Raw genomic sequence first — 261,850 nt, 5'->3', positions numbered from 1 at the left:
TGTGTGTGCGTGCACATGTCTGTGCCTGATTTCATCAATAAGATCAGTTAAGTTTCTGTTTGAGGCTAAACTTCAATGAAATTGGAAACACTGGGTCTCAGTTCTTGTATATTTACACATTGAATACTGCACATTATTTCATTGTTGTAATGAATACACTGATTTTCAGATGGGTGTAATGCAACAATATACTATTGAAAGCAGACAACATGCCAAAGAAACAACAAAATGATGAAGACTGGACAGCTGGTCAGAGTTCTTCAAAGCAGAAACCTCCACCTCAGCATCTCTGCAAAACTACAGCCTGCATAGTTACAAGGGGACAGTAAATGATAGGTTCATACTTTTGTCTTCTAAGACTGATCCACTGAGTGCATTTACTGTTTTTCCAAAATGTTAACCATGCTTTAAGCAATTGGTTGGATCAGTTCTCAGCCCCCTCCTGTTCATACTCTACATCAGGGGTCTCCAACCTGTAGCTCAGGAGCTACCAGTAGTTCTCCACCCCATTTCAAATAGCTCACCAAGGTATTGTTGAATTATATATATTGTGCTGAATAAGTACAATTTGATTAATTACCATTGTAAATCTACGATATTAATGGCCAGTTTTGTGCACTAATAAATGAATAATCGTTTATATGTTAGCTATCTAACTGTCCCTAATCTAAGGCTGTGACTCTTATATTTACTACATTTCTTGCAACTGTTAAAATAAGTAGCTCTTTGGCATTTTTGTTTTGTAAAGGCTCACCAGAGAAAAAAGGTTGGAGACCCTTTCTCTTCATCCTCCCCCCTGGGTCATATAATCCTTCCCCACAGCCTCCAGTTCCATTGCTTTGCAGATGACATGGACTCTGCCTGTTCACCAAATCCATAACCCCAGCCACACATTCCACCCTCACAAACTGCATCTCCAATATAAAGTCAAACTTCCTCCAACTCAGCTGCTACAAAACAGAAATAATCATTGGCCCCAAAACACTCGCCAAAAACCCACAATAACTTCACCCTCTCCACTGACGACTCCTCAGTCTCCTCCTCCTCACACCTCTGTAACCTTGGTATCTTTGACCAGACCCATCTTTTGAACACCACATCAAACACATCACTAAAAACTGCCCTCTGTCACCTCCAGGACATTGCTCGCCTCCACCCATCCCTTTCCCCTCAGTCTGCTGAAACCTTCATCCACGCCTTTGTCACCTCTCGCCTTGACTGCTGCAATCGCTGCTCTAACGGTTCACCCTCCAAACTCCTCAACAGACTCCAGTACATCCAGAACTCTGCTGCCCGCCTCCCCACCTGCACCTCTCCTCCCATGAACACATCACCCCTGTCCTCAGAGATCTCCACTGGCTCCCCATCCCTCAGAGCATCCAATTCAAACTCCTCACCACTGTGTACAAGTCCCTCCATAATCTGGCCTCCACCTGCTTCTCTGAGCTCCTCCACCACCACACCCCGACCCATGTCCTCTGATCAGCTGACGCCAACCTCCTGTGTCCCCCCAGCAGGAGGAAACATAAGACCTGGGGGGACAGGGTCTTCTCCACTGCTGCCCCCACCCTCTGGAACTCCCTCCCCAAACACATCAGAGACTCATCCACACTCCCCATGTTTAAAAAAAAAAAAAAAAGCCCTAAAAACCATCTCTTTAAAACCCATCCATCCATTTTCTTCCGCTTATCCGGGGCCGGGTCGCGGGGGCAGCAGCCTAAGCAGGAACTCCTAGACTTCCCTCACCCCAGACATGTCCTCCAGCTCCTCCGGGGGAATCCCAAGGTGTTCCCAGGCCAGCCGAGACACATAGTCCCTCCAGGGTGTCCTGAGTCTTCCCCAGGGCCTCCTCCCGGTGGGACATGCCCGGAACACCTCCCGAGGCGCCCAGGAGGCATCCGGAACAGATGCCCGAGCCACCTCAACTGGCTCCTCTCGACGTGGAGGAGCAGCGGCTCTACTCCGAGCTCCTCCCGTGTGACTGAACTCCTCACCCTATCTCTAAGGGAGCGCCCAGCCACCCTGCGGAGGAAACTCATTTCGAGCGCTTGTATCCGCGATCTCGTCCTTTCGGTCACTACCCAGAGCTCATGACCATAGGTGAGAGTAGGAACGAAGACTGACCGGTAAATCGGCAGCTTCGCCTTTCGGCTCAGCTCCTCTTCACCACAACGGTCCGATACAGCGACCGCATCACTGCCGAAGCTGCACCGATCCGCCTGTCAAACTCACGCTCCATCCTCCCCTCACTCGTGAACAAGACCTCTTTAAAACCACCTTTAATAATAATAATAATAATAATAATAATAATAATAATAATAATATGTGTCAAGCAGAGAATGTCTCCATGAGACAGAAACGTGAGTCTGACACTTCAGCTGCAGAGTCTGAAACAGCTACATAGAAGGCACTGATCAGTAAAGCTTTTAGTTGGGTGCATGACCAGAGAGAAACTGAAGTTATGGAAAAGGGTCAGGTTGTTAAACTTGCTCATCTCACAGCTTTGTGTAATGAAACCTTAACAGAATTCAGAGAAGCGGCTGTTGCTGACATCACTAGTCATAACCTCAGACAAAAAATGGTCAGACTGTGCTTGTGTTACCATGTACTGTTTGTGACAACATTCATAAAACTTGCCTCCTTGGCAAAAAGATCAACTCCTCTGTGCACAGCAGGTCTTCATCACTGAGTTCCAGAGCTTTTTTCTCTAAATTTTTGTATACACTTGATTGGAAGCTGTATCTCTTGCCGGACACTTACTTCACTGCACTACTACTGCAAAATATGCAATAACTCCTGAACAAAACTAAAGAATCCACAAGCTCACGTTTCTGTTTCATTGAGAAATTGTCTTGACACTTGCTTAAAGCATTGTTAGCATTTTGGAAAAAACATGTGTTGGCAGCTTTTATGGTCGTCATAATCCAAAGACATCAGTAACTGATTCAACAACATCTTGCTAACCAGCACAATCAAATGTTTGTGTGTGAAGTTTCTTTTTTATATCATGGATCGCAGTAAATGCACTCAGTGGATCAGTCTTAGAAGACAAAAGTATGAACCTATCATTTACTGTCCCCTTGTAACTATGCAGGCTGTAGTTTTGCAGAGATGCTGAGGTGGAGGTTTCTGCTTTGAAGAACTCTGACCAGCTGTCCAGTCTTCATCATTTTGTTGTTTCTTTGGCATGTTGTCTGCTTTCAATAGTATATTGTTGCATTACACCATCTGAAAATCAGTGTATTCATTACAACAATGAAATAATGTGCAGTATTCAATGTGTAAATATACAAGAACTGAGACCCAGTGTTTCCAATTTCATTGAAGTTTAGTCTCAAACAGAAACTTAACTGATCTTATTGATGAAATCAGGCACAGACATGTGCACGCACACACACACACACACACACACGTACACACACCATACTTTGTCTCCCACATCTACTTTGGTTGGTTGTTATCTCACAATCTGACAATAGTTAATGTTCAGTCTAGGAGTCATGGACGCCTATAAAAGGACACCAATCTCCCAATAGACTCAATCTCTTCTTATAACCAGAAAAAATGATCAGCGTCTCTCACAATTGTCTTTGGAAAATAACTTCTGATGGGATGTTGCATGAAGGGTCAGGATGTTGGTTGGTTGTGTGAGTTTGTATGTGTAACCTGGTTACCATAGTTTTATCTTGCACTCTGACCTTGAGTTTTAATATTAGTCACTATTAATGTAATTAATATTATTCACTTTTAATGTAATTCACTTCATATAGTACAGCAGTACATAAGTCAACTCTTTTCAAATATTGTTTCTATAAAAAAAATCCTGCTTATTCCCATAAGTAATGGTAAAGCCTGAAAGTTCTGCCTCCTGCCGATTTGAGGTACAGTGAAGAACTTTGGTCATAGCAGGTGTTTCCCTCTAGATACAAAGGTCATCTTGGGCTTAAATTGAAGCTTATGAACATGGGAAGTCTTTTTTATGTACATTTGAGGCAGTGATATATGCAATAAAATGCTTGAAAATGATCACTTTTGATGACAATTTGTCAGGCGGACAGACATTTTTTAGTCTTTTAGGATATATTGAGGGTGATATTTGACAGTAGAAAGGCAGCAAGCCCCAAAATATTTTTCTGCTAGTTTCCCCCATGTGTCAGGATACACCATGCCAAATTTAAGGGTTATTTGACCATGTATGCGGTTTCAGTACCTTAATATTTACAGTTACATAATTTCGCAAATAGCTTTTCTTAAAAAGTGTGTTTTTGGGCCCTGAGACCAAACGGGGCCGAGCTGGGGTTGGTCCCTATCAACTCGTTATGGCCCAAGATATAAGATAACAGGAAATAATAGTGAAAAAAAGGTAGTAAAAAACATCCTGAGGGGTGGACCTGGCTCCCAGCCTATTATAAATCTGAAGATGAATCCAGGACGTGTCGTGTTGTTTTCAGGTCTGTGTTTGATGGCTCAAGCACAAGTGTGTTGTTGTGCGTCTGTTGTGTGTTGGTGTATGTTGTTGTGCATCTGTTGTGTGTCAGTTGTGTTGTTGTGCGTCAGTTGTGCGTTGGTTGTTGTACCTGTGCGTCCGGGTGGCGTTGTCGTGTGTTGGGTTGTGTTGTTGTGCATCTGTCGTATGTCGGTGTGTGTCAGTTGTGCGTCAGTTGGGTTGTTGTACCTGTGCACTGGGTGACATTGTTGTGTGTCTGTTGTGCGTCAGTGTGTGTTGTTGCGTGTTGTTGTGTGACAGTTGTGTTGTTGTACCTGTGCGCCTGGGTGGCGTTGGTGTGTCGGTGTGTGTTGTTGTGTGTCGGTGTGTGTTGTTGTGTGTCAGTGTGTGTTGTTGTGTGTCGGTGTATGTTGTTGTGCGTCAGTTGTGTTGTTGTGTGTCGGTGTGTGTTGTTGTTCGTCAGTTGTGTTGTTGTGTGTTGTGTGTTGTGTGTCGGTGTGTGTTGTTGTGCGTCAGTTGTGTGTGTTGTTGTCAGTGTGTGTTGTGTGTTGTGTGTGTTGTGTGTGTTGTGTGTGTGTTGTTGTGTGTCGTGTGTGTGTTGTTGTGTGTCAGTGTGTGTGTGTGTTGTGTGTGTCGGTGTGTGTTGTTGTCGTCAGTTGTGTTGTTGTGTGTCGTGTTGTGTGTCGGTGTTGTTGTTCGTCAGTTGTGTTGTGTGTGTTGTGTGTTGTGTGTGTTGTGTGTGTGTTGTGTTGTGTTGTGTTGTGTGTGTGTGTGTGTGTTGTGTCAGTTGTGTGTGTGTGTGTGTGTGTGTGTTGTTGTTCGTCAGTGTGTGTGTGTGTGTTGTGTGTCTGTGTGTGTGTTGTTGTGTGTCAGTGTGTGTGTTGTGTGTGTGTGTTGTTGTGTGTCGGTTGGTGTGTGTTGTTGTGCTGTGTGTCAGTTGTGTGTGTTGTTGTGTGTCGGTGTGTGTTGTTGTGTGTCAGTGTGTGTTGTTGTGTGTCGGTGTGTGTTGTTGTGCGTCAGTTGTGTTGTTGTGTGTCGGTGTGTGTTGTTGTGTGTCGGTGTGTGTTGTTGTGCGTCAGTTGTGTTGTTGTGTGTCGGTGTGTGTTGTTGTGTGTCAGTGTGTGTTGTTGTGTGTCGGTGTGTGTTGTTGTGTGCGTCAGTTGTGTTGTTGTGTGTCGTTGTGTGTGTGTTGTTGTGTGTGTCAGTGTGTGTTGTGTTGTGTGTCGTGTGTGTGTGTGTGTGTTGTGTGTCAGTGTGTGTTGTTGTGTGTCGTGTGTGTGTGTGTGTGTTGTTGTGTGTCAGTGTGTGTGTGTGTGTGTGTTGTTGTGTGTCGGTGTGTTGTTGTGTGTCGTGTGTGTGTTGTGTGTGTGTTGTGTGTGTTGTGTGTCGGTGTGTGTTGTTGTGTGTCAGTGTGTGTTGTTGTGTGTCTGTGTGTGTGTGTGTTGTTGTTGTCGTGTGTGTGTGTGTGTGTGTGTCGGTGTGTGTTGTTGTGTGTCGGTGTGTGTTGTTGTGTGTCGGTGTGTGTTGTGTGTCGGTGTGTGTTGTTGTGTGTCGGTGTGTGTGTTGTTGTGTGTGTGTGTGTGTGTTGTTGTGTGTCGGTGTGTGTTGTTGTGTGTCGGTGTGTGTTGTTGTGTGTCGGTGTGTGTTGTTGTGCGTCAGTTGTGTTGTTGTGTGTCGGTGTGTGTTGTTGTGTGTCTGTTGTGTGTGTGTGTGTTGTGTGTCGTGTGTGTGTTGTGTGTGTGTGTGTGTGTGTGTTGTGTGTCGTGTGTGTGTGTTGTTGTGTGTCGTGTGTGTGTTGTTGTGTGTCGTGTGTGTGTTGTTGTGTGTCGTGTGTGTGTGTGTGTGTGTGTGTCGTGTGTGTTGTTGTGTGTCGGTGTGTGTTGTTGTGTGTCGGTGTGTGTTATTGTGTGTCGGTGTGTGTTGTTGTGTGTCGGTGTGTGTTGTTGTGCGTCAGTTTGTGTGTTGTGTGTCGGTGTGTGTTGTTGTGTGTCGGTGTGTGTTGTTGTGCGTCAGTTGTGTTGTTGTGTGTTGTTGTGCGTTGGTTGTGTACCTGTGCGTCCGGGTGCCGTTGTCGGGGAAAGTCCCAGGTGAAGTAAACAGACTCAGACTCGGACACGGTGCAGTTCACCATGAGAGGATCTCCAGACCTCAGGACCACAGACGACGACGAGAGGTCCACCAGGAGCTCCTCTGGACCTGAGGACGAGGACGAGGAAGAAGAAAATCAGAAAGAGACGAGTAAATGTCATGAGAGAGTTTCACCTGCACGGCATTCTAGGACTAAACCAGGACTAAACCAAGACTAAACCAGAACTAAACCAGGACTAAACCAGGACTAAACCAAGACTACACCAGGACTAAACCAGGACTAAACCAAGACTAAACCAGAACTAAACCAGGACTAAACCAGGACTAAACCAAGACTACACCAGGACTAAACCTGAACTAAACCAGGACTAAACCAGGACTAAACCAAGACTACACCAGGACTAAACCAGGACTAAACCAAGACTAAACCAGAACTAAACCAGGACTAAACCAGGACTAAACCAAGACTACACCAGGACTAAACCTGAACTAAACCAGGACTAAAGCAGGACTAAACCAAGACTACACCAGGACTAAACCAGGACTAAACTAACTGTAAATTAGAATGAAACCAGATCTGAACCAAGACTAAACCCGGTCTAAGGTCTGTTTTTCTGTTACTGTTTGTTTAATTCCACACTGCGGAACATCCCAAGCACAGACATAAATCTCCATGGAGACGGGCAGGTGTTGGACCCTCCTGTGTCTCTGTGTCCTCACCGACGGCGCTGTACACGTAGAAGACCTGGGACAGCGCCTCCTGCTGGCCGCGGCGAGCGCTGCACACGTACGACGAGTCGTTCAGCTCCGCCGTGAAACCCAGGGCCGGATCGAACCGGATCGGACTCACCGGGATCCTGTCCGACCCCGAGCGCTCCCAAAGCTCCGCCTCCAGATCCGGATCGGACACGGAACACGGAACCAGCGCCACCCGAGTCCGACGCATCACCACCGAGTCAGAGGACGGCACGAACCAATCCGACGGACCTGAGGCCACACAAGCCAATCAGAGACGAGCAGGGACACACAGGGCCAATCAGAGACGAGCAGAGACACACAGAGCCAATCAGAGACAAGCAGAGACACACAGAGCCAATCAGAGACGAGCAGAGACACACAGAGCCAATCAGAGAAGATGAAAGTCTCTTTAAAGCGGCTCCAGTTAGATCAGTTTAATGCCACACTGCGGAACATTCCAGACTCACCTGTCCCGGGCACGAACAGGTCCAGTGTCCGGCTCTGGTCCGAGTCCGGTTCGGAGCAGGTGTATCTCCCGGACTGTCTCCAGGTGGCGTTCGAGAGGCGGAGCACGGAGGAGGAGCCCAGGTCCTCCACGGACACGCCCACAACACCGTCTCCAGGCAACGCCCAGGTGACATCACTCCAGCCCGAGCACACCTGAGCGACAAGAACCAGGTCTAAACCAGGACTAAACCAGGTCTAAACAAGGTCTGAACCAGGTGTGAACCAGGTCTAAACCAGGACTGAACCAGGTCTAAACCAGGACTAAACAAGGACTAAACCAGGTCTAAACCAGGTCTAAACCAGGACTGAACCAGGTCTGAACCAGGTCTAAACCAGGTCTAAACCAGGTCTAAACCAGGACTAAACCAGGTCTAAACCAGGTCTGAACCAGGTCTAAACCAGGACTAAACAAGGACTGAACCAGGTCTGAAGCAGATCTGAACCTGGTCTGAACCAGGTCTAAACCAGGTCTAAACCAGGTCTGAACCAGGACTGAACCAGGTCTAAAGCAGAACTAAACCAGGTCTAAACCAGGACTTAACCGGGTCTAAACCGGGTCTAAATCAGGTCAAAACCAGGTCAAAACCAGGACTAAACCAGGACTAAACCAGGACTAAACCGGGTCTAAACCAGGACTAAACTGGGATTAAACCAGAACTAAACCAGGTCTAAACCGGGTCTAAACCAGGACTATACCGGGTCTAAACCAGGACTGAACCAGGACTTAACAGGTCTAAACCAGGACTGAACCAGGACTAAACCAGGACTAAACCGGGTCTAAGTTCTGACCGTGGTGTAGTTGGAGTTCTGTTCGAGGACGACTCTGGAGTCTGAGGGGAGCAGCTCCAGGGAGACGACGCCCCCTTCGGGAGCAACGAGGAACAGACCTAAAACACACACAGAATGACCAATCACAACGCAGCATCAAAACACACACACACACAGACCGACCAATCACAACGCAGCATCAAAACACAAACACACACAGACCGACCAATCACAGCGCAGCATCAAATCAAACACAGACCAACCAATCACAGCGCAGAATCAACACACACACAGACCGACCAATCACAGCGCAGCATCAAAACACACACACAGACCGACCAATCACAGCGCAGCATCAAAACACACACAGACTGACCAATTACAGCGCAACATTAAAACACACACACACACAGATCGACCAATCACAGCGCAGCATCAAAACACACACACACACACAGACCGACCAATCACAGCGCAGCATCAAAACACACACACCCACACAGATCGACCAATCACAGCACAGCATCAAAACACACACACACACAGACTGACCAATCACAGCGCAGCATCAAAACACAAAAAGTTAAATGTTTATCTTTGTGTTTTTCTCTCACCCAACAGGAAGTGGAGCATCAAACTTCCTATGCTCACCGTCGCCATGGAAACGCTTCTCCTACAAAATAAAAGCATGAGTTTAAGAGCCATGCGACGAATTTTAAAAAAACAAAACAAAAAACTGATTAACTTAGAGCCAGATCAAAGTTTGTTTAGACCTGGTTTAGTTCTGGTTTAGTCCTGGTTTAGTCCTGGTTTAGTTCTGGTTTAGTTCTGGTTTAGTCCTGGTTCAGTCTTGGTTTAGTTCTGGTTTAGTCCTGGTTTAGTTTCCTGGTTTAGTCCTGGTTTAGTTCTGGTTTAGTCCTGGTTTAGTTCTGGTTTAGTCCTGGTTTAGTCCTGGTTCAGTCTTGGTTTAGTCCTGGTTTAGTTCTGGTTTAGTCCTGGTTTAGTTCTGGTTTAGTTCTGGTTTAGTCCTGGTTCAGTCCTGGTTCAGTCTTGGTTTAGTTCTGGTGTAATCATGGTTCAGTCCTGGTTTAGTTCTGGTTTAGTCCTGGTTTAGTTCTGGTTTAGTCCTGGTTTAGTCCTGGTTTAGTCCTGGTTTAGTTCTGGTTTAGTCCTGGTTTAGTTCTGGTTTAGTTCTGGTTTAGTCCTGGTTTAGTTCTGGTTTAGTCCTGGTTTAGTACTGGTTTAGATCTGCTTTAATCCTGGTTTAGTCCTGGTTTAGTTCTGGTTTAGTTCTGGTTTAGTTCTAGTTTAGTCCTGGTTTAGTTCTGGTTTAGTTCTGGTTTAGTCCTGGTTTAGTCCTAGTTTAGTTCTGGTTTAGTCCTGGTTTAGTTCTGGTTTAGTTCTGGTTTAGTCCTGGTTTAGTTCTGGTTTAGTTCTGGTTTAGTCCTGGTTTAGTCCTAGTTTAGTTCTGGTTTAGTCCTGGTTTAGTTCTGGTTTAATTCTGGTTTAGTCCTAGTTTAGTTCTGGTTTAGTCCTGGTTTAGTTCTGGTTTAGTTCCTGGTTTAGTTTTGGTTTAGTCCTGGTTTAGTTCTGGTTTAGTCCTGGTTTAGTTCTGGTTTAGTCCTGGTTAAGTTCTGGTTTAGTCCTGGTTTAGTTCTGGTTTAGTCCTGGTTTAGTTCTGGTTGTGTTTTTCCTCTTTAGTGGAAAAACACTTTTTTCTCTGTTTTTTCGGTTTCCACATTCCGGCGTCTCGCCAGAGCCAGCTGTGCTCTAATAGGCTGAGCCCTCTTCGCTGCGCTGTGATTGGAGCATTTGAACTTTTCCTGCGCTGTGATTGGCTGAGACACAGGAATGTGGAAGCTCTGTGAAAAGCATCAGTGAGAGGTAGAGAAGTCTGACACACTCAGGCCTGATTCAGTCCTTCTTTAGTCCTGGTCTAGTCCTGGTCTAGTCTTGGTCTAGTCCTGGTCTAGTCCTGGTCCTGACTCACCTGTCACTGTCTCTCCATGCTCCTGCCAAAGAAACAGAACGTTATTTTAAGATCAAATAAAGTGAACAAAGTGTCTTGCCCAACGACCCCAAAACAACAACACCAACTCTACATACAAACATACATACATACACACACACACACATACATACATACATACCTACATACAAGCACACATACACACACACACACACACATACATACATACATACACACACATACATACATACATACATACATACACACACATACATACATACATACATACACACATACATACATACATACATACATACACACATACATACATACATACACACAAACATACACACATACATACACATACATACACACACACATACACACACACATAGATACATACACACATACATACATACATACATACATACACACATACACATACATACATACATACACACATATATACACACATACACACACATACATACATACACACATATATACACACATACACACATATATGCACATACACACACATACATACATACACACACACACACATACACACAAACATACATACTTACATACATACATACACATACACACATACATACACACATACATACACACACACATACATACACACACACATACATACATACATACACACATACATACACATATACACACATACATACACACAAACATACATACACACATATATACACGTACACACACACATACATACATACACATATACACACATACATACACATACACACATACATACGTACACACACATACATACACACAAACATACATACACACATACATACACATACACACATACATACACACAAACATACATACGCACATACACACATACATACACATACACACATACATACGTACACACACATACATACATACACACAAACATACATACACACATACATACATACATACATACATACATACATACATACACACACACACACACACACATACATACATACATACATACACACACACACATACATACATACATACATACACATCTTGTTGTTGTAATTATGAGGACCCCCCTCAAAACGAGATGGCGATCTCAAGGGGCTTATCCTCCAAACAAATAAATTTAAATACACACATACACATACACACACATACACATACACACACACACACACACACACAAATAAAGACACACACTGGTGCCAGTTCACACTGATGTTGCATCAGAGTGAAAGACACATACTCACAACACAACAGATTATAGATGTGTGTGTTTTTGGGACTCTAAAGCTGCACAACAAGACGCCTTTTCACAGAACTTTACACTGACCTTTAGTTTTTACAAAAATAATAGTAATAATAATAAAATCTCTTGTCTGAACTGAAGCAACGTTCTGGATCAAGCGTGTGGTCGTTTAATTAGTGTAATGCTTCTACTACTCCTCCTCCTCCTCTTCCTCCTCCTCCTCTATTCTTCCTCTCTTGCCTAATTCTTCTTTCTCCTCTTTGTCTCCTTTTTCTCTTCCTCTTTTTTCTCAAACACAAATCAAATTCCTGGCTGTGGTTTTGCTCTGCTCTGATTGGACGTTTCAGTCATGTGACTTTTGTTTCCATTAAATAAATCTCCTACTTCCTCATCTCCTACCTCCTCGTCTCCTACCTCCTTGTGCCCTACCTCCTCGTCTCCTCTGTCCTTCTTGTGCTGCTGTTCTTCTTGTCCTGGTTCCGGTTCAGTCCTGGGCTTGTCCCGCTGTAATCCTGCTCTGGTCCCGGTTCTGTCCTGGTTCAGTCCTAGTCCTGGTTCAGTCCGGTTCAGTCCTGGTTCAGTCCCGGTTCAGTCCTGGTTCAGTCCCGGTTCAGTCCTGGTTCAGTCCCGGTCTCTCTCTGGTCTCTCTGTGATGGTCTGAGCTCAGACCCTCCCCCAGGACCCTCCCACTGCAGCGAGACTGGCATAAACCCAGGACTAACCCAGAACTCAACCCAGACTACACCAGGACTGAACCAGGACTACAGCAGGACTACACCGGGACTGAACTGGGACTGAACCAGGACTGAACCAGGACTACACCAGGACTGAACCAGGACTGAACCAGAACTGAACCAGGACTACACCAGGACTACACCAGGACTACACCAGGACTGAACCAGGACTACACCAGGACTGAACCAGGACTAAACCAGGACTAATCCAGGACTGAACAAGGGCTAAACCAGGACTAAACCAGGATTACACCAGGACTAAACCAGGACTGAACCAGGACTAAACCAGGACTAATCCAGGACTGAACAAGGGCTAAACCAGGACTAAACCAGGATTACACCAGGACTAAACTTGGACTGGACCAGGACTAAACCCGGATTTGGAGCAGGACTAGTGGGGAACAGGACCGGGTCTGTCCGGGTCCGGGTTGGACACAGACACATGTGTTTTCCATCAGGTCTTCAGACAGGAAGTGCACTGTAAAAAAAAAAAAAAAACGCTGAGCAAAAAACTTTAACCACAAAAACAAAAACATTCTTCAGGAGTGAGAGAGTCAGATGCCCTCCCACCCCATACACCCCCACACCCCCACCCTCTACCCTGCCCTCCCGTCTGTGGAGTCACATTTGTCTTGTTAATATTCACAAATGCAGAGTTTGGTTTGTTGTTTGGTTTTGATCCACAAATTCATCCAAAATGTAATATTTATAATTTGAATTTCGTTCTTTATAAATAGATGTGTAAAGATATATTTTTTTTATTTGCAAAATAATAATAATAATAATAATAAAATAAATTGTGAAACTGAAAATTCTGTTTGTAAAATCTGATTCTGTTTACAATTACACAAATTCACAGATGAGACTTTCTACGAACAGCCAAACGATTCATACACACAGATAAAATTTGTTTCATTCAGTTCAATAAATTCGTAACAACAAACTTCATAATTTATAATCAATCAGTCAATCAAGGAACTGACCTTAAAATGAATAAATTGTCGATGAGGCCAATTCCTTATTGATTATTAATTATGACGTGTTGTTATGAATTTATTACACGTTATGAAACATACTCAGTCTAAAACCTGTAACAGCAGCAGCGCCCTCTGGTGGACGTGTGTGTTTGTGCGTCTGAGTTTGTGAATGTCTCAAAAAACGTCATAGAGGAAAATCTGTGTCGATCCACAAACAGAATCACAGAATTTTCAGATTTACAGTTTATTTTATTTTATTTATTTCTTCTATTTTGGTCTTTACAAATAGGTGTGTATTTTTGTAAATATAAATTATAAATATTAAATTTGTATTTGTGAAAATGAATGAGACAAAAGTGACTCTAAACCCTGAGTCAGATGCCCTCCCACACTCTGCTGTTTCTGTCTGAGGGACCAAACTAAAACCTCGTCTCCTTGTCTCCTCCTCTGTCTCCTCGCTTGTCTCCTTGTCTCCTCCTCTGTCTCCTTGCTCATCTCCTTCTCTCCTCCCTCTCTCCTTGTTCGTCTCTTTGCTCGTCTCCTTGTCTCCTCCTCTGTCTCCTCCTCTGTCTCCTTGCTCATCTCCTTGTCTCCTCCTTTGTCTCCTTGCTTGTCTCCTTGTCTCCTCCTCATCTCCTTGTCTCCTCCTCTGTCTCCTTGCTTGTCTCCTTGTCTAATTGCTCGTCTCCTTGTCTCCTCCTCTGTCTCCTTGCTCGTCTCCTTGTCTCCTCCTCTGTCTCGTTGCTCGTCTTCGCGCTCGTCTCCTCCTCTCCTCCTCTGTCTCCTTGCTCATCTCCTCGTTTGTCTCCTTTGCTTCTCTCCTTGTCTTCTCCCTGTCTCCTTGCTCATCCCCTCCCATCTCCTTCCCCGTCCCCTTGTTCATCTCCTTGTCTCCTCCTCTGTCTCCTCTCTTGTCTCCTCCACTCCTCGTCTCCTCCCCTGTCTCCTCGCTGTCTCCTCGCTCGTCTCCTCCCGTCTCCTCACTCGTCTCCTTGTTCCTCCCCTGTCTCCTCATTCGTCTCCTTGTTTTTCCCCTGTCTCCTCGCTCATCTCCTTGTCTCCTCGTCTCCTCATTCAGTCTGGGTGTTGACTTTGGTCTCAAGGTTGTGGGTTTGATTCTCGTCTGTGGTGAGTTCAGTTTGTTTTGAAAATTCTCCAGGTGGCAAAAGTTTGTGTTTTTACAGTGCAGCGGTCTGGAGGGGGCGGGGCTAGGGGGGAGGGGGTTTTACACGTTTCTTTTTTTTTTTTTGTTTGGAGATTTTTTAACTTTATATTTCAAATAAAAAACAAGAAGAAACTAAAGTCTGAGGCAGAAGAAACACAGACGGAAAATCTATAAAAAGAAATCACAGTTTTATCAAAACAAATGCAACAAGGAGCTAGGAGACAAGGAGACAAGGAGACAAGGAGATGAGGAGAGAGGAGACAAGGAGACGAGGAGCTAGAAGACAAGGAGTTAGGAGACAAGGAGATGAGGGGAGAGGAGATGAGGGGGGAGGAGACAAGGAGACGAGGAGACAAAGAGACAAGGAGACAAGGAGACGAGTAGCTAGAAGACAAGGAGGAGACAAGGAGATGAGGGGAGAGGAGACAAGGAGAGAGGAGAAAAATAATTAAAATAATGACAGAACAAAAACTAAACATGTCTGACATGAGTGAATGAAACAGACGGAGGCTCAGGGAGCTGGAGGAGACTCGGCGGAGGAGACTCGGCGGGGGAGACTTGGCGGAGGAGACTCGGCGGAGGAGACTCGTGGGGGAGACTCGGCGGAGGAGACTCGGTGGGGGAGACTCGGTGGCCCCCCTCAGGTCACAGAGGGAATTTGTGTTGGGCTCAATGTGACAAAGTCACATGAAAAGTGTCTTCTTTGACACCAGCCTGATTTTACAAATTATTTTTATTTATTTTCACCTTTTCTATTTTTCTTTGTTTTTATAAAACTGTTTGTGTGAACAAACGTGTCTGAGGCTTTTGTTTTGTAAATCAATAAACTTAAAATCTAAGTCTAAGGAGCTAGGAAACAAGGAGAGAGGAGACAAGGAGAGAGGAGACAAGGAGAGAGGAGACAAGGAGAGAGGAGTTAGGAGAGAGGAGACATGGTCTCATCTTGTGGAAATTGTTTTGTCTCATCCTGAGTTCTGATGTTTTCACATATTTACATCTGCAATAGCAACAGTACACAGTACTACAATGTACTACATGGTACTGCCATGTACTACCATGGCACTACATGGTACTGCCATGTACTACCATGGTACTACATGATAGTACATGGTAGTACATGGTACTTCATGATATTACACGGTAGTACACAGTAGTACACAGTAGTACACAGTAGTACACAGTAGTACACGGTAGTACACAGTAGTACACAGTAGTACACGGTAGTACACAGTAGTACACGGTAGTACACAGTAGTACACGGTAGTACACAGTAGTACATAGAGTCCAGGTGTAATCCCGTGAGCGTCCAGCAGAGGGAGGCAGAGGTCTGGAGCTGGTGAAGTTTGAAGTGAAGTTTCTGCAGCTCAAGTGAAACAAAAAGGAAATGTTTTTTCCCTGACCTCTGACCCTGACCTCTGACCCCCGCAGACTGACGTTCAGCCTGTTGTTTCTGTTGATGATTTTCATTAAAATTAAAGTTTCTCTGAAACACAAACTCTGAGCTACAAGTCAAATGTTCTAATGTTCCTCCTCCTCACACTCAGAGCTGGAGTTGTGTGTGTTTCATGTTTGAGTAACACTTTATTATGAGTCTCTCTACATCTGCAAAGCTCCAAACACTCTGTTCCACCTTATGATGTCATGCAGTGGTAGTTTTCAAGTAAAATGCTCCTTTCACCTTCAGTTCAGTTCAGATCGACAAATCCAGGACTGAAAAGATCCAAATGATTCTAGTGAAGGTGGAGTTTAAAAACACAGTGGAGCTCTTCCTGTATCACCACATGATGACATCACAAGGTGGAGCAGAGTGTTTCAGTCTGAGACGGTTTGTGTGAATGAAACAAGGAAACTCCATCAGAACAAACCAGAAAACTTCCTCTGGGATGTTTGAAAAGAATCTGCTGAAGGGAGAGAGGAGATGATGAAAGGAGACGAGGAGAGGAAACGAGGAAAGGAGATGAGGAGACGAGGAGAGGAATTAGGAGGCAAAGAAGGAGACAGGGAAGGATGTAGGAAGCAGAGCGGAAAGTTGAGTGACAGCTGCAAAAAATCCCTCCGGAAAAAATACAAAAATAGACTCGAGAAAAATCTGTGAAAACCGGACTGGAATAAGAATTACACCAGAAGAAAAGAGGAGAAAGAGAAGAGGAGAGAGGAGAGGAGAGAGGAGGAAAATGAAGAGAGGAGGAAAGGAGGAGAGAGGAGAGGAAAGGAGGAGAGAAAAGAGGAGAGAAGGAGATAGGAAAGAGGAGAGGAGGAAAATGAAGAGAGGAGAAAAGTGGAGGAGAGAGGAAAAGAGCAGGAGAGGAGGAAAGGAGAAGAGGACAGGAGGAGAGGGAAAGAGAAGGAGAGGTGGAGAAGAGAGGAAAAGAGCAGAGGAGAGGAGGAAAGGAGAAAAGGAGAGAAAGAGGGGAGAGGAGGAAAGAAGAGGAGGAGAGAGGAAAGGAGAGAGGAGAGGATTGAGGAAAGAGGAGAGAAGAGAGAGGGAAAGGAGGAGAGGAGAATGACAGTTGGAGGAGAGCGGAGAAGAGGAGAGAGGAGGAGAGAAGGAAGGGAGGAAATTAGAAAAGGAGGAGCAGAGAGGAGAGGAAGTGAGGCGAGGAAAGGAGAAAGACGGAGAGAGGAGAAGACAGTGAGAGGTGGAAGAGAGGAGGAAAGGAGGAGAGAGGAGGAAAGGAGAAGAGAGGAGGAAAGGAGGAGAGAGGAGGAAAGGAGGAGAGAAAAGGAAAGGAGAAGAGAGGAGGAGTAGAGGAGAAGAGAGGAGGAAAGGAGAGGAGAGGAGGAATAGAGGAGAAGAGAGGAGGAAAGGAGAAGAGTGAAGAAAAGGAGGAGAGAGGAGGAAAGGAGGAGAGAGGAGAGAAGAGTGAGGAGAGAGGTGAAGAGAGGAATAGAGCAGAGGAGAGGAGAGAGGGAAGAGGAATGTGGAGAGGAGGAAAAAGAAGAGGGGAGAGGAAAAGAGCAGAGGACAGCAGGAAAGGAGAATAGGAGAGAAGAGAGAGGAGGAGGAGGAGAGAAGAGAAGAGGAGGAGGAGGAGAGAAGGAAGAATGAGTCTGAGGCGGCGGCGTTTGGACCACTGCAGTTTATTTACAGAATCACTGGATGCAACAATAATTTTACCAAAAAACTACAAAAGTGAGCTGGACTCCACAGGTTTGTCATGCAGCGGCGGCAGGTGCAGGTGCTGTACAGGCTCGGACCTGTCGGGGGGGGGGCACTCCTGCCTCGCGCACAGACTCACTTACGCCACCGCCGGGAGAATCACAGAGCCTTTAAAGCCGCACTACGTCACCTCCTGCTCGTCTCCACGGAAACGCTACGCTCTAACGGAAAGTAAAACCCCGACGACGACGTTTAGATCTGACACGATAAAGACACAAAAATAACTGTAAATGTTCAACTGATTATAAAACTTTTTTGACTTTATTAGATTTAAATTGTGTTTGTTTATTTGTTTGTTTATGTCAAATTTAAAGACACGTTGGACATTTCTGCATCACATTTGCGCCTGTAAACAAAGTAAGTAAACAAAGTAATTTTATGCGTAAATGTCGATCGTTCACACATCCGTTCACAGCTCGTCTCACAGAGTGTTTATGTGGAGCTACAGCAGATCAACACCTTAAAACTGTAATGTTTTATTTTTATATCGTGTTTCTGTCAAAGTGATTTGCAGTGTTGGGAGTAACGCGTTATAAAAGTAACGAATTACAGTAATGCATTACTTTTTGCTGTAACGCAGTAATGTAAGGCATTACAGGGGGAAAATTTGTAATATTTTACTCGGTACAAATGTGAGTAACGCGCGTTACAGTGTTTTTTTTAACCTGGATTGAAGTGGTGGGTTTTTCTTCATACAAATTCGCTAAAATCACCTCGATGGCAGCGGTGAAACGCCGGAGATGCGCCCTCATAGACCTTCAGGTAACCGCGGGTGAAAGGACTGACAAAGAACTCCACGCTGTTTAGACCTGGTTTAGACCTGGGTCAGTTCTGGTTTAGACCTGGTTTACACTCGTCCCTCCCTCTATCGCAGTTCACTTTTCGCTGTCTCGCAGATTTTTATTTATTTTTTATTTTTCTGGTGCAATTTTGCATGCCCTGTTTTTTTTTACATTGTATGAATGCGTATTGCGTTCCTCCCGCTGCGTCCTGACTGGCCAAGGGACTCCTGTCTCCTGTACAGTACAGTATAGAATGTGTTTAGCTGCCAAATTTAAATACATGTTCAGTCTGTATCAGTGTGATTCTGAAGTGCTGTACGGTTGCATGTTTTCTCCACCACGAAAACCCACAACGTCGACGAAACGTTCTGCACCGACAAAGGCTCCTGCACTCGCACCCAAAAGGCAGAGGAAGATGCAAACCATCACACAAAAAGTTGGACTTCTGGACACGCTGAAGGAAGGTAGAAGTTACGCACTGTAACAGACTCTTGCACCGGCTCGGGTACCTGCAAATAGTTGCTGAAATCAGGGCCGCGAGCCCGAGCAGCAGGGTGACAGCCGCTCTTACCTCCGTGAGGTGCGGAGCAGAGCCGCTCCTTTCTCCTGCGGTCACCTTCGAGCCCGTCCCTACAGTGAGTCCTGTTTTAGTCCTAGTTCAGTTCTAGTTTAGTCCTAGTTCACTTCTGGTTTAGTCCTGGTTCAGCTCTGGTTTAGTCCTGGTTTAGACCTGGTTTAGTCCTGGTTCAGTCCATATACAGCGCAAAAGTTATTTTGGTGAGAGTAACTTAAAGTAATGCAATAGTAATGTAATGCCTTACATTTTAAATGCAGTAATATTGTAATGTAACGAATTACTTTGAAATGACAGTAATAAATAACACATTACAGTTTCAAAGTAACTTGCCCAACAGTGGTGATTTGTGACATTATAATATTATACTGTATTTAAAATATAAAACATTACATGATTATTACAGGAACCTTTAATTTAAACTTACCAAAAGAACTGAGAAGATGCTGAACTTTTGCGCCGAATATGGACTGAATCAGGTCTAAACCAAGACTGAACCAGGATTAAACAAGAACTAAACCAGGATTAAACCAGAACTAAACCAGGACTAAACCAGGATTAAACCAGGACTAAACTAGAACTGAATTAGGACTAAATCAGAATTAAACCAGAACTGAACCAGGTCTAAACCAGGATTAAACCATTACCAAACCAGGACTAATCTTGGACTAGAACTTGGAAGCGTTGCAGACAGGGCATCTGTGCGGCACGATCAGGTGTCAGTTATTCTTCGCCTCGTGGATCGTGGAGTTCTGCGTCGGTCCTTTCGCCCGCGGTCTCCTGACGGTCTAAGTGAGCGTAACTTCAGCGTTTCACCGCTGCTGATATCGCCATGATTTTAGCAAATTTGTATGAAAATGAAAAACTCACCACTTCAATCTAGGTTAATAATGCTTTGTAACGCGCGATACTCACATTTGTACAGAGTAAAATATTAAAGGTTTTCCCCTGTAATGCCACATTACTGCGTTACAGCAAAAAACAATGCAGCACAGTTATTTGTTACTTTTATAACACGTTACTCCCAACACTGGTCAACAACGAGAAACAACCAGATACCAGAGGAGTATCTCCAAAACCGACACATTTAAAACCCTGAGCCTCACACAGGCTCCTCTCAGATCACAAGTCTGGACCGACGAGTGTCATTTTAATCCTGACGCAAAACGACCATCTGGAAACAGAAAATAATCTCACATGAACAGCAGCTGTGTGTGTGGGACAGAGTTTTGTTTCTGACCTAAACTGCGTCTGCGTAACATTCCGGACGGAGCAGAGGCATCTCCGTGGAAACCAGAGGAGCGCAGCGTCCAGCAGAGAGGTTCTGTAGTGCAGTTTTAGGTCTGGGCCTAAACAGAAGCTCAGACGTCTTATTGCCACGATCGGCCCTGGAGCTGCATAGACCAGTCTTAGTCTGAGTTTGAGTCTTAGTCTGAGTCTGGGTCTCAGTCTGAGTCTGAGTCTTAGTTTTAGTCTGAATCTGGAGTCTGAGCCCAAGTCTAAGTCTAAATCTGAGTCCGAGTGTCGTTCCAAGTCTGAGTCTGGGTCTGAGTCTAAGTCCAAGTCCAGGACCGGCTCTGAATCTGCGTCCAGGTCTGAGTCTAAGTCTGAGTCTGAGTCTGAGTCTGAGTCTGAGTCTAAGTCTAAGTCTAAGTCTAAGTCTAAGTCTGAGTCTGAGTTTGGGTCCGAGTCTGAGTCCAGGTCGGAGTCCGGTTCAAGTCCGAGTCTCAGTCTCAGTCCGAGTCTGGTTCTGAGGCGAGTCTGAAGAGAGAAGAGGAGGAGGAGAGAGAAGAGTCAGAGTCTGAGGCGAGGAAGAGTGTTCCCCCGGTCTGAGCACAAACACAGCCTTCAGAAGAACCAGGTCTAAACCAGGTCTGAACCAGGTCTAAAGGAACCGATTATTCCGATTATTTAGACTCCAGAGAAACCAAAGCCCCTGAGCTCTGTCGATATTTTTGAGCCGAATTGGATCATTTTTGGACTAATTTAAAGCTGCACTGTGTAACGTTCATCTGGAATGTTCCACAGTATGGCATTAGACCTTCCTATCATCACAGAGACCAGACCAAAAGTTCCAGGTCAGATCTGTGGAGAGGCGACTCCGCTCACAGTCACAATGTCTGTTTCTCTCTGGATTTTTGAACATTAACCGGAAGTTCCAAACCTACATTGTCGCACTTCATCTGTCGTGAAAAAGGTCTATAAATGTAAGTTAGAGCTGTTTAATGTCAAACTGTGGAACATTCCAGAAAGACCAACGACGTATCCACAGAAACAACCAAAAAGTTACACTGTGCAGCTTTAAAACATTCACAAAAAACAAGGCCCGCTCACTCAAAAGAGGAAATATTGATCGTTAAAGCTCCTCTAAAACACAAACCTACTCCTGTGAGCTTTAAGTCGTGTTCTAAAGTTGTTTCCTCCTCAGAAACAGACCTGGAGTTGTGTTTTGTTTCATTCATGTGTTTGAGTAACAGACCAAAATGCCTTTTTCGATTTGTGATGTCATGAAGTGATCGTTTTCAAGTGAACAGCGTCTTTTACCTCTTTTAAGGCGACGTTAAGTGACCCAAATCTGATTTTTTGGCCCCTATGTGACCTGAATCTGGTCTTTTAATGACAGATCCGATTTTTTTTCCAAATGTGACCCAGGACACTTGGATCTGTGCTCCCAAAACCGATACATATCCGATCTTTGGACGTGCGACTTCAGACTGAACGGTCAGGTCACATTCATCCCACCTACACGTCACAAATGTTCACAAACGTTCTTCTCGTCAGACGAAAATCGCATGTGAACTCCGTGTGAGCGAAGCGGCGGCGCACAGGTCAATCCCTCCACTCTCCTTTCCACGTTCTTTTCTACAGACATCACTACCGCTGCCCCATGAAACGCCACGACCAAAAACCTCGTCCTTCTCCTTCTCCGGGTCTGTTTACACAAGAACGCTTGCGGATAAAAATGACTTTCGTTTAGATGGTGACGGCGTTTTTGTGGCTTAAAAACAGAAAAATCTGAAACCACCTCCAGAGTGAAAAAGCTCCACTGTAGTGTTTCCGTCGACATTGCCCAAGACACAAAACTCTGGTCAGATCTGCTCAGGTCATGTACATGTTTACGTCATATACATCACCATCGAGTGTCACCACCGAGTCGCCTGGCATCGAATTCCACACACTTTTGCGTCACCGTATGCACGCAGATTTACTCCCGACAATGCTCGCCTAAACACTGAATAAAAAGTGAAGACGCGACGCCATTTTTACGTCTTCTGTTCAACATAGCCTCAATCTCCTCCTTAAAACAAATAAGATGTACCATATTTTTCTGACTATAAGTCGCTGCGGATTATAAGTCTCACAGAGCCAAAAAATATATTTGGGCCCGGTCAAGCAGAAGTAAACAGCAAGACCAAAAATTCAAGTTAATGCATCTGATATAAACATGTATTGAACAGATACATATGTACTCTAGTTTATGAAACTGTTGACCTTTTTTCTGTACCATTTTTGGTTCTAAAGTTCCATATCTTTTAAACAGACCATGTATGAAACATGGAACAAAAATTATTTCCCAAATTTCAAAGACCTGCAAATCATGTAAATAAATGGATGTATTTCATCATATCTTGTGTTATTCCATCTTTGAAGTTCTAGTATAATAACAATAGAATAAAGAACATCAGGCTGAATAGGTGTCTGGACTGTTAACGTCACATATGAACAGTTCTTCAGATAAATATAACATAAACAACAGAACAGAACAAGTTTAACAAACTCTCCATCTCACTCCAAATCAATAAATCCACTCAATTCTTCATCCTCGGTGTCCCTTCTGAACAACTCGGCCTCGACCTTCGGAGGTAAACAGAGCACCACTTCCTCTTCTGTGTCGCTGTCGTCAGACTCAGCATCAGTTCCAGTTAGAATTATTCGGGTCTTTCTGAATCCTGACAGGATGGTTTCAGTGTCACTGAAGTCCAGACTTTGTCCATCCATCCAGTGACTTCAGGAAAGTTTCATGGCGCATCCTCCCGGTTGCGGTGAAGTTGTGTTCTCCATCCCTGCTTTCCGCAAATTTCTTACAAATTTCTCTCTCACTCCAAACTTTCTTTCTGCTGCTCGATTTCCATTTTCAGCTGCATATTTCACGACTTGCAGCAGGACAGAGGCTCTTTCTGCAGGAGACATGCGCAGAAAACTGACACACAAGACTAGAGCTTCTCGTGGCTGTCAGTCTGAAAATTTTAATATATAAGTCGCAGGAAACACCTGAACCATGAAAAAAAGTGTGACTTATAATCGAAAAATATGGTACATCTTCTGGCTCCGGTACGACAGCAGCTTTAAAATTTCCAGGTGCTCGATGTGTGTGACGTTTGGCGTTTGACACTTATGGGATGTTTAAAGTTCACACTGGAGATCACACACAAGTCACATTTAACTGGAAATGTGAACAACCTCGCAAAAACATCAGATTTCATCAAAAAATCTGAATTGAGCCTTAAGCCCTGCAGTCTGAATGTCGCTTTATTTCAGTAGAGATCGGCAACTCCAGGACTGAAATGATCCAAATGATTCTAGTGAAGATGTGTGGAGCATATGAAAGAAGAACTCAGCCTAAATATACAGGGTTAGTGAGTTAAACATGAGTGAATGAAACAAAACACAACTCCAGGTCTGTTTGTGAAGAGGAAACGAGATCAGAACAGAGCAAGTCTTTAAGGAGAGACTCAAAAAACGAACGAAATATGAAACGAACCGAAGCGGACGTTTTTCTGAAGGCCGAGTTCAAATCAAATATAAAATCCTAAGAAACTTCAAGTGTCGAAAAGTTCAGAAAATCTCGTAAAAAACGTTCCACAGAAAAACAACACACTTTCACTCAGCACACTGCCACGTCTCCACCAATCAGAGGGCTCCAGACTCCCAACGGGCCAATCAGAGGGCTCCAGACACCGAACGGGCCAATCAGAGGACTCTAAAGTATAAACTGGCTAATCAGAATCAGTCTAAAGTTACTGTGTGTTCTGGAGGTGTGGTCTACAGTTTCGTCCCTAAAGTCCAAACTTCGGGACATTCCCTGGAGCTGGCTCTACTGTCGCCATGCCAACAGGAGGAGAAAGTGTCGTGGTTCAGATAAAGTCAGAATGCTTTTACATTCAAGAGGAGGGATTACAGTTATTATTTGGGCATTAACAGTGACACATATTTAGATCTCCATGTTCCTTTTATTGTTTTGAAAATCGTATATTCGCCCAAGTCCAGATAAACAGGAGTCCGGATAAACAGGACCGGATAAACAGGAGCCCGGATAAACAGGGGCCCGGATAAACATGGGTGGAGACGTGGGGCGGAGACAGCAGCAGGGGGCAGCACACACAAAGCAGCTCATATCAAACATCAGAGTCATAAATATGTAAGAATCAGAATAATGTGATAAGGCAGAGCCACGACTAAAGCTCCAGAAACAGAAACAGACCACTGCTTCAAAGCACTCCACACACGAGTCTGAGAGCCGCTGAGGACGACGCCCACGAGCCGGGACACGCCACGAGCCAAGGGACACGCCCACGAGCCAAGGACACGCCCATGAGCCAAGGGACACGCCCACGAGCCGGGGACACCCCCACGAGCCAAGGGACACACCCACGAGCCGGGGACACGCCCACGAGCCAAGGGACACGCCCACGAGCCAAGGGACACGCCCACGAGCCGGGGACACCCCCACGAGCCAAGGGACACGCCCACGAGCCGGGGACACGCCCACGAGCCAAGGGACACGCCCACGAGCCAAGGGACACGCCCACGAACCAGGGACACACCCACGAGCGAAGAGACACGCCCACGAGCCAGGGACACGCCCACGCGCTGGAGGACACGCCCATAAGCGGGAGGACACGCCCACAGGACAGAGAACACGCCCTGTGACACGCCCAAATGTTTGGGACACACCCACGCTCCAGAGGACACGCCCACGTGCCTCAGGACACGTCCACAGGCCAGAGGACACAACCCAAGACACGCCCACATGTTAGGGACACGCCAGAGTAAACGCCCACGCGCCAAAGGACATGCCCACACGCCAGAGGACACGCCCCCTGGACATGCCCAAATAACCGTCCAATGACACAACAGCATGTATTGATCAGTGGGAGCTGGAATTGCTCCCTCAACCTGTGGGTCGTGAATCTGTCCGCTGCGCCGAGAGACACTCCAGAGAGACACTCCAGAGACGCGTCCTCAGGAGGACATAGTAAATCTCCAGCCTGTGTCTGTGGAGGGACCAGGACGTGATGAGGAATACGAACCCTGACCCTGACTGTTCCACGTCGGAGGTTTGCCGTACTTCATTTATCATTTCAGTCTGTTGTGTCGCTCTCTTGCATTTCTTTGTGAAAGCAGCTCACCTGAGACTCACCTGCTCGAAATATTTAACACAGACAAAAGTTCTGTTTAAGGTGAAGTGGCCCAGTTCACTTACGTCGCTCTTCTTCAAAATACTCGGATACGTTCACACGAGCACAGATTTAGTTTGTATTTGAGACCTCCTTTATCATGTGAATAAACATTGTGAAAAATATTGAGCTCAAAATGACCCTTTGACCTTATTTGTCAGTTCCTATACTCTGCCTTTGTATCATGAAACTAAAATAAGGAATCGTGCAAAGGCAAAAAGCAGAAACTGACTTGATTGTTACATGGTACAGGAACTTCCAAATAAGGTCAAAGGTCCATTTTGAGCTCAAGATTTTTCATTTTTCACAAAGAAATATTTCCTCATAATAGCATCTAGTTGTTGAATTTTGGGAGCCCTACCTGTTATAGTTTTGTCTGGACAAAACAGAAACTTTGAAGTCATTTTTCACAGTTTCACACTCTGGCAAGTTTAGCTCTTTTGCGTTGTTTAGGGTTTCGTTTGGGTCTCGTTTGGGGTATCATTTTGGTCTTGTTTGGGGTATCATTTTGGTCTTGTTTGTGGTATCATTTTGGTCATGTTTGGGGTCTCATTTGGGTCTTATTTGGGTCTCATTTAGGGTCTTGTTTGGGGGTCTCATTTGGGTCTTGTTTGGGTCTCATTTGGGACTCGTTTAGATCTCATTTGGGTCTCGTTTGGGACTCGTTTAGATCTCATTTGGGTCTCGTTTAGATCTCATTTGGGTCCCATTTGGGTCTCATTTGGGTCTCGTTTGGGTCTCGTTCGGGTCTTACTGTAGCATCGCTCTGACCGGGCGGCCGTCGTGGCTCCGCGGCGGCTCTGAGACAAACACAAACACGAGTCATGCATCTGTACAAAATGTCACGGCTCCAGGAAGTCCAAACATGGTGTGGGCGGAGCCAGAGGGGAGCCATTATTACTGAGGACCGCAGGGGGCGCCACACCAGCCCGTGACGCTAACAGAACGGCTAAGGTTTCACCCGGACTGGACTGGGCACTGAACCCGGACTACACCAGGGTCTGAACCAGGACTAAAACTGGACCGAAGCTGGGTCTGAAAACAGGGACTAAACCAGGACTGAGCCAGGTCTAAAACTAACACTAAAACAGGCCTAAAACAGGCCTAAAACCAGGACTAAACCAGGATTAAACCAGGACTAAACCAGGTTTGTCGTAGGGAGCAGTGATGTTGCCCTGAGTCGTTTTTACATTCGTGGATCGGCTTTGGTTTTACACATTCGCAGGATTCAAAAGTTTAAAAGAGACAGATTCAGTTTTTCTCTCTGTAACCCTGTTCTAATGTGAGGAAATGTCCTGCAGTGGGGCTTTAACCTGTTCTAATGCGGCGTCCTCCTTAGAAGAGACGTAGGCCCGGTTTAGTCCGGGTTTAGTCCGGGTTTAGTCCAGGTTTAGTCCCAGTGCAATGGTGTATAAAAGCAGAAAATCAAACCAAAACATCCAAACTCCATTTCCCACGATGCACTTGGGCTTGGTACATTCACTGTTTACGGACGCGCTGAAGTTCTGCCTCGTAACAGATGACAGCGGACGCTCTGATTGGAGGGTGAAGAATTCGGGTCCTGGTCCCGGCGCAGACCCGTCGGACAGTCTGGCGTTCAGGTCCAGATCTTCGCAGCGTCTTGTTGTTGCCGTTAGCGTCTTTTTGCGATGCCGCTCTCCGTGTCGCCGTGAGCCGGAGAGACGAGGCGTTTTTTGGAAGATCGCAGTTCATGTTCGGAGGCGGTGGAAACTCCGTGGAAGAAGCAAAAAGTCCAAAAATGGTTCTCTAAAATGTTCAAAAAGATTCACAAAAAAAAAAAATAAATAAATAAAATAAATAAAGCCGAGAGGAAACGCGGCTAACGATAAAAACTCACCCAAACCCGATACCAAAACATTACATGCAGCTAGGCCATGTACAGGCAACAGCAGTGGTGCACCCCTCACAAAACTAGGACTAATCCAGGACTAAACCTGGACTAAACCAGGACTCCGTCTGGTCTAAAGAGGTTTAGATAATAAACAATAAACCAGAGCTTAACTAGGACTAAATGAAGACTAAACTAGGACTAAATCTGGACTAAAGCAGGACAAAAGCAGGACTAAACCAGGACTATACCAGGACAACAGCAGGACTAAACCAGGACTAAACCAGGACCAGTATCACCCATCTTGTGCACAATAACACCAGAAGACTTTTCTGCCCAGCAACAGACGACAGCGCTTACTGTGATTGGCCATAATGCTCTCTATAATAAACTCTCTCTACATTATATATATACATGTGTGTTTAAATACGTGCGTAAGAATATGATTAATGAAGCTTTGTACAGAAAAGTGGGAGCGTTTGGTTCTGCGATTCCTCTCAGCTTTGTAAACTTCAACTGTAAGAAACTAAAGACGCCACGTCCGGATCTGGAACGAACTCTGCGTCTGCAGCGGGCGCAGAGGGCAGAGTATGCTTGATTTTATGGGTGCTTTTGATTTGAGTGCATTTGATTTCATGGGTGTGTTTGATTTTATGGGTGTCTTTGAGTTGCGTGCGTTAGATTTTATGGGTGTATTTGAGTTTGGGTGCATTCAATTTCATGGGTGTGTTTGAATTTATGGGTGCATTTGAGTCGGGTGCGATTGATTTTATGGGTGCTTTTGATTTTATGGGTGTGTTTGAGTTGGGTGCGTTTGATTTTATGGGTGTGTTTGATTTTATGGGTGTGACTGAGTTGGGTGCGTTTGATTCTATGGGTGCGTTTGAGTTGGGTGTGTTTGATTTCATGGGTGCGTTTGATTTTATGGGTGTGTTTGAGTTTATGGGTGCGAATGAGTTGGGTGCATTTGATTCGATGGGTGCGTTTGTGTTGGGTGTGTAAAATGTTTTGGGTGCGTTTGATTTTATGGGTGCGTTTGATTTCATGGGTGCGTTTGATTTCATGAGTGCGTTTGATTTCATGGGTGCATTTAGTGGCATCTGTGTTTTGTTTCGTGTTTCGTCCCAGATCCGGAGGCGGCCGTGACCCCCACCCGCCTCTTTCAAAATAAAACTAAAGCTAAAGCAGGAGGAAGCTGATTGGTCGACGAGTCTGGTCCCTCCCACTCAACGATGATGTCAGACGCTGGGCCTGCTGTCAATCAAAGCTGAAGTCCCGGGCGGCGTGCCCATATCTGGAAGTTAACTGAAAGAGAAAGAGAGAGACGTTTAAAATCTCTTACGTACAGTTTGTTTAAACTGAACCCTGGCGCTTCAGAGTGTGTGTGTGTGTGTGTGTTAGGGTGGTCCATCAAAGCGCAGTAAAAAATAAAGTTTCCTGCACCCCACTCTATTTCAAATCCACAAACACTTTAAGACAGAAACTGGTCGACCCAAAGGACAAAACACCGAGCCACAAACAAAGTAACATGGTCTACTCCGTTCAGTGTAGTGAAGACTGAAAACAAAACAGCCACTTCACAAGACGATGAACCAACACGGACGAGAGAACAACACGGGACTCCAGTCTGCTGTACATCTCCATCGAAAAGAAAATACAGGGTTCCTACTCTTTTTCACTGACAAAATTTAAAAACTTTTCCATTACTTTTTCATGACATTTATGGCACCTACTTGTGTATGAAATATGAAAATGTTAACCCTTTCCACTCACCTTATGGTTTGGGTTTATAATTTTTTAACATTCTAAATGTTGTCAGTGCATTTATTGTCGTCTCTTTTAAACAAAAGGCACAAACATTTAGAAATAATCAGAACAGCCTCATGAGAACTTAACAGAACACTGTAGTTATGTGAAAGAGATACTAAAATTCCATGACTTTTCCAAAACTTTCACTGAATTCACAAGATCTCATGACTTTTCCAAGCTTGAAAAATTACATTTTAAATTTCCATGACTTTTCCAGGATTTCCTTGACTGTGGGAACTCTGACACTAACCACTTCTTTGAGGACAGTGAGATACAGATCTGAGCCAGAGAAAAGAACTGGTTTGAGAGGGGAATTAAAGAAGCTATTTTTGTTAAGAAAGAGAATCCTTCTCTAAACAGAAATGAAGGACTCAGACTCCATCTATCTCATATTTACAACTCCATCCTCAAACCTAAACCAAAACAAACAAGAGAACAAGAGATGTAGTCAGGTCAGCTCCATTATGGACATGAATGATTCTGTTAACATAACTCCAGACTCACTGCAAGTTCAATAGTCCGAGCTACAAACAGAAACTGTAAACAGGTGTTGGTTAGTTTCAGAGTAGTTTCAGTGTAGTTAGCTCCTCCTTCAGACAGATATAAGGAAGTGTCCACCAGAGTCTGACCAGAACTAAAGCAGCTTGGACAATCTGAGAAACATATTTGACTAAATAAACTTTTGTCCAGTTGTCAAATTGAATTTCTCCTTTTGCCCTGGATTCTACTTGAACGACTGAAGGATTTTACAGACAACCCTGCTTTAGGTTTCAGCATCCAAAAGATTTAGGAAGAAAACTGGAAGAAAAAGGAGATGTTTTAGAGGTTGCTCAAGCTGCATGAAGTTTCCTGGAAATTTTGCATTTTCAAGTAATTTTTAATGGACTTTATGAACTTTCTAAGTATTTTTTATGCAAGTTTCAGTTTGTGTTTGCAGAATAAAATGACAAATTATATGAATAGGCCTTCTTTATTTGGTTCTGTGTAATAGTATAGGGCACGTGACTTGAGTAACCTCTAAATATTAATTTGCATAAAATTTGGACCCAAATATTTTGGCCAGATATGGAACCAAATGCAGGATTCTAACCTAGAGAATCTAAAAAATGTTTCTGGACCATCCTAATGTGTTTGTGTCTTCAAAACGTAGTCTGTCATGGGTTACTCCAGGACTAAATCAGGACTAAATCAGGACTAAATCAGGACTAAACCAGGACTAATCAGGCACAACAAGGACCAAACAAACCGGGACTAAACCAAGACTAAATCGGGACTAAATCAGGACTAAATCAGGACTAAACCAGGACTAATCAGGCACAACAAGGACCAAACAAACCAGGACTAAACCAGGACTAAATGAGGACTAAACTGGGACTAAACTAGGAGTAAACCAGGACTAAATCAGGACTAAATGAGGACTAAACCAGGACTAATCAGGCACAACCAGGACCAAACAAATCAGGACTAATCCAGGACTCAACCAGGACTAAACCAGGACTAAATCAGAACTAAATCAGGACTCAACCAGGACTAAACCAGGATTAAATCAGAACTAAATTGGGACTAAATCAGAACTAAACCTGGACTAAAACAAGTCTAAACCAGGACTAAATCAGAACTAAAGCAGGACTAAACCAGGGCTAAATCAGAACTAATTCAGGACTAAACCAAGTCTAAACCAGGACTAAACCAGGACTAAATCAGAACTAAATGAGGACTAAACTAGTACTAAACTAGGACTAAACCAGGACTAAATGAGGACTAAACCAGGACTAATCAGGCACAACCAGGACCAAACAAACCAGGACTAAACTAGGACTAAATGAGGACTAAACTAGGTCTAAACTAGGACAAAACTAGGACTAAACCAGGACTAAACCAGGACTAAATGAGGACTAAACCAGGACTTATCCAGGACTCAACCAGGACTAAACCAGAAATAAATGAGGTCTAAACCAGGTCTAAAGCAGGTCTGGTCTGTGGTGCAGTGAGCTCGTCTGTGATTGGTGGCCGTGTGGGTCCGAGCGCTCTGATTGGTCACTCACTTGCAGAGCGTGGAGGGCGAGCCGGACCGGTGGAAGTGGACGATCTGCCACTTGCCGTCGCGGCGGTGCCACACCCTGCTCTCCTCTGATTGGACGGTGCGTGGCGAGCCGTTGGCGTCAATGAACTGCGTGACTCTGATGTAAGCGATGCAAGCCGCCTCCTCGCCCACCAGGTGGATGTGAGGATTCAAAATGGTGGTGTGGACCGGCTTCGAGTTCTTAGACCAGACTGAGGAGAGAAACCAGGACTAAAGCGGGTCTGAAACAGAACTAAACCAGGACTAAAGCGGGTCTGAAACAGGACTAAACCAGGACTAAAGCGGGTCTGAAACAGGTCTAAACCAGGACTGAACCAGGACTAAACCAGGTCTGAAACAGCACTACACCAGGAGTAAACCAGGACTAAACCAGGTCTGAAACAGGACTAAACCAGGACTAAACCAGGACTAAACCAGGTCTGAAACAGGACTAAACCAGGACTAAAACAGGTCTACACCAGGTCTGAGCCAAGTCTGACCCAGGTCTGGACCAGATCTAATCCAGGAATAAAAGGTCGTGGTTTTCACTCACGGTTTTCAAAATAAAATCGGTGGAAGTCGAGTCCTTCAACCAGGTTTCCCAGAGCCTCGGGTTCGAAGGCCGTCACAGCAGGATCACACATCTTACTGTAACACACACACACGTGTTTAAATACACACACACTTTTAAACACACACGTTTAAACACACACACACACGTTACACACATCAGGACTGAACCTGGTCTAAACATTAAATATGAAGTGAATCAAACGCACGTGTAGCTCTCGAAGTCTCCGTTGCTGATGGCCTCGATGAGCTGCTCCGTCACTCGGATGATGTCCTGTTTACGAGCTGAAAAACAAACATACATCTCCTTTAAACGCCCTGCTTCACAACAAACTCCTGCTTCTACATTTGTGTGAAACTATCATGTATACTTCCATCAGGTTTTTTGGTCGTGTGAGGTTAAAGCAGGCGTGTGCGTGTGTGTGTGCACGTGCACGTGCGTGTGCGCGTGGGTGTGTGTGTGTGTGTGTGTGGGTGCAGTACCCCGCGTGTCCTCATCCTCGATGGTGGTGTTGGTGCTCTCAGACGACTCCTGAAACACACATCAGAGTCATCAGAGGATCGTGTACACGTCAGAACTGCAGAGTATTCAGCTCTTTTTACTTGAATAATACTAAAGTGGTGTGTGTGTGTGTGTGTGTGTGTGATAGAAATCGATGTTTAGAAAAGTGAAAAATCCTTTAGTGCGTCTGGGCTGTTAAAGGTCACATCATGAGCTGGAGTCTGTTATAGTTCAAATGTCCCCGTGGATCATTCTGTTTATTTACACTTTTGAAGTTGCAATATTTCATCTAAAACAATTTAATTAAAGAGTTCATATAACTGGACTGTGTAAAGAAGTTGCCAAAAGGCATATTCATATTTCATAAGAACATAAGGACTTTGTTTTTCCAATCCAATCCACTTTATTTCTGTTGCACATTTCACAAGCAATCAGATTCCGAGGTGCTGCACAAATACATAATAATAACAATAATAATAAAATGATAAAATAAACTACTAAAATAATACTAGTCTTAAAATAATAAAACCAGTAAAATAAAATAAAAAACAAAATCATAGAATAGAAATAAATAAACCAATAAACAAAATAAAACAATAAAACCAATAAAAACACATAAAAAAAAATAATAAAAAAACACAGAGGAGCACACAACTCACACAGTGTTAAAACCTAGAGAATAAAAGTGGGTCTTAAGACAAAATTAAAAACTTCAGAAGTGGGGTTTTTCTTCTTGAGGTGATAAGGATAAGAACAAAGTTTGCTTGGGGTCAGACATTTCATACTTCAGAAGATGTTCTGCGGCCGAACTGTCTTGCCCCCTCACTCTGCAACGCCCCCTCACACACTTTGCCCCGCCCACTCACTCGTATTTGTTAAGTTTGAATCTCTTCCGTCCGATTGACTTGAGCTTGACTTGTGTCGTTCGTTCATTCGTTTTTCAATATAAAACCAAAAATAAGAAATACAAAAAAACAAGTTTTCTTCATTATTTGTCTCCAAAATCAAAATGAAAAAACAGATAATGATTTGTTTTTTCAGTTTTCAATTTTGTGTTTAAATGAAAAATGAAAAAAAAAAAACAGATAACGGCCGTTTCCCATTTACGTGACTCCCGTAACTGTGATGCCAAAGTTTTGTGCCGCATACGGACTGAACCAGGACTGATCCAGGTCCGGGACCAGAGACCAGAGGCTCAGAGCCCGAGGCAGGGCCGGACCGCGAAGCCGAGGCTCGGACCCTATGGAGGCTCAAAGTGAAAGCTTGGAGTCCGCCCTGGTCCCGCCCAGGTCCCACTCTGGTCCCACTTTGGTCCCGGACCTGGATCAATCGTGGTTCAGTCCGTATGCAGCGCAAAACTTTGGCATCGCAGTCACGGGAGTCACGTAAATGGGAAACGGCCGTTATCTGTTTTTTTTCATTTTTCATTTAAACACAAAATCGAAAACTGAAAAAACAAATCATTATCTGTTTTTTCATTTTGGATTTGGAGACAAATATTGAAGAAAACAGTTGTTTTTTTGTATTTCTTATTTTTGGTTTTATATTGAAAAACGAATGAACGAATGACACACGGATTCAGGCCTCATGTTTTTGACATTTCTCTGTGTTTGGTGAAGGGTCCAGGTTTATATCAAGGATATTTCTTTTCGTCCTCCAGTCTGACCGCTCTTTTTTTGTGGTGACCTGCTTTTTGGCTTTCACAAACTTGTCTCAGAGATGACTCCAGACTTTTCTACACTGATTTTCTTCTTAACCTAAAATGTCGTCAATCTCCCTCCATGAATTTCTTTCCATTTGTCTCTTTATAGTGACTGAGCATCGTGTCGTACAGATGTTTGTATTTTCTCAACATTTCCTCCAGCCGAACTGCCCAACAAAGTTCTTATGTTCTTACGACGTATGAACAGGTCTTAAGTGAGAACGACGTCACTCACAGCGTTCAGATTCAGTCTAGTGAAGCTCATTGGGGCCGACGGTTATGAGGGGAATTAGAAGCCAGGCTCCATATTAGGAATCGAAATGTGCTAATGGACCAAATGTTGAAATAAAAACCCCAGGATCATGTAGAGTGGGTTAGAGAGTAAGTCAGTGGGAGCCAGAGTCGATGGAGCCGAGTCGCGCCTGTGCTCACTTCCTGTTTGGAACTCCCATTTACATAAACAGTCTCTGAATTGGACCCAGCTGATGCGCTCGCCGCCGCCACCTCTTTCCTCAGAAAAGACTGAAACAAAAAAGTAGAAAATAAAAGTGTTTTTTTTTACCTTGACGCCGTCGTTTTTCTTGCCTCCGCTTTTTCCTCCTGAACGCAGCACGAACAGAGACAGAAACACCAGAGTCAGAAAGAACGGGAGGAAGGCAGAGAAGAACAGCCACGCCATCCAGGACGCAGGAAGTACCACAAAAGTATCACAAAAGTACCACAAAAGTACCACAAAAAGTACCACAAAAAACAAAACAATCTACACAAAAAACTGACAAAAAACTGACTCACAATGAGACTTAAATAAAAAAAAATTAAATAAAAATCAAATCCACAGAGGATGAAGAAGATCTGTTGTAATCCTGGTTTAGTCCGAGTTTAGGCCTGGTCTAGACTTGTGTAGACCAGATTTAGACCAGGTTTAGTCCTCAGTGTTTTAGTCCCCGTGTTTAGTCCTGTTGTAGTCCAGTTTGAGTCCTGGTTTAGACCCGGTTCAGTCCAGTCCTTCTGTCTGTTGTCACATGGTGTACATAGCAGCAGATCAAGTGTCCCAGGCTCCGCCCCCTCAGGGTCCGGGCCTGGACCAGATCTAGACTTTGGTCCAGATTTAGGCCAAAGTGCAAAGGAAGTCCCTCTGGAGTCCCACGCCTGGTCTAAGTTTGGATCCTGGTCTAAGTTTAGTTTAAAAACACTTTCCCTTTCTCTCCCTGGACTCCACTTTGACCCCTGAGTCCAGGTTTAGTCCAGGTTGAGTCCAGGTTTAGTCCAGGTTTAGTCCCAGCTCTTATCTCTGGTTTAACTTGGATCCTAGTTTGGTCTACCCTGGTCTCACTTTGGACCCCATTGTAATCTTCCAGTCCAGTTTAAGTTTAGTTTTAGTCCAGGTTTGGTTCTGGTTCAGTCCAGGTTCAGTCCATGTTTAGTCCATGTTTAGTCCTGGTTTAGTCCTGGTTTAGTCCTGGTTTAGTCCAGTTTTTGTCCAGATTCAGTCCAGATTGATTCCAGTTTTAGTCCAGTTTTAGTCCAGGTTCAGTCCAGTTTTAGTTCAGTTTTAGTCCAGGTTCGATCCAGTTTTAGTCCAGTTTTAGTCCAGGTTCAGTTCAGTTTTAGTCCAGGTTCAGTCCAGTTTTAGTCCAGGTCCAGTCCAGTTTCAGTCCAGTTTTAGTCCAGTTTTAGTCCAGTTTTAGTCCAGTTTTAGTCCAGTTTTAGTCCAGTTTTAGTCCAGGTCCAGTGCAGTTTCAGTCCAGTTTTAGTCTAGGTTCAGTCCAGTTTTAGTCCAGTTTTAGTCCAGGTTCAGTCCAGTTTCAGTCCAGTTTTAGTCCAGTTTTAGTCCAGGTTCAGTTCAGTTTTAGTCCAGGTTCAGTCCAGTTTTAGTCCAGTTTTGGTCCAGGTTCAGTCCAGTTTCAGTCCAGGTTCAGTCCAGTTTTAGTTCAGTTTTAGTCCAGGTTCAGTTCAGTTTTGGTCCAGGTTCAGTCCAGTTTCAGTCCAGTTTTAGTCCAGTTTTAGTCCAGGTCCAGTGCAGTTTCAGTCCAGTTTTAGTCCAGTTTTAGTTCAGGTTCAGTCCAGTTTTAGTCCAGTTTTAGTCCAGGTTCAGTCCAGTTTCAGTCCAGTTTTAGTCCAGTTTTAGTCCAGTTTTAGTCCAGGTTCAGTTCAGTTTTAGTCCAGTTTTAGTCCAGGTTCAGTCCAGTTTTAGTCCAGTTTTAGTCCAGGTTCAGTTCAGTTTTAGTCCAGTTTTAGTCCAGGTTCAGTTCAGTTTTAGTCCAGGTTCAGTCCGGTTTCAGTCCAGTTTTAGTCCAGTTTTAGTCCAGGTTCCGTTCAGTTTTAGTCCAGGTTCAGTCCAGTTTTAGTCCAGTTTTAGTCCAGTTTTAGTCCAGGTTCAGTCCAGTTTTAGTCCAGTTTTAGTCCAGGTTCAGTTCAGTTTTAGTCCAGGTTCAGTCCAGTTTTAATCCAGTTTTAGTCCAGGTTCAGTCCAGTTTTAATCCAGTTTTAGTCCAGGTTCAGTCCAGTTTTAGTCCAGTTTTAGTCCAGGTTCAGTTCAGTTTTAGTCCAGGTTCAGTCCGGTTTCAGTCCAGTTTTAGTCCAGGTTCCGTTCAGTTTTAGTCCAGGTTCAGTCCAGTTTTAGTCCAGGTTCAGTCCAGTTTTAGTCCAGTTTTAGTCCAGGTTCAGTTCAGTTTTAGTCCAGGTTCAGTCCAGTTTTAATCCAGTTTTAGTCCAGGTTCAGTCCAGTTTTAGTCCAGTTTTAGTCCAGTTTTAGTCCAGGTTCAGTCCAGTCCTTCTGTCTGTTGTCACATGGTGTACATAGCAGCAGATCAAGTGTCCCAGGCTCCGCCCCCTCAGGGTCCGGGCCTGGACCAGATCTAGACTTTGGTCCAGATTTAGGCCAAAGTGCAAAGGAAGTCCCTCTAGAGTCCCACGCCTGGTCTAAGTTTGGATCCTGGTCTAAGTTTAGTTTAAAAACACTTTCCCTTTCTCTCCCTGGACTCCACTTTGACCCCTGAGTCCAGGTTTAGTCCAGGTTGAGTCCAGGTTTAGTCCAGGTTTAGTCCCAGCTCTTATCTCTGGTTTAACTTGGATCCTAGTTTGGTCTACCCTGGTCTCACTTTGGACCCCATTGTAGTCTTCCAGTCCAGTCTAAGTTTAGTTTTAGTACAGGTTTGGTTCTGGTTCAGTCCAGGTTCAGTCCATGTTTAGTCCATGTTTAGTCCATGTTTAGTCCATGTTTAGTCCTGGTTTAGTCCAGTTTTTGTCCAGATTCAGTCCAGATTGATTCCAGTTTTAGTCCAGTTTTAGTCCAGGTTCAGTCCAGTTTTAGTTCAGTTTTAGTCCAGGTTCGATCCAGTTTTAGTCCAGTTTTAGTCCAGGTTCAGTTCAGTTTTAGTCCAGGTCCAGTCCAGTTTCAGTCCAGTTTTAGTCCAGTTTTAGTAGTCCAGTCAGTCAGTTTTAGTCCAGTTTTAGTCAGGTTCAGTCCAGTTTTAGTCCAGTTTTAGTCAGTTCAGTCCAGTTTTCAGTCCAGTTTTAGTCCAGTTTTAGTCCAGGTTCAGTTCAGTCCAGTTTAGTCCAGTTTTCAGTCCAGTTTTCAGTCCAGTTTTAGTCCAGTTTTAGTCCAGGTTCAGTCCAGTTTCAGTCCAGTTTTAGTCCAGTTTTAGTCCAGGTTCAGTTCAGTTTTAGTCCAGGTTCAGTCCAGTTTTAGTCCAGTTTTAGTCCAGGTTCAGTTCAGTTTTGGTCCAGGTTCAGTCCAGTTTCAGTCCAGTTTTAGTCCAGGTTCAGTCCAGTTTCAGTCCAGTTTTAGTCCAGTTTTAGTCCAGGTTCAGTTCAGTTTTAGTCCAGGTTCAGTCCAGTTTTAGTCCAGTTTTAGTCCAGTTTTAGTCCAGTTTTGGTCCAGGTTCAGTCCAGTTTCAGTCCAGGTTCAGTCCAGTTTTAGTTCAGTTTTAGTCCAGGTTCAGTTCAGTTTTGGTCCAGGTTCAGTCCAGTTTCAGTCCAGTTTTAGTCCAGTTTTAGTCCAGGTCCAGTGCAGTTTCAGTCCAGTTTTAGTTCAGGTTCAGTCCAGTTTTAGTCCAGTTTTAGTCCAGGTTCAGTCCAGTTTCAGTCCAGTTTTAGTCCAGTTTTAGTCCAGGTTCAGTTCAGTTTTAGTTCAGTTTTAGTCCAGTTTTAGTCCAGGTTCAGTCCAGTTTTAGTCCAGTTTTAGTCCAGGTTCAGTTCAGTTTTAGTCCAGGTTCAGTCCAGTTTTAGTCCAGTTTTAGTCCAGGTTCAGTTCAGTTTTAGTCCAGTTTTAGTCCAGGTTCAGTTCAGTTTTAGTCCAGGTTCAGTCCGGTTTCAGTCCAGTTTTAGTCCAGTTTTAGTCCAGGTTCCGTTCAGTTTTAGTCCAGGTTCAGTCCAGTTTTAGTCCAGGTTCAGTCCAGTTTTAGTCCAGTTTTTCCAGGTTCAGTCAGTTTTAGTCCAGGTTCAGTCCAGTTTTAAGTCCAGTTTTTAGTCCAGGTTCAGTCCAGTTTTTAGTCCAGTTTTAGTCCAGGTTCAGTTCAGTTTTAGTCCAGGTTCAGTCCGGTTTCAGTCCAGTTTTAGTCCAGGTTCCGTTCAGTTTTAGTCCAGGTTCAGTCCAGTTTTAGTCCAGGTTCAGTCCAGTTTCAGTCCAGTTTTAGTCCAGTTTTAGTCCAGGTTCAGTTCAGTTTTAGTCCAGGTTCAGTCCAGTTTAGTCCAGTTTTGGTCCAGGTTTCAGTCCAGTTTTAGTCCAGTTTTAGTTTTAGTCCAGGTTCAGTTCAGTTTTCAGTCCAGGTTCAGTCCAGTTTTAGTCCAGTTTCAGTCCAGGTTCAGTTCAGTTTTGGTCCAGGTTCAGTCCAGTTTCAGTCCAGTTTTAGTCCAGGTTCAGTCCAGTTTCAGTCCAGTTTTAGTCCAGTTTTAGTCCAGGTTCAGTCCAGTTTTAGTCCAGTTTTAGTCCAGTTTTAGTCCAATTTTGGTCCAGGTTCAGTCCAGTTTCAGTCCAGGTTCAGTCCAGTTTTAGTCCACTTTTAGTCCAGGTTCAGTTCAGTTTTGGTCCAGGTTCAGTCCAGTTTCAGTCCAGTTTTAGTCAGTTCAGTTTTAGTCCAGGTTCAGTCCAGTTTTAGTCCAGTTTTAGTCCACTTTTAGTCCACTTTTAGTCCAGGTTCAGTCCAGTTTTAGTCCAGTTTTAGTCCAGGTTCAGTTCAGTTTTAGTCCAGGCTCAGTCCAGTTTTAGTCCAGGTTCAGTTCAGTTTTAGTCCAGTTTTAGTCCAGGTTCAGTTCAGTTTTAGTCCAGGTTCAGTCCGGTTTCAGTCCAGGTTCAGTCCAGGTTCAGTTCAGTTTTGGTCCAGGTTCAGTCCAGTTTCAGTCCAGTTTTAGTCCAGTTTTAGTCCAGTTTTAGTCCAGGTTCCGTTCAGTTTTAGTCCAGGTTCAGTCCAGTTTTAGTCCAGGTTCAGTCCAGTTTTAGTCCAGGTTCAGTTCAGTTTTAGTCCAGGTTCAGTCCAGTTTTAGTCCAGTTTTAGTCCAGGTTCAGTCCAGTTTTAGTCCAGTTTTAGTCCAGGTTCAGTTCAGTTTTAGTCCAGGTTCAGTCCGATTTCAGTCCAGTTTTAGTCCAGGTTCCATTCAGTTTTAGTCCAGGTTCAGTCCAGTTTCAGTCCAGTTTTAATCCAGTTTTAGTCCAGGTTCAGTTCAGTTTTAGTCCAGGTTCAGTCCAGTTTTAGTCCAGTTTTAGTCCAGTTTTGGTCCAGGTTCAGTCCAGTTTCAGTCCAGTTTTAGTCCAGTTTTAGTCCAGTTTTAGTCCAGGTTCAGTTCAGTTTTAGTCCAGGTTCAGTCCAGTTTTAGTCCAGTTTCAGTCCAGGTTCAGTTCAGTTTTGGTCCAGGTTCAGTCCAGTTTTAGTCCAATTTTAGTCCAGTTTTGGTCCAGGTTCAGTCCAGTTTCAGTCCAGGTTCAGTCCAGTTTTAGTCCAGTTTTAGTCCAGGTTCAGTTCGGTTTTGGTCCAGGTTCGGTCCAGTTTCAGTCCAGTTTTAGTCAGTTCAGTTTTAGTCCAGGTTCAGTCCAGTTTTAGTCCAGTTTTAGTCCAGGTTCAGTCCAGTTTTAGTCCAGTTTTAGTCCAGGTTCAGTTCAGTTTTAGTCCAGGTTCAGTCCAGTTTTAGTCCAGGTTCAGTCCAGTTTTAGTCCTGGTTTAGTCCCAGTCTGGTGTGTGTTTGTATATCTGATCTCTCTGGTCTAAATTTGGTTCCTTGTCTAAGGCCCTGACCCGGTCTCTCTCAGGGTGTGTGTGTGTGTGTGTTGGGGTGTGTGTGTGTGTGTGTGTGTGTGTGTGTGTCTGTGTGTCTGTGTGTGTCTGTGTGTGTGTCTGTGTGTGTGTGTCTGTGTGTGTGTGTGTGTCTGTGCGTCTGTGTGTGTGTCTGTGTGTGTGTGTCTGTGTGTGTGTGTTGGGGTGTGTGTGTGTGTGTGTGTGTCTGTGTGTGTGTGTCTGTGTGTGTGTCAGGGTGTGTGTGTCTGCGTGTGTCTGTGTGTGTGTCAGTGTGTGGGTGTGTGTGTGTGTGTCACTTTCATTTTTGAGTCCCCCCTCCTTTTACTCCCTGGGCTGACTCCCTCCCCCTTCAGAGCTCTATCACACATATTTATCATGCGTCACATCAGGTTTGTGCAGTCGTTGTGTACAGTTGTGTGTCATGTTGTTGTGTATTTATGGATGATTGTCGCGTGGGAGCCTGGGGGACGTGGGCTTGTGGGCGGAGCCTTGTACAGACTCGTACTGCAGCTGACTGACGGGGTTTTAGTTTAGGGTTTGACTCACATTCCAGATGAAGCTAAATTTAAGTCTGAGCTAAAGCCTCAGCCTGTTTAGTCCTAAGTGTTCCACTGTTTAGTCCTGGTAGTCCGTTCAGTCCCTGGTTAGTCCTGGTTCAGTCCTAGTCCTGGTTTAGTCCTTTCTAGTCCGTCCTGGTTAGTCCTGGTTTAGTCCTGGTAGTCCTAGTCCTGGTTCAGTCCTGGTTTAGTCCTTAGTCCTGGTTCCAGTCCTGGTTTAGTCCTGGTCCTGGTTCAGTCCTGGTTAGTTAGTAGTCCTGGTTTAGTCCTGTTAAGTCCTGGTTTAGTCCTGGTTTAGTCCTGGTTCAGTCCTAGTCCTGGTTTAGTCCTTAGTCCTGGTTAGTCCTGGTTCAGTCCTGGTTTAGTCCTTTAGTCCTGGTTAGTCCTAGTTTAGTTTGACCCTGGTCCTGGTTCAGTCCTAGTTCAGTCCTGGTTTTAGTCCTGGTTCCTAGTCCTGGTTAGTCCTGGTTAGTCCTGGTTTAGTCCTGGTTCAGTCCTGGTTAGTCCTAGTCCTGGTTTAGTCCTGGTTTAGTCCTGGTTTAGTCCTGGTTAGTCCTGGTTCAGTCCTCAGTCCTGGTTTAGGTTTAGTCCTGGGTTTAGTTTCCTGGTTTCAGTTAGTCCGGTTTAGTCCTGGTTTAGTCCTGGTTTAGTCCTGGTTTAGTCCTGGTTTAGTTAGTCCTAGTTCAGTCCTGGTTTAGTCCTAGTCCTGGTTTAGTCCTGGTTTAGGTTAGTCCTGGTTTAGTCCTGGTTCCAGTCCTGGTTTAGTCCTGGTTTAGTTTAGTCCTGGTTTAGTCCTGGTTTAGTCCTTTAGTCCTGGTTTAGTCCTGGTCCTGGTTTAGTCCTGGTTCAGTCCTACCTGGTTTAGTCCTGGTTTAGTCCTGGTTTAGTCCTGGTTTAGTCCTGTAGTCCTGGTTTAGTCCTGTAGTCCTGGTTTAGTCCTGGTTTAGTCCTGGTTTAGTCCTGGTTTAGTCCTGGTTTAGTCCTGGTTTAGTCCTGGTTTAGTCCTGGTGTAGTCCTGGTTTAGTCCTGGTTCAGTCCTAGTGTAGTCCTGGTTTAGTCCTGGTGTAGTCCTGGTTTAGTCCTGGTGTAGTCCTGGTTTAGTCCTGGTTCAGTCCTAGTGTAGTCCTGGTTTAGTCCTGGTGTAGTCCTGGTTTAGTCCTGGTTCAGTCCTAGTGTAGTCCTGGTTTAGTCCTGGTTCCTGAAACTGACCTGAGAAGTTCCTCGTGGCCAACATGGTCGTCAGGATGGCTCCCTGAGGAAAGGAAATGAGGAGAGAAGGAGGCAAGGAAGTAAGGAAACAAGGAAGCCAGGAACTGAGGAGTCAAGGAGGCAAGGAAGTGAGGAGTCAAGGAAGCAAGAAAGTGAGGAAACGAGGAAGCAAGGAAGCAGAAAAGAGTGAAGAAAGAGAGAAAGACGAGAGAAAAGGAGGAGAGAGAGTTTGTACCTTGAGTTTTCGTCGAGCGTTGAATTTCTTGAGACACTCGACGGTTTCCTGTCGGTGCATACAGGACGCCACGGTGGAGCGATGCTGAAGAGAGAACGAGAGAAGGAGAGAGGGTAAATATGAACGAAAGAGAGAAAGAAATGATAAAAAAAATAGGAAAAAACACAAACATTTTAGGAAGGAAATTACAACAAAAGAATCAAAATACAAAAAAAAAAAAAAAGAAAAATTATGAAAATTGAGGGGAAAAAATGACAGAAAATTTAGGAAAAAGAGTCTAACAGAGTCTACAGAGTCCAGATCTAAACCAGGACTAAACAAAGTCTAAACCAGTTCTAAACCCGGTCTAAAGCAGGTCTAAACCTGGTCTAAACTTGGTCTAAACTCGGTCTAAACCCAGTTTAAAGAAGGTCCAAACTAGGTCTAAACCCAGTTAAAACCCCGTCTAACCCCGGTCTAAATCTGGTCTAAACCCTGTCTAAACTTGGTCTAAACCCGGTCTAAACCCTGGTCTAAACCTGGTCTAAACCCGGTCTAAACTTGGTCTAAACCCGGTCTAAACCCTGGTCTAAACCTGGTCTAAACCCAGTCTAAACTTGGTCTTAACTCAGTCTAAACTCGGTCTAAACCCAGTCTAAACCCGGTCAAACCCCCGTCTAAACCTGGTCAAAACCTGGTCTAAACCTGGTCTAAACCCGGTCTAAACCCGGTCTAAACCCGGTCTAAACCCGGTCTAACCCCGGTCTAACCCCGGTCTAAACCTGGTCTAAACCCAGTTTAATCCCGGTCTAACACGTCTAAACTCGGTCTAAACCCGGTCTAAACCCGGTCTAAATTCGGTTTAAACTCGGTCTAAATCCAGTCCAAACTTGGTCTAAGCCTAGTCTAAACCAGTTCTAAACCCGGTCTAAACCCATTCTAAACCAGTTCTAAACCCGGTCTAAACTAGTTCTAAACCCGGTCTAAACCCGGTCTATGTCCGTGTGGGTGCTCACAGAGATCCAGGGGTGCTTGAGGGCCTCGGCGGCGGTGATGCGTTTGGACGGATTTATGGTCAACATCTTATTGATCAGATCTTTGGCCTCAGGAGTCACCGTGTCCCACTCAGGAGAAGGAAACTACAAAATAAAACTACAGTAAACTAGAGGAAACACAAACCTTTCAAAATAAAAGTCACCGTGTCCCACTCAGGAGAAGGAAACTACAAAATAAAACTACAGTAAACTAGAGGAAACACAAACCTTTCAAAATAAAAGTCACCGTGTCCCACTCAGGAGAAGGAAACTACAAAATAAAACTACAATAAACTACAGGAAACAGAAACCTTTCAAAATAAAAGTCACCGTGTCCCACTCAGGAGAAGGAAACTACAAAATAAAACTACAATAAACTACAGGAAACACAAACCTTTCAGAATAAAAGTCACCGTGTCCCAACCAGGAGAAGGAAACTATGATGATTGACAGCCATAATAATCCAATATGGTGCAGACAGGTGCGCTCCGGACTTTGAAACAGAGAGGACATTTGTGCTCAGACCACGCCTTTTCCCTTTTCTCCAGACACGGTGGGACATGGAGGTGCCCGGCGGTGCCAGGTGGGGGTGGGGATGAGAGGGGCTCCTCACGTCCTGTCCGTAGACGCCAGTGTCTGCACTTGTCACGTAAAAACCTCCATCTGACTCATCGGCGCTGTTAGTCCATCCATCCATTTTCTTCCTCTTATCTAAGCAGGGACTCCCAGACTTCCTTCACCCCAGACACTTCCTCCAGCTCCTCCGGGGGACCCCGAGGAGTTCCCAGGCCAGTCCAGAGACATAGTCCCTCCAGTGTGTCCTGGGTCTTCCCCGGGGCCTCCTCCTGGTGGGACATGAACACCTCCTGAGGGAGACGCCCAGGAGACATCAGAACAGACGCTCCTCAACTGGTTCCTCTTGACGTGGAGGAGCAGCGGCTCTACTCCGAGCTCCTCCTGTGTGACTGTGGCTCCTCACTCTATCTCTAATGGAGCGCCCAGACACCCTGAGAAGGAAACTCATTTCGAGTGCTTGTATTGGTGATCTCGTCCTTTCGGTCATTACCCAGAGCTCATGACCAGAGGTGAGAGGAGGAACATAGACTGACGATAAATCGAGAGCTTTGAGATACTTGAACACTTGAGGCAGGGACTCTTCACCCACCCGGAGAGGGTAGTCCAACCTGAAAACTCAAATGTCCTGACCGTAGTTGATCCTAAAGAGGCCGATAAAGATACAACTTTGACCCAAAAGTCAGATTTATAACAAATATGCACGAAAATGTCAAAATAAGGCCAGAGACAGAGAGACACTTCTATTTTAGACACATTTACACAGACAATCAGGACAAAAAAGTTATTTTGGTGTTTAGTGGCTCTTTAAACTACAGGAAAAAGAAACTTTTCAGAATAAAATGTCCACAGAAGGACAAGTTAAAGCTCCACTGCGGGACATTTCCTCACAGTAGGACAGGTTAAAGCTCCACTACGGGACATTTCCTCACAGTAGGACAGGTTAAAGCTCCACTGCGGGAAATTTCCTCACAGTAGGACAGGTTAAAGCTCCACTGCGGGACATTTCCTCACAGTAGGACAGGTTAAAGCTCCACTGCGGGAAATTTCCTCACAGTAGGACAGGTTAAAGCTCCATTGTGGGACATTCCCTGGCCTCATGCTGGACTCACGTCGTAGGCTCCGGCTTTGATCTGCTGATAGAGTCTGTGCTGGTCCTCGTCCCAGAATGGAGGATATCCAACCAGCAGAATGTACAAGATCACACCTGAAACACAGACAGAACTGAACCAGGACTGGACCAGGACTGAACCAGGACTGAACCAGGTCTAAATCAGGACTGAGACGTACCACAGGCCCATAGATCCACTGCTTTGCCGTAGGGGTCTTTCCTCAGGACCTCAGGGGATAGGTACCCAGGGGTCCCCGCGAAGCCTGAACAAAAACACAAAATGAAACAGAAACAGACTTTATTATTGTAATTTTCCCATAAAATGTAAACTACAGTAATGGACCACATTTCCCAGAAGCCTCTGCTCACCGAACCAGGCCTGCTGGTCTCCCTCCACCTCGATGGCCAAACCGAAGTCGGCCAGTTTCACCGCCGCACCTTTGGACTTCGACGCCAAGAGGAGGTTCTCCGGCTACAAACAGAACAGAGGAGGGGTATTACAGAGGGGTATTTACTGCTGTGGGGTATTACAGAGGGGTATTTATTACTGCTGTGGGGTATTACAGAGGGGTATTTACTGCTGTGGGGTATTACAGAGGGGTATTTACTGCTGTGGGGTATTACAGAGGGGTATTTACTGCTGTGGGGTATTACAGAGGGGCATTTACTGCTGTGGGGTATTACAGAGGGGTATTTATTACTGCTGTGGGGTATTACAGAGGGGTATTTACTGCTGTGGGGTATTACAGAGGGGTATTTACTGCTGTGGGGTATTACAGAGGGGTATTTATTTGTGTGTGACAAATTTTTTGTATTAATCCGCAACACATGATCCGGAATTTTTCATTTTGTTATTTTGTCCCTAAATCAAGAGACAAATGCAAATAACGAACCAATCAGACGCCTTCATTCCCCGTTGTTGTTTTTGTTGTTGTTAGTGTTAGCAACAGGTTTGACTGACACCTACAGTGCTTTGTTGCTGAGCAATGGTGCATTCAATCATCCATTCGACTCGGAGGTTCGAGGACGTTGCCTAGCAACATGTACTGACACGCCCCTTTTCCTCAGACGGCGGTGTTGTGTTGGTTAGTGTTGTGGTGATCGTTGTTGTGCCCGATGTTGTGGTCAGTGTTTTGGTGGTCGATGTTGTGTCAGTGTTTTGGTGGTCGATGTTGTGGTCAGTGTTTTGGTGGTCGATGTTGTGGTCAGTGTTTTGGTGGTCGATGTTGTGGTCAGTGTTTTGGTGGTCGATGTTGTGGTCAGTGTTTTGGTGGTCGATGTTGTGGTCAGTGTTTTGGTGGTCGATGTTGTGGTCAGTGTTTTGGTGGTCGATGTTGTTGTCAGTGTTTTGGTGGTCGATGTTGTGGTCAGTGTTTGGTGGTCGATGTTGTGGTCAGTGTTTTGGTGGTCGATGTTGTGGTCAGTGTTTTGGTGGTCGATGTTGTGGTCAGTGTTTTGGTGGTCGATGTTGTGGTCAGTGTTTTGGTGGTCGATGTTGTGGTCATTGTTTTGGTGGTCGATGTTGTGGTCAGTGTTTTGGTGGCCGATGTTGTGGTCAGTGTTTTGGTGGTCGATGTTGTGGTCAGTGTTTTGGTGGTCGATGTTGTGGTCAGTGTTTTGGTGGTCGATGTTGTGGTCAGTGTTTTGGTGGTCGATGTTGTGGTCATTGTTTTGGTGGTCGATGTTGTAGTCAGTGTTTTGGTGGTCGATGTTGTGGTCAGTATTTTGGTGGTCGATGTTGTAGTTAGTGTTTTGGTGGTCGATGTTGTGGTCAGTGTTTTGGTGGTCGATGTTGTAGTTAGTGTTGTGGTGATCGTTGTTGTGGCCGATGTTGTAGTTAGTGTTTTGGTGGTCGATGTTGTGGTCAGTGTTTTGGTGGTCGATGTTGTGGTCAGTGTTTTGGTGGTCGATGTTGTAGTTAGTGTTTTGGTGGTCGATGTTGTGGTCAGTGTTTTGGTGGTCGATGTTGTAGTTAGTGTTGTGGTGATCGTTGTTGTGGCCGATGTTGTAGTCAGTGTTTTGGTGGTCGATGTTGTGGTCAGTGTTTTGGTGGTCGATGTTGTGGTCAGTGTTTTGGTGGTCGATGTTGTGGTCAGTGTTTTGGTGGTCGATGTTGTGGTCAGTGTTTTGGTGGTCGATGTTGTGGTCAGTGTTTTGGTGGTCGATGTTGTGGTCAGTGTTTTGGTGGTCGATGTTGTGGTCATTGTTTTGGTGGTCGATGTTGTAGTCAGTGTTTTGGTGGTCGATGTTGTGGTCAGTGTTTTGGTGGTCGATGTTGTAGTCAGTGTTTTGGTGGTCGATGTTGTAGTTAGTGTTTTGGTGGTCGATGTTGTGGTCAGTGTTTTGGTGGTCGATGTTGTGGTCAGTGTTTTGGTGGTCGATGTTGTAGTTAGTGTTTTGGTGGTCGATGTTGTGGTCAGTGTTTTGGTGGTCGATGTTGTAGTTAGTGTTGTGGTGATCGTTGTTGTGGCCGATGTTGTAGTCAGTGTTTTGGTGGTCGATGTTGTGGTCAGTGTTTTGGTGGTCGATGTTGTGGTCAGTGTTTTGGTGGTCGATGTTGTGGTCAGTGTTTTGGTGGTCGATGTTGCGGTCAGTGTTTTGGTGGTCGATGTTGCGGTTAGTGTTTTGGTGGTCGATGTTGTAGTCAGTGTTTTGGTGGTCGATGTTGTAGTCAGTGTTTTGGTGGTCGATGTTGTGGTCGTCTGTGTGTCCTGATTTAGTCCTGGTTTAGTGCTGGTTTTGTCCTACTATAGTCCTAGTACAGTAGTACTTTAGTCCTAATATGGTCCTGATTTAGACCTGGTTTAGTCCTGGTTTAGACCTGGGTTAGTCCTGGTTTAGACCTGGTTTAGTCCTGGTTTAGACCTGGTTAAGTCCTGGTTTAGACCCGGTTAAGTCCTGTTTAGATCAGACTGGTCACCTGGGGCATTTCTCTTATAAATCTGGGACAGATGTCTGCTTTTGTCTAAATGTGGCCTGACCTCTTCCTGACGCTGTAGTGTGTGTGGAGTTTAAGTTCCTCTGTGTGTAAAAGTGAAGCTGTAACAGAACCCTTCACATGGAGTCCACAAGAAACGATAAAACTGTTAACTCTGCTGGTTTGTTGTGGACACAGTTCTGACCTTGAGATCGCGATGGACCACTCCCATCTGATGACAGTGCAGCACGGCCTCCAGGATCTGCTGGATACAGTGACTGAGGGGTCAGGGGTCACACACAAAGGGGTCACACACACACAGAAGGGTCACACGCACACACAGAGGTCACACAGGGGTCAGGGTTAATGTAAGCGTGTGTTAATGTTTGTGTGCATGAGAGAAGAGGAGACAGAGGCACATACCTGGCGTCGGCTTCGCTGTAGTACTCTCGTGCTACGATGTCCTCAAACAGCTCTCCTCCAGTCACTCTGAAAACACCAAACATGAGATCCGGCTCTTTCCGCTCCAATACCGATACCGATACTACGGCCTTAAACACCAAATACCAGAGACTGAAAACTCCATTTATGTCGAGAAAAGTAAAATAAACTCAAACCAGCCTGAGCCAAAAGTGACAGAGCAGTGATTAAGTTGTGTAACCTGTTTGAGAGCGACTAGTGGCCGCTCCAGGTACTGCAGAAACTATTCTCCCAAAGAACCTCACCTCTGACCTCTGACCTCTGACCTCTGTCCGCTGACCTGACCACAGAGCACAGTGGAACTTTATATGAATCCAAACTGCCCGTGTTCTGGTGTGTATTGGGCTTTGTAGGATTTAGCCGCGGAACTCAAAAGGCCTATTCATATTTCATGAGAACATACGGTACAAACTTTGTTCTTGCACCCAGACATAGACTAGGCCTGTAACGATAACAGATTTTGCTGGACAATTAATTGACCAAGAATTTATTGCGATAAACGATAGTATTGACATTTTGAGACCAATTTCAATTATTATAATGACCATGAAATAAAAACGCAAATATACCCTTTCAAAACTTTACTTTCTAAAGAACATTTAACACAGGAACTGTAAGACAAACAAAAACAACAGGCCTAAATAACACAGACTTAACACAGGACTAGTCTAATATGTCTAACTCACAGTGAGGATTTGTTAACAAAAATGCACTTGAATAAACCACTGTTGAACTAAATACAACCAAAACATTAAATAAAATGGATTATTAAGTCTCTGTAACAAAATTGTCCTTAAAACTGGAATATTGTGTCTCGTCTCTCTGTGGCTGCTGCTGTGGCCTCGTCATTTTGGTCTTTAAGTGTTTGTATTAACTCGCGACACAGGATGCTATTTTACTATGAGGGAGTCTCTGTCCCGTCTGGTGTCGTGCTGGTTTCTTGTGCGATTTCGGGCTCTTCCCGGGGTCTAGACTAATTCTGTCGCTCGGGTTTGGGTTTATATTGGCTGTTGGGGTTTGAGACATTTCTTCTCGTCGTTTGCGCTCGCTGCATTTGACGCACGTGGTTGTTAACACGTGTCCCGCTGACCAGTGTTGATTCGGCATCGTGACTTGTTTTGGCGCTCGGCGATGAACTGTTTTGTCACTCTGACAGCGGCGCTTGTGTTGCTAGCGCACCGCACAGACAGCGGAAAGCACGTGTCCAACACAGCGCACGTTGGTTCAAGCGTCATTACTATTGTTAAACGAGACGAGTCAAACGATAGTAGCTTCTAACATTCAGTTGGTAACACTTTATAATAACTACACCTTATTTAGCCTTAATAAAGCATGAACAAAGACTTAATTAATAATGAGTCACACTTAGTAACTACTTAATTACTACCTGAATTAGCACTTAACTTGCACTTAATTCACCTGTGCTGTAAATAGTTACTCATAAGTATTTCTTACTTAATTACTCATGAACTAACCATTTGTGTGTGCATTTGTAAATGTATACTTAAATCCAAATTTGAGCATTTAGTAATGATTATTAAGCCATGAGAGAATGATTTACTAGTAATGCATTATTGTTTCTCTGGAATTTGACCAACCTTAACAAATACTTAATAAAGGATAATTCATCTTCACTTTAGAAAAGCTCTCAGAAAGACTTAACTAACAGATAACAGCTGCCTGAATGAACATTGCATTGCATTATTAGTAAATCATTCTCTCATAGCTTACTAATCATTAATAAATGCTCAAATGTGAACTTAAATATGCATTTGTAAACATGCAAAGGGTTAGTTCATGAGTAATTAAGAAGTATTGAGTTACTATTTACAACACAGGCGAATTAAGTGCAAGTTAAGTGCTAATTCAGGTAGTAATTAAGTAGTTACTAAGTGTGAATCATTATTAATTAAGTCTTTGTTCATGCTTTATTAAGGCTAAATAAGGTGTAGTTATTATAAAGTGTTACCGTTCAGTTTCGTTGAGAGTGAGAGAGAGCGAGGAAAACAAACAAGCTGCAAGTAGAATTTATCGCGGCCAGAAAAGTTATCGAGCTCGTTAAAATTTATCGTACGATTGATTAATTTATTTATTATCATTACAGGCCTAAAACAGACCTCACAAAACAACCTGATCTTCGATTCACCTCCCAGACTTTATTATATGTCCAGGAGAGAGACGGAGAGAAAGAGGGAGAGAGGAGAGAAGAGGAGAGAAAAGGAGAGAGAGATGCGCGGTAATGGCCAATATCTTATGTCAGCATTGGCGCTGATATCAGATACCAGAATAATAAACATGAACTTATATTTATAACATCACATTAGTCATTCAAATGTAACTCCTGAGCTCAGACACAAGTGAAAGTGAAAGTGTCTCACAGGTCAAAGATGAGGTAGTGATGGTTCTCCTCAGAAATGCTGTCGTGGAGTCGCACTGAAAAGACAAAACACAGTTCAACTTTGATTACAGACGTACATGGGTTTTATCTTCAGCGTTTGGAAAAACAGAAACACATTTAACTTTCCCGTAACACTCTGACCCCCCCCCCCATTTACACTCAGCGCCACAGGTCCTGACGAGGCCGGACGTGAACGCTCCTCTCACACCTCCACCCAGACTCTCACTCCGCTCACAGAGAAAAGCCTCTGCTCCCCCACGACGCCGTGTCGCTCTTCACACCACAGACTGTTTATGTAACTGGAGCGAACGTGCTAGCCGCCACGCTCCAAACAGGAAATGAGCATGGGCGCACTTCCGGCTCCACTGACTCTGGCTCCCACTGATGTTACATTAGAACATTGTGGCTTTTCTCTCTGTACCTGCTGCTGTGAGCCTCGATGTTCTGGTTTTAAAATGTTCATATAAACCCGCTCCACATGATCCTGGGGTTTTTATTTCAACATTTTGTCCATTCAGAAATTCCTGTTCCTGATATGGAGCTGGTCTGTAACCGACGGCATCAGTGAGCTTCATTTGACTGGAGCTGAACGCTGTGGGCGACGTCACTCAGTCCATTTTACACAGTCTGTGGTTCAGGACTTTCACTCTCAGCAGAGTCCAGTGTCCTGACTAAAACACACTTCAGATTATATTTATATCTTATTATATTTAAGTTTTTATATACCGAAACCTAACACCTAACCCTAGAAAAAAATAAATAAAAATAAATCATTTTTTTTCAAGATTTCAAATATTACTTCCTGGTGGTAAATCATTAGTCTGATTCATCAGCCGGTTTCCCTTTGTGGAAACCGTCTGACCTCGCAGTGTTAGATTTTGTTCGCTCGACGGTAGGCAGACACTTTTTTTTTTTTTATTATTTATATTATTTGTCAAGTTTAAGGGATTGGATACCCAGCACATCCACAACAAGACAGACTTAACTAAACACGCATACAAAAAAAATAAAAATAATAAAATAAAAAAAAATAAGTAAAATAATAATAATAATAATAATAATACACATAAAAATAAATAAAATTAATAAATAAGTAAATAATAATAATCATAATAATCATAATAACAAAAAAGGGGAGGGGGGTTAGGGAGGGTGTGTGTAGGTACAGAGTTTCTCAATGCAGTGACACAAACATTTACGTCCACATATATTTTGACATTGTCCAAGAGTATGTATTTTACTGTGCTTTGTCCAAATGGGGTTTTGCCACAGTCCACAGGTCAACAGTGTGTTTGTTTTTTGTGTCCAACGACTGAGCAGCTGCTCCATAGAAATTAAATCTAAAAAGTCTTTGTACCAGTTGTCTATCTCACAAGCACTTATGTTTGCGTTCCTTCCAGTTCATTATAATAATACGTTTTGCTTTTTTTATTTAACCAGTCGCTGCTGTTTGTTTGTAATGTGTCACTAACAGTACTAACTGGTATATTAAGCTTTTCCAAAATCCCGTAGGAAGAAGGACAATAACGTCTTTCTCCTTGATAAAATTCACCAAACATTCTCTTTGTTCCGGTTTTAAATCCTCGATCTCGGGAATCGTTGACAACACAGAATGTATGTTTCTTCTCTGATTGGCTGGTGCCCGAACTCACACTTCCGGGATTCTTGTAAACCAGACGTCTAGTGTTTTCTGATTCCTGATCTGGTCGCTGGAGAGAAATGAAATTGAGTGGAGGCACTAGGTGGCACCAGCTAGACAAGTAAATCATGACATCACACTGGGGATTTCCAATAACTGTTACCATAGCAACACTGAGCCAAAACTCCTCTAATGTCACAGAGGTTATGATGTGACAAATACAAATATAAGAAAAATCCTTTATTCTGTTGAAATCATGTTTCAATTGTCAGAATTATTATTTTTTTTTTGCATGCTGGGAAATATTTTGGTCGGAGGCAAGAAACAGGATAGCAGTCAAACACAGTGCGTAACCTCGCGTATTTCTCCCCGATAATGGTAAATTCCTGCTGCATTATCGGATGCACAAATAGAAGCATGGAAGAAGGAAAATGTCTTTTTCATATTCCGAGTGAAAAGATCCGCTAACGGTGAATTAAATGGCTTTCAAACATCCACAGAGCGTTTTCATCTTTTCTGCTGTGAATGGCCCAGGAGTTTCCACCAAGTCATTGTGGATATCACCGAAGTGAATATTTGTCCAGGTAGTTGGTGATTCCGACCAGAAATTTGGTTTGGTCCAAATTGAAAAGGGTGATTTGGCGTCCATCGATGCTTATGACCAATTTCTGGTCAAATGGTCTTGGGTCCTCTGCCGTGGAGAGTGGATAAATAACCAGGATCAGTACCCTTTACGTGCTTTCTTGCTCCGTCGGTCATGTTGAATTAGTGTTTCTTGCCACCGACCAAAATAATTCCCAGCATGCAACGCGTGCTTTTGTCAACAATGAAACTCGTTTATATAACTCTACTTCCTGTTTCATTTAAAAAAAAAATTTTTTAATTCACAAATTGCTTCTTGATTTGTGTAAAACAATAATTTAAAGAATAAGTAAGAATAAAAAGGGGGCGTGGCAATATCGATATCACAACATACTCGATACTCGATACTTGATACTTGATAATTGATATATTAAAACAGTGACACCATAGAGATCAAACTAGAATGTTTGTTTCTCTAGGTATTTTTGAGCCGTAAATCCACCTATACTTTAATAAACGTGAAGTAGAGCTGTTTAATGTCACACTGTGGAACATTTCAGGCAGAGCGACGACGTATCCATAGAAACAAGGAGGTACATACACAGTGCAGCTTTAAATAGAAAATTATGTGTATTTTTGGTTTACTCTGACTGAAATGATCTGACACACACGGGGAGGGCACCTGACACACACGGGGAGGGAGGGCATCTGACACACACGGGGAAGATACCTGACACACGGGGAGGGCACCTGACACACACGAGAAGGGCACCTGACACACACGGGAGGCTCTAGTGTATGTGATGTTGGATCTGCATACTGCGCGCTGCAGATTTCACTGTGGAGGAGGATTATTATGGGATGTCCTGCCCACACATTGCTCAGGTGTGTTACCTAGCAACAGAAACACGCGCCGGCTCCGCACAAATGAGAGCTCGAGAAAATAAAACACTTCTGCGGCCGAGACCGGGATGAGATTCACATGTGATTTTTGAACAAATGTGAGGGAGGGCATCTGACACACATGAGGAAGGAGGGAGGGCATCTGACACACGGGGAGGGAGAGAGGGCATCTGACACACTGACACGGAGGAGGGCATCTGACACACGGGGAAGGAGGGAGGGCATCTGACACACACGGGGAGGGAGGGAGGGCATCTGACACACACGGGGAAGGAGGGGAGGGCATCTGACACACACGAGGAGGAGGGAGGCATCTGACACACACGGGGAGGGAGGGAGGGCATCTGACACACACGGGGGGAGGGCATCTGACACACACGGGGGGAGGAGGGCATCTGACACACACGGGGAGGGAGGGCATCTGACACACACGGGAGGGAGGGGACTGAGAGGAGGGGGGGGCATCTGACACACACGAAGAGGGAGGGAGGGCATCTGACACACACGGGGAGGGAGGGAGGGCATCTGACACACACGGGGAAGGAGGGAGGGCATCTGACACACACGAGGAGGGAGGGAGGCATCTGACACACACGGGGAGGGAGGGCATCTGACACACACGGGGAGGGACGGAGGGCATCTGACACACACGGGGAGGGAGGAGGGCATCTGACACACACGGGAGGGAGGGCATCTGACACACACACGGGGAGGGAGGGCATCTGACACACACGGGGAGGAGGAGGCATCTGACACACACGAGGAGGGAGGGGGGGGCATCTGACACACGAAGAGGGAGGGAGGGCATCTGACACACACGAGGGAGGGGGAGGGAGGGCATCTGACACACACGAGGAGGGGAGGGAGGGAGGAGGGAGGGGACACACAGGGGAGGGAGGGCATCTGACACGAGGAGGGGGAGGGCATCTGCACACACACGGGAGGCATCTGACACGCGAGGGAGGGGGGGTATCTGACACAGGGAGGGCATCTGACACACATGGGGACATTAGAGACGCTGCTGTTACATAAGATGCACCTCCACCTGCCCACACACTCAGACTCTCTCCTGATTGGACGAGACACAGAGATACCACAGAGACATGGGAGGGCATCTGGTCTAAACCAGGACTAAACCAGGTCCAAAACAGGTCTAAACCAGGTCTAAACCAGGTCTAAACCAGGTCTAAACCAGGTCTAAAGCAGGTCCAAAGTTGGTCTAAACCAAGTCTAAACCAGGTCCAAATTTGGTCTAAAGCAGGTCTAAACCAGGTCCAAACTTGGTCTAAACCAGGTCCAAATTTGGTCTAAATCAGGTCCAAATTTGGTCTAAACCAGGTCTAAACCAGGTCTAAACTTGGTCTAAATCAGCTCTGAACTTGGTCTAAACCAGGTCTAAAACAGGTCCAAACTTGGTCTTAACAAAGCCTAAACCAGGTCTAAACTTAGTCTAAACCAGGTCCAAACTTGGTCTAAACCAGGTCTAAAACAGGTCTAAACTTGGTCCAAATCAGGTCTAAACCAGGTCCAAACTTGGTCTAAATCAGGTCCAAACTTGGTCTAAAACAGGTCCAAACCAGGTCTAAAACAGGTCTAAAACAGGTCTAAACTTGGTCCAAATCAGGTCTAAACCAGGTCTAAACTTGGTCTAAACAAGGCCTAAACCAGATCCAAACCAGGTTTATTCAGAGAATGTGTGTGACATTAGTTTTGTCAAGAGTTTTAAAACTAGAGCCTCATTTTTCTCATGTTTGTATCCTAAAAAAGTCCCATTTTCAGAACAGAGCAGAACTAAACCAGGACTAAACCAGGATTAAAACAGGACTAAACCAGGACTAAACCAGCATTAAAACAGGACTAAAACAGGACTAAACCAGGATTAAAACAGGACTAAAACAGGACTAAAGAGGACAGAGCAGAACCTTTAGAACATCTTTAGAATGATCTGGAGCTGGATCAGAACAAGTGAAAGCACACAGAGACTAGAATACACCCATGGACCTGGTTCAGTCCTGGTTCAGTCCTGGTTTAGTCCTTGTTTAGACCTGGTTTAGACCTGGTTTAGACCTGGTTTAGTCCTGGTTTAGACCTGGTTTAGACCTGGTTTAGACCCGGGGTTCCACAGATATCAGGACACATGGGAAGAGAAAAGAGGAGTGTTTGTCTTGTGGAGTTTTGTGGACAGTTGGACGGAGGATCTGTGAGTCACGGCTCTGGAACACGCCAAGACTTTAATAAAACAAAAGAACAAATCTTCCTCTAACAAACACTTTGAACTCATCAAAACCAGGACTAAACCAGGACTGAACCAGGACCAAACCAGGACTAAACCAGGACTAAACCAGAAGTAAACCAGGACTAAACCAGGACTGAACCAGGACCAAACCAGGAATAAACCAGGACTAAACCAGGACTAAACAGAGTAAACCAGGACTAAACCAGGACTAACCAGAAAACCAGAATAAACCAGACTAAACCAGAAGTAAACCAGGACTAAACCAGGACTGAACCAAACCAGGAGGACTAACCAGGAAACCAGGACTAAACCAGGACTAAACCAGACTAACCAGGACCAAACCAGGACTAAACCTAAACCAGGACTAACCAGGACTAAAGGATAAACCAGGACAAACCAGAAGTAAACCAGGACTAAACCAGACTAAACCAGGACTAAACCAGGACTAACCAGGACTAAACCAGACTAAACCAGACTAAACCAGAAACCAGGACTAAACCAGGACTGAACCAGGACGACCAAACCAGGAATAAACCAGGACTGAACCAGGACAAACAGACTAAACCAGGACTAAACCAGAAGTAAACCAGGACTAAACCAGGACTGAACCAGGACCAAACCAGGAATAAACCAGGACTAAACCAGGACTAAACCAGAAGTAAACCAGGACTAAACCAGGACTGAACCAGGACCAAACCAGGTAAACCAGGACTAAACCAAACCAGGACTAAACCAGACTAAACCAGGACTAAACCAGGACTAACCAGAAGTAAACCAGGACTAAACCAGGACTAAACCAGGACCAAACCAGGACTAACCAGAAGTAAACCAGGACTAAACCAGGACTAAACCAGGACCAAACCCAAACCAACCAGAAGTAAACCAGGACTAAACCAGGACTGAACCAGGACCAAACCAGGACTAAACCAGGACTAAACCAGAAGTAAACCAGGACTAAACCAGGACTGAACCAGGAATGAACCAGGACTAGACCAGGACTAAACCAGGAATAAACCAGGACTGAACCAGGACTAAACCAGGACTAAACCAGGACTGAACCAGGTCTAGACCAGGACTAAACCAGGACTAAACCAGGACTGAACCAGGACTAAACCAGAACTAAACCAGTTCGACCTTGTGATGTCATGAAGTGGTAGTTTTCAATTGAACAGATCCTTTTCCCTTTTGACACATCCAGTCCTGAAATGATCCAGATGATTCTATTGTGTGGAGTTTAAAAACACAGTGGAGCACTTCCTGCACCGCCACACGATGACATCACAGGGTGGAACACAGTGTTTTGAGTGTGAGAGAAGAGTTTGTGTGTGTTTGTGTGTGTGTGACGTGGGACGTGTGAAGCTGCTCTGTCCACGGCCAAACGAGAAAATCTATTTGTGAATCGGACAAAAGTTTATTTAGTCAAAAACGTTTCACACACGTTTACAGTTTGTGTTTGAATCAAAGGACCGAATGTGGAACTGGACAAGACCCAGGTCTGGACTAGGTCTAAGTCTAGGCTGAAGGTTTAAAGTCTACGTTTAGGTCTACATTTAAGTCGAGGTTTAAAGTCTAGGTTTAGGTTTAAAGTCTAGGTCTAGGTCTTGGTTTAAAGTCTAGGTCTAGGGTTTAACTCTAGGTCTAGGTTTAAGTCTAGCTCTAGGTTTAAAATCTAGGACTTGGTTAAAAGTCTAGGTCTAGGTTTAAGTCTACGTCTAGGATTAAGTCTAGGTCTAGGGTTTAAGTCTAGGTCTAGGTTTAAAATCTAGGTCTAGGTTTAAGTCTAGGTCTAAATCTAGGTCTAAGTCTAGGTCTAGCTCTAGGTTTAAAATGTAGGTCTTGGTTTAAAGTCTAGGTCTAGGTGTAAGTCTAGGTCTAGGGCAGGGGTCGGCAACCCAAAATGTTCAAAGAGCCATAATGGCCCAAAAAAACAAAAACCATACCTGTCTGGAGCCGCAAAAAATGAAAAGCCTTATATAAGCCTAATATGAAGACAACATAGGCTGTCAGTATATTACAAATACAAAATGAGCATTCATGATTACACAAACCCCTTTTGCGACACTCTCATACTCGGTGCGGCGTCTGTAGCCACTGAAATCAGGTGGTTAGTGTTTATTCCTTTGTCATTTAGGCCCCGTTTACACGTACACGGGTATTTTTAAAAACGGAGACATTTCCCTTCGTTTGTACACATTGTTTACACGCAAACAGCAAATTTGCCTCTGAAAACGAATCTTTCTAAAAACTCAGGCTAGAGTGGAGATTTTGGAAAACTCCGGATTTATGTTTGTGTGTAAACTGAGATAAACAGAGTTTTAGGAGCTGACGGGCTGAAAGTGCGACCGACGTTTACCTGTTGCTATGACGACGATGACGGAAGCATTCAGAGCAGCAGTCGCATTTCTTCTGATCGTGCATAGGAGCACTCAGAAAACAGCAGCATGGAGAACTTTGTACGCAACTCACCGCACATCAGCCCGGAGTCTGAGCTCGGGCAGCAGCGCCAAACACACGGGGCAGTCAGCGCGCAGCTCCTCAAGACGGGGCTGGGGGTCCAGTGTTGGTCAGATTGTCCAGAGGCTTCGTCCTCCATGTCCTGGTTCCAGACGGGGGCGAGCAAGACCAGAGCGCATAGGACTGGGTCAGAGTGCTTCAGTGCAGTCATCTGTGCGCTGGTTCCGTGCAGGAAAAGCGAGAATGCGCTGTGGACCACAGGTCCGGGCGGGCTGCTCCGGTCCTCCACGCTCGACCGCAGCTGTTTCTGAGTTGGTGCATCATCCGTACAGAAGCGTGAATCCCGTTTGGTTCGTTATATGTTGTTCTGAGCGTCCGTCTGCGCACGTGTTTTTTTTGTTTTGTTTTTTTCTCGGGGAAAGCGCTTCTCAGGTGGACAGTGTTGGGAAGGTTACTTTTAAAATGTATTCCCTTACAGATTACAGATTACATACCCCAAAATGTAGTTTGTAACGTAATCCATTAAATTACTTAAGGTGAGTAACGTTATCTGATTACTTTGGATTACTTGATATTGTTATGCTTTTTAAAACTACATGAATGTACCAACCATATCCTGAAAATTCTTGTTCTCTTCAAATTTTTTGTTGAGCCGAAGTCTCCATGAATAAGCAACTGTTTGCTGTAGAGAAGCAAAGACCAGGAAATCATAACATAATTGTCTGATAAAAGAAAATAAAAAAAACCCAGTCTTTACTTAAGCATATAAAAAATATTATTGATAGAAAAATTATTTCTATATGAGATCACTGCTGCCTTAAATTATGTTCACTCTACTGTTAGGTGTCATATTGTTTAGACCTGGTTTAATCCTGATTTAGTCCTGATTTAGTCCTGGTTTAGTCCTGGTTTTAGTCCTGGTTTTAGTCCTGCATTAGTCCTGCTTTAGTCCTTCTTTTAGACGTGGTTTAATCCTGCTTTAGTCCTGCTTTTAGACCTGGTTTAGTCCTTCTTTTAGACGTGGTTTAATCCTGCTTTAGTCCTGCTTTTAGACCTGGTTTAGTCCTTCTTTTAGACGTGGTTTAATCCTGCTTTAGTCCTGCTTTTAGACCTGGTTTAGTCCTTCTTTTAGACGTGGTTTAATCCTGCTTTAGTCCTGCTTTTAGACCTGGTTTAGTCCTTCTTTTAGACGTGGTTTAATCCTGCTTTAGTCCTGCTTTTAGACCTGGTTTAGTCCTGGTTTTAGACCTGGTTTAGTCCTGGTTTAGTCTTGGTTTAGTGCTGCTTTTAGTCCTGGTTTTAGTTCTGGTTTTAGTCCTGGTTTAGCCCAAAATGTGAAAACCGGAAAATACTGCCATGTAATCCATTTATTTCAACCAAGTAACTGTAATCCAATTACCACTCACTGAGACAGTAACTGTAACTGAATACAGTTACTCATAATTTGTATTCTGATTACGTAATCCTCAACACTGCAGGTGGAGGCACCGGACACCACCCCCCACTTCAGTTCATCTATTTGTTCTGCTGAAACACTTTTCATGTGTTTCATTTACACACAGCTGATGGATCAGATCCATGACCAGAGATGAACGAGGGTTTTACCCCTAAAGAAACCAGATTAAAACAACAACCAAAAAAATCATTCCTTTTCCATTTTCACTCATTTTTGAAAAAGCTCCAGGGAGCCACTAGGGGAGTGCTAAAGAGCCACATGCGGCTCCGGAGCTGCGGGTTGCCGACCCCTGATCTAGGGTTTCAGACTAGGTCTAGGTCTAGGTCTAGATTTAAAGTCTAGGTTTAAGTCTAGGTTTTGGTCTAGGTTTATGTCTAGGTATGAAGGGTGGGTGACTTAGCACAGGGAGCCGAGCATGATACTACTCTGTATTATCCCATAACAGTAAATACCCCTCTGTATTATCCCGTAACACGAAATACCCCTCTGTATTACCCCGTAACACGAATACCCCTCGTATTAGATACCCTCCGTATTACCCCGTAACACTATAACCCCTCCGTATTACCCGTATTACCCCGTAACACTATAAACCCCCTACCCGTAACATAAATACCCCTCCGTATTACCGTAACACTAAATACCCTCCGTATTACCCTAAATACGTATACCCGTCCGTATTACCCCGTAACACGTATAAATACCCCTCCGTATTACCCTGTAACACTAAATACCCCTGCGTATTACCCCGTAACACTAAATACCCCTCCGTATTACCCCGTAACACTAAATACCCCTCCGTATTACCCCGTAACACTATAAACCCCTCCGTATTACCCCGTAACACTAAATACCCCTCCGTATTACCCTGTAACACTATAACCCCTCCGTATTACCCCGTAACACTAAATACCCCTCCGTATTACCCCGTAACACTATAAACCCCTCCATATTACCCCGTAACACTAAATACCCCTCCGTATTACCCCGTAACACTATAAACCCCTCCGTATTACCCCGTAACACTAAATACCCCTCCGTATTACCCCGTAACACTAAATACCCCTCCGTATTACCCCGTAACACTAAATACCCCCGTTTACCCGTAACACTAAATACCCCTCCGTATTACCCCGTAACACTAAATACCCCTCCGTATTACCCCGTAACAGTAAATACCCCTCCGTATTACCCCGTAACAGTAAATACCCCTCCGTATTACCCCGTAACAGTAAATACCCCTCTGTATTGCCTCTTTTTTGCCCCGGAGTCTCTTTTCTGTGTCATGTGTGAATTATTTATTCGTGTCCTTGGGCCGAGATCCAGAATCTGAAACTCGGTCACAAACAGAAAAACGTCCCAGAGACAAACTACAAACGACAAACGAGCAAAAGAGCAAAGAGGGACAGAGCCCACACTCGATACTGATACTCGATACTGATTATCGATACTCAATACCAATACTTGATACTCGATACCGGTTCTGCTCCGCGGGGTAAACACGGTCGTGGTTTAGACTCACCGATGTTCGGGTGTTTGAGGAGGCGACAGATCCGAGCCTCACGATCCAACTTCTGATGATCTGAAACACACACAACCGGGTCAGAACCAGGACCAGGACTAAACCAGGACCAGGTCTGAATCAAGTCTAGGTCTGAACCAGGACCAGGACTGAACCAGGACTGGGAATAAACTAGTACCAGGTACGAACCAGGTCTAAAACCGGTCTGAACCTGAACCAGAACCAGGTCAGAATCAGGACTAGGTTTAAACTAGGACCAGGTCTGAACCAGGTTTGAACCAGGTCTAAACCACGTCTAAACTAGCACCAGGTATGAACTAGGATCAGATCTGAACCAGGTCTAGGTCTGAACTAGGACTAGGTCTGAACCAGGTTTGATCCAGGTCTTAACCAGGTTTAAACTTGGACCAGGTCTGGACCAGGACCAGGTCAGAACCAGGTCTAAACCAGGTCTAAACCAGGTCTAAGTCTAAACTAGAACTAGGTCTAAACCAGGACCAGGTCTAAACCAAATGTAAACCAGATCTGAACCAGGTCTAGGTCTAAACTAGAACCAGGTCTAAACCAGGTCTGAACCAGGACCAAGTCTGAATCAGGACTAGGCTTAAACTAGGACCAGGTCTGAACCAGGTTTGAACCAGGTCTAAACCAGGTCTAAACCAGGTCTAAACCAGATGTAAACCAGGTCTGAACCAGGTCTTAGAACTCTCTAAAAGAGAATTCTCCTTTCTATAATTTTTTTCAGTTTTTCTTCACAAATTATTTCTTGATTTGAGTAAAATTTTCTTTTATATTTACAAAAGAAAAGAGGGCATCTGACACACGAGGAGGGAGGGCATCTGACACACGAGGAGGGAGGGCATCTGACACACACAGGGAGGGAGGGCATCTGACACACACAGGGAGGGAGGGGCATCTGACACACACAGGGAGGGCATCTGACACACACAGGGAGGGCATCTGACACACGGGCAGGGCATCTGACACACGGCGAGGGCATCTGGCGCTCGCCGTGGCTGTGGTCGTGATGCTGGCCTGTGATTGGCTGCTGCTTGTTGCCTGGTAACAGTAAAGTTGACGTTCTCCTGCAGCAGTGAGTTATGTAACAGAGACACGTCCAGAACAAACTCCACACACACCGAGTTTTGATCTGGTCTAGATCTGGTCTAGATCTGGTCTAGATCTGGTCTAGATCTGGTCTAGATCTGGTCTACATCTGGGTTAGATCTGGGTTAGAGCTCATTTAGTTCCAGTTTGGATCTGGTGTCAGTCTCTGGTTTGGTTTCTGGTTTAGTCCTTCTTTAGTCCTTGTTTGGTCCTGTTTTGGTCCTGGTGTAGTCCTGGTCTCAGTCTCTGGTTTAGTCCTGGTTTGGTCCTGATCTAGTCCCAGCCTAGTCCCGGTCTAGTCTTGATCTGGGTCTCTGGTCTAGTCCCGGCCTAGTCTAGGTCTGGCCTCGGTCTGGTCTCGGTCTGGGTCTCTGGTCTAGTACCAGTCTAGTTCTGGTCTGGGTCTCTGATCTGGATCTCTGGTCTAGTATCAGGGTAGTCTAGGTCTAGTTTCCGTCCGGGTCTCTGGTCTAATCCGAGTCTAGTCCTGGTCTAGTCCCGACCTAGTCTCGTCTGGGTCTTTGGTCTGGGTTTCTGGTCTAGTCCCGGTCTAGTCTCGGTCTGGGTTTCTGGTTCAGTCCTAGTCTAGTCCCGGTCTAGTCCTGGTGTAGTCCCAGTCTCAGTCCCAGTCTCTGGTTTGGTCCTGGTCTGGGTCTCTGGTGTAGTCCTGGTCCTAGTCTGGATCTGGTCCTGATCCAGGTCTTGGTCTCTGGTCTCAGTGCTGGTCTAGTCCCGGTGTAGTCCTGGTGTAGTCCCGGTCTCAGTCCTGGTCTGGGTCTGGTCCTGGTCTAGGTCTATTCCGGGTCTGGTCCTGGTCTCTAGTCCTGGTCCGGGTCTTGGTCTCTGACCTCGTGCTGACAGTTTCTTGGTGTTGATGATCTTGGCGGCGAATTCTTGTCCCGTGTGAACTTTGACACAACGACGCACGATGGAGAACGCTCCTCTGGAACAGAGACAGAGTCACACACAGGTCCACTACCCGCTCACAGGGTCCACCACCCGCTCACAGGGTCCACCACCAGCTCAGAAAGTCCACCACCCACCCAAAGAGTCCACCACCCGCCCAGAGAGTCCACCACCCGCTCAGAGGGTCCACCACCCGCTCAGAGAGTCCACCACCCGCTCAGAGGGTCCACCACCCGCTCAGAGGGTCCACCACCCGCCCACAGGGTCCACCACCCGCCCACAGGGTCCACCACCCACCCAGAGAGTCCACCACCTGCTCAGAGGGTCCACCACCCGCCCACAGAGTCCACCACCCGCCCACAGAGTCCACCACCCGCTCAGAGAGTCCACCACCCGCCCACAGGATCCACCACCCGCCCAGAGAGTCCACCACCCGCTCAAAGAGTCCACCACCCGCCCAGAGGGTCCCCTGGAGAGTCCCACACCCACTCAGGGAGACCCACACATCTGCTCAGAGGGTCCTTCACCCGCCTGGGATGTTCCCACACTCACCCAGGGGGCCCACACCCGCCCACAGACCTGCTTTAGTCCTGGTTTGGTCCTGGTTTAGACCTGGTTTAGTCCTGGTTTATGGTTCAGATCTTTGGGTTTATTCACATGAAACAAAAAATGGCACAATGCGTCTCCTCTGTATAAACTAAAGAAATAAATCAGAACTAAACCAGGACTAAACCAGGACTAAACCAGGACTGAACCAGGACTAAACCAGGATATCAACAAAATCTACAAATCCAAACTGGGACTAAACTGGGGCTAAAGCTTTAAGAATAGTTTCATAAAGATCAAATGTTTTGAGAACTGGTTCAGACCTGGTTTAGTCCTGGTTTAGTCTTGGTTTAGTCTTGGTTTAGTCCTGGTTCAGACCTGGTTCAGACCTGGTCCTGGTCTCTGGTGTCCACCATATTTCGTGCAGTGATGTTAAAATGTTTGTTCTCTGATTGGTGGAGACACTTCCTGGAGCCCACAGACCAGTTCCGGGCAGTGCTCTGATTGGCCCCTTGCCTCAGAGCAGTGCTGTGATTGTCTTTCTCCCTCAGAGCAGTGCTGTGATTGGCTGTTTCCCTCAGAGCAGTGCTGTGATTGGCTGTTTCTCTCAGAGCAGTGCAGTGATTGGCTGTTTCCCTCAGAGCAGTGCTGTGATTGGCTGTTTCCCTCAGAGCAGTGCTGTGATTGGCTGTTTCTCTCAGAGCAGTGCTGTGATTGGCTGTTTCCCTCAGAGCAGTGTTGTGTCTTTCTCCCTCAGAGCAGTGTTGTGATTGGCTGTTTCCCTCAGAGCAGTGTTGTGATTGTCTTTCTCCCTCAGAGCAGTGTTGTGATTGGCTGTTTCCCTCAGAGCAGTGTTGTGATTGTCTTTCTCCCTCAGAGCAGTGTTGTGATTGTCTTTCTCCCTCAGAGCAGTGTTGTGATTGGCTGTTTCCCTCAGAGCAGTGTTGTGATTGTCTTTCTCCCTCAGAGCAGTGTTGTGATTGGCTGTTTCCCTCAGAGCAGTGCTGTGATTGTCTTTCTCCCTCAGAGCAGTGCTGTGATTGGCTGTTTCCCTCAGAGCAGTGTTGTGATTGGCTGTTTCCCTCAGAGCAGTGTTGTGATTGGCTGTTTCCCTCAGAGCAGTGCTGTGATGGTCTTTTTCCCTCAGAGCAGTGCTGTGATTGGCTGTTTCCTTCAGAGCAGTGTTGTGATTGGCTGTTTCCCTCAGAGCAGTGTTGTGATTGGCTGTTTCCCTCAGAGCAGTGCTGCGATTGGCCGCCGCCCACAGAGTTATGTAAGCGCCCGGAGCTGAGTGGGAAGAGAGTGGGCTGAGGCCAAGAGGTCCACTCCAACGCTTCATACATCTACAACAGAAACCAGGTCTGAACCAGGTCTGAACCAGGTCTGAACCAGGTCTGAACCAGGCCTGAATCAGGTCTGAACCGGGTCTGAACAAGTCTAAACCACATCTGAACCACTTTTGAACCAGATCTGAAACCAGGTTCGACCAAGACTAAACCGGGACTAGGACTAAACAAGGATTAAATCAGGTCTAAACAAGACTAAACCAGGAGTAAAGAAGGACTAAACTATGTCTAAACTAGGATTAAACCAGAACTAAACAAGGACTAAACTAGGACTAAACCAAGACTAAACTAGGTCTAAACCAGGACTAAACCAGGTCTAAATCAGGACTTAACAAGAACTAAACCAGAACTAAACCAGGACTAAACTAGGTCTAAACCAGGACTAAACCAGGTCTAAATCAGGACTTAACAAGAACTAAACCAGGACTAAACCAGGACTAAACAAGGTCTAAACCAGGACTAAACCAGGACTAAACCAGGACTAAACTAGGTCTAAACCAGGACTAAACCAGGTCTGAACCAGGACTAAACCAGGACTGAACCAGGTCTAAACAAGGACTAAACCAGGACTAAACCAGAAATAAACCAGGACTAAACTAGGTCTAAACCAGGACTAAACCAGGACCAAACCAGGACTAAACCAGAAATAAACCAGGACTAAAACAGGTCTAAACCAGGACTAAACCAGGACCAAACCAGGACTAAACCAGGACTGAACCAGGACCAAACCAGGACCAAACCAGGACTAAACCAGGACCAAACCAGGACCAAACCAGGACTAAACCAGGACTGAACCAGGTCTCCGACTACATAAGAAATAGAAATAACTAGAAACACTGAAATCTTCTATAATAAATAAGATTAAATATATGAGATTCAAGGCTAATATCTTCGGCTACAGGGCGAATTTCCCATTTATAAAACTGTGGGCACTGCTCTGTCTGATTCTTCATGAAACTTTAATCTGAGTTTTGTTTTTTAACACAATCTGACCAATCGGACCTCTGATTTTAAACACGTCCCGCTAAAGAACATTAACATTACCGTTACAAGCTAGCGTTAGCATTAGCATTAGCGTTAGCATTAACATTAGCACTTGCATTAGCATTAGCATTAGCCAATAGTTTTTCAGTTTGTCACGTTCACGTTTTTGTTGAAAATCAAACTCTTAAACACCATAAACGCTCGAACTGATCACGGGAAAATTTAAATCTGCTCTTTAAATCACTTTTATACTTTCTCTCCAAATTTGAAACTTTTTTGTCTGAGTTTGTTGCTAATGTGTCTTGTGTCCCCACGGTAACCGCTGAATAATCCACCACAGAGACACATGTACATCACCCCCAGCGCAATGTTACACACACACACACACACACACACGCACACACACACACACACACACACACACACACACACACACACACACACACACACACACACACACACACACACACACACACACAGTATTTATTATCATTTTTTTTTTTTTTTAATAGGTTTATCATTATTAGGTTTATTATTATTATTATTAGGTTTAATATTATTATTAGGTTTATTATTTTTAGGTTTATTATTTTCATTATTATTTTTAGGTTTATTATTTTTAAGTTTATCATTTTAAGGTTTACTATTTTTAGGTTTATTGTTTTTATTATCATTTTTAGGTTTATCATTTTCATTATCATTTTATTTTCATTATTATTTTTAAGTTTAGAATTTTCATGTCATTAATACTGCATTTCCATTATCGTTTTAGATTAATCGTTTTTTATGTTTATAATTTTCATTATCATTCCATTATCATGCCATTATAATTTCATTATCATTTCAATTTCATGATCATTTTTAGGTTTAACATTTTTAGTTAGTTTTTTTGTTTTTTTAGTTTACCAAAAAGAGGCCGCGCAGACATTTACTCAGTATAAAAAAAGTGTTTCTGGTGTTTTCTCTTTAAAGGTGTACTCCGCAGTGTTGCATTAAACGTATCTTATCTCCATGGAGACAAAAACAGTGACAACAACAAGCCAAGTTACACGTCAGATCTGTGGAGAGGCGACCCTGCTCGTGCTTTTTAAAGAAATAAAAATGCCCGTAATTTAATAAACGCCGGACAGATTTAGACGTTTTTAAATATATTGGACGATTTAATGTGTTCTGTGTCTCCATGGTAACTGCTGAATATTCCACCATAGAGACACGCGTAGAACACCCCCAGTGCAATGTGAGCGCAGAGTCCGAGTCTGGGATCTTTAAATCTGAGGCAGTTTCTAAAAAGAGTTTCAAATGTGAGAATTATGTAAATACAACGAAAGATATGAACAAATCCACCCTGAACCAAACCAGGAATAAACCAGGACTAAACCAGGACTAAACCAGGACTGAACCAGGATTTAACCAGGACTGAACCAGGACTAAACCAGGACTGAACCAGGATTTAACCAGGACTACACCAGGACTGAACCAGGACTAAACCAGGACTGAACCAGGATTTAACCAGGACTGAACCAGGACTAAACCAGGACTGAACCAGGATTTAACCAGGACTGAACCAGGACTAAACCAGGACTGAACCAGGATTTAACCAGGACTACACCAGGACTGAACCAGGACTAAACCAGGACTAAACCAGGACTAAACCAGGACTGAACCAGGATTTAACCAGGACTGAACAAGGACTACACCAGGACTGAACAAGGACTACACCAGGACTGAACCAGGACTAAACCAGGACTAAACCTGGACTAAACCAGGACTACACCAGGACTGAACCAGGTCTAAACCAGGACTACACCAGGACTGAACCAGGTCTAAACCAGGATTAAACCAGGTCTAAACCAGGACTAAACCAGGACAACACCAGGACTGAACCAGGTCTAAACCAGGACTAAACCAGGACTAAACCAGGACTAAACCAGGATTTAACCAGGACTGAACAAGGACTACACCAGGACTACACCAGGACTGAACCAGGACTAAACCAGGACTAAACCCGGACTAAACCAGGACTACACCAGGACTGAACCAGGTCTAAACCAGGACTAAACCAGGACTACACCAGGACTGAACCAGGTCTAAACCAGGACTAAACCAGGACTACACCAGGACTGAACCAGGTCTAAACCAGGATTAAACCAGGTCTAAACCAGGACTAAACCAGGTCTAAACCAGGACTAAAGCAGGACTACACCAGGACTGAACCAGGTCTAAACCAGGACTAAACCAGGTCTAAACCAGGACTAAAGCAGGACTACACCAGGACTGAACCAGGACTGAACCAAGACTAAACCAGGACTAAAACAGGACTAAAACAGGACTAAACCAGGACTGGTCAAACGTCTCATCAGGAGTCAGAGTGCAGGTCAAACTTTGGTGTCTGTTGTGAGGAAATGTCCCGTACTGAGGCTTTAACTCTAACGTGAAGAGAAGTGAAGTGTCACTGCAAAACAAACACTACACATGTGTCCTTCCTCGTCTCCTTCTCTCCTCACTCTCCATCTCTCTCTTTCCCCCTTCTTTCCCTAACCTCTCTTTGTGTACACACTCTCCCTCCCTCTCTCTCTCTCCATCCCTCTCCATCTATCCCCTCTCTCCTTTCCTCTCCATCTGATTCTTCCTCCTCTCTCTCCTTCTCTCTCTCTGTCTCTCCTCTCTCCTGTCCCCCTTTTTCCCTCTCTCCTCTTTCTCTCTTGTCTTTCTCTCCCCTCTCTTTGCTCTCCCTCACTCTCTTCCCTCTCTTTCTCCATCTGTCTCTTCTCCCTCTCCCCCTTCTCTCTCTCTTCCCTCTTATCCTGTCTCCTCTCTTTCTCTTTCTCCCTCACTCTCTCTCCCACTCTCTCCACTCATTCACCTCCCTCTATCTCATCTTCTCTCTATCCCTCTCCATCTATCCCTCTCTCCTTTCCTCTCCTTCTGACCCTGTCTCCTCTCTCTCCCTATCTAGCCCTCCTCTCTCCTTTACCCCTTTCTTCTCTCTCTCCTCCCTCTTTATCTCCTCTCTTTCTCTCTCCATTATTGTCCTCCCTTTCTCTCTGTCTCCTGTCTCTCCTCTTCCTCTCTCTCGCTCTCTCCCCTCGCTGTCTTTCTTCCCTCTCTCCTCTCTCTCTCGCTCTCTCTCCCTTTCTCTTTCCTCTCTTTCTCTACCCCCCTCCTCTCTCTCTCCTCTCCTTCTGTCCCCTCTTCTCTCTCTCCATCTCTATCTTCTCCTCTTCTCTCCCTAATCTCTCTTTGTTTACACTCCCTCTCTGTCTTTCTCTCTCTCCATCCCTCTCCATCTATCCCCTCTCTCCTTTCCTCCCCTTCTGATCCCCTCCTCTCCCACTCCCTCTCTCCTGTCTTTCTCCTTCTCTCACTTTCCTCCCTCTCTCTGTCTCTTCTCCCTCTCCCCTTCTCTCTCTCCTCTCCCTCACTCTCCCCTCCTTCCCTCTTTGTCTCTCTCCATCTCTCTCTTCCCCCCTTCTCTCCCTAACCCCTTTTGTTCACACTCTCTCCCTCTCTCTCTCTTTCCACCCCCCCTCTCTCTCCTGTCCCCTCCTTCTCTTCTCTCTCATCTCCTCTCCACTTTCCTCCACTCTCTGTCTCTCCCTCTCCTTCCTCTTTCTCTCTCTCCCTATCCACTCTCTCTCTCCATTCTCTCCCTCTCTTCTCCCTCTTTCTCTCCCTATCTTTCTCTCCTCTCTCTGTCTCTCTCTGTCTCCCCTCTCATTCTTTCTCTCTCACACACTTTTCTCCCTCCCTCTCTGTCTCTTCTCCCCCCTCCTCTCTTTCTCTCCTCTCTCTGTCTCTCTTTCTCTCCCTCTCCTCTCTCTTTCTCTCTCTCTTCATTCACTCTCTCCCTCTCCATCTCCTCTTTCTCCCTCTCCTCTCACTTTCTCTCTCCTCTCTCTCTTTCTCTTCTCTTCTCTCCTCTCTCTTCTCTCTCTCTCTCTCTCTCTTTCTCTTTCTCCCTCTCCTCTCTCTTTCTCCCTCTCCTCTCACTTTCTCTCTCTTTCTCTTTCTCTTTCTCCCTCTCCTCTCTCTTTCTCCCTCTCCTCTCACTTTCTTTCTCTCCTCTCTCTCTTTCTCTCTCTCTCTCTTTCTCTTTCTCCCTCTCCTCTCTCACTTTCTCTCTCTCCCTCTCCTCTTTCTCTTTCTCTCTCTCCTCTCTCACTTTCTCTCTCTCCCTCTCCTCTTTCTCTTTCTCCCTCTCCTCTCTCACTTTCTCTCTCTCCCTCTCCTCTTTCTCTTTCTCCCTCTCCTCTCTCACTTTCTGTCTCTCCCTCTCCTCTCTCTCTTTCTCTTTCTCCCTCTCCTCTCTCACTTTCTCTCTCTCCCTCTCCTCTCTCTCTTTCTCCCTCTCCTCCCCCTCCTCTCTCTCTCTCTCGCTCTCTCTCTTTCTTTCTCCACATTATCAGTTCTTACATAACTTCAGATTTTAACTTTTTTTTGTCGCTGTTTTGTTTTAAAATTTAGTAAAAAAAAAAAAAAAAAAAAAAAAACATTCTGAACTCGACAAACAGAAAATTACATAACTCTCTTCTCTCTCTCTTCTCTCCTCTCCCTCGCTTCTTGAAGAATAAAGTCAATCTTTTCTTCCTCTCCACACATCCCTCCATCCCTCTTCTCTCTCTTCACTTTCTCCTCTGTCTCCTTAACGTGTCCCTCTCTCCTCCTCTCTTTTTCTCTCTTCTCTCCTCTCCTCCTCTTCCCTCCCTCCCTCTCTCTCTCTCTCTCTCTCTCTCTCTCCTCCACAGGTCTCTCCTCTGTCCTCGCTCGCCCCCTCCACCTCTCCTTTCAGACGTCTGTTTTCAGCTGTTTGGTGGAATTCACTCCATCCTCCTACACGCTTTATTTTTCCTCCTACCTCCTCCTCCTCCTCCTCTCTTCCTTCCCTCCTCATCTCCATCTATTGCATCCCCCTCTCCTCTTCTTCTCTCCTCCTCCTCTCTCTCTCCTCTTGTTCTGTCCTCCTCTCTCTCTCTGTCTTTCCTCCTTTCCTGTCCTCCACTTCTGTCCTCCTCTCTCTCTTCTCATCTTCTCTCCCTCTTCTCCTTTCACTCTTTCCCTGTAGTAAGAATATTCATCCTCCCTCCTCCTCCCCCTTCCCTCTCTCCTCCTCCCTCTCTCCCTGTCCTCCTTCTCTTCCTCTCCCTTCTTCCTCCTCTCCTGTCTCCTCTCTCCTTCTCCCTCTTTCCTCTCCTCCCTCCCTCACTCTTCTCTCCTCTCCTCCTACTTATATCCTCTCCTCCCTCTCTCCTCTCCTCCTTCTCTCTCCTCTCTCTCCTCCTCCCTCTTTCTTCTTCCTCCTCCTCTCCTCCTCCCTCTCTCCTCTGCTCCCTCACTCCTCTCTCCTCCTATTTATATCCTCTCCTCCTCCCCCCTCTCTCTTCTTCCTCCTCCTCTCCTTCTACCTCTATCCTCTCCTTTCCCTCTCCTCCCTCCCTCTCTCTCTCCCCCCCTCCCTCTCTTCTCTCCCTCTCCTCCCTCTCTCCTCTCTCTCCTCCTCCCTCTCTCTTCTTCCTCCTCCTCTCCTCTCCTCCCTCCCTCCCTCTCTTCTCTCCCTCTCCTCTCCTCCCTCTCTCCTCTCTCTTCCCTCTCTCCTCTCCCTCTCCTCTCCTCCCTCCCTCTCTCCTCTCCTCCTCTCCTCCCTCCCTTCTTCCTCTTGTGTGGTGGAATTCCGGGGACTTACTTCCCGAGCTCCTCGTAGAGCTGGTACTCCTCGGTGAAGCGCGTGCAGATGACCGTTGCCATGGCGCCGGCGGCTGGGGTCAGGGGCGGCGGGGGCGGCTGGGGTCCGGTCTGGGTCCGGTCTGGGTCCGGTCTGGGCTCGGTGCGGCTCGGTCCGGCTCGGTTCGGCTCCTCTTCGGCTTTGGGAGTCCGTGTGGAAGTGAATGAGCCCGAAAGGAAACACGGGGCAGATATGAGACGCGCGGCCAGCCCACTCCGCCCCCGCATGGCCAATCGCTGCGCGGGGAGACGCTGATGGACGGGACGCGCGGCCAATTGCTGAGAGGAGGGCACAGAAGGCAACGTCGTCATGGCAACTGCTGCTCAGAACACAGCGAGCCTCAGCCAAGAACTCAACCAGGACTTAAACAGGACTAAAACAAGACTAAACCAAGAACTCAACCAGGACTTAAACAGGACTAAACCAGGACTAAACCAAGAACTCAACCAGGACTAAACCAAGAACTCAACCAGGACTTAAACAGGACTAAACCAGGACTAAACCAAGAACTCAACCAGGACTTAAACAGGACTAAACCAAGAACTCAACCAGGACTTAAACAGGACTAAACCAAGAACTCAACCAGGATTTAAACAGGACTAAAACAGGACTAAACCAAGAACTGAACCAGGACTTAAACAGGACTAAACCAGGACTAAACCAAGAACTCAACCAGGACTTAAACAGGACTAAACCAGGACTAAACCAAGAACTCAACCAGGACTTAAACAGGACTAAACCAAGAACTCAACCAGGACTTAAACAGGACTAAACCAAGAACTCAACCAGGATTTAAACAGGACTAAACCAAGAACTGAACCAGGACTTAAACAGGACTAAACCAGGACTAAACCAAGAACTCAACCAGGACTTAAACAAGACTAAACCAGGACTAAACCAAGAACTCAACCAGGACTTAAACCAGGACTAAACCAAGAACTCAACCAGGACTTAAACAGGACTAAACCAAGAACTCAACCAGGACTTAAACAGGACTAAACCAGGACTAAACCAAGAACTCAACCAGGACTTAAACAGGACTAAACCAAGAACTCAACCAGGACTTAAACAGGACTAAACCAAGAACTCAACCAGGATTTAAACAGGACTAAAACAGGACTAAACCAAGAACTCAACCAGGACTTAAACAGGACTAAACTAGGACTAAACCAAGAACTCAACCAGGACTTAAACAGGACTAAACCAAGAACTCAACCAGGACTTAAACAGGACTAAACCAAGAACTCAACCAGGACTAAACCAGAACTAAACCAAGAACTCAACCAGGACTTAAACAGGACTAAAACAGGACTAAACCAAGAACTCAACCAGGACTTAAACAGGACTAAAACAGGACTAAACCAAGAACTCAACTAGGACTAAACCAGAACTAAACCAAGAACTCAACCAGGACTTAAACAGGACTAAACCAAGAACTCAACCAGGATTTAAACAGGACTAAAACAGGACTAAACCAAGAACTCAACCAGGACTTAAACAGGACTAAAACAGGACTAAACCAAGAACTCAACCAGGACTTAAACAGGACTAAACCAGGACTAAACCAAGAACTCAACCAGAACTTAAACAGGACTAAACCAGGACTAAACCAAGAACTCAACCAGGACTTAAACAGGACTAAACCAGGACTAAACCAAGAACTCAACCAGAACTTAAACAGAACTAAACCAGGACTAAACCAAGAACTCAACCAGGACTTAAACAAGACTAAACCAGGACTAAACCAAGAACTCAACCAGGATTTAAACAGGACTAAACCAGGACTAAACCAAGAACTCAACCAGGACTTAAACAGGACTAAACCAAGAACTCAACCAGGACTTAAATAGGACTAAACCAGAACTAAACCAAGAACTCAACCAGGACTTAAACAGGACTAAACTAGGACTAAACCAAGAACTCAACCAGAACTTAAACAGGACTAAACCAGGACTAAACCAAGAACGCAACCAGGACTTAAACAAGACTAAACCAGGACTAAACCAAGAACTCAACCAGGATTTAAACAGGACTAAACCAGGACTAAACCAATAACTCAACCAGGACTTAAACAGGACTAAACCAAGAACTCAACCAGGACTTAAACAGGACTAAACCAGGACTAAACAGAGAACTCAACCAGGACTTAAGCAGGACTAAACCAGGACTAAACCGAGAACTCAACCAGGAGTAAACCAGGAACTCAACCAGGATTAAACCAAGAACTCAACCAGGACTAAACCAAGAACTCAACCAGGACTAAACCAAGAACTCAACCAGGACTTAAGCAGGACTGAACCAGGACTAAACCAGGATTAAACCAAGAACTCAACCAGGACTTAAGAAGGACTAAACCAGGACTAAACCAAGAACTCAACCAGGACTAAAACGGACGTGTTGTCACTGTTTAAAATGATACAATATTTTAAAAAAATAAAATAATAAACTCTGTCTGACTAAACCAGGATTAAACCAAGAACTCAACCAGGACTTAAACAGGACTAAACCAGAACTAAACCAAGAACTCAACCAGGACTTAAACAGGACTAAACCAGGACTAAACCAAGAACTCAACCAGAACTTAAACAGGACTAAACCAGGACTAAACCAAGAACGCAACCAGGACTTAAACAGGACTAAACCAGGACTAAACCAAGAACTCAACCAGGACTTAAACAAGACTAAACCAGGACTAAACCAAGAACTCAACCAGGATTTAAACAGGACTAAACCAGGACTAAACCAAGAACTCAACCAGGACTTAAACAGGACTAAACCAAGAACTCAACCAGGACTTAAACAGGACTGAACCAGGACTAAACCAGGATTAAACCAAGAACTCAACCAGGACTTAAGAAGGACTAAACCAGGACTAAACCAAGAACTCAACCAGGACTAAAACCAGGACTAAAACGGACGTGTTGTCACTGTTTAAAATGATACAATATTTTAAAAAAATAAAATAATAAACTCTGTCTCTGTGTGATCGTCCCACTGCGCCCTCTCCTGGTCAGCGCAGGAACCACACACAGCTGCTCCGCTCCAGTCCACGCCAATCCGCTCCGGTCCACACCAATTCGCTCCGGTCCAACCCAATCCGCTCCGGTCTGCTCCAAACAAAATCTGCACAAAAAAATAGAATAAATAAATAAATAAAATGACGAACGGTAAAGCTGCACTATGTCACATTTTATTCACGAGTAACTTCAAATATACATGAAACAAGTTGGGCAATAACAAAAATATAAAAAGATAATGTTCTAATTCCACTGAAAGGGTGAAATAAAGAGAAAATGTAAATAAAAATAATAATAAGAAGAATAAAAACACATAGAATACTACGGCTGGTTTATGGAGCAAGAAAGATTCAGAAATATTCATGTGCATAGGACAGAAAAACTTGTATATTTGATTCAGTCCTGGTTTAGTCCTGGTTCAGTCCTGGTTTAATCCTGGTTTAGTCCTGGTTTAGTCCTGATTCAGTCCTGGTTCAGTCCTGGTTTAATCCTGGTTTAGTCCTGGTTTAGTCCTAGTTCAGTACTGGTTTAGTCCTGGTTTAGTCCTAGTTCAGTCCTGGTTTAGTCCTGGTTTAGTCCTGCTTCAGTCCTGGTTCAGTCCTGGTTTAGTCCTAGTTCAGTCCTTGTTTAATCCTGGTTTAGTCCTGGTTTAATCCTGGTTTAGTCCTGGTTCAGTCCTGGTTTAGGCCTGGTTCAGTCTTTGTTTAGTCCTGGTTTAGTCCTTGTTTAGTCCTGGTTTAGTCCTAGTTCAGTCCTAGTTTGGTCCTGGTTTAGTCCTGGTTCTGCTGTTAAATTCACTAATATTATAACGAAATATTTTGAAGTGAAAGTAAAAAGTAATAAATAAATAACTAGTTGCAGTTTTGAAGTAGTGATCATATTTTATTTTTGCCGTTGAATTTGACATTTTCACTGATTTTATTTATTTATTTATTTTTTTTTTATTTACATTTTTCTGGCGTTTTTTTCCCGCCGCCGCACGCGGGCAGCAGAGCTCTTTTTGACCCCGGAAGCGGAAATCGGTCCTTTTCTGTTTCTGCTTGGTAAAGAGACACTCAGAGGTACGTCAGGCTCGGGCCAAAATCCGCTTAAATCTGCTTCTTTTTCTGCCCATCAGCGTCCTGCCACTGCATCACTTTAATTTAACATTTATAACGCGACGGATCCGTGTGAAATTGCGAGATTTGGACTCGGAACATGTAGAGTTTTGATCGGGTTTGTGTCGGTTCTGGCCGCATCCAAAGAGCCGCCATCTTAGCTCCCCGCTCCACATTTCCTCTTCATTTTCTTCATAAATTCGCCGTTACGCTTCACAAACTCGCATTACATAAACTCTGAATCGTTGCCTCTTGAATAACCCGGTGTAAAGTCTCCAGAAAACATCGTAAATTGAATCAAATCTCGCTCCGTGTTGGGTAAAGTGTCAGCGGGCAGTGGAGCCTCCGCACGCCGCAGGTTCGGTCCGATGTTCGGCTTGAATTTGCGTTTCTACACCGCAGATTCACACAAACCCGCGAGGTTTGTTTTTTCTCGATAAATGTTCCGTGGTGGAGCTTTAGTGCTGTTATTCCACCGGGTTTGTGCGGGTCCCGGGTTTAACCATGTGCTGCAGCGAAGAGGGGCCGGGGCTTTTCTGCTCTAAACTCTACTTTTTTTATTCATTTCCTTTATTTTAATGTCTTTATTGTGTTTAAATGTGACCAATTTAGAAGTGAGATTTTGTCGTACTTTTTTAATTGCTGAGGTTTCCTGTCAGGTCAGTGCATGATCACGTGGACAGACGTGAAAATCTGTTGATCATAATTACCGTATTTTTTGGACTATAAATCGCACCAGGCGCCCCCCCCCCCCCCCCAAAAAAGCGTGATGTATAAAAAAAACCATAAGGCGGGGGTGTCAAACTCAAATTCAGAGGACCAAAGTTAAAAACAGACTGTTGTGGGCCAAACTAAATATTTGTTGAAAAATTTGAGTATCTGCATGGGGTGTGCATTGCCTTGAGTCTGATGATACAATACGTGTCATGATATGCATGTCACAATTCAATATATCCCGATATATCCCAGTACTAAAACATGATATATTGTGATTTATCAGTAATTACTTCTATTAATACAATCAGCTGCTACTTCACGAGAACACACTTGTATGAAATATAATTTATAAAAATGTTTAAATGATCAGAACAGTGAATGTAAATAATGAAATTTTGTGAAGAATATTTTAAAAATCGATTCAGATGCATTTTGAATCAATTTGAGAATTGTGTAATGAAGTATCACAATATATCACTGAATCGATTATTTATATATTTTTTTTCCCCCTTACAGCCCTAATCTGCATGTTTTCTCTTTCAAAATATGTAATTTTTTCTTACTAAAATGTTTTAGTTTTTGTTTAAACACTGAATTCAGAAGAAGCATAATAAAATTTTAGATGTCTATAATCTTGTTGTTAGATCAGCTCTAATATAGATTTGATATGATCTTGCGGGCCAAATATAATATATTGTGGGCCAAATTTGATCCCCAGGCCAGAGTTTTAAATGTCTGATTTAAGTCTACGTTTATATGATGAGGGTCTGAACAGAAGACTCAAAAGCGGTGTTGCGTCTTCACTTTTTATTCCGCGTTTAGATATTTAGAAATGCATCCATACGGTGACTTAAGTGTTCTCCAGGTCTTGTCCAGATCTGTCTGACTCGACTGAGACGACCTGGTGCGTCCAGAATCTGACAGAGGTGATTACAGATCCTTCTCTGGTCACTTAAAGTATTTCTGCAGATTCTCCACATTTATTGTTTTGTAAGTTTGTTAGAGCTGCCAGAGCAACTTGAAGGTCCGACGCCTGGAAATGATCCACATGTTTGTTTTTGTGTCCTGTATGTTTGTGACATAAACTTGTACACGACCTGAGCAGATCTGACCAGAGTTTTGTGTCTTGGGCAGTGTAGATGGAAACACTACCGCGGAACCTATTCAACTTTTCCACTCTGGAGGTGGTTTTACATTTTTGCTTTAAGCCCCAAAAACGCCATCACTGTCTAAACGAATGACATTTCTGATAAAATATTTTGTTTTTTTTACCCACAAGTGTTCTCGTTAAACAGACCCCCACTTTTCTTGCATTTTCTCAGACTTCACTTTGGATTGGGAGAAGGGCGAAGCCGCAGTCTGAGATTGTCGTTTGCTGTGGTCTGTTTTTCTCTGAGCGTCTGTTTTGACTTTCAGACATGGCTCCACGTAAAGGGAAGGAGAAGAAGGAGGAGCAGGTGATCAGCCTGGGCCCTCAGGTCGCAGAAGGAGAGAACGTGTTCGGAGTCTGCCACATCTTCGCCTCTTTCAACGACACCTTCGTCCACGTCACCGACCTGTCCGGAAAGTACGTACCTGCGAGGTTGAGAGGAGAAGGTCAGATGGAGCAGGAGTTTTACCTGTTGTTGTTGTTTCCAGGGAGACGATCTGCCGTGTGACCGGTGGGATGAAGGTGAAGGCCGACAGAGACGAGTCTTCTCCATACGCCGCCATGTTGGCCGCTCAGGACGTGGCCCAGCGCTGCAAAGAGCTCGGCATCACCGCCCTGCACATCAAGCTGAGGGCCACCGGGGGCAACAGGTCAGAACCACAAAAGAACCGACTAAACACAGCGAATCTGTTTTACACCCTCCGTTTACTGTTCTAACTCTGCTCCCTACTCAAAAACAGACCTGGAGTTTTGCTTCATTCACGTTTGAGTAACACTTATTAGTGAAGTGGTTGTAGGGTTGTGAAAAATACTGATATTAAGGATGGGCATGATTAGTCAACTAATTGATAATCGATCATTAATAATTTTGTGGATTACGTTCATTTTTAACCGACAAACCGAATGTAGGTTTCTGTGTGTAGATACGACGCTGCGTCTGACACAAACACTGGGGTTGTGTCTCAGTTCCACATTTGGGCTCTGGCTCTTCCTCGGAGACACTGTTCCAGTGTGTTTACATGAACATCAGTGTCCCGGTTTCGTCATGTTGCATGTAAACGCAGCATCCCGGTTACTGTGACATAAAGAGCTGCGGTAAACCTGCACATGTACAATCTTTGAAAACATCGACACACACACAGAACAGACTCAGCATCATCATCACCCCTCTGTCACAGAGAGAACACTCATATTCCACTGAGTTGTGTCCTTTAGTCAGACAGCTGAACCATTGTCACTGTCAGCATTTTTGTGTTTTACCATGTTTGTTACACAACATAGCGATATGGCACCTGTTATAGGAGCGTCTGGAACCGATCAAGTGGTTGAGCGCGTTCATGCGCTGCAGTAAAGAGCAGCGTTTGTTACTTCAAACCAGGTCTTGATGGGAAAATGTGCGGGATACATTTGGATTATTTTTCAGTGGGGAAATAATACGCCACGATAAAGAAGGTTGGGAGTGAATGGAAGCGAGAGGACACGCCCCCCCATGCTTCCAGATGTGGCCCCGCCTTTACCAGTTACGCTGATCGTCAGACAATCCGGAACACCAGCAGAAGACTCAGTGCTGCGCAGCATCCGGCGTCAATGGGTTAAGAGACGACAGTAAATCGAGCTGGTATCATTAAGAGGTTGCCGATACGATACACACCTCAATACAGTGATCTTACGATTCAATACGATTCAGTTCGATGTATTTCAGTTTGATTTGATACGGTTCAATAAAAAAAAAAGGTTAAATTGTAGCTGTGATAATAAAAGTCTTTGTTGCACTACTTCTACAAAGTTCATATAAAACAAAAACATTTTAATCGTCAAAACAGTGAAAATGTCAAATGTGTCGAATAAACAAGTTTCATTCGTCTAAATGAGCAACAAAACTGTAGCTGTAACAAAATATTAGTAAAATATATAAAAAAAAATACTCTTAGAGATGTATCAATACAGCAGCCCAACAATATCGATACTGTATCATAAAATTTAACGATACGATATATCAATATTTTAATATTTTTGCTTCTAACAGTAAATGCACTGACAGGATTTTGAATGTTTTAAAAAAAAACTATAATCCCAAACCATAAAGTGAGAGGAAAGAGTTCACATTTCAGATTTAGACCTAAAAGATTGATCAGTTCTACACATGTTGGTGCTGAAATGTTTTGAAGTTTTGTCAGTGAAAGTGTGGGAACCTGATTCATCCATCAGGTTTTTTTTTTTTTGAATAGAAAAGTCTCACCCAGCAGAGCCAGAGCTTTTTACAAGTGTTGTATTGTGACATGGTGTTTGGTGTTTGGCAGCAAACTGTGATTAAGTTTTAGTTTTTTATGAATTATTTTCTTTGTAATTAATCATAATTATCGTGTTAATGTCCCGCCCCCACTAAAAAGTAAAGTGAAAGAAAGGAAAAATAAAAGATTTCTGATTTTTAACTTGTTAATGAAAATCTGAATCTTCCTAAGATGAGCTGAATGACTTGTTTTAGTGAAACTGTAAGATCCTTTTAGATTTTATTAAACATTTAAAACGCTTTTCCCCAATTTGGCATTTTTTTAATTAAATTACTGCATATATATATATATATATATAAATAATATATGAACAACTTTGAACAAACATGAACAGTACAGATTGAGTTTATTGCGGTGGGACGAAATTTCCACAATGAGATTGGAACTATGAGAACGAGACGAGATTTTTACACTATTTTTGATTTACTTAAATATTTTGACTGTAATTGTTGCTCTGCTTTTCAGGACAACAGCTCCTCAAAAAATGTTACTCACCAGTACTTGACTCATTGTTATTCCATACGTTTTTATGTTTAGAAAAAAAAAAAAAAAAAATCATTTATAATTTTGTGAGTGTGGCACTGTCTCGTGTCAGTTTTGTGGCACAAGATCTTGTCCATCCGTTTTCTAAAGATTTAAAGTTAATATTGTAAATTGCATCTGAATTGAAACATTAGGATCTGGATTATTCCTCTGAGCGCGAGTAACTCATACAATATTTCCACATAAAATGAGAACATTTAAATTGTGTATTTTTATATATTTGGTTTTGGGAAAAACAGAGTAATATTAGGTTTAAAACTGTTTCCTGGTGGGGAATTCTATAACTCACCCAACAACCATATGCCGCAGTAAACTCCTCATGTACACAGATTATTATTTGACACATGAACAAATGGTTAATGCTTTTTATATTTGGTTTTGTTTAAGAATAAATCGTCATCAGAATGTGAATCTGTAAAAGCTACTCTTGATTTGAAGCGGTTTTCCTCGTGTTTGGGCACAGATGCATCAAGTAAAAGTTTAAACTAATTTAAGGTGATTTCTGATCTGTTTCCTCGTCACAAACGTCCTAAATGTGCAGATTTGTGTGTTTTAATGTTTGTGTGAAACTCCAGGTCTGTTTTTTTGAGGGAACATTAGAACACAACTTGAATGTCCCAGTGTAGTGAAACAGGTGGTGTGGGGGTGTGTGCGGTTTCTCGTTTGGTCCAATAATCATTTGTGTGTGAACAGCGCCCTCTGCTGTTTTTTTTTTTTTTGTCGAGTGCAGTTTTTAAGTGTTTTTGTTTTTTGTTCAGGACAAAGACCCCCGGCCCTGGAGCCCAGTCTGCCCTCAGAGCTCTGGCCCGATCAGGCATGAAGATCGGACGCATCGGTGAGACTCGACACTGACACACTGAGACACTGAGACTCACTCACACTCAATCACACACACTCACACACGTAAGATGACGTGATTATGAATCTGATGCGTTACATTATAAAGTTTTTAACTGTTTTAGTACATTTGTCCTCTCCTGGATTTTTGTAGTTTTGCTCTTAACTCCCCCTTTTACCCCAGTCTGACTCATTAGCCGGGTTCACTCCATGGAAACATCGGACCTCACAGCAGCAGCAAGTCTTAAAAATGGTCATTAGAATTGGATCTCGTGTGTTTCGCCTTCATACTGGGTGCGATGTTAGACTTTAGGATCTTTTTAAGACCAATTAAATGTAAATTAAGACCTAGAATGACTTCTCTCGACAGTAGGCGGGTACTTTTTAATCATTTAATCAATCGCTGCCGTTTGGTCATGACGTATGTAACGTGTCACTAACGAGGTTAACTGGTATATTAAACTCTTCCCAAATCCCGTTGGAAGAAGGACAATAACATTTTTCTCCTTGATCAACTTCACCAAACATTCTCTTTGTTCTGGCTTTAAATTCTCGATCTTGGGAATCATTAACACAGAATGTCTGACTCTTGCCTCTTCTCTGATTGGCTGTTGCCACCCATATTGGGTGGTGTCCAAATGTTGATACTGTTAAACCTTTTCAGGATTTTACCAGGGTTTACAGGATCACCATATGACCAAAATGTTTTAGTCTGACTTTGGTAAACTATGAAGCTGCACAGTCTGTGTACGACCTGAAAAGATTCACATCAACCATCTCCAACACGACAGACACAGAACAGACTCGCCATCAGAACACCCCTCTGTCACAGAGAGAACACTCATATTCCACTGAGTCGTGTCCTTTAGTCCAACAGAAGCTGAACCACATCAGCGCACAAGGAAAGAACTGTTTTTATCACACACATTAGTTTATGTAAATGAGTCATGTGGTTTTTAGTTTTTTCTGTAAAACAAAAACAAATGTGTGTGAAGGTAAAATGCTGCCAAATTGTAGAAGCTTGCAGCCCGACTTGTCATCTTGTCTCTTATGAGCATCATGTGACAACAGAACAAAACTAATCAAATGTCGTCTCCCCACACAGTTAAAGAAACATTATAGACACTATTAGTTTTAAATCTTGATAGATTAAACTCATAATACAACCACACATCTGTGCTGAGCAAACAAATGTAGGGATCAATAAATTATAATATGACTGTAATGAAACTGATACTTTGATACTGTATGTTCCGCCCAACCCCAGTCTGTTGTATTTGGAGTCCTGATCTAATCACTGGAGAGAAATGAAATTGAGCAGAGACACGAGGTGGCACCAGCCTGACTAACAACTTAACTTTTCAAGGGAAAATGTTTTTTTTTCTTTTATGGTTGAAGTTCTGTGTGGTTATATTAAACATATTCTTGTTGGTCTGAGTGAAACACCAGAGAACTTGATGGTTCTAGTGAACGCAACGTACAAAAGGAAACAACTGGACTGACCTTGTGCGTGGTTTTTTTCTACAGAGGACGTGACCCCGATCCCGTCAGACTCGACCCGGAGGAAGGGAGGACGCAGAGGAAGACGTCTGTAGACATGTGGACATATTCACCAAATAAAACTTTTGACAATAAAATCTTGTGCTGTTTTCATTTCACCTTCAGTTTTTGTGTACTTTTACACGTGTGCGCACTGTGTTGTGTCGGGACGGTGTTCTATACAACAAAATAATTTAATACAGACGGAGAGAAAAGCTCAAATGAGAATTGAACAGTTTTGTACTACAGCACGGTCTGGGGTCTAGACACAAATTATCTGATTCATAACAAAAGTGCAATGTGATCAATTATGGAATAAATTTTGTCAGTTGAAAATTTTTTTTAAAACAAAAAAAATATTTGATCGAAATTAAATCAAGTGTACTCATAATCTGATTCTCATTTGACTTTTTGGTTTCAGGTTTAGCACAGACATGACAGGTGGGCGGGGCTTCTGTGGGTGCATTCTTATTGACAGCTGAGCTTGACTTAAACTGTTGGTTTTGATGCTCAAGAGTTTTTCTAAAAAGCCTCGCTCAATTCAATGCAGCCCGGCCTTCAACACTGCCCTCTGGTGGACGCCTGTAAGAAGTCATTTGTAAAATGTGATTTGCATTTGAGGATCAACAAGAAAAACAGAATATTCAGTTTTACTTTTTTTTTTGCTAATGAAAAAATATTTACAAATAAATTTATTAATAAATTTGTATTTATGGATCAAAACATGAATAAACCAGTGATTGTCTATCACCCTCTGTGCTTTTGAGAACATTAAGTCCCTGTTTTCACGTACACAGGTATTTTTAAAAACACTTTTGACTTTTACACACAAATGGCAAATTCACCTCTGGAAAATAATCTTTCTAAAAACTCCGGCTCGAGTGGAGATTCTGGAGAACTAGTTTGGTGTTTGTGTGTAAAGTGAAAGAAATGGAGTTAGGAGCTGATGTTCTAAAAGTGTGACCAGTGTTTTCCTTTTGCTCTTGATGATGATGATGATGATGATGTCGTCCTTCTGACGTGATCCGGCTCCACCAGTCCTGTCTCGGGACTTTGATCCACGTCTCTTTGGATTTGTGAGCGGGATGTGGGAGTGAGCTGAGAGTTTGTCTTCTTCCTCCTTCTCCGACACTCTTCTCTTCTCCTCCTCAGCTCACAGATGTAAAGTGTGATGAGACAATTCTCCAGCTGCTGCTTCACAATTATCATCAGAACCACTGCGGGAAAAGTTTGGACTGTGTTTGTGTTCGTGGAGGAACGACAAACCCAGACGACAAAAAAGCCTGGAGCAGCTGAAGTGTGTGTTTTCTTCACAGAGACGTAAATCCATTGGCGTCTCTGTCCAATCAGAACCTTCCCCACCCCCAGACACTCTATCTACCTTAAATAAAAAACATTTAACCAGTTTAATGCAGAAACAACAATTCAGAATTCCAAACTATTTAATTCAGAACAATTAATTTGGAATTTAAATAACATGTAAACGTGGCCGGTGTGATGTCTTTGTGGGGCTCGCTGAAACAGAACTCTACATTCTGTTTCATTTTCAACACGTTTGTTGACTTTTCTCCACTAATTTCTTCTTGATTTGTGTGAAACTCTTATTTATATTTACAGCAGGTTTGATCAGAACAAATGAGAGAATCGTCAAAACTTGTCACAGACACTTTAATGTTCAGATCTGGATTTAGGGAGAAACTGTTGAAGTCAAAAGTCCAGGATGGAGCGGAGCGAGTTCAGACCGACTGGTGAAGGTCAGAGTGAGGAGCAGCAGCAGCAGAACAGAACTCTGAGTCTGAACATGAACCCGAGACGCCAACAGATCTTTTTCACCATGTCCAGAAGTGTCCCGCTCTAAGTCCGCAGAACTTCAGTTAAATGTTTTTCTCTGTCTAATTGTGTGTGTAAATTAGGGTGACCATATTTCCGTTTGTGAAAACCCGGACACCTGGGGGGGAGGGGATTTTTTGTGTGCAATTTTGCATGTTTTTTTGTTTTTGTTTTTTTTTAACAGCGTATGAATGTGTATTGTGTATTACAGGCGGGTAGTAATTACACACGGGTGGGTCAGGACTAAACCAGGTCTAAACCAGGTCTAAACCAGGACTAATCTTAAAACTTAAGAGAGAGAACGCCGAGCAGTTTGTCCACAAAGCGCGATCGGGCAATTGCCGCTTTTAACGCACGTGAGGTGCAGAGCTGAGCCGGTCCTTTCTCCTGCGGTCACCTCCAAGCCCGTCCCGACAGTGAGTCCTGTTTCAGTTCTGGTTTAGTCCTGGTTTAGTCGTCCTCTTCAGTCCTGGAATCAATCCTGGGTTAGTCCTGGTTTACTCTCGGTTCAGTCCGTGTCGTAGGCAGAGCAAAAGTTTGATATAATCTCGGGTTAACGGGCAGGTGCGGTCCTGTACTGGCGGGTGCGGTGTTGTACTGGGGGTCTCCAAAAATTGATCCGTGCGGGACTCTGCACTGTTGGGCTCCATTACGGAATAAATGAATCTTCAGTTCGTTACATAAAGAAGGAGGAAAATAACACAAGGACGACAGCAGCAACAAGTTTTAAGAAGGAAGTAAAAAGGGTTGCACCTGTCCTGTGTGAGAAAAGTGTATAAAGTGTGTGGTGAGGGGTTTTACTGCCTTAACACAGATAGAATAATTGTAAAATATAAAGTTGACTACTTCGCGGATTTCACCTATCGCCTGTTATTTTTAGAATGGAACTCCGCGATAAACGAGGGACACTGTACTCTCACCTCACAACCTGTGCACATGGACTCACACTTGTCCTGACCGAGATGGAAAACAGAGAATTTCTTGTACAAGTCATTGTTAAATGCACTTTTGTGCTTCGGTGTGTTGCAGACTGACCGACTGTTTGTGTCTCGCTCCTTCTGAGTCACAGAGAACTAAGAGAGACGCTCAGTTTAATGCCCCCAATGAACGGTACTGAAAACCCGGACATTTGCATCACTTAAAAAAAAAACCCCGGATGCCCCGGACATGACGCAAAATACGGACATGTCCGGGGAAAAACGGACGTTTGGTCACCCTACTGTAAATGTGTGAGTAAATGTGTGTGTAAATGTGTGTCGTATTCTTCAGCAGCTTCATAAATCTTCAACCCACAAACTTCACAAAGGAGAAACATTCTAACATGAAGAATTTATCCACAACTATCAAGAGAAAAAAGAACAAAACTTAAAGGAAACAACGAGCCACATTAGTCACACAACAAACTCAATTCATGTTCTGGTCCTGGAGACTCAAACTGCACAAATCTCTCCAACTATCCAAATATCTACATCATCAAATCCATTTTTAATTTAAATTGTAGAATCAGTCTGAGTGAACAAGTTCCTTCTGTTTTCTTCATGACCATAACGTTAGTTTTACTACACTGAAAATAAAAAAAAAGATAAGTTAAAATGACTTAAATTAAGAACATTTGACTTTAATCGAGTCGATTCAACTTGACAAGTCAAATGATCCACCAATGGAACAAGGGAGTTTTTTTTTAAATTCAAACAACATTCAATTTTGTTTCTTATTTTAAGTGCAAAAAGTTGTTTTTCTTATTTTAAGTGCAGTAAGATGTATTTTCACGTTTTAAATAAAAAAGTTTTGCTCTACTGGCAGATCATTTTCAGATTCATCAGTCGGTTTCACTTTGTAGAAACTGTGTGACAGGATGTGACAGGCATTAGGAGTCGTTCACTCAACAGTAGGTGAGTACTTTTTTTATTTAATCAGTCGCTGCTGTTTGGTCGTGAAGTTTGTAATGCTCCAAATCCCGTAGGAAGAAGAACAATAACATCTTTCCCCGAGATCAAATTCACCAAACATTCTCTTTGTTCCGGCTTTAAATCCTCGATCTCGGGAATCGTCGACAACACAAAATGTCTAACTCTTCTCTGATTGGTTGGTCGACAACTTCCGAGGGTTTTGCGAACCATCTAGTCCAGGGCTGTCAAACATACGGCCCGGGGGCTGGATCCAGCCCTCCAAGACCTTTAATCTGGCCTTCATCTGATTTTCTACTAAAATATTTGAATGATATTTTCTATTAAAATATTGGTAATTTTCTGCAGTGCTTATCACAGCAGTGTCTCTGTACGTGGCCCCTCCCACCAGAGCAGCACAAATGAAGACTTGTCTCTTTCCAAACGCTCTTAAAGGACGATCGTTTTGACTGTTGACCTTGACACCCTCATCAGAAAAATGTCCAACATGAGAAAAGTGGAGCTGAGTGCAGGATTTTACAACATAAATGAACTTATTCCTATTTACATACAAGTTCATGTTAAAACATTGTGTTGAAATTGCATTTTTCTTAAAGTTTCAGGTTGTTCATAATATTATAATATTTTGTAAAAGAAAGAGTTCATCAATTCAAAAAGATTTCTGTAATAGATTTGAATTTCTCTGCACAAATATTTGAACTTATTGTTATTTTTGGGGTTTATATGACATGAGTTTTCTGATCCGGACACTTTGGGATCAAAGTTGGTTGGATACGGCCCCCGGACCAAAATGAGTTTGACACCCCTGATTTAATGTATTTTGATTCCTGACTGAGTCACTGGAGAGAAATGAAACCGAGTGGAGACACAAGGTGGCACCAGACTGACTTAGATCATTTAACTCGTCAGGTGAAATTTACTCAGCTCATGATAAAACTTTCTTAATTCAAGTCGTCTTAACTTGGCTCGATTTTGTTTTGACATGTCATTGTCATTGTTCTTTAAGTTTTGTTCTTTCTTCTCTTGATAGTTGTGGATAAATTCTTCATGTTAGAATATTTATCCTTTGTGGAGTTTGTTGGTTGAAGATTTGGTGATGGGGCAGATTTATGAACACACATTTACACACACATTTACACAGAAAAACATTAACCTAAAGTTCCGCAAAACCTCCAGCTGTTGTGAAAAAGGTGAATCGGAGCGGGTTTAGGAGCTTTGAGGATTTAAACATTTTTAAAAGTTTATTTTGTGAAAATAGAAAAGACTCCAACAAAATCGGACCTCTGTGAAAGCCGGATGCCCCGTCAGAACACGAGCAGCACTGCTGCAGTACCCGGACCGGCCACCAGAGGGGGAGGAGCCTCGCACTCACAAAACGTCCGGTCGTGGTTTTACTCAAACCTCTGGACTCGTCTCAGTCCTGACCGGCTCCTCCTGCTCGAAGGTTTGGTCTGCAGAGTCCTGTCCCGGGTTCGTCCGCTCAGGGTCCTGGTCCTGGTCCTGGTCCTGGTCCGGTCCTTGGGTCAGAGGGCGGAGCTGGTCTGGACTCAGCTTCCTGGTTTCTGCGATGAGCCGCTTGACGCCAACCATCCACTGGCTCACCTCGGTCACGTGATCCACCATCAGAGAGCGGTGAGCCTCGTCTGCCGAGTCCCACAGACCGGACCTGAGATCTGAGGACCACAGACAGTCAGACGCCCTCCCCGAGCGTCAGATGCCCTCCCCGAGCGTCAGATGCCCTCCCCGAGCGTCAGACGCCCTCCCCGTGTGTCAGATTGTGTCAGATGAACTCCCTGACCTGTGGTGAGACTCTTCATCCTCCTCTTCACCGCTGCGCTCAAACGGCCGCTGCTCCAGGACGTCTCCAGGAGCTGCAGCCTCTTCGCCACGTCTCCACAGACCTGCACCTGAAACGACAGCGCCCACCGTGAATCCTCCGCGCCGCCCGACCCTCCTCAGACACCCCGACCCTCCTCTGCACCGCCTGACCCTCCTCTGACCCTCGGTCTCTCGTCTGCGCCGCCCGACCCTCCTCTGACCCTCGGTCTCTCGTCTGCGCCGCTCGACCCTCCTCTGACCCTCCACTGACCCTCCTCTGACCCTCCTCCGCGCCGCCCGACTCATGAAAACTTAACAGAACGCTGCACTTGTGCAAAAGAAAGACTAAAATTCCACGAGTTTTTTCAAAATTTTCATTGAATTTACATGACATTTTCAGTTTCTGTGACTTTTCCAGGATTTCCAGGACCGTGGGAACCCTGTACTCTTTATATATTTATATATTTTCTTTGAGTCTTACGCTGGTGGTTCCGCGACACGCCTCCAGGGCCGCGTTCAGCACTGACATCACTTCCTCCACATCGGGCTCGCGCTCTGATTGGACAGAATCACTCTGAGCTCTGATTGGACCAGAGGTGGGGGGCGGGACCACGGGGCAGCCTATGGGAGGAGGAGCAACTGAAAAAACAAAAACAAACAAAACAAAAAACAAAAAAACGATGTAAAAGTTGTTTTCTGTGTCTGAATATCTCACCCAGCTCCTCCCCCTTTTACCTGGACTGAAGGGGGGCAGGGCTACAGCCCGTCTGGGTGGAGTCAGAGCGGAGGTGGGAGGGGTCATGGGCGGGGTCATGGGAGGGGTTCCTGAACCTGTGGACCAATCAGAGAGCAGATCAGAGTCACATGTGGGTAAATGTTTCATGTTTTTGTAAATCCTCGTTGGTTTGGTGAGAGTTTAACTTCAGCAAAAAAAATTAAAAAAAAAAACTCACTTTCAGGACAAACAAAATCTGTGATATTTTATGTTTTGTTTTTTTTACTCAAAATGATGATCGTGTTATGAACATAAACATAAAGCACAGAACACATGAACCAGAACTAAACCAGGATTAAACCAGGACTAAACCAGGACTAAACCAGGACCAAACCAGGATTAAACCAGGATTAAACCAGGACTGAATCAGGACTAGGCCAGGACTAGACCAGGACTAGACCAGGACTAAAGTCAGATCCAGTAAAGTTCAGTCCCGGTTCAGTCCCGGTTTAGTCCCGGTTCAGTCCCGGTTTAGTCCCGGTTCAGTCCCGGTTTAGTCCCGGTTTAGTCCCGGTTTAGTCCTGGTCCAGTCCCGGTTCAGTCCCGGTTCAGTTCTTGTTCTGACCTGCAGGGGGAGCTCTTCGAGTCAGCAGGTTCCTGTTCGTTCCTCGTGAAGTTTGGAGTCCGTAAGAAAACTGAGGCGGATCGTTCCAGCCGCGCTCCTGATTCCCTGAAGACGACAAACGAGAACGTCAACAAGAACCTCCCCTGACCCTCTGACCTTCTCCTCCTCTTTTTTTTCAGTTTTTTTTTTTTCACAACAAATTTGCATTCACAGCTCCACACACTGTACATATAAGAGACAAAATATAAATTAAAACAAACAAAACTGAACGCACAATTCATCAACAGAGCTTTTCCAAAACACAACAACAGTCTATACAAGGTTTATATAAAGATTTCTACAGTGTTCAAGTGTTTAAAGTTATTGAGCCCAATATTTTACAAACCAAAATCTCTACCAGAAATTTCTTTCTTCCTCCTTCTTCTTCTTTTTCTTATTCTTATTATTCTTATTATTATTATATACAGTGTTGGGGAGTAACAGATTACAAGTACCAGAGTAATTTAATTAAGTAATCAGAGTACAAATGATGAGTAACTGTATTCAGTTACTGTTTCAGTGAGTGGTAATTGGATTACAGTTACTTTGTTGAAATAAATGGATTACAGGGCAGGATTTTCCTGTTTTCACATTTTGGGCTAAACCAGGACTAAACCAGGACTAAACCAGGTCTACACCAGGTCTACACCAGGACTAAATCATGCTGTGTGGACGTGTTTCCTCGTCTTCTATCAATAATATTTTTAATTTGGTTCAGTAAAGTCTGGGCTTTTTATTTTCTTTTATCAGACAAAACATCTTATGTGAAGATTTCCTCGTCTTTGCTTCTTTACAGCAAATCAAATAATCCAAAGTATTCAGATTACGTTATTCACTTTAAGTAATTTAATGGACTCTGTTACAAACTACATTTTGGTGTATGTAATCTGTAATCTGTAGGGGATTACATTTTAAAAGTAACCTTCCCAACACTGAAAAAAAAAAATATATATATATATATATGTATATATATATATATATATATATATATATATATTTCTTTTTTTTTTCCCCCCGTTTATGGTCGTACAAACTAATAATGATGTCAACAAAGTGACAAAAGTTTATCGTTTATGATCATGCGAAATAAACAACAATGAGAATGAAAGAATGTGAGGACATTTTGTTTTTCGTTTATGGTCGTACAAACTGATACGAACAATAACGAAGGCACAAATTGTTTATCATTGTACAAAATAAAAGTTAATGTTAAAGAAAATTTTAAAGAAGTCGTCCTCCTCTGACCCTCTCCTCCTCCTTTCCTTTCCTTTCCTCGCCTCCTTTACTCTGCTCCTCCTCTTCTCCTCTTCTCTTCCTCCTCTACTCCTCTTCTTCTTTTCTCCTCTCTTCTCCTTCTCTGCTCTTCCTCTCCTCTGTTCCTCTTCTCCTCCTTTTCTTTGCTCCTCCTCTTCCCCTCCTCTTCTTCCTCTGCTCCGCAGCTCCTTTCCTCTGCTCTTCCTCCTCTTCTTTCTTCTCTGCTTATCCTCCTCTTCTCTGTTCCTCTTCTCCTTCTCCTTGTCTTCTTCTTTTCTCCTCTTCCCCTTTCTCCTCCTCTGCTTCTCCTCTTGTCCTCTCTTCTCCTCCTCTGCTCTTCCTCCTCTTTCTCTCCTCTGTTCCTCTTCTCCTCCTTTTCTTTGCTCCTCCTCCTCTCCTCCTCTTCCTCCTTTCCTCTGCTCTTCCTCCTCTTCTTCCTTCTTCTTTCCTTTGCTCCTCCTCTGCTGTTCCTCCTCCTCCTTCTCCTCTCCTCCTCCTCCTCCTCCTCTTCTTCTCCTCTTCTTCTTTTCTCCTCTTCTCCTCTCCCCTTCCTCTCCTCCTCGATGTTTGATCCAGACTTTTTGACAAGTAATTTTCCAATAATGATCCAAAAACTAAAACTAACTTGTTGTTGTTATTTTACAGCTTTGATTTTGAGGCGTAGTATCTGAGATAAAAACCTGCGGCCGATTGAGAGAGAAGCTCATTTCGTATGTTAAAATTTTCAGAACGAGCTTTAAAACTTTCACAGTTTGTCAGAAAACCAAAGTCAAATTTGATCTGAATGAGTTATGAACCGGGATCCGTTTTGACGCGTGTCACTTTCATTATAGCGCACATTTCCGGTCAAACTCGGGCTTTAAACAGGATAAATATTAATAATCTTACGTAATATTCTGTGAAGATGATTTTCGTAAAAACTCACCTGGTTTAATGAACAAATCCTCCGCGTTTGAGTCCATCACAGAAACGAGCCTGAAGCAGACGGAACAGCGCAGGGAAACCGGAGAACCTCTCAGAAACCGCTAAAAAAAACACGATCTAACGTAAAATAGCGTAACGTGAAGTTTGCATCGGCGCAAATCTAAAAATCCTAAAGTTTAAAGCGCTGTCGGACAGAAAAGGCTCATGTTTAAACCAGGAACAGACACAGTGAACGAAGAGCAGCAAAAAAAAGTCAACACACAACTTCCGGGAGGACTTTCACATACACACAAAAAAAACACAATTCAGGATTCGAATTGCCGAATTTATTTTGTTAGGATTTATAATGAGAAACTATTCGGGGAAAAAAATATTAATTAATGTACGTCTTTAAATATATAACGTAAAAATATAACAAGAATGCAAAAACTAAGAACGTTTTGGTTTTATTTTGAAAGCGCAAAGGTCTCGCTTCCTCTCACCTGCCTGATTCAGCACTTCCGGGACACGTGGAGCAGCGTGTGTCACGTGACAAACAACAATAACAATAATAATAATAATATAAAGCACTTTTAAAAACAAGATTTAAAAAAAAACTATATAAAAAGCATGAATAATAGCAAATAATCAAATAAATTATATATAAAAATATATATATAATAAAATAATAATTAATAATAATAACAATAATAATAATAATAAATAAAACTGTGATTGGAAGGCCAACCATCTTATTATTTGACCAACTGAAACATAAGAAACTACTACAACTTTTTTTTTGTTAAAATAATGCTAAATGTATCATAAAAATCAGTTTCTTAGGTGTAAATCTCCCTGAGTTTGTTTTAAAACTCTCCATTTGCTGTGATTTTAAGCAGATTTTTCAACTTTTCTCCACAAAGTCACCCAACCTTTACTGAACACGTTCACAATAACTCCTTTGTTCAATTGTAATTCGTAAAAAAATAATGTCTAAGACGCTAATGATAATAATAATAATAATAATAATAATAGTAATAATAATAATAATAATAATAATAATAATAGTAATAATAATATTAGTGGCGAGGGCCAATAAAACACTTTTAAAAACAAGATTTACAAAAAAATACCAAATATATATACAGAACCCGTAAGACCAACCTGTGCACTGCCTGGATTGATTACAAGAAAGCCTACGACTCAATGCCACACACATGGATCACTGAGTGCTTGAAGCTGTACAATATCAACAGGACTCTAAGGGCGTTCATTGCGAACTCGATGCGGTTGTGGAAAACCACCCTTGAAGCCAAGGGGAAGCCACTTGCACATGTGTCCATCAAATGTGGCATATACCAAGGAGACTCACTGTCCCCACTACTGTTCTGCATAGGCCTGAACCCTCTCAGCCAAATAATCGACCGCACTGGCTATGGATACCGACTCAGAAACGGGGCCACCATCAGTCAGCTCCTCTACATGGATGACATAAAGCTGTACGCTAAGAGTGAGCGAGACATCGACTCACTGATCCACACCACAAGGATCTACAGTACAGACATTGGGATGTCATTCGGGCTTGAGAAATGTAGCAGGATGGTGACAAAGAGAGGGAAGGTAGTCCACACAGAGGGGGTGTCACTCCCAGAGGGAACAATAGCAGACGTTGAGGACAGTTACAAGTACCTTGGTATCCCACAAGCAAATGGCAACCTCGAAGAGGCAACAAGGAAAGCGGCTACGGCCAAATACCTGCAAAGAGTGAGGCAAGTCCTTAGAAGCCAGCTCAATGGCAAGAACAAGGTGCAGGCAATCAACAGCTACGCCCTGCCAGTGATCAGATACCCTGCAGGGATTGTAAGCTGGCCAAAGGAAGAGATACAGACCACAGATGTTAAGACACGAAAGCTCCTGACCATGCATGGAGGGTTCCATCCCAAATCCAGCACCCTGAGACTGTACGCAGGCCGGAAGGATGGAGGCTGAGGACTAGTGAGTGTGGGAACCACTGTCCAGGATGAAACATCCAAGCTCCTTGAGTACATCAAGGACAAGGCCCCGGAAGATGAGGTGCTCAGAGAATGTCTCAGACAGTGGGGTCCAGAGGAAGAGGTGCTGGAGGGACCATCATGGCAGGACAAACCCCTACATGGGGCGTACCACTGGAACATAACTGAAGTGGCTGATATCAAGAAATCCTACCAATGGCTTGAGAGGGCTGGTCTGAAGGACAGCACAGAGGCACTGATCCTGGCTGCTCAGGAGCAGGACCTGGGCACTCGAGCAATAGAGGCCCAGATCTACCACACCAGACAAGACCCACGGTGTAGACTGTGCAAAGAGGCTCCTGAGACAGTCCAGCACATAACTGCAGGGTGTAAGATGCTGGCAGGGAAAGCATACATGGAGCGACATAACCAAGTTGCGGGCATAGTGTACAGAAACATCTGTGCAGAGTACGGGCTGGAGACCCCAGGATCAAGGTGGGAAACACCTCCAAAGGTTGTGGAGAATGACCGAGCCAAGATCCTGTGGGACTTCCAGATACAGACTGACAGAATGGTGATGGCGAACCAACCAGACATAGTGGTGGTGGATAAGAAACAGAGCAGAGCCGTGGTGGTTGACATCGCAATACCAAGCGATGGTAATATCAGGAAAAAGGAACACGAGAAGCTAGAGAAATACCAGGGGCTCAAGGAAGAGCTGGAGAGAGCCTGGAAAGTAAAGGCATCAGTGGTGCCTGTGGTGATCGGACACTCGGGGCTGTAACCCCCAAACTGGAAGAGAGGCTACAACAGATACCGGGAAAAACAATGGACATCTCAGTCCAGAAAAGTGCAGTACTGGGAACAGCAAAGATACTGCGCAGAACTCTCAAGCTCCCAGGCCTCTGGTAGAGGACCCGAGCTGAATGAGGGTGAGAGACCTACCACCGTGGAAGGTGAGAAATTTTATATATATATATATATATATATATATATATATATATATATATATATATATATATATATATATATATATATATATATATATATATATATATATAATATAAATAATAGCAAAAAATTCAATAAATTATAACTTTAAAAATTTTATAATAAAATAAATAAGGGAATGGAAGGCCAACCAATAAAAATTAGTTTTAAGAAGTGATTTTAAAAGATGATCCTGATGTGAGTTTTATTTCCTCAGGCAGGTCATTCCAAAGTCCATTTACACAACTATTATCCAGTTATTACTGCACAAAGAAACAAACAAATTGGTGCATTTACAATGATGATAGACATTTAATCAAATCAAATCTGAGTTATTCAGCAAATATGATTCTGAATTATTCTGTTGTGAAGGGAGCGGAGAGCTCTTGGCAGCTCTCGAGCAACAGGTCGGTGACTCCGGGGTTAAAAGTTCTGAAATGAAACTTGGTGCAACACGTAAACAAGCTTTAAAAGTGTTCAGTAAAATCTTCAAATCGATTCTAAGGGTCTGTTTACACGAGACGCTTGTGAGTAAAAATGACTTTTTAATGGGAAGAGTCTTTGTTTTACTCCAGAGCTCGTCTCCATGTCCCACACACTGGGTAAGAGGAAAAACTGGACGGATGATTCTGATCTGACCTCAGAGCAGCTGAACAGGCCGAGCTACAAACACAAACTGTCAGGTGTGTGTGGTAGTTCCAGAGGAGTTTCAGTGTAGTTAGCTCCTCCTTCAGGCAGATATGAGGAAGTGTCACCAGAGTCTGAGCAGAAGAAGCAGCTCGAACGATCTAAGAAACGGATTCGACCAAATAAACTTTTGTCCATTTCACAAATTGACGACTGAAAGATTTTTCACACATAAAAGTTGTAAAAGTACAAACTACAAAATGAAAAATTGAAATGAAACTACAAAATTTTAATGATTTTAACACAGTCCATCATTATTCCAGTTCGTAAGAAAACTACTGTGACATGTTTGATCCTCGGTTCGTCTGGTGCTTAAATTGAATTCACTATTTACGTGTTTAAAAAAAAAAAACAGAATTACATTATTTTTAATCGTAATCACAGCTCTCGTGTAAACTGGGAAAATGAGCTGTTGTGCAAAGTTGTTTCACATTTCCTTCCTCTTTAGGGAAAAAAAAACCCCACAAACGATCAAGAAATAAGAATGTGTTAAAACGGGGAACTCTCAGAGACCTGGTTCAGACCTGGTTCAGTCCTGGTTTAGTCCTGGTTCAGACCTGGTTCAGTCCTGGTTTAGTCCTGGTTTAGTCCTGGTTCAGACCTGGTTCAGTCCTGGTTTAGTCCTGGTTTATTCCTGGTTCAGACCTGGTTCAGTCCTGGTTTAGTCCTGGTTTATTCCTGGTTTAGACCTGGTTCAGTCCTGGTTTTGTTCTCGGACATGTTCCTCAGCCTGTTCCTGTCCCTCTGCTGCTGGGGTGAGTTCTGTTTCTTCTCGTCCACAGACTTCTTGTTTTAAGTAAAAGTATTAAAGTACCTGTTTAAAAATGTACTTCAAGAGTAAAAAGTAAACGTATTTTACGAAGATTTTGAAATCTGATAAAACTTAAAAGATGTAGTGATTTTGTTTAACAGAAACAAGTGAATTAATGTTTTTTCTAATCAATGTTTTGTTTAGTTTTTTTTCCCCAGCTATTTGAAGTAGAAAGTACAGATATTTGCTCTCAAATGTAGTGAAGTAAAAGTAAAAATTATCCACTTTAAGTACAAATATCTAGATGTATACTTCATGTTCATGTTCTGTTCCCTTCTCAAAATCAGAGCTGGAGTTGTGTTTGTTTCTTTCACACATGTTTGAGTAACTCTTTATTATGAGTCTGTCGACATCTGCAAAGCTCTAAACGCTCTGCTCCACCTTGTGATGTCATAAAGTGATAGTTTTGTGAACAGTGAACAGCTCCTTTTCCCTTTCAACAGATCGGTAATTCCAGAGCTAAAATCACCCATATGATTCTAGTGACCGAAAGGACGAGATCGCGGATACAAGCGCTCGAAATGAGTTTCCTCCGCAGGGTGGCTGGGCGCTGCCTTAGAGATAGGGTGAGGAGCTCAGTCACACGGGAGGAGCTCGGAGTAGAGCCGCTGCTCCTCCACGTCGAGAGGAGCCAGTTGAGGTGGCTCGGGCATCTGTTCCGGATGCCTCCTGGGCGCCTCCCTCGGGAGGTGTTCCGGGCATGTCCCGCCGGGAGGAGGCCCCGAGGAAGACCCAGGACACGCTGGAGGGACTATGTCTCTCGGCTGGCCTGGGAACGCCTCGGGGTCCCCCCGGAGGAGCTGGAGGACGTGTCTGGGGTGAAGGAAGTCTGGGAGTCCCTGCTTAGGCTGCTCCCCCCGCGACCCGGCCCCGGATAAGCGGACGAAAATGGATGGATGGATGGATTCTATTGAAGGTGTGTGGTGTTTAAAAACACTTCCTGTATCACCACATGATGACATCACAAGGTGGAACAGAGTGTTTTCAGTCTGAGAGAAGATCTCATTTTAAATGTGCAGGTTTGTGTGTTAAACGTGTGAGTGAAACAAAACACAGCTCCAGGTTTGTTTGTGTGATGAGGAAACAGTGATGTGGGACATTTAAAGATTATATTTCTATAACAAACTGTTTCTGACTCGTATTTATTTAATTTAAAGTGTGTATGACAGCTTTAGACGAGACTCTGATTTGGACATAATCTGGTGATAAAACCTTGCCAAGCTCGTTTTGTCTTCGCTCCACATACAAAATGTTCTCTGTAAACAGCGACGGAACCACGGCCCACCAGTCAGATAGCAGGCACCACACAGGACATGTAAATACAGATGAAACACGTGGTAATACAAACGGGGAGTGCCAGGCGATGCGGAGCCGGAGACCGTAACACCAACAACCACACAATTACAATGTCCGAATCCCAAAACTAAAATATGACAATATCAGAACCAGAAACAAAAGTGATATGGTTCAAAAGACCTGAAAAGATCGACTTTGACAATAGACACATCTCACTGGGAAAACAAACATGGAGGATTGATGCTCACTTTTTTGGAGGATCCTTCTCAATATGAATTGGGCGATGACCAGAAGTCTGAAATTCAGGATGCACGTATTAACTCCAATCAATCAGTGAACCTGCCCAGAGACAACAGACGGAAATGAGCTCTGGTGCTACAGCCTGATGTACAAACATGTCTCCGGTTAAGATTCATGTAGATTTTGTGACATGAACTCTTTGTGTGCATGGGGTCCTGTGTGCAGGGGTCCTGGCAGAAAACAACAGCTCAGCAGGTAAGAAGCACTCAGCACATACACACTCACACAGACCACGTCCCCTCCACACCTCCACCTCACCACAAACACAGACCACGCCCCCTCCACACCTCCACCTCACCACAAACACAGACCACGCCCCCTCCACACCTCCACCTCACCACAAACAAAGACCACGCCCCCTCCACACCTCCACCTCACCATAAAAGGACAGACCACGCCCCCTCCACACCTCCACCTCACCACAAACCAAGACCATGCCCCTCCACACCTCCACCTCACCACAAAAGGACAGACCACGCCCCCTCCACACCTCCACCTCTCCACAAACAATGACCACGCCCCCTCCACACCTCCACCTCACCATAAAAGGACAGACCACGCCCCCTCCACACCTCCACCTCACCACAAACCAAGACATGCCCCTCCACACCTCCACCTCACCACAAAAGGACAGACCACGCCCCCTCCACACCTCCACCTCTCCACAAACAATGACCACGCCCCCTCCACACCTCCACCTCACCACAAACCAAGACCACGCCCCCTCCACACCTCCACCTCACCACAAACCAAGACCACGCCCCCTCCACACCTCCACCTCACCACAAACCAAGACCATGCCCCTCAACACCTCCACCTCACCACAAAAGGACAGACCACGCCCCCTCCACACCTCCACCTCACCACAAACCAAGACCACGCCCCCTCCACACCTCCACCTCACCACAAACCAAGACCATGCCCCTCAACACCTCCACCTCACCACAAAAGGACAGACCACGCCCCCTCCACACCTCCACCTCTCCACAAAACAATGACCACGCCCCCTCCACACCTCCACCTCACCATAAAAGGACAGACCACGCCCCCTCCATCATCCAAACTCTCTTACCTCTGTGCGTGCGTGGGTCTGACCTCTGTGTGCGCGGGCCTGGGTCGGGTGGGCACGAGCATTATTCAGTTCTGTCAGAGAGCAGCTCTCATTTGCCAGAGTTCCCAGTTACAAATGGGAATATTTTGAGTTGGGGGTCAGGTTAGGGTCTGGTTGGGGTCAGGTTGGGGTCAGGTTGGGGTCAGGTTAGGGTCAGGTTGGGGTCAGGTTGGGCCCCGTCGGCTTCATGTCATGTGCAGACTCGGGTCACTCTGGCGCTCAGTGTTGGAGCTGCGTTTAGTCCCAGTGCTTCATTAAACCAACACCAGGCTCCTGTGCTCCGTCTGAGGGAAGAGTTTTCTCTCAGGTCATTATTTCATCCTCTGTGTAGGTCACAGCCACAGACTATGACCTACACAAGTCTATGACCATGACCCTGCGCTGCACAACTTTCAGATGTATAATATTGTAAACCTCTGCTAAAATCCACAAATTTGAAGGTAATTATTTTATATACGTAGATTTTCTGATGATTTCCTGATCAAACTCTTCCTCAAACCCTCTTCACTTCTGCTCATCTCCACGAGTGTCACTTTTTCCCCGTGTCTCCAGACTTTGCGTAGAGTTTACAGGAGGTCTCTGTAGGCTTCCATACAGTCCCTGACAAAAGTCTTGTCGCTTATCCATTTTGTAGAAACAAAAGCTTATAACTTGACTTAAATGAATCGATTGGTTTTAGAAATGTCTCATATGAAAGCTAAAACCCTCCCAAATTATGCTCAATATACTAAAATAAATTTGCTTCACTGAAAAAAGATTGATCATTTAATGAACACAGAAAGGTCAGATTTTGGCAAGACAAAAGTCTTGTGGCCTTGTCACATGATGCACCCAATCCTAGATTACAGCCTCACCTGTGGTCAGTTACTGATCAATCAGTTAGTGGGTGTGTATAAAAAGAAGCCCAGCACACCAGACCTTCACATCAACTGCAACTTGACCTCTGACAACATGCCTAAGATCCACCCTGAGACCAAAGCCTTAATTATCAAGAGGCTGAAGACCAGATCCACTGCTGAGGTGGTGACACCTTCAATGTGTCTCAGCGTCAAGTACAAAGAATAAGAAAAAGATCTGAAATGACTGGAGATGTTTTTGAGAAGCCCAGGTCCGGCAGACCCCACAAGACAACTGCTTGGGAGGACCGTTTGTTGATTCGAAAATCCAAGGCCCCTTTTCCACTGCAGCAGACTCCACCAGGCCTGGTCACCTCAAGTCGCTGTGTCAACTAGAACAGTTTGTACAATTCTGTCTGGAAATGGCCTCCATGGTCGAATCAGTGCACAGAAACCAGCACTAAACAAAAGGCAATTAAAAAACTGTGTGGCATTTGCCAAGGCCCACAGCCTGCTAAAAGGATGGACACTGGAAAAGTGGCAGAAGGTGGATTTCTCAGATGAATCCTCAGTTGAATTACATCACAGCCACCGCAAATATTGCAGTAGACCTACTGGAGCCCACATGGATCCAAGATTCACCCAGAAAACAGTTAAGTTTGGTGGCGGAAAAATCCTGGTCTGGGGTTCCACCCAGTATGGGGGTGTGTGCGAGACATTTGCAGGGTGGAAGACAATATCAATAACCTAAAATATCAAGAAGTATTAGCTCCTCTTACATTCCCAACCATAAAAGGGTCAAATTTTGCAGCAGGATGGTGCTCCATCGCATACTTCTATCTCGACATCAAAGTTTCTCAAGGCGAAGAAGATCAAGGGTTAGCCCAGCCCGGTCACCAGACATGAACATCATTGAGCATGTCTGGGGTAGAATGAAAGAGGAAGCATGGAAGGCAAAACCAAAGAATCTTGATGAACTCCGGGAGGCATGTAAGATGCTTTCTTTGCTATTCCTGATGACTTCATCAACAAATTGTATGAATCATTGTGGAACCGCATGGATGCAGTCCTTCAAGCTCATGGAGTCATACAAGATATTAAATATGGATCTCACAGCACCACTACTTCATTCACTGACGTTATGCAACATATTTTTGTATTTGAAGTAAATTATTTGTTAAATTTTCTGTAGGCGACAAAACTTTTGTCTTGGCAAAATCTGACCTTTCTGTGTTCATTAAATTATCAATCTTTTTTCAGTGAAGCAAATTTATTTTAGTTTATTGAGCATAATTTGGGAGGGTTTTAGCTTTCATATGAGACATTTCTAAAACCAATCGATTAATTTAAAGTCAAGTTATAAGCTTTTGTTTCTACAAAATGGATAAGAGACAAGACTTTTGTCAGGGACTGTAGAGAGAAGCAAAGTGCGACGCTTAACCCTTGTACTATCCTCAAAGGGATACAGAGGGGTACAAATGTGACCCATATATCTATGGGTCCATTTGACCCGGTCACATAACAGCCATGTGACTTGGCCTTACATTGTCTCTGTTCTTTGTGTGCATTGTGGTGTTTATGCTCTTTATTTATTTGGGAACTGTTTTAACCTCAGAGGGGTACATTTGTACTCCTCTGTATCCCTTTGAGGACAACACAAGCGTTAAGACGAGTTTCATAAATCCCGTATTTGGCGTAAAGAGCGACTACGCAAGGATTTGTGTGTAAATGAGCTTTAGAAATGAGGCCCCTGGAGTCTAACCTCACTGAGTGTGTGTGTGTGTTTGTGTGTCAGGTAAAGGGGCGGGGCTTCACTCTGTCTCTTGTGTGTTCAGACATCAGGCTGGTGGGCGGGGCCAGTCGTTGTTCTGGGACTGTGGAGGTGAGACTCAGAGGAGAGTGGAGACGTGTGCATGAGCCCTTCGGACGCTGGGACCTGGAGCACACAGCTGCTGTGTGCAGGGACCTGGACTGTGGTTCTGCTGTTTCTGGAGGATACAGAGGAGGTTTTCCCCAGAGTCGTGTTTGGTGGCTCAGATCTGACTGTGTGAAGGAGTCTTCAGTGAGAGGATGTGTCTCACTCTCTGATTCTCTCTCCTCTTCTCGGGCTCTGGAGGTGGAGTGTTCAGGTAAAAGTTTGATCTTACATTACAACCAGATGGCAATAATATTATTTATTTAATTTTTTCCCATTTTGGGTATATTGTAGCTCCCCTGGTTTTCTTTGTAAAAAAGGACTTCACGCTCCGTCCTGATGATCATGTCAATATTTATTCTCCGTAATCTTCAACTCCACCAACACACTGAAACACCGTGAAAACTAATACAGACACAGAAAAAGGCTCAGCTTTACATAAAAACCTTTAAATAAATGCACAATTGAAAACAATATTTACCGTGTTCATCTGTACAACACCAGCGGGAGTTAAGTATCGTGTCTTTAATTCTGACGTCTTTTTCTTTACACATTTTTCTGTCGTCTTTCTCTCTTTTCGCATCTACTATATTTTTCTCTCTCTTTGTTTACTTCCGGGGGCAGGAAAAGGTCACATAACTTAAAAGGTCAATATATTCACAAATAAAATATAACATTTACTGTGGTATTTTGACACATCTTAATATTCAATCAAATAAAATAATAATTTTCTCACTTATTGCCATGAAAACAAATATTCTGACACTGTCGTCAGCGACATAGATTTTTCCATAAATATTGACATATTTGACTTTTGCATCATTCAAAACTGAAATGGCACAAGTTGAAATCTGACAAATCGAGACAATAAATCCTAATAAAAGATTATGATGTAAATGCTCTTCAAATATCAAAGACTGTAACAGATAGAAAATCAGAGACTGGATTATTTTTGTATCAGGATTTACACTTGTTCAGAGACACAGAGTTTTACTGAACTGACAAAAGCTCATTCATTAAGATCCAGGTGTTTGGGCACTGACTGGGGTTTATATTTGAGGAATTATTTTAAACAGTCTCAAAACTATTCAAAATCTTTATTCAAAAATGTGCACTAGTGATCCCGTTTATTATTTAGGGGTGACTGGGGTAAATGAATGAGGTGGGTCACTTCTCACATTCGTGGGTTTTCTGTAAGATATAATATTATCTACATTTATTCATTCTTTTTTCATTGTTTGTTATTTAGCATGACATTTTTCTATTTTATTATCATTATTCTAGTTTACATAAATGATGACGCGTGTACATGCACAAAACAGCGTCACGAAATATCACTTTTACAAAACTGTGCTGAACAGTAATCGTAATGTACCTGCTGTTTCAAGAAAATGTGTGAAGGCCACATGAGCGTGTTCCTGCTCGCTCAGAGTAATGGTAAATGGTCACATTTTTCTATAGCGCTTTTCCACCTTCAAGGTGATCAAAGCGCTTTACAACTAGGAACCACTCACACATTCAGACACTGTGGGCAAGGTGGGTTAAGTGTCTTTCCCAAGGACACAATGACAGCGTTCATCTGTGGGAGCTGGAATCACACCAGCTCAACCTGTGGGTCAGTGGATCTGACTGCTCAACCTGTGATGTTCATGTGGAGAGCTGGAATCAAACCGCCAACCTTCAGATCAGTGGGCGAATGCTCTACCAACTGAACTACTGCTGCCCTTCACACTCGGTGCTGGTGAGGCTGTTGTAGCCACAGCTGCCCTGGGACAGACTCACAGGAGCAGCTCTGTGTCATGTGACCAACAGATGTCATTTTGTGACATGAACTCTTTGTGTGCAGGGGCCCAGGCAGAAAACAACAGCTCAGCAGGTAAGAAGCACTCGGCACATACACACTCACACAGACCAGGAGTCAAACCCACAACCTCCTCACTGAGTGTGTGTGTGTGTGTCAGGTAAAGGGGCGGGGCTTCACTGCTCAGGTAAAGGGGTGGGGCTTCACTCTGTGTCTCGTCTGTTCAGAGCTCAGACTCGTGGGAGGAGTCAGTCGTTGTTGTGGGACTGTGGAGATCAGACTCAGAGGAGAGTGGAGACGAGTGATTGAGCTCGATGAACCCTGGGACCTGGAGCACACAGCTGTTGTGTGCAAAGACCTGGACTGTGGCTCTGCTGTTTATGGAGAAGAGAGATATGATTTTCCACAGAGTCATGTGTGGATGGTTTCATCTGACTGTGTGAAGGGGTCTTCAATGAGAGAATGTGTCTCTCATTCATCGTCCTCTTCCTGGGGTGTGGACGTGATGTGTTCAGGTAAAAGTCTGATCTTACATTTCGCACACACGCACGCACACTCGCACGCACACACACACACACACACACACACACACACACAGTGACTGATGTGTCCAATCACGTGTCTCCACAGACTTCATCTTGAATCGTCCAATCATCTCCGTGTCTGTGAGTGACGGGGCGTCCGAGCTCCACCCTCAGGGGGTGCGGGTGCAGTTGGGCTCAAAGTTTCGGGTCAAATGCTTTGTGGAGCCACAGTACCCGGGAGGCTCCTTCCGGCTCCTCTCTCCCGCCGCGCCCCCCGCTCAGAACCGCACCCTGCCCGCCGTCAATCACTCCGCCCACTTCCTGTTCTCTGACGTTGACCACGCCCACAAAGGAAACTACACCTGTGTTTACCTCCTGCAGGTGTTCAACCACAACTTCTCCTCTCAGAGCCACACACTCTAGCTCTCTGTGGGAGGTACACACACACACACACACACACACACACACCACACACCTACACTATACACACACACACACACTATACACACACACACACTATACACACACAATACACACACACACACACTATACACACACACACTATACACACACTATACACACACACACACACACACACTATACACACACACACACACTATACACACACACACACACACTATACACACACACACACTATATCACACACACACACACACACTATACACACACACTATACACACACACACACTATACACACACACACACTATACACACACACTATACACACACACTATACACACACACACACACACACTATACACACACACACTATACACACACACAATATACACACACACACTATACACACTATACACACACACACACACTATACACACACACTATAACACACACTATACACACACACACACAATACACACACACACACACACTATACACACACACACCATACACACACACTATACACACACACACACACACACTCCAGCTCTCTGTGGAAGGTACACATGCACACACACACACACACAATACACACACACACACACTACACACACACACACTATACACACACACACACACACACACACTATACACACACTACACACACACAAACACTATACACACACACACACACACACACACTATACACACACAACACTATACACACACACTATACACACACACTATACACACACACACACACACTATACACACACACACACACTATACACACACACACACTATACACACACACACACTATACACACACACACACACACACACACACATACACACACACACACACACACACACACACTATACACTATACACACACACTATACACACACAATATACACACACACTATACACTATACCCTTTACGTGCTTTCTCGCTCTGTCCGTCATGTTCAATTAGTGTTTCTTTTCGCTGACCAAAATAATTCCCAGCATGCAATGCGCGCTTTTGTCAACAATGAAACTCGCTTATACAGGAAACCAAAGGAAACACACAAAGACACACAGAGAATATGCAAACAGCAGACATGCAGAGACTCAGTGACACAAACAGGATTTCACCTCCTCACATCAACAAAACATCAGTGATAAACTTAAAGAGCCTGATGTTTCTTTCACATGTTTGAGTATCGTATTTTCCGGGCTATTAGACACTCTGGATTATAAGGCGCATTCTTATTAAGTCATTAAATGGTCTATTTTCAAACTTTTTTCACAAATAAACCGCACTAGACTTTAAAGGAAACCCAGCAGTGTGATGGGTGAGTGGTTTTGTTTGTTTGTGGCATTCACGGTGACTCTGGGCTTTGTTCAGTTGTGGCGTGTAGGGAGGGTGCTGTCTGGGACCAACGGATTGTCGGCGTGTTCACAGTGACTCAGTTGTTCAGTTGTGTCTAGAAGTGGCACATTGCACTCGCTTTTTCGTTTTTTTCTTTTGTTCCGTTCCTCGTCGGTGTGGAGTGATGAGTGTGTCTGTGGGTGTGTTTCGCTGTGCGGTCACTGTCTGCTGCGTGTGTGTTTGTGTGTTCTGTGGGTGGTGTGGCTTTGTAGTTTACTGAAGTCGTGCTGGGACACCTAAGTGGATTCGTGTATAGATTGCGGCGCATGCGGTCGTTTTTTGATGCTGTTAGAGGCTTAAGACCGTGGTTAATCACCCAGAAAATACCGTAAATCTTTATTATCAGTCTGTCTACATCTCCAAAGCTCTAAATGTTGTTCCACCTAGTGATGTCATGAAGTGGTAGTTTCCACGTTTACAGCTCTTTTTACCTTAAGTTCAGTAGAGATCGGCAAATCCACTCCTGAAATGATCCAAATGATTCTAGTGAAGGTGTGTGGAGTTTAAAAACACAGTGGAGCACTTTCTGTATCACCACATGATGACATCACAAGGTGGAACAGAGTGTTTTCAGTTTGAGAGAGGAACTCGTGCTAAATCTGCAGGTTCTGTTTCATCCCTGCTGACCTCCGGAGGCCGCGCTTCAAGCGTGAATGATCATCTTTGGGGACGCGCAGGTGGAGAGTCGAGCGACCTTGTGACGTCCAGTTTTGGTCGGACAGGATTTGGTTTTACTCCTGCACAGGCTCTTCCTCCAGGAGAGATCTCCTGTCACAGTTAGGAGGGAGACTTCTTCACCTGAATCCAGAGCGGCTCCGGCTTTTGGTGTGGCCACTGTAGAGTCCGGCACAAATTTCACAGAGTACATATATGGTTGGGATTTTAGGTCACACAGTTTCCAATGCTCGGGGACTAGGGATGGGCATTCGATTACATTTTCTTAATCAATCGTCAGAAGAATTAACGATCGATTATCGATTAATCATTAATGTTTTTATATTAAAATTATCATCATTATTATTACTATCTGCACTAATCTGCATAAATAAATTCAACTTTACGACATATAAACCATAACCACTCTAGAGCCACATCAGCTGTTTGACATTATAATGTGTTTAATGCAGATTTGTTCAACTCTCACAGAAACTAAACTGTAGCATCCAGTCGAACTGAGAAGGCCAGAACTGATGGTTAAATGACTTTTAATCTTTCCTTGCCGTGTCATAGAACCAACGTAAGAGCTAGACAAGAACAAAATAACAGCAATTACCATACGATTACAGCATCACTAGCTCATTACATTGCTTAACCGTTATCCATATTTAACATTAATTTGATACAAGTGACAAGAAGTTCAAATATACATTAACAAGTCAAACAAACCTTGTTCCCCTGTCGACTGTAGCTATCTTTACTTTGTTTTATAGAACTTTTCTCCGTTGTTTTGATTTTCACTATTAACGTTGCCGTGTTTTACTGTGCGTCGTTTCTTTATAACAAGCTAACGTTTTTTCCTTCACTTCCGTTCACACCGGAAGTGTGACCCTTACAATTAAATGCCATAAACTGCGTGTTAATGTATATAAGAGCTAACTTGACCTTTACATAAACTTTAAACCACATCGCTAATTTGCATAAACTAAGCGGAAAAAAAAAAAACAGCTCTTGTGTCACTGATGTGGTTCAACTTCTGTCGGATTAAAGGACATGACTCAGGTGAATACAGGTTAGTGCAGACATGGGCATACTACGGCCCGCGGGCCATATACGGCCCGTTGGTCTTTTTAATCCGGCCCGCCAAACATGTCACAGTTATATTAAAATATAAAATTAATAATACCGGTACCGGCAAACCTGTTCATTTACTTTTCCCCTGTAATGCCCACATTTCCCCAGCAGATGGCGCGCTTGAGCTTTTCGCCCCCTCTTCTTCTCGGTCAAGCTTTTCCCCCTTCTGTAAATATGAGTTTATCAAAGAAAAGAAAAGTCGACAGTGAGTGCCGACTATTTAATACGGAATGGACAACAAAATATTTTTTCAAAGAAGTCTGATCAAAGGCTGAATGCTTGATATGCCAAGAAACTGTCGCGGTTTTTAAGGAGTTCAATATCAGCCGTCACTTAGCTACGAAGCATCCCAATTACGCTAGCAAGCTGTCAGCGCAAGAGCGGGCAGCTACGGCTGAGAGATTGTCAGCTAATTTACTGACTCAGCAAAAATTTTTTCACCGACAAACTGCGATTCAAGAGTCAACTACCAGGGCAAGCTTTTTGCTGGCATTCAAATTAGTAAAAGCTAGCAAGCCTTTCTCCGAAGGCGAGTTTTTAAAAGATTGCATGATAGAGACTGCAGCTGTTCTGTGTCCGGAAAGCCAAGGCAAGTTTGAAAAGATCAGTTTGTCACGTCGGACTGTGACTCGCCGTGTGGAACTGATTGACGAACATATAGCCAGCCAAATAAACAAAAAGGCAGAGTCCTTTCAGTTATATTCACTTGCACTGGATGAAAGCACCGATATCAAAGACACAGCGCAGCTCCTAATTTTTATCCGAGGGATAAATGACAGCTTTGAGATAACGGAAGAGTTTTTGAGCATGGAGTCCCTGAAGGGAACAACGCGGGGAGAGGATTTGTTTGACAAGGTGTCTGCTGCCATCGAGAAACATAAACTACCTTGGAGTAAACTTGCCAATGTCACGACAGATGGATCACCAAATTTAACAGGAAAAAACGTTGGGCTGCTGAAACGAATCCAGGATAAAGTAAAAGAGGAAAATCCTGAACAGGATGTTATTTTCCTTCACTGTATCATCCATCAGGAATCACTGTGTAAGTCTGTATTGCAGCTTAACCATGTTGTGAATCCAGTCATAAAACTTGTGAACTTTATACGCGCCAGGGGACTCCAGCATCGTCAGTTCATCACGTTCCTGGAGGAAATTGATGCGGATCATCAGGACTTACTTTACCACTCTCGTGTCCGGTGGTTAAGTTTGGGCAAAGTGTTTCAACGCGTGTGGGACCTGAAAGAGGAGATCGGCGCATTTTTGGAGTTCGTGGAGAAATCTGACGAATTTCCTGAGCTAAGTGACCAGAACTGGCTTTGTGATTTTGCGTTTGCTGTGGACGTATTTTCACACTTGAATGAGTTGAATGTGAAACTGCAGGGGAAAGATCAGTTTGTGCACGACATGTACAAACATGTTACAGCGTTCAAATCTAAGCTAGCTTTATTTTCCAGACAAGTTGCAAACGCATCTTTCACTCATTTCACCACACTTGGCACAGAGAAAGAGGCGACGCGATATGCAAAGAAATACAGCAAATCACTGGATGACCTGCACAGAGAATTCAGTCGCCGGTTCTCTGATTTTGAAAACATTGAAAAGTCACTTCAGCTCGTGTCCCGTCCCCTCTCAAAAGACCCTGAAACAGTACCACATGAGGTGCAATTGGAACGGATCGATCTTCAGTCTGACTCCATCTTGAAGGAAAAGTTCAACACTCTTAAACTTGACGACTTTTATGCTTCACTGAACGAAGCCACGTTTCCAAACCTCCGGAGGAGGGCACGGAAGATGCTGGCCTTGTTTGGCTCGACCTACGTATGTGAGCAGACATTCAGTGTTATGAACATAAACAAAGCCCGTCACAGATCCAGAATAACTGACCAACACCTCGGATCAATCCTGAGAATCGCCACCACAAAACTTACTCCAGACTTTGATGCACTGGCAAAACAGGGAGATCAACAACACTGTTCCCACTGAAACTGAAGGTGTGTTTTCCTGCTGTGTTTATTCAACTGAAATTTAATTAAATTAATCATTAATCGTTAACAGGTCAAATCTTGTATGTAATTTATAGTAACACTCCATCCATCTGTTCTTGGCCCGGCCCCTCTGTCAAATTTTAGAACTCATTGTGGCCCTCGAGTCAAAAAGTTTGCCCACCCCTGGGTTAGTGTGACCATATTTGTGTTTGTCAAAACCAGGACACCGTACGGGGTGAGTGGGGCGGGGCCTCGTCATTGACATTGAGCGACTCTCACCTGGTAAAACTTTTTCCCACTGGACACCGACACATATGTGCTGCTTTGTACACTGTGCACATGGACTCACACTTGTCCCGACCAGAACGGAAAGTGTGGAATTTCTTGTACAAATCATCGTTAAATACGCATTTGTGCTTCGGCGTGTTTCAGACTGACCGACTGTTTGTGTCTCGCTCCTTCTGATGCAGAGACACATGTACAGACCTGTTTGGTCACACTACGCACAACAACCTACATTCAGTTTGTCGATTAAAATGAACATAATCGATGAAATTCTTAATGATCAATCATCGATTAATCGACTAATCATGCCCATCCCTAGTGGCGACTGTATGCAAAAAGGTGGAAGCTCTTTAATGTTTGTGCCATAGGAACAACCTGGACGCAGTATTCTGTCCGGTCTCCTCCATTCTGTTCTTGCAGTTCACCATCGACCCTCAGGACATTTGCTGCTGCAGTGTTTTACTGGCATCGTTGTGTGAATGGTGCCTCTGTGGGGAGTGACAAGAATGTGGCCCTTTTCTTTTTTTCTTTTTTATAACTTTGTTTTTATTGGTTTTAAGTAACATGTCAAAACAAACAAAAACAATATAAAATCAAAAACAATGTAACAACAGTCTGGAGTTACAGGTTCTTATTTAAACATGGATTTGCGCTTTCATTGGTTTCAGTTCATCTTTAAATGCATTTTTCTTTTCTGTCCATCTTACCTTCAACAATACTTTGTTCCATTTTCATCACAATACTCTCCCAGACAATTAGACTGTAATACCCAAGACCTCCAGAGTCATCGGACGAACAGCGTTCAGATTCAAAGCACCATCAGGCTGGAACAATCTGCCAAACCCTCTGCGCTCCACATCATCATTCCATATCTTTAAGAAAAACTTATTCATTCATCTTAAAACACAATGTGACAGCTTTAAGTGAGGATCTGTTTGGTTGTTATATCAACGCTTCTCTATGTTTATGTTTAATGTCTGTTTGTGTCTTTTTTCTTATCACTTTGTGTTTCTGTTTATTAGATGTGTTGTTTTGTTTTTGTATTGTTTTTGTTTTGCTTGTTTGTATTTTTGTGACTTGTTCTTGTATTCTTTGGATGCTAAGGACCCCCCTCGAAAACGTATTCAATTTGGTATTGACATTTGTGCTACGTTGTTTTACTGGTGTCATTTATGAATACATTCCATTTTTCCCATTGCTCATCGTATTTGTACCTTTCAGTTTAAGATGTTATTCTTTCCATCACTGAAATATTCTCCACAATCCTGATCCAGTCTTGTTGTTGCTCGAAGGCTTCACCCCTCCAGGCGTCTTGTTGCTCTGTCCTGGGATTTGTTGCTGGTTTTGGATTCGCTGCAAACTTCCCCGTTTGAGCCTCTGGATCAGGTGGACCTGAAGTGGGTCTCATTTAAGACTGCTTCCCTTTTGGTCAAGGCTTCAGGCGATCTACAGGCTCTGTCCATCAGTGAGTCCTGTTGCATTTCTTTCCAATGGTATTTTCTTCTGCAGGTAACACCCTTCCGCTCCAGTTGGCCCGGTTTGGCATTGAGGCCTCTACAGAACCTCTTTGTCCTGTCCGCGCTCTGGAAGTTTACATGAGGGTCACAGCGAATGTTGAGGATCTGAGCGACTGTTTGTCTGTTACGCCGGCTCAAGGATAGGTCTGGCTCTTTTGAAGCAGCGTCTTGCCAAGTGGGAGGTGGAGGCCATTAACCAGAGCTATGTCTCTGAGGACCGTCAAACACCGTGTGAAGTGAGATGCCATTCAACCTGGAGCCTGTTTACCTCCTGGGCAGACTTCACCATCAATTTTTGCCTGGTTCTACAGGGTCAACGCTGTAGTGTCCAATCCATTTGAGGGAGTTCTGAGGCAGCACCCTTCCACATCATGAAGTCGGCGTTAATTTAAGTTAAAGGGTGTATATAGGATTTTTTTTAGGGAAGAGAAATACAGCAACTGTCCTTATGCATGCGTGACACCACCTTCCTCCTCCACAGCTCCCTCAGTAGAAACATCTCCTCCCGCCTCTTTACTCTAGAAAACACGCTTGTTTACATCCAGTGGCGTTCAGAATTACTGAAGTGACCTGTCTAGGTGTAATTTAGCGACCAGTGCATCAGTTTTTAGACCCTTCGTCTGCTTCAGTCACGCCATCGCTGGAAGGAATCTCCAAGAATCACCTCAGTTTGTCTTTGCTTCTTTTCCACTTCTCTTCTTCTTTCAGCGACCTCAAAAACCGACTTTCTTTTGCGGTGAACTGATTGTGGATTCTCTTCTGCCTTCGCAACAAACTTTGTGCAAAATGTGAGGAAGCTACAGTTAGAAAAAGCCTCTAAGAACCGCTGCATAAACCACATAATCCCGGTGAGTCAGTTACACTAGAAACGTAGGGAGTTTGATTGACAACCTGACAGCCAATAGAAAATGAGGCAGCCTCATTTTCTATTGGCTGATGTTTATCTGGCCTCACTACATCCACAGTTGATAGATTTTCATTCTTGTTTTTTTTTTTTGTAATCTTAATGTCAAGGCTGCTGCGTCTCTGTAATGGTATTTTAAACTTTCATTGACAATTTGAAACAAAAAAAACAAAAAAAAAATCCTCCATACAACCTTTAATCGAATTATGACTATTGCACACGTTTGGCTCTTTGTTTACATGATGGTTGCCATGGGAAACATTTATGATATTTACGGTTGTGTCCAAATGTCCACTCTAGTACCTAACCCGTAATTCACTGCACAGGCCCGCACTCTTTAGCGCCCCCTACAGTCTCACTCACAGAGGCTACGTTCAGACTGCAGCCTGAAGTGACCCAAATCCGATTTTTTGGCCTGTATGTGATCTTTTAATGACAGTCTGAACCACACAGATTAGATTTTTTCAAATGTGACCCAGGACACTTGGATATGTGCTCCTGAAACTGATACATATCTGATCTTTTGACATGTGACTTCAGTGTGAACGGCCAAAGCACATTCATCCACCTACACGTTATCAACAAGACACAAATGTCACTATTCTGCGCTGAAGTAGGCGAAAATTGTTAATAAAGTCCGTGTGACTGAAGTGAAGCACATCACCACTCACCACTCTTGGCTCCATCTCCACATCCACACGTTCCTTTCAACGGACTGAACCACAAAACACCACGACCAAAAACCTCGTCCTTCTCCTTCTCAATCTCAAGTAAGTTGTTCATGTTCTGGCTCCGGTACGAGAGGAACTTTAAAATCTCCAGGTGCTCGATGCTGCGTCCATGTTTGGACAACTTCTGTAAACACAGAGCACGCTCGCTGTGGTTGACGTCGAGTCTCCAGTGTCACATGTGGGACACTTTTGGGCCTTTTAAAGTTCACACTGGAGACACATACAAGTCACATTTAACTGGAAATGTGAACGACCTCGCAAAAACATCGGATTTCACACAAAAAAATCTGAACTGAGCGTTAAGCCCTGCAGTCTGAATGTAGTCAGAGAGACTCGGACTCACAGCTCACTCCACTGTTTTCACCAATGACATTTAAGTTGTAGGCGATTTTATATTTGTTATTTTTTTATATTTCACGTCGGGAGAAGAATTTCCAAGACATGAATGTGTTTTTACCTGAGCACTGCTGCCTCTGTTCTACTGGTTCTTCCGCCTCGTCCATTGTGCGACTGACGCCGCCAAAGTTAACATGACGTTTACGTTAAAAAAATTTAGAAATGTGTTTTTTGTGTGTGTTGTTGTCCCAACAACACATAAAAACAGTTTTTATAATAAAGCAACTCACATACAGAAACAGTAAAGTTAGAGATTAAATGAGATTAACGCGATTAAAAAACATAACGCGCTAAATATGACTGTAATTAATTAATCGCATTTATTGTTGATTTTTTCCCATTGTTCTTGAGACGTGCATATCTCTGTTTGAATTATGATGAACTGGAAACTTGTCTTATTAGTCCTTTTGCCGACTAGAAAACCAGAACTGAAAGTAGTTTTATTTTTTTGCTGGTACAGTTACATTTTTGTTTACATCCATTTCACATAATGATTATTATTTTTCTTCTGATTATTGTTTCAAAGTAAACTACTCTCATTTAATGTCATACTGAGAGAAAATCAAACTGCTCTGAGGCCTCGACCATTCGTGGCACTGAGGGCAGTCGGTTGAGGGCCCCTCCAGGTTTGGGGGCTTCAGGCAGCGGCTTACTTTTGCCTTATGGTAGCACCGCCTCTGACGCACAGAACACACTCACCATCATCATCATCATCATCATTATCCCTCTGTCACAGAGAGAACACTCATATTCCACAGTCTTGCTCCTGTTTGGCTCGTTGTTCACCCTGACGCCCTGGATCAGTGTGAAACAGAACCATAAACTGATTCAGTCCTGGTCCAATCCTGGTTCTCGGACATGTTCCTCAGGGTGCTGCTCCTGTCCCTCTGGTGTTGGGGTGAGTTCTGACTCTTCTTCTTCACAGACTTTGATGTAAAATGATGACGATGGTTTTATTTACAGAGTGATCTCTTCTGCCAGTCTTAAGACAATTATTCATATAATTAAACTAAAATAAAACTCAAATCTGACCTGGATCATGGTTCTCATCCCAGCGCTGGCATCGCGTCAGTATTTCTGTTTAAAAGCTCCACACGGTGTCTGTGGTTTTACTCTAACACCTGTTTCGAGACTGAAACACTGGGAGAGACTAAAAGTGTCTCGGGGGCATCAGTTTAAACAGGGACTCCCAGACTTCCTACACCTCAGACACTTCCTCCAGCTCCTCCTGGGGAGACCCCGAGGTGTTCCCAGGCCAGTACAGAGACACAGTCCCTCCAGCGTGTCCTGGGTCTTCCCTGGGGCCTCCTCCCGGTAGAACATGAACACCTCCTGAGGGAGACGCCCAGGAGACATCAGAACAGACGTCCTCCCCTCAGATGCTCCTCTCCAGGTGGAGGAGCAGCAGCTCTACTCCGAGCTCCTCCCATGTGACCAAGCTCCTCACTCTATCTCTAATGGAGCGTCCGGCCGCCCTGCGGAGGAAACTCATTCGTGTCGCTTGTATCGTGGATCTGGTCCTTCGGGTCATGATCCAGAGCTCATGACCATAGGTGAGGGGTGGAATGGAGACTGATGCTAAATCGAGACTCAGCTCCTCTTCACCACACGGTCTGATACAGCAACCGCATCACTGCCGACGCTGCACCTGTCCACCTGTCAATCTCACGCGCTGAGGCCGCTAAAAGTGTCGGCTCTGTATGTGTGTAAACAAACAGCTCCGTGTGCTGACGTCACCGGGCCATGGCTCTGTTCAGTTATGCAGGTGTGAGTATGGAACATAGAACTCTACTCAATGGCCCTTGTGCACGGCACGGATCTAAAGTCCACGTGTGAGTTGCCCTTAAACTTCAGGAAGGAGTTTAGCTTTGGTCAGACTCGGGCTTATTTCTGTCATGGAATAAGTTGAAGTTTAAACTGGAGTTGGAGTTTGAGCTCAGGATTTCAGGATAAACGTGGATTTGTTAATCCCCAGGAAAACCTGTGACATCACAGTGTGGCTAAATAAATAAATACAGAAGTGAGTAAATTGTGCTTTTTCATCTGAGATAAAGAGATAAATCTGTGAATTCCATTCAGTTCAAGTTTATTTATATAGAACATTTAAAACAACTTCAGCTGACCAAAGCTTCACATAAAAGTCAACAAGAACAGAAGAAACAGACACAGTCACAGAAAACACAATAAAAACAATACATGTGAAAACTACAATAAAACTCCAAGACAACAGCTCGTATTAAACGTCAGGGAGAAGAGGTGAGTTTCAGTCTTGTCTTAAACTGCGTTACAGACTGAGAGGATCTGACAGGAAGAGGAAGGCTGGTCCACAGTCCGGGCGCTGCCACAGAAAAGCCTCTGTCACCTCTTGTCTTGAGTCTAGTTTTGAGTTGGACCAACAGGAGCTGGTCTGATGTCAGGGCTCTGGTCGGAGGACAGGGCTGCAGTGACTCCCTCAAACAGACTGGACCCATTGAGTGTGAACATGTGAAGTACAGAGACGTCACGCTGCACCAAACTCTCTTCTGTCCCTGTGGTTTAAGCCTCGGGATCTAAAAACGACCCATTCAGGTCACAGGGCTGAGCTCACTGCTGCATGTCTCCAGATTTTCCGTTAGTGGTGAGGTATTTCCGGTGGCTCTGCCTATTGCATATGGGCAGCAGAGCTCTTTTCTCCCGCTGCACACGTCAATGCACACGAGTGTGTGCAAGGAGCACAGGCTCCCGTGATCACTTTGACCAATCAGAGCGAGAGGAGCAGAGCGGAGCTGGAGCGAACGATTCAAAAGTTGTTTTTGAAACAACTAAAGGATTCTGATCTGAGAAAAATCTAATAATCTGAAAATAGGTAAAAATCACCACAAAATCTGAAATTTTTGAAAGTTGTAGGTACCTGTCAGCCGAACATGAGCAGTTTGTGATTACGTTGCCTCTGTGAGAAAAATCCTCTCTGGGATTTTTTTGCTGTGGCACCAGTGAGAATCACTACGTCAACTCCAGACAGATAAAAGCAGCAACACCTCCAGTTATTTTATCACATCAATGTTTAAGGCTCAGAACAACGGCCATTTTGTGCACAGCTTTGTGTCATGTGACCAACAGACGCCATTTTGTAACATGAACTCTGTGTGCAGGGCTCCGGGGAGAAAACAACAGCCCAGGAGGTAAGAACCACTCAGCAACACACTCACACAGACCAGGAATCTAACCCACAACCTCCTCACTGAGAGGAGGTTCACTCTGTGTCTTGTCTGTTCAGCGCTCAGGCTGGTGGAAGGCGTCAATCGCTGTGTTGGGATTCTGGAGGTGAAACACAGAGGAGTGTGGAGACGGGTGGAGGAGTCCGACAGACGCTGGGACCAGGAGCACACAGCTGCTGTGTGCAGAGAATTGGACTGTGGCTCTGCTGTTTATGGAGAACAGAGAGGTCATTTTGCATTGAGTCATGCGTGGATTGTCTCATCTGACTGTGTGAAGACGTCTCCAGTGAGAAGATGCGTCTCTGGTTCCTCTATCTCTCTCCGTGGTGTGGACGTGATGTGTTCAGGTAAAAATCTGATCTTGCATTTTTATGTCTCTCTGTTTTTTCTAGTTGCACCAGACACACACACAAACAGATACACACACACACACACACACACACACAGACACACACAGAGACACATGTGAGTGAAACCAGGGAGTTTCAAACATTTACTCTTGTGTTTTATGACATTTGTTTTAAAAGGATCCCCGGCTCCTCTGACGCTGCTCTGATATATTTAACGTTGGCGTCAGTTATAAAAACGTAATATCAAAAAACTCTAATATGTTGATTTGTAGTATTTTTATTTATAAAAAAGGATAAAATACGATCACTAGTAGTTCATCATATTTGTTTACTTTGTAAAGCCTTCTGGGTCGTGTCGTCAGGTTGTTGCTTGAACACGAACATGGTTCTGTTCAGCCTTTTCAGTCTGAACCTGAGCGCACATCGAGTCTGGAGAACAACTCGGCTGACAATACTGTAAATGATTCTTACTTAGGATAATTAGGATGTTCCTGGTCGTGGGCTGATCGCCCCTGAGACCAGATGTGTAGTCTTCAGTTCCTTTGTACATGTATACTCTAACTTTTTACAGACTTAGTTGTTACGCATGTGCAAGTGTGCGGTTTGCAAGGCATGCTTCCCAGGTCAGCGTCCCACTGGAATTTCCATGGGTGATTTTTCCTCTTTCTAAAAGAGGCGACACAAACAGACACAAAAATAAAACGCCAGAACGTCTGATTCTGAGCTTTGCCTGTGACATATAGACTCTGGTTCTCCCGTGTGTGCGGCGCCCCCTGGTGGTGACTCTCACACTCCTGTATAGTTTTAGTTTCTAATATGACAAACAAAATGAATAAAACATTTTTATCTGAATTTGAATCGGCCATGTCATGTGACCAACGGACGCCATTTTGTAACATGAACTCTGTGTGCAGGGCTTCGGGGAGAAAACGACAGCCCAGGAGGTAAGAACCACTCAGCAACACACTCACACAGACCAGGAATCTAACCCACAACCTCCTCACTGAGAGGAGAGTGTGTTTGTGTGTTTGTTCAGGTAAAGGGGCGGGGCTTCACTCTGTCTCTTGTCTGTTCAGAGCTCAGGTTGGTGGGCGGGGCCAGTCGTTGTTCTGGGACTGTGGAGCTGAAACATAAAGGAGTGTGGAGACGAGTGTTTGACTCCGATATGAGCTGGGACCAGAAGGCCACAGCTGCTGTGTGCAGAGACCTGGACTGTGGCTCTGCTGTTTATGGAGAACAGACATATAAATTTCCAAGTCGTCCTATGTGGCAGATCTCATCTCACTGTGTGAAGAAGTCTTCAGTGAGAGAATGTGTCTCTGGTTTATACTCCTTTTCCTGGGGTCTGGAGGTGCTGTGTTCAGGTAAAAGTCTGATCTTACATTTTTATTTTTCTCAGAAAGAGAGACAGAAAGACACACACAGAGAGAGAGAGGACAGTAGGTCTTGTGTTTTACCTTGTGAAGTTGTGGGAGCGGCGGTGGGCTGGTGTGGGCTCATTGCCCCACAGCTCAGCCACCGTGTGTTGGAGTTCACCCCAGTGAATAAGAGGGTCGCGTCCCTGCGCCTTCGGGTCGGGGACAGGTCTCTCACTGTGGTGTCGGCCTATGGGCTGAACAGCAGTGCAGAGTACTCGGCCTTCTTGGAGTCCCTGGGAGGGGTACTAGACTCCGTTGTTCTACTGGGGGACTTCAGAGCCCATATGGGCAATGACAGTGACACTTGGAGAGGGGTGATTGGGAGGAACGGCCTCCCTGATCTGAACCCGAGCGGTGTTCTGTTACTGGACTTCTGTGCTAGTCACAGTTTGTCCATAACAAACACCATGTTCCAGCACAAGTGTGTCCATAAGTGCACGTGGCACCAGGACGCCCTAGGCTGGAGGACGATGATCGACTTTGTAGTCGTGTCATCTGACCTCCGGCCACGTGTCTTGGACACTCGGGTGAAGAGAGGGGCTGAGCTGTCAACTGATCACCACCTGGTATGAGTTGGGTTCGCTGGCGGAGGAGGAAGTCGGAAAGACCTGGCAGGCCCAAGTGTGTAGTGAGGGTCTGTTGGGAACGTCTGGCGGAGCCCTCTGTCAGAGGGACCTTCAACTCGCACCTCTGGGAGGACTTTTCACAAATTCCGGAGAAGCTGGAGACATGGAGTCTGAGTGGGCTTCATTCTCCACCTCTATTGTCGATGCAGCCGCTCGGAGCTGTGGGCGTAAGGTCTGTGGTGCCTGTCACGGTGGCAATCCCCCAACCCAGTGGTCGACACCAGAAGTATTCAGGCTGAAGAAGGAGTCCTATCGGGGCTTGTTGGCTCGTGGGACTCCTGAGGCAGCCGATGGGTACTGACGGGCCAAATATAAAATCTTGATCTGTTTTTATATATTCTGTGAAAACTGTAGGTCAAGTCAATGAGAATTGCTAAAATTATTGGCCTGTGAAATAATGCCAAATTTTCTGGGACACCCTGTTTATCTGATGTCACATGTGTGTCCACAGAGTCGGTGCGGTTGGTCTCGGGGTCCAGTCTGTGTTCAGGATTAGTGCAGATCTGGGAAGGGTCCTGGACCTGGGTCTGTGATGGGGACTTGGACCAGCGGGGGGCAGAGGTGCTGTGCAGGGAGCTGGGCTGTGGGGCTCCTTCTCTCCTCCAGGGGGCGCTGTCTCCTCTGGGGCAGACGTTCCACTGTGAGGGCCATGAGTCTGCTCTGATGGACTGTCCCCGCTCCAACTCAAGCACCTGCTCCTCTGGAACCACTGTCAACCTCACCTGCTCAGGTAAAGGGGCGGGGCCTCACTGCTCAGGTAAAGGGGTGGAGCCTCACTGCTCAGGTAAAGGGGCGGGGCCTCACTATTCAGATAAAGGAGCGGGGCTTCACTCTGTCTCTTGTCTGTTCAGAGCCGCTCAGGTTGGTGGGAGGAGCCAGTCGCTGTGCTGGGACTCTGGAGGCGAGACTCAGAGGAGAGTGGAGACGAGTGTTTGATCGTTCATTACTCTGGGACCAGGAGGACACAGCTGCTGTGTGCAGAGCCCTGGACTGTGGCTTTGCTGTTCATGGAGAACAAGTATTTGGAGGTACTTTTGTCTCATTAATATTCACAAATACACAGAGGGTGATGTACAAACAGTCATTGGTTTGTTCATGTGTTTTGATCCACAAATGTAAATTTAATATTTGTAACTTATATTTTGGTCTTTACAGATAGATGTGTATTTGTAATTGGGTCCGGTCAAGTGTTAACGGAGGGAAACGGGCAGATTTTTGACATTCAAATGTCTCTTATTCAGAAACTAGAGGGACTATTGAAATAAGTAAAGTATCAGAATGTAGGAAAGAGTTACACTCCAACAGGGTCAAGTTAAACCTGTGATATTCTTTCAAGTTGTTGACAAAAAATTAAAAAACTCATGTCGGTAACGGAGGGAATAAAATATGCAGCATTTTTGGGGCAATAAATCCAAACAGTGATAACTCTTGGTTCTCACTTCCATATCCTTAACAAACTGGTTTGAATATTTGCTTCATATAGTTTTCTACCATATGGTACAAGATTAGGTTGAAAAACCTCTGACTTTTTGAGTCATGAGATTTTTTATTAAGAAAGATCATGGTAACGGAGGGAAAATTGTGCAAACAAGTAGAAGGTGCATGATTTTACATCATTTGTCAGCTTTTTTCTTCCAAATATTTTAATATTACTTCAAAATGAAAGGAACCTATTTCTATAAAATATGTCAGTCCTTCCAAGCAAATTTTTTATCATTTTTATTTTATTTTTTTGGGGAAAAATCATGTACCTTCATCAACAGTTCAAAGATGGAATAACACAAGATATGATGAAATACATCCATTTATTTACATGATTTGCAGGTCTTAATAATTTATAATAATAATAATAATTTTTGTTCCATGTTTCATACATGGTCTGTTTAAAACATATGGAACTTTAGAACCAAAAATGGTCCAGAAAAAAGGTCAACAGTTTCTACTACTACTACTCTGCTTGACTGGGCCCAAATATATCTTTTTCATTTGAAAAAAAAATATTTCATTTCTAAAACTGAAAATACTGTCTGTAAAATGTGCATTTGTGGATCATCAGTTAAACAAATTCACAGATTTCCAGTATGACGAAATTTTGAGACACTCACAATCACTGACCTCTACTGTAAATACTGTCCTCTAGAGATCTGAACCGGGACTGAACCAGGACACCCTGCTCCATGAGCTCGGGGTTCTCTCTCTTTCTCTCAAGTCCAAGATTAGTCCTGGTTTAGTTCTGATTTAGTCCTGGTTCTCTCTCTGTCCAATCACGGGTCTGAATTCGGTGACACCAACTCAAAATCTGATTGGTTGAAGCAACAGTTTCATGGACATTTCTTTAGTGTTTGAGGTTTTGCAGAACGGATTGTGAAGGCCTCAGACTTCTGTTACTTTGACTCTACCTGGCAACAGATGATGTCTGAAATGTGATTGGTCAAATGCTTTAATATGAAAATCCATGTCAGGAATCTGTCTGCATAAAACAGAATCTAAATGTGTGAGGCTGTGATGGCGTCAGCTGTTTCCTGTCTCCGGTAAAACTAGTCGCTCTGAGACTCTTAAGTTTTCAAAGATCAGACTCTGCACTTCTGGTTTAGATCCAAGTCGAGACTGTGTGATTATTATTTGTGAAATGTGGAGCAAAACTTCAGATACAGGATTTTCAAAGCATAAAAGATTGGAGATAAAATTCACAGGAAGTAGAGTCACTGTGGAGAATCTGCAGCTTCAGTTCGATCTGTAAACAAACACACGTGAGGAACTACTCCCACCTTTTTACTTTTAAATAACACCTCAAACTGGATTCACGGTTTTGTGGACTGAGGTCATTATTTGTGTTGGACAAATTCTGTGAATAATGTGGATGAGACACTACACTTTAAATTTACCATTTTACGAGACATGAGGAATAAAGTCTAATTATTGAGCTGGTGCAGTGAACTTGATTGGTTATTTATTTATTTAGGCTGTATGATGTTCTCCACAGATACATGACCAAATGAATGAAGCACAAAGGCCCATGCAGCCTCCGTTTTAGATGAGATATTTTCCCGAAGTCTGGCCTGTGCTCTTTTTTAAACTGCATGACGGCTCAGTGAGGACATTTTCTCACCGTCTGATCTCCTCTGTGGCCCAACTTTTCTCAATGAGAAAATGATACATGGGACCGTAAAGTGTTTGAGAAATAGTGAAATTACTCCTGTGTCAAATGTCTGAGTTTGTGGATGTGTCTGAGTTTGTGGACGTGTCTGAGTTTGTGGATTTCTCAAAACGAGTGTCTCAAAATTACTGTGCATTTGTGAATATTAATAGACAAAATTATCTCCATAGATATATTTTTGGAAGCAAAACCTGTGTGGGAGCTCGCACGTTACTGTGTGAAGAAGTCTTCAGTGAGAGGGTGTGTCTATCTTTCAGAGCCCGCCTCTCACTGGAGTCTGGAGATGAAATGTTCAGGTAAAAGTCTGATCTCACATTTTTATTTCTCTGATATGTTTTTTTTCCAGTTGCTCCAGAGGAGAGTCGGGTGTAAAATGTGACGTCCAGTCAGAGTTTAGTAGGTAGAAATAGATCTTGTGTTGAACTTATGACGTTGTAGTTTCTCGTTTTATTCAAATCAAACAGAACATTAGACACACACACGTCTCACAACAGTAAAATAAATATTTAACACACATATATATCTGCACTACAGCGGTGATGTCACATGTGTGTCCACAGAGTCGGTGCGGTTGGTCTCGGGGTCCGGTCTGTGTTCAGGATCAGTGCAGATCTGGGATGGGTCCTGGACCGGGGTCTGTGATGGGGACTTGGACCAGCGGGGGGCAGAAGTGCTGTGCAGGGAGCTGGGCTGTGGGGCTCCTTCTCTCCTCCAGGGGGCGCTCTCTCCTCTGGGGCAGACGTTCCACTGTGAGGGCCATGAGTCTGCTCTGATGGACTGTCCCCGCTCCAACTCAAGCACCTGCTCCTCTGGAGCCACTGTCAACCTCACCTGCTCAGGTAAAGGGGCGGGGCCTCACTGCTCAGGTAAAGGGGCGGGGCCTCACTGCTCAAGTAAAGGGGCGGGGCTTCACTCTGTCTCTTGTCTGTTCAGAGCCGCTCAGGCTGGTGGGAAGAGTCAGTCGTTGTGCTGGCACTGTGGAACTGAGCCTCAGAGGAGAGTGGAGACGGGTGTATGGGATGTATAGCCACTGGGACCAGGAGGCTACATCTGTTGTGTGCAGAGCCCTGGACTGTGGTGCTCCTGTTTTCGGAGAACACAGAGGTGGTTTTCCATGGAGAGTTGTGTGGCTGTTCTCATCTGAGTGTGCGAAGAAGTCTTCAGTGAAACAATGTTCTACTGGTTCATTCTCCACTTCCTGGGGTGTGGAGGTGAAGTGTTCAGGTAATAGTCTGATAAGATAAGTTATAAAACACACAGACATTAATGTCTAAACTGCTGGCAACAAAAGTGAGTACCCCCCTAAGTGAAAATGCCCATACTGGGCCCAATTAGCCATTTTCCCTCCCCAGTGTCATGTGACTTGTTCATGTTAGAAGGTCTCAGGTGTGTAAGGTGAGGTATGTTGAATTTGGTGTTATTGCTCTCACACTCTCACATACTGGTCACTGGAAGTTCAACATGGCACCTCATGGCAAAGAACTCTCTGAGGATCTGAAAAAAAGAATTGTGCTCTACATAAAGATGATCTAGGCTCTAAGAAGATCACCAACACCCTGAAACTGAGCCACAGCACGATGGCCAAGACCATACAAGGATTTAACAGGACAGGTTCCACTCAGAACAGGCCTCGCCCTGGTCAGCCAAAGAAGTTAAGTGCACATACTCAGTGTCATATCCAGATGTTGTCTTGGTAAATAGACGTATGAGTGCTGCCAGCGTTGCCTCAGAGGTTGAAGGAGTGGGGGGTCAGTCTGTCAGTGCTCAGACCACACGCCGCACACTGCATCAAACTGGTCTGCGACGGCTTCCTTCCTAAAGATGATGCACAAGAAAGAGCACAAACAGTTTGCTAAAGACAAGTAGACTAAGGACATGGATTACTAGAAGCATGTCCTGTGGTCTGATGAGACCAAGATAAAACTGTTTGGTTCAGATGGTGTCAAGTGTGTGTGGTGACAACCAGGTGAGGAGTACAAAGACAAGTGTGTCTTGCTACAGTCAAGCTCGGTGGTGAGAGTGTCATGGTCTGGAGCTGCATAAGAGCTGCCAGCACTGGAGAGCTACAGTTCAGTGAGGGAACCATGAATGCCAACATGTACTGTAGCATACTGAAGCAGAGCATGATCCCCTTCCTTTGATAACTGGGCCACAGGACAGTATTCCAACATGATAACGACCCCAAACACACCTCCAAGATGACCTTTGCCTTGCTAAAGAAGCTGGGGGTAAACGTGATGGAGTGGCCCAGCATGTCACCAGACCTAAACCTTATTGAGGCTCTGTGGGGGGGTCCTCAAATGGAAGGTAGAGGAGAGCAAGGTCTCTGACATCCACCAGCTCTGTCATGTTGTCATGGAGGAGTGGAACAGGATTCCAGTGGAAACATGTGAAGCTCTGGTGAACTCCAGGCCCATGAGGGTTAAAGCAGTGCTGGAAAATAATGGTGGCCACACAAAATATTGACACTTTGGGCCCAATTTGGGTATTTTCACTTAGGGGTGTACTCACTTTTGTTGCCAGCAGTTTAGACATGAATGTCTGTGTGTCGAGTTGTTTTGAGAGGACAGTAAATTTACACTGTTATACAAGCTGTACACAGAATACTTCACATTGTATCAAAGTGTCATTTCTTCAGTGTTGTTCCATGAAAAGATATAATTAAATATTTGCAGAAATGTGAGGGCTGTACTCACTTTTGTGAGATACTGTATATCCCCTGTATGTGCTGAAATTTGCAATAAGGGACACCATGCTTGGCTCAGTTCATCAGCAAAAGTCTTTAGCAGGAAAGCTGAGATCCCATCTGGCCCTTTGGCCTTTTGGTGTCAAGTCTTTTAAAAATAGTGCTGACCTCCCCGGGATCAACCAGAAGCCATCCATCCATCCATCCATTTTCTTCCGCTTTATCTGGGGCCGGGTTGTGGAGGCAGCAGTCTAAGCAGGGACTCCCAGACTTCTCTTTCCACACACACTTCCTCCAGCTCTTCCGGGGGACCCCGAGGTGTTCCCAGGCCAGCCAAGAGACGTAGTCCCTCCAGCGTGTCCTGGGTCTTCCCCGGGGCCTCCTCCCGGTGGTACATAAACACCTCCTGAGGGAGGCGCCCAGGAGGCATCCGAAACAGATTCTCCTCTCCAGTCCCTGGCATAGACTTTACCGGGAAGACTGAGGAGTGTGATTCCCCTGTATTTGGAACACACCCTCTGGTCCCCCTTCTTATACAGGACCACCACCCCCGGTCTGCCAGTCCAGAGGCACTGTCCCTGACCACCATGCGATGTTGAAGAGGCGTGTCAGCCAAGACCCACAACATCCAGAGACTTAAGATACTCAAGACGGAGCCACCGAGGAGCTTTAACCACCTTAGTGACTTCAGCCAGGGTGATGGATGAGTCCACCTCTGAGTCCCCAGTCTTGGCTTCCTCCTCGGAAGACGTGAAGGTGGAATTGAGGAGATCCTCAAAGTTTTCCTTCCACCGTCCAACAACGTCCCCAGTCGAGGTCAACAGTTCTCCCCCCGCACTGTAAACAGTGTTGCTGAAGAACTGCTTCCCCCTTCTGAGGCGCCGGACGGTTTGCCAGAATCTCTTTGAAGCTGTCCGATAGTCCTCCTCCATGGCCTCCGCAAACTCCTCCTGGCTCAGAGTTTTTGCCTCTGTGACCACACGGGCTGCAGCACACTTGGCCCGTCAGTACCCGTCAACTGTCTCAGGAGTCCCACGAGCCAACAAGGCCCGATAGGACTCCTTCTTCAGCTTGACGGCATCTCTTACTTCCGGTGTCCACCCCAGGTTTGGGGATTGCCGCCACAACAGGCACCACAGACCTTATGCCCACAGCTACGAGTGGCTGCATTGATAATAGAGGCCAAGAATGAAGCCCACTCGGACTTCATGTCCCCAACTTCTCCCGGGATCTGGGAGAAGCTCTCCCGGAGGTGCGATTAAAAATCCTGCTGATAGAGGCTCTGCCAGACTTTCTCAACAGACCCTCATGATACGCTTGGACCTGCCAGGTCTTTCCAGCTTCCTCTTCCATCAGCGGATCCATCTCACAACCAGGCAGTGATCAGTTGACAGCTCAGCCCCTCTCTTAGGTCGGACAGCTCCACGACCCAAAGGTGCAGGGATGTGACCTTCTCGTTCACTTGGGGTGAACTCCAACACATGGCGGCTGAGCTGTGGGGCTATAAACAAGCCCACGCCAGCCCGCTGCCACTCCCTGTGGACAACACCAGAAAAATGGAGTGTCCAACCCCTCTCAAGAAGTTGGGTTCCAGAGCCCAAGCTGTGCGTAGAGATGAGCCCGACTATATCTAGCCGGTACCTCTCAACCTCCCGCACAAGCTCAGGCTCCTTCCCCTGTGAGGTGGCGTTCCATGTCCCTACAGCCAGGTTCTGTGCCCGTGGACTAGGTTGCCGAGGCCCCTGACCCCAACTGCTGCCTTGTTCACTTTGCACCCGACCCTATGAAATCCTCTGTGGGTGGTGAGTCCACGAGAGGGCGGGCCCACGTCATCCCTTCAGGCTGAGCCCGGCCACCAGGCGCTCGCTTTCGAGCCCCAGTCCCAGGTCTTGCTCCAGAGTGGGGCCCCGGCTGTGCCATACAGGGCGACATTATGGTCCTTGTTGTTTTTCTATTCATAGGGCTTTATGAACTGCTCTTAGTCTGACCCGTCACCTAGGAGCTGTTTCTCATGGGAGACCCTACCAGTGGCATAATGCCCCGGGCACCATAGCTCCTAGGTTCATTCGGGTACACAAACCCCCCCGACTACGGTAAGGTAACGGTTCAAGGGGGAGTCAACCAGAAGCTTGTGGATTCAGCTCAAAGTGACCTAGTGAGCATTCAAACTGGTTCTAAAAACATTTAATTCATTGGCCTTCTCATATTAATTTACAACACGCAGGAAGCCCGTCTTTGATTTGAAGTTTTTTATGTCTTTAACAGCATTCCAGAGTTGTTTTGAGTCTCTGGTATTAAGAGCTTCCCTGACCCTCTTGTTATTCTCATCCCTCACTTCCTTGATTTTCTTCCTAAGTTCTTGGTCAATATCTTTAAATTCAAAGTATATTGTTGTTCTTAAATGCTTCTTTTTTCAGGTGTATGCAGTTTTAAATAATATTATATAATCTTTATAATTTGGATACATTTTAATGTCTTTTTTAAGGAATTATACAGTCAATGCAGAAGAGAATGGTTTGCTCCTCTTCAAAGCAGGTTTGTAGGTTGGAATTAAAAAGACAGACGTGTGGTCAGAGTTTGACAGTGGTGGAATAACTTGGGCAGCGTAGGCGTCACTAATGTTTCCATAACACTTGTCTAGACTCTTATCCTTTCTTCTGCCCAATTTAATGTACTGAAGAAAACAGGAAGTGTGTATTCAAGGAAACAATGATTGAAATCTCCCAGAATTCCAATTGGAACTTGATACTCAGTTGCTGATGGACACAATCTGCAGTTAGGGAAGCAGCTTTAGGTGTGTTTCCACTAGGAGGAACATACTGTATATGGCACAAATGAAAGTCTTGTGGTAGATAGAAGGGCCTTAAGCTTAAATATAAGAGCTCCACATCTGGAGAACATATGCTAGCCTTTGTGGAATAGTTGTTACACCAGGATTCGTTGATAAAAATGCATATTCTCCCGCCCTTACTTTTCCAAAGTTTGACTTGGGGTCCATACGTACAGTTAAAAAGTCTTGTACCTGAGAGAATTGGTCTGGATAATCCTCTTGGAACCAAGTTTCTGTGTAGACCAGAAGACAAGACTCACGATACTCATGGCAAACTCTGACGTTGATGCCCAGCTCATCAATTTTATTCCTCAAGGAGTGAGCATTGCTGAGCAGGATAGATGGTAGCTGCGGCTTGTTGCTCCTGGAGTCGGTGTCGTATGCTGCCTCTCCTTCCTCATCACGGACCTCGTTTGCTCACTCGTTGTTATAATGGTCCTCATGTAGACACCATTCTGCGTGACCCATTTCCATTACCTCAACAAACATTAAACAAACAGAAATAAAGCATATAGTGCCTCCACTTTACCCAAGTCAACGAAAGATTACATTTGTATGTCGCACAAAATCAGATCATTAGACACACACACATCTCACAACAGTAATATAAATATTTACCACACATACACACTACCAGTCAAAAGTTTTAGAACACCCTGGTTTTTCCAGTTATTTATTGCAAATCAAGTTGTGCAAGGCCAATAAAGAACTTGAAATGGTCCAAAAGTAAAAACTGAACAGACAGAGGTTTAAAAAAAAGATAAAAGATACAAAATACAAGTCCAAGCTCTCATCTACAAGATGGTAAAACTTGAAAACCTGGAGTGTCCAGACTTAAACCCATGGAGCTGGTTTGGGATGAACTGGACTGAAGAGTGAAACAACCGACAAGTGCCACACATTTATGGAAACTTCTGCAACAGACTTGGGAAGAACTTTCTGAACAATATTTGATTTCTATTGTAAAAAGAACAAGCCACGGGTGTGTTCAGCTGTTCTATCTGACAAAGGTCGACACTTTCATGAGTAAAAAGTTTAGAATACATTTTGGTTTATAAATTGATTCCATAATTTCTTTTTCAACTCAAATTGTTTATTTGTTCTATGTTTTCATTTCAGACACAACAAACTGAATAATTTTCAGTCAGAAACTGTAAAAAGTGTGTTCTGAAACTTTTGACTGATACTGTACATCTGCACTACAGCGGTGATGTCACATGTGTGTCCACAGAGTCGGTGCGGTTGGTCTCAGGGTCCAGTCTGTGTTCAGGATCAGTGCAGATCTGGGAAGGGTCCTGGACCGGGGTCTGTGATGGGGACTTGGACCAGCGGGGGGCAGAGGTGCTGTGCAGGGAGCTGGGCTGTGGGGCTCCTTCTCTCCTCCAGGGGGCGCTCTCTCCTCTGGGGCAGACGTTCCACTGTGAGGGACATGAGTCTGCTCTGATGGACTGTCCCCGCTCCAACTCAAGCACCTGCTCCTCTGGAGCCACTGTCAACCTCACCTGCTCAGGTAAAGTTGCGGGGCTTCACTGCTCAGGTAAAGGGGCGGGGCCTCACTGCTCAAGTAAAGGGGCGGGGCTTCACTCTGTCTCTTGTCTGTTCAGAGCCGATCAGGTTGGTGGGAGGAGCCAGTCGCTGTGTTGGGACTCTGGAGGTGAAACTCGGAGGAGAGTGGAGACGAGTGGCTGAACCTTATGGACCCTGGGCCGAGGAGGACACAGCTGTTGTGTGCAGAGACCTGAACTGTGGCTCTGCTGTGCGTGGAGAATGCAGAGATGATTTTCCCCAGAGTCCTGTGTGGAGGATCACACCTTACTGTGTGAGGAATTCTTCAGTGAGAGGATGTGTCATCGATTCCTCCTCCTCCTCTTTCTGGGGTGTGGGGGTGGTGTGTTCAGGTAAAAGTCTGATTTTACATTTTTATGTCTCAGATGTTTTTTCTAGTTTCTCCAGAGGAGTGTCAGGTGTAAAACAACTATTCAACATGATGCATTTGGAATAGTTGGTTTTGACCTGAGTTGGCGTCTCATCAGAAGGACCACACCAGAGTTTGTCATTTAGTGCAGAGTCAAGTGACCGACACCATCTCATTTTTAAGGTCTCGGTCTGTTTGGTTTAGTGCAGATCTGCGTGCGACTGAAGCTTTCACACCAACGAAAACAAACAAAAACAAATCCAACTAAGACCTTTTGGCTTGAATGGAATGTTTGCTGCAAAAACTGCTGTCGGTGTGAAAGAACCCTTGGTCTTGGTCCTGGTCTTGCTTCTGGACTTGGTCCTCATCCTGGTCTTGCTCCTGGTCTTCTTACTGGTTCTCAGTCCTGGTCTTGGTCCTGGTCTTGGTACTGGTTGTTGGTCCTGGTTCTTGGTCTTGGTCCTGGTCTTGGTCTTGGTCTGATCTGGGTTTATTTGTGTTGCAGAGTCAGACTCAGACCTGATCATCAGAGTCGTGGTGATTCTTCTGTTGTAGCTCCTGTACATCCTCCCAATGTCCTACTGCTACCACCTTTAGACCTGGTTTAGTCCTGGTTTAGACCTGGTTTAGACCTGGTTTAGTCCTGGTTTAGACCTGGTTTAGAACTGGTTTAGACCTGGTTTAGTCCTGGTTTGGTCCTGGTTTTCTGACCGGTTGTTGTCCTGTGTCCTGTTGTTTCAGAGGCAGCATTAGGGAGAGGCTCCAGCAGAGAGTGAGACCGGTTCAGAGTTGGTCCAGTTTCAGAAACATCATCATCATCATCATCATCATCATCATCATCATCATCATCATCATCATCATCATCATCACCATCATCATCTTTTATTGTCATTAACTGTTGGAAGTGAAACAATCTTGTGTGGATGTTTGTAATAATTTGTTTATATTCAGTAAATTCTATGAAAAACTAAATCTATGTTTTAAAAGTGTTTTTTCACACTGAGTGCTCGGTGCAAAATGGTTTTTGCATTTGTCCCCTCAGCCAAATAAACCTGGAGTGTCCAAGAGGTAAAAAGAAAAACCACAGAGGGTCTGTTTTTCAGAGGAACAACAACAATGTAAAATTATAAAATTATGTGAAATGATCACATGATTAAACTGTGGAGAAGTGTTCACCACAGCCCCGTCTTCCTCTGTCTGAGCACTTTATTCACGTTATACTTTTTAGACTTTATTGTCATCAGTGCATCAGTCAGACTGTTCTTGGGTCAAATATTGTGTTTCTGAGTTTAGAATAATGCAGGAAAAAAAATACACAAATCATCTCAACAATATTAACCCTTGTAAGGTCTTCGGGTCTGTGGGACCCGTTTTCAGTTTTTAACTTTAGAAAAATTACACAAAGAATTCTTTTTTCAGCCTGAGATTATTTGGCCTTGGCTCATTTTGAGTGAGGAACATGAATCAGAAAAAAAAATTAACTGACCCCCCCTTGCTTCCACCCCCTTCACACTTATATTACATACAGGGTCTTCTGGTCCACTGGACCCGGAGCTACTGAAAGTATGAAAATCATAGCTCCTCATTTCCCCTTTCTCCTCTTTGGGCCTGTGTGTGTGTTGTGTGTGTTGTGTATGTGTTGTGTGTGTGTTGTGTGTGTTTTGTATGTGGTGTGTGTTTTGTATGTGGTGTGTGTTGTGTGTGTTTTGTATGTGGTGTATGTTGTGGTGTGTTGTGTGTGTTTTGTATGTGGTATGTGTTGTGTGTGTTTTGTATGTGGTGTGTGCTGTGTGTGTTTTGTATGTGGTGTGTGTTGTGTGTGTGTTTTGTATGTGGCGTGTGTGTGTTTTGTATGTGGTGTGTTTTGTGTGTGTGTTGTGGTATGTGTTGTGTGTGTTTTGTATGTAGTGTGTGTGTGCACCCAACACTATCTGCACCCACATCTCACCCTCTGTCTGAATGAATAAATGAATGAATCTTGTGGTTCCCATAAACATCTCTGTCAGTGAGAATCTCAATCACAACTGATCATGATGGTGAAGAAATTCTCAGTTCAGACTGAGTTGGAACTGATTCTAGAAGAGACAGAGGGTTTTGATGGTGCAGCTGAGGAACATGTCTCTGAGAATGAAAATCAGATTTGTGAAAATTCAGGGTCAGAGAGTGAGTTTGAAGAGGACGGGGACAGGAGGATGAAGATCAGCCAACAGAGCCAGGAGCAGGAGCAACCATGAGCAGCCAGCAAAACACAAGTGGACCTCAGCCATAGGACCAGTCTGCCAGCAGCTGGTCCAAGGACCAACTTATGAGAGTCGAGCTGGTGAGCAGCCAGACATAGGAGGGAACAATGTATGATTGAGAAAAATTCAGTGGTGTTCCACTTCAAGACAAGGCCTTCACGTGGCTGTCAACATGATACTGAAGGCGCCAGGGCCTACACGCTCGGCAGTCACACATGTAGATGACATCAGGTCTTCTTTTGACATTTTCATGCCACCCCAGATCAAGAACATGATCCTGGACTGCACCAATATAGAAGGAAGGAGTGAGGAAGGGAGGAAGGTTTTTGATTAAACTAATTTAGATGCCTACTTTGAGATTTTTATCCTTGCCAGTGTTTTCCATGTTTTTCTGTGTTTTCATGCACTTCTTATACTTGGTGTTTCACCAAGTGTAAAAAGTACATGTGCAATAGACACAGTGAAACTCTGCCCCTCGTGTGATATATTCTGTCATGAAGATGTCTGTGTTCAGTGGAACTAATGTGTTGTTCAGAGAGATTTTGTGTAAACTCACCTGTGTAAGTTAAATTTCTGCTATAAGATAAATTTCAAATGAATAGTTCACTATATTGTTGTATGAACTTTTTTCGTATGTACATTGTTTGATTATTATCCAGTCATGACTGTTATATGATGCATTTCTTTATTTTGTTCTATTTTAATAACCCTAACCTTTACAAAAACGAGTGGCCTTTTTATTCATTAATGTAATTTAACAAAGGTAAAATGACCAAATTTAACTATAAGTTGTTAATAATCCTTCCAAATGAGATGAATTAAGCATCTGCTGAGAATTTTAACAAAAAAAGGTTTAAATATGATGATGTAAAAGCCCAAAAGTGCAATGGGTCCACCAGACCCAGCAGGACTCCCTGTGTAACAAAAAAACGAAGACCTTACAAGGGTTAAATGACAGTTAAAAATAAAAAACAAAAAATATATAGTTCAGACATAATTTATTTGCAAGACATTTCTCATATTTACACACAGATTCAAATTGACTATTTACAGGATCAATATAAAACCGATTGATGACGTCAAGTATTTACACTCAACTTTACACTAGACACCAGCTTCATACAATCAAATTTACATTTTTAAAGTGTAATGGGTAAATGTAATGAAGAGTTGTAGTTAGAGTTTTCAGACAAAACTTTTACAGACGGACACACAGACAGTACTTTTATCCATCCATCCATTTTCTTCTGCTTATCCGGGGCAGAGTCGTGATGCATCAGTCTAAGCAGGGACTCCCAGACTTCCTTCACCCCAGACACGTCCTCCAGCTCCTTCTGGGGGATCCTGAGGTGTTCCTAGGCCACCTGAGAGACATAATCCCTCCAGTGTGTCCTGGGTCTTCCCCGGGGCCTCCTCCTGGTGTGACATGAACACCTCCCGAGGGAGACGTCCAGGACACATCCGGAACAGATGCCTGAGCCTCAACTGGCTTCTCTCGATGTGGAGGAGCAGCAGCTGTTCTCCGAGCTCCTCCTGTGTGACTGAGCTCCTCACCCTATCTCTAAGGGAGCGCCCAGACACCCTGCGGAGGAAACTCATTTCAAGCGCTTGTATCTGCCATCTTGTCCTTTCGGTCACTACCCAGAGCTCATGACCATAGGTGAGAGTAGGAATGAAGACTGACCGGTAAACCGAGAGCTTTGCCTTTAGGCTCAGCTCCCTCTTCACCACAACGGTTCGATACAGCGACCGCATCACTGCCAACTGCACCTGTCCACCTGTCAATCTCACGCTCCCTCCTCCCCTCACTCGAGAACAAGACCCCGAGATACTTGAACTGCTCCAGTTGAAGCAGAGACTCTCCACCCACCTGGAGACGACAAGCCACCTTTTTCTGGTCGAGAACCACGACTTCAGATTTGGAGGAGCTGATCTTCATCCCAGACACTTCACACTCGGGTCAAACTGCCCCAGAGCTGCAGGTCCTGGTCTGATGAAGCCAACAGGACAGCATCATCTGCAAACAGCAGAAATCATCCTGTGGTCTCCAAACCGGATCCCCTCCGGCCCCTGACTGCGCCTAGAAATTCTGTCCATAAATACAATGAACAGAACCAGTGACAAAGGGCAGCCCTGGGGAGTCCAACATGCACAGGGAACAGGTCTGACTTACTGCGACAATGAACACAGCTCCTGCTCCGGTCATACAGGGACTGGACAGCCCTTAGCAAAGGGCCCCAAATCCCATACTCCCAGAGCACCCCCCACAGGACACCACGAGGGACACGGTCAAACGCCTTCTCCAGATCCACAAAGCACATGTGGACTGGTTGGGCAAACTCCCATGAACCCTCAAACCTTGAACCCATGAACCTTCCCACCTCAAGGGGGCAGCTCCACATGTTCAATGCCAATATATCTTAAGGAAGAGACAGGATGGTAGAACACTTCTGGATTCACCAACTTAAGACTCTAGCTCCTCACGGACTGAATGTGGAGTTTGATCTAGAGTTGAAGGCCACGCTCCCCCACTGCTTCAAGAACATGTGCTCCTGTGTGACCGGGCTTGCCTCTCCACAGAACTGCTCTGTACCTTGACCTGCTTGTCTCATCTTCCATTAAACACAGCTAAGTTTAATGCTGTACTGCGAAACATTCCAGGCTCAACATTTCAGAGCACACACATGGAGACGAGCGTGTGGTGAAATCACAGTTTCAGTGCTTCTGACCTCTGACCCCTGTGCATTATTTAAAATCACAATATTGATCTGAATTGACCTAAACAAGGAACGGTTACTATAGCAACAGCACCACAGGATCTGGGCATGCTCAGTGTGGAAAAAAAGGACAAATTCATCCAGTAATTTAAGTTTTTTTGATGTATTTATTTTTTTCGTAGAATTTATTGCAGTGATACAAACTTCACTTACAACTGTCAATTAAAACAATAAATGATTCTAATGATGATTCTGAAACTGGACCGACTCAGATCTGAACCGGTCTCACTGTTTGCTGGGGCCTCTCTCCAGCGCCATCTCTGAAACAACAGAACACAGCACAACAACAGGTCAGAAAACCAGGACTAAACCAGGACTAAACCAGGACTAAATCCATTTTACACCTGACACTCCTCTAGAGCAATTAGAAAAAATCACCTGAGAGACATAAAAATGTAAGATCAGACTTTTACCTGAACTCACCACCGCCACACCCACGGAAGAGAAGACTAAACCAAAAACACATCCTCTCACTGCAGACTTCTTCATACAGTGAGTTCTGACCTTCCACACAGGACTTGGTGGAAAATCATGTCTGTGTCCTCCATAAACAGCAGAGTCCAGAGCTTCACACACAGCAGCTGTGTTCTCTTCGTACCAGGTGTCAAAGGGCGTATACACTCGTCTCCACTCTCCTAAGTCCTTCACCTCCACAGTCCCAGCACAGCGACTGGCTCCTCCCACCAACCTGATCGGGTCTGAACAGACAGGAGACACAGTGAAGCCCCGCCCCTTTACCTGAGCAGGTGAGGTTGACAGTGGCTCCAGAGGAGCAGGTCCTTGAGTTGGAGCGGGAACAGTCCATCAGAGCAGACTCATGGCCCTCACAGTGGAACATCTGCCCCAGAGGAGAGAGCGCCCCCTGGAGGAGAGAAGGAGCCCCACAGCCCAGCTCCCTGCACAGCACCTCTGCCCCCTGCTGGTCCAAGTCCCCGTCACAGACCCCGGTCCAGGAACTGTCCCAGATCTGCACTAATCCTGAACACAGACCGGACCCCAAGACCAACCGCACCGACTCTGTGGACACACATGTGACATCACCACTTATTAGGTTCTTTTTTCAGACCAAGAGTTTGTTCTCCTCCTGACAGTTTGTTCTGCTCCTGTGCTCTTCCTCTTCATCTCGTGATGTTTTTGTGTCGTGTTGCTCAGATGATTTAAACAGGTTTTGTCTCGGTTTTCGACAGCGCCACCTGCAGTCCCACTTCCTCAGGACAGTATCCAGGTGTGAGAGTTTTTTTTACTCACTTATAAAACCATTATTAGGCCACACCCAACAACACTGCAAGGATTTACAGTTTTTCTCCATTGGTTTGGCTCATTTCTTGAAACAAAAATGAAATTCTTAAAACTATAAGATCATTTGGTCAAACAGCCTAACAGTTCTGTGCAACATTACAGCTCAAAAGCAAAAACTCAGATCTCTCCCAAAACTGTTCACACAGGCTTTTTCAAAACTAGATTCTTTCCGACATAAAGAGTCAGGACCATCAAAATGACAGATTCTTCTCAGTTGCTTTGGCTCTTTTACATTCACTTAGAGCTTTAGTCAGAATATTCTGGATGTTTCTGCACAACACCATGGATCACCTGCAAAAGCTCAAATCTGTCCCAAAACACTTTATCTATGTGTCAAACTAAACTCCTTTCTCAAATAAAGAGTCATTGATCCCAAAATGCATCGTCCCTTTGGCTTCTTGTCACTGCAGCTCAACATGACTCGATGTTTCGTCAAACTAACACAATACAATTATGGATCAAACTGAAAAAAAAAAAAAGATTTCACATAAAAAGTTTGACATCACACACACACACACACACACACACTGCCAATGAAACTGTGACCATTTTATTCACACACATAAAGTCACTTCCACACATCAGAGAACATAAACAGAAAATGTACACAGTTTTCTGCACATGAACCAAATATAAAAACAAACAAAAACAAAGATAAATTATATCTCACCTACAAGGCTGTAAATAAAGTTTCTACAGTGACACTTTCACTGGTCGCAGTCATCGCTCTTCCTCTTCTGGTCACCATCCTCATCCTCCTGGACGTCCACACGCTGCTCTCTGTTTGAACTCAGATTTTCATCCACATCTCAGCAGATATTTTCTCTTGTGATGCAGCGAGGGAAGAAACGACGTGAACCTCTGGTCTGGAGCCCGATGTTCATAAACTCTCCACCTCCAAGAGGAAAAACACTCCTCAATCAGATTGAGGAAAGGAGAGTGCGGTGGTAGTGGCTCCATGAGCATCATTATGTGGGCAGTGAACCAGACCTGATGAGCCACAGTGGAAATTCACACTGTCCCACATGATCACACAGTGTGACAGGAAGTTCTAATTTCACCTGACTTACAATTACTGTCATGAATTTATCAAATTTTCCAAAAAATCATATCTGTTGTTCATGGTGTCATGTTCTTGTGCAGATGAAGACTCAGACAGTGAAATCAGTCTGACATGTTTTGGAGAGAAAAACCATCAGACTGAGAATCAACTCATCAGTTTAGATCAGCGAGATCTATTTATTTGGAAAATGTGCTAAACATGACTCATTGTGCAAACTGTAGGCGACTTGTACAGAACCATGTGCAAAGATGCATTGAGACACTTGACACATGCACCAAGACAACTGCAATTTGATGAAATGAGCCAAACCATTGGAGAAAAACTGTAAAACATCTGACCCAGGAACTGAAAACCATCAAAGTACAAACCGATGACATATTAATATAATATATGTGATATCCCCGTTTACAAAAACTCTCATAAACGTCACTTTGCACAGTCGAGAAGCACCTCCGAACAGATTCAACTCTACAGAAATGATTGAAGAATCCCTCATCTAGGGAGAATCTATGGTGAGGAGAAATATCAGTTTGTCAACTGGACAAACGTTAGTTTGGTTGAAGACATTTTGCAGCTCATCCAAGCTGCTTCTTCAGTTTTGGTCAGACTCTGTTGACACTTCCTTATATCTGCAGGGAGGAGATAACTACACTGAAACTACACTGAAACTAACACACAATTGTTTACATTTTCTGTTGTTAGTTCGGCCTATTACCAAGACAAATGAGAGAGCAGCAGTGGACCTCAGTCTGCTGTAAATCTCCACTTAAAAGCCACAGGCCACTCATTTGAGGACAGTGAGGTACAGATTTTAGCCAGAGAAAATATTTTTTTTGAGAGGGGAGTGAAAGAAGCCATTTTTGTTAAGAAAGAGAATCCTTCTCTAAATAGAAATGGAGGCATCAGACACCATCTATCTCCTATTTACAACTCCATCCTCAAACCGAAATCAAAACAAACAAGAGAACAACAGGTGTAGCCAGTTCAGGTCCAGAGGTGTGGAAGCTCCATTATGGCCATGAACTCTTCTGCTAATTAGACCCCACACCCTGTACAGGTCAATCGGCCCAACTAACAAACACAAACTGTAAACAAGTGTGTATGTTAGTTTCAGAGTAGTTTCAGTGTAGTTAGCTCCTCCCTGCAGATATAAGGAAGTGTCCACCAGCATCTGACCAGAACTGAAGAAGCAGCTTGGATGAACTCTGAAACATCTTCAACCAAACTAACCTTTGTCCAGTCAACAAACTGAATTTTCTCCTCATCTACAGAAATGAACCAACCTGACAGTTGAAGACAGAAGCCGGCTCCTTCTTTTTGTTTTCACATCCACATACTTTTAATCCAAAGGAAAAATGTAAAGGCAGAAGGAGGGTTTCACTATGGGGGACCCCCTATCGGCCATCATGAGCGGGTTCTTCACGGAGGAGCTGGTGGAGACGGCCATAAACACAGCACCAACAACATGTGGACTCACTATGTGGAAAAGATCCGTGGACGACACAGTGGAAAAAAAATCAGAAAGGGACACACACCGGAGCTAAGAACCCAACTGAACTCAAATGACAGCACAGGAAACATCCACCTCACACACCAAGAAGAAACAAATAATACAGAACATTTTCAGTATTAATTCATTCATTTTGCAGTACTAGTGCAGTAGGACAGTAGGACAGTAGTAGTACTAGTGCAGTAGGACAGTAGGACAGTAGTAGTACTAGTGCAGTAGGACAGTAGTAGTACTAGTGCAGTAGGACAGTAGGACAGTAGTAGTACTAGTGCAGTAGGACAGTAGGACAGTAGTAGTACTAGTGCAGTAGGACAGTAGTAGTACTAGTGCAGTAGGACAGTAGGACAGTAGTAGTACTAGTGCAGTAGGACAGTAGGATAGTAGTAGTACTTGTGTACTGTAACGCCCAGCATGATTCACCTACATGTTTGTAAAAGTGAAGGATTCCTGCCAAACACATCAGCACAAACAGAAGTACAAGACGCTCCTGCCTCGTCTCTGGATCCTTCATGCTGCTCTTTTCTTACATTGTTTGAAGTGTTCAGGAATGGCTTCATTAGGTTCATTGTGTTCATTGTGCGTTTTGGGAGATTGCGCTGGTCAGACCTGTAGTTTTGTGTTGCACTTTGACATATTTCAGCATCATGTGACACTTCAGAAGCTGAAACACCACACAAAAACAGTCCTGTAAAGAGTACAATCCTGCCCAATGCTCAGCCCACAATACTACTCAGTATATATTTATTCATAAATATACAAAACACTGCTCTACAACTTCACAACCCTCATGTGATGTGAAGACGTTTTGTGAGTTTGATTCATGCTGACAGTATGTTTGTACAGTGATGGAGCACTGAAGAGGGAGTCACTCAGATTGTCAAAAACATTAAGTCTTTAACTGTTTTTTTTTCTTTTTTTTTTTTTTTTATCTTGCATTATTAGTCTAAGATCAAAATGTTCTGTTTCACCTTTTGATGTCATGAAACAGTAGTTTTCAAGTTCACCACTATCATTCAGGCCTGACTGACTGTAATGAAGATGTATAGAGTTTAAAAACACAATGGAGCACTTCCTGTATTACCATATGACATCACAGGTTGGAACAGAGTGTTTCGTGTTTAGGAGAAGAACTCAGCCTAAATCTGCAGCGTTTGTGTGTTAAACATGTAGTTTTTAAGGAGGAAACTACATCATAGCAGAGATTAGACAACAGGGTAAAATGGGCCCTTTAAGACTCTCTGGTTGTTGGGGAAAATGGACTAAAACCTCATTTGAACTGAACTCCCTGAAAACTCCACATTCCCATTGTTTGAGCCCATGAGCCATGCGTAATCCCCCCTCACATACGTCGCACAGACCTCCCAAAGCCTCAACTATAAGAGTGCTACAGAAGATGATGTGGGCCCATTACGAGTGCTGCAGATTGTCCTGCTCCACACACATCACACACATGACCTTAATATGCACATGAGGCAGTGCAGAGAGTACAGCTGCAGTGGGCAGGAGGCCAGGGGGCTCAGGGAGGTGATGGCACACACTCCACAACCGCTCACGGAACAGGCCTGACCTCTACTGGTCATGTACGGTAACTACACTGTCTCGGGCACAGGGGTCTGGGCTCTTTGTGTGTCAGCGTTTGAAAAGAAAAAAGTAGAATCTGGAAAATCTGAAGGTGCACTGTGTAACTTTTATAGTGAATGGTGTGTCAAATGCTTGTCTCAGTGGAGATGTTATGACTCTGTCTAAATGCCTTTTCTTGTTTCGCAGTGTGGCATTAAAGTATTCATCCTGCCTTTACTCTGTTACATGTGTTTTTATTGACTTAAAAACACGCATTCTTACTGTGAGTGGGCTTGCCTCTCCAGAGATCTGATCCTGTGACTTGGCCCTGTGGCATCACTGGCTTGAGCTTTCTTGAGATACAGTAAATATATATATATATTTTAAAGTGTAATACCATACTGTGGAACATCCTCATGCAGAGAAGCATATGACAGACCCTCCCTCAGAAAGGTTACACAGTGCACCTTTAAATTTAGGACAAGAAACAAAAATCACAATTGTGACTACAGTGAACTGATTTATCCTGATTAAAGACAGCCCCTCATTAAGTGATCATGGTTAAAAGAACTGCATCTCATTTTAACTGCCTTAAAAGAATGAAAAAAGAACAACCAGACAATAGACATTTTGCTCAAATACATGGAATAAATGCACACGGGGCTTTTAATCCCATTACTTTCTAAGTTATAATGCAGCAAATGATGGATATTGAACGTTCAGCCTGTGTCTGGAGTGGTTTGTCCAGAGCTCCACATGGGCTAATGCAGGAATACAATGAGAATGTTTCATTATAGCACAGGATTAATGGAGTGTGTGTTTAATTAGGCCCACACATATGGTGCTGAAATCAGCTGGAGTCCATTCAACATTCTTATTTGGAATGGAATATGACGTAACTATCTTAGGTTATGGATTTACTGTACATCTCATCAATCTGAATGGTCTCTACCTAAAGCCCTGAGCTAAAGTCATGAGTCAGTGCTAGTGCAGCCTCTGCAGCTCAGGGAGGGAATTCTGGAGGTTCTGAGCTTGACATGAGGCCTGAACATAAACTGAGAATGAAACACACTTGCATGTGTCTCTATCTGCTGGTGAAGGCTCTGGTGACACAGGTTCAACTGTGACTGTAATAGTTTAGAGTGTAGGTGACATAATGCTCCTTTCAACTTAGTTGACTATACTAGTAATGGATAAAAAAAAAAAAAAAAACACCGGCCCCCCTCTGATGTCTTAATCCACAGATGTTCGTGATTTGTCCACCATACAAACCCTAAACAGTAAAGCTTATTGAGCTAACCTTATGAGAGTTTCAGAGAGCTCAGGATGGGGATGAGCTCGTGGGCAGTTTGTGTCTCACCTGAACCATCACTGAGACTCTCAAAGACTTTTAAAGAGCTAAAAAGTCCACACTCATGTGTCGGATGATTTGATTTGAAAGTGAGTAGAATAGAATGCAGGCTGCCCAGGTCTCAGTTTAAATACAATGCCTTCTCTTCTGTAGCAGTTACTGAAAACTGTAAGTAGTTAGACTGACAGATCTGTGAATGACAGACAGATCCAGTGTAACTGTGTGCACATCATTCACTGCTCTTCTGCTCTTCCTCAGCGCTCGGGCTCATCACCATTTTTCATTGTGGTTATGATAAGATTTGCAATTCATGTTTTAATAACATGATTCTATTCAAGGTTCACATTTTAAACACTTCTAGAAGAATTGATAAAAATGAACCAAAATCTGAACTTACAAACTATTCAAGAATCCCATGTGAGCAGGGTCAGGGTCAGGGTCAGGGTCAGGGTCAGGGTCAGGGTCAGGGTAGGCTTATGTACATAAGACAGGAGATTTGGTTGTTTTGGGGGAAATTATGGTACTGTAATTATATTAGTTGAGATTTGCTAATTGTGTCTTTCAAATTGCAATTTTGGTTTGATTATGATGAATCCTGCAGGACACAGAGACATAGACAAGGAAGGCACGTTTATTTGTATATAGCACAATTGGTACACAAAGTAATTCAAAGAGCTTTACAGAATAAGAAAAACATTAAAATAACATAAAAACAAATCCAAACAAAAAATAATCATCAAATTCATTCATTCAGGATTATTTGGATCATTTCAGTCCTGGAAAATCTCTGCTGAACTGAATCTGATCCCGTCAGATGTCAGAAGCTCAGCAGAACTGAGTTTGGTCAGGACTTGGATGGGAGATGCTGGGAAAATCAGGTGCCACAGGGGGGTGCCAGTAGTAAAAAAAAAAAAAAATGTTGTTGTGTCCTTCAGCAAGTTACTTCACCCACATTGCCTAGTATGAAAGTGCTGTGAGTGGTGGCCACAGGGCAGATTGGCAGCAACACTATTGTTGAATGAAGAATGCACCAAATTGTATAGAGACTTTAAGTGTCTGCTGAAAGCTCACAGGAGTAAATGTTGCCAAACATAAGACCTTTAATGACCTTTCTTCACTGTCTGAAGCTAAAATCTGGTGAAAATGACACAACAAAAACAAAATATCCCCACTGTGCCATAAAGGGACTACAGACATTATACAGCAGAGGTACTGCACAGCTGCTTGGTTTGGTTCACTCTGGTCTTGGTTTAGATCTACTTTAGTCCCAGTAGCCTACGTTGACAGCAGTGTTATATCCACCTTTCCACACAAAGTGCAGTCAACGTTTCAGAACCATGGACAGCGCCCCACAGCCCGGCCTCCCACTGCTGTGCTCTCAGCTCTCTCTATCCCCCACGTTTCATTTTTCTCATTCTGTTTCTCAAATTCTGGATTCCTCCACCGTTCTCATACTTGTTTTAGTCGATTTATCCTCCATTAGGTTATCTCTTTTTTTAATTATCTGAAGTAATGCAGCAAACCCTCAGAATTTATTCACATGTTTTAATGCATGTTGACACATAAAAACACCACTAAGCACTTTTTATCTGTAGAAACATTGATGTTTATTAAAGCTCAGGGTTTTATTGCCTTTGGTTTCATCATGTGACACAGTGCAGTCTCTCCCTTCGGAGCCTGTTCCAGGTGTGCTCCAGGAGCTGTGAGCAGGACACTTGGTTCTGCTTCCGAGGAGCTGACTCTAGAGGAATGTTACAAAGTTGAATTGAGAAAGACCCGACATCACAAAATTTAGTGTTTTCTGTTTAAGAGAAAAAACTAAATGTACAGGATTTGTGTGTTAAACAATGTTAACATATCTCTGAAATTTTGGATATAACTACAACATCTGGAAAAGACACACATTCTTACTGTTTTTTTTTTTTTTTTTTTTTTTTTTTTTTTATGCATATGGATATAATCACCCTAATCAGTACAAAAAGTGGTCGTAAGTACTGGTTTCAGTCTCCATAGGCAAGAGACACACTAAAACCTGCTGCTTCTCCTTTCCTCTCCACACGGGGGCGCAAACGCACTCACTGAACTCTCAAACAAAACGAAGAAAAGACCAAGCGAAGGCGCATGCGCAGTGCCTCTGTCTGTGCACACACTGCTGCTAATGCTAAGCTAAAGCGTCCCTCCGCAGTGTCCACCATGACCCAACATGTCCCCGGCACCACCACCGCTCCGTGCGCCGCGCCTAACGGACCTTTTACCTACGCACTGATTTAACATGAGGCGAGTGGAAGCGCACAGTTAGTGAGTCCGTTTCTCTGCTCACGGATCTGCAGAGCTGCCGTTAGCCTGTGAAGCTAACTGACGCTAGCCCCGTGAACATGGCGATTGTGTCTGGCTCGTGCGGCAGAGTGAGCGGGCCGTCTGTCCCGGGCGCAGGCTCCGTGTCCGGGGTGCTCTCTCAGCCCATGGTGGTGGTCTGGGAGTGGCAGGACGATCAGGGCTTCTGGCGGCCCTACAGCGGACAGGTCAGCGCCTACATCGAGCGCTGTCTCTCCCCGCGGGGACAGAGACTAGCGGGAGCCGGCCTCACGAGCATCTGCCTGGGACACTCCGACCCGAGCCTGGCGCAGTACCTCATAGACGTGCCGGGCCTCAAGCAGTTTCGACAGGACACAGGTGAAGTGTGCTTCCGTTTGTTCGTAGTCTCAGAGCCGAGAGCAGCGGAGGCCCTGGTCCATCCGAGCCGCTCACAGGCTCTAGTTTATCTTTCACCTGAAACCAGACGAGCTAAAATGCCACTAATGTGGCCACACCGGCTTGTCCAAGATCTCAGAAGTTCAGCAGGGCCGGGCCTGCTGAGGACTGGGAGGACTGGGACACCACTGGGACAATCAGGTGACGGGGGCACCTGTCACCAAAACTGTTGTTGTGTCAGGAGGATTTAGTGCTCACACTGCCTAGTATGAAAGTGGTGTGTGTGTGTTGAGTATTGTGTGTGTTGTGGTGGTTGGACGAGCTGATGGCGCAGATTGGCAGCCTCGCATCCATCTGTCTGCCCCAGGGCATCTGTGGCTACGCTAGTAGTTTACCACCAATGCTCTGTAAAACGTCTGAGTGTTATATAAAACTTATGCATAATAATAATAATAATAACAATAGTTATTATTATTATTATTCTTATTACTTATGTGAAGGACACATTTGTACTTACTGTATGTTGTGCAGTTTTAATAATATTGTGTTCTGTGAGATTTGAGTAATAATGAATTACTTTGTTGTTTTTGTTGCAGGTAAGACTCGTTCTGTGCGCCGCTCCCTGTTTGCCCAATCGTCAGGCCTGGGCAGTGGCGTGTACTGGGAATGGGCCAATGATGACGGCACTTGGACTCCATATGAAACTAGGACCTCCATTCTGCTGGAGCACAGTTATCAGGCTCGCCAGGGCACTGCCGATCTGGGCTCTCACGGCTATAACTATATCGTGGACCTCACGTCCCTGTCCCAGGTTAACAAGTCCACTGGGTTCAGAAGACAGGTGCGCCGCCAGTGTAACCTCCCGTACCCCTTGGCTCCTTCTGGGGCCCACTCTGGGGCCTCTGGACTTTCCTCTGGGGCCTCTGGCCTCTTGTCTGCAGCCCCCCCTGGACTATCTTCTGGGGCCTCTTCTGGACTCTCCTCTGGGGCCACTCCTGGAGTTTCCTCTGGGGCCCCCCCTGGACTCTCCTCTGGGGCCCCCCCTGGACTCTCCTCTGGGGCCCCCCATGGTCTCTCCTCTGGGGCCCCCCATGGTCTCTCCTCTGGGGCCCCCCATGGTCTCTCCTCTGGGGTCCCCCATGGTCTCTCCTCTGGGCCCCCCCCTGGACTGACCTCTGGGTCCCACCCTGGACTGACCTCTGGGGCCCACCCTGGACTGACCTCTGGGGCCCACCATGGACTGACCTCTGGGGCCCACCCTGGACTGACCTCTGGGGCCCACCCTGGACTATCCTCTGGGGCCCACCCTGGACTCTCTTCTGGGGCCCACCCTGGACTCTCTTCTGGGCCCCCCCCTGGAATCTCCTCTGGGCCCCCTCCTGGACTCTCTTCTGTACCTGTGTCTGTTTCTTCTGGACCTGCTTCTCTGCTTACAGGGCCCCCTGGGACCCCTTCATCCCTGGCCTGCTCCTGTCAGCAGTGTCTGAGTCACAGCTCCACGGGGCCCATGTCCAGTCGCTCACGCCACTCCTTCTCCTCAGGCAATCTGACCCGGCCGAGTGTGCAGAGCAGTGGAAGAGCTACAGCCGCTCACCCCACCTCTGTGTACTCGCCGTACCCCAGGAGGCCTCTATCTGTGGGCAGTGTGTCCTGGGGGAGCCCCTGGCTCCCACCTACTGCTGCTGGTCATCCCTCCACTCATCCATCCAGCTCCTTTAATGGGATGAGGTGAGTCAAACTGCTGATGATAATCTGCTGTGTTAAATGTTGATGTAACATTTGTAGTTCCCCAAAAGCATTTAGCGCGTATACATTGTGCTCAGTGTTTGTCCTTCTGTCCACAGTGTTCCCTCAGTGTCAGTGCACCTGAATGGCTCCACCAGTGTGAGTTCTGCCCTGGCAGGTAAATCCTCTTTCCTCATATTCTGTGTGTAATTGTTTAGAGCAGTGATGCAGGGCTCTACACCAACTTACACCCCACTTACACCCCACTTACACCCCACTTACACCCACTTACACCCCACTTACACCCACTTACCCCACTTACACCCCACTTACACCCACTTACACCACTTACACCCCACTTACACCCCACTTACACCCCACTTACACCCCACTTACACCAACTTACACCCAACTTACACCAGCTTACAGTAATAGTCCGCAGTTCTCCTAGAGCAAAGTGAATTTTCCAGATGGAGTCCACAGATCAGGCTGCACTTTGGCTGGTGGCTCAGCACTAGACTGGCCAGCAGAGGGAGGCCCCTTCTGCCCAGAGGCACAGTGAGGCAGAGAACAGCCTTACCTTTTTGGTGTTAGTCTAGAGCCCTGTGACATGGATGCATACTGATTCAACTGGCAGAGCTCGCTGACTGTGTTTTGTTGTGAGGTTGGTTCAGTTGTTGCATAGTCCTGTCTGGAAAAGACATTCCCTTAAGCCTAGTGTTAAACAGCAGCTGACTGAGTTGGGGTAAATTAATGGCGGTTTGTGGATTACTGTGGATTGGTTTCTATGATAGGTGGCCTTAAAGTACTGATCAAATGGGAGTGTTATGTATAGTGGATATTTCTGAGTTTATCACCATGAAATAATGGTGTTCCCTCATTATTATTGGAGTAGTTTGAAGACTATACTGTAGATTCATATAAACACACCTTAACAGTTTTGGCTGCTTTCTGCCACCTTTCTCACAGTCACATGTCTGCATTGTGTTTTTACACTTCACACACCTTCACCAGAATCATTTGGATGATTTCTTACCTGGAAGTGCTAGTCTCTACTAAACATAAAGTAAAATGAGCTATTAACTTGAAAACTACCACTACATGACATCACAAGGTGGAACAGGGCACACTGATCTTTGGTATGTAGAAAAAGAATAAACCAGGATGTGTGAAATAAAACACAACTCCAGGTTTGCCTCTCATTTGATAACAGCATTATAACATGGACATTATAAATAGGACCCTTAAACAGATCCTTGGATTGCGTCTTCTGCAGTCCATCCTCTTCAGAACTGTGTCTTAGGTGTGAGTGAGTCTGTACTCCTTACACATCATGATTCATAGTCTGGTGGGTGTGTTTCTGAGTCTCAATGCCCTCCCTGATTCAACAATGTGACGTGTTGAGCTCTGTGCCTGTGACCTTAGCATTGGAATTAAATTAAATGGGATTAAATCATATGAGCAGACACATCACAGCAACAGCACGTAACACTTGTGGTGAAGGAGCAGCATGCAGCCAAAACCGTCAAGGTCTGAAATAGTCCTCATTTGAGGATTTAGTGCTCACATAATTAGAATAAATAATAGATTAATTACAAAAATCGACGGTGGGTCATACATGTATGGTTCTAAAATGTCAGGTAAACATTTTTCAACAATAAAAAAGAGGAAATGCTCATCTGCTGCTTGTTGTGATGAAAGGCCACTACAACCAGGAAGAGCTAGTCAATGAGCCCATTTCTAGATCTACCCCCGTAACAAATATGTACAATTATTGTTATATCGTATTTGTTATTGCACTGAATACAAGAGACCGTACTGTTGAAACTCATTTACCACAATAACCCTAAAAAAGATTATCCCCCTAAACTATTAAATAAATATAATAGAAGATCATCCTTTATTGTCTCCTATGGGAGAAATTTGTCTTGGGACAGAGGGTCACATGCTTTAACACAAAGACAAAACAACACAGCAACAAAAGCCCAAACAAACAACCACCACAGAACATAAAACCAAGAAAAGTACGAGTGATATAACAGCGGAACCTTTAAGTCACTCTACTAGTATACAGCAAGCCCTTCAGTCTTCTATTCTAGTAGTAATTGCACTTGACTTGACCTGTGTGCAGTTTTGATATCAGCCTGAAGATAGTATGATCCATAAAAGTTATGTATGCAGCCTTCTTCAGCTCAGGCTTAATACCACATACAAGTAAAATATCACCTCTTTAAAATATGATCTGCAATAAATAAATCAATCAATAAATATAATCATGAAGATGGCATGTATGAGTCATAGAAGTTAATGTATTCAACCTCCTACAGAGCAATAACTGATACAACAATCTTCATGACAGGCCTACTCTTGTGTTGAGCAGTTTTGGATCAGCGTTGTGGTTTACAGAGTCCTAATGTCAAAACTTGATCTATTGTTATAGTTAAGTAGGAAACACTAAGACAAATGCTTTGCGTGCAAATGAATTATGAACATACGAGCTGCAGCTCATGGCAGCGAGCAGAAGAGGGTGTTCTTCTCTTAAGTTTGTGACAAAATGATACACACAAGTGTGTATTGTTCTTGGATACTAATACTGAACTCCTACTCAAAACACAACTCCAGCTGATGAGGACAAAGCAGCACACACTTACTTCATTTATCTGGTAACTGACAGATCAGAAAACAGTGTTATATGGTTCTGAGGAATCAATGTTAGAATAGTGTTTCCTCATCAAACACATACCTTGAGTTGTGTTTTGTTTCATTTATAGAAATCCTACAGTTCTTCTCTTGAACAGAAAACATTCTGTTCCACTTTGTGATGTCATGTGGTAATACTGGAAGTGCGCTCTGTTTTTAAATCCAATACACTTTCCCTAGAATAATTTGGATGATTTCGGTCTTGAAATTGCCAATCACTTCTAAACAAAAGGTAAAAGGTAGCTGCATCTAAACTACCACTATATGACACTATATGACATCACAAGGTGGAACAGATCATTTTGAGCTTTGGAGATATAGGCATGGAAAATGCTTACTCAAACATGTGTAAATGAAACAACATAACTCTAGGTATGTTTTTGAGGAGGAAACAACATTATAACATTAAACATTTTGGTGTAATATAGGACCTGTAAATGATCCATTCATCACAGTTACTCACGGTTAATAACATTTCTTAATCTAAATGCAGCAAATGGTGAATGTAGACGACTGTATACTTTAAAGCCTCACATGAGGGGTAAACCACACTTTAAATGGCTTTATTGACAGAGGTTTCTTTATGTGCTGTGGAGACGTAACTGCTTTATTCAAGTGCGTTTGTGCTCAAAGCAAAATGAAACGTGTCAACAGTCCTTTATCTTGACAACACTGTAAACATGGAGCCTGAAGTCACGTGCTTTAGAGGCCTAGGGATCCCTCATGAAAAAGCCAACTTTTCTCTGAACCAGCACTACAGAGTTATTTGTCACAAATAAATGATCTAAGCATGAGCCTGCAGAAGAGCCTCATGTCCAAGCACCTGTATGTTCAACTGTGGCCAAACACTGGTTTGTGTTGTGGCTGTGAGCACAGAGCCATGTAGACCTGTCACAAGAAGTGTTATGTCGCCTCATCGTTCAGTACATGACAGATGAAGCATTTTAGGGTCAGGATATACAGTGGGAACTGTTTGGATACACGCTGCCTCCCTAGATTTTGGAGAGCTCTGTTTTTAGGTGACATGAGTGTTCTTGGAGTTGCCATTGTAACATTTTTCATTGTTGATTTGTCCCTCTTCCATACCACCGCTCGCTCTCACCTCACTGCCCCCTCCTGCCCCTCCCTCTCCATCTCACCCGCTCCAGGCATGGCCTCCATTTTGATGTCGGCGGTGGGCCTTGGCGTGCACTTCCACAGTGCGGCCCTACCTCAGCAGCCTCTGCAGCCTGTGCAGCCTCTGCAGCCTGCACCTGTGCTCCAGCCTCCAGCTCCCTTCTCTGTGCCCGTACCTGTGCCCGTGCCAGTGCCCCCAGGCCCAGTCGGCAGGCCCAGCCAGCCCCACAGCAGCAGTTCAGTTAGAAGTACTAAAAGGCAGCTGAGGAGAGGTAGCCACCATGCACTGCCTCTCGCCCCTCACCCCACGCTCCATTGTCAGACATTCACTCACTGAGTGGGCCGCTGCTTGTCCAAGTCGGAAGATCTCATGTCTGTGTGTAAAATCATGATTACTGTAAATTCCAAAAACATTTACAGGTTGAAAATGGAAGGAATTAGTTATTTCTGTCGTAGGGAATTTGACCAACTGTTGGAATGTGCAGGGGTGATCATTTCTAGTTCGTTTTTGTTTGTTTTTTTTGTTTTTTTTATAAATCGCCTCATTTAAAATCATGAGACTCAAGAAAACTAAATTAATTCAAGTGGAACTACTACAGGTAGAAAGAGACTGTGGAAGAAACTACTGATGGTCATTTAAAGTGTGAAGACGTTGCCCTACATATATATATATAAATATATATTTTATCATATATATATATATATATTTTTTTTTTTATTTAATTAAAAAAAATATTTTTTTAAACATGCTGGTGACCATAGTCGGGCTTATTATGACTTACACTGCCCACTTGACTCTCATGGGTTTGTCCTCCCCTCAGCTCCTGACAACACAGGGCTGGTCAGGAGATGCTTCTGTTGTCCAATGATTTTGTCAGACTCTGAATGTCTCACAGAGTCCTTAAAAAGCTATGGCCTATAAGTTTTGGATCTGCTGCTGAAATGCAGGTAGCTCATAAAAAAAACATTTTTTCCCTCTTAAGCAAGTGCAATATTTGACATTTTTCATGGTCTCAGGATGTTAGCAGGATTGTATATCTTGAAAGTTTAAGGTTTACAGTGGCTCCCCTCATAATTGAATCAGCTTTGGAGTTGAGTGACCAGTGACATGTAAATTGTGGGAGGCCACATATGTGTATGTTTTAGTTGTTTTGGCTGCTGTGTGCATTCAAAGTGCCATGTTCTCTGACCACAGTGCACATGTCTGCTTCTCATTAGGTCCATAATCACTGTCCACCACCTTTGTTCTGCATGGTGTACTTTAAATGAGCGTTTCATTTCAAACTGAAGCATCAGTGATAGTAGTGTTAGAACGTGTCTGTGCACACACACACGTACACACGCACTCACTGCTTTGAGCTTAGTTCCTGTACTGTCCTCATGTCACTCAGTGAGTAAAGTGCTTGTGTGCATATTCCTCCGTCACATGCTCACGTGTGTCCTGTGTTACAGCCTGTGCTCAGAGGCCAGAGGAGGTGATCCAGCGCTACATGGAGGTAGTGGTTGGAGTGCCAGACGAGGTATGTGTCTTTACTGAAATGGTCTCATCAGACCTAAACCTGGATTAAGACTTTCTTCTTTTCAGGACTGCATTATCTGTATGGACCAGCTCTCCAATCCTTCCACTTATGAGCTCCCAGCCAAAGAGGACAGATGCCCTGTGATCGAACCAGACACTGTGGGCAAGTTCATCAAGTGTGGCCACACGCTGCATATGCTCTGTATGCTTGCCATGTACAACAACGGCACCAAGGTACACATGTGTGCAGCCACACCACTACTGCACACTGACTATGAAATATATGAGGCTCAGTCAAAGAGTCATAGTGTCACAAATGAAGATGATCTGTGCATACCTAATGGCATTCATGCATAACTCTTCACAGTAGACTACACTACCATTGGAATGAACCACCTGAGAGGTGCTCTTAGCCTGATTCATACATGCACATGCACAGCACTTAACATGTGTGAGGAAACATGGACACAGAGTGCTTTATTATGCACATGTGCTTTATTCTGGGCCTTTGTGAGAGTAGACCTGTTTGTCTGCTACTATCTCAAAAGAATCATTAAAACAAACACTTGTGCAACACTCACTGCTCAGGCAGGCTGCTCTTACATCCTAACCCCCGGTTTACACCAAAAGGTAACAGTGCATAAGTGCAGCAGCACAGCATACAAGCAGCACACGTGCAGGTAATGCTTTTCATTTTATCTGGTCAGACAATTTACACCAGCAGTGTCATACGTGCGTCCAATGGCCGTCATTACATTATGTACCGCTCAGATTAGGTTGGAGTTCAAATTTTTCAGTGTCAACGGGGTGTCTTCAGTTTTTTTAGCAGGGGAAAGACAGGAAATAAGCATGAGCTGTCAAAATAAACTTCTGATGCCCTTTCAAAATACATTCTGTTAAACCACTACAGTTGCGTAAACATCGTGCATCACATCAGGAGCTCAGGGAATTACTTGTGATGGACTACGGAAAGTTTACTGCCATGGAGGATAAATATAAAACACTTTATGACATCAGACAGAAACTTTACAAGAACAACTTGTGAAGGAAAAGGCACATAGAGCAGACGACCAAAGTGAAATGGTGAGGAGCTTCAATAATGTGAGCACCGCAGATACGACTCATTATCGCTGCAAAGCATCGTCTCTTGTGTTATCAACTTTTGTATTCTGATTTAAAACATAATTCATCCAGTCAACAATGAGTACATAAACAATATAAAAAGTGTAGTGTTTAAACGTGAGAATACACAGAAGCAGTGCTGTTATCTCTGGTGTAAATTGAAGTTTTAAAGTACACACATATGCAGCTCTGCCTACGTTACGTGTCGCTGACACTCTTGGTGTAAATTCTGGGTAACTCTTCACAAATAAGATCTCTAACCCAAAACAGTGACCCAGAATTGGAATATAGTGCCTCCTGTGGACAGCAGCTGTGCATGTGTCCTCGGTCTATGGTCATTATCTTCTCTCCTCTACATTTAGAAGAAGCTACCCTCTTGTTGCAGGCCTATTGACATTGCCCCACTTACTGTGTCTTTAAAGTGACAGGTGTTAGAGTGAGAGTCGTTCGCAGGGGGAAGAAACAATTCTTGTGGCGAGAGCTTCTGTAGCTTCTTACCTGAGGATTGCAGCTCAGATGGGTCATGTACAGGGTGTGAAGGATCAGAAGAATATTTTGGGAAGTGGATTCTTTGGACTCAGAAATCATTTGCAATTTCTCACAAATATTACATGGATAACTCAAATGATGCCCTGAAATTGTGTTCAGTACAACACATGGATGTATTAGCATGGCAGTCATGGTTTATGCTTATTCTTGTCAGCAGAGGGAGCTCTAACACACATCTATTTACTTGTTAATAGTGTGTATAGTGTGTTGTTAACATGAAATGTCAAAAGCATGTTAAAAGGTTCTATATTATGCAAAGAAAGATTCATGTGAGTTTTATGCCATATTATGTTACCTTTTATAAAAAAAAAAAAAAAATTAAAAATCTGATGTTGTGTTTCGTTTCATTCACACATGTTTGAGTAATCCATAACAGCTACTTTTATCTTAGTTCAGTAGAGACTGGCAATTCCAGGACTGGAATTATCCAAAACATTCTGGTGAAGGTGTATGGATTTTAAAAACACAGTGGAGGTCTTCCTGTATTTCCACATGCCACAAGGTGGAACAGAGTGTTTTGTGTTTGAGAGAAGAACTCAGCCTAAATCTGCAGGATGTGTGAATGAAACGATGAGAAAACATTCTTATAGTCCAGAAAAGAATGCAATATTGGAAAGAAGACCAAAGTAAAGAGTGACGTGTCCCCTTTAAAAAGACTTTTGCGTTTCAGGATGGCAGCCTGCAGTGCCCCTCGTGTAAGACCATCTACGGAGAGAAGACGGGCACCCAGCCAAAGGGAAAGATGGAGATCTACAGCATCTCCCAGTCCCTGCCTGGGCACCCTGATTGTGGCACCATCCAGATCATCTACAGCATTCCCCCAGGCATCCAGGTATATGCCGCTGCAGTCAAGAAATCAATAATGCACAGCTGCATACGGTAATGTAACATGTGCACGTGTGTGTGTGTGTGTGTGTGTGTGTGCGCGCGCGCGCAGGGCCCAGAGCACCCCAACCCAGGCCAGCCGTACACCTGCAGAGGCTTCCCCAGATTCTGTTTTCTCCCAGACAACACTAAGGGTCGAAAGGTGATGTATAATCCAACAGAGCCTGACTGCAGCACTTTCTGATTTCTTTAAAGAGGAGGAGACAAACCACATCTGCCTCTCTCATTACTCTAACCTAATTGTCCACTTATGAAAAAGTACCTTGAGTCCAACTCCTCAGTTTGAGCTGTCCACTTATCCGGAACACTGTACCATCTCATATATACAAAACAAGAATGCTGTTATGTTTCAGCCAGTAATCTGCTTGTATGTGGCCTCTTAACTTTTTTATCTTTTGTCTAACCTTTTATAGAATGTCCACTATCTTCAGTGCTGCATTTCACACCTGTGCAGCTGAAACTGGCACATTTACAGAAATGTTTATTAATGTGTATTGTCCCAATTCAAATAAAGCATTACATCAAATGAAATAAGCAGGAGGAGCAGGTGTGAGTGGTCTGCAGCTCTCTAAAGCTCTCCTCTATCCATCAGGTGTTGGAGCTGCTGAAGGTGGCCTGGATGAGGCGTCTGATCTTCACCGTGGGGACCTCCAGCACCACTGGAGAGCCGGACACTGTGGTGTGGAACGGCATCCACCACAAAACCGAAATGATGTCCAATCTGTCTGGACACGGTTACCCCGACCCCAACTACCTGGACAATGTCCTGTCCGAGCTGGCCTCGCAGGGCATCACAGAGGACTGTCTCAGAGCCCACAGCTGAACCTCCACCACTCTAAAGGAACCTTTGAAGAAGCACTTTAGGTTTACAGTGATTTAGATGAACAGCGCTGGCATTTGTCTGAATCTTGCGTGTATATGACTAGTCTGTTAAGGCATCAACACAGATGACAAGATCCATTCATGATGAGAGACCACATCAGGGCTGCAACGATTCATTAGAATAACTGACTAATAGACTTTTAAATAATTGCTCATTGTTATCTGGTCTGTTCTGGTCAAAAGACATTTGATAACACAGTGGCATTAAATCTAAATGGCCAAACCCCAAACTGGATTTTCATTATTAACACACGTCATAAATAAATATTCTCCATCTAGCAGCCCTCAGTCAGATTTGACCTTTTCATCTGGGTCAAAATGTACAATAGAAATAAAAGTGTACAATAGTGAAAAATGATTGTTTGACTAGTTCACTGGATAAAAACAATTGCAGATTTGTTGACTACTCAAATGATACTTAAAGGGCCCATATTAGGCTATTTTCTTATCAAACATGCCTACAGACATACCTGCCTACAAAAGGTAAAAGGAGCTGTTACCTTTAAAACTAGGGCTTCATGACATCACAAGGTGGAAGAGCATTTTGGGCTTTGGGGATGAAGACATTCTAACATTGCTTAAAGCTCACAAGTCCATTTTGTGTGATATAGAAGTGTTAATGCAGCAAACATCTTTCTGGGTTAAACAAACTGAAGTGAATCATCCAGGAAGGTTCCATCACAAAAGAAAATGTAGTTCAAGTCATAAATATCTGTCTGAAAGGAGGAGCTTACTACACTGAAACTAACACACTGCATCTGTTCTTAGGTGACATTTCACACCTTAGGGTAGTCCAGTGGAAAGGTCATATTTTGTATTCGCTTTCATGCCCCTGATGGGTGATCTAACTTCTATGACATGTTGAGACTATCCCTACAGTTTGCTCTGTTTTAGCTCTGAGGATGTTCTAAATGGGAGACCCTCCATTTCTGTACTGTTCCGATTCTTTCCTGACACATATTGCAATCTCTTTGACTCTACTCTTGATTATGCAAAATACAACTCATATAGATATTTCATGTTTTAAGTGCACCCCCGAAATGCAACTTTTAAAGTGTGTTTCATTTTCTGCTGCTTCACTCAGTACAACTTGTTGCACTATGCTCTGTTGTCTGAGGCTCGAGACCCAAAAATGTATTTTCAAATAAATTCTCGCCAGGCGAGAAAGTACATTTTTGGGTCTGATTGACCCGCCCCAAGAGACGGCAGGCAGGAAAAATATTTTTTCTTTGGGTCAATGTGACCCTAAGGAGCGCGTGAGGGTTAAAGTAACATGACCCTGTTTTTACATGGTTATAATCAAATCATATTACCCATCACATATGCAACTATATTGAATTAAATTGTGTTTTGAAAACTGATTTCAAAATTCATATTTCATTAAAATTGCTAATAAACTTCAGAATATAAATTATTTTGAAGTTTCAGGGCATTACATAAACAATAAGTTTCATTAGCTCCTCTCTCCAGACAGACAGAAGGCAGTGACTCACCTGTATCAGAGATGAAGAAGCCTCTTGGATGAGTGGCCATCGTATACAATTATAAAGAACATTTCATCTGTTGATGGAATCCTGTTTGCTTGGGTGATCGTGAGGGCTTGTGCAGGTGCATCAGTTCCTGCTCAGGAATGGAAGATTCAAGGAGGTTACGACTTGCCTTGTCCTCTACAACCACAGAGTGAAGAAAAAACATCTATAATGATGTACACCATGTTCTATTGAAATGACTAGTGCCTTAAATGAGCCTTTAATGCAGTTTGAGTTACTCTCCAGCCAAGTCCACATCCATGACATAAGAAAGATGGAACTCGACTACAAACTAAATGTGAACTGTCTCTCACAAACCTCTTCTGTAGCACATCAACTTTAATTTAAAGCCGCGCGTGGCAATGGTGGCCCTCGCCCCCAGCGTGCACCGCCCCCCCACACGACCACCGCCCCGGCACGCCACTCTCTCTTCCCGACAGCCGCCCAGGCTGACAGCTCGTCCATTAGACACATTACATAATGCACCTTTAAATATTTTTAGCAGTCATTGCGCTCCTGCTGGCCAACAGTGAAAAATGCACCATGTCCATTATTTATTTTTTTGCTCATAATCATGCATAGAACTTATTCCCTGAATTTGTTACAAATCCAATAATGTTGACATGTCATGTGTATTCTAGGGGGCGCTATAGAGTTCACTTTTCATATACTTCATAGTGTATTATGTTTAGGCCGTGATCATGCCTTAGTGATTCAAATTTCAGCACAATCGGACTAAACCTGTTTGTGTAATGATTTTTTAAATATTTTTGGGGGGAGTCTTTGCGCCCCTGCTGGCCAATTGTGAAAAATGCATCATGTCCGTAATAGACTTTTTTGCTTGTATTCATGCAGAATTTAATTCCAAAATTTTGTAAATTCCGATAAGGTTACCGTTCATGTCTATGCTAGGGGGCCCTGTAGTGTTAATTTTTCATATGTTTAATAGTGTATTATATTCAGGCCGTGATCAGGCATTAGTGATTCAAATTTCTGCACGATCGGACTAAGCCTGTTTGTGTAATCATTTTTTTACTATTTTTTGGAGGAGTCTTTGCGCCCCTACTGGCCAACTGTGAAAAATGCACCATGTCCGTAATGGACTTTTTTTTACTAGTAATCATGCATAGAATTTATTCGCTGAATTTGGTCCAAATCCGATAATGTTGACGTTTCATGTCTATGCTAGGGGGCCCTATAGAGTTCACTTTTATTAGATTTCATATTTCATCACATTCAGGTCTGGATCACACAATTGTGATTTGAATGTGAGTTCTCTGGGACAATGCCTGTGGCCGTGACACGTCACCGAAAAAACAGGAAATGAAGGCCTTTTTTCACCGGCGTGCTACGGGCGAACCGTAAGGAGTATCAAAAATCCTTCTGATGCATTTTATGAGTTTATGTCTGTAGTTGTGACATGTCAAATCTGAGCTCATTTGGACCAAACCCCGGGGACTTGAAACTTTTTGTAGACCCCCAAGTCAAAACGGCGCCGAATGTTTGATCCAATATGGCTGACTTCCTGTTCGTCATAGGGTCATGCGCCAATTCATCTTTTGGCTTGTCTCATTGTTCTCTATCACTGTCCTGAATTTCGTTTCCCTGCGACAAAGTTTGCATGTCCCTACTCCCATAGGGGTCCAATTCCAGGCGGCGCTGTTGAGTCGGGTCACTATAGTCATTGTCGTGATGCCCATTTTATCAAATTTTTTGCCGCGCCGATCGATCTGAACACCGGTTTGGGGACTTTTTGTCGACGTTCAGGGGGTCAAAAATGCAATTGTTTGGTCGGAAAAGGTAATAATAATACTTAAAGCCGCGCGCGGCGATGGTGGCCCTCGCCCCGGGCGCGCACCGCCCCCCCACGCGACCTCCGGGGACTCGCGACTGCCCCGGCACGCCATTCTCTCTTCCCGACAGCTCCCGAGGCCGACAGCTCATCCACCAGAAAAATTACATAGTGTACCTTTAAATGTTTCAGAGGAGTCATTGCGCCCCTGCTGGCCAACCGTGAAAAATGCCCAATATCCATAATATACTTTTTTGTTCACAATCATGCATAGAATTTAATCTCCAAATTTGGTACAAATCCGATAATGTTGACGTTTCATGTCTATGCTAGGGGGCGCTATAGAGTTCACTTTTCATATGTTTTATAGTGTATTATAATCAGGTCGAAATCATGCATTTCTTATTCAAATTTCAGCACGATCAGACTAAGCCTGTGGCTGCAATCATTTTTTAACTATTTTTGGGGGGAGTCTATGCGCCCCTGCTGGCCAGTGGTGGAAAATGCATCATGTCCGTAATAGACTTTTTTGCTTGTAATCATGTGTAGAATTTAATCCCCGAATTTGCTACTAATCCGATAATGTTGACATTTCATGTCTATGCTAGGGGGCTCTATAGAGTTCATTTTTCATATGTTTTATAGTGTATTATGTTTAGGCCGTGATCAGGCATTAGTGATTCAAATTTCAGCACGATCAGACTAAGCCTGTGGGTGTAATAATTTTTTAACTATTTTTTGGGGGAGTCTTTGCGCCCCTGCTGGCCAGTGGTGGAAAATGCATCATGTTCGTAATAGACTTTTTTGCTTGTAATCATGCATAGAATTTAATCCCCGAATTTGGTACAAATCCGGTAATGTTGACGTTTCACGTCTATGCTAGGGGGCGCTATAGAGTTCACTTTTATTAAATTTCATATTTCATCACATTCACACCTGGATCACACAATTGTGATTTGAATGTGAGTTCTCTAGGACAATGCCTGTGGCCGTGACAGGTGACAGGAAATGAAGGCGTTATTCGCCGGCGTGCTACGGGCGAACCGTAAGGAGTATCCCAAAAAAAGTTGAACATTTCTGTGAGTTTATGTCTCTAGATGTGACATGTCAAATCTAAGCTCATTTGGCCCAAACCCCGGGGACTTGAATCTTTTTGTAGACCCCCAAGTCAAAACGGCGGCGAATGTTTGATCCAATATGGCCGACTTCCTGTTCGTCATAGGGTCATGCTCCAGTTCATCTTTTGGCTTGTCTCATTGTTCTCTATCACTGTCCCGAATTTCGTTTCCCTGCGACAAACATTGCCTGTCCCCACTCCCATAGGGGTCCAATTCTAGGCGGCGCTGTTGAGTCGGGTCACTCGGGTCATTGTTGCGATGCCCATTTTATCGAATTTTTCGCCGGGCCGATCAATCTGGACCTCGGCTTGGGGACTTTTCGCCCATGTTCAGGGGGTCAAAAATGCGATCGTTTGGTTGGAAAAGGGAATAAAAAAAAAAAGAAACCGACGAAGAACAATACCCCTCGCCCCTGACTTTGTTAGTGGCGAGGGCCAATAAAGAAACCGGCAAAGAACAATAGCCTAACTGGCGAGGGCCAAATATCACTGTCAGTGTTCATCTGCATCTGTTTCATTTCCATGATCAAAGATTCACTGTAACGAGAAGTGCTGTATCAAAACTACATTTAAATAGGCCAAGACTAGACTAGTGTAGACTGGTCCTTCTCTATAAGCGGACGAGCTGTTGGAGTGGGGGCCCCCAAGAGCATCTAAATGCAGAGGATGAATAATGTTTCATAGCCCTTCAACACTTTTCTTGTTTCCAGTTGGCTGAATTTTTCAGAAATTCTTCCCATTCCACTGTCCAGTGCTGGTCTACTGTTCTGGTTGCTGGTGCTCACGACTCCAATTTGAAACTCAATATTGATATAGACACGATAATCAATACCGATTCAGATACCATGATTTTCAACATTAAATAGTTGTACTTTTCCCATGTGTGTTATCTGTGTGTAATGGTCAGTGGTGCAGTAGGTTCATCGTGTCCGTGTGTGTGTACTAGTCTATGTGCTCTGACACTTAACAGAGTTGAGTTATTATCTTAACCCTGTAGGAAGTCTAACATCTGACGCTTACTACTTTTGACAACCCTTATCTGATATAAACTTACACAGAGAAGGTTAGATGACTCAGCAGGACACACACACACACACACACACACACGCACACACACGCACACACACGCACACACACACACGCACACACACGCACACACACACACACACACACACACACACACACACACACACAAAGGAGAAAGCTCCTGTTGGTTTTGCAGATTGAAAGAAAAACAAGCAAGTGAAAAGTGCAAGGCAACAGATTTTATTGAAAGGCCTGTCTGGCATTAAAGTACAGCATATAAATACGGTTAGTCCAAAGGAGGTGCGGAGGATAACATACGCTTCTTTTCTTACATGAATGATACATTCAGCTGATTCTACAAGTACAAAAGGCTCATATAATGGTGAGTAACTTCATTCTCCATTCAGACTAATTTAGCTCCCTGCACACAATTGAATAGCTTAATAAATATAATAAATAACATTAAATTATCTCAGTATTTTTGAATCAGATTGGCATGATATCATGTTCAGTCATCCAAATGCTGTGTTTCATTAGTGAAGACATTTGTGGGCACAAATGAGCCCTGGCGTCCATTAGTTCTCTTCTTACTAAAGTTGAGCACATTGTTAGTGGTGCACTTCTATAGATTTAGTTGTTCACTTTCCCAGACACGGACACATTGACTCCACTGTAGTCCACTGTGTACATAGGCCACTGCTGTAACACACAACATCATTATGGTTAACCTCAGTGAACAAAAAAGGCCTCTACCCACAACCTAAACACGGACACACCAGATACTGCACTGGAGGACTCAGATTTCACATGTCCATTAAAGGTCGTAGTTATGTTGAAATGTTACCTCAACAAACACACACCTGGAGTTCAATGTTTGTTTCATTCTCACATGTCTGAGTGATCGTGCTTTATTAGGCTGTCTACATCTCAAAAGCTCCAAATGCTGTTCCATCTTATGATGTCATCATGTGGTAGTTTTGAAGTTAAAAGTTATTTTTAGTCTCAGTGGAACTGCTTTACTCGACAATACCCTAGAACAGGGGTCTCCAACCTGTAGCTCTCCACCCCCTTCCAAGTAGCTCGCCAAGAGATATCTGAATTAAACATATTGTGCTGAATAACTCAAACTGAATTGATTAAATGCTTATTTCCTTTGTAAATGTGTCATTTTGATGCCTGATTTTGTGCACTGATGACTGGATAATGATAATAATTATGTTTTATAGACATCTAACTGTACGTCATCTTCAGCGCACCATGGCTCTTATATTTACTACATTTCTGGTGACCCCTAAAATTAGTAGCTCTCTGGCATTTTCGTTTGACTAAAAGCAGCTCACAGGAGGAAAAAGGCTGGAGACCCCTGAGCTAAAAAAAAGTATTGTTACCTTTTTAAAAAATATTTTCGTTTTACTTTTTGTTCAGTTCAGACTAACTGGCTGTCTGAAATAATAGATGTAACTTCAAATTTTGGCAACTCCAGGGCTGAAAATGATTCAAATGATTCGAGTGAAGGTGTATGGAGTTTAAAAACACAGTGGAGTGCCTCCTGTAGCTCCACACTAAGCATAAGCATGTGTGAATCATTTTTGATGAGGAAACTGCAACATAACAGATCCCAACTGTGCGTCGTAAAGGTCCTTTCAAACTTGTCTTTTGACTGAACCTACCATGACAGGAATCTCATTGGCTGGTTTCACTCGTTCTGGTAAGGAGGGCGGCACTTGACTGCTTTCCTGGACTCTTTTCCGCTTCCGCTGGTTGGAGTAAACGTCTGCTCCTGATGAGCACAAGAGACAGCATCCTCATTGTTATTCATGATCATTTCTTAAATAGTTTCTGAATGTGTACAATCACTTTAAAGTTTGGACACACATTTTTCATTCATGTTTCAGACTTTTGACTGGAAGTGTAAACTAATCTTACCTGGATCCTTTACTCAAAAAAATCCAGAGAGAACAGAATACAACAGGTGGCTAGATTTATTATTTAATCTAACACCAGTTTGGAGTTATTTTTGAGTTTATTTTCCACGTGCTACAGTCCATATGTGTCCTTCATAGTTTTGTAGTGAGAATCTACAATGTAAAAAATCATGAAAATGAAAAGAAATGAAAAATCGTGTCCAAAGATAAGATTAGTAGAGTACATCGTTGCCTATGGTTACCATCGGAGTGAGAAAAGGATGACCAATGACAGAAAGAGGAGAGAAATCCATTACAGGAGGCAGGTGATCAGTGTTACCCACCTGCGTTACACGAGTGAGCGCTGACCTCTGCGGCCGGCCTGTGGAAACACAAATAAAATCAAATCAGAGATGTTATTGGGAATATAATAACAAACATAATAACACCATTTTTGGAATTATGAGCCGTGCCCAATAACCCAGAGGTTTAGAGTTTGATCCTGTCCAACTTTAGTTTATTCCCAATTTGAATGTGGTATTTTTTATAACTGGTCCAGTATTACATAATGATTAGAAAATGCTGTTTTATTGCGTAATGGAGACAACAGTGTTATATTTTGGATGATTCTCGTGTCCAACTTTTGACATCTCATTGTTAAATGTAATGACTTCAGATTGTGATTCTGGTTAGGCTAAAACAGAGTCACTAGAGTAGTTGTAGTTGTAGTTGTAGTTGTAGTTGTAGTTGTGTTCTATGAAAGCCAGGGCATATCTCACAGTAGATGTGGTTTGATATTGAAGCACACGTCCTTGCTGGACTGCAGGATCCTCTCCAGGCTGGACACATCGTAGGAGTTTGGGTTTCTGAAGGGGATGTTGTCTGGAAGGCCCTGGATCTGCACTGCGTCTGGACTGGTCTTAATCAGTTTGTAGGGCACTAGCACTGGGCCCTGGCCCAATGCTTCTCCTGTAAGGGTCAAACACCATCACACTGCATCACATACTAACATCACAGTCCATCACAGAGTAACAGCGTTATTCTCATGCCAGAATAATTAAACACACCTCTAGCAAAGTAAACTCACTGATAGAACAGATCCTCCACATTACTGTCTGTGCTCAGTGTGCTGGAAACTCACACTCACTCACACTTCACAGTGAGAAGGTCCTGGGCTGCCTGGGCCTTTCTGTGTGGAGGCTGCATGTTTCTCTGGTCATAGTTTGGACCCCCCTGAGTTTGACGGTCCTGACTGAGCAGAACAGTGACATATACACGCACAGAACTGCATACAGTATCTGATTGTCCCCTGTAGTGAAACCTCATCCATGCTAATAGAAAAAAGCACAAGACAATGCTCCAGGAGCACAGTAAATGAGCAGAGGACTCAGGACTGTGGTGCTCTTGTCTCTGTGCGCACAGAGCAGTTACAACAGCAGCCCGACTAGTGACTGTATCTAGAAGAGTTTTTCCAAGTCAGTCTAAAAGAAGTGAGTCTTTAAGGATCACAGCAGACAGATAATCACGACACTGCACTGACCATATTTAGTGTTGAAGAGCTCTCGGACTTGTTCTCTGAGCAGCCCCTTCTCCCCCAGCCGGCTCACGTTCTCTTCATCTGAAAACACCCACATCTTAATTCAGAAATGAATCCAATACATCCAACTATCAGTAAGACACTGAATGCTGTTCTGAAGATACTCTTGAATAACTAACTGGAACCAAAAGAGCACACATATGTGTGTGTGTGCTTGTGGGTCCTTTCACATATTCATACTTAAACCTGAACCAGGGCATTTAAAGAAATATGAAACAGTGATGTTATGTCTGAGGATTCCCTTCAATGTAAAAAAAAAAGTGGATTTAGTCAGTAGGACAAAACTTTGTGTGAATACATTTGGTTTCTTCAGTTCTGACAGGGTTCTGCATGTCAGTGCTTTGCAGTGACATCCCCCTGGGGGTGTTCTATATGTATGTGTATGGTGGAATGTTGAGCAGTTACCAGAGTGACACAATGCACACACAGGCAAACAAAAGTTTTAAGAAAAGAAAAACTCAAGAAAAAATACTACATTGGATTTATCGGCACATTTTCAGAAGCCTGTTATCAATACAACGTGTGTGCAAAGTCAGCTCATTCTGGTCAGACTCTGTTACAAAGCAAAAACAAAGCTCAGATGAAAGTCTAACTTGAGTAACAGAGCTTCAGACAGAGCAGAGACTCCAGTCAACAACATATCCCCAAGTAGCACTAACACCTTGATACTTGAGATACTTGTCTTTATCGAGATGCAGTGTTGGTGTAGAAAGATGACATGAACTCTCAAAAGGCTCCATTATCTAAAAAAATGTATTTGCTGTTTTTATGCAGGACTTACAAATGCTTTATCAGGTAAAATGTCATGTGGTCAAATGCATTTATTTTGCATTCATCGATCACATGACTCATTTGCATGTGAGTGATGTAACTCACATGTAGCTCAGACCTGACCAATGACTAAAGTCACTGAGAAAAAGTGGGTTCATTCTTACCTGTGATCGAAGCATATGCCTTCTTCATTAAAGTGACACGGCGAGGAGCTGGAAGAAAAACAGTTTTAATTTCCACAAAAGTAGCACATGATGGCACTTTGTATATCAGAAAAAATAGGCAAAACTATGACAAACCAGGTTTTGGAATGAGTCCTTGAAAAGGCCTGTAAAGAACAAAGTACAATAGTATTGATATTTAGGCAGAACACAGTGTGCAGTACATGCAGCACATACTTGGTGATGGTGAAGTTGATCTTGTCCGCCACAGCCAGAATCCTCTCCAGGTTCTGAGAGCCAAACGTACAGGGTTTCCTGAAAGGAATTCCAGGGGGTAGGCCTTCAATGATGATAGAGTCTGGATTGTTCTTGATCCTTTTGTAAGGCACTTGAACAGGATACTTGATCCCCAGGGCCTCCCCGTACTTCCGGTTGAAGAGATCTTGGACCTGCTCTCGAAGAGTGTTGGCCAAGTCTATGCGGGAGAGTTTGGATTCTAGGCACTCTGCAAACACACACAACACCAGTGGAGTTGATGTTACTACAGTCAGTGTTTATCTACAGTGGTGGCCCTCCATAGTCTCCCACAGTCTAAAAACAACCTGAACTGTACACTGGCATCACAATCACACTTTGCTGCCCATTTTCTTATGATAAAAGCAGTCCTTTTGTCTACTCTACTTACTTTTACATGTTTAAGATTAAGCATTTATACTCCAGAAACTGTATAAGATGAAATGATTAAAATCTAACTAACTAACTAGTCTTCCTAGAATCTGTTGCAGTAATCAGCAAACTTCCAAAGGCTGCTTTATCAAAGTTAAAGTTAAGGTACTTTGGCAATCTACATTTGACCCATCCTCTACCCAGAGCCGCTGGGCCAACCCTTCAGGAGCAGAGAGCAGTTGTACTGGTGACTGGTGGCATCACCTGACTGTCTCCATGGAGATAGGTAAGTTTTAATGCCATATTATGGGGCATGCCAGGCAAAGCAAAAACATTCTCCATGTAGACAAGCAGGAGGTGTAGGAGGTGATCTGATACTGATCACAAACTTGGAAAAATAGCACAGGGAGTTGAAAAACATCACAGATTTCTGCAGAATCAATGAGCACTAAAGTCTGTTCATCTGAAATGTCGTTTGTTCTAAATGATGACAGATGACCAGTGAGCTCCTTCTTTCACATGAGTCAGTGAAACACACAAACCTGATGCGGCCTGTCTGAGGGTGACCAGACTTTGTACACAATAGACAGAGACAGTCTGGATCCGCGGCAACTTGAACATCTCTCACTATGCTTAAACGTTTTACCATTTTCATCATTTCATTCTTTTACTCTCCCAGTGTTTTCCTGTGCACGTGGCATGTGTGTGATATCAGCAAATCAAATTGAAGAGGTTGCAAAAAAGTCACTGAAATTAAAAGATACCGGAGAAACCAGGCCTCTTGGAGTAAGCTGTAGCATCCTCACTCACTGCTGTCTTCTTTACTTCTTGTTCTGTGGAAAAAAATAGGGTTTCTTTTATTTAAGGGTAGACTTCATTCAAAACTAGCTGCTAATTCTTCCATACTCATTGATATCTTATTGTACGTTTATTCTGCAGCCAAACAGACATTTTCCTCTGAATAAACTGAAAAAAGTTTAGTGCTGCTGACAGTCTGGTGTTAGATCATAGATCGTGCACAAACATGTCCTAAAAGACTTTTGTAGTTAAGGGCTAGTGCCACAAGAAATGTACTTTTTATTTCTTAACACTTAATAATGTTAACAGTGCCAGACTAGGAGGGTGCACCAAGGGGCCCCAGAGCTCGGAAGGGGCGGCCCCTGCCTGGGTAGTGTGTTCAGGGATTCTGACCTTCCTGGGACCGGTCCCACCAGCAACAAACTTAACCCAGAGACATGCCCTTACTTCATATACAAACATGCCTTAACATCAAACATTTAGAATTTCCTTGGGGATCAATAAAATATCTAAGTATCTGTCTATTTCTCTATTATAATAAGCAAAAGTAAGAAGTTTATCAATAGGAAAATGTTAGTAGTGTTACCTAATGAGTGTTAGCATAATATGACATAAATTAAGTGCTGAATAAATACTAATTATTCTAATGGAATCAATTTGCATACTTGTGTAGCTGGTTAACTTAATGTTACAGCAGGAGTCTCAAACTCAAATTACCTGGGGGCCACATTAGATAAAGTCTGAGTGAGGCTGGGCCGCATTGAGTATTCGATAAATAGCGGTTGCACAAAAAGAGAGAGAGAGAGAAAGAACAACACGCAACAAACTTTCTTAATCTTTAATAACAGTTCAGAACATGAAAATGTATTCAGAATGTAAGTTCAAGCTACTCTACTCTTCTTCAGTAAAGGTCCCATACTTAAGAGCCAGGAAATTCTGTCAGCGCCTCCTCTGTGCTCTGATACTGTGGTTGTGGGAGCGTAAAGTGAAGTGCGCACACGTGTACCACCATGTGTGGTTTGTTTTGGTTCTTCGGTGACGCCGTATGTGCACGTGTACTCGTATTAACAGATCCTCTTAGACTCGTTGCTTCACAACTGCTGTAAGTTGAGTTTTGGGATGTAAAGCTGCCTTAATAATCTGTTGTGAATCTGCATGGGCACCGATTGCAGCTTCATCTGTCAGTGCAGCCCACATTAGGGGGGTGGGATTATGCGTACATCTACCGCGGGCCGCACTAACATTATTCTTTGGAATTAAGTGGAGGGCTGCAAAAAATCCTTCTGAGGGCCGCAGTTGGCCCCCGGGCCACGAGTCTGAGACCCCTGTGTTACAGTAATAAAATACATCTATAAATGTCAGTCATTTTTGGTTCAGTACCTGAGTCTGAAACAGACGGAAGCTCTGATTTGACTTGTTCTGTCAGCAGCTCAGACCTGTGTGTAAAAGACACGTCAGGGTTATTTCGCTGTGTTTATTTCACAGTCATTTCAGTTGTATCATGTATCATCTCACCTTTTGATTATAAACTGGATGTCAGAACTAACAGCCAAGATCTTCTTTAGCTTAGCCACTCCAAAACAGTTGGGTCTGCGTAGGGAGATTCCTGGAGGCAGTCCGGTCACATACAGCTCTTCTGGATACATCTGGAACTTGGAGTAAGGGACCTTACACGGTTCACTGAGACCAAGGGCTTCAGCTGGGGACATACAAATCCACACATCTTACATGTTTGCATACCACAAACAAGGCACAACAATAGTGGAGAAACATATTTCAGAAGGTAACTCACCATACTTGGTGCTAAAAAGACTGTCCACCTGTCTTCTGAGCTGAAGAATCATCTCACCAATGTCTTCCTCTGAAGTGCCAACTGAACAAAAACATACAAGACCAAGACATGACAACCATACAGATGACAAAAGCTCTGAAACACTGTTCTCTCTGAAATGACATCGAAAGTAATATTAAACACATCTGTGATGTGGTCAAAAGAAGGTTAAAGAGGAGTTCTTTTACTTCTATATTTACTGCTAACACATACTTATACACAAATACTTAAATCACCATACTACCTTTCACTGTTTTTGAAAATGTTATATTCACAAAAACAACAAATTAACATTTAACAGTTTTATAGGTTTCACTTTCGTTTTAAATGCTCTGATTCTCCCCTCCCTTTGCTCTCCATGTTGTTAAGTCACTCCCCCTTCAGAGCAAATCGCAAATCTAATTGCACATGCAAGAGTTTGATTTTTCTCAAATGGTGCAGCGCTCCTGCACACCATCACACTATCACACTATCACACTATCACACTATTACACTATTACACTATCACACTATCACACTATTACACTATTACACTATTACACACTATCACACTATCACACTATCACACTATCACACTATCACACTATCACACTATTCACACTATTACACTATTACACTATCACACTATTACACTATTACATTATTACACCATCACACTATTACACTATCACACTATTACACTATCACACTATCACACTATCACACTATTACACTATTACACTATTACACTATCACACTATCACACTATTACACTATTACACTATTACACTATCACACTATCACACTATCACACTATTACATTATTACACCATCACACTATTACACTATCACACCATCACACTATTACACTATCACACAATCACACTATCACACTATCACACTATCACACTATCACACTATTACATTATTACACCATCACACTATTACACTATCACACCATCACACTATCACACCATCACACCATCACACTATCACACTATCACACTATTACACTATCACACTATCACACTATTACATTATTACACCATCACACTATTCACACTATTACACTATTACACTATTACACTATCACACTATTACACTATTACACTATCACACTATCACACTATCATGTAGTGCAGAGTGTACCTTCAGAGGCTGGTCTCACACTGGGGAGGGGCGTGTTTGGACGTGGAGCTTTGACTGCACAAAACAAAACAAAAGAATGTACATTTGATTAGAATGTACAGAAAACAAATACATTACAGTTTATTGCATGAGGGCTAACTGCACACAAGAGCATTTCAAAAGTGCCCAGACCGATCTGTCTCACACTCATAAAGGATAGTCACACCACACACCAGCTGATTTCATGAACGGGCTGCAAAAGTGACACGTGCTTTAATTAGATACACAAGAATACGAGACAAGCACCTTTCCTGTTCTTGTTTATAGGCCAGTGTGGTGGGGAAAGCAGCCTGGCCTACAGAAAGTACTACTGGTAAAAAAATACTCTGTTTGAAGCATGTTGTCAAATAAGTTTGGGGATGAGCAGGTGTTTGGGGTGAATGATGCGCAGTATGTGAACAATCCAAAAGTGAAGTAAACACATGGCATAGTCCGGCAAATCAAACTAGAGCCCTGCACACCCAAAACAAAACAGTGCAGCGCAGGGTACATTTTGAAAGCTCATTGCGGGCGCAGGTGGGACTGCACAACGCGGGAGCAGGCAGGATAATAAATTGCAGTGCCGCAAACTAAATATGAGTGTAAAGAAAAATGTTCAAATGATAAATCTGTGCCTACCATGCATAATTTGTGCTGGATATTTTATTTGGCCTTAATAAAAACATTTTAAGCAGCTTAAATTTGAGCATGTGGTCTAATCTCACGCACATTTTAAACAATTCCTTTACACTTCTCCATGTTTGATAGAGCTTAAGAAAGAGAACATTCCCATGTTGTGGGACTTATGGGCAGGAGTGGGACAAAATATCGCAGATGTGGGCGGGAGCGGGACTGAAAATTACAATTCTTTGTAGGAGCGGGAAAAATTCAGTCCGGCGCAAACCTCTAAATCGGATTTATTGGCTAATACGCTCTAGTGTGCAGCTGGCCAAATTCAACTATGGATTACATTGATTGCACTTACCGGTATACCATTCCCTTTGTGGTCATTTGTGAAAAAAGAATACTTAAATAATAAGAAAAAAATAACAAATGAACAAAAGATGAAGCATATTGAAAAGAACAAAGGGCAGTCCATTTACCCCCTGAATGTAAGACATGGGTGAATGCTCTTTTTGACCAGTAAAAACAGCGGACATTTAATACATACTTGCAGTCGAAAAAAGAGGTCCTAATCCTGTGTTTAGTAGTCTGTAGTAGTCTGCTAGTCCATTACAAAACATCTGAATACCATGAAAAAGTTCAATAATTTTTAGTCACCCAAAGTCAAACACATACAGACCCATACACACTCATGACACACAGTGAAATATTTCTTGACATTTTGATGATTATGGCTTACAGATAAGGGAATTTAACTAAATTCTGTGTCTCAGAAATTTTGAATATGATATAGTTCAATATTGGAAAGTCATGGAGTCACACCTTAATCAGCTATTTAACTGAAAATACAAGCAAAGGTTTCCTGAGCCTTTAACTGGTCTCTCGGTCTGGGTCAGTGGGTGACACAGACAGACACTGACACCGTCCACAAGGAGAAAGACACTAAAGGTCATTGCTAAAGGAGATACTTGTTCAGAGTGTTGTATCCAAGCAGATTCAGAGAATCTTGAGAGTGGAAGACAAAAAAGTGTGGTAGGAAAAGGTGCATGAGCCAAAGAGATAACTGCAGCTTTGAGAGGATTCTCAAGCAAAGTCCACTCAAAAGTTTGGGGGAGTTTCATAAGGAGTGGACTGAGGCTGGAGTCAGAGCATCAAGAGCCACTGTGCACAGATGAAGCCCATGAGACATGAGAAGATGTGCTGTGGAGAAAAACAACTGGACTGTTGCTCAGTGGTGTTACTGTACTTGATTGTCCTGCAAACTCTTCTGACCTGAAACCCCATAGAGACTCTCTGAGATATTGTCAAGAGGAAGATGAGAGACACTAGAGTCAACAATGCAGATGACCTGAAGGCCACTATCAAAGTTTTTCTATTCCACATGAGCAGTGTCACAGGGAGATCTCCTCCAGGCCACGGTGCAGTGATGCAGTAACTCATGCCAAACAGGCCCAGCCAAGTATTGAATACATAGAAATGAACATCATTTTCAAAAGCCTGACATTTCAGAGACACATTGTTTTTTTTCATTATCTGTAAGTCATAATCATAATAATTCAAGAAATAAAGTCTAGAAATATTTAGATATATAATATTATGTGTCATGAGCCTATAGAAATATATCTGTATATATCTGAAATATATCTGAAACAAGTAACAAAAATATTTAACTTTTTCAAAATATTCTATATAGTTTTTTGCAATGGGGTAATTAGGTATTTGTATATAAATGTGTTTTTCACTGGTTTTACTGGTCAGTGGGTTTAAAGTGATTTAGTGCAGGACTTTGGGGAAAAATGCACTTTTCTATAAATCCTTTTGAGTATTTCTTGTTTCAACTTCATTCATTAAAAATGGGTGTAAATGAGTCTGCTCAGTTGATGATATAAATCACATTTAACCTAAAAACTAGTGCAAGATGAAAGAGGACTAGTATTCTATCTAGCATTGAGAAAAAGAGAAAAACAGGACAAAAGGGTGCTTTGTAGGATGGCAGGGCCTAACAGGCAGGTGGGGTCTCTTTACACTAACAGGGGACTAACTGGGGACAGGTGGGGTCTCTTTATGCTAAAACAGGGGACAGAGAAGGTCTCTTTAGTCTAACAGGACAGAGGGGGTCTCTTTAGGCTAAAACAGGGCACAGAGGGGGTCTCTTTACGCTAACAGAGGGCCAACAGGCAGGTGGGGTCACTATGACCTGACAGGGGGCAGAGAGGGGCAGGTATAAAGAGTTACCTGTGTGGCACTGTGGTTGAGAGGGGGCAGATGGGGGGTCTCGGGAAATGGAGGGAGCTACTGTTAGACATAGTGCAGTCTCCACAGGCTCAGGGGTCTCCTCCACTCTGCTGCTGGCCTCTGCACACACAACACACAGAGTAAGCAGAGTTTATAGCCCGGGTTAATGACAGAATGATATGATCAGGTTCATGTATGCTGCAAGAACAACTGTCTAATTAAAGCCGCGCGCGGCGATGGTGGCCCTCGCCCCGGGCGCACACCGCCCCCCCTGGCGAACGCTGGGGACTTGCGACCAGCCCGACACACCGCTCTCTCTTCCCGACAGCTCCCGAGGCCAACAGCTCGTCACCAGAAAAATGACATAGTGTACCTTTAAAATTGGATAAAGTGAATGATTCTAGAGACAAACTGTAGACACTAAGCCACAGGTCACGTGACTTTAATGGTCAAGAGCACTGTCACACTAAGACTAAGTGCATGAAAACACATCCTCCACCAGAAAAGTTACATAGTGTGCCTTTAAATTTCTCAGAAGTGAAATTATTCTAGAGGCCAAAGTGTAAAACTAGGGCATAGGTCTTACTGACTTTTATGATGAGGAGTACGTCAGTGAATGTTTTGGCAAAGTTTTACAAATGAATGTAAAACAAATTTTATGTCACACAATAATAAATTGTGTGCATTCATATAGGTGGCGCTGTATCCCTGATAACTGTATTTGACATATCAATGGAATAAGGGTCATGCAGTGTATAACTGATAGAAATGTCATCACAATCGGACAAAACATGTGCATATAATAATTTTTACAATATTTTTTGGAGGATTCTCTGTGCCCCTGCTGGCCAACCGTGAAAAATACACCATGACTGTAATAGACATTTTTGCTTATAATCATGCATAGAATTTAACCCCCAACTTTGGTCCAAGTCCGATAATGTTGACATTTCATGTCTAAGGTAGGGGGCGCTATACTGTTCACTTTTCATATGTTTTATAGTTTATTATATTCAGACCAATATCCCGCATTAGTGATTCAAATTTCAGCACAATCGAACTAAGCATGTCCCTGTCATAATTTAAAAAATATTTTTTGGGGGATTCTTTGCGCCCCTACTGGCAAACCGTGAAAAATGCATCATGTCCGTAATAGACTTTTTTGCTTGTCATCATGCATAGAATTTAATTTCCGAATTTGGTCCAAATCCGATAATGTTGACGTTTCATGTCTATGCTAGGGGGCGCTATAGAGTTCACAGTTCATATGTTTTATAGTGTATTATAATCAGGTCGAAATCAGACATTAGTGATTAAAATTTCAGCACGATCGGACTAAGCCTGTGGGTGTAATAATTTTTTAACTATTTTTTGGAGGAGTCTTTGCGCCCCTGCTGGCCAATGGTGGAAAATGCATCATGTCCGTAATAGACTTTTTTGCTTGTCATCATGCATAGAATTTATGTCCCGAATTTGGTACTAATCCGATAATGTTGACGTTTCACGTCTATGCTAGGGGGCGCTATAGAGTTCACTTTTATTAAATTTCATATTTCATCACATTCAGGTCTGGATCACGCAATTGTGATTTGAATTTGAGTTCTCTAGGCCAATGCCTGTAGCCGTGACAGGTCACCGAAAAAACAGGAAATGAAGGCGTTATTCGCCGGCGTGCTACGGGCGAACCGTAAGGAGTATCCCAAAAAAAGTTGAAAATTTCTGTGAGTTTATGTCTCTAGATGTGACATGTCAAATCTAAGCTCATTTGGCCCAAACCCCGGGGACTTGAATCTTTTTGTAGACACCCAAGTCAAAACGGTGCCGAATGTTTGATCCAATATGGCTGACTTCCTGTTCGTCATAGGGTCATGCTCCAATTCATCTTTTGGCTTGTCTCATTGTTCTCTATCACTGTCCCGAATTTCGTTTCCCTGCGACCAACTTTGCCTGTCCCCACTCCCATAGGGTTCCAATTGTAGGCGGCGCTGTTGAGTCGATTCACTCGGGTCATTGTTGCGATGCCCATTTTATCGAATTTTTCGCCGGGCCGATCAATCTGGACCCCGGTTTGGGGACTTTTCGTCCATGTTGAGGGGGTCAAAAATACGATCGTTTGGTCGGAAAATGGAATTTAAAAAAAAAGAAACCGACGAAGAACAATACCAGGGGCGAGGGCCAATGAACATGGATGAATACTTTCTCATGATTCTTCATTCAGGGGTCATGATTTTGATTTGATTTCTGGAAGGACACAGCAACACAACAAACAATGCAAATGGTCACATTTGTACAGAACTTTTCTACCTCCAATGAGCACTCAAAGATTTACATCCCCATGCACACGCACACACGCACACACACGCACACACACGCGCGAACACGCACACACTTGGTTTCCATATTTTTACACATTACACAATAATATTATTTCTAACCTTAACCATAATTATTACTTGTCTAACCTATTAACCTATGTAATGGTGAGATTTAAACCAGGGGGACCTGATTTTTGTCAGTAGTGAAAACAGGTCCTCCAAGGACACACCAACACCTGTGGGAGCAGGGGTTGCACATCCAGCCTGTGTGGCAGTGAGTGGGTCTTAGAAGTCTAAAAACTGTTTTGATGTTGAGAGCAGGATTTGAAGATTCAACTTTGAGGGTGATTTCTCTACCAACTGAGCTGCTGTCTTCAGACTGGTTAGGTGCTTCTTCACCTACAATTCACACGTCTACTCCTCTTGCCTCCCGGACCCTAGTGCATCCACAGCTCACATGGGGGAGCGTCTTGAGATTCAATAAAAAAAAAGCTGTGCCATAATGGTTTTGGAGACCTTCTCTTTTACTGTATTTGCTTATTTTATGAGTGTCCATTACTGGTCCTGAGTTAATTGTCTGTTTCCATGGAAACATATTTTTTTTCCCATATTGGTCATAGTAAAGGATTTGTAAACACTACTCAAAATCGACTTACCAGGTAGTGTGACCTGTAAAACGTTATTGTCTGGAGGCTCTGACTTAATCCTCTTCAGAGAAATGCAGTCTCCTGGAGGACCTGTTTACACACAGTCAAAAATGCACACTTGTTTCTCTGAGAAAAGAAAACTAGGATAAGGCAGAAATATAGAATCTTCAATCAAATGTGTATATGACTCACCAGAATCACACTCTGCCAAAGGACTTACACATTCACTTGTGGATCTGGAAAGTTAAAGAAGACATATGCTCTTTTCATATGCTTTGTCAGGTAGGACTAAATAACAACATGTTTAACAACAGCTACTTATTTAACCAACTTATTGTTAAAATCAACTATTTAGTTAGATGTAGTTGTTATTTTGGGCTATAAAAATACATTGCATTGAATTTTACATTTTGTTCATTGTTTTGTTGACTTTTAACAACAGAAGAAGAAGTTTGCTCTCTTATCAAAAACATACCTGGAATAGTATTGTTGCTCCCTGAAAAATGAATTTCCTTCAGGATAAATATGTACAGTATTATCTATCTATCTATTGATTTTTACATAGGCCTACAGTGCCGAAATAAAATGTAGCCCATTTAAAGCTGGGGTACGAGAAAAATTTGTTAAGATGACAAAAAGCTTTGTCATCATACAAGTGTGCAAGTACAGCAAAATGATCTACATCAGACCTGAGCCTGTGACTGTGCACCAGCCTGAGAGCATGGTTTGGAGCTAGGGGAAACCGGAACACCCAGAGGAAACCTACACAGATATGCAAGTTTCAGCCAGCGGCCGAGTCAACCTGGAAGTAAGCGTGGACTTCAGCGCTCTGAATGGCTGTGCTTGAGTGGTCCACCACAGTTTCACTTTAGTATCTGTAAAAAGCTGTTCTAACGCCACGCACATGCCTGAAAATGAATGCATGAGGATAAAGGGTTTGTGAGAGCGACAGATCAGTTCGACAAAAATACTTCCTCCTTCCAGAGTGTGAAAATCAGGTACCCCAGCTTTAACATTTAGAGAGAAGAACATGTGCACTGTGTGTTTGCAGAGTGTTTGCCTCAGTATCTACAGCTCTGATATGTCTGACCTGCTGCTTTGAGGGTTGCTCAGCAGTTCAGTGACAGTTGGAGCACTCATTTGATCAGAGAAGCTTTCATCAGAAGTGGGTTCTAAATCATGCTTGACGTCCTCTCTTACAATCTTGCCAGCAGCTTAAAAACAGATTGAAAGTTTGGTTTCAAATCGGACTCTCATAAGCATCAGAAAATCATTTGGAAAAAACAGTGGGTTTACCTGTAAAAATCCGGTCATCAAACATGCTACAAAACAGAAGAAAACAGGCAGAGTAAAGTTTATAGTGTTAATTCATCTTTCCATTCAACTGTCAATTCTATCTACACATTTGATTTTGTATGAAATGTTTCCATGGAGATGTCAGTTCTTTGCCTGAAATGTTCCACAGTTTGGCATAAAACTGAACTATCTGCATGGAGACAGCAGGTGATGCCATTAGGCCAAGAGATCAGATCTGTAGAGAGGCAACCCCACTTTTTTTCTTGTAGAACAAAAGTGTGTTCAGATGCTGACAATGGGATAAAGGCTACTGTGTCTCTTCTGCGTTTGAAATTTACCATGTGTGGGGTTTCTTACCGTCGAACAATAAAGCGTATTCCGTGGCGTTCGTCCAGGATACGTTTGAGTTTGGGCACTCCGTAGGTGCATGGCCTCTTAAAGGGGATCTGGTCAGGAATGCCCACTATCTCCACTGCCCCAGGGTCACAGGCGATTTTACGGTACGGCACAGGCACCATGTGATCCAGACCTAGAGCCTCAGCTGCAACAAGAACAGAAGCAAAGCTGTTAGACCCACGCTTCTATAGAGCTTCTGCAGTTGTGGTCACGTAGTCCCAGCATGCACCTCCAAACCTCACACTGGCAGTGGAGCGACTGAGAATTCACACTTCAAAATCTACATGACGTATTGTTTTTAAAATAACACCTGTGCCAGGTGAGGGTCACTCATGTTTAATCTGATTAGTTTTAAGATAAATCATTGTCTACGATTTCCTTTAATGAAGAAAAAAAAACAAAAAAAAAACTCCAAAAGCAATTTAATGCCATTCATTGGCCCTGTCAGATTTAGTCACGTGGGTGCAGGAGCTCTACTGTAGAATTACTTTCAATCATTTTTAACCACACAAAACATTGTCATATTTGACATCTAATTCATAGATTTCTGAGATGGGTAGTACTCAGTTACATTTACTTTTTAAAGAAATGTTCTACTTTTCTAGCAGCATGGTTTTACTCCTTCTTGATTATTATTTTCACTTAAGTAACAGTAACATACAGTAACTACAGACTCATGACACATTAACTCTTGAAGTATAATATGGCCGATAACAAAAAAACTAAATTAAAAATTTGAATATTACATAAGATTAATTTTTCACATCACTTCACACATCAGACTTCAAGAAATTGTAGATTCTGTGCCTTGAGTGGATTTTGCTTGACAATGCTCTCAAAATTGTGGTCATATTTTTGGCTGGTGCATCTTTTCCTACCACTCTTTTTTTTCTTCCACTCAAGATTCTCTGAATCTGCTTGGATATGGCACTCTGTACAAGCAGCTTCTTAGCAATGACCTTTTGTGTCTTTCTCCTTGTGGATGGTGTCAGTGACTGTCCTCTGGACATCTGTCCAGTCAGCAGCCTTCCCCATGACTGTGTCGCCCACTGACCCAGACTGAGAGACCATTTAAAGGCTCAGGAAACCTTTGCAGGGGTTTTTAGTTAACTAGCTGATTAAGGTGTGACCCCATGACTTCAAAATATTTTACACTTTCACAATATTCAAATTTTCTGAGACATGTATTTTGAGTTTTCATTATCTATAAGCCATAAATCACCAAAATGTCAAGAAATAAAAGACTTGACTTCCTGAAATGACTAACAAAAAATATTAAACTTCTTCATAATATCTTTTTTGAGATGGACTAGTATGAGTACTCATGCATTATTAGTCTATGTACATCTACAAGGCTCAAAATGCTCTGTTCCACTTTGTGATGTCATGAAGTAGCATTTTGTTAAATAGAGATTGGCAATTCTATGCCTTAAATCATCCAAGTGATTCTAATGAAGGTGTATAGAGTTTAAAAACATAGTGGAGCACTTCCTGTATTACCACATGACATCACAGGGTGGTTTTCAGTTTGAGAGAAAGCCTAAATATGCAAGATTATATATAAGAAAGCCCTTTAAATGTTTTCTCCTCACCGTATCTGCTGTTGAACAAGATCTGCACACATTCTCTTAAAGTGTTGATGTCTTCAGTTTCTTTAATAAAAGTGTCCCATTTTTCTAAAGATAAATACACAAAATGACAGTTTGGTTTTGGTCATGAAATATCATCGTTGTCATGATGTGTGGGAGTACTCGTCTTTACCTGATTTCTCATGCACTATGGAGAAGAGCAGTCTCTTGGAGATGTGGATGCTGGGTGGGCTGTGGCAGTGCTCTCCAGATCTCGACACTTCATCTAAATATATTGCCATAACATCAACAGCTGGACACACTCAGCAGACAGATTTGGTCTCTCTGTTTGGGCCTGTGTACTTTATATTGGTTAATCATAGGAATGCTCAGTACTCTATGTTTTAACATCATGTGAACACCGCCTATTAGCTGTAAACATTTCTGCCTTCATAAAGTTGCATTAATTTCATACCAAATATTACAAGACAACATATTATTTTTCAATTTTTTTAAATTTTTTTTAAACATTTTCAGTAGATAACATTGTGTCATCTGAAACTGGCAGAAACAGGAGCTTTGTTCTATCTCCTGAGAAACTCACCTCTTTTATATAGGCCTGGATATAATTTATATTTGCTCTCTTTTATTTCATTGTATTTTGCTTGTGAGCTATAGTCAGTGAGCTAGTCATAGTTTGTAAGTGTAGTGTTTGTAAGTATGTTGTGTAAGACACAAAAACATTAGTGTGGTATTGTAAATAGTTACCGCTGTTGGCACAGTCTTTGACAGCCATAGTCTTGGCTCCGGAGCATCTGGACAGTCTGTCTTTGCTCAGCCCCAGCAGAGACAGAGGGCTGAAGTCGGGTTTGCCGTCGTGGTGAGGTTTGGAGGACATGGGCATGCCATAGAGGAAGCTGGACAGGGCCATGTTGTTTGAAGGGGGCAGGTCAGCTGAAAGAGCTGACAGGGAGCATGGGGCTGAGCTCTTTGCTTGGCTCTGAGTGCCTGGGTTCACCGCAGACGTGGAAGAGTTGCATCGGCTTTCCCGACTTAGATCCTCTGCTGGCCTTTACACAGTACAGGTTAAATGAGCACACATATTAAAACAGGTTGTTGGAGAACAGTTATGGAATTCTCTAATCTGATGTTGTTTCCAACCAGAAAGTACCATTTTAAACCTAAAAAATTGCCAAACCAGAGCAGCAAAATCTTAAATCATGGATCTCTAATCGTTTTCTTCCAGTAAGACCTTTACAAAATGAAAATGCCAGAGGTACAGGTTGGAGACCTGTCTTAAATATAACAATCTTATGTGTGTTTTAGTGATCTAACCACTCATCAGCACTTTAAATGATTTTCTGAATAATGTTTTTCTTAATACAAAATGCACAAAAGTCCAGTCTGGCTTAACCTTTGCATTCACTTTATGTGGTTTAAATTTAAAGCAGGTGGAAAGCAATACTGGGACTTTAACAAAAACACATCACTCACACTGTGGCTGGAAGCAGCTAATTATTTTCCTCCTCTGAAAGCTTGTACTAGAGAAACTACAGCATGCACAGCTCTGTCCTCTGCACGGACAAACCATGAGGCTGCATGTTCTCCCACCCACTACACAACTCCCACCTGAGTGAAACAGCTCTGATCCTCTCATTGACTGTCCCTTAGATGACACAAGAGTCCTGGGTTGTCCTAACAGACTGTAGATGTTCTGAAATGCTGCTGACCTCTTGAGCACGCTGAAGTGCAGGCAGTGGCTAAGCTCCAGAATCCTCATGAGGGTTTTGCTGTCATACTCAGACGGCCTCTTCAGAGTCACTCCCTCTGGTAAACCTGAAGCCACCACACAGCCAGGGTTCTTCTGGATCCACTCATAAGGCACAGACACAAGGTTGCTCTTCCCTGCTGCATCACCTGAACAACACCACATCACTCAAGCACTCACAGCAGTACAGGCTGGGCTCCAAGTCAAAACACACATTTGGCTTTGTTAAAGTGTTGTGTGATTCTGAACCATTCGGGCATGATTTATTTATTTATAATTAGTTCTCAATATAAAAATAACTAGGCTACAATTTAGAGCATATGGGCTAAATCAACAGAAATGAAGTGACAGTGTATTGCCATGCGGCCTGATCATAAACCATATAAAGAAGTGGACGGAGGCAGTGTGATGTCACCCACAGCCTTCAGCTCCAGTCAACTGAAGTTCATCGAGGCTGGCGGTTATAGGGACCAGTATAAATTCCATATTCGGAATTCCAACCGCGAGTATCATAGCAACCAAAGAGCCAATCAGCAACGCTGTCAATCAAACCTGATGAAGATAATGGGCGTGACATCAGAGAAAGGCACCTGATTGGGCTGTTATTAATGTTCATATTTTAACACCATGTTTGGTCTCACGGTCCCAAAAACCAAATTGTAATCCACATAAGTGATATTGTCACACCAGAAAAGGGCATTACTCTTCCAGATGAACACTTCCCCAATTTATAAGCTTCAAATTAAGCTCAAGATGAGCTCTGTCACTCGGTCACTATAACAGAATGAATAAATCATACCCCAAAGCCCCGACTTCAAGACTTCATTTGTCCACAGAAAGCTTCGGGACAATTTTATGAGAGAGTTACAGATTTAAGGAAAAAAAAACAAAAAACTGGTGTAAACAGTGCAACACACAGACTGTATATAAATGACACAGCTAGTCCACTAGCTGCTGCTTTCCAAACGGGAAGTGAGCATAGACCCACAGTGGTTTCTTCGAGGACTGGTTGGAATTGACTTTTATTGAAAAGATGTTGTCCCTTTCACTGTAACTGCTGCTGTCAGGCTCGTCATTCTGACCTTAACATTTTTGTTTTAACTCACTCTACATGATCTTGGAGTTTTTAGTCCACAATTTTGTCTGTAATTTAAGATATGAACATTGATAACAGGTGCCTGCTTTTCCTGAGGTCACTCTTGCTGGTGTTAACAACAGGTTGATTGACACTATTGCTAAGAGCCGGCCTCCACCCCAGCCAGCGGAGCTGAGGAACCATGTAACTTGAGCAGTCTCGTTACCTGGTTGCAGATTAGTCGCTATAACTCTTAGCTATTATGAACTTCATTTGGTTGCAACCAGTGATTACAGATGACATCACACTCCCTCAGTCCACTTCTATAATACATTGTATATAACATGAATTTAAAGCAACAGGTAATTGTGAGACATGTTCAGAAGTTTACGTCTGTACAGTTCAATCATAACTTTTGAAACATAATCCTGTGTTAGTTAGAGAAATGTCCACTAATTTACTGTATAGTTTACTTTAATACAGTGAGTTGACTTACTGTAGAGAACTGTGAAGACCTCCTCCACCATCTTCCTCAGCACAGCGATGTTGGACTGCTCTGAAGCTCTGGGCTGACACTGCTCAGGACCTTTTGAGGGTTTGATCTGCTCCACCTCCTGCTCTTTGGTGTGGGGGTTAGTGTTTGAAGTTTGAGCACAGGGTAAACCTGGGGAAAACACATGTGTTCATCTTAAATTGGTTCATGAAGAAATGACAGGATGTAAATATATGAAAACATCATCTCACACTTTATCATTATCAATAAATCAACCCTTTTTAAAGCCTGTGCTCTTTACTTTTTAAAAAAGTACTACAATTACAACTGAACCTGGATTGCCAGCATCTTAACCTGCAGATGGATAGCTCTTAACGGCTTTGCATCACATTTCTATCGGGTCCAATTAGCTTCCATACATTTGGGCTTTGTAGTCCATGAAGGCGGGTGAAGGCAGCTCCAGTTGCTTTTTTTTTGCCTTTGCCTACCTTAAGGCAGCCTTTATTATTAGGGCATACATAGTGGTGTAACAGACCCGTCGTTTAACCTAAAAAGGTTCAATTGTGTGTGTGAATGGGCTTCCAGGGGTGCGTGTGCAGATTGGTTTAGATGCCATCGCCATATATACTGTCCAACTCCAGCCTCCAGCAGTGAAGTACAGAACCATCTAGGCACTCCCCCTCTTTAATGCCAGCGCTAGTGGGAAGATCGGGGGAAAGATAGGGTCCTATGTCACTTAAAATCAAACTCTTACAGTTCTCTTAAATAACGCTTACGGCAGAATTTGAAGAAGTCGGTCTGGATTTCCCTTCTTGAGTTGAGGAAGACGCGGCCTCTCTCTGTCCCCACGGCGATCACACTGTCCTCGTGCACCGTCACACAGGCCACTTCTGCGTTCAACTTGGACATGGCTGAGCACTGAAACACAGAGTCAAAATGCACACACTCACAAGCGTCTGGGAAAAACATCTAACAAGGCTTTTCTGACAAGCACTATGAAGGAGATCTTTAGGCAGAATAAGACAGGAGCTTTGGTTGTTTTTTGGAGTGGGAGATTTGCCTGGAACTTTTACAAAGATGTGAATCTGGTCACTGGTGCATGTCCCCATTTTCAGACAGGTGTGATTGATAGGTAGATTAGCCAGTCAGGTACAGGGACAGATTAGCCAATCAGGGAGAGTCAGTTCATATTAAAACAAATATGGCTGCTGATGAGGAAAGTATAAAAAAGAAAATATCACAGGGGACTGAAAAACATGAAGGATTTCTGCAGAACCAATGAGCGATGCACATCTCAGTTAATCAGAAGGGAGAGAAATGTAATTTTGTTTGTAAAGGAGGTTTGTTCATTTGTAACCTCTGCTTCTTGCATCAGTGAAATAAACAAATCTGATTGGACAAACATGTTTGTTTCTTGCTCAATGTGCAACAGAGGCCTTGGGCATCAGACTGATTTCTCTGCACAGAAAACAGAGAGATATCAGTCTGGATCTGCCAGGCACAGGGTACTTGATCACTGTGCCCATTCAAATAGTGATTTCAATGTGATTATGCTGAATGTAGCAGCTGTGAATGTGTAAAGTGTGCAGATCACATACCACCGAGTCGAGCGCAGACACCAGGCTGGTGAGGATCTCCTGCCGCAGAGACACCAGCGGGAGGCCATGGTCCAGCCGGGAGTTGCTTCTGAAGGCATCAGTGGTGACCTTCCTCAACTGCGCCATGCCTAGAATTAAAAAGGGACAGCCATCTTACAACTAAACAAAAACGAGCCAAAACATGTTAATCTATTGCAACTAATCAATAACTGTCAAGTGATTCAGTAATCCAATCATTGTTATCTGCACTTCAAAACATGCCAGGAGCTGACACAAGACAGTTTAATGTATCAAAATATTACACATGAATGTGTTTTTGATGAAAGCCTCTTCAGTCTGCAAATCTCCCCAATCATGATGGTCTCTAGCGGCCTCACTGTAGCTTTATCCGGGTCAAACAGTAAAACTCTCATATTCACAGGCCTGTCACAATATAAACAACTAATGGATTAGTCCTGGCATTTATTCCTTGGATTAATCTATTCAGTTTAGATAAACTAAATGAATAGTTAGTTGCAAACCTTAAAGAAGACTGATTGTGGTAGTGTCTGTGGTTACATGCACACTTTAATTATCATCAGATAATAACATTTTTGGAATTATGAGATTATTACAATGACATCTAAACAGCAACATTAGAACAGAGGTCAGAATGTCATTATCTCCTTAAAAACATGGAGTTGTGTTTTGTTTCATTTACATGTGCTTCACTAATTCTGCATTATTAGTCTGTCTACACCTCCAAACCTCAAAATGCTCTGTTCCACCTTGTGATGTCATGAAGCAGTAGCTACCTCTTTACCTTTTGTTCAGCAGCAATGGACAATTCCAGGGCAGAAATCATCATGATTCATGTGAAAGTTTATGGATCTTAAAAACACAGTGGAGCACTTTCTGTTTTACCACATGACACAGGGAGGTGGACGGGGTGAGCAAAAATATTGAAATACTGATATATCGTAACATTTAAAGTGATGATATTGTGGGCTGCTGTATCGATATATCGCCAAGAGTATTTTTTGGTGTGACTAAATTATTTTGTTACAGCTACAATTTGGTGCTTGTTTAGAGGAAGGAAACTTGTTTATGTGATACATTTGACATTTTCACTGTTTTGATGATTAAAATGTTTGTATGTCATATTCACTTAGCACTAGAAGAGGTTTAACAAAGACCTTTAGTATCACAGCCATGTTTAAGCCAATATCTTTATTCAACCGTATCCAATCAATTTGAAATATATCATATTGAATCGTATCAAATCAAAAGATCATTGTTTTGACATATGTATCGTATTGAGGCCCATGTATCGAGGTTTGTATCATATCAGCAACTTCTAAATGATACCCAGCCCTCGAGGGGGAACAGAGTGTTTTCAGTTTGAGAGAAGAACTCAGCCTAAATCTGCAGGAATTGGTGGTTTTACAGATTTTAGAATGTGATGATGTCATACTTCCAAATGGGGCAAGAGCCACTTTTCCTGTTTTATTACATTATACTTTGTCATGAAAGCCCTGAGCCAAAATGTAAATTCACCAATGTTGAACCTGAACATTTCTATTAGTGTCTAGACACAAGAACTCACTGTATGCAGTGTTGGGAAGGTGACTTTTAAAATGTATTCCCCTACAGATTACAGATTACATACCCCAAAATGTAGTTTGTAACGGAATCCATTAAGGTACTTAAAGTGAGTAATGTAATCTGAATACTTTGGATTACTTTACTTTACTTGATTTGCTGTAGAAAAGCAAAGATTAGGATATTTTCACATAAGACGTTTTGTCTGCTAAAAGACAATAAAAAGACCAGACTTTCCTTAACCGTATTAAAAAATATTATTGAGAGAAGAGGAGGAGACAAGGTCTGCACGGCATGGTTTAGTCCTGTTAAATCCTGGTTTAGACCTGGTTTAGACCTGGTTTAGACCTGGTTTAGACCTGGTTTAGACCTGGTTTTAGTTCTGGTTTAGACCTGGTTTTAGTCCTGTTAAATCCTGTTCTAGAAATGGTTTAGACCCTGGTTTGAGTCCTGGTTTAGACATAGTTTAGACCTGGTTTAGTGTCCGGCAATGAGTGGAATTACAGAAAAAAAAAGGGGGGGGATAGCCCAAAATGTAAAAACAGTTAAATATTTCCGTGTAATCCACTTATTTCAGCAAAGTAACTGTAATCACCACTCCCTGAAACAGTAACTGTAACCGAATACAGTTACTCATAATTTGTACTCTGATTACGTAACTCCAGTACATGTAATCTGTTACTCCCCAATACTCACTGTATGGTAACAAAAATCTGCAGTTTAACAATATTACTTTAAGTTGTCCCCATCTGTATTAAATAACATTGGTCTATAGAAAGCTGTGATGTCATCTGAAACCAGCAAACTGTGTTAAACATGTGTGAATGAAACAAAACACAAGGGCAGGTTTGTTTGTGATGAGGAAACTACTTTATAACAATAATCAGAAAATAGTGTAACATGGGGCTTTTTATAGATGAATGCTTTGCTTTTAGAACATGTCCCATCACATGCAAATAAAGTCACTTTCCTGACTGATCCAGTGTTTGATCTGAGCCTTCCTTTGTATCTCCCAGTGTCTATGCCACACTCTTCACTTGTTGTATTGTAAAAGTTGGTTCAGACTTTAGCTGGACACTCTTGAGCACTGTCTAGCACCGGATCTGTCAAATCCCCTCGGTTTTTAGTGCTCACTTTCTCCCACACGGATCAGAATGTTCATTTCAAGTGGATTGACGACTATTCTAATCTAATCTCATGATACTCCCGGGAGTTACCTACTTGGGCGTAACACTAGAAAAAAAAAACTTAGATATGTAGTGCATTATGCCACGCACGAGTGTCTAACGGGCTCAGTTTGCTGCTTTATTCCAGATTCGTGGGCTAATCTGACGCCAGCTCCAGAGCGCTGTTTAATCTGCTAACATTAGCTCGTTTACATTAGCCCATTAGCTAGCTAGCGTTAGCACTTTGCCTTCTATTCTGCTCGCTTTTGCTTCGATTACCGTGACATTTACAGAGCATAATCCTCGAGTGAACGCGCGAACACAGCACAAACCACGCGATTATAAATGAAGAGACATCGGAGCAAATCTCACCTAAAGAAGTGAAGTAGTAGCCTTGATGCTGTCGCCAATCCCGGGCTGTTTCCTGTTTAATCCATGATAAACGCGGACAATTCTCGCCCACAAAGATGATCCTGTGTGATCCAAACGAGTCACACCAGCACAAAGCCAAGGGGAGTCGTGTCGATGTGCTGTAATCACAATATCTCAGTGTAGTGGAGTTTTTACATAACAGTCTGAGTGTCCCTTTCCCTTTTCTTTGTTCTGTAATCTAGTAAAATTGAAACTCATTCGCCTCCTGCTAATCCCAGCCCCACTCAACAGCAGCATCTATTGGCTGCCATTTCCATACAGGATTAACAGGGACCCGGAGCTGCAGGCGCTCGGACCAATGCACACTTGTGGAATATTTCACTCGTCTTTTATCAAACTTTTCTGATGCTGGTGTCAGATTAGGTCAGGATTATGAGCACAGATGTGGGTCTACAGTAGAGTGACCAGACGTCCCTTTTTATCCAGGACAGTCCCAGTTTTGAGCCCTATGACCCCTGTCTCTGCGGATTTATCCCAAACCATTCATTTGTCCCAGTTTTAGCAGTACATCACCAAGAGTATTTGTTGGTGTATTTGACTAAATGATTTAGTTACAGTTACAATGTGTTGCTTACTCAGAGGAAGGAAATTTGTTTATGCAACACATTTGACATTTTCACAGTTTTGAGGATTAAAATGGGCGTATTTCATATTCACTTTGCACAAGAAGTGGTTTAACAAAGACCTTTAGTATCACAGCCATGTTTTCGCCAGTATTTTTTATTGAACCGTATCTAATCAATTTGAAATATATCATATTGAATCATTTCGAATCAAAAGATCATTGTATTGACATATGTATCGTATTGAGGCCCATGTATCGAGGTTTGTATCGTATCAGCAAATTCTGAATGATACCCAGCCCTCGAGGGGGAACAGAGTGTTTTCAGTTTGAGAGAAGAACTCAGCCTAAATCTGCAGGAATTGGTGGTTTTCAGATTCTAGAATGTCCCAGTTTTATACAAGAAATGTCCCAGGTGTCCCTATTTTTGACCAATTTGATGCCTGTCAACTAGGGGTGACTCGATGCCTTGAGTCTGATGATACGATACATATCATGATTAGGGGTGTGCAAAAATATGGAAATTCCGATATATCGTATCATTTAAGTGATGATACAGTATCGATATCGTGGGCTGCTGTTTCGATGTATCACCAAGAGTATTTTTTGGTGTATTTTACTCAGTTATACAGTGCTACGGTTTTGTTGTTTGTTTAGTGAAAGGAAACTCTATGAGACACATTTGACATTTTCACAGTTTTGAGGATTAAAATGTTTGTGTTTCATATGAACTTTGCACAAGAAGTGAATTAACAAAGACTTTTAGTATTAAAGCCATGAGTTAGCCTTTATTTATTTATTTATTTTTAACCATATCGAATTGATTTGAAATATATCATATTGAATCAAAAGTGCACGGTATCAAGATATGTATCTTATCATGGCCTATAGATCATATCTTCAACTTCTTAATGATACCAGCTCTAATCATGATAAGCACATCACGATTCAATATATCACAGAATCCCGATACTAAAACAATAGGTGATATATTACGATTTATCAATAATTACTTTTAATAATACCGTCAACTACACCTTCAAGAAAACACAACTGTATGAAATGTAATTTAGTACATTTTTTTAATCATGAGAACAGTGAATGCAACTAATGAATTATTGTGAAAAACATTATTTTAAAAATTTATTTAGATCCATTTTGAATCGATTCAAGAATTGTGCAATGATGTATCAAGATGTATCACTGAATCAATTTTTTCTTACACCTCTACTGCCAACAGTAAAGAGGCATAAATTGTAATTAAAAATGACCAAAACACAAAGAAAATGTGAATATACTGACTCACTTGTTCGTCATGTGTGGTCTCTGCATAACACGTTTCCTTTATTACAAACTCGTTTATTATTATTATTATTTTATTATTACCAACCACCAAAAAAATGGGGATGTCCCAGTTTTTTATTTTGAAATTCTGGTCACCCTAGTCTACCAGGGTGACTAGATTTTCAAAATTCTAAACTGGGACACACCTGGGTTGGGAAGGATGGTATAAATAAAATTGTGGAAAGAGCACATAACTTTTTCCATTCTCGACTCAGTTTGGGCAATAATCTGAAGGACTTCTATTGGTGCATTTATTTTTATTTAATTTAATTTTTTGTTTAGTCTACAACATTTTTGGTGACAAGTTCAGAATTACAAGAGGGACTGCTATGGTCTGCTTCTGGATAGGCTAGGGTGACCAGATGTCCCTATTTACCCAGGACAGTCCCAGTTTGAGCCCTGTGTCCCCTGTCCCAGCAGATTTATACAAAACCATTGACTTTTTTTTTACACAAGAAATGTCCCACGTGTCTCTATTTTTGACCAATCTGATCCTTGCCAATAGTAAAGAGAGGCATATTTGTCATTTGTTTAGGTAAAATACAAAAAAGCATCTTAAAAAAAATGACCAAAACACAAAGAAAATGTGACTATACTGACTCATATTAGAGCCGTGTACAGAACAATTTCCCTTAATTACTCACTTGTTTCACAATTTTATGATTACCAACCACCACAAACCACGAATATCCCAGTTTTGTATTTTGGTCACTGTAGGTAAGGCACAAGAGTACAGTCACACACCGGTGTAGTCTCAAAATAAGATTTAACTAAATAAATCAAACAAACAGCATTGGCCAATTCTACACAACATAAATCCATTTGTAGACTAGCTCTAATAATCTGGTTCTTGTGTTGGCACAGGCCTGGGGCTGAGGAGCAGGAGCCTAATGATTAGAATTTCATTCAGATAGGGTCTTTTTTTAATCAGGAGGTGTACAGCCAATCCTCTGTTACAGAAAGCATGTGGACAATTTGATGTTTAGATTAAGTGGTAAACTGAAGTGATTGGCCTCATTGCTGTCATATGGCTCAGACCTTTTTCAGAGGGAAACATATTCAAACTGGCGACAAAAGGGCATCAGTTTGCTCTAAAAGGTCACATTTATTCTCTTAGAGGTTGCAGCCTGATACCTCGTACCTGTGATAAGGACTGAAACCTTTATTTTAGCTCTGTATCACCATAACACTTGATGGAGTTATAGTGGTGAAATGACTTACATTTGCTGTTAACACTACTGCTTATAAAATTTACAGACACATGGGTTTGAAGCCCACAGTTTGGAAAGAATTTGGACATTCTGGGTGTATAACTAAATTCCAGTCTATTGATTGGCCTAGCACCAATGACATTTTTCAGACAAAAATCTTAAAAAAGTAACAGTAATAAGAAACCCAAGTGAAATCACACACCAGTGTTCATGTTAATCATGTTCAGATTTAATAAGATTTGCAGTCATGTCATAATCCAGAGATTGGAGTAACCACAGACAGACAGCGTGTACAGAGGTGTGAGTGCAGGAGGCAGAGCTGTGGAGCTAAACCCTGGGACAACACCAGCAAATGTCCACTGTCCATGTCTACCGACAACACTGACCATACTGACCCATACTGTAACCTGTTATGGAGTGCAAGCTAAACCACAGAGCTGGAAGACTCACATTCAAAATGTTGTGATACTGAAGGTCCTGTGTCATCTCTGCTCCGGTAAAAGCGAACAGTGAAAAGGCTTCATACAGAACATGTTTGTGTTTCTTTAGAATGGGATTAGTCTCAATTTGACTATTTGTCCTTTATCCACCTCTGGACTGGACCCATTAGCCAATCAAAACCAAACAATCAATCGACTGGGATTTCAATGCTGATAGGACGTATAGGTCAATATGATTCATGGTAGTACAGAGTATTTACTCAGCTTTCAGTGTCTTTTGTCTATTAGTTGAACATGTATTACAACAGTAAAGACCGACATTTTCGCATATGGTTTGTAAGGAGGTGTGGTTGTTCTTGTATCTGCTTTTCTTTTTACAAAGGCTAGAGATATGTGATCCAATATAAAAGGCAAGCATGTTTCAAGTTGTTACAAGCCTATTGTCAATGTGCAATTAGAAAAGCAGAAAGCTGGAAAGAACCGCTGTAAACATTGCTAGCTGTAGTAGTAATAGTAGTAGTAGTGTAGTAGTAAGTAATCCTTCCAGTGACATGACCAACAATTCAACCACTAAACTTGAATATGGCCTTGGTCTGACCCTGGTCAGTCAGGGTACAGTACATCAGTCATTTTCTTGTCTCTCATTGTCTTAGTTTGGTTGAGACTGTACATCGCCAACACGTGTGTCAGACTCAGGCACACGAGGAAAAGACAGACAGGTCTATCTGCAAAGCCAAAACCTCAATGTGTTACAACCATGTTATGAAATCTAATTATTTCAGTTTGAAATAGATGAGTGAGAAATAAATATGTGTATGCGTTATTGGCTGGTTATTACATTATTGACCAAACAAGACAATAATAATCTACTCAAGTGCAGACTGTAACATAACAAAAGTAACAGTAACATTAGCATGAGCTGAGGACATTTAGCTTCTCATAAAAAGGCTCTGACAACTTCCAATTCTGACTGAAAATGCAATCTGTAATTGTGCCTGCTGAAAGCCTGAGAGAAAGTGAATCTCAGTTCCTCTCAAATCTAACCTACAGTCAGTATATACAATATACATTCAAAACAGTGTTTATGTACCAGTTCAGATGAAGTGTTAATGACTGCATTGTAAACACATCTCACAATGTCAGCCTGTCCATATGTAAATGATCTAAGGTATTCAGTACTTGAGCAGTCCAGATTCTGTACTTTCCATGAACAGTTTCTATGGATCCCAACAACAACCCACAGCTGCATCAGTGGGACTGTGTTCAGGTGTGCTCATGCCCTGCTCTTATGAGGAACATCAGAGCGTGGTGTGCTCCTCAGAGCCTGCAGAAGGTCAGAGGAGCAGGAGCAGGCTACTTGACCTGTTGGACACGAGATCCTGGCACAGACACTGGGTCCACCTCCCTTAGACTGTACTGGTTCAGATGTGACTCCAGTGTGGGAGAGGTTTAGTTGTGGTGTGACTCTCACACTCAAGGTTTTGAAGCATTTGAAGCTGCATGTGTCACACCACGTGTTCACACCATAACTATTCATGTATGAAGAGAAAAGGCTTCTCCAGTTAAATAGACTCTTAACAGAAACAGTGGTGAGCGCCGGAGTGCTCGGCGAGTGTTCTGAGCTCCTCTGGAGTGGGTGTGGCCTGTGCACCAGAGCTGCACATGTACAGTACAGTCTGAGCAGGAGAGAAGGCACAGAGGAAACTGGAGCTTTCAGGTCAAATCACCTACAAACTTAAAATCAGCTGGCTCATTTTTACATATGTAAAAAGAAAAATCTAAACATATTCAACAGAATAATTAATAATAAAAAATAAATTAATTTAAAAAGAAAAAAAACCCAAAAAAAACAGGAAAGCCCAGGCCACAGTCAATCAAAGAAAGGCCACAGCATGGAAAGTCGTGTGTGCTGCTCCTGTCAAGGCCGTGCTCCTGTCAAGGCCGTGCTCCTGTCAGGCCGTGCTCCTGTCAGGGCCGTGCTCCTGTCAGGGCCGTGCTCCTGTCAGGGCCGTGCTCCTGTCAGGGCCGTGCTCCTGTCAGGGCCGTGCTCCTGTCAGGGCCGTGCTCCTGTCAGGGCCGTGCTCCTGTCAGGGCCGTGCTCCTGTCAGGGCCGTGCTACAAAGTCTAAGGGCCAGGCAGAATGCCCACTTGTATTTGTACCATTATTAATTAAGACTTAAGTTAAGCTTGTTACTTCCATGTCCTTCTTTATTAAATCATATACTGGACTTGAATGGAGTGTGGACATTAACAGTGCTGTTGTGTGTGACTGGTGTGTGTCCGTATAGTGCAGTAGTCATGTATAGCGCTAAAAGTTGAGTTACAATTTTGGGTTAAAATGATGCATGATGAGAAAAAGATGTATTTGTCCAACAGCGGAGAAACGTTTCTAATGTTAATATTGATGGGATTATTTGACAAGTTCCATTTCCCATATGTTTCATAATACTGCTTCTTATTTCATGTTATACTTTCTGCCAGTGGAGTAAAAACATAGCTAAAATAAACAATTTAAAGAATCTAGGTCTTATTAGTGAATCATACAAACTTGTCCTTTGCCCTTTGCTCACACCAGTCCTGTCCCTTCATGTTTTCGCACTGTTACTTCAAATGAAGAGGAGGAAATGCTTTTGGCTCTCTGGGTTGATGTACATGCAGAGGTTCACGCAGCAGGAAGTCCAAAAGAACTTCCAGAAACCGCCTGTTACATCAGAGACAACCCAGCACACATGTGTTTAAGGGCTGCCTCTTCTGGTGACTGAACCTCATCTCCATTTCCTCTGCTCCCATATCAGAGGTGCTCCTGTAAAACACACAGGGTTAAGGTTAGGTTCAAACATAATAATAATAATAATAATAATAATAATAATAATAATAATAATAATAATAATAGCACTAATATCATTTAGAGCTCTAGAACTTCATTGATAATTTGTTCCAAAGGGCCTGTACCAGATTTTCCCATTTATTATTATATCAGTGATTCTTAAGAGTCGGGCACAGGAGAAAGGCTTTTAAAATTACTTTTTTTCAAAAGCATTCGACATTTACGAGAGTTGTATCTCTTTGTAGAGTGAGGTCTGATCTGAACAGAAATGCAAAAGAACAGGTTCTGAATAAAAAAATATATATAAAAAAATATAAAAAATGCCATATTTCCGATACAACTCAGTTGTTGTCAACTCCATCAGACACACAAAAACACATCAAATTTGATTTACTCCAATCTAACAAAAATATATACTTAAATTCATGTTGTACCATTGTGTCCAATTAAAGTATATCTGAAAACAAAAATTTTAATTTTATACTTTATACTTTTATACTTAATTTCTCAATTTCCAAAAATATTTTTTCTGTTTTAATTTTATACATTTCTGTAAACAATCGACACAAATCAGGCTGTGCATTTTTTATGTCCTTTACTACTTACACCACAGAAAGTGAATTGTCAAATTCAAGTTTCTAAAAATGGACAAAAAAAAAAAAACCTCCATATGCATGGATCTGACAGGGTTGACCAAAAACTAAGGGAGTTCACAAAATGTGTGAACACTACTGAAAACTGAACAATGATTTAATCAGATGTAAACAGATGCTACAGGTTTAACACTGACAAATATTTCATTCCCACTACATTACAATCATGGCAAAACTCGGGTCTTGTGAAAAGTTCTTATAAACTCATTGTGTTGAAGAATTCAGATGCTCAGGATTCATAAGGTAAGTGAGGTAAAACTTTGGACCACTGCAAAATGTTTCAAATGAACCAGTTCTGTGTTTCAGCTACAGCACCTTTGAACAGAAGCAGTGTATATGTGACAAAAAACATCTCATCTCTAATGGACGACAGTCTGGAAAATTGTTTTTTATCACATATTTGAATCGGTATCTGCTTAAATTGTATTCAGTGTGGAAAGTACAATAGAAGTGGACTGGTTTTGTCAGTGCACTAATACAACATGTTGACTTTGAAACAGCAGGATTATAAGGACCTGTTTCTCATGGACTGTACTCACATTGTTTGTGTTTGGCTCACAGTGGATTCCGTTTGCTGAATGAGCTTCATGCACCTGTAGAAAGACAACTGTCAGAGACATCCACGAACACGTACCACCTACAAAGTACACAACATTCTCCACAGCATCACTGTGTTTTATACATGCTTTCACTTGCTCACTTGTTAAATATTGCAGGTAAAATAAAGCTGATTGTGGGATTTAACCTGAGGTGGGTAGAGGAGCCAAGAACGATTCTCAAGTAAGAGTAATGTTAAGTAGAAATACAAAGTATTAATCAAAGACATTACTCTAGTGAGAGTATTTTGGAAAACTGCTACTCAAGAAAGAGTAACTTAAAGAGTAACTGTCGAGACATAACATCTGATTTATAAATGAATGTCATTTAGAATACAAAACATTAAATAATGCTCAAAATCTGGTATTTTCAAAGGATGACACAGAAAGAGACAAACTAAATCATATCTGAAACACAAGAAACACAAATGTTCAAATCATTTCATATTGTCATGTGAAGCTTTTGTCACTTGTAGAGTTATTCACAGTGGGAAGAAGAACCACAACTCAAGTAAGATTACTGTTAGTTCAATAAAAATATGACTGAAGTAGGAGTAAGTATGCTACAAGAAACAGACTCTGAAAAGTAAAATTTATTTAAAAAGTAAGTCAGGTAAAAGTAAGTGAATAAATGTAACTGAGTACTGCTCACTTCTAGATCTAACACAACTGTTCCTGGGTCATTTGTTTCTACGGCTGAATGATTTGAGAAAAAAATATCTCATTGCAATTTTTCGACAAGCATTTCTATTTTAAGAACCGGATGTTCAATTCTCAGTTTAAACACATCCAGAAGAACGGACTGAAATATGAACTGTGTTTGTTTTTTCAGGAAATTACGGTACTACAAATATTTGTGATTTGTGTCCATTTAAATAGCAACTTCAGTAGTTTTTGCATTTATATTGCAGCCATCCATCCATTTTCTTTCACTTATCCGAGGTTGGGTCATGAGGACAGCAGTCTAAGCAGGGACTCCCAGACTTCCTTCACCCCAGACACGTCCTCCAGCTCCTCCGGGGGACCCAAGGCATTCCCAGGCCAGTCCAGAGACATAGTCCCTCCAGCGTGTCCTGGGTCTTCCCCAGCCAGAGAATATATTGCAGCCAGAAAAGGTACTTGTTGTACTTTTCAGAGTACTTCTCTAGTAGCATACCAATAGCATACTTTTTGACGAAACAGTACTCTTACTTGAGTAAAAGTTGGTCTTCCTCTTCCCACTGTGTGTGAGTCTAAAGTGACAAAAGCTTTATGTGACAATGTGAAATGATTTGAACGTTTGAGTTTCTTGCAGCTCCTTCAAATATGATTGAGCTTGTCTCATTTTTGTGTCTGTCCTTTGAAAATAACAGATGTTGTGTATTATTTAATGTTTTGTCCTTCAGATTACATTAATTTAAAATTATAGATCAGATGTTATGCTTAAAGTTAGTTTTACTTGAGTAGTAGTTTTCCCAGTAGTCTTTTACTTTTATTTCACCAATTTGTCTAGGACCACTTATTTGGACTTCTACTTAATATTATTTTGAAGTAACATTTCTCTACCACCTCTGCTTACAGCTCCACTTGTGGCCAATGGAGGGGCCACTTCCAGAGAGTGCAGTGCTTGTGCTGTTTGCTCTGTAGATGTGAGTTCTTACTTGAGTCTTGTCTGGTTTCCTGCACATGGCTTGCACGAGCAGGTCCACATTATGGTTGTGTTCCAGGGCGTTCCTCAGGGCGTCCTCTGTACAGAGCAGCCTCTGTCTGAGACGGCTCACCTCCGAGTCCAGGGCTGAAGGCTCCAACATAGAATAGCGCCGGTGATCCGGTGAGGAGCGCTGCTGACCCTAACACAGCAACAGCAACGGTCACATTTAAAGAGAGGCTATTATGCAAAAGTGACTGTTTCGGAGCTTTCTACCATGTTTCATGTTTACAAACATGCCCAAGGAGGTTTTAGATCCATGCAAATCAACCTATTTTATAACTTCTTTTTTTTTGGCATGGTGGTAGTTCTCTACTAGCCAGGCGGGCGCCACCTACTGCCTCCACTCAATTTAATTTCTCTCCAGCAACTAGGTCAGGAATCAGAATACAATGTATGGTTTGCAAGAACCCCGAAAGTGCAAGTCCGGGCACCAGCCAATCAGCGAAGAGACATATAGGATTTAAAGCCAGAACAAAGAGAATGTTTGGTGAATTTTATCAAGGGGAAAGACGTTATTGTCCTTCTTCCTACGGGATTTTGGAAAAGCTTAATATACCAGTTAACCCTGTTAGCGGCACATTACATACATCAAGACCAAATACCAGCGATTGGTTAAATTAAAAAAGTACTCATCTACTGTCGAGCGAACAAAGTCTAACGCTGCGAGGTCAGACGCTTTCTACGAAGTAAAAAAGGCTGATGAATCAGACTAGTTCTCTACTAGAAATCAGTGTGATTCCAGAGTTGTGCCAACACAACAAAAATGTGGTTAGGCCCTAAACACACTGCACATTACAGCGTTCACATGCACACTCTGGTGAAACCACAGCAGTGCAAGGACGGTCACATGGCAGCTCCAGCAGGATGTGTGCACACGGCCCTGACTCTGTGTTTGTCTGTTTGGGAAAGACAATCAAACTTGAAGGGGAGTGTTTAGCCACTTGTAACAGGTTAACAGTGAAACTTCACTGTGTGCAGGCTGACCACAGAGAACACGAGGATTTCCAAAGTACATTTGAACAACACAAATTGAGTATTTTTGAACTTGAGCTCCTTCAAACCACACAGAACTGCCCTGGGAACATGTTGTGCTGATTAAATGCACACAGACAACAACAGATGAATGCTTTCTGTGTGCTTTGAGTGGGGGTGCTCTACACTCTCGTGCGTAGAACGAAATCAAAGTTTAATCTGACTTTTTATATTAATACCTCATTTCCTGTTCCTCTCAAAGACGATTCTGATACTAAGGAAAAGGTTCCACATCAATTTCAATACCACCATAACGAAAAGAAAAAAAACCTTAGACAACAGAATATAATTTTCAGCACAAGATTATAGTGCTTTCTTTAAGTTTCTTTAAGATTATTCACTGTTCAAGAAAGGTCCAATTTTGTCATGTTTATGGGATTTTTTCAGTATCAATACTTTTAAATTGAGTATTTATTAGCGATACTGGTTTTATTATCAATGAGTATCTTATTTTCAGTACACTGAAAAAACGGTCCGAGAGGGGTTGCTCAAATTGCAAAAACAAATTTGACAACAATAACATCACTTTTTTACGTTTCTCTGTCCAGCATGTTTAAATCTTACAAACAACGCTTGATTGTGGCTGATGTGAGACCTGCATGTTTTAATCAGGTTGAGGAAACATGACTTTATAATAATTTCTGGTGAGGCTCCTCCCTCTGGAATTCTCCTCCCCAAAACTTTTGGAGGGTAAATTCAAATGTAACAGGACACAGGACAAATCCAGGAGCAGAGGACACACAGTGTGGAGCAGGAGGATCATGAGAGCTGATCTGGAGGTGAGACTTTTAAAGATTTTATTATGTGCTTCTCCGGCCTAGAATGTCATCATTGTTAAAACATGTTTGTGTTGTTTTATTTGAAATTAGAGTTAAAGTAAGGACTCCTTGAAACAAATTGTCTTTGACTGTCCATCTACAAGAGTGTGACAGTTGTACTAAGATTTACATGTGTTGCTTCCAGAGTCGTCTACAAACACAGAGTGACATCCAGAGCTCTGCTGGAGCTGTGGGGAAGTTCATGAATGTTACAGCTGATGTTTCAGAAAAAAGGAAGAAGTTTGAGAACCAACAAAACACAGAGCACAGATGAACAAAGTAAGTAAACCAACTAAAATTATTTTAAAATAATTTTTCAAAATGAACTTCCTATTGAAACAGTTATCGTGTTTCTACAGGGTGATGTGGCACTAGGAGACTTTATACCAGATGCCCTCCCTGTTACTGTGTTTAGAGGAAGAAGAACAGCACATGGTAAGTTTTGTTTCTGCAGATACAGTTCTAATGTTCTTGTGATTCTGTTCTGGTTCATTATTGTAGTAATAAGTGCTTTAAATGTATTTAAACATGTAGAACAGAGTAGATCATCAGAATGTGATCATCATGTGTTATTCCTGTGTCCACAGGCAGAGACCAGAGCTTCTTCACTGGAATAAATCTTCACACTGTCCAGCTCCAAACTGTGTGTCTCTGTACTTGTGCTCTCTGTGTGTTTGATTCTGTTTACGACAATACAGAACTGTAGAAAACTAAAGATTGTTTTTGTATTCTTTTACAGAATTAGATCAATTAAATTACATTATACATACTTATACATTTCATGATAAGGTACCATAAGATAAATCTGCATATTCAGCATGATTTGTTCAAATTTCATCAACATGAAAAGGTGACATTCATGTTCTGAAAAAAATATGTGAAAAATACGCTTTCCATAACTTTTTTACGCAAATCCAGCAACCTTTTTTTTTCAATGTAGTTTTGACAGCCCTAGATCAGCAGGACATCAGCAGATCTTTAGTCCACTAAATATTCTTTTAGTGGACCACAGCCCTGTTCTGAATGCCTGTGCTCTGCAGCCCCCTGTGCTCTGGCCCCCAGCTCTCCGGGCCCCAGCTCTCTGTACTCTGGAGCAGCCCAGGCTCTCACCAGCAGCAGCAGCTTCTCTCTCAAACTCTTGATGTCGTCTTGTAGCTTCTGCTCTTTGACCCTCCACTCAGCTTTGCACACATCACGCTCCTCCCGGGGCGGCCGGTGGGTCTCCAGCAAAAGCACCCGTAGCTCGTTCAGACTTCTACAAAAACAAAGAAGGACACAGAAACACAGTTAAAGGGCCCATTTTACACACACTTCTCATCTGTTGGTTTCTCGTCACAAACTGATCTGGGGCTGTGCTTTGTTTCATTCACATGTTTAACACACAAACCTTGTATATCTAGACTGAATTCTTCTATCAAACAGAAAACACCCTTGTGATGTCATGTGGTAAAACAAGAAGAGTGTTTTATATTCCATACACTTTTGCTACAATCTTTTGGATCATTTCAGCCCTGGAATTTCCAATCTCTATTGAACTAAAGGTAAAAGGAGCTGTTCACTTAAAAAAACTACATCTTCCAATCCAATCACGAAGGTGGGTCCTGAGGAGGTGCCCCAGCAGCATTGAAGGATGGGTCAAATGCAGAGGACAATTCTCCCTACAGGGAAAGCAAAGTATCTTCCTTTTTTTCTTTGTTCATGCTTTATCAAGGTGATTCAGAGTGTTTCCAGAAAATCTCACACTGAACTGTTTTCTATCACTGCTCTTGTGTTTTTAGGGACTACAGCTGAAGAAAAACTTCTCTGCTTCATTCAGGTCTATTTACAGAAATGTGCGTTCATGTACACTGTCCCTGTGACATTAACCAAAAACATACATGCAGTGTTGTCCATAAAAAGGCATCGATTACCAAAATGATTTTATCCCTGATGGATTCATGAAGAAGCATGCACCTATCAAGCCTTTTCAGTTCCGATATCGATTTTGAAGCTTTAAGTATCTGCTGATACCTAATATAAACTGAAACTGAAACAAAATGGATTTTTGATTGAACCAGATCTCCTGTCCATTTCCCATGCTGCACTGCAAATACACACAGCTTGTTCTAAGTCTGGTTATACTGGATAACTCCTGCATGCTGCACTCGGATCCAGCCTAAAGATCCAATTCTTCACTGTGAATCAGAAAACCTGACTCCTGTTAGATGAGAGCCAAATGTTCACACGCTCCAGCTTCGATCTGCTCAAAACCACAATGCAGACGAGATATGGATCAACACCAACATCCAGATACAAACACCACGACACTCATTTACATTTCAATAATTTTCTATAACAGTAGAATTTTTGTTCTTGAATCCAGTGTTTTGTGCACTCTGAAGAGGAGTGTGAGAGATCACAGTGTTCCCTGCGACAGGGGACAGTCTCAGATCTTGAACAGTACCTCTCTTTCTTGAGCAGTTCTTGGCTGATGCTGACCAGCTGCCCAGATGCATCATGGGATTTCCTGCTCATGGAGTCCAGCTCCGCCTCCATGCGCATCTTTTCTTTCAGCAGCTGCTCTGTCTTCCTCTCTCCCGCACTCACCTTCCCCTCCAGCGCTGCCAAAACAGGAAAAACAACATGATCCAACCACAAACAAACTTGATTTAAAAAGGGCTTTTCAGTTTACTCATCTCTGCTCATGTCAACAACATCAACAAAATCATGTACATACAACCACATATCACTCCAAACCCAAACATTCTCAGGGGGGCCCAGAGTTCTTCAAAGAGGTCCAAACTAAACTGTGTGTATTTTCATACTTCTGTGAAGTATTTTATACTCCAAACTGATCTACAATACATTTTTATTCAACAAGAATATAATTATATTTTATTCATAAGACAATAGCTTCTCTCTCTCAGCCATCCATCCATCCATTTTCGTCCGCTTATCCGGGGCCGGGTCGCGGGGGGAGCAGCTTCTCTTTTTTTTTTCATAATGCTAAATCTGGGGCTGAGATTCACTAGCCTGATTCATCAGCCGGTTTCACTTTGTTTCACTTCATAGAAACTAACCTCGCAGTGTTAGAATTTGTTTTCTCGACGGTAGGCGGGTATTTTTTTTATTTAACCAATTGCTGCTATTTGGTCATCATATATGTAATGCACCGCTAACAGGGCTAACTGATATATTAAGCTTTTCCCAAATCCCGTAAGAAGAAGGACAATAACGTCTTTCCCCTTGATTAAATTCACCAAGCATTCTCTTTGTTCCGACTTTAAATCCTCGATCTTGGGAATCACTGACAACACTGAATATCTGGCTCTTCTCTGATTGGCTGGACCTAGTCACTGGAGAGAAATGAAACTGAGCGGAGGCACTGGGTGGCACCAGTCTGACTAAGGATTCACAGAGTCACTCACAGTCCAACACAATGGCTCATGATACAATATCAGTATTTTACAATAAATGCAATGATCAATGTATTGCACATTACACATACATTGTTTTTTTTTAAACACAAATACAGTATAACAACAGTGTTTCTTTGTTAAAGCTATACCTGTGTAAAGTGAATATGACACATACCTACTTTAATCATCAAAACAGTGAATATGTCAAATGTCAAACTGAATTGTAGCACTGTCTCAAAATCATTTAGAAAGAAAATATACTCATGCCAATATATCGATACTGTATCACCACATTTAGTATCACGACATATCAGTATTATATCACTTTATATCAAAAGATGACGGGGTGCCACTGAAAACTATCCCTAAGTGCCTTTTGGAGGAGTTGTATTAGTTATAAGAGTGTAACCAGTGCTTCAGTGGAATAAAACGACCATTATACTGAACATAACAGAGGAACCGGCTCCACCCGTCAGGCTCCTGAGCTACTTTTCTGTGAGCGAAATCAGGAGAACATACATTTCTATAATGGACACATTAATTAAACCATGGTATAATTCTACAATCTTAAAAGCTTCAACCCTCTGCACCTGCTGTAAATTTAGTATATATCCAAATACGGCTGAGTTGTTTTGACCTATTTCCCGTACATATAGATTACATATTATGGTAAATGGAATAGAATCATGTTTAGGTCAGGAGCTTTTAAGTGTACAATCACAATCACAGTACAGTATAGAGAAGGGAGTGTAAAACACAGGAGCATTACCGGTGACTTGAGACTTGAGGGCTTCCACCTGTGAGATGAGAGCAGAAACCTCCTTCTCTCTTTTCATCAGTTTCTCTGTGGTTTCTATAACACACAAACAGTGTGTGTGAAAGCAGAGGGTATTCACTAGACAGGCTGAGAGGAGGATGGGAACACAAACATTTTTTTAGCAATTCAAAACAACAATAACAGTGAAGAAATCCACTTTTATCAAACTGTGAAGTCCTTATCTTGAGAAATTTGTACCTACAAATATGAATATGGTGTCCCCTTGAGTGGCGTGAGCGCGCAGCTCATCAGAGTAACAGTCACTTTCTTTACCTTGAATATTGTGTTTGGGGTTCATCTGTTCCTCTGATGTCTCATGGTCCTCTATCACCTGCAGCAGATACAGCACAACAGAATACTATGTACAAGTGCACAATATGTATGACAAAATCAAGAGAGAAGAATTTGGGCTGAACTCTTTTGTCAAAATATCTAATTTCAGATTTTCCTGACAGTCATTGTTTGCAAATGACTTAAAAATTGCAGTCTTTGCATTTAGATTCAATTGGGATTAAAGATTAAAGTTTATGACATTGAATTTAGATTTTAAATGTCTTAAACATGACCTCTCTGTGCTCCCAGATGTAAGGTAAATGTGTTCAAATCAATACAGCTTTTACTGTCATGCTAATTTATTCTTCATTACAAAATCAGTGGATGTGATGGACAAGTGGTTTCTGTTATAAATAGAGCATAATTTGAATGAAACCCCAGCATCTGAAGGAAATCCTGAATCAGTGCTAGTGCAGCCTCTGCAGCTGAGGGAGGGAATTCTGGAGGAAACATGTATGTGCCTGCAGTTTAAGTCACTGGCCACTCATGTTCAGTTGTGATTGTATTTGTTTAAAACAGTAAGAGCTCAGACTACATACAGTTCCTTTCATGAAAGGAAAGCATTCTCACGTTTGCTTCCTGGGATGTGCGCTGTTGGGCTTGCAGGGCCTGGAGCTGGTTAGTGGTCACTCTCAGTTCTTCCTCTAGTCTGTGGATTGTGTCCCTGCTGTGGTTGTAGTCCTCAGGAAGGACCTGACTCTCCAGCCGCTCCCTTAGCTCCTGCTCCAGGCGGTGCACAGTGTCCAGACTGAGGGTGTGTGCCTGCTGCAGGGCCTCCAGCTCAGAGCTCTTCTGTTCTAGACTCCTCCTGAGCGTTGCCTCGCTCCTCTCTCTCTCTTCCTGTAGTCTCTGTCTCTCCTCCTGCAGCTCTTCTTGTAGTCTGTCTCCCTCCTGGAGCTGCTGCTCGGCTTTCTGCAGCCGCTCACGAGTGTCACTCAGGACCTGCTTCAAGGCTTCACACACAACCACAGGACACATTAGATTTTTCGCAGACTTACAGACCTACCTATTCTACAGAATGGACTTTTCAGAGCTCGGAAGTTCTCTTTGGAGTGATTCATGCTTGTTTGAGCAATTATTTTCAAGATATCATTCTGTAGATCAACTCCAGTTTTCACCTTCACCAGTACACAGCTCTGAACTTCTCCTCTGTTCTCCAGTTTTATATTTTTTAAACATAATTCTGGTACATATACATATATACATATATACATATATACATATATACTATATACATATATACATATATACATACATATATATATACATATATACATACATATATATATACATACATACATATACATACATATATATATATATATATATATATATATATATATATATATATATATATATATATATATATATATATATATATATATATATACACACACACACACACATTATATATATATATGTGTGTGTGTGTATATATATATATATATATATATATATATATATATAAAAACGACATGTGGCTGTTGTGATGACATTTATGATAATGTCAGCTCTCATTGGCTCAGACGACTTGTTTCTTATGAAGTTGTTTTAGCTGAATATGTAATATAATAATGTAATAATGTGATAATGTAATAACAGGCCAATAATGTAATAATTATGGTGAGCCAATTATGTAACAGCATCTTGCAAATAATGACTACATTATTGACTGCAGTTTTTATATTATCAAAGGAAATGTTCTTTGTCGGGCCAAAGATATAAAGCAGCCAATAACGTCACATTATTAAAAATATTGCTATTGAACATCGGTCAACACTGATACTGGGACTGGGGCCCATTCTTAGTACCACTAGTCGTACAAGCTCCTTCAGGTGGAGCATGGAGCTCTTTGGTTTGTGGGTTTGCCTCATTTAGAGTTCACGTTATCTACTTTCTGTCCTCGTTTAGATCATTTCTTGTTTAGAACTACAGGGTAAATTATGTAGGCCACTTTAAGACCTGGTTTATCCCTCGATTAGATCTACAATAGTCCTGTTATAGTCCTGCTTTAGATCTGGAGGTATTCAGAAAGCCAAATCTTTTCTTTGGTGGTACTTAAAATGAAAAGTTTGAGAGCCACTGACTTATTACATTATTGGCAAGATGTTATTACATAATTGGCTCACCACAGTTATTACATTATTGTCTGTTATTACATTATTGTCTGTTATTACATTATTGTCTGTTATTACATTATTGTCCGTTATTACATTATTGTCCGTTATTACATTATTGTCCGTTATTACATTATTGTCTGTTATTACATTATTGTCTGTTATTACATTATTGTCTGTTATTACATTATTGTCTGTTATTACATTATCGGTTGCTACAAGGCTCCTTCTCAGCTTGCCATTTCAAAGTGCTTTGGAAAATAATAAAATTTTAAAAATGCAATAATGTGGAACATGTCTGGACATGGTGATGCATGTTTCAAACAAGATAATTTATGGACTTTAAGACTACGTGAGGTTTGTATCTGTGACATCATAATCCTGGAACATTTCAAACAGTCTTTGGTGAGGCTCAGAGGGAAAAGTCTTTTTACTGAGGACTACCAACTTGAGTGTGAATTAAGCAAAATACACATATTGTACTTGTTATTATTTACAAATGTGAAATCACAAAAGTAATCTAAAACCACTTGACTAAAGAAATAGTCTGCAGACTACGGCTTTAGAAAGATGCGGTGCCCAATGGGAGCTGACACCACCATAAACATCATCACGATCAGTCGGTGTTATGGATTTCTTGGGACGAGTGTGTAAATGGCTCATATTGCACCCACCACAGAAAGTCGCCCTCTGCAGACAGACGCACCGGCATCTGCACAGACATCTGCTCCAGAGCATCAGGGGAGCTGTCTAAATAAAATGTAAACGTTCTTCTGTGGCTTCCTTTCCACCCTCTCTGAAGTGGAGATGTGGATTTACGTACTAGTCAGCACGAAAGGAAAGCAGTGAGAGTCTGTGACACTCGTGCAGTCAGTGCAAATGGGGGAGTCTGGGGCAGTGCACTTCTTATTACATTCACTCTAATAAAACTCAAAACAAACATGGATACAGTGTTTAAAGTAACATGTTAATGTTAATAAACCTTGGTCCCTGCAAGGCCATGCCCACATCAGCACATGTCAACGTATCGCCACCAACAGATCTGTAAGACATTCTTGTTGGCCCAGGATGGAAAATAAGTCCCCCAAAACTGGTCCATGCGGCAAATGGTAATGTCAGACAGAAGTCTGTGGATATCTGCACATCACTATAGCAAACAGCAGATTTTTTTTTTTTCTTCATTTGTACCAAAATGACTACACTGAATGCTATTTGTATCACTGATTGAGATACACCACAGGGGGCATATGTTGGTGGCAGTGAACAGAGAGCATGATCAGCAATATGACGTCTTGAAAAGAAGTAATTAAAGATTACTCAAACATGCACAAATCACTCCAAGCAAGGGTAAAGGCTCTGAAAAGTCACTTCTGTATAACAGGTTTACTTTAATGAGAGAACAATATTCTAACATGGTAAATTTTGTATAATGTGTGCCTTTAGAGTAAATATTGCTCTAGAGTTTTCTGAATTTTGAAATAACAGTTGATGTTTAGTCCACTCACTGTATTGTCCTGTGAGCTCCTCCTCTGTTCCCTCTGTGGTCCTGTTCTCCAACTGCTTCCGGGTCTCCTGCAGTCGAAGACACAAGTCGTCGCGTTCCTTGCTCAGAATGGCAGCTTCAATCTTGTGTTTGGCCTTGAGGTTTTCCATCTCCAGCTGGTGCTCCATCTTCATGCTCTCCACACACACCAGCAGCTCCTGGGCATCTGGCTCCTGCCCTGATGGAGCACTGGGAGAACTTTTCAGAGAGGCTTTCAGCTCCTCAAAAGACTTCTCATGGTCAATGACCAACGCATTAAACTTGGCCTGAAATCAAAGGACACAGAGGGTTACCAACATTTCCTTTGAAATGCCATTTCTGAAGAAACCAGATAGTTAATCTGATCTAGTTAGGTCTAACCCTAGAATTCCATGCTAATGGTCATTTTGTCTGGCTGCGTCCATCCAACATTCAACAAATTTCCATGGCAACACTTGAAGGTAAGAGCTCACTATCTTCCCCAAGATAGACTCCAGTCTGGGCTTTGATTTAACACAGTCTAACTCTGAACAACTGATCAAGTATTTAAATGAGTGAGCTCATGTGTGCCCTTGAACACGCAGCACGTTGGCAGCAGTCCCACTTATTACACACACACAGTATTAAGGTTGTGGATTCCAAAGTCTACCACAACCTTAACCTCTTAACCTTAAGTCCTTCTGAAACTGTTAAATCTGTAGATTTAATGACAGAACAGTACTTTAAAAAAAAAATAGTAATGGGAAAGTATCTGATGAGGATGGTTAATAAAATGTCCAATAAGATGTATTCATTTTCAACATGAATCTCCATCAACATATGTATGTAATGTGATTTATTTTCTGGGCATCAGACTGACTTTAATGTACAGAGGTTATGCACATGACATCACAAAAGGTATGTGAGTGTCAATGGTAAGCTCTTTTAGCAAATCTAAAATGTGAAAGAGCTGCTAGAGTTTAACATGAAATGCAAGAGAGAGAACTCTGCTCAATAAATGATTATAATAATTATTAATAATGATTGTGGAGTGAAAAGAGCAGCTCCATGTTGTGCTGCCTATAGTTCTACTCAGGCAGAATGTGGAGGAGCATCTGTCAAATAAAATGACGTCAGAGCATAACCTCTGTTGGCTGTAATGAGCTTTATATTGAAGATCCTATATCACACCAAACTGACTCTAAACCACATTATAACACTGTTACCTCCTCAGAAACATGCTTTGTGTTTTGTTTCATTCACACATTTGAGTAACCCTTTAATTATTAGTCTGTCTACAACCCCAGAGCTCAAAATGCTCTGTTCCACCTTGTGATGTCATGAAGTGGTAGTTTTCACATTAACAGGTACTTTTTACATTTTGTTCAGTAGAGATTGGCAATTCTTGGGCTGAAATCATCCAAATGAATGAATGAATGAATGGAGTTTATAAACACAGTGGAGCTCTTCCTGTATTACCACATGACATCACAAGGTTTGTGTTTGAGAGAAGAACTCAGCCTTAATTTGCAGGGTTTGTGTGTTTAACATGTGAAACAAAACACAACTCCAGGTCTGTTTTGAATGTGGAAACAACATTATAATATAGATTAGAAATAGCCTAATATGGGCTCTTTGATTAATGATAAATGAAAATGACATTCATCTGCAGTGTTTCACTTTGTCTCACTGACTTTAAAGGTGCAAAACCTGCACCTGAACAGGACAATCTTTTCACTCATGTTATGGTTTGCACTGCAAAAATGAATGCATATATTTCCAATATCAGAACCAACTGGACCTTTTTGGATGGTGCTAAAGACCTGAGTCCACCCCGGGGCAGACCTAAAGAGAGAGAGATAGACAGGCACTCTGTACCTTCCAGGAGTCCATCATGTCCATGTTCTCCTTGTTGACTTGCTGGATCTGCTGCTTCAGATCATTGAGTTCCTGGTTCTGTCTGGCCACCAGCCCACGCAGGCTGGTCAGCTCCTCTGAGTCTGTCCTGGGGCTGCTGGCTCCTGCTCCTCCTGCTCACTCTGCTCCTCCTGCTCACTGGACTCCTGGTTGGTTCCTCTGACCTGAGCCTGGAGACGCTCCAGCTCGGCCTTCTTCAGACTCAGCTCCTTCTCAAGCTGCATGATGCGACTCTGCTCCTCCACTGTGGTTTGCTGATGAGAGAAACACAATCCATTACTGCTAAAGAACATTTAACTCTGTCAACAATCTGTCTGATGTGTGGAGCTAACTACACTGAAGCTGACACACTCTTTACAGTAAAGAGGGTCTGTAATTAGTCTGTGACTAATTACATGATATTTTACATGACTGTTCAAAAACCCAATGGATAGTCTCACTTCTATCAGCACACGGGATAATACTATTGATGTGTTTGGTTTGTTTTAGGTCTGAGGATGGAATCGGAGGATGGAGTCGGAGGATGGAGTCGGAGGATGGAGTCGGAGGATGGAGTCGGAGGATGGAGTCGGAGGATGGAGTCGGAGGATGGAGTCGGAGGATGGGCGACAGACCTCCATTTCTGTTCAGATGGACTGTGTTTCCTCTTTGATAATCCATTACTGTTTTACCAAGCTGTTCTGTGAACAATGACAACTGGCTAGTCCCAGTTCCTTAAACAGTTTTCATGAGCACTTCAGCTCCAGTCATATTTCTATGAGGTTTTTGTAGAGATGCACTAAAATCAGGTAGTGACAGATGGGACAGAGAACAGGGAGCTGCTGCCACTGACAACAAGTGAAACACTTCACTGGAGTACATTTGTGTAATTAGAACAGTAGGACTGTGTATTGATACTAATCAATGCTAATCGAGTAGCTTAAACCCTGATTGTAGAAGCTTAGCATCTGTCATGATAACAGAGAATCACTGATGTTACACCTGTCTTCATTTAGCCTGTTCACTGTGACTGAGTGCACTCAAGTACAACACAGAGAGCCATGTGTCAGTGTTTCTGTCACTGTGAAGTCTGCATATTGCTGCACTCAACTGTACACTGTCTCACACCGCCTCACACCGCCTCAAACTGTCTCACACTGTCTCACACTGTCTCACACCGCCTTCACACTGTCTCACACCGTCTCACACCATCTCACACCGCCTCACACCACCTCACACCGCCTCACACCGCCTCAAACTGTCTCACACCGCCTCACACTGTCTCACACCGCCTCACACCGCCTCACACCGTCTCACACCGTCTCACACCGTCTCACACCGTCTCACACTGTCTCAAACTGTCTCACACTGTCTCACACTGTCTCACACTGCTGATCTTTTACGGTGGTCTCAGAAACAGTTGAGCCAGGATTCCTCAAATGTGCAGGGGACAAGCATTATGTTTTAAATTATTATATTGAAACTTAAAAGTGTCAGTGTTACATACGATGAAGGACACACCAGAGAATGATGTGTGGGTCCTTAAGGATCATTTTACTTTTCTCAGTTCAGAATCATTACCTCCAGGTCTCCTTTGAAGATGCACTCCTCTTCCACCCTGAACTGCAGGTCCTCCACTTTCCTAATAGGGGCAGAAAATAGAAGGATGGTCACATTGGTACATTGTACCAAGTTAGACTTACTCTAACTCTAATGTAGAAGGTTCTATAAATGAACACTTCTAAAGCTGAGGAGCGTGTGGCAGCGCTGCGCTCAGCTGCCAGAGCACAGGCTAACCAAGACAAATGGTCCCTGGGCCACAGAAATTGCCACATCTTAAATTTCTGATTAGATTTACAGAGACTGACTTTACTGTAATTTTCAACTCATTGTAAAAGAACTACCAAGATCATGTTTGCATAAATTCAAGACATTATTTATCTTTAGAGTAAATAGCACACAGAACTATAATCACAACAGAACATTATATATGAGTTTGACAGCGAGTCTATGGGAGTCCTCGGTTCCTAGAAGTTGTGACAGTTGGGTAGATGTGCATGACACTTAAAAGAGGTAAGGTAAGAGGCAAGAGAGATATAAAATAGGTCAATTTCTTCACCATATGAGCAATGCACTCACACAGAGATGCTTTGTCTAATGGTACCTTTTCTCCTCTTCAAGCTGATTGATGAGTTCCTGTTTGTCCTTCTGTGTGGTGGCCAGAAGAGTTTGGACCTGCAGCAGGCTCCTTTCATTGTCTGAGACATACTGAAACACACACATACACCACAGATACAGCAGAAACGCTTTTGAGAGACCTAGTTTTACTCTCTCAATACGAATTCAAGTCAAAACCACCTTGACAGCGCGTCATCTCCTTAGACAGACCTGCAAACTCCTCAGAGAAAAGAAGGTGTACGGTGAGCGGCGGGGGGGTAACATGTTATAAAAGTAACGAATTACTGTAATGTGTTGCTTTTTTACTGTAAGGCATAACAAGAAAAAAATTGTCATGTTTTACTCTGTACAAATGTGAGTTTTGGTTCAGTCCTGGTTCAGCTCTGGTTTAGTCCTGGTTTAGTCCGGGTTTAGTCCGGGTTTAGTCCGGGTTTAGTCCGGGTTTAGTCCGGGTTTAGTCCGGGTTTAGTCCGGGTTTAGTCCGGGTTCAGTCCGGGTTTAGTCCGGGTTCAGTCCGGGTTTAGTCCGGGTTCAGTCCGGGTTCAGTCCGGGTTCAGTCCGGGTTCAGCTCTGGTTCAGTTTTGGTTTAGTCCTGGTTCAGTTCATATATGGTACAAAAGTTAATGCAATAGTAATGCAATGTTTTACATTTTAAACGCAGTAAAATATTGTAATGTAACAAATTACTTTGAAATGTCAGTAACAAGTCCTAAATAACGCATTACAGTTTTAAAGTAACTTGCCCAACAGTGAGGCTGACCAGTGCAAACGCGAGGGTTTCAAAAGTAAATTTTAAAGCTCTTATGAACAATCTTTCTGGACCTGGGCTCTTTCACATGACACAGAACTGCCCCAGGAGCACGATGTGCTGATGGTAAACGCACAAATACAACAATAGATTCTGTGTATTTTGAGGGGAATACACGCCTACACTCGTGTACAGCGTCAAAAAGTAGGATGGATCCTATTTTCTGTAATCTACGGGCACAGGACACGTTGCTCCATACGAGCGCTAGTGTGTGCAGTGTTCACTTTCAGTGCATTCTAAAAGTTACGTGTCCAAAAGTTGCAGTTTTTACGCTCGTGTCAGGCGAAATACGCACATGCAGTGGCACCAGGCCCCAAGCATGGGATCCATGTGGATGGTACCGAGCTGGTGCAAAACATCCAGACAGAAGCGCCAAACCCGTTTGGTTGGTTACATGCTGTTCTGAGCGTCCGTCCGCACATTTGGCTCTTCCCGGGGAAAGTGCACCTAACCCTGCTTCCAGACCTGAACCGGAGCTGCTCCTGCTGGTTTAGGACTCTGGTTTGGACGCTGTTCCCCAGTTTGTATGAATGTCCCCAAGCTTAACGACAAACCAAGATGACAGAAAAGCCAGTAGCAGCTGATGTGTGTGTTTTCTTCCGGTCGATGTAAATACGTTCATGTCCCTGTCCTATCAGAACCCATCCCCAGACGCTGAGCGGTTCTAAGCGATTCACGTGAATGACCCAATTGACCGAGAAAAATTAGATTGTAGCCAAAAAGCGACAAGTTTGCAGGTATGCTTAGATCTCAGAAGCTAAGAGGCCAGACCGCTGGAAATACCAGGTGCCACAGTGGACAGCAGGATATTTCTGCCATTGTGTCCTTGGACAAGACACATCACCTACTTTGTCTCTAGTGTACACATGTGTGTGAATGAGCATGTTTACAGCCTGTATATCATGTATGTTCATTAAGATTAACACAAGAGTGACAGGACCTCTTTTACAGGTTCATGTCTCTCTTTCTCATATGGTTATGTGGCCATGTTGGTGTGACGTTCCATAAAGCAGAAGCTGGTTGATGTAAGTACATGAGTGACTGACCTTCCCAGGTGCCAGCAGACAGTTGTGCTGAGTGCTTAGTTTGGGACAGTATGGTGCAGGTGTAGTACCTGAAGGTGTGAGGCTTTCAGTGCACTCAGTTCTTTCTCCACTTCACAAATATGACTGGTTGCCTTGGCGACCTCGGCCCTCTCCAGGTCCCTCTCTGCCAGTAGCTGCTCGATGTGCTGCTGCTTCTCCTTTAGAGCCTCCTGGAGGGCTGTGGTGCCGGAGATCTTCCGAGCGTATCGGGATGAGGTCTCTGTGAGCTGAGGCACAGGCAGGGAGAGACACAGTGAGCTTTAGGTTCTGTACCACGTCTCACCTCTCTCTCTAATCTCCCTGATTCTCCTAATCATTGTATTTAGATTATATGGATTTAAATAAAGCAACAGCAGAAAGGAGAAGTGAGTGAGTTAGCTGAAGGGCTTTTTGGTATTTATGTGTAAATACATTGATTTTCTTATTAGTTTCGGTCAAATACACAGAGATACGTAATAGATTTGAGAGCTTTTGCTCCACCCTCTTTTTAGTCAGTGAATTTCTTTCTTTACACCAAGAATGTCTTTAGTTGACTACAGCCCTTAACAAAACTTGCCTGCAGGGATCATATACGCAGTGTGCATGATCCCTGAATTTACATAGTGAAGTGAAATAGAATATGACATATGTAGAGTCGTACCAGCCCTGCTCTGCTTGGTCTCCCCCCCACAGACGAGGCCACAGAGCTGACAGAGCTGATGGAGGAGCTGCTGGGGCTGTGGGCCAGAGAGGACACGCCCATGGCCATACGCTTGCTCTTCTTCACCTTGGCCGGGCTGGTGGACGGGAAACCGATACGGATCACTTTGTGGATTGGAGCAAACAGGCCAAACTTTGGAAGACACTGGAAATACCTGGAAACAGTAAAGAGAAGCATTATTAAGGACTATGTGTGGACAGAAGAAGACAGGTGAGGAGAGAGGACAGAGGAAGACAGGTGAGGAGAGAGGACAGAGGAAGACAGGTGAGGAGAGAGGACAGAGGAAGACAGGTGAGGAGAGAGGACAGAGGAAGACAGGTGAGGAGAGAGGACAGAGGAAGACAGGTGAGGAGAGAGGACAGAGGGAGACAGGAGAGGAGAGAGGACAGAGGGAGTCAGGTGAGGAGAGAGGACAGAGGGAGACAGGAGAGGAGAGAAGACAGAGGGAGACAGGTGAGGAGAGAGGACAGAGGGAGACAGGTGAGGAGAGAGGACAGAGGGAGACAGGTGAGGAGAGAGGACAGAGGGAGACAGGTGAGGAGAGAGGACAGAGGGAGACAGGAGAGGAGAGAGGACAGAGGGAGACAGGAGAGGAGAGAGGACAGAGGGAGACAGGTGAGGAGAGAGGACAGAGGGAGACAGGAGAGGAGAGAGACAGAGGAGACAGAGAGGAGAGAGGACAGAGGGAGACAGGTGAGGAGAGAGGACAGAGGGAGACAGGAGAGGAGAGAGGACAGAGGGAGACAGGAGAGGAGAGAGGACAGAGGGAGACTTTCCTTATTCAGTCTTCATTTAGTTGTAGAAACCCAATGTTGAAATGTGCACACTGTGGAACCAAAAGTGACTCCTACCACATGTGTTCTACCTGTGCTCACCTGGTCCCTGTCACATGTGTTCTACCTGTGCTCACCTGGTCCCTGTCACATGTGTTCTACCTGTGCTCACCTGGTCCCTGTCACATGTGTTCTACCTGTGCTCACCTGGTCCCTGCCACAGCTCCATCGTTCTTGCCCAGAGGCTCGTCCAGTTCCACTCCGCACCACTCTCCTTTGGCGAAGTCCGTCTCACCCATGTATCTAATGACTCCCATTTTCGAGCCGCCCACCTGACACACAAAAGCCTGGATATTAACACAACCTCATACTGAGAGCAACTTGTGTATTAGTGTATATGCAAAATTTACTATTACTAGTCAAAAGAGTTGTAGCTGCCAGTTGTTTTAACAGTGAAGTATACTATACAGTCAAGTTTACTATACACACAGTGTAAATACTAAATACTATTTATTTTAAAAGGTTAAATATTACTACTGTTATTAATGTACAATATCAAGCAGGAGGTAGTAGGGGTGTAAAGAAAAAGTGGGTTCAGTGTTATATTTCAATACTTCACTGCACAATTCTCATATAAATTCAAAATGGGTCAAAATAGATTTTTTAACCTCATGTTTTTCATGAAAAATGTAAGTTTCATTTGGTATTCTCATGATTAAAAAATGAAATAAACTGTATATCACACAATTTGTTTTGATTTGTTCTGATTTTGTAAAGCACTTTGAATTACTTTGTGTTGGAATAGTGCTGTACAAATAAACTTGCCTTGCCAATTTTGTTAGGTCAACCACAATATTATACAGAATTATTGATAAATCACAATATATGGTCCTTTGTTTTAGCATCTGGATATATGGTGATATATTGAATATCATGATAAGTATTGTAATGCCAGATTCATGGCACTGCACACCCCTGTGAGATAAACCCCATGAGAGCACAAAGTCTGGATGTGCTGGCACAGTGTTCACAATGAAATAATGAAGCTGGTTAAGTGTAGGTTAAGGCCCTGTGCCCTTATATAATATATAAATAAAATACTTTATAATTAAATGCAGACAATATGCAGCAGACTTATTCTGACCTCAAGAGCTGCTTATACAATCTGTCTGTGCTGCGGTGAGACATTCTGCTCAAATAAATGGGAAAAATCAGGTACAGGTCTATAATCCCAAACACTGATACATAATACAGCTGAGTGAGGGAGTAAACGAAGCACTAAGGAGAAACTATGGCTGTACCAAAACACGATCTCCCACGCGCAGGTCCTTCTCTCCTCCTCTCTTGGCGGAGCCGCTGTCGGACATATTGGAGCCCGATTCGTTGCCTGTCTTGACCGCACTGTTGAGGAGCCCCTCTCGGAGCGGCACCACCACGCGTTGGCCTGAGGGGGCGCTGCTGGTGTCGTGCTGGGGCTGGGCAGGGTCGGGGCCGTGGGCGTCTGACCCCTCGGCCGCGGGCTGGCGGGTCAGCTTGGAGGGCCGGGTGAAGATGCCCTGGAGAGCCGGGCATTCAAAGTAGCGCACGCCGCCAACAGAGCCATCGTTTTTACCCACAGGGTCACTGAGGATGACCCCTGCCCACTGACCTGGAGCAAACTGGGTCTCTCCAAGGTAGGCAATGGTGCCAGCTTTGACTCCATTCACCCACACCGACTCACCCACTGTGTAGTCCCCCAGAACATCATCTCCCTCCTCTGAGAACTTGGGAGGTGTGAGGGGCTTCAGAGGAACACCTGCAGGCACAGACATGCATGTTCAGTTAGCAACAAAGCAGCTGAAAAGGCCTATCACAGTAATTTTACTAAAACACTAACTCATTGAACTGAAGATGTTATCAAAAGAAATTGTAAAAAAATTACCCAGTTTGGCTTTTTTCCTTTTTCTTTCTTTTTTTTTTTTTTTTTTTTGGTTTAAAATGTTACTTCCTGTTGGAAATGATGACATCCTGCTAAGGAATTCCTTAACTGTTACCTAGCGACCATGTGGCACACTGGGCCAAACCTCCCCTAATCTCACAGAAATTATTATTTGACAAATGAAAATATAAGAAAACACCTTTATGTTGTTTAAATATTCATTCAAATCTGTGGAGAAAAGTGTTGTAAATTGTGCCAAACTTTTGGATGCACAATGTCATCAGTAGAGAATTCTGTAAAATGTCTACTTCTTCTTGATTGATGAGAATCATAAAACCTGTCAACATGTACTTTAAAATGTAATCAAATATAACTAAAGTAATGACCCAACCTGCCCACAAGCCTTCCACTGCACAGGAGTTCATGCACCAAGAATGTCATGTGATCTAATGTATTCTATACACACCTAATGTAATCTAAGATAAAGAAATATAAAGAAATATCTTGTGTAAAATTGATTGAATTCTTTCTTGCTTTGGGGGTCCCCATGCAACGCTTCTGAGGCCCACCAGGGGTCCCCGGACCCCACTGCTGCAAGGAAAGAGCCAGGCCCCCTGTCACTGCCATTTTCGTGCCAGGGGCCCACTTTTTCCTAAAGCTAAACCTTGTCTTATTTAATAAAAACTGTTGTATTAGTTTGTGTTTAGAAGAGAAATACCAAAAATAATCACCATGATGATCACAGAGCCTGCATACATGTCAACAACCAATCTAACAATAGAAGAATGTTTAAGAGTAGCCTCAGAAGAAAGTCTCTGAATGTCTGAGCTGTAATTTGTCTGTAGTAACTTCAAGGACAAATAACAGCTACAAAACACATTTGGATCTGTTTTCTCTTGTTTTATTTTAGTTTTAAAGAAATAAATGCTGTTTTGGGGATCGTTACCGGAACTGAAACTGCTGGATCAGCACATCCTCACTGGACGCTATCTGCCCCTGCTAACAGTGGATTAAAAACAATGTTTCATGTCTACACTTTGTGATACGCTCATAACTACCAATACTAACAGTGTTTTTCAATCAAATGTACTATAACTGTACTATAACTGTAGTATAACTGTACTATAACAGTACTATAAATGTACTATAAGAGGACTATAAATGTACTATAACAGTACTATAACAGTACTATAAATGTACTATAAGAGTACTATAAATGTACTATAACTGTACTATAACTGTACTATAAGAGTACTATAAATGTACTATAACTGTACTATAAGAGTACTATAAACGTACTACAAATGTAGTAGTATAACTGTAGTATAACTGTACTATAAGAGTACTATAAGAGTACTATAATTGTACTATAACTGTACTATAAACTGTACTATAAGAGTACTATAAGAGTACTATAAATGTACTATAAGAGTACTATAAATGTACTATAACTGTACTATAAGAGTACTATAAATGTACTACAAATGTAGTAGTATAACTGTACTATAAGTGCACTATAACTGTACTATAAATGTAGTATAAATGTACTGTACCTGTACTATAAATGTAGTATAAATGTACTGTACCTGTACTATAAATGTAGTATAACATTCACTCAATTTATTTATTTATTTATTTATTTTAAATGATTGTAAAACTAAAACTTGATGGATATGGTATAATCTTTATTCTCTGTTTACTACTTTACTTGTGGTCATACCAGATTGTCAAAATGTGATCGTGTCGGATGTCAGAGGCTCTGCGAGGCTGGGCCTGGTCAGGACGTGGACGAGAGACACTGTGAACATCAGGAGCCACAGGGGGCACCAGTGGTAAAAACTGTCATTGTGTCCTTAGGCAAGGCACTTCACCTACATTGCCTAGTAAGAAAGTGGAGTGTGTGTGAGTGATGGTGGTGGTCTGAGGGGTTCAGATTGGCAGAGTGTGGAGAGAGTGGAAAGTCAAGTGTCTTGAAAGGCGCTATACAAATGCAGTGATTAATTAATACTACAATCTCACTTAACAAACTACCAATACAAATATAGCATTATTACGGACAGAGAATCAAAGGTGGATAGAACACTGCTACATTTACTTTTTAAAGAAATTGTACTTTTCAAGGTACTTTTCTACCAGCATACTTTCAATCCAGTATAATTTGTTAAAATGACACTATTCTTACTTGAGTAAAAGTTGTGTTTACTCTTCCCAAAAGTGACAAAAGCTTTATGCAACACTATGAACAGATTTGAACATTTGTTTTTCTTACAGCGCTCCTTCAAATATGATTAGTTTGTCTTATTTTTTGTGTCTGTCCTTTGAAAATACTACAGTAGATTTTGTACAATATTATGTTTTGTCCTTCAAATTCCAAAAATGTTTTAATCTTAAATCAGATTGTTACTAGATTTTTAACTCTTACTTGAATCATTTCTTGGACCACTACTTTATACTTCTAGTTAAGTAATATTATTTGGAAGTCATATTATACTTCCTTTGTGCCTGTGCAGAGACTAACTTGTCATTAAGTGTTAACAGAACACACACTTACTGTCCTTGGGGAGCACAGGACTGGATGAGCCCCCTGTGGCGCTGCGTCCCACTGAACCCGTGTGTTTGGGCGCTCGGCCGGGCATTCGCAGACCGCTGGACTTCACCGTGTTCATCATCATAGGTCAGAGGTCAGAGGTCAGGGGAAGGACTGAAGGTTCACTGACCAAGGCACTAGATTAAACGGTGACAGAAGCAGTCCATGTTCATCTGCAAGAAAAAGGAGATCATGACCAATAAGAATAACAAACAGGAAAGAAAACACAACTATCATTTACACACTAGGGTTGCAAAAAGTATCAAAGATCTGAGGCAAATATGTGTATTGCCACTAGATACTCATGTGCGCAGGCATTGATACTAGACAGGACAGTGCAGAATCTTTCCTGAATGTGTTTAGAATGATGTTGAGTTGTATGAGAACAAGTGTCAGAGCACATAGACTAGTACACACACATGGATCAACATGAACCTACTGCACCACTGACCATTACACACATATAAGACACATGGGAAGAGATAAGATAAGATATGCCTTTATTAGTTCCACAGTGGGGAAATTCCATGTTGCAACGTGCAATTCAAGAACAGCAGGAAAAAGGTAACATGCGATAAAACAGATAATAAATAATGGCTTAAAAATCATTTTAAAATAGACATAAAAATAATTGCACATAGATATAGTTGGATGGCACATGTTCAGTGTGAACAGTGTTTGTTGTACAGTCTGACAGCAGCAGGAAGGAAAGACCTGTGAAACCTCCTTCACACAGTGAGGGTGAATCAGTCTGTCACTGAAGCTGCTCTCCAGAGCAGACAGAGCGTCCTGCAGGGGCTGAGACTCATGGCCCAGCACAGAGATGACCTTAGCCAGGACCCTCCTGTCCCCCACCTCCTGCACTGAGTCCAGACAACAGCCCAGGACAAAGCTGGACTTCTTGATGACCTTGTCCAGCTTCTTCCTCTCCCTCTCTGTGATGCTGCTGCTCCAGCAGACCACACAGTACAGTATGACTGATGCCACCACAGAGTCATAGAAGGTCTTCAGGAGAAAGAAAGTACTACCATTTATTGTTGAAGAGTATTTATTATCACTGCGGTATCAAGTATCAAGTATCAAGCATATTCCTTAGTTAGCCACTTTAGGTTTGGGTCTAGTGGATTTTAAATTGGGTTTATTTAGGCAAAATTTATTGTTCTTCTGCCTCTTTACATCATATTTACAGACAGTAGGTCGGACTAATGGCATTTTTGCATCACATTCTAGCTACTAGTGATGGGTTTTCTGGTTCTTTTTAGAGAACCGGCTCTTTTGGCTTGACTCACTAAAAGCAGCTGGCTCTTTTGGCTCCCAAGCGGCTCTTCAGATTGTTTTGTTTCGCCCAGGTCTGCAACCAAGTCTAAAGCAGGACTAAAGCAGGACTAAACCAGGATTGAAAAAGGACTAAACCAGGACTAAAACAGATCTAAACCATGTGTAAAACAGGACTAAACCAGAACTGAACCAGGACTGAGTGTCGGGACTCGGTCTCTATCTCGAGCCCAAGATTAGTCCTGGTTTATTCATTTTTTGCTGAATTACAGCCATATATGCACTTTTTTTTCTGTCCTATGCACACGCAAATTTCTGAAAGTTTCGTTTTGAGCCACTGCCGCTGTCAAACTCCCACGAGTCTGCACGCGGCGTGAAGAGGAAAAAAGTGAGAGAAAGAGAAAACACGGCTTCTAATAAGGAGCAGGTTCCCGTCGTTCGATTCAAAGAGCCGGCTCTAAGAGCCATTTTGTTCGCGACCGACCCATCACTACAAGCTAGTAAAGAAACTAGAGCTATTAGCCTTTAGCTGTAAATGCTGCGTACTGCAGTAATTAATTATATACATAAATGTAAATGTAAATCATTCATACATCTATTCACAGCTCATTTCCATATCAATGCAGGTCCAGTAACAAATATACAGCTAATGTAATCAATTTACAATAGACCAATAGAAAACAGCCTGTTTATGTGTGAGAGCTACAGCAGCTAACCGCTAATCAATAACAAATAACCAAAACTAGCTTCAGAGTCGACATATTTCCAACAGTCACCGCTCACACAGGCTCCTCCCACATCACAAGTCTGCACTAATAAATGTTCTTTTAATCCAGACTCAAATCGATTGTCTGTAAAAAGAATAAATAAAAAAATAATAATAAAAAGAATGACTCTGTGGTGTGTTCAGGGACAGTACGGACACACACACAAATGACTCCGCAGATAAATACTGATGCGGAACCACATATTAGGACAATTATCTGTCTGTAAATGGAATTAAATTGTCATAATGTAGAGAGTCTAAACTTTATAAGGTATAACATGCCCACGTGAAATATCAGTCCATATCAATAAACATATCGGCCGATAGTCAATATGTTTGCGGTACCCATCTCGGCCAATAATATCGGCCAACAGATATATCAGTCGGACTCTATTCCTTAGTATAAAAATAGAGTTTGAAATGTTTGTATCATGACAACTTTATTACGCACACATCACATTCTTACATAGGCAAGATGGGTGAAGTGTCTCGCCAAAAAGCACAATGGCAGTTTGCACTAGATCCACTGAGCTTCCTGGCACTGCCGCAGGCCTCTTGTCCCACAAAAAGGGCTGCAGGATTTGAGAAAAATAGTACTTGAGATTTTTGTGACAAGCATTGAGATGGTGGTGAGATTTGTGTTTTAATATGAGGATTCTGTTCACATTGAAGCACGTCCAGAAGAAGACAAACAAACAGGCTGAAAGCTGAACTGACAAACTAATACAAGAGTCACATTTCAGAACTACATCTATATCTATGCAGTGAGGATTATAGAATAATATTTAGTATAGGCAATAAAAGAAAAGATAATTTAAAACGGGAAAGATGGTTTGAAGAAGAAGAAGACTGGGTCTAATGTTTATGCTGAAAATGAGATGATTAAAAATAAAAATGTAAGAAACAATCTATCTTTCAAACATTTGAGATCTGCATTGGTCCAGCACATTTAAGGTCAAACATCTTATATTACACTAAACAGACTCTTCTGAGCTTTAAGACATGTTCTAATGCTGTTACCTCCTCAAAACATGCCTGGAGTTGTATTTTGCTTCATCCACACATGTTTGAGTAACACTTTAGTCTGTCTGCATCTCCAAAGCTCAAAATGCTCTGATCCCCCTTGTGATGTCATCAGTGTTGTGCATGAACGAGTTCAAAAGAACACGTTCATTGAACACGTTCATTTTTCAGTGAACTTTGAACTGAACGCAACACTTTTGTAAATCAAGAACTTGAACGTGAATTTGTTCAAATTATGTGTGATGAACGACGTACGTCACTGTTGGGGTTCAGTTAAACGTCGGAATTTGACGAGTGACGATCTGCTCGCACTTCACCTCGCGAAACCACAGCTGCGTGTCAACGTGAAGGCGACTCCACCGGCAGCTTTAACGGAACGTACGGGCTCTTGTGTCTCTCAATGGGAAAGTCAATCAAACTTGACTGGGCGCGTTTAGCTGCTTGTATTTACCTTCTGTACAGGCTGACCACGGCAAACGCAAGGATTTCAAAAGTAAATTTCAAAGCACTAATTAACAGTCTATGTGGATCTGATCAAAAAATAGGATGGATCCTATTTTCTGAAATCTACACGCACAGGACGTGCTGCTCCGCGCGCGTATTATTTTACTTGGTACATATGTCAGTAACGCGCGTCACAATGCTTTTTTTAACCTGGATTGAAATGGTGGGTTTTTCGTTTTTCTTCATACAAATTTGCTAAAATCACCGCGATATCAGCAGCGGTGAAACGCCGGAGGTGCGCCCGCGTAGACCGTGATCCTGAGCGAAAGGACCGACGCAGAAGTCCGCGCTCCACCGAGATAAACCAGCTGACGCCCGATCGCACTCGGGGTTCACTCAGGGGCGGTCCTAGATTCCAAGTTCTAGTCCAGGATTAGTCCTGGTTTGGTCCTGGTTTAGTCTTGGTTTAGTCCTGGTTTAGTCCTGGTTCAGTTCTGGTTTAGTCCTGGTTCAGTCCTGGTTTAGACCTGGTTCAATTCTGGTTCAGTCTTGGTTTAGTCTTGGTTTATTCCTGGTTTAGACCTGGTTCAGTCCTGGTTTAGTCCTGGTTCAGTTCTGGTTTAGACCTGGTTCAGTCCTGGTTTAGACCTGGTTCAATTCTGGTTCAGTCTTGGTTTAGTCTTGGTTTATTCCTGGTTTAGACCTGGTTCAGTTCTGGTTTAGTCCTGGTTCAGTTCTGGTTTAGTCCTGGTTCAGTTCTGGTTCAGTCCTGTTTTAGTCTTGGTTTATTCCTGGTTTAGACCTGGTTCAGTCCTGGTTTAGACCTGGTTCAATTCTGGTTCAGTCTTGGTTTAGTCTTGGTTTATTCCTGGTTTAGACCTGGTTCAGTTCTGGTTTAGTCCTGGTTCAGTTCTGGTTTAGTCCTGGTTCAGTTCTGGTTTAGACCTGGTTCAGTTCTGGTTTAGTCCTGGTTCAGTTCTGGTATAGACCTGGTTTAGTCCTGGTTTAGACCTGGTTCAGTTCTGGTTTAGTCCTGGTTTAGTCCTGGTTTAGACCTGGTCTAGTCCTGGTTTAGACCTGGTTCAGTTCTTGTTTAGTCCTGGTTTAGACCTGGTTTAGACCTGGTTTAGTCCTGGTTCAGTCCTGGTTCAGTCCATATACGGCGCAAAAGTTCTTTTGGTGAGAGTAAATTAAAAGTGCTGCAATAGTCGTGTAATGTTTTACATTTTAAATACAGTAATATTGTAATGTAACAAATGACTTTGAAATGACAGTAACAAGTCATAAATAACACATTACAGTGTTAAAGTCACTTGTCCAACAGTGGATCTTGTAAAGTTGTTGTAAACTAGAAGTCAGTTTGAAAAATAAAAGCAGCCTTTCATTTACAGATCTCATCTAAATATAAAATGAACTGAACTTTGAACTAGGTCAAAATTAAAATTGTGAACTATGAACGTGAACTGTTCACTTTGAACAAGTGTGAACTGAACTTTGAACTAGTTCATGAAAAGTGTGAACTTGCACAACACAGGATGTCATGCAGTGGTAGTTTTCAGTTAACAGCTCCTTTTACCTTTTGTTCAGTAGAAATTGGCAATTCCAGAGGTGAAATTAACCAAATGATTCTAGTGAAGATGTGTGGAGTTTAAGAACACAGTGGAGCACTTCCTGTGTTACCACATGACATCACAAGGTGGAACAGAGTTTTCTATTCGAGAGAACACAGCCTAAATATGCAGGGTTGGTTCAGATGTGTGAATGAAACAAAACAACATTAGAACATAGACAGTGTTGGGGAGTAACAGATTACATGTACTGGAGTTATGTCATCAGAGTACAAATTATGAGTAACTGTATTCAGTTACAGTTACTGTTTCAGTGAGTGGTAATTGGATTACAGTTACTTGTTGAAATAAATGGATTACATGGTGGTATTTTCCTGTTTTCACATTTTGGACTATATCCCTTTGTTTTTTTTGGCCGGACACTAAACCAGGACTAAAACCAAGTCTAAACCAGAACTAAATCAGGGTTGAACAGGACTGAAGCCAGGACTAAACCAGGAATAAAACCAGGTCTAAACCAGGTCTAAAGTAGATCTAAACCAGGTCTAAACCAGGATTAAAACCAGGTCTAAACCAGGACTAATTCAGGATTGAACAAGGAGTGAACCCAGGTCTAAACCAGGACTAAAACCAGGTCTAAACTAGATCTAAACCAGGACTAAAACCAGGTGTAAACCAGGACTAAAACCAGGTCTAAACTAGATCTAAACCAGGTCTAAACTAGATCTAAACCAGGGCTAAACTAGATCTAAACCAGGTCTATTTTTAATTTGGTTCAGTAAAGTCCGGGCTTTTTATTTTCTTTTAGCAGACAAAACATCTTATGTGAAGATATCCGAGTCTTTGCTTCTCTACAGCAAATCAAGTAATCCAAAGTATTCAGATTGCGTTACTCACTTTAAGTAATTTAATGGATTCCGTTACAAACTACATTTTGGTGTATGTAATCTGTAATCTGTAGGGGAATACATTTTAAAAGTCACCTTCCCAACTCTGAACATAGATCAGAAAGGACATATAAGGTGATGTGTTCAGGTGCGCCCCCTGCAGGAGAGATGTGGTATGGAGGTGTACTACACTCAGACCTCACATCTCCACAAATGAATCATACTTAGCCAATAATGCACCACAGCTCACTTCTATCAAATCAAATATGAAGGGCCCTTAAATACTCTGACCACATGTGCCCTCAGGAGAGAGACGCCTTCACACTAGCACTGTCAAAACTCTAGTGTAGAAATCTGGTGCTAATCGATACAAAAAAAAAACAACAACAAAAAACTAGATACTCATTTTAGCAAAAAGTCCCATTGCCAGGACAGAAATGAAGCTTTCCTGAATGACTTAGAATGAGCTTGAGCTGCATCAGAACAAGTAGAGAGAGAGATTTTCTTGATATGGACTAAGCTTGGACTAAGCCTGATCTCCTGGGCTTAGCTCAGTGAAGCCTGACTTTTGTGAGTTACTGTTCTGACAGCCTGGCCCTGTGTTGTGCCGCCTCATCAGCAGGAACAGGATCCCACTCAAAGCTGGGACTTTTCACATTCTGCCAGAAGAATGTGATGATGTCACACTCCCAGAGGGGGAAGAGACAGCTCCCCCTGCAGCTGGTTTCACATGACATCACAGCGTTCTGTAGGCCAATATTATCTAATACAGACGGGCAGCAGGTAAAATGAATATTGTTCAACTGCAGGTTTTCGTTGTAATACAACATGGTCTTGGGTCTAGTCAGTAATAGAAATGATGAATTTCCATATTTGGAAATTTACCTTTTCTGATATTTTGTGATAAAGCACAATGTAATCAATAGGAGATATTGCCTCTTGCCCCTCATCTGGGAGTATGACATGATCACATTCTAGAATCTGAAAATCACCAGTAGATGTTTTCATGTAATATCTACAGTCAATTTATATATAAATGTTGAGCCCAGTTGTTTTTATTAGTGACTGGACCCCAACATTATTATTATATCCACTATCAGCCAAAGGTTTTAGAACACCCTCATTTTTCCAGTTATTTATCGCAATTCAAGTCCAATGAGTCGCTTGAACTGGTACAAAGGTAAGAACTGAACAGACAGAGGATAAAAAATAAAAATAAAAAAATAAATAAAAGAACAAACACAAGTCCAAGCTCTGCCAGAACTACCTCAGGAAAAAAAGAACAAGATGGTAAAACTTGAAAACCTGGAGTGTCCAGCAGCAGCACAGTGTCCAGACTTAAACCCCATGAAGCTGGTTTGGGATGAACTGGACTGAAGAGTGAAGCAACCTACAAGTGCCACACATTTATGGAAACTTCTGCAACAGACTTGGGAAGAACTTTCTGAACAATATTTGATTTCTATTGTAAAAAGAACAAGCCACGAGACAAACGTAGTCAAAAGTTTAGAATGTGTTTTGGTCAACAGTCTTGTGAGTTTAAGCTATGATAAAACGTTATTACCTCCTCAAAAACAGACCTGGAGTTGTGTTTTGTTTCGTCCACACATGTTTGAGTAACTCTTTATTATTAGTCTCCAAAGCTCAAAACACTCCCTTCCACCTTGTGATGTCAAGAAGTGGTAATTTTCAAGTGAACAATTACCTTTAGTTACCACCTTTAGTTCAGTAGAGACTGTCCATTCAGAGGATTAAAGATTCAGGGCTGAAATGATCCAAATGATTCTAATGAAGGTGTGTGGAGTTTAAAAACACAGTGGAGCACTTCCTGTATTAACACATGACATTACAAGGCGGAATGGTATGTTTTCAATGTGCGAGAAGAACCTAAATGTGCAGGGTTTGTGTGTTAAACATGTGTGAATGAAAACAAACAACAATAAAATAAACACACACACAACTGCATATATGTTTGTGATGAGGAAACTAAATCATAAAAACATAGATATTAAAAAAGCTTAATATGGGCCCTTTAAAGAATGTTGTGATGTCATTTGAAAACCACAAATATGCCAATGAAGAACACAAAGTACACACTCATCTCTGGTTTCCTTTTGGTAGTGAGCAGAGGACTGTTGTTTGTAAGACATGCACAATTTGAATATTATGACTTCAGATGCCTCATATTTGAAAAAGTCGTATACCTGGACCATCTGTGACTGTTTCTACCTATAGTTTACTGTCACTTGTCATAGTGCTGTCATGATACCACAATTTCAAACTTGATTCCGATACTAAGGACTCAATAGTGATTCTGATGCCATGATGATTAAAAAATAATAATAATAAATAAACACTCTTCATGCAGACAACAGAATGTGATTTTTAACATACAGATTTATACTAATAATAATACTATTCTCATGTGGTCATATATGTGTGTAATCCCTCAGTGGTCCAGGTAGGTTCCAGACTAGTCTATGTGCTCTTCTACATGTATCAATACCTGCTCAAATGAGGATCTAGTTTCAACACTGGTTTTAGTATGGAATACTGATTTTTAGTAGTGATACATTTAGTTTCAGGTGACCAGACGTCCCTGTTTATCTGAGACAGTCCCAGTTTTGAGCCCGTCCCCTGTCCCAGCAGATTTATCCCAAACTATTGATTTGTTCCAGTTTTATACAAGAAATGTCCCACATGTCCCTATTTTTAACCAACCTGATCCTGCCAACAGTAAAGAGACATACATTGTCATTTCTTTAGGTAAAATACAAAAAAGCTGCTCAAAAATAACCAAACCATAACAAAACTGTGACTATAATAACTCACGTTTGTCACGAATGGGCCTAACTATTTTCCTTAAATACACATTTGTTTCACCATTTTATTATCACCAACCACATACCAGCGCTGCCCTAGTTTGTGATTTTGAAAATCTGGTCACCCTATTTTAGTTTCCTCCTCAAAAACAGACCTGGAGTTGTTTTTGTTTCATTCACACATGTTTGAGTAACACTTTATTGTTAGTCTGTCTATATCTCCAAAGCTCAAAATGTTCTGTTCCACCTTGTGATGTCATGAAATGGCAGTTTTCAGGTTAATAACTACACCTACCTTTTATCTTTAGTTAAGTAAAGATTGTCAGTTCCAGGTCTGAAATTATTCAGATGATTCTAGTGAAGGTGTTTGGCGTTTAAAAACACAGTGGAGCACTTCCTGTATTATCACGTGACATCACAAGGTGGAATGACCAAAATATACAGGATTTGTGTGAAACTAAACACAGCTCCAGGTGTGTCATTATTAACAAGTTGCCGACACGATACACACCTAGATACAGTGCACTTTCGATTCGATACGATACATTTCCAATCAATTTGATACAGTTCAATAAAAAATAAAAGCTAAATCATGACTGTGGTACTAAAAGTTTTTGTTAAACCTCTTCTTGTGCAAATTCATATGAAACACAAACATTTTAATCCTCAAAACCGAGAACACGTCAAATGTGTCACATAAACGAGTTTGCTGTCACTGAATAAGCAACAAAACTGTAGCTCTGTAACAAAAACATTTTGTAAAATATACCAAAAAATACTCTTGGTGATATATCGATACAGCAGCCCATGATATCGATACTGTATCATCACATTAAACGATACGATATAGCAATATTTTGATATTTTTGCACACCCCTAGTAGAGAGGAAAATACAGAATGGATATGGCTGAGGATCTCTTTATTTTGCCATGCACTGGTTCTACTGTCGTAGTACTCGAGACCAACCTCAAGACCGCTTTTTTACAATCTTGGTCTTGTCTCAGACTTGAGAGCATTTGGACTCGGTCTTGTCTCGGTCTAGAAGGCGTTTGTTCTCAGTCTTGTCTTGGACTCGAGGTCTGACACTCGTCGAGTGAGATCATATTTCATTATGGTCTGTGAACGGCTGTTGAGTATCACTGCAAAACCAGTGAGATAATGTAACTGTAAATGTTATAATATTGAAAAACTTGATTCACTTTGAAGTTGTTTTGTGTAAAGTGCCAGAGGAAGCAGGATTAGAGAAGAGGTTCTCAAACTGTGGGTGAGGGTCCAAAAAAGGGACGCAGAGTGTTTGAGTACAGTACAGTTTGGCTTATTTTAAGTTCATTAATTAACATAAACATTAATCAGATAGAATGGAGATAAATTTATAAAAAACATTTATATATATATGTGCCACAACGTGTGCCAAAAATAGCTGCAAAATACAAATAAATATAGGAAATGACAAAGTCTTGATTTGGTCTCGATGGGCTGTAGTCTCAGTCTTGTCTCTGTATCGACCTTTAAAAGTCTTGGTCTTGTGTCGGTCTCGACCCTCAGAGGTCTTAGTCTTGTTCTGGTCTCGGGACCCTCTGGTCTTGGTCTCGATTAATGCAACCTTGACTACAACAGTAATTGCTTCCAGCGCTTTTTAATGACACTGTCTATTTTCAGTATTACTGTTTATCGCATCTCTGTGTATCTCAAAGTGTATTATTGTGACAGGCCTCGCTATTTCTGTGTTTCAGACAACATCACATTCTACTGTAACGTTCCATAAAGCAGCATGTTTAATACAGATGGGGCAGCTCAAATAAATATTGTCCAAATGCAGATTTATGTTGTAGTACAGTGAGCTCTCATGTGTGGTCACTAATAGAAATGATCAGGCTCAACATTTGTCAGTTTACCTGTCAGATATTTCATGGTTAAGGACAATGTGATCAAAAGGGAAAAGTGTCTCCTGCCCCCATCTGGGAGTATGACATCATCACATTTTAGAATCTGAAAACCTCCCACAGTTTTCATTCAGGTCCTACAATTTGATGCTGTTATAGTGTCAGATGGAGTGTGGGGCCTGTAGAACTCTATAGCTGACTTATAGATAACATCACATCATTCTATAGGACAGTCAGATGTAATACAGACGGACACAGCTCAAATGTAAAATGTAATCAACAGGAAACACCGTCTCTGACCCCATCTGAGATTATGACATCATCACATTCTAGACTCTGAAAACCACCAATAGGAGATTCACAGTTTTTGAAAGAAATCTTCAAACTTCTGATGCACAAATGTTGAACCTTTTCATTATTTTTCGGAGAATCGGGTCTTCATATTAATCTTTTGACTTAAACTTTCTTTTCACTGACAACAATCACATCTTCGGAGTTGAATAATGGCTCCACTTTCTGAAGCGATTGTGAAGAAATCATTTCACTTTTGTTTGAATACTGACAGAGCTGAACTTTGTGCCAGTTTTTGTTTCATGTGGCTTGGCCCAGTAATTACAGAGACAACAAATCTGCAATCTGACAGTTACACAACAGACTGACCTTAAACTGACCTGTCTCCAGCTCAGTTTAAATAACAGGGATATACAATGTTGTGATGTCACAAGTGATGACGTGTTGAATACAGGAGAATAAAGATGAGTCAAACAGGCATGAATCACTCCAAATACAACTTCAGGGGGTCAATGAGAAGAAACTACTCTAACATATTAAAAACTGTAAAGTCACGTTGTAGCATCCTCCTTAATAACCACACACAGATCAGCTATTTACAGACAAAGAAAAGCACACACACACACTTGTGTTGTGCGTGACTTGTTGTGTGATGACGGTGGCTCTCAGCACATGTCAGGTCTGTGCAGTCCACTCCAGATCTACTGCCATTATTGATTAGGCCTAAACAAGGCTTCCTCCAATATTTCTACACCAAATACGACAATAAGAAAAGAATGTGCCCAGTAGCACCTGCACTGGTCAGAGGAATAGTCAGAGGCAAAAAGAAATGATGGATCTTTAAACAATAGTCATGCCCAAAGCCCAGTCCTACAGAGGAGCCACACTCAGCCCGCAGCAGCAGCACCACCACCACACCAGACTGTTCAGACGACACAAGGCACAACCTGACCTAATACAAAGGAATCTCAGCTCAGCTCCACAAACCTCAGAGCTGCTTCCTCCACATGAATCACACACAAACACACACGTACAGGTTGTATATTGTGTATACAGGCTCTATATATGTGACACACACTTCTGTGAGTCGGTACTGCGGCAGCGGCTGCAGACACAGTCTGCCCTTCACTCCAACACAAAGTTGCACATTCAGGGCACGGTCTGTGATTTAGCTCCAAACGTGTCGCCTTTGGTGGTAGGTTTTACGCAGCTCTGACCAAGCGACGGGCTCAACTTTCTCTTTCTCTACCACTTCGGATAGACACGGATGCCACACCCTGACATGCAAATATGGATACTTAAAGTGAGAAGGATAAGCAGCGCAGAGAGTGCCGACATCGGCCAGTGTCGGAGCAGAGGCGGATGCGCACGATCCTCCGGGATACCGGCGCGCGGGGATGCGCTAAAACTGAAAGGCGTGGCATGTAAAATGCGTTATTCTAGAGCACAGACAAACATGTATTTACCTTGAAATGATGAAACGTGATTCATCGGAACATGAACATGCTAATGTGGTTAGCTTTGTCCTCCTCTCTGTGGATGAGTCGGGTTAGCCTTGAACAAAGGGAGAGAGCAGAGCACAGGAAGAAGCACGCAGCGCAGCGCATGCGGTTTACACAGACCCAGGCCCCAAACACTCCTCCTCCTCCTCCTCCTCCTCCTCCTCCTCCTCCCTGTGCCTCCCTCTGCTTCCCACGGACACTACATCCTCTGTCTCACTCTTTTATATCACAGTATAGACAGACTTATAATGTGCACTGTTCAGACAATGTCCACGCAGGTCAAACATGTTTGTAGTCATGAGATCACTTCAAAAGTCCTCCACGCAGCCTGTGTGAATGTGTGATTGGGACAGAGGAGGCCTATCATCATGACTCTGGATTCTTTCAGTGTTTGAAAATGGAGGCTAGAGGAAAATGATTTATTTCTGCATTGAAACATGATATAGGTGTAATTCCTTGTGTCTTTGGTTGTTTGAAAAAGGGTTTAACTCCTTTAACCCTAGAGATGAAGTCAAACATCCTCCATCTGAAACGATGACTCTATTCAGTTGATGTCATGTTTGGTGTCATCATTATATTACATATCACACAGTTTGATCATCGATCATGTCATTTCCTCATCACAAACAGACCAGGAGTTCTGTTTGTTTCATTCACACGTTCACACAAACCCTGCACATTTAGTTCTTCTCTCAAACAGAAAACACTCTTTTCCACCTAGTGATGTCATGTGGTAATACAGAACGTGCTCCTCTGTGTTTTTAGACTCCATAAACCTTCAAGATCAGGTTTGTTTATTTGTAAAGCACATTCAAAGTCTTTCCATCCATTTTCTTCCTCTTTATCTGGGGCGAGTCGTGGAGTCAGTGGTCTGAGCAAGGGGGCACACACTTCCCCCACACACAAACTTCCTGCAGCTCTTCCTGGGGAATCCCGAGGCTTTCCCAGTCCAGCCCAGAGACATAGTCCCTCCAGCGTGTCCTGGGTCTTCCCTGAGGCCTCCTCCTGGTGTGACATGAACACCTCAGGGTTCAGAAGGCATCTAAAACAGATGCCCTCCCCTCAGCTGTGCGTCTACATGTGGAGGAGCAGCGGCTCTACTCTAAGCTCCCTGAGCTCCATGAGCTCTTCACCCTATCTCTAAAGGATTGCCTGGCCACTCTGCGGAGGAAACTCATTTAACTGCTTATATCCACAATCCTGTCCTTTTAATTATTCCACAGGAATGTCAGGATTAACTCCAAGCAGCACTGGGGACTTGGACCGTCAGAGAAGATGCTCCCTGGAAAACACAATAGTCCAACTGCTCTGCTGAGCCTCACAGCCAAGAACAAAGAGGCCAGTGAAAAAGACAAACACACCCAACAAACACAGTGAGTGTTTAATTGGATGGAAAAAGTTAAAGAAAAAGAAAATGAAAATCTTAAAATGCAAACAAGAATAACATAAAAAGGAGGAGGTTTCTGGAAATTTCAGGAGCTCCTTCTTGTCTGTGCTTATTTAGTGCAGATTCTGTATTAGACTTGTAAGAAGCAAACATGTCACACAGCCTGTTCTCAACAATAAAAGCCTCAATAAATAAAGCTAGGATTAAAAAGGAGGTATTCCACGTTCAGATCACCTTTTACCTTTTTGAAAATGCTTTTCCCAAAACAACATATTAACAGATTTTATAAGTTTTATTTTTGTTTTTGACACTCATTCAAACATGACTCCCTCTTCATAGCACCATCACATCAGCATCAGCGTGTGTTCTATCAAAGAAACTACTGCCCATTGCATCAGGTTTGTGAAACTGTAGTGTGTTGTTTTGTAGCATGTTATATTTTATTTAAAGAGAACTGTTGTGTGGGAGCTTGGGTGACATAGACTTGTGGACGGAGCGTTGTACAGAATCTTACAGTTAACTGTAAAGAGGGTTTGGACAGAGCCTGAGAAAGATGACTACATTACTCAGACATGTAAGGATGACATCTAAACCTCTTTGGGCGTGTTTTTGATGAGGGAACAACATTAGAACATGGGAGAAAGCTCAACATATAGATTTTGCCTTATACCCCTTTTTTAAACCTTTTTGGATTTTCAGTTCCAAAATCTTGACCCAAAGTGACTGAGGTCCTCAGTGAACATGTCACAGTGTCACCAGAGTGCAAAGCCTGCTCTGTGTCAGCATTAGGCAAAACAAAAGTGGTGCCATTATTCAACACCAAAGACATGTTTGTTGTCAGGTGAAAGGACTTTAAACAATGACATGAATATGACAAGTTTGTAGAACAAATAATAAATCATGAAAAGGTCCAACATTTATGGATCAGAAGTTTGGAGATTTCCTTCGAAAACAGTGACTCTTCCGTAGTAGTGGAGCTGTTAAGGACCAAAATAGTTTGCTTTTATGGTACAAGCATGACATTTTGCCACATTACTAACACCCCCAGGACTAATATTTCTAGATATGGAACCTAGACCCTGGAGCCGAGAACTGTGCATGTCACAAAATGGACTATATGAAAATGAGGCTGGCATAAAAAACACTGCAGAATCCCTTTCTTATAGCCTAATTTGCTAAGTTATCCATTTTGTAATGATGAACAACTATTTTTTATAAGCTCCAAAGCATTAACGAGGTCATGTGACCATTTTCCTTGAGGCTGTAAGGGTTGTGTGGGCTCCCTGTGGTTGAAATCCAAGTTAATACAATATTTTATCTTTCAAAGCCATATTTTTGGGGTTTTTGATAACAAAAACTATTTAAACATCTCTAATGACCTGTAAGTGCCTCATCATGTTTCACAATGGTAATTAAATGCTGCATGGATGTGAGGCTTAACCCTAAAAAACATATCAGAGATTTTGCTTAAATCGTTAAACTTATTCAAAGTGCTCTAAGTGCAGCTGCTGCCACATTGGCATGAATCTGTACATGCCAAATTTGTCTTTGCACACTTACATCCCCCAGCACAGGCTTCTGCATCCACACTTGATAAGTTCATAACACGTTCTTTGCCTGGTGGAGCGTGGTGCACAACTGTAACTAGTGACTGTCATCACGCTTGCATCCCCAATCTGCAGGGGCTGGGTGGTGTCTTAAAATACAAAAATTCTTAATGGTGCATTATAACTTTTCTGTTTGGGGGTCCACAACCTGCTTCTTTTATGATGTTACAGCTTTGGCTGGAATCTTTCACTGTACGACATTAAACATATCAGTCTTTGTCAGTCAGTCAGTGTTTATTCAGTTAAGGATTGAAAATGTGTTTATTGCTCAAATACCTAAAATGCAGACATTCTTACATTTAGCGGGTCTATTGCTTGTGGGACGCCAGTCATTGTGTCCTTAGGCAAGGCACTTCACCCACATTGCCTTGTATGAAAGTGGTGTGTGTGTGTGAGTAGTGGTCACAGGGACCAATGGCATGGCAGTCGCGCTTCTGTCAGTTTGCTCCAGGGCAGCTGTGGCTACAGTAGTAGTTTACCATCGGGTATAGAGTGAATGAATAATGCTGAATAATGATCTGCAAAGTGTCTTTTTGACATATGTCTGTGAAAAGCACTATATAAATAAAAATACTTACTTACTTGTCACCAGTTAGATGGATAAGTTTAAAGTCATACTGTGAAAGCAAAGCAATAATATCTCCATGGAGACAAGCAGGTATGTGACTGGTCTAACAGGCATCCACACTAAAACTCCACTCCTACAGCCAGGGATTTGTAAACAGAAACAAGTGGTTGTAATCAGGGAAGTCCTGTGTGATGTCACATAGTACTTGATATCACAGAGGCCACTAGAGTTCACATACTCTCATTTTTACACATTGTTGCTCAGATTCTTTTGCTAATTTACCTAGTTTGCTCTAAAATTACCAAACAAACACTAGAAACAGTAAATGACTCTATTAAAGACGCACTGTGTAACTTTTTAATTCGGGGCCCGTCACCTGCTTGTTTCTATGGAGATGTAATTGCTCTTCCTGTAATGTTCCACAGTATGACATTAAACAGCTCTACCTTACATTTATTCAATTACAGGTGGTTTTATAGCTCAAAAATACCTAGAAAAACAGACATTGTGACTGTGAGCGAGGTCGCCTCTCCACAGATCTGACCTGTAATTTGGCCTTGTTTAGTCTCCATGAAGATAGAAAGGTTTAATGCCACATTGTGAAACAATCCAGACAAAGCAATAACAGCTCCATGGAGACCAGAAAAGTTACATGATGCACCTTTAAAAAAACACCATTAGTTTGGTAGCTTTTTTTTGTTGTTGCTGTTATTTAATGTTTACTTTCACTTTAAATACAGCATTGAAAGTAGCTAGTATCTTGATACATATTCTTCTTTATAATCTATATGATAATTTAACATTATTTTCCAAAAAAGAAGGTTTAAGCAGTAATATAGCTCCCAGCCTCGTTTCCATGTCGGCCATTTTGTGACATGTGCAGACCTCGGCTCCAGAGTCGACTTGGGCTTGGTTCCATATCCAGAAATGTTGGTCCTAGGGATGTTAATAATCTGGCAAAGTTTCATGCTTGTACCATAAAAATGAACAATTGGGCACCTTTTTGGTCCTTAACAGCTCCACTATAGAGTTATAGAGGCCCTCCTCCTCACATTCTACAACCTGAACACAACCTGTTGCCTACAGGAAACCAAATCATGAACCAGATCATATACATGAGGGATGATGTTGATGATCTCACTGTACCACACACAAATCATATTTAGTCATTGTCATTTTACATTTTGTCCATGGTTTTAGCTCATCAAGCTTTGGTTTGAAATAGTTTAAGGCTCTGTTCTCAATTTTGGAATCATGAAAGAGTCTAGTCAGTGTGATTCTGAACCATGACTCACAGACGGGTGCTTCCACATGGTTCAGTTCCTAAAATGCATAGCTGACATCATTTTATTTCATGTAAATATACATTTTTTGCTTTTATTTAAAATGCAGGATTTGTGTGATACCTCAGCTTGCTTGAACTAGTAAAAGAAAATTCACTTCTGCTGATCAGAACAAAAATTTGTGTGAAGGTCTTGAGTGAAGATGTGAAGGTGTTTTTATTGTTTTTTGTTTTTTGTTTATTTAGAGTGTGTTCTGTGAGTGAGTGAATGGTGAAAGAGCAGTTAGTAGGCCACAGGTTAGCAGCCACATTTCCGTCAGTCTGCCTCGGGCAGGAGTGGCTCAAAGGTAACAACATAAAGCAATGTGATGCACTTCACATAAAGCCCAGGTCTTATGAGCCTGTGTTCAATTCAGATGTGAATGTTGCAAAAGTGGGTGCCACACACCTGTTCCTCCAGACTCACCTCCTCCTCCAGACTCACCTGCTCCTCCAGACTCACCTGCTCCTCCAGACTCACCTGCTCCTCCAGACTCACCTGCTCCTGTTCCTCCAGACTCACCTGCTCCTCCAGACTCACCTGCTCCTCCAGACTCACCTGCTCCTGTTCCTCCAGACTCACCTGCTCCTCCAGACTCACCTGCTCCTGTTCCTCCAGACTCACCTGCTCCTCCAGACTCACCTGCTCCTGTTCCTCTAGACTCACCTGCTCCTCCAGACTCACCTGCTCCTCCAGACTCACCTGCTCCTGTTCCTCTAGACTCACTGCTCCTCCTGACTCACCTCCTCCAGACTCACCTCCTCCTCCAGACTCACCTGCTCCTGTTCCTCCAGACTCACCTGCTCCTCCAGACTCACCTCCTCCTCCAGACTCACCTGCTCCTGTTCCTCTAGACTCATCTGCTCCTGTTCCTCCAGACTCACCTCCTCCTCCAGACTCACCTCCTCCTCCAGACTCACCTGCTCCTGTTCCTCCAGACTCACCGGCTCCTGTTCCTCCAGACTCACCTCCTCCTCCAGACTCACCTGCTCCTGTTCCTCCAGACTCACCGGCTCCTGTTCCTCCAGACTCACCTGCTCCTGTTCCTCCAGACTCACCTCCTCCTCCAGACTCACCTGCTCCTGTTCCTCCAGACTCACCTGCTCCTCCTCCTCCAGACTCACCTCCTCCTCCAGACTCACCTGCTCCTGTTCCTCCAGACTCACCTGCTCCTGTTCCTCCAGACTCACCTGCTCCTGTTCCTCCAGACTCACCTGTTCCTCCAGACTCACCTGCTCCTCCAGGCTGCTGCTCTCAGTCTGGATCATCTGCTGCAGTCTGCTGCCCGTGATGCCCCCAGTGGTGTCAATGAAGATGACGGCGTGTTTGAGATGAAGGGCGATGTGCACAGCCACCCCGAAGCACACCTACGGCACAGAGAACACCCCACTGAGACGACAAACACCTCACACTTTTCACAACCACAAAAGTCACACATAGACCTTTTCATACAGTTTGATGTCTTTATTACTTTATATTTGGGCTCCCAAAAAAGAAAAACAATATCAGTATTAAAACTGATATAGAAAGATTCTCATTTGTATGGAAACAGAAACAAATCAGATCATAAAGACGGAATGATATCAATACTATATCAAAACTAGAAAGCACATAGAAATATTAAAGGACATATTATGTAAAAGGACTTTGATGAGCATTTGACCCTGTTACAACAGTTTTCTTTCATCTTTAACAAAGTTGTATTTCATTGGGGTAAAAAAAAAATTAAAAAATTGAATGATAAAAAAAAACAAAAAAAAAACATGTAAACTGAAATCTACACCTTGCTGCAGTAAAAATGACTTTGAGCTCTGCACTTTTGATACTCTTTCATAGACTAACACATGATTCTGCAGGTTAACTCTGAGTGTGATTACTCTTGTGTCCAGCAGAGGGAGCTCTCGAAGGGAGTTCTCCTCAGCTGATGGGCATCTGACAGGACAAGTGACTGATATGTGAGGGAAGAGGAGTAGCAGGAGTAGGAGGTAGGACGTAGGAGGAGCAGAGAGAAGAGGAGGAGGAGCTGTAAACACATAAGCCTGGAGGAGAACTTCAGAGGCACACATCACTCTCTGACCGCTGACTGAAGCACAGCCACGGTGAGTTCTATTCTCCACCTGTGCAGCTTTTTACTCAGAACTTTCTTTAAACATACTAGCAGTAGCTACATTTGGACATTTATAATTGTGAGGAGGAATAACTGCGAAAAGGGTGTCTAATAATCAGATCATTTGAGAATATGCTTTGTTTAATTCTGTAAAGAGACAGATGGATTAGATTTTTACAGTAGTCACACTAACACACTTTATATGTTTTATGTAAAAGTACATGGAATCAATGTTTTTTTTAACTTATGTATTTGCATTTTATGATTGATCTATTCGATATACACATAGTTTGCATTTGCATGTCTTTTCCACTGTCATTTGTTTGATAGATGCATTTGAGCGTATTGCACTTTGGGCTTGTGGTTCAGAGAGTGATTCACAGAGGCTCTGTGAACCAAGTGACAATCTCACAGCAGATGGAGCACTTAGCAAGACACATTTGAGCTCTCAAAATGCATTTGAGGAGCCACAACCCTCATCATTACAGACAATAGCGGAAATAGTCCATCCAATTGCTTTACATGTAAAACATTTCTTCTTCTGTAATCCTCACCAAAACCTTCTCCAAAGTGGATAGATGTGTACTTTTATGTAATGGAAAAGAAGACAGACACATACAGTCAGTGTAGTCCGAATGAATGAAAGGAAATAGAATGGACCAGGAGATGTTTTAGTTTTTGCACCATGAGTTTTAAAAGAATAATTTATGGATTGGATAAGAGTTTCTGGAAATGAGGGGTGAGGGAACAGGAGAGGAGGGAGGACTGAACGGGAGAGGACAGGAGAGTGAACAAGAGAGGAGGGGGTGAACAGGATAGGGGAGTAAACAGGAGAGGAGACGGGAGTAAATGTGAGGAGGGGTGAACCGGAGAGGGTAGTGAACTGAAGGAGAGGGCAGGGGCTGAACGTCGGGGGGTGAACATGAGGAAGGGGGAGTGAACAGGAGAGGAGGGAGGGGGAGTGAACGGGAGAGCACCACATCACGGTCCGTCCAGCCCTCTGTGGCAAAAATATGCAAGGACTATATTTTCGAGGGATGTTGCAGTGGTATGAAAAGGTTAGAAATAAATAGCTAAAGCCAGACAGAAGATAAACACAAGAAAACGTGTTTGTGTCCATGTGGAGCCTTTCATTCCCAAAAACAGAGTTGGAAATCTACACCAACAAAAAGACCACGACATTGTTTACAGGCGGACTTCAGTTTTTATGTTCAGGAGTTATTGTGTAAACTAAACCAGTGGGATGTATCCAACACAACTTTTTACTTCAATTTCTTAGCCTTACTGTGGATGCACTTACTGAGGGAATATCTATAAAACATGTTGGCTTTATTGATTTACATAACAGAAAACAGACAATAGAAGACGGAAGGAGAGGCAGAGGGACTGGAGGAGGAGACACATTTCACCACTGTGTTCCTATGAAACATTTAGTCAAAATATGCTCTTCTGTGCATATACTTATACACAATGTAAGTGTCATTGTCTGAGAGGGATTGAAAAAAAAAAACTTTTATTCTATAAATTCCCTGACAGTTCACATACTTACTCAGTGTAAACTGGAGTGTGTGAAATGTCCAAATGGCACCCGTGTGTCTGATGGGACCACTCAGTGTAAATGAGGCACAAATCATGTCATAATATTGTTTGTGATGTACTATTAGAAAATGACTGTTCTTCATGTTATTTGAATTTTGAACTTAGAATCAGCACAACCTTCTGTGAGACTGACTTTTCCTGTGTTATTTTCAGTCTTTTCACAGATCTCATTCTGGACTTGGACTGGTTCTATGTTCAGTGTGAGCGTGTTCAGCGTGTGATCTCTGGTGTCATCACAGGCCTCTCTCACTGTGGTCCTGTGCCCTCAGTATGAAGCTGCTGTCGGGCTGTACTCTAAATGTGGGCGGCAGGCGCTTCCCCTTCACCTCAGACTTAGTGACCCATCTGCCTCTGAGTCGCCTGAGCCGCTTAAACCGCTGTGTGTCAGAGAGCGAACTCTTACAGTTCTGTGATGACTACGACCGAGAAACCAACGAGCTGTTTTTTGACCGACATTCAGATGCCTTTAGTTTCATTGTGGCGTACGCCCAGCACGGGGCCCTGCGGCTGGCCCCCAGCATGTGTGAACTGTCCTTTCTGAACGAGCTGCTGTACTGGGGTCTGGACTCTGCAGAGCTGCAGACGTGCTGCCAGAGACGCCTGGACCAGCGCATGAGTGACTGCTACGTGCACTTCTTCCCCGAGTGTCGCTTCAGTGACTATGGACTCTATTACCAGAGTGACAGTCACAGTGGGCGGGGCTTTGGCAGCAGGTGGAGGGGCTGGATGGAGGCTGTCCGCAGAACCTTTGAAGAACCCACATCCTCACTGGCTGCTCAGATCCTGGCCTCCTTATCAGTATTGTTTGTACTCATTTCAATGGTGATGCTGTGTGCCAGCACTCTGCCCGACTGGTCCAGGGATGAGACCATGGAAACACACAGGTCTTATTCTTATTCTTATAACACAAATATATATTTTGACAGCATATGTCTACCAAGTTAGACATTAAACTGAGATGATGTAAATAAAATAATGTGTCTGCTCTTTGTTCAGGCTGGTGGAGTCCATCTGTATCGGCTGGTTCACGGCTGAGTGCACTCTTCGTTTTTTGGTCTCTCAGGACAAGTGTGAGTTTGTGCGTCGGCCACTGAATGTCATCGACATCCTGGCCATCGCACCGTACTATGGCTCAGTGCTTGTGTCCTTCCTGACCGGGGAGGACTCGGAGCTGCAGAGGGCTGGGGTCATGCTGCGCGTCTTAAGGATGATGAGAATCTTTTGGCTCATCAAACTGGCTCGGCACTTCCTGGGTCTGCAGACTCTGGGGCTGACCCTGAGGCGCTGTTACAGGGAGATGCTAACGCTGCTGGTCTTTGTGGGCGTGGCCATGGCCATCTTCAGCGCCTGGGCTCAGCTGCTGGAGTACGGCCTGGACCCCACCCCAGAGCACAGGCTGAACCGGGGCTCCAGCAAGGTCTACAGCCTACCACACCAGGACTACATCCCCCAGAACCTCAACAAAGATTTACTCAGAGCACGAAACCAAGACTACGCCAGCATCCCAGCAGCCTGCTGGTGGGTGATCATCTCCATGACGACGGTCGGGTACGGGGACATGTACCCAGTTACAGTGGCTGGACGAGTGCTAGGGGGCGTCTGTGTGGTGAGCGGCATTGTGTTGTTAGCTCTGCCGATCACCTTCATTTACCACAGCTTTGTACAGTGCTACCATGAGCTCAAGGTCCAGTCAAGTCGAGACCAGTACGTGCTGGAATCTGCCCGAGACGCTTAACACGGCTGAATCAAAACCTGCCTGACAGGAGTTCACTGCCCATGTGCAACAGTAGTGTTTAGTGTTTTGCCAGAAGTACATAAAAGTGGTCCCAGGTCCAGATCTCAGTTCAGTCTGGTCCCGTGCCCTCTGTCACATCTTGAGCCATCCAATCAGATCTGTACATGTCAGTGACATGTGCAAAACAAAGGAGCTCATGGGTCGCCCATCATTTCCAAACAAAATGACATTTCTCTCTCCTCAGATGAACAGAATTTAGTGTTTCACTAATTCTGCAGAAATTCGTCATGTTTTTCAGACCCCTGTGATATTTCTTTCCTCATTAGCAGCCATATTTGTTTTGATACAGGCGGACCATGCATGTCTCTGATTGGTAAATCCCCCTGTCAATCACGCCCATCTGAACTGTGTATTCTGGATCCTATTCACTATCTTTACAAAGTAAATCATATAGGCTGTACTTGAGACTCGTACCACTGTCAGTATTGTAAATAAATGTACTGTCTTCTTTCAAATACTCTTAAAGTGGCTACTTTAGATACTTTAGTCTTGGTATTTCATGCAGTATTATTGATTATGAATTTGTTAAAATACTTCAAGGCCTTAGTTAAATGTTAAAGAGGACATATTATGTAAAATAGACTTTTTTTTAACATTTGATTTATGTATGTTTGAGTCATCTCCACATAACATTTTCAATAATGAAAACACTGAAATAAAACGCTACAGTGAAACTGCACTATGAAGAGGCGGGGCTTGTGGGATGTGCTGTTTTGAACAGCAGCTCGGTGTTAGTGTGAGCTCACAGATCAGTGCTGGGCTTTACACTGATGTGTGTTTTACACCTGTAACACCTGACACCAGATAAAGAGGCTTCACAGACTTTAGATTCTGTTCCATTTGTCCCATTACAAGACAAATCTACGAGCACATTTATGAACACTACTATGAGCACGAATATGAGCAGGACTATGTTGGGACACTGCATGTTTGAGTAATCTAGTGATCTCTCTTGGGCCATAACCAAACCATCAAACCATCCTTTATGATTAGCAGTGATGATTGTCACAATTTCTGAAAACATGATACAACAACTTGACACACCTGGTGTGATGTGCAGTAGTTTCATTAGTGGGATTCATGCAGATTGAACAAGTTCCATGTTGGGAAATGAGAATACATTTTCTGAAAACACATTTTAAGTAACTGTATTGTAGTACAGTTACTCTTTCCTTTGGTGGTACTCAGAATACAGTTACTTTTTAAAAAATGCTGCTCTTGATTTTCCTTCTATAATTAGACCAAAATAAATGCACAACAGAGTGCACCAAAAAACAAGCTGTTTGAAAAGATATGTTTTATACTATTGTATATACTATTATATAAGGCAACTTGTGTAAAAGTAATACAGTACTTGTTAATGCAGGTCTTCAGTATTTGGTAACTAAATACACTGCCAAAGTATTCTTAACAGCCCTGGTAATGTCAGTCTGAAGGAGGAGTGACTTAGTGCAGGAGCAGGGGAGAGACTCAGAGCATCAAAAATGAAAGTAGTTACAAGGCAAATATAGCACTTTCAAAACACTAAAAGGTAACATGGTGATGTAAACATGTTTTGTGCAAGTAGTTAATGCCCTTAAAAGTGTAAGATCCCTCCTGAAACTGTGCCTCTGAGAATTCAGTACAGTTCAGACATCTGCTGCAGGCACAGCTCCTCCACTTGAACATAAACACTTCCAAAGTGCTTTGTGCATGAGTCTGCATTAGAACACAGACACATCCAATATGTTTTGTGCATATTATATAATAATATATTCTATATTAGTGCTAAACCTCATATCAGAACTGTCCTAAGGGAGAAGGGAACACAATGTGTGCACCACATGTGCCACAGGTCCCTGGGGAAATTCACTTATGAATGCTTCATAAATGTGCTGAAAAACAGTTTATTTTTAGCAGTGGGTTCTGTGATCAGGGTGACCCAGCCAAGAACTGTTGCACTTGATTATAATGACAATAGTCATCCATTTTATATAGTGCTTTCAGTAAACCTACAGACACTTTACAGAGAAACAAAACTGACAACTGAATATTGTGGCCTTAATAATATTTATCCTGATTTCAACTTAGTGTGTTTTTGTAGAACCCAAAATCACAGCAGCAGTCAGCTCTTAGGGCTTAATAACATTTAACCAACAGAAAGTTTGAGAATCCAACAGTGAAACAGACATTGGTCAATAACAAACAACAGACAACAGACAGACAACCTCACAGTTAACAAGCACATTGAGAAGTGTTCCAGAGCGCCCCCTGTCCTTTAGACCCTTCTCCTGCAGGAAGAGCTCACAAAAAACTCAGTGGAAAAAAACTGAATCCATGAGAAGTACCACAGTGAAAGAAAGATCCTCTACACAGAGTGTTTTGTGGAGCTGGAGCATATTATTGAATATAATATTGAGCAGACCAGGGGTACAGCGTTCTGTGGGTCACTACATTGATCATATTTACATTTCCACCGTTTCTTCCATACCCTTTCCCTACACTTATAACACTTTAATGTGGTTGGTTATTTTCTTAAAGGTCTAAGTACTAACAATATTAAACCTAAAGCAGTCTCGCTCTGAAAGCCCCACCACACACTGGGCCCCTCCCCATACACTCTTATTCAGAAGACTGTGAAAGACTAAGCCTAAAGGTATTTTATCAAAGTCTAACTATTATGTACGCTAAGTTCATTTAAATATATGTGTGCTCTTGTGCTTCTGATCTCCTCTACATGATTTGATCTCTGTTACATGATCTGATCCCCTCGAGATGATCTGATGACGATGAGCACAAACAGAAGCATACATCTGCAGCAGGTAAGAGTTCACTGAGCACATGAGTCTGAGAGTGACTGTGAGCATCTATGAACTGCAAAGTCATAAACATGGGCTTTTAGGCTTCAGATACTAAGGCCCAACAAGTGTAGCCACTAGAGGGGCACGCCCACTGGCTGCACTATCACAGAACAGGCTCCTCGTGTGTAAAGATCTCCTGCTCAAAAGGGTTGGATGGTTTTCAGAGTCTCAAACCTAATAAGTAGCCTACAAAGCATTGACGTGTTACATCTTCCCCAACGACACAATCTAAAACAAAACCAGTGTGCTTCTAAAGTTTGCTACAATAAACTGTGCAAAGAGGTTCTCTGCCGCCACCTGCTGTTGAGTGGACACATGTGCACCTGCTTTAGAAGCTGTGTGCACACAGGAGACACTGGGAAGCAGTAGGTCACCATCTCCCACAATGTGCCAGTTCATAGTGTGTAGGATCTTAGACACATTTTGATAATATATCAGGAGTGTACAGACTCAAAAACACATAAGACAGACAAAAAAACAAAAACAAAACAAAACAAAAAACCAGTGGCAATATTAAACCAAAAAGGTCAAACAAAATAGAGCACATATTATTCATATTCTTCACTTAAGCGTTTATTGGTTTGATAAAGTATTTAAAAAGGTCCAGTGCACAATAGAAATAACTGTTAGACTCGACTGACTGCTAACATAACATAACAGTTAGTCTCTGCCCTTATAGTGTCATTGTATCATTTGGCAAGACACCACACACCACACGTGGGCTTTGTGATCTGTTGTGGTGAGGTTGTGGTCAGAGGTTGTTGGTTGAAAAGCATCCACAAATGCTTCTTGTTTTTCAGTTTCAGTTTTTTGCTACTGCATTGGTAGAAAAAAGTCACTCTTAGGCCCCTGAGGACATAGTCGTGTCCACTTACAAAAACAGCCGAAAATCATGACAAAGTCATATTTTTTCATACATTTTTTACTAAATTTTTTACTATCCCTGCTCTAATCAAAAATACATATTAAAAATGTAATACATGTTTAACCCTTCAAATGACAGTTTGAAGTACATCTGACCTAAATGAACTCTCAAATTAAGATACTGTATCTTGCAGAAAAGTGCAGCTCTGTGAAGAGACAAGCAGGACTGTGTGCATGTCCTCAGGGTCCTTAGCGTGACCATGTGTGGACAGTGGGACATATGAGACTGGCATTTCTTTAGTCAACCTTTTGGCTGCTCCTGATCTTTGGTTTGGGCACAATTCCAGTGTGAGCTCCAGTGCAGCCCACAGGACTAAACCAGGACTAAACCTGGACTATGCCGGGATCATACCAGGACTATACCAGAAATATACAAGGACCAAACCAGGATTTAACCCAGACTAAACCAGTATTATATCAGGACTAAACCAGGACTAAGCCAGGACTAACATGAGTTAAACATGTGTGAATGAAATAAAACACGACTCCAGGTCTGTTTGTTGAAGAAATGACATTAGAACATAAGTCAGAAACAGTGCAATGTAATGTACTGGGCCCTTTTACTGATCCCACTTTTTTTTTATTTTAGTTGAATCCAAAACATATAATACAGACTTCAAACTATATATAATACAAACTTCAAGTCAAGTTGTAAAAAGGCTGGTCAATATTAGGGATGCACCAACCTGATACTGGTATCTGATATCGGTGCTGATACTGAAAAAAGCGGATATCAGCTTCCAAATATCAGTTCAGTCGATATCCTGGCTGATTATGGGATGTCTCATAGCTCTGTACCGCTGGCTATGGTTAAGGAGATATGATCCCTCCATCCATTTTCATCCACTTTATCTGGGGCCGGGTCATGGAGTCGGGCAGGAAGGCCCAAACTTCCCTCTCAACACATACTTCCTGCAGCTCTTTCTGGGGGATTCTGAGGCGTTCCCAGTCCAGACCAGACATAATCCCTCCAGCGTGTCCTGGGTCTTCCCCGGGGCCCCCTCCTGGTGGGACAGATGTGCAGGAGACATCTGGAACAGATACCCTCACCTCAGCTGCTCCTCTTCAGTGAATGATCTAACAATACCTCTAAGGGAGTGTTCACCCACCCAGTGGAGGAAACTCATTTAAGCGCTTGTATTCATGATCTTGCCTTTTCAGTCATTACCCAAATCTTGGCCATAATTGAGGGCAGGATTTAATGCAGATGGGGGCAGCTAAAGAGAATATAGCTGGATTGCAGAGTATTGTTGTGATACAGTGAGTTCTTGGGTCTAGTCTCAGGTTCAACATTTATGAATGTACTTTTGGATATTTCATGGCAAAGTGCAATATAATTAACAGGAAAAACTGTCTCTTGCCCCATATTTGGGAGTAAGATGTCATCACATTCTCGAATCTGAGCAATAAATAAATAAATGAAGGCTTGGGAACATTTGGACACCACATCCCAGTTTTGAATTTTGAAAATCCGGTCACCTTCATTTGGAGAGGAGTTCCAGTTTTACAGTGGCAATAGGAATTTATATAATAATAGCATAATTTATTATTATGGACAAAATAGCAAAATAAAAACACCAGGATCATGTAGAGCAGGGTAATATGAACATTTTAAGACCAAAAGGCTCACAGTAGCAGTGACAGAGAGAGAGTGACTTTTTCTTTCTTTTTTAAAATGTAAAGTATGTACGTTTATTTAGTGCTTTTCACAGACATATGTCACAAAGACACTTTACTGTGCATTATTCACTCACTCCACACTCAGTTGTGGTAAAGTACAAATGTAGCCACAGCTGCCCTGGGGCAGACTGACAGAAGTGCAGCTGCCAATCTGCACCATCAGCCCCTCCGACCATCACCATCACTTATGCACTTTCACTCACTTTCATACTAGGCAATGTGTGTGAAGTATCTTGCCTAAGGACACAGCAACAGTTTTTTCCACTGGTGCCCCTGTGGCACCTGGTGTTCCCACTGGTCTCCCATCCAAGTCCTGACCAGACCCTGCCCTGCTGAGCTCCTGAGATCTGACGGTATAGCCACAAAGTCAATGAGACCGAGTTTCAGTGGAGCCGGAAGCACCTCCATGCTCATTTCCTATTTGCCAACCGCCGCGTTGTAATATCATAGTTGTTTTTCTTTTCCACAGTGTGGAGCAGTCTGGACTTGTGTGCCTTTATTGTGACGGCGCGGCCGGGCGGAGGGCGGATGTCCGGTGTGTGTGGAGCCTCCTCCCGTCGTTAGCGCTGCTGCTGCTGCTGCTCTGTGCTCTGGTGCTCTGTGCTCTGTGCTCTGTCCATGGAGACAGCGCTGCCAGAGGCTGCCTGGCCCCGGGATTAGCCTGGTTGTTGCGGGCTGTTGTGCGGGCACTGCAGCCCCCGTCGTGGAAGCCGAAGGTCGGAGCAGGGACACGAGCAGCGGAGCTCCGCATCGCTCCGCTCCAGCGAGCCGCCTCCTCTCCGGTAGCCTGTAGCCTGTTAGCTTGTGGGCTGGAGTACAGATTGTGTTGTTGATGTACGTGACGAGACTCGGGTCTGCTTTTCCACGGCCGCTGTTTGTCAGACTCGGTGTAAAAGCAGTGTGCGGTGGTCTGAGGTGAGCTCCGGGGCTTCTCTCGGTGTTAGACCTCAGTAATGGCCGGAAACCCGCGGAGAGGCGCCGGGCTGATCGGGCTGATGAAGGACGCCTTTCAGCCGCAGCAGCAGCCCCAGCAGCCGCACCAGCCCGCCGCGGTCGACAAGAAAATGGTGGAGAAATGCTGGAAGCTCATGGACAAGGTGAGTTCTGTCCGCACTGAAGTGTGTAGTGACTGTGTGACATGTCAGGCAACGACATGTCTGTGATCAGTTTGATCTAGTTACTTTTATTCCGTCTGTCTCACACTTCTGTGTCCTGTCTCACCTCTCTGTGTCCTGTCTCACCTCTCTCTGTGTCCTGTCTCACCTCTCTGTGTCCTGTCTCACCTCTCTCTGTGTCCTGTCTCACCTCTCTCTGTGTTCTGTCTCACACTACTGTGTCTGTCTCACACTACTGTGTCCTGTCTCACATCTCTGTGTCCTGTCTCACCCTCTGTGTCCTGTCTCACCTCTCTCTGTGTCCTGTCTCACCTCTCTGTGTCCTGTCTCACACTACTGTGTCCTGTCTCACACTACTGTGTCCTGTCTCACACTACTGTGTCCTGTCTCACACTACTGTGTCCTGTCTCACCTCTCTCTGTCCTGTCTCACCTCTCTGTGTCCTGTCTCACCTCTCTGTGTCCTGTCTCACCTCTCCTGTCTCACACTACTGTGTCCTGTCACACTACTGTGTCCTGTCTCACACTACTGTGTCCTGTCTCACACTACTGTGTGCTGTCTCACACTACTGTGTCCTGTCTCACCTCTCTCTGTGTCCTGTTGCAGAGCCCTCTCTGTTTGTCCTATGTCATACCTCTCTCTCTCTCTCTCTCTGTCCTGTCACAGCTCTGTCTCTGTGTCCTGTCTCACCCCCCTGTGTCCTGTCTCACCCCCCTGTGTCCTGTCTCACGCCTCTGTGTCCTGTCTCACCTCTCTCTGTGTCCTGTCTCACTCCTCTGTGTCCTGTCTCAGTGACCTGTTGTTATAGCCTGTAGTTGGAGTTCTTGTGGTGCAGCATGACACTTACGTCAGTTTTTGGGTTTGTTGTTATTCTCAGTCGGTGAGATGTTTATGATCAGGTGACCTGCTTGGCGATACTAATGGCCATTTTTATGAAGTATTAACTACATTGAATTTGAATTTGAATTTATTTATTTGGAGGATAAGCCCCTTGAGATGTGTCACCATCTCGTTTTCAAGGGGGTCCTCATAAATACAACAACAAAAGACAGACACAGTAGGACAGACAGTAGGAGACATAAATTCAAATAAGCATCAAAACAACAAAATCAACACAAACACACACACACACACAGTCACACTCACTCACGCTTGACTGTTTCACACATAATAAAACAAATTTGAAAAAAATTAAATAAAATAAAAATAAATAAATAAAATAATAATAATAGTAATAATAGCAATAATAATAATAGACAAAGATAATCACAGGATACAACAAGATAAACAACAAAATTCAACAAAATAATCAAAAACAATTACATGGGTTATGTAAATGTTGAACCAGAGCATTTTTAAATAAAGGGACAGAAGTTAAAGCTCGAATCGATGAGGGAAGATTGTTCCAATCAGAAGGAGCTTTATATTTAAATGAGTGTTTTCCTATTTGTTTTTTGACTCTTGGGACAACAAAAAAAATCTGATCTGCATGACGTAAACTATAAGAAGAGCTAAATGGAATTAAATACTGTTTAAGATATTCAGGATAACTGAGATTAATACATTTAAAAATAAATAATAACCAGTGAAGTTGACGTCGGGAGGACAGATTAAGCCAGGACAGTTGGTGATACATGGTACAGTGGTGAGTTCTGAAGGGACAGCGGAGAATGAATCTGCACAGACTGTTCTAGATAATGTTGAGTGGTTGGAGAATAGAAGTTGTAGTATTTTGATAAATGATATCGCAGTAATCTAAAATGGGAAAAATTAGTTGTGAAATAATCTTTTTCCTAACAGAAAAGCTAAAACAACTGATGGACTGATAAAGAAATTTTAAGCGATATGGAATTTTGTTTGTAATAGTTGGAATATAATGGAGAACTCTACACATCAAATTCTCCAAACATAACGGCACAGATGATTCCAAATGGCACACAGCAGTATATCTGAACATTAGGAAGTGCTCTTTTCTGGCCCGTGTGGCTCTGTTGTTATGCATTTACAGGTACATCTTCAGATGGGGTTACTGTGCCTTTTATATGAACTCACATGTTTCACACTGGGACTGTAGTCTGTGGTAAAAATGTAGCATATAGTATTATTTTACAACAGCTAAATGCCACTAAATGTAAAAAAAAAATAAAATAAAATAAAATATATATATATATATATATATATGTATATATATGTCTCATGAGATTTTTTTTTATTAAGAAAGGTCATGTAACGGAGGGAAAAGTAACAGAGGGAAAATTGTTCAAGCAAGTAGAAGGTGCATGATTTTACATCATTTGTCGCTTTTTTCTTCCGAATACTTTAATATTACTTCAAAATGAAAGGAAACTATTTCTATAAAATATGTCAGTCCTTCCAAGCTAATTTTTATCATTTAACATTTTTTTTTTTTTTTTTTTTAAATCCTGTACCTTCAAAGATGGAATAACGCAAGATATGATGAAATACATCCATTTATTGACATGATTTGCAGGTCTTTGAAATTTGGGAAATAATTTTTGTTCCATGTTTGATACATGGTCTGTTTAAAACATATGGAACTTTAGAACCAAAAATGGTGCAGAAAAAAGGTCAACAGTTTCATAAACTCTAGAGTACATATGTATCTGTTGAATACATTTTTATATCAGATGAATTAACTTGAATTTTTTTTATAAGGGACAATATCAATAATGTTGAATTCTCTCGTCAATTTTCATACATAAGGCACTCAGGATTATAAAGCGCACTGTCGATTTTTGAGAAAATTAAAGGATTTTAAGTGTGCCTTATAGTCCGAAAAATATAGTATATGATGCGTCTTCCTCCTTGTAACCTTAAATTGTCCCCCCTGTGCGCCCCCCGTATCTTCCCTGTGTTTTCCAAGGTGGTGCGTCTCTGTCAGAACCCTAAAGTGGCTCTGAAGAACAGCCCCCCGTACATCCTGGACCTGCTGCCTGACACCTACCAGCACCTGCGCACCGTCCTGTCCCGCTACGAGGGCAAGATGGATGCCCTGGGGGACAACGAGTACTTCCGCGTCTTCATGGACAACTTGACCAACAAGACCAAGCAGACCATGGGCCTGTTCAAGGAGGCCAAGGAGCGCATGTACGAGGAGAACTCCCAGCCCAGGCAAGTGCACCATACAGATCCTGCAGCCAAATGACTACGGTCCATTTGTTACACTTATTTTACGTTTTCTGATCTGCTACAATGATGTATGTTAATGGTCCTATATTTCAGAGCGTGGATTCTTGTGAGCATTAAGATATACTGTTGTTACCGCATCAAAAACATGCCCACACATGTTTGAGTAACCCTTTACTATTAGTCAGGTCTACATCTTCAAAGCTTAGAATGTTCTGTTCCACCTTGTGGTGTAGTGTCAAGTAGTTTTCAAGTTAACAGATACCTTACCAGCTTTTGTTCAGTAGAATTTGGCAATGGCAAGGGCTGAAATCATATAATCTAGTGAAGGTGTATGGAGTTTAAAACACAGCGTAAAACTTTCTGTATTACCACATCAGAAGGTGGAACAAAGTGTTTTCAGTTTGAGCGAAAAACACAATCTAAATATCCAGGGGTTGTGTGTTTAACATATGTGAATGGAACCAAACACAACCCCAGGTCTGTTTGTGATAAGAAAACAACATTATAACATAGATCATAAAATAGCATAATATGGGCCCTTTAAAACTAATCCGATACACATTACATATATCACATCATGCACAAGCCTGGAGATGTTTGTGAAAAACAGACTTCATATGAAAGTCCTGTTCCCATAACATTTACTGATGGAGAAATAGAAAATAGAGAAAATGCAACATGCTCTAACTGATGTGCAGAAGTTGTTTATTCACAGCAGATTATTTCACTCATTTCATTGTACTAAACACTGTCAAATCTTTGGTTAAATTTAACACTTTTAAATATGCAAACAGTGCTTTGCAAAAAGCATTTGAGGTTGTTTTAAGAGAAAATCAGTATGAAAAAGCTTATTTAACTCCAGTAGAATTTGTTCATTATGGCTGACACGCTTAGTTTCTATGGGAATTCTCAGGCACTGTCTCTGCCAGTACGGACAGCTGCGCTGTTACATGTAGCGGGCATGTGTTCTTGGGATCTGGACACCTCAATCGTACTTCCTGGATTTACATGCATTTTGAAAATCCTGTTTCCATGATCTATATAAATCCCGTTTACATTAGAGTAGCCCTTTCTCCAGTTCTCCTGACATGTCTGTGGACACGGTGCTGGAACCTGCAGGGCTAACAGAGAAACACTAAAACCAGGGCCCAGAATGATCTGCTCTACCCCATATTCAATGTGAAATCATTTTGGAGCACACTGCCCTAGTGTGACCTGCTGTCACCGAGTCCCGGGTCTTGGTTCCCTTCTGGTCCTGTCTGTGGAAATGCCAGCTCTGCACAATCACTCTCACTTCCTCTGTCTCCAACAGTTCACTCCCATCACTCACTCTTCTGATCTGAGTCATGAGCAATGTTAGCAAAATGATGAGATCTTTGATTAATTCTGAAGAATGACTATCTAACTGAACTGTAACAAATACAAGGTCTTCCACATCAACATTTCTTTTTTGTTTACACATTATAAAAAATTGGTAGGTGGACTTTCAAATGCCATTAAAACATTACCATTAACTGATGGCTGAATAAAGCACATATAAATAAGTGAGATTAGTTGTGAAACAATGGGCTGACCATATCCCATTTCCTTTCTTGTTGACTTCATTGAGGGCATGGTGCCAAATACTGCTGCACTTAATGAGGAGAAACTGTGATATTAAAAACAGGTTTTATAATGATTAAAAGGCATTACTGACATCAAAGGGGTTGAAGATGTATAGAGAAAGTGTAGCAGTTATGTTTTTGGGGATGTGCTTAGCAACAAATAATGAGGATAAGTACTGAGTACTGCCTACAGTAAACAGTCTAATGCAGAACAGAAACTTGAGTATTCCTCCACACAGTACAGTGTCTTCATTTTTGTGGTTTAGGTCAGTTCATTTTTTATGCTGTACTTGAATCTCAATTGACACAAACTTTTTGATTGCCAAACAAAAAAATAAATAAATAAACAATGTTAATGCAAATGTAGCTTTTAATGATGACAGTTGTAGTGCTGATTTATTGTTTGTTCTAATTTGTTGTTTGGATCTCGACGATTATCAGTCAGAAAGCAGAGTGAGCCTCACATATTTAGAAGGAGCGATTCCTCTGGCCAGACAGTGAGTTTTACCCATTAACAGTCTTCTGCTACTTTACATTGTTCTCGGAATAATCCATGAAATGATTAAAGGGTCTGTAGCTAACCCTCAAACCATGAGGGATATACAGTATTTTAGTCATGGATCTGTCATAAGAACTGCATAAAACACCCTGCTCTGTCCTGTGTGAGTTCGACTATTGGCCGTACAGTTTATACTTTACAGCTGTTGTCATTAACATTCCCTGGGGTAGTGATGCTAACTGTAGGCACTGCTCTGTCAGAAACTAATCGACTTTAATCTGATCTTTATTTTAACACAATCTGAACAAAAAGAGTTGATTTAGTTGGAGCTACAACAGGTCTGGGGTAGTGTGGATAGATGTGGTTGTTTCCTTATAGTTCTTCAACCTCTGACTTCTGTTCACTTTTTTAACACTCTTGAAAATACACCATGACAGAGAATCAAGTGTCTGTCTGCCGTTGTTTACTTTTTCATGAATCTTTGTAATAAAATGCCTGACTGGACAAAAAAAATATATATTTCGTATTTAGCAGCTTTTTCTGTATATGCAGTTTTTACTGTATATGCATGATGTCAAAAGCATTTAAAGAGCAAGAATAAATTAAAGGTACATCATTTGATGTAGTCCTGGTTTAGTCCAGGTACAGGTCCTTTAAATTCTGCATATGGTCCAACACCTTAAACCTCTAACCCTAATCCCTGACTTTTGTTCCAGGAGGAACTTGACCAAGCTGTCCCTGATCTTTAGCCACATGCTGGCTGAGCTCAAAGCCATCTTCCCCAACGGACTGTTCCAAGGAGACAACTTTAGGATCACCAAAGCTGACGCCGCAGAGTTCTGGAGGCGCTCCTTTGGGGACAAGTGAGTCCAAAGTCCCAATGTCCAGCTTTTAGGCATACTGCCAGCTCCATAAACAACCCTTGAAAATAAAAGCACTAAACATTCTGACATAATATAGACTTAGGTGACTACATTCACAAAACTACATCTGAAATCTTCCAAAACAAAAAAGTATAGTTAAATCAAATCAGTATAACTACAGTTTTATCAGTGGTGATTAGTTTATTATTTATAGAACATGTATTATGTGAAACTATCTTTAATTATGTTATACTGTTGTCACCTCATCAAAAACAATCTTAGGCAGGATTACCTTAACTCTAGGATTTTTACTTCTTTGGAGCTGTAGCATTTGAGATAAGATAATGTCTGAACTAGAATCCTATGCATTTCAGAACAACTAATAATGATCCACGAGTGTCATAGATTATAAGTACATAGCAGACAGAAGCACAATATGTTGTCTTTAAAGATGGAACATATTTAGATCACCATGTTACCCTTTATCGCTTTGAAATTTGAATCACTGGATTACTCAAACATGCATGGATGACATGTAAAACCTCTTCAGACATGTTTTGATGAGGGTAGAACATTATAACCTGGTACTATCCTCCAAAAAACAGGACCATCGTTCCGTGGCGCATGTTCCGTCAGGCCCTCCATGAGTTCCACCCCATCAGCTCAGGCCTGGAGGCTATGGCCCTCAAGTCCACCATCGACCTCACGTGTAACGACTACATCTCAGTGTTCGAGTTTGACATCTTCACCAGACTCTTCCAGGTACCAAACACAACAGCTCAACTCTCACAAGGTCCTTTCTGTGATTGGCTACTCAGTTTGTCAGTCCTCCATCCATCAAGATTTAATTTAAATTGCATGTAACGAGTGACAATTGTATTTAAGATTTGACTAACAACCTTGCCTGGCTTTTTCTAGTTTGACTTCCTGGTGGGAGCCTAGACAGCAGATATGGCATATGCAGAAGTAATCCCTTAACTGTTGGCTAGCAGCAATGCCCTTTTTTGTGCATGAATTGTCACTGCGTTTTGGATGGAGTTTTCCATTTTAATAACATAGGCAGAGGGATTGTTTGTAGAGTTTTACAACTCAGTGCTACTTTGTCTCTGTGTGTGTCTCTGTGTGTCTCTGTGTGTGTAGCCCTGGTCGTCTCTGCTGAGGAACTGGAACAGTCTGGCGGTCACTCACCCGGGGTACATGGCCTTCTTGACCTACGACGAGGTGAAGGCGCGCCTGCACAGGTTCATACACAAGCCCGGCAGGTGAGGGCGCTATACCCACAAACTCTAGCTCACCTCCCATTTCCTCCTGTTTACTCTGAGCGCACACACTTATTCATGTACTATCAAAGTTTACCCGGAGAGGAAGAAGCAGCAGCTCTCTGGTAGAGATGATATCATGCATATTTGATGTGAGTAATCAGAAGCACTGATCAGAAAGGAAGTAGTTCATTTTTCTTTTTACATATAATTTTAATCATTATAAAACTTCAAAAATCTCACAATAATGTCTCAAGTTAAGCGTGCATGTAACTGCAGCGACTGACCAAGTTATGGGGTAGAGTTCTGATCAGAGTTTCCAGTCAGATCACACTGTAGAGGTGCCTCTGCTGGATTCATGCTGACCTCTTCTGGCCTGAAATGCATTGTAATGTGTAGAATTGCAAAGTGTAAAATGGTGTGGTTGGCTTTTATGAGTGAGACAAGTGCAGACCGTTGTGCAGTTCTAAACCTGACCCAGTGTTCCATTCTCTCAGCTACATCTTCAGGCTGAGCTGCACGCGGCTGGGGCAGTGGGCCATCGGGTACGTAACCGCGGACGGCAACATCCTCCAGACCATCCCCCACAACAAGCCCCTGTTCCAGGCTCTGATCGATGGCTACAGGGAGGGATTGTGAGTGCACCACACACATCCCACTAGTCTTACCACCAGAGCTGAGATTAGAATAGTTTAAATTTGCACAGACAGTTATAGATATATAAAAATATCTTCTGTAGATACATGTTTCATATTCTGTGTACAAGCTGCTAACTCACTACAAACTACAAACATGTTATGAAATGTCCCTGGGTGTCAAATGCTGTCCCTGTTTCACCACGGGGTCTTATTCTGTGTAACAGCAGCTAACCCTGTAGGTTAGAAATGCATGTGTCTTCTCTCACATCTTAATGAAATTAACTGATTCTTGATTTGAAAATTGAAATTTGGGTACTGCATAAAAGAAATCAGTGTCTTTTTGGATTGATTTACTGAATGATGCAGTTTATTAATATATTTGTGTATTTTTTACCAGTGTGTGCAAGTACTAAAGAAAGTAGATATAGCAGTGTTTAGGCTAGCAACAGCAGTAATGGGTGGGCCTGATATAAATCAGATGTGGGGCTGCAACAAGTTCATCTTTTAATAACAACTAATCAATGACTAAATTAGTTAATGATTATTTCAGTAATTGAATAATCATTAACTGGTCTATGTTTAGGCTTCAAAATATGCCAAGAACTGAGAGAAGAGGCTTTAGGGCATTGACATAGGAGTAGAATAGCAATACAAATACAAATACAAATGACACAACAGGAAGTGTTTAGTTGTAGTGTTTTTGATTAATCAAATGAAACAGAAAAAGCACACCAAGGTTCCTCTAAAGGTGCAAATGCAAGGAACAGTAAAATAAAAGTGAAAAAATGCATAGCACACTCAGATGGCTGATATCCAAAAGCTTTTTAAAATGTTTTTAATAACGAAAAATAAAGGCAATAAAGCCTCCGTCAGATCATTTTTCTTGTTTGGACCACAGTATACAAAATGGTTGCCAGCCCAGGTGCTCATATCCCCCTCCAACAGAGTGAGGTCACCCAGTGAGGTCAGCCCACTCTACAGATATTAGATATTTACATGAAACCATTCTCACAAAATATAAAAATAGTTTGACCATATCACAAAAAGCATCTTAGGTCATGTTAATGTGTCTCATTAAACTAATTCACCAAAGGGCCCATATTACACTATTACCTGATCTGTTATTATGTTGTTTCAACACAAACAGTCCTGGAGTTGTGTTTTGTTTCATTTACACATGTTTAACATGAACAAACCCTGCTTCCCTCAAACAGAAAAGACCTTGTTCCACCTTGTGATGTCATGTGGTAATACAGGAAGTGTACTCCTTACACCTTTACTGAATCATCTGGATAATTTAAACCCTGGAATTGTCATGAAGCAGTAGTTTTAACAGCTACTTTTTTGGCATCACAAGGTGGTCTCTATATAAATGGAAACGGTGAACTTGCAGCTGCAGTACATTGGGCACTTCCAGCTGTATTGACTCCAACTCCAATTGATTTTACTTTGAAAAATGATCATCCCTCTCTCTGTAACTGCTGCTGAGAGCCTCATCATTTTGGTTTTAAAATGTTCACATTAACCCTCTCTACATGATCCTTGCGTCTTGTTTTTTGTTTTTGCTATTTTGTCCATAGATAAATTCCTTTTCCTAATATGGAACTCCTGTTTATTTTTTGAGTGAGACAAACACTCGGCCTAAATATGCAGGATTTGTAGGTTTAAATGTGTGAATGAAACAAAACAAGGTCTGTTTGCGTAATAGAGGATCTAATAATTGTGTAATTGTGTGTGTGTGTGTGTATTTGTGTTTGTGTTTGTGTGCGTGCACACGCAGTTACCTGTTTCCAGATGGCCGCGCGCAGAACCCTGACCTGAGCGGCCTGTGTGAGCCTTCTCCTCAAGACCACATTAAAGTGACTCAGGTAAGAGTGTTCTGTCGCTGCAGCCTGCACAGAGGAGGTGCTCTCAACATGGCCAAATACTTCAAAACTATATATATCCTATCACATGCAGTAACTTTTATGTTCTGCCATGCAGTTGTTATATTCACATGTTTGTAGGGATGGGCCCATATGGATATTTTGCACCAATACCAATGAGATCTTCTATAGCAAGGCCAAGAAATGTTCACAGATTACATCCTATACTACTGTACTGCTTAAAGTACAGTCATTAATAACAAGCTTTATCTCGGTTTTAAATGACCATACTACAAATAGGCCAATATATCGGGCAATTATTTGTGCTTTTTACACCCGCTTCTGCCCCACATGTACACCCACCTCTGCCCCACACAAACTCCTGGGTTAGGATGAGGGTCCCCCGCTCTGACTGTGGGCTGTGTGTGACGTTGGCCTGTGCTGTGTACAGGAGCAGTATGAGCTGTACTGTGAGATGGGCTCCACGTTCCAGCTGTGTAAGATCTGTGCAGAGAACGACAAGGACGTGAAGATCGAGCCGTGCAGACACCTCATGTGCACCTCCTGCCTCACCGCCTGGCAGGTACGACTCTTCTCAGTGTTCTGTTTTACTATATTACAGTTTAGTTACAGATATCAATATTAAAAATAGTAACCAAACCATGTGCTCATTTGGGGATTGATACCAAAAAGTCCCATTCACAGGACAGAAGCAGCAGTGGAAAAAGTAAATAGTTAGATTACTTGTCACTGGTAAACACCGTTATACTTAAACGCATTATTTCCACATACTGTGTTGAAAGAGTATGAATGTTCTGTTCTTTTTCTTTGTGTAGTACATGCTGCTGCTCTGTTTGGAGCAGGATGAAGAAGTCACATATTAAATGTATTTAGAATAGTTGTTAATTAGTTAAATTGTCTAAATTAAACACTGAAATGAAACAAAACTGACTTAATAATATTTAAATAATAATATCTAAATGACCACTGCACTGGTGATTAGGGCTAGACAATTACATAGGAATTGAACTGTGATTGGTCTCTACTTACCCTACATTCATTGATATAAAAAAAAGAGAGGCAGAATGATTTGGTCCTGTTACAAAATGGAAAAGTGTAACTAGTGTGTACAAGTATTTGTGTTGTTGTTGATGACTGTTTTGCTGCAGGAGTCCGAGGGTCAGGGCTGCCCGTTCTGCCGCTGTGAGATTAAAGGCACAGAGCCCATCGTGGTGGACCCCTTCCACCCTAAGGCCAGCGGGGTTTCCTTCGGAGGGTTCCAGGGGGCGAGCCGAGCGGAGGCAGCGGCTAACGATGATGACGATGACGAGCGCCTGGAAGAGCAGATCCTGGTCATGAGCAGACTGGCCTGCTCCAAGGTCAGCCCAGGACCACTGTGGTCTGATCAGAGCTCTGGGAACTGTTCAACAAGATATACTGTGCTTGTGTCTGCTGTATAGTTGTAATCTATGACACTCGTGCTTCATTATGTGATATCATTATATGAATTTGCACATTTTAATTCCAAATATTGATCTAAAAATCCTGTGACTTCTGCATTAGAAAACTGCATTACATCACAAAGACCTACATGCTGTCAGCCTTTCCTTTAGAAAGTAACAGATCAAACTAGTGAGAAACAGATTTTTTTCCATTTGTACTAAAATTACTGCGTGATGCTGCCTACGTTGTATCACTAAATAAAAACAAAATATATATTTATATATATTAGAAGGGGGTACTACAGCTATACATTTAGATCACCATGTTACCTTTTAATGTTTTCAAAATACTATATTCACAGAAAACAACATATTAACATGTTTTCTAACTACAATATTCTATAATAAAATGACTATACTATACTAAGTATACTATTAAAAAAAAAAAAACTATAATATATATTAAGTTTCACTTTTGTTTTTGATATTGCGCCAAGTCAGAGTGATATCACAAAACAATTAGCATGGGTCACTTAGGCTTGTGGGCTGAACATCACAAAGAATCTTACAGCTAACTGTAAGAAGGGTTTGAATAGGGCCCAGAAGAGATCACTAGATTACTCAAACATGTATGGAAGACATCTAAAACCTCTTCAGGTTAAGGGAACAGATGAGGGAACAATGTTACAACATGCTGGATTTTGCATAATGGCCCCTCTTTAAACGTATAAGAATATGTCATGGAAGTGGGTTGGAACCACTGCTGAAACTTTATTTGTCTGTCATCCAACATGAATGTCCATCCTTACCACTCTTCTGTGTAGCTGTGACTCCAGCTCTGTGTGCATGTTTCAAGTACAGCATTGTCTTCAGCTCTCTGATGTGTGTGTGGTGTGTGTGTGTTTCAGGTGGAAAGGCCTCCCTCCCCTGTGTCCCAGCTGCCCCCTGTTCCACCCAGACTGGACCTGCTGCAGCAGAGGCCCACTGCTCAGCCAGCCACAGGGAAGGTACTGCAGTCATATACCACTGTACATGAAGGACTCAAAGTACTGTCGTACTCTTACCTGACCAGTCAACAACACCAACCAGAGAAACACAGGGTTCAGTCACCTTCATAGTACAGGCCTCAGGTGATGAAGTCTTTACCAGAAAAGTTAGTAAAATAACATGTTGTAAAATGATGATCATATGCATGTTAGAAGATCTTTTAAACTTCCTCTGGCTGTGTGAGCATGCAGAGCAGGGCTAGAATGGCCCGAGCCGTTGTGTACTCCACACTGTGTCTAACAGTAGCTCTTGTGTTCCAGATGTCCGGCAGCCATCGGGACAAGCCCCTGCCTGTGCCCCCAGCCCTCAGAGAGCTGCCCCCCCCTCCCCCTCCGGAGCGCCCTGTTGCCGTGGGACAGAGGAGACCCTTACCCCTGACCCCGGACCAGCCCGCCTGGGCCTCCAACTACATGGTCCCCCGGCCTGCCACCAAAGCCCTGAGCTCTGTGCCTCCCCCTCCCCTCAACGGCAACTCCAGCCCCCACTCTGCCACCAACGCAGTCTACTGTCTGTCTGCCAGGTGAGACCCTGCCCTGTCTACTCTAGTAATTATATAATCATGATGAGGATTTTTAGGTCATATTAACTAGTCTGTGCATAGGCTCCAGAATATGCCAAGAACTGAGAGAAGAGGCTTTAGGGCATGGACAGGGAACTGTGTCATTCTACTGTTTTTGATGAAAACATTGAAGTGGCCTCACTTCAACTTTTTCTGCTCATATCTCAATCACAGGCCTTTTGCACTAAATAACAAATTCATCAAAGGGCCCATATTACACTATTATCTGATCTGTTATTATGTTGTTTCCTCACAAACAGTCCTGGAGTTGTGTTTTGTTTCATTTACACTTGTTTAACATGAACAAACCCTGCTTCTCTCAAACAGAAAAGCCCTTGTGATGTCTTGTGGTAATACAGGAAGTGTACTCCTTACACTTTTACTGAATCATTTGGATAATTTAAACCCAGTTTAGCTATTAACTTGAAAACTACTGCTTCATGACATCACAGTGTGTTCTCTATATAAATGGAAACCGTGAACCTGCAGGTGCAGTACATGGGGCACTTCCAGCTGTATTGACTCTGCCTCCAATTGATTTTACTTTGAAAAATGATCATCCCTCTTCCTTTAACTGCTGCTGAGAGCCTCGTTATTTTGATCTTAAAATGTTCAGAATAACCCTCTCGACATGACCCTCATGTTCTGGTTTTTGTTATTGCCTTTTTGTCCATAGATAAATTCACTGTCCAAGTCCAACATATCTGTTCTTATAGCTCTCTTCTGTGTGGCTGTGACTGTGTGTGCGTGTTTAAAGAAGTGGTATTGTGCTTGTGTCTGTTATATATGATGTTATGTTATAAAGATGCCACCTGTTGATGTTATAATTTGAACATTTTAAATCCCAGTGTTGATCTAAAACAGCTTAATAAAACAAACAATTCCTCTGACTTCTGTGTTAGAAAACTGACGTGAGCTGACATCACCGTAAACATCATGTCAGGTTTTTTTTTTTTCATTTTTACCAAAATAACGATGCAACACTGCCTACGTGTTTACATGTATCACCGATTAAGAAAATATTGGAGAACAATGTACATACGTCACAGTGAGCATGGATTGGTGGCTGTGAAAATTACAGTTGATCTTGAAAGTAAATGAATAAAGATTACTCAAACTTGCATGAATCACTCCAAATACACGTTTGAGAGGGTCAGTGGGAAGGGGAATCGATTCAATTTAGCTGATTTATATTCTCACAGGAAAATAAAGAGAACAGAATAGACTTTGGTTCTATCGTGTGTTGGTGCTGTTTGTGCTGTTTGTGCCACTGTGGATTAGACAAATGTCACCAGTACAAGC

General features: G+C 42.9%; 11 protein-coding genes across 19 annotated transcripts in view; 6 read left to right on the top strand and 5 right to left on the bottom strand.

Moving 5' to 3' along the window:
• The window catches only part of LOC110174958 (platelet-derived growth factor receptor beta-like), a 37,346-nt gene extending 24,922 nt beyond the window's left edge, over positions 1-12,424 (bottom strand). For 3 of the 5 annotated variants that reach the window (XR_008631603.1, XM_020941067.2, XM_020941069.2), the window contains exons 1-7: positions 12,208-12,424; positions 10,539-10,560; positions 9,163-9,221; positions 8,570-8,667; positions 7,741-7,933; positions 7,256-7,522; positions 6,498-6,643 (exon numbers count right to left, since the gene is read on the bottom strand). Coding sequence is in view for 4 of the 5 variants with exons in the window: in XM_020941067.2 (XP_020796726.2) it covers positions 6,498-6,643; positions 7,256-7,522; positions 7,741-7,933; positions 8,570-8,667; positions 9,163-9,208 (750 nt within the window). In the remaining variant the exon portion in view is untranslated. Of the gene's footprint in view, positions 1-6,497; positions 6,644-7,255; positions 7,523-7,740; positions 7,934-8,569; positions 8,668-9,162; positions 9,222-10,538; positions 10,561-11,574; positions 11,596-11,862; positions 11,884-12,207 lie in introns of those variants that run through there. The other 2 variants (XM_055149038.1, XM_055149039.1) reach the window with 2 other exon arrangements.
• A 12,525-nt stretch (positions 12,425-24,949) lies between these two features.
• Positions 24,950-73,061, bottom strand: camk2a (calcium/calmodulin-dependent protein kinase II alpha). 2 transcript variants are annotated; one of them, XM_055149045.1, is made up of 17 exons: positions 72,207-73,061; positions 63,593-63,687; positions 61,638-61,697; positions 50,826-50,880; positions 48,391-48,456; positions 48,173-48,245; positions 45,420-45,522; positions 45,230-45,313; positions 45,052-45,146; positions 43,349-43,471; positions 42,354-42,437; positions 34,555-34,644; positions 32,402-32,450; positions 32,128-32,203; positions 31,902-31,996; positions 31,332-31,560; positions 24,950-28,782 (listed from the first exon to the last, which is right to left on the bottom strand). In XM_055149045.1, the coding sequence occupies exons 1-17, from the start codon at positions 72,554-72,556 to the stop codon at positions 28,779-28,781; spliced, it is 1,731 nt and encodes a 576-aa protein (XP_055005020.1). In that variant the 5' UTR covers positions 72,557-73,061; the 3' UTR covers positions 24,950-28,778. The 2 variants fall into 2 exon arrangements, with proteins under 2 accessions (XP_055005020.1, XP_020796806.2); XM_020941147.2 differs by lacking the exons at positions 24,950-28,782; positions 34,555-34,644 and adding exons at positions 34,685-34,722; positions 42,119-42,161 and having other exon boundaries at positions 31,328-31,560.
• Positions 73,062-76,195: 3,134 nt separating this feature from the next.
• rps14 (ribosomal protein S14) lies at positions 76,196-83,534 on the top strand. Its single transcript, XM_020941091.2, has 5 exons — positions 76,196-76,323; positions 78,493-78,643; positions 78,715-78,876; positions 81,819-81,895; positions 83,425-83,534. The coding sequence occupies exons 2-5, from the start codon at positions 78,495-78,497 to the stop codon at positions 83,490-83,492; spliced, it is 456 nt and encodes a 151-aa protein (XP_020796750.1). The 5' UTR covers positions 76,196-76,323; positions 78,493-78,494; the 3' UTR covers positions 83,493-83,534.
• A 1,294-nt stretch (positions 83,535-84,828) lies between these two features.
• On the bottom strand, positions 84,829-92,811 carry sra1 (steroid receptor RNA activator 1). The gene is made up of 6 exons (XM_020941138.2): positions 92,550-92,811; positions 90,332-90,436; positions 89,727-89,822; positions 89,473-89,630; positions 88,972-89,080; positions 84,829-88,846 (listed from the first exon to the last, which is right to left on the bottom strand). The coding sequence occupies exons 1-6, from the start codon at positions 92,584-92,586 to the stop codon at positions 88,569-88,571; spliced, it is 783 nt and encodes a 260-aa protein (XP_020796797.2). The 5' UTR covers positions 92,587-92,811; the 3' UTR covers positions 84,829-88,568.
• Positions 92,812-96,697: 3,886 nt separating this feature from the next.
• On the top strand, positions 96,698-114,986 carry LOC129407542 (scavenger receptor cysteine-rich type 1 protein M130-like). Its single transcript, XM_055149046.1, has 7 exons — positions 96,698-96,950; positions 98,768-98,797; positions 102,385-102,678; positions 104,311-104,340; positions 104,493-104,780; positions 104,896-105,225; positions 114,969-114,986. Exons 1-6 carry the CDS (start codon positions 96,914-96,916, stop codon positions 105,210-105,212), a joined length of 996 nt encoding a protein of 331 aa, XP_055005021.1. The 5' UTR covers positions 96,698-96,913; the 3' UTR covers positions 105,213-105,225; positions 114,969-114,986.
• A 12-nt stretch (positions 114,987-114,998) lies between these two features.
• LOC110174980 (scavenger receptor cysteine-rich type 1 protein M130-like) lies at positions 114,999-131,383 on the top strand. Of its 4 annotated transcripts, XM_055149043.1 has the most exons (13): positions 114,999-115,130; positions 117,364-117,393; positions 117,489-117,776; positions 118,694-118,723; positions 118,856-119,143; positions 120,275-120,580; positions 120,675-120,851; positions 123,151-123,276; positions 123,541-123,819; positions 123,914-124,204; positions 129,728-130,006; positions 130,101-130,394; positions 131,153-131,383. In XM_055149043.1, exons 1-13 carry the CDS (start codon positions 115,091-115,093, stop codon positions 131,185-131,187), a joined length of 2,463 nt encoding a protein of 820 aa, XP_055005018.1. In that variant the 5' UTR covers positions 114,999-115,090; the 3' UTR covers positions 131,188-131,383. The 4 variants fall into 4 exon arrangements, with proteins under 4 accessions (XP_055005018.1, XP_055005016.1, XP_055005017.1 ...); XM_055149041.1 differs by lacking the exon at positions 114,999-115,130 and having other exon boundaries at positions 115,171-117,393; positions 117,463-117,776; XM_055149042.1 differs by lacking the exon at positions 114,999-115,130 and having other exon boundaries at positions 115,171-117,393; positions 117,460-117,776; positions 120,275-120,553.
• Positions 131,384-144,311: 12,928 nt separating this feature from the next.
• On the top strand, positions 144,312-155,623 carry dtx2 (deltex 2, E3 ubiquitin ligase). Its single transcript, XM_020941082.2, has 8 exons — positions 144,312-144,884; positions 145,499-146,630; positions 146,747-146,805; positions 151,896-151,963; positions 152,029-152,196; positions 154,304-154,465; positions 154,571-154,660; positions 155,111-155,623. Exons 1-8 carry the CDS (start codon positions 144,587-144,589, stop codon positions 155,339-155,341), a joined length of 2,208 nt encoding a protein of 735 aa, XP_020796741.2. The 5' UTR covers positions 144,312-144,586; the 3' UTR covers positions 155,342-155,623.
• Positions 155,624-161,083: 5,460 nt separating this feature from the next.
• Positions 161,084-187,317, bottom strand: gtf2ird1 (GTF2I repeat domain containing 1). Its single transcript, XM_020941122.2, has 27 exons — positions 186,873-187,317; positions 183,754-183,881; positions 182,932-183,073; positions 182,159-182,326; positions 180,550-180,736; positions 179,588-179,889; positions 179,013-179,105; positions 178,844-178,927; positions 177,213-177,396; positions 176,856-176,881; positions 176,650-176,773; positions 175,752-175,795; positions 175,569-175,649; positions 172,598-172,717; positions 169,721-169,774; positions 168,554-168,634; positions 168,277-168,460; positions 168,142-168,197; positions 166,728-166,796; positions 165,535-165,802; positions 165,436-165,464; positions 165,301-165,348; positions 164,309-164,386; positions 163,548-163,737; positions 163,113-163,150; positions 162,535-162,644; positions 161,084-161,563 (listed from the first exon to the last, which is right to left on the bottom strand). The coding sequence occupies exons 2-27, from the start codon at positions 183,877-183,879 to the stop codon at positions 161,495-161,497; spliced, it is 2,955 nt and encodes a 984-aa protein (XP_020796781.2). The 5' UTR covers positions 183,880-183,881; positions 186,873-187,317; the 3' UTR covers positions 161,084-161,494.
• Positions 187,318-190,256: 2,939 nt separating this feature from the next.
• clip2 (CAP-GLY domain containing linker protein 2) lies at positions 190,257-230,792 on the bottom strand. The gene is given in 19 exon segments (XM_055149040.1): positions 190,257-193,292; positions 194,509-194,562; positions 196,206-196,394; positions 199,216-199,360; positions 200,549-200,705; positions 202,273-202,356; positions 202,594-202,651; positions 203,224-203,606; positions 206,276-206,579; positions 208,150-208,280; positions 208,283-208,442; positions 209,749-209,809; positions 210,332-210,435; positions 212,268-212,465; positions 212,879-213,092; positions 213,919-214,043; positions 215,013-215,506; positions 218,181-218,389; positions 230,643-230,792. Coding segments are annotated over 18 exon segments (2,994 nt in total). The 5' UTR covers positions 218,302-218,389; positions 230,643-230,792; the 3' UTR covers positions 190,257-193,280.
• An 8,746-nt stretch (positions 230,793-239,538) lies between these two features.
• LOC110174985 (potassium voltage-gated channel subfamily G member 3-like) lies at positions 239,539-241,003 on the top strand. The gene is made up of 3 exons (XM_020941097.1): positions 239,539-240,152; positions 240,265-240,646; positions 240,740-241,003. Exons 1-3 carry the CDS (start codon positions 239,539-239,541, stop codon positions 241,001-241,003), a joined length of 1,260 nt encoding a protein of 419 aa, XP_020796756.1.
• Positions 241,004-247,031: 6,028 nt separating this feature from the next.
• The window catches only part of LOC110174966 (E3 ubiquitin-protein ligase CBL-like), a 22,100-nt gene continuing 7,281 nt past the window's right edge, over positions 247,032-261,850 (top strand). Inside the window, exons 1-11 of the mRNA XM_020941077.2 lie at positions 247,032-247,604; positions 250,507-250,754; positions 253,592-253,738; positions 254,344-254,500; positions 254,879-255,000; positions 255,495-255,632; positions 257,416-257,503; positions 257,952-258,083; positions 258,670-258,879; positions 259,851-259,949; positions 260,250-260,509. Of these exons, the coding sequence (XP_020796736.2) occupies positions 247,461-247,604; positions 250,507-250,754; positions 253,592-253,738; positions 254,344-254,500; positions 254,879-255,000; positions 255,495-255,632; positions 257,416-257,503; positions 257,952-258,083; positions 258,670-258,879; positions 259,851-259,949; positions 260,250-260,509 (1,745 nt within the window). The 5' untranslated portion in view covers positions 247,032-247,460. The remainder of the gene's footprint in view (positions 247,605-250,506; positions 250,755-253,591; positions 253,739-254,343; positions 254,501-254,878; positions 255,001-255,494; positions 255,633-257,415; positions 257,504-257,951; positions 258,084-258,669; positions 258,880-259,850; positions 259,950-260,249; positions 260,510-261,850) is intronic.

Source organism: Boleophthalmus pectinirostris, unplaced genomic scaffold, assembly GCF_026225935.1.
Source record: "Boleophthalmus pectinirostris isolate CB_2022bp ecotype Guang Dong unplaced genomic scaffold, ASM2622593v1 HiC_scaffold_12, whole genome shotgun sequence".
NCBI classification, from domain to species: Eukaryota; Metazoa; Chordata; class Actinopteri; order Gobiiformes; family Gobiidae; genus Boleophthalmus; species Boleophthalmus pectinirostris.
Note: the sequence above shows the minus strand (reverse complement) of the source record. Positions and strands in the feature narration are given on the sequence as shown.

Excerpts from the sequence above, each read along its gene's own strand:
- camk2a (XM_055149045.1), bottom strand. The coding sequence starts at position 72,556 with ATGACGACGTTGCCTTCTGTGCCCTCCTCTCAGCAATTGGCCGCGCGT. Across the intron at positions 34,645-42,353 it reads ACGCTCGACGAAAACTCAAG|TCTTTTCTGAGGAAAGAGGT; the intron begins GTACAAACTCTC and ends TTTTTGTTTCAG. Across the intron at positions 31,997-32,127 it reads GGAGACTTCGAGAGCTACAC|TAAGATGTGTGATCCTGCTG; the intron begins GTGCGTTTGATT and ends TGTGTGTTACAG.
- rps14 (XM_020941091.2), top strand. The coding sequence starts at position 78,495 with ATGGCTCCACGTAAAGGGAAGGAGAAGAAGGAGGAGCAGGTGATCAGC. Across the intron at positions 78,877-81,818 it reads AGGGCCACCGGGGGCAACAG|GACAAAGACCCCCGGCCCTG; the intron begins GTCAGAACCACA and ends TTTTTTGTTCAG. Across the intron at positions 81,896-83,424 it reads CATGAAGATCGGACGCATCG|AGGACGTGACCCCGATCCCG; the intron begins GTGAGACTCGAC and ends TTTTTTCTACAG.
- sra1 (XM_020941138.2), bottom strand. The coding sequence starts at position 92,586 with ATGGACTCAAACGCGGAGGATTTGTTCATTAAACCAG. Across the intron at positions 89,631-89,726 it reads CCTGCCCCCCTTCAGTCCAG|TTGCTCCTCCTCCCATAGGC; the intron begins GTAAAAGGGGGA and ends TTGTTTTTTCAG. Across the intron at positions 89,081-89,472 it reads CGTGTCGCGGAACCACCAGC|GTGCAGGTCTGTGGAGACGT; the intron begins GTAAGACTCAAA and ends CTGTCGTTTCAG.
- LOC129407542 (XM_055149046.1), top strand. The coding sequence starts at position 96,914 with ATGTTCCTCAGCCTGTTCCTGTCCCTCTGCTGCTGGG. Across the intron at positions 98,798-102,384 it reads AGAAAACAACAGCTCAGCAG|ACATCAGGCTGGTGGGCGGG; the intron begins GTAAGAAGCACT and ends TTGTGTGTTCAG. Across the intron at positions 102,679-104,310 it reads TCTGGAGGTGGAGTGTTCAG|GGGCCCAGGCAGAAAACAAC; the intron begins GTAAAAGTTTGA and ends CTTTGTGTGCAG.
- LOC110174980 (XM_020941092.2), top strand. The coding sequence starts at position 117,272 with ATGTTTAAGGCTCAGAACAACGGCCATTTTGTGCACAGCTTTGTGTCA. Across the intron at positions 117,394-117,459 it reads AGAAAACAACAGCCCAGGAG|GAGGTTCACTCTGTGTCTTG; the intron begins GTAAGAACCACT and ends CCTCACTGAGAG. Across the intron at positions 120,852-123,150 it reads TGGAGAACAAGTATTTGGAG|ATATATTTTTGGAAGCAAAA; the intron begins GTACTTTTGTCT and ends TTATCTCCATAG.
- dtx2 (XM_020941082.2), top strand. The coding sequence starts at position 144,587 with ATGGCGATTGTGTCTGGCTCGTGCGGCAGAGTGAGCGGGCCGTCTGTC. Across the intron at positions 151,964-152,028 it reads TGGTTGGAGTGCCAGACGAG|GACTGCATTATCTGTATGGA; the intron begins GTATGTGTCTTT and ends TCTTCTTTTCAG. Across the intron at positions 154,661-155,110 it reads ACAACACTAAGGGTCGAAAG|GTGTTGGAGCTGCTGAAGGT; the intron begins GTGATGTATAAT and ends TCTATCCATCAG.
- gtf2ird1 (XM_020941122.2), bottom strand. The coding sequence starts at position 183,879 with ATGGCGCAGTTGAGGAAGGTCACCACTGATGCCTTCAGAAGCAACTCC. Across the intron at positions 180,737-182,158 it reads GGTCTTCACAGTTCTCTACA|GTGATGCAGCAGGGAAGAGC; the intron begins GTAAGTCAACTC and ends GGTGTTGTTCAG. Across the intron at positions 176,774-176,855 it reads TGATGACCGGATTTTTACAG|CTGCTGGCAAGATTGTAAGA; the intron begins GTAAACCCACTG and ends TCTGTTTTTAAG.
- LOC110174985 (XM_020941097.1), top strand. The coding sequence starts at position 239,539 with ATGAAGCTGCTGTCGGGCTGTACTCTAAATGTGGGCGGCAGGCGCTTC. Across the intron at positions 240,153-240,264 it reads GAGACCATGGAAACACACAG|GCTGGTGGAGTCCATCTGTA; the intron begins GTCTTATTCTTA and ends CTCTTTGTTCAG. Across the intron at positions 240,647-240,739 it reads TGCTGGAGTACGGCCTGGAC|CTCAGAGCACGAAACCAAGA; the intron begins CCCACCCCAGAG and ends AACAAAGATTTA.